Consider the following 240041-nt stretch of genomic DNA (forward strand, 5'->3'; position numbering starts at 1 on the left):
TGGTTTTGGTCTAATGACGGCATTGTCTTGGCACATTTGTCGTACTCAGAACCAAACGGCAGACAATAGTCTTGTGTTAACAAAAGCCGCCTTGGAGCTATGGATGAACTCCCAGATTGAAGCCTCATGGACTGTAGGATGGAAGCACGCAGAAGCACTCCGCAGCTCCAAGCACTCCCTGTGGGCCTGCCCGCCCCATGTGTACCTGTGCGGGGACAGCAGCTATGCAGGTTGGCCATTTCAGATCCCAGAATGTGCGTATGAAACGCAGATTCACACCCCTCGAGTTTATCTGGGTCATCATGATTTTGCGTGTCATACATATGTCTGGAGTTCTTCATATGCAACCCCACACCCCAGACACTCTTAAGCACAGCTTTGTAATTTTTAAAAGAAGGCAAAGTCTACAGGAAAGAGAAGCATGTGAATATGTACCAGTCCCTAGGAAGTTGTTACTGTCTGTATGTAGAAAGGATGTGCACTGGAAAGGGAAAGTGGCTCAGTGCATGTTTGAAATAATGCTTCACGTACCAAACTGCATTTGGGGCATTCAGGAAAGCACACACTCAGTAGCAACGCCAATTCTTCTCTTCAGATATTGTTCTTATTCATGTATCATAGGCACCTTCTTTTCATCTGATTACAAAATCCAGCATTTCAGGATTGGGCTTTTGCAAAACAAAAAAGAAGAAGAAGGGCTTCCCTGGTGGCGCAGTGGTTGAGAGTCCGCCTGCCGATGCAGGGGACACGGGTTCGTGCCCCGATCCGGGAAGATCCCACGTGCCGCGGAGCGGCTGGGCCCGTGAGCCATGGCCGCTGAGCCTGCGCGTCCGGAGCCTGTGCTCCGCAACGGGAGAGGCCACAGCACTGAGAGGCCCGCGTACCAAAAAAAAAAAAAAAAAAAAGAAGAAGAAGAAGAAGAGAGAGAAAGGGGCAAACGTGAGCCTTTGTCACTGATTCCTGCTGGTCCAATGAGCATCTGAAGAATTCAAGTATTTCATGATAACATGCGCTTTCTAAATTCTAGAGTGTACCTTGCTGGAAAGCCAGTGGGCTGGACTGAACTCCCTGCGAGTATCGGGAATCTCTTACCGCTAGCTCTTCAAACAGGGGACGCGTGTGTGTGAGTGTGCCACTCCCTAATGCAGCAAGGGGGAGGACCCTGAAAGGCTGAAGCACAGAAGTGTTTACTGTGCAAACGGGACGTGGACACGTATACAGCGTAACAGTTATCGCCATAATCACTGTGTGCACGGTACCCAGAAAAACACAAATGTTTTCACTTGTCTAAACTACAAATCCATGTAAATTTCAGCTTTCCTTGTTGACACGGATGTGTGTACCTCGCTTCCATGGTCTAGAGCTCCAGTCGCTGAAGGACCGTGGCTCTTCCTTAAAGGGCTCTGCCCTCGAGGAACCTGTAGCCTTCAGGATGCCCCGAGTGCCTTACAGGGCTGTGAACACCAACTCTGGCAGTCAGGAAGGAGGGCGTGCCAGGAGTGGGTTTGGAGGCGCTGTGACATTAATCTACACTGACCATTACTGCATCATGGACCTTTAGATGGATTGTGTGTTTTAACAGAGTAATGGATTAGGCTCAGTACGTTTAGGCTCAGGAAAATCAAGGTGTAAATTATGTATCAAGTCATATATTTGTTTACTGTATATTTTTAAAAAGCTTTATTGTAAATTTATGCAGAAACGAATGAGGACTTGTTTTCTCACAGCAATGCGCCAGGCAGTATTTGTGTCCCCTGAAGCAATTGCTCAGTAAGCACACTCTGAACACCTGATAACTCTGTTCAACGCTAAACAGCATTCAGAGGCCTAAAATAGGTCTGTGTGGTGATCAACTACAAAATTTTACACATATTTTTGTATTGTGATTCCTATGATATATACCAGAGAATTTTTACTCATTTGTAAATTATTGTACAGTTTTTAATAAAAGGTTGTTTTAAGTCTCAGAATATCAAAGTTCTCCTCCTCGCAAAGTATTAAAGTTTGGACGTATCGGCTGTGTTAGCCACTTCTGTGTTCCGTGTCCACGCTCTGAAAGACAGTGCCTCTTTCCACACTAAAAAGGGAACTTGGGCCTTCTGCTCACTAGGGAGGGGGTGCCGGGCATCTCACATCCTAAGTCATGGGGAGTCTTCTGGAGCACAGGCTCTGAAATCAGAGGTCCTGGCAGCATCTGGCTGAAGTCAGCCACCAGGGAGGACTGCTCCTGTAGCTGTTTGTCAAAATGAGAACCAGAAAAGAAAAGTCAAACCACTGAGAATGGGGAAAGAATTTCTGTGAATGAATAACAAACTTTAGTCACAGTGATCCCACACAGGTGATCAAAGCCTGTTTGATCTCTTTGGGGGAGTGGAAAGCCAAGGTGGGACTGGGACAAGGGGATGGGAAAGTGATGATTTAGCTCTGCAGGTGTTCTTATGCCAGCCAGTACTGGAGTGTCCTCGCACTGACTCTCACTGTCCCAACTTACGCTTTGAAATTCCGGCTGCACTAACAGAACGGAAGGGTTGGGATGTCTTTTCCTTAAAAAACAGTCCCTGCAGGGCTCGACTGAGTGACAGCATCGCCCTATGACTCTGGGTGGGCTGAGAGTCCTCCTACTGTGTCTCACCCCAAACCTTGAACATTTTTTAAATTAATTAATTAATTTTAATTTTGGCTGCATTGGGTCTTCGTTGCTGCACGCGGGTTTTCTCGAGTTATGGCGAGCGGGGGCTACTCTTCGTTGCGGTGACGCGGGCTTCTCATTACGGTGGCTTCTCTTGTTGCAGAGCACGGGTTCTAGGCACGCGGGCTTCAGTAGTTGTGGCTCGCGGGCTCTAGAGCACAGGCTCAGCGCATGGGCTTAGCTGCTCGGCGGCATGTGGGATCTTCCCAGACCACATGTCCCCGGTTCCCCTGCTCGAACCCGTGTCCCCTGCATTGGCAGGCGGATTCTTAACCACTGTGCCACCAGGGAAGCCCTGAACTTGTTTTTAAGGGCAGTCAGGAGCAGCTCCCGTGGGCGCATTCCCTCCCCCCCTCCCCCGCCCTGGCCCTCCCGACTTGCCAAATATTTCAGAGTAAGAGCCTCCTTCCCTGACGTGAGATCGCCCACAGGGCCTGGAAATGTGGCTGGAGTTCCGAAAAACTGTGGTTTCTTCCGTGCGTGGTCCCCGCCTGCCCTTCTGCGGGTTGAGCGGGAGGTCGGAACCCCGGTTTGCCCCGGGGGCGGGGCGAGCTGCGGAGCTTCGCTGGGACAGAACGCGCGCCCTCGGCCCAGATCCGGAGCGTTCAGCACTCCCTGCGTGGACAGCGCCAGCTCCGAGCGGATGCCAGGCCGGGCTGAGGGGTGGGGGGAGGGCTGGGGGGTTGGTGGGGGGGCGCCAGGCCCGGCTCCGCCCAGTCCACGAGAACTCGCAGACCCCGCCACGGGAGGCTCCAGGAACCGCCGCCCCTCGCCGGCTCCCGCCGTGGCAGCACGGCGGCCGCAGGAGCCAGCAGAGGCTCTGCCCGCGTGCCCGGGGATGCGGGGCACAGGAAGGCCCGGGCCGGCCCAAGCTTGGCGGAGTCTTCCGCTGCCTGGAGGACGCCTTTGAGAACAAGACGCTGCAGCTGGACGCGCGGGGAGGCGTGCACCAGGGTCCGCGAGCAGGAGAGCCCCACAGCGGGCCAAGCTGCCACCAGGAGGGACGCAGCGAGCCAGGCGGAGACGGCCCAGAGGCTGCCGCAAGTCTCCCAGAGAGGCCCAGCGTGGCCCAGGCCCGCGGCCCACAGCAGGTAGTGGCCGCAGTGCAGAGGCGCGGGCATCGGGGCCAGTGAGAGGGGGACGCGGGCCCTGGACTCCCTGAGACGCCACACGTCCACGCCGGAGGCCGCTGGGGCGCAGTCCAGGGGCTCGCCCTCTTCCACCAGCCCCCAGCTCCTCCAAGGGGACGCGAGGGCTCGCGGCGGGAACTTCTTCTCCCTGACTGGCTGTGTCTGAGCCTGGACTTCTATCCTGCGCGCCCCCCTCCTCAGAACCCGCCCGGAGGCCTGGCCTCTCCTGCCCTGGTCTGCCTCTCCGGTCCGTCCTGGGTCCTGGGTAGCTCTTTCTCTGTGTGTCTCTCTCGGTCTCTTTCTATCCCCTCTCGTGTCTCTCCAACCTCCCACCTGACATCAAGCTTCGCGGGGCTGGCCCTGGGGCAGCCTCACAATGAGGTGTTTCACAATGAGGTGTCTCCACTGTCCGGTCCCAGGGCCAGCACATGACCTGGCGTTCCGATCCCTGCCCGGGCAATACTCCAAGGAGTCCGGCTTTGGCCTGAAACGTCTTTTCCGGACGGAGTCCAGCCTGAGCCTGGACTTGAGATTGCATTCAATCTCCGCGGCCCTGGGTGCCTCGGGTCATCAGGGAGCTGGTGGCGGGCCCTCGGCTGGCCAGGGTGGAAGGGGGTCCCGGCAGGACATTGTCGGAACGCTCACTCTCCATCCCGGGTGCAGACTCTGCACACACACTGGCCGGGACCGGTCGCAACCCTCTCCTCCTGCCCACCCTAAACAAGTTCGCCCCTCGGTCCTCGCAGGGGCCGGTCCGCGGCCTCAGCTCGCGCCTATGGCCGGGGTTGCGGGTACAGTCACCGAGCCCGGCCGGGGCGGGGCTTGAAAGCAGAGCGGCAGCGGTGGGCCGGGGGGCGTGGCCGGGCCGGGGCGGGGCGGGGCCGGCAACGGAGCCGCGCGGCCCAGCGCGCTCCCACTTGGACGCCCGGCGCCCCCACGCGCACGCCTGGGCTCTGTGCGCCCCCACGTCGAGGCCTAGCTCGTGCGTCCGCCGCCGGGGACCCCCAGGACCTCAACGCCCGAACCGGGCCGCGCCGGCCAAAGGAGACGGCGGCGCAGCCGGAGGAGCAGGATGTCTTTCCAGGGCAAGAAAAGCATCCCCCGGATCACGGTGAGCTCCGCTCCCGGGGCCCGCTCCGCGCCTCCGGCCCACTGCCCCGGGCGGGACCTGGCCTCCGGGCCCCGGGGAAGACCCTCCCGGCCCTGCGCCGGGCTCCCCTCCCTCCGTGTCCAGCTCCCGCGCTTGCCCCTGTGCCGGCGCGCTCCTTCCCGCGCAGCCCGGGGTCCCCGCGAGCGCCGCGCCGGAACCCCTTTATGGAGCCGGCGCATAGGCCCAGACCCTCCTCTGCTCCCGGCGAGGGCTGGGGGGAGGGCTGGGGCCGGGGTGGGAGGCCTGCTCCCCACGCGCAGATGCACCTGCCTCCTCCCCCACCACCCCGCCCCCGTGCGTCCGGGCCTCTCTGGGAGCTCCGATTCGGAGTGGGCCGTCGGCGCGGCCCTTTGTTGACACCCCCGGTCCGGCCTCCGGCCTCGGGGCACAGAGATGCCATCCCCGCCCTGCGCCCCTCCGCCCTGCGCCCACGCCGCCGCCGCACCACCAGGAGCTCTTTGTCCGAGACAAAGCAACTCAACCCGGCCCGGAGCCCTTGGCGACCCGAACCCCTCCATGGAGCCGGGGTTCGGAGCCCCCGGGGTGGCGGGCGGGGGGGAAAGAAGGTGGCTCGCTAGTCACTGTGCGGGCATCAGGCAGCTCAGGAGCCAGGGAGGCGACCCTCTAACAGCACACGCACTGCTGCGGGAGGTCCCACTGTCCACCCCGCGCTGCCAGGAAACAAAGCCGCCCCCTCCGTGCGGCCAGGAGGCCAGCGGGAGGGAGGGAGGGAGGCGGGCGCCTGGGCGCCAGCTGGACGGTGCCTGGGAACCCACGGATTCAGATCCAGCGGGAGGCGGTGGGATGGCCCAGGGAGCGGCCAGTTCACTTCCTGAGATACTCAGGGAGGAAGAAGCCCGCCCCACCCCTCGCAAACAGGAGAGGGTCAGACCTGAGGCAGGCAGGGAGCCAGCCAGGGCCGGGAGGGGGCTGATCCCGTCTCTGGGCAGCTCAGACTCAAGTGGCTGGTTTAGGGGAACTTCCACCCGCATCCTGGGGAGCATGGCCCCTCATCCTGCTGCATTTCCCCCTTGGTTCCAAACCCAGGAAGGCTCCCAGAATCGGAGTCCAGACGTCTGAGCACTGGAGGGTGGGGGATTGAGCAGGGCACCCAGGCCACAGTCTCTTCCTGTCCAAAGCCTTCCGCGTCCTCTTCTTGGGCATCTCTGAGAACGCGCTGGTCCACCGGGGCTGGAGTTGGGGCTGTTGGAGTGGGGGCACTGCAGGGGGAGGCAGGAGGGTCTGAACACTGGCTCAGAAGGTGGGCAAGGTGGGTCCTTGTGATGTGACCTGTCAGGGCTGGGTCTAGGGCCCAGGGGACCGGGCAGTGAGCCTCTGCAGAACCCAGAAGGGAGAGGCCCAGGCAGCTGGGGCCGGGCCATGTGGTAGACCAGGAGTTGGCAGTAGGTCACACAGTAGGTATTTTCAGCTTCGAGGGCCACACTGTTTCTGGTGCAGCTACTCAGCCCTGCAAGAGAGCGGTCCTGGGTGTGACTGCTCCAGTAAAAGCTGAGCTTGGACATTGAAACGTGAACCTCATGTAACTTTTATGAGTCTTGAAAGTCTTCTTATGATGTCTTTCAACCAGCATAAGATGCAAACCACGCTCAGCTCCGGGCTGCACAAGGACAGGTCGAGGGCCGTGTTTGGCTTGTGGCACAGTTGGCCACCCTTCTGTAGACTGTGCGGTGGTGGTTTTACCTTTAGTCAATAGAAATCTGAGAATTCAGCCCAAACTGTTAGATGTTAATAAGAATAGAGAATGATGTGACAAGGCTCATAGGCGATGAATTATTTATCCTCTCAGCAGATTCGTAAGAGAATCTGGCATCCGTCAGTTCTCTTGGCGTCAGGCTGATGGTGTGCAAAGAGCCGGAACCCCCGGCCTGGAGCCCTGCCTGGCCTCTGGGTGGGCACCCCTGAGCCCCGGGCCAGGTCCCAGAGCCCCTGTGAAACAGCCGTCACTCCGGCCTGGTCAAGTCGCAGAGAGTGGGAGGCTCCAGCAGGAGGGAAAGTGCTGCAGGGCTGGGCTCTCGCCCGCTTCGTTCTGCACTCAGCTCTTTGCTCCTGCTTTGTGGACCATCGTGGCCATCACCCCTGACATCATGCATGGCTCCATTACTGGCTCCCCCTCTGCCTCACTCCCTCCTTCCTGACCATCAGAAGTGGGCTTATGGCTGCCCAGCCCCGGGCTGCGGGGTGCCCCGAAGAGCTGGCCGAACTTGCTGCCACCCGCAGGCGGCACCAGAACCGGCAGGCCCCCCGTTGTCCTCCGGGCCCTGCACCTCCACGGGCTCTGCATCAGCAGCCCCTGCTCCCCAACTCCCGGCCTCCCTGGAGTCCGTCTCTCACCCGCCCCATAATGCCGGCCCGGGGCCCCACATCTCACCCAGACCACATCAGACCCCACTCCAGCGATGGCCCTGTCTCCAGCCTTGAACACCACGGGCTGCTCTCTACAACAGGCTAATATGAACTCTGTACGATCATTTCAACCCCAGCTTAAGGCCTCCCAGGTGGCGGCCCACTGATTCCCCAAGTCCAGCATGCCCCACTCCTACCCACCTCCCATTCCCCCCACCCCCTCCACCCCACCTCGTTTCCTCTCCTGAATCAACCAGACTCTTTCCTGCCTCAGGGCCTTTGCATGGGCTGTGCCCTGGCCTGAGCTTGAGTCACCTCCAGTTTTAGCTCCTCTGACAGGCCCTTCTCGGTCCCTGAGGCAGCCAGGCCTGTCTCCCATCACGCTGTCCCGTCACCTGCTTTGTGCTCTTGCGTCTGCCACCATCTGTGACGGCCATGTGTGTGATGTCTGTCTCCCTCCCCAGGGGTAGGGCCCCTGCCTGCCGGCACTGCCTCAGGGCACAGAGATTCTGGAAGGAGCCCGCCCCAGCTGTCAGCCGGAGCCGCCTCTGTGGGTGGACGAGTAGGGCAGACCTTCCAGGCCAGCAGGGGCGTGTGAGATGTGGTCCACCTCCGCCCTCGGCCTGGGCTTTACAAATTAGGCAACGGGTGTGAAGATGTACGCGTGGTTCACCGCACTGCTGTTCGCACCGCCTCGGCTTTGCCGTGGTGAAGCAGGGAGCTAGCTGGTCGTACACCCTGTGCCTTTGGCGAGGCCAGACTGCCTGACCTGTGTTTGCAGGTCACGTGCAGGGCCCGTAGGCAGCTGCCCCCAAGGGCCACCGTCTCGGGGCACCCTCTGCCCGCCCTTGGTGTGTGCTGGATTTCGTGCACACAAATGTGCCTGAATGTTTCCATCCTAATTCCAGGGTAAAGCTTGTGCTCAAGGTACTGTTGAGTCACTTAGTTGGGAGGAAACTCACCCATTTCTTCGTTTCTGATAGAGTGACCGTCTTCTGATCAGAGGCGGGAGGATCGTGAATGACGACCAGTCCTTTTACGCTGACCTGTACGTGGAGGACGGCTTGATAAAGTGAGTTTCTACCTCAGATATCTTCATGGTCACACGTTGATCACACACTACCCAGAAGTTTACTTTTGGGCGAGATCCATGTGAATGGTTCTTTCTTTCCCAAAAGCTCGTTCCCTGGAAATAGCTTTTGCCCAACCCGAGCCTTCAGTGGAGCCTCAGAGAGCGGAACGATGGCTTCCTCGTCTCTTTGTTAACACAGCCTCAGTACGGTGTGGGGCTCAAAGTAGGTGTTTAATAAATGCTTATCGACCACACCTATCAGCTTGTCTGCTCGTGCCTGTCAGGCTCCAGGGACTTCCCTGGCCGTCCAGTGGTTCAGACTCCACGCTCCCAGTGCAGGGGGTGCGCGTTCGATCCCTGGTCGGGAACTGAGTTCCCACATGCCACGTGGCAGGAACAAAACAAAACAAAGGAGCAGCTCCAGCCTCTGGTCAATAAGCAGCGAGTGGACACCCAAGTGACCGGCACAGGGTTGGCTCCTCCGTGTTGACGGTCCTGAGCCCCAGAGTGTGGGCTGGTCAAGTCTTGGCCGTATCGCCCTTTTCCTCAGGGACAAGAGCCCAAGGGCAAGAGTCCCGGCTCTGCTTCATTGCCAGGAGCCCGTTCACGTTTGCTCAGGTCTCTTCCTAACCAGCGAAATCTCTGTTGCTTTCAGACAAATTGGAGAAAACCTCATTATCCCTGGGGGCATGAAAACGATTGACGCTCACGGCCTGATGGTCCTCCCGGGCGGAGTGGACGTCCACACAAGGCTGCAGATGCCCGTCCTGGGCATGACCCCGGCCGATGACTTCTGCCAGGGGACCAAGGCCGCCCTGGCAGGAGGGACCACCATGATATGTGAGTGTCTCCTGTGGGGAGTGTCCATCCCAGCCCGTGGTCCTCTGGCAGGTTTGCATGTCGCAGGAAGAGCTTTCCCTGATGGTGTTTTTCTCAGGCCTCTTTCCCTTTATTACATCTCATTCTAAGAAATCCTTGAGTGCCTGTCTAACCCTGTCCCTCATCCTGAGTCGTGCTGCCTGGGCCAGCTCTGGAGCGCGCCTGGGATTTCCACGGGAGCACAGGGGTGTACGCCCAGTGATTTGTTATTTCCCGGGAAGCTAGCAGCTGGCTAAGGACCAGGTTTGGAAAACCCAAGTGCAGGGGTCGTGTTGCCTGAAATGTCAGACACGTTTGCCCCTGAACCTCACACCCTGTGAGGCTTGGTTTGCAGAAACTCCCTGCCCGTGTCAAAAGAGCTAAAGGCGGAGCCTGTGTTTTAGGAAAAGGATGATGAAAAATACCATCACCCTATCAACAAGCCCCAGAGGTACCGTTTCTTTAGTGCCGACCCTGTGCCCGGGCACGAGCGCCATCCTGATGAGTCTCAGCTCCGTGCTCTCCTCGTACAACCCCCTGAGCTGGGCAGAGAAGCCCCAGCCAACAGCTCGTGAGGTGAATTCGCTTGCCCACCGCGAACTTGCTCGTGGCCAGCGCAGGGGCCAGGAGGAGGCACCAGCGTGCAGCCCTCCTCCCGTGGCCTTGAGCGCCATCAACTCCGCAGTCCCGAGCGCAGACACATCCAGTGGGTTGGACCTGGCCTAACGCGCCCAGTCCAGCCCCAGCTGCACCGCATCCTGGCTGTGACTTCAGGCAACACAGCTCCCTTTTAGACGCGTCTCGCCTCCCTGATCCGTCGGGCAAGAGGAAGTGGGCGGAGGATGGAGCAAGTGGGTGCATGTCGTAGCTTGGCTGTGTCTGTGTGCCACCGGGAAAGGCTGCTCTGGGGACCCTGGGCTACTTCAAGAGTGACATTTAGATGTTGCGACATCCCGGCCTGGTGTGGTTTACTGAGCTACGACGTGGAAGGAAAAACCCAACAATGGTCCACCTCTTGGTCTGATTAAATCGCGCGTTGCGATTTCAGGCCCTTGGTCCTGCTTGTCGTTGGTGGCCCCCCGGGCTGAGCGGGCGCCGTCGTGGTTACGTCACCTGCGGCTGCCGGTTCTGAGGCGTCAGACCGGCCGTGAGGACAGAGATGCCGCAGGGCCGGGCTGGCCTAGGCGGAGCCGCCCGCAGCTCCAGGCTGGAGCTGTGAGCGGCCTGCAGGGCGGGGCCCTGGGCTCGTGACCTGAGCCGTGGGAAGCAGAGGGCCCACGTGCGGGCGCGCTGCAGGAAGGCACGGCATTTGCCTGTCACCCCGGGCGGTGTGCCTTCCCCCCCGCACCCCCCCGGGCCACCGCACTCCCAGCTCTTTCCCTGCACCTGGCAGAGGCTGCGAGCGGGGTTTGGACCTTGGACGCGGGGTTGCCGCCAGGGTGGGGTGACGGTGCAGTGTCCACGTGCGTTCCCAGTTTCCCCGGGGGGTGGGGTGGGAGCACCGCTCGAGGGCTGTGCGGCCGGTGAGGCAGGAGGGAAGCCAGCCCCGTGCGCTGCCGTGGGCAGGCTCGCGGGTCCAGCGCCACGGACAGTGGTGCCGCCCCTCCCCCTCCAGGGGCACCTCACTCAGGCCAGGCCTGTGCAGGAGGTGGAGGCCTAAACTACCGCTGGGCTCTTTGCGGGGTGTCCACTGGAGAGTGAGGGCCTCCCCTCTGCTCAGAGAGACGCTGGGGACGAGGGGCGGGAGACGCCTCTTTGGACAGAACCGACGGGCAGGTTCCCAGCAGCCTCAGCCCGGCGTTGGGTATGAGGCCTCTTCTCTGCTTTTCTCAGACGTGTTTCCTGGGAACACGAAGCCGCTCTCCCTTGGAGGCCCAGGTGGTTCCAGTGGCACGGGTGGGGGGCCCAGCTGACCACGCTGTCCCCACAGTGGACCACGTGTTCCCCGACACGGGTGTGAGCCTGCTGGCAGCCTACGAGCAGTGGCGGGAGAGGGCGGACCGTGGAGCCTGCTGCGACTACTCCCTGCACGTGGACATCCCCCGCTGGCACGAGAGCACCAGGGAGGAGCTGGAGGCCCTGGTGAAGGACAAGGGTGAGCAGGACGCCCGGCCGGGCGGAAGGGCAGCTGCAGGGCCTGGCTTCCCCGGCCTCGGGTGGACGCTGTGTGCACCTGAGCCCGGGGCAGGTGGTCACGAGCTGGGAGAGAGCTGGACAAGAGCCATTCGAAGATCTGCTAGGCTGAGAGGTCCCCTGCGTCCGAGTCTGGGGACGCATCCCGTAGCTGTTGTCCTCACAAGAGGACACAGCAGGGACCTCCCTGGAGGCCCAGTGGTTAAGCCTTCACCTTCCAGTGCAGGGGGTGCGGGTTGGATCCCTAGTTGGGGAGCTAAGATCCCACATGCCTCGCGGTCAAAAAACCAAAACATAAAACAGAAGCAATATTGTAAGAAAATTCAATAAAGACTTAAAGGAAAAGAGGACGCAGCAGTCACAGCTGTCACCTCGGTCCCCTTGTGTCTTGGCCCTGGATGAAGGGTAAGCGCTCTAAGCCTTCTTAGCATCTTAAGAGCCTTTAGAAGGAGATGCCTTAAAACCTACTGCCAAAAAAAATCAAAATAAAATAAAACCTACTGCTCCCTCAGCTGAAACAGGACGGTTTACAGATGAGGCTTAATTTTTTTTTTAATCCAAAGTCCTGAAGCTGAAACCACATCAGAGTTTATAGAGGATTTGACAAGTTAGCTGGACGTCGTAACTGAGCTCCGGCGACTGGCTTTGAGGGTGGGCCTAGCGCACAGCCGGGAGAGGAGCTGGAGAGGCTGAGATGGGGGGTGCTGGCTGCAGACCCCTGGCCCGGGCCCTGGAGGCCACAGGGCCCTCCCCACAGGAGACGCTGCCACCCGCCCCACTGTACCTCCGAGGGAGGCAGGGAGGTTCCTGGAGGCCATTTCCCAAAGAGCGACGGTCCTCACACCAGTAGCCTTTGGCATTTAGGACCCCCAACCTGGGGACGGGCAGGGGGCTCTCAGCCTCTGCACCTCATTCCAGGCAGTGGCTCCGCCACCCGGGTTGTTCCTTAACAGGATCGGGAGGCCTGCGGCCTTGCAGCTCCGAGCAGAGGTAGAAACCAGGCACCTGCCGCCACCACCCTCCTGCCGGGGCAGAGCGCTGGTCCTGGCCTGCTGCGTGGCGTCCAGGGACGGGCCTGCATGCTGACCACTGGCCTCCACCAGCCGCCCTGGGGCGGGTTGTCACCTGGGGGGTCGGCTCGTGTGGCACTGGGTGACAGTTTCCCCCGCGTGCCTTTGCTCAAGTTCGCACTTTCGACCCAGCGAGATGGCAGGGAGGAGGGAGGGGCCGCGTGCCGCTGGTTTGGATGGTGGGGGGGTCAGGTGAGTCCCCAGCTTGTCCCGAGTCCACACAGCACAGGAGAGCTCGACCCTGGCCTGATGGGCCCCTGACGCCGCGGGCAGCCGGTCCTGTTCCTTCTGCTTTTCCTGAGGGCCTGAGCGGGCACCGTGAGCGGGACCTGGCAGGTGCCACCAAGGCCCGCAGGCCAGATGGCCAACATGAGGGCCACCCCGGCGCCCAGTGCGGGAGGGGCTCCTGTGCAGCCCGGGCGGAGCTCAGGCAGCGAGCCTGCAGCTCACGGCTCCCTTCCGTCCAGGGGACACGGGGCTCCCGGGGCTCCCAGGGGCCGTGGGGGGTTAGCGGGTGGGGGGCGGGGTCTCACCTGGCTCTGCCACTGGGGAACAATTGGTTCCTGACCCCCGAGCTCGAGGAGCGGGAGGCGCCGGGGTGACTCTGTCCCCATCCCGGCCCGGGAGAGTGTGGGGCTGGTTCCCCAGGGCCACCAGGCCAGCTGGTGGGGCCCCTGGAGCTCGGGGAGCAGTGGAGGCTCCTGGCATCCACCTCTCCTGCCTCCCGCTAGGTGTGAACTCCTTCCTGGTCTTCATGGCATACAAGGACAGGTACCAGTGCACGGACGGCCAGGTAAGGCCAGGTGCCGAGCGGGGGAGCAAGCAGGTGTCTCAGGCTGCTGTGGATGGGAGACACACAGCCTCACGCCGCCCATGTGCCTCTCCCCAGATGTACGAGATCTTCAGTGTCATCCGGGACCTGGGAGCCGTGGCCCAAGTGCACGCGGAGAACGGCGACATCGTGGACGAGGTGTGGGCGGGGCTGGCGGGGTGACCCCTGCCCACTTGGGTGTGAGCACTGATCCCACAAACCCTGACGGAGGGAACCTGGAACTTGACCCAGTAAATGGCTTGCCCAGGTCAAAGGGCAAACGGGCAGGGCGGCAGGGAGTCTGGGGGGCTCTTGGCCGTAACAGATTTTTCCATGATCACCACACTTCTGATGAAAAAGCCTCCAAATCCAGGGACTTCCCTGGCGATCCAGTGGATGCGATTCTGCGCTTCCACCGCAGGTGGCGCAGGTTCCATCCCTGGTTGGTGGCGGAGCTCCTGTGCTTCGCGGTGTGGTCAAAAAAAAAAAAAAAATTCTCCGAAATCAAAGTGTTGCTTCTTGGTGAGGGGTGCCGAGACTGGGGTCTCCGAGCCCTCCGCCCCCTGGACTGAGGCCCCTCCCATGAGCACACCTGCTGGGTTAGTGGCGCTGTCCTCAGTCGCGCCCCAAGCTGCCTGGGGGGTGCCTGGCCCTGCTGCGCACGCCCCCACCTTCCCTGTGGGCCCAGGGCTGTGAGGGGGGTGCCCCCAGCCTCTGCCCCTCACCCCGTTTTCCCGTCCGCCCACAGGTGCAGGTTGGGTGGGGCGCCCAGGAGCTTCCAGGCCTCCTGGGGACCTGGCGGGAGGGCGCACACACACGGCCACCTCCCTAACATTCCAAACCCACAGAGAAGCTTCCTGGGACCCGTAAGGCTCTGCCCCTCCCAAGTTCAACGGGAGGGTGGTGACACTCAGGAGGGGCATGTGGGTTTCCGGGCATCGGGTACTGTATGTGCTTCCAGGGTTCGAGGCCAGGCCCGGCAGGAGACATCGTGGGTCATGCTTAGTGTTCAGGACGCTGGGCCGCGAGTGCCGGGGAGGCTTATTAGGGGGTCGGTGGGATTCTGCTCCCCGATTCTCCACGCCGAAGCTCGTTTACACCGTAGGGTGCTGTGGCTCAGACCTGTAGTATGAGTGAGCTTGCCCAAGAAGAAGCCCCGTTCCCGACCGTGCACAGCCGCCGCGCACGCCCCTGCCACGCATGCCCGCGACCGCACTCCCCGCCGCGCACGCCCCCGACGCACACGCCCCCGACCACACTCTCCCACCGCGCATGCCCCCGCCACGCACACCCCGCCGCGCACGCCCCCGACCGCACTTGCCGCCGCGCACGGCCCCGACCGCACTACCCCGCCGCGCATGCCCCCTCCACGCACGCCCCCGCTGCACACTCCCCGACCACACTACCGCCCCCCCCACCGCGCACGACCCCGACCCTCACCCACTGGGGAAACAACACGGCAGGCAAAGCTGTGGGGTCTTGTCCCCTCACTTAGGGGGCCTGCGACCTTGGGCAAGTCCTTGCCCTTTGCAAGCCCCGTTCCCTCATCTGTAATTGGGGGCGCTGGAGTCACTCCGCTTCGGGACCCCTCTGCTCCATTCTGAGTTCTCTGGGATTGGTGATCCTCAGGGGCCTGGAGGTCTGGGCTCATCTCAGGGAGCACGGGGCGCCTCAGGGTCAGGGCGTTCTGGGCTGTGTCCAGGCTGGAACGTGGTGTGTATTTAGGAGCAGAAGCGTCTGCTGGAACTCGGCATCACCGGCCCCGAGGGTCACGTGCTCAGCCGCCCAGAGGAGGTAGGTGTGAGCTTGCTGGGAACACTCCCCCGACTGGGCGTCCATCAGGGGTTGGGTCTGGCCCCGTGGTCAGCCCTGGGGTCTGCGTGGGTCGGCCCAGATTCTGGGCACCGAGCCCCAGGCTGGGGTCCTCACCCGCCCAGGGGTGCTCCCTCTGGGCCCGGGGTCCATGGGTGGTCCGGGGGCATCTCATGCCCATACTGGTCAGGAGGCCCTAGTGTTCTCGTGTGGCCTGAGTGCCCCCATCCCCAGGTGGAGGCTGAGGCCGTGTACCGCGCTGTCACCGTAGCCAAGCAGGCCAACTGTCCCCTGTACGTCACCAAGGTGATGAGCAAGGCTGCGGCCGACGTGATCGCCCAAGCCAAGCGCAGAGGTGAGTGGTGGCCCGGACCGGGGCGCGGGGCCAGGGTCTCTCTGGGGGTCTGTCACGTCCTCAGCTTCCCGGGGCTGGGCCAGCTGGACAGAGGCTCAGCGCAGGCAGACCCCACGGGGACGCAGCGGCTGCCCTGCCAGCCTCTTCATGGTGGGATGGCCTCTGGTGCGGGTCACCAGGGCTGTGGCCGGCCGGAGATGTGGGCACCTGGTCCTTGTGTGGGGTGGGTGGCCTGAGTCTCCCCTCTTGTCCAAACAGCAGTGGAGCACCGGGGGGCCTTGAAGCAAAAGTGAGGCCTAGTGGCCCTGTTTGCACAGAAGTGAGTGTCAGAGCTGTGCGCAATGTGTGTGGCATGTGTCTGTCTGTGTGTGTGTGTGTGTGTGTGTGTGTGTGTGGTGTGAATGGTGCATGAGAGTAGATCCTCATGTCGTGTAAGGGAGCCTGGCCCAGCTGACCCTGGGGGCCCATGTTACTGTCCGCTGGACACGTCCTGCGTCCAGGAGCTGGGGTGCGGGTCCCGGGGGCTGGATGTCCTCTGGCCCTGGAAGCCCAGGCCATGGAGGAGGCAAGGGGTCACTGACGGAGCCAGGTCCTTGCACAGAGGCTGTGGCCAGGCGGGCCGGGCAGTCAGTTGACGGTGTCTCACTGCAGCCTGTGGGCCCAGCAGGGGTGTGAGGCAGCAGGGACAGAGGACCCACTTCGGGAGCCCCAGGTGGCCTGGGCCGGGTGCCCCCAGAGCAGGGGAAAAGCTGTCCCAAAAGGCTTGGGGGATCGAGGGGCAGTTTGCGTCAGCCCTGGGACCACAGGGCCAGACCCACCCCACGATGCAGGCCGGGTCAGGGGGGCGTTCCCAGGCCCTGTCTGGGTCTGGGGACATGGGGGTCGGCAGTGCCCCTCACGGCCTCACCGCAGGGGTGGTCGTGGTCGGGGAGCCCATCACCGCCGGCCTGGGCACCGACGGCTCCCACTACTGGGGCAAGAACTGGGCCAAGGCTGCAGCCTTCGTCACGTCACCCCCCCTCAACCCGGACCCCAGCACTGCAGACCACCTCGCCTCCCTGCTGTCCAGGTAGGGAGCTGCCTACGTGCCCCTCGCCCTGGCCTGGCCTGTGCCCGCCGGCAGCTCCAGGCCTCTTGCGTCCGGAGACTCCACACCGGGGTCCTTGCCCTCCCACCTGCGCCCCGAGGCCCCAGCTCTGCCCTCTCCGACAACCTCTCCCCCACCCGCCATGGGCCGAGCAGCCGGGTCGGGGTGGAGCCAGCTGGGCCTTTGGCGGCTCAGGAAGGACAGGCCCCTCTGGGCTCTGATTCCGGCTCTCCTCAGCGGGGACCTCCAGGTGACCGGCAGTGCCCACTGCGCCTTCACCACTGCCCAGAAGGCCGTCGGCAGGGACAACTTCACGCTCATCCCCGAGGGCACCAACGGCGTGGAGGAGCGCATGTCTGTGGTCTGGGAGAAATGCGTGGTGGGTGCAGAAGTGGGGACGCAGGGTCCTCCCCACGGAATGCTGCCTTTTCATCAGAGAGGGAAGCCCCTTGAGCGGCGGATTCACCAGAGCAGAGGTCGGGGCTCGTGGGCCCCGGGTGTTGTCCCCCCAGCCTTGCCATCCAGGGCTCCCTAGACATTTGCTTCTGGTCCTAATGCACACGACCCAGGGAGAGCGGGGTCCCCGCCCTGGTGGAGTTACACTCAACGTGTCCCTAGGAGGCCTGAGATTTCCTCAGACATCCATCTCGCTCGGAGGGTCCTGCCCACGGCCTCTGCCCCCATGACCCTAGCCCCAGTCCTGAGCCCTTCCCTGAGCTGAGGCCCTGACCCCAGGCTCCTGGCCACCCCAGGGGGATGGTCGCGTCCTTTGGGGACACAGACATCATCGTGGAAGCATCAGCTTTCATTTGCCCACAAAGTGAGCATGGAGACCAGCTTGGTGCCCAGGAAGAACCAGACCTGCAGGCACGACTGAGGCACACGCCACGCGGCCTAGGGGACAGGGGCCGCCTCCACACAAGAGCCCCGAGACCAGACCCCGCCTGCGGTCAGGAAGGGCGCCCCGCCGACTCACCCCCGCCTCTTACTTCTCAGGCCTCAGGGAAGATGGACGAGAATGAGTTTGTTGCTGTGACCAGTACAAATGCAGCCAAAATCTTCAATTTTTACCCAAGGAAGGGGCGGGTGGCCGTAGGCGCCGACGCCGACCTGGTCATATGGAACCCCAAGGCCACGAAAGTCATCTCTGCCCAGAGCCACCACCTGGTGAGAGAAGCCTGGGCCCATGTCGGGGTCGGGGGCCTGGGGAGCCCCGCAGCCTTCCTGGGGGGTGGGCAGAGCAGCGGAGGCGGGAGGGTGAGCCCTCTGCCGGCTCCTCCAGGAACGCTCTGTACTCCTGAGAACCATGCCTCAGGGGCAGGGCTCTAGGGCGCAGCGGCCACTGCCCTCTGAATCCCGGCCCGGCCGAGTGGGCGCCCTGCTCAGGGGGCCTGGATCAGGAGAACGCTGAGCAGCCCCTGGCTGTTCTCCCCAGAACGTGGAGTACAACATTTTCGAAGGCGTCGAGTGCCGAGGAGCCCCCGTGGTGGTCATAAGTCAGGGCAGGGTCGTGCTGGAGGACGGGGCCCTGTTCGTCACCCCCGGGGCTGGCCGCTTTATTCCGCGGAAGACCTTCCCCGACTTCGTCTACAAGAGGATAAAGGCTCGCAACAGGGTAAGGCCTGAGCCCGCCAGGCGGGTGGGCATGAGCTCTCAGGCCTCCTCCGGGTCAGCCCTGCCCACGGCCACTGTCGGGAAAGCACAGCGGCCCCACTGCTCCGGGCGCTTCTTAGCGGTGCTTCGCCCGCGTTCGTTACCAGGCAGCCCGTGTCACTGTAGAAAGCGTGGGTGTGAAGCAAAAAAAAAGCCTCATAGCCACCCCCCAGGTACACTGCCACTAAGGCTAGCAGAACCCGCCCAGGGTTTCCCCGGGAGCAGACGTAGATGTTAATAGATTAAGGAAGGAGAACACATGGTTTACGCGGCATCCATGAACTTGGAAGTCGTGAGCCCTCGTCTTCCCACGCGGGCTTGGCCAGCTGCCCGCTGAGTCTGGTGGACGCACCGCGTGTCCACCCAGGCCCTGCGTTGCACGCACAGGGGGCTCACGCACGCGCACAGGCACACACAGCTGCACACGTGCTTACGGTACACTCTGGTTTGCTTTATCCCAGCCCTGTTTCCAGTTTTCTAGACTAAAGACGTTGTCTGAGCTCGTATGAGGAGGGATGGCTTTCGGGCTGGGCTGAGGGCCAGGTGCTGGTCTCCTTCCCAGGAAAGGAGAGCGGAGGCTGCCCTAACTCGCAGACGCTGCTGTCTCAGGCTGCGGGGCCCACACCACGGCTGCTGCCCACATCTGACCTGGGCACACCACCCCCTCCTCTCTCAGGGTTCGAGCAGGGCTGAGAGGCAGGGTCCAGGGCAGAGGGCTGGGCATCACACCCCTTGGGGTGAGGTCCGGGGCACCCCTGGGCATTGGCCACTGGGAAGCTCCGTGAGGTGGCAGGCCAGCCCCACGTAGAGCCGCAGCATGGAGCAGGGAGAGGGGACGGCTCCCCGTCGCACACCCGGGGTGATGGGGGCAGACCCGAATCTGCAGAACTCCACACCCCACAATCGCTCTTGCCCTGCGCCCCTGCCCCACTGTGACCCCTGCAGGGCAGGATCTGGTCAGAGGCCCTTGGGGCTGGGTTCAGCCACACAGTCACGAGTGTAAGCCACAAATCCCCAGGCGGTGCCAGCTGCAGACACAAGCACAGCTGAAGGCTTTGCCTCACCCCTCGGACTGTTGGTCCGTCATGGCGGCCACTGGGAAGGGCCTCTGCCTCTGGGGGCCATTTTCAGGGAGGGCAGGACCCAGGGCCACCACCTCAGGGCTTCCTCAGGAACACAGCGGGGGCTGCGTGGGGGGCCACAGTACGGTGGGTACTGAGGAGGCAGGGACTATGTCGGGACCAGTTTCTGATTCCAAAAGGAGCCTCCTCCGCAGGCCACCCCTGTCCGAGCATCTCCTACGGCTCGGGGCACCGCTGCCCAGCCTCGGGGGAGGGAGGTACGTGTCCACACTCGCGGGTTGCCACCCCTGTTGGCGGGGAGCCCCTGCCCTCGAGCCCAGGGCCCGCGCAGCACCCCCTCATGCCAGCCTCTCGGCCCACAGCTGGCAGAGATCCACGGCGTGCCCCGAGGCCTCTACGACGGGCTGGTCCACGAGGTGATGGTGCCTACCAAGCCAGGGGCCGGTGTGCAGGCCCGCGTGTCCTGCCCGGGGAAGATCTCAGTCCCACCCGTTCGCAACCTGCACCAGTCGGGGTTCAGTCTGTCTGGTGAGTTGAGCCCAGCGTCTGTGGGACCCGAGGACCACGTGGGAGTCCAGCCTCCAGCCCCTCACTGCCCCATAGCGCAGAGGCACACATGTGAGGTGCATAAGGATGGGGCCTGGGGGCTTCAAGGGCTCTGGGGGCCCAGCGTGCAGCCACCAGGCTGAGGCCTCTGATCAGGGTCTCAGCTGCGCTCCCAGCATGCTAGGATTCTAAGAGAAGCCCTGAGCCCCAGGCTCTCCCTGCACACGGAGCCAGACCCTCCCTCTCTCTTCCCAGCCCTCGGTTGGGGGCCCACCAGCCCCTGACATCCTGTCTCAGCCTCCCTACTGGGGAGGTGATGGACGTCCCTGCCTGCCCCCTGGGGATGTAGGGCCAGGGGCGGGTCCCCTTTGGAATCCAGCATCGTCCTAAAGGCTGAGGACAGGCTTCTCCCATCATGGGGTTCGGTGCGGGGCAAGACCCACGGGGGGGGCAAGCAGGACTGGCCCAGCCCCTGCTCCTCCGGACCGGATTCCCAGAGGGTTAACCTGGACCTCCAGTCTCTGGCCGCACGCACACCTGGCCTCACTTGCCTGCTCGTCTGAGGCCTCAGTGGTGGGGGTGCCTGACCGGTGGCCTGGCTGAGCTGCCAGGGCCGTCGGGGAGCGTGGGGGGCCTGCAGTGTGGGGCTGTGGCTCCGCATCCCTGGCCTCGCGGGTGTGGCCTGTTTGCGTCACCTCCCCAGCGCCACTTCCACTCCTGGCTTCCCCACAGGCTCTCAGGCCGATGACCATATCGCCAGGCGCACGGCTCAGAAGATCATGGCGCCACCTGGCGGCCGCTCCAACATCACATCCCTGTCCTAGGTGCTGCACGTGCCAGCGGCGGGCGTGCCTGTGGGCGACAGCCACTCCCCTCTGTTCCCTTCCCTTCGTTGAACCTATTTTGAAAGGTGCCTGGCCTTACCTTCCCCTCCCCAGAAACTCTCTTCTTGGGGTCCCAGGTCCTGTTATCAGGAGCCCCCGCAGGAGAGGCTGAATTTGGGGAGGTTTCACTGCCAGGGCAAGGAGGCTGGACATGGTGGCGGGGACAGCTCAGGTGGCCCCGAGCCCGGGTGCCAGGTGCCTCAGGAAGACAGGGGCCTCCTAGGATGCCCAGGGCAGCCGGGCCAGGACGAAAGGCTGGGGGTGTTTTGCCCTCGTCCCTATCAGGAATCATTGCCCTGAGGACCCCCAGCTCTGCCACCCGCTCCCACGGGCAGAGGTGCAGCCCGTCCCTGTGTGCCTTAGCGCAGGCAGGAGCGCCCCGGCCCTGCCCAGAGCTGCTGTGACTCCAGGGACCCACCAGGAACACAGTGTAGGGCAGCTGCCGGCAGGACTTCTGCAGATTCGCCTGTACACTTTTCCAGGGGCCAGCCCTCTGCTTCCGTAGAGCCCGTGTCCAGGGCACTCCCGGGCCCTTTAGCTGAGATGCTTTCCTTTTACTGAGCGTGCGTCGCAGTAGTTCACTAGAGCAGCAGATTTGTGTGGTGAGGACGCCTGTAGCCAGGAGCCTGCCTGCCACCCACAGCCCAGCAGCACCGTGTCCCAGTCCACGTGACTCAAGTCGATTAAAGGCATCTGGGCTGGAAGCCGCCGGCGTGTGGAGAGCCCCGACTTCTCTACCCCTGCGCCATCCCCTGGGGGTTCACGCTTGGGATGCTGGGGAGTACCCTGTAGCCCCCTGGCCTGGCTTCGAGCTGACTGTGAGGCCGGACCTCGAGACCACCTGCAGGGCCAGCTGTGCTTGGCCTCCGGGCACGGGCAGGGCTGGGTCCGAGCCATAGGGAGGCTCTCTGCCTCTCAGGGAAGGGGCCCCAGGCCTGCAGGTCAGAGACGGCCAGACATTCAGAGGGGGAGGGGTGGTTGGGAGAATGCCCGCCTACATTCTACTTGATGGGCCCAAGCCAGCCCAGCAGGTTGGGGGCAGCGTGACCCCTGGGGACCCGCCAGGAACAGCACGATGAGCTCACACCTCCAGCGGGCAGCGGCGGGGGGAGGTGTAGCCTACATCCTGCTCCCGAAAGGCAGAGCAGCCCAGGGTTCCGATCCAGACCCATGGACTGAGCTGCTCCAGAACCCCTCTTCTCATAAAAACGGCGCCAGTCCCCCAGATGTGGAACGCTCCCAGGAGGGGTCTTCACCCCAAGAGCACCAGGAAGGGTCGGGGCAGCCCCGCCCCCCTCACACGGCCAGGCACTCTGGGCCCTGCCCAGGCATCCACTTACGGTCATGCTCCCTGGGGGGACATGGACAGCCCCATCTTTGAATCCGGGCCTTCCATGTGCTGTGCTGGACCAGGGCAGCCCCCGGGGATGGTCCGTCCTGGTGGTCCCGCAGCACTCCCGGGGGCTCCCTCTGGTTCAGGTTTGTTTGGTCAGCGTGGCCTCAGAGCTGGATTCCTGGGGCTCCACTGAGGCCAGTGTTCACGGCACCAGTGTCCCCCTTCCCCCAGAGGGAGACAGGGTGATCGGGGAGCCAGACCACACCCCCATCCCTGCCACCGACTCAGGAGATAGGCAATGCTGTCCCCTCGGGCCTCAAAAACGCACTTAGATGTACACAAAAACCCATGTAAAATATGGGTTTATACAAAACCCCGAACCTACCCCCTGCCCAGTTCCTGCCTCTGACATCACCAAGTCTCCACCCAGAACTTTCTCTGGGGATCGGCACCGCCACAGGGCATCCTGCAGTACCGCCCACCTCTGGACCCTGGCTCCCCGGTGCTACCTGGGCCCACGTGCCCCGTGTGGGCTAGCTGTGCTGTGCTGCTGACTCTAACTCCCTGCACCCGGGTGAGCGAGGGCCGTGAGCTGTTCCACTCTGTGGGTGCGCCGGTCCTTGTCGATTCGCGGTTCTGCCCCAGGTGCCCCTGCCCCTCAACCCTGCAGCGGCCTTAAGGCGCCGGGGGCAGGAGATGGGCATCCACCCCAAGGCTGAGGACCGGGGCTCTGGGGAGGCCCTGCCCCAGCAGGCACCGCCCCGACTCCCAGACAAACGTTCTCTGTAACGCAGCAGGCACGGAACGTGCAAAACAGCCAACACCAAGTGGTTCTCATGTTGTTTTTCTCAGAGGTGGAAACTATACAGGAACACAGCAGAAATTACCAGAATGGTCTGTATCTCTATAAAACACTCTTCACGCCCACACCCCTCCCCCCTTGATGGACAGGAGCCGAGCAGCCCCTGGGCTGCCCCCCCACCCCCACCCCGGCTCCAGGCGGCACGGCCGGGCGAGGCGGGCTATGTACAGCAGGTGGCAGGAGACCAGGGTGCCCGTCCAGCCACGCGGCCCATTGGCGGGCCACGCGCTTCCCTCCGCCATCGCCCGGGGGGCCCCGCCCTCCGCGCCCACTGCTCTTGGCCACGCCCACAGCCGCTTGTCACCACGCGCTGCCGAGAGCCAGAGGGCAGCCTCAGTGGTCAGACCGGCCAGGGAAAGTCCAGCCGGGGTGCAGCGGGAGCCGCTGGCCTGGGCCTGGGCCTGGACCCGCCGGGCCGCTCCGTGGGAAAGTCGATGCTGGGCCTCCGCCCGCCGCCGGGTCCCTCTGGAGGCCCCGAGTCTCCGGCGTGACCTGAGCTGACGCCGTGGGCAGGGGCCGCCTAGCCGCTCCCGGCCGAGGGGCAAATGGTACCGCACACACGCAGGGCCGAGCGCGCCCCCTCGCCGTCCGCCAAGGCCTCTGCGCCCTCCCCAGGCTCAGGTGCGGGCAGGGGTTCGCTCGTGGGGTCCTGGCTCCTCTTCAGCCTGGGGGGAGACACAGGGAGGGCCTTGACGCAGCCTCGCCGGCAGCCCCGGACGCTGCTCGCTGGCCCAGGGCCTGTCCAGGGACTCCTGGAGTGGGTCCCGCAGGAACACGGACACATGCTGGGCATCTCTGCCTGGGCAGAAGCTCCTCCAGCCACACTGGCTCAACAGGGCGTGCGGGCACACGGGGCGTTCCAGCCCAGCACCCTCTGTTTGGCCGTTCGTGGCCCTCGGTCTCGGAGTGGCAGGGCTGGCAAGTCTCAGCCCATTTCCAGCCAGAAGCTAAAGGGGGCCTAGTTTAAGCGCAGGTTCTGCGGGTCAGCAATTCTGGAACAAAGCGCCTGGCCAGGTCCCATCACTACGCAGGCTTGACCTCCAGGACGATGGCTACTGTCCTAAACCAGTGTCCACACGTCGTCCTGGTCACTGAGGCAGGACAGAGCACCAGCTAATCCTGCTCACTTGCCAGGCCAGAGCTCAGAGCCGCCTCCTCCAGGAAGTCCTCTGGCCTCGCCCCACTCCTCCTCCTCTCGGGCCCCACAGCACTGGGCCGCCTCCCTCCACTGTGGCAGGTGTCTTGGGTGTCTATTTGTGGCCTGTCATATCTCCCTGCCAGCCAGCTCTGCCCTTTCTGCCCCACAGGCCTGAATAACCGAGTGAGGGGTGGGAGTTGTGACTGCAGGGGCCGCCCAGGAAGTCGTCTGCCCTCAGCTGGGCAGGTCCACCCAGCGTCTGCCCAGGAGACTCTGGCCATTGGCTGAAAGTGCCCAACGAGCCCTTCCCCCAGAAGCCTGAACAGGGACCTCCCACCCTCTCCCCCAGGGTCACTGCTCAGAGACCCCGAGGAGGGCAGGGGTCAGGCTTCCCAGCCCCGCTGATGCCACGTGGCTGCAGTGGCCAAGAAAACCGAGGCCCAATTCCCCAAAGTCCTTTCTGCCCCCATTACTGGCCCCCAGCACGCACACTCACTTTTCTCTATTAAAAATCACAAAGTCTTGCTGGATGGCATCAAGGCAGTCCTGAAGGTAGTCATTCTCCTATTAGTCAGAAAGACACAAAAATGAGCGCAGCAGACCCCGCCAGGTTCCCTCGCATCCCTCAGGTGAGCTCCTGGGCACCCCTGGCCCGCTTCTGCTCTGTGGCCTCTCCCTCTCTGAGGAGCCTGCCTTTGGGCTATTTCGGCAGCCGGAGTGCATGGGAGTTTGCATCTCCAGGTGACCCTTAGCCAGAGACAGAAGGACGCCCGGCCCCTATCTCCGGGAGGTTGCGGTGTGTGCAGAGCCAGACTCGTGTGGAAGCCACACCGGGCTTGGTTCCCTCCCCTCCCCCGCACACACCAGGTCCTCCTGGTCACTTGAGCCTGGTACACAAATCCCATCTGAGGGTCTGACTCCGGGGAACCTGACTAAGAAAGTCCCCGGCAGGAGCTGTCCCAAGAAGCAGACACTCAGCATGGGGTTCTGGAGTTGGGTCCCGCCCTGGCCAGATGCAAGGAGTGCTGAAGGGCCCTGGCGGGCGTGAGACCCCGACCGCTAAGACCCTCGCCTCAGGTGTGTCGGGAGAGGGTGCAAGTGGAGGGGACGCACTGGGACTGCGGGTCAGGGTGGTTGCGCGTGGCCCCATGGGTGTGTGAGCCACGGGCTCGGGGCGGCCAAGCAGCAGCCCCAGCCAGCCGCAATGTGGAGACGCTCCATCCTGCAGCCCCGACAGGGAGCTGGAGACAGGCTGAGACGTCCGAGCAGCGGAACTTCAGAGAACGCTGGACTCACAGCCTTGAAGTTTCCTGCATCAAATGTAAGGCCCTGATAGGGAAGGAGTGGGCCTCTGCGACGTGGGCGGGGCCACCCGAGGGGATGTTCGTGGGCGCGTTAACCCTACGCCCCTGCACTCCCGAGCCCGCGGGAGGGCCTCTCGCCCGCTGGAGGAGAGTGACGCCTCCACCCCAACTCCTGCGGACGACGCAGAGCTGCAACCACAGCAGGCGAGACACAGCACTCGCCCGCTCAAGCCCTGCCCCCCCCCCGCCCCCCTCGTCACGTGCACCCCTCGCAACTGCGCAGGCGCGCAGCCTGCTGGTAAGGAAGGTGTTACTCAACTAACCGGCAGGACGGGCCTGGGAGGGGCCTGGGGGTGGGGCTATGTGGCTGGACAAGGGAGAGTCTGCCCTTCCAAGACTTGGGTCTAATTCCCTGGCAAGAGCCCCTGACGTGTGTGGGTCCTAATACACTGCAACGTGGAAACATGGAAAAAATGACGGCCCAGGTGAAGAGTCCGGAAGGTTCAGAACGGCCTTGGGAGAATGCCGGGGGGTGGCAGGCACGTCAAAGTCTCAGAGGACTGGGCAGCTGGAGTGCGTCAACAGACTCAAGTATAAAGACCCACGGACCCATCGGATGACCGTGTTCCTCTGGAGGGCCCGAAGGACACTCCTCCCAGCCAGATGACAAGGAATGAGCTGGGGGGCGCGGGCACGGTGCCCTGGGGAAGCTCAGTGGCGTCTGTCTTGTTCAGGAGGTTCTGCTCCAGGACCGAGCCCCGAGAGGAGGTGATGACGGGACCCAGAACAGTGGAAGCCGTAACCTTGCCTACTCAGCCGCACTAAGGGGGGTGGGACTGCCGCAACAGGCCTCCAGGTTAGAGTGGCACGCAGGGCACCCCGACCCCCAGGGATGTGGACGATGTTCGACAGATCACGGCGCTCCCAGGGGTCAGAGACGGACAGCCAGTGCTTGCGGGCGCGCGCGCGCGCGCGCACACACACACACACACACACACACACACACACACACTAAGATCAAGGGTGCGGGAGCAGAAGGCTGGCGTCGGCCACCTTGATGGAAGGTCACAATTCTTTTTCTCATTTCCACATTGAATTCGGTTCTCAGACCTAGACCCATGGGCTGAAGGAGGGGCAGGCTCCCTGTAGGGAAGGCCCAGGCTAATTCACAGCAAGTGTACACGGCAGCCATACCCTCAGCCCTTCCCAAAGGTATCTATGACCACTTCCCTCATGTCTGCACACAGGAGGGGGGAAACGCCCAGCCGTTTAGAGGTCTGTTGGAGACAGGGTCTGTGCTAACACTTGGCCCACGTCCATCTTAGCCTACCCAGTGGCTACCACCCCCTAGCCGCTGCCTGCATAACCAAGACCGATGTATTTGGCATCTAGCAGAATTCTCAGCTTAGTACCTTGACCTGTGGAGTAACAGCTATTATCATGGAAAAGCCCAGTGATAGCTCCTGAAACTCTACCCCCCTCAACAAACCAGCCGAGACAAGAAATAGAAAACAAACCCACACCCAGAGTGGAACAGCAGTGACAGGGGCCACTGCGAGGGACGTCTGAGGCTTTGCCTTTACCTGTGGGGACCCAAGGATGCTGCTTCCATTGTTTTCCCGTTGAATTCATGAGCCTGGCCCTGCGAAGATCAGACGGCTCGTGGCAGGAGAGGGGAACTGGGACAGATTTAACCTGGTGGTGGCCCGAGCGCCACCGCTGAGCCTGAACAGATGACACAGCTGCTGGTGTGTGGCGTGCAGCCACTGACTGGACACACACATTCTTTCCGATCCCATCAGCAAAGAGGGTTGGTATTTTGCATTCACCTAGGACTCACACAGTATAAAGCCAGTCCCCAGTTATGATGGTTCAGCAAACGACTTTTTGACTTTACAGTGGTGTGAAAGTGACATGCAGATAGTAGAAACCGTACTTCAAATTCTGAACTTTGATCTTTTCCCGGGCTAGCGATATGCGGTCCAATCCTCTCCTGTGATGCTGGGCAGGGGCTGCAGCTCCAGCTCAGCCCCACGACCACAAGGGACCCAGACAGCCATTCTGGCTTTCATTTTCAGTACAGCATTTGATCATTTACATGAGACAGTCAACACTTTATTATAAAATAGACTCTGTGTTAGATGATTCTGCCCGGAGCGTTCTAAGCACGTATAAGGCAGGCCGGACTAAGCTACGATGTTTGGTAGGTGAGGGATCGTAAATGCATATTGACTTATGATATTTTCAACTTACAACGGGTCCATCAACCCTGGCTCAGTGCTGACGATAAACGGACAGGTGCACAAACTCCGGCCGGAGCCAGTTCTGGACCAGAAGCTCAGGCCACTCGGGGACGAGGGCCGAGGTCACGCCAGGAGGTGAGCCCCTGATGCATGCAGACCAGGAGAGGTGCCATCTGAGGGTGAGGAGGTGCTAGAGTGGGGATGGGGGATGGAGAGACGCTGTCTGCGGCCTGGGGGTTGGCGGGGGGAGGGGCTGCGGTTCATCTCACCCTTCCGCACCTAGGTTCTCCAAGGACAAGAGACACTCCTGCCCAAGGAGCCGCTCGGAGGGTCTGGGCAGCGCTAGAGGTAGACGGTGTGCACAGTGACGTGCCCCAGGGACCCCTCCTTCCCGAGCCACGGGCTGTGCTGTCAGCAGGGAGCTGGGGCTGCGCTGTGCACCCCGTCCGGCTCCGGCGCCTTTCCTTGCAATGGCACGTGCGTGCGGTCCAGTGACCTGCTGTGGGCTTTTGGACCCTTTGCCGCACAGAGTCAGGAAGCCGCGGAAATGTCTATCCCTCTGGGGCCTTTCGCTGACTGGGTGCTGGGTGCAGGGGCAGGAAAGGCCGCTTCCCCGGAGCGTAACCCATGCTCAGGTCCCTGGAGGGAAGGCTGCTCTCCGAGGACGCTGCCTGAAACCCAGGCTTGCTGCCCCTCACCCCGACTGCATGAGTGGCTGTTCCGGGAGCCCTGCCTGAGTCAATCCGTGCACACGATCCTCGGGGTAGACATCCACGGGCCCTATCGATGCTGATACACACGGCGTCTGACCCCAGCTGTCACCCGAGGTGGGGAGTGGCAAAGGGCCTGGGCATGGGGAACTTTGTCACAAATGACCTGCTGAGCAACTTAGATGTAATTCCCAAACCCCTCAAAATGCCCTGGAAATGCAAGGGACCCAGAGTAGCCGAACCGTCTCGAAAAAGAACAGGTTGGAGGACTCACACTTACTTCCTGACCTCAAAACTCACCAGACAGCTCTAACCGTCAAGTCAGTGTGGCACCAGCAGGACAGACACACAGCTCAGCGAACTAGAGCTGCAAGTCCATAAGTAACCCCTACATTCACTCCATAAATAAACCGCTACGTTCACGGTCAATTAATTTTTGAAAATGATGCCAGGCAATTCAACGGAAGAAAGAAGAGCTCTTTCAACAAACAGCGCTTGGACGACTACATGTCCACAGGCAAAAGAATCAGGTTGGACCCTACCTGACACTATCCATAAAACTAACTCGAAGCGGATCCTACACCCAAAATGTAAGAGAGAAAACATAAAACACTTAGAAGAAAACACAGGAGTACCTCTTTGTGACCTTAGGTGAGGCAGTGGTTTCTTAGAAATGACACCAGAAGCATGAATGAACGAAGAGGAAACAGATACGTGGGACTTAATCAAAACCAGACTTCCGCTGCAGATGGTGTCAACCAGAAGAAAGAAAACCCACAGGACTTCCCTGGTGGCGCGGTGGTTAAGAATCCGCCTGCCAGTGCAGGGGACACGGGTTCGAGCCCTGGTCTGGGAAGCTCCCACACGCCGTGGAGCAACTAAGCCCGTGCGCCACAACTACTGAGCCTGCGCTCTAGAGCCCGCGAGCCACAACTACTGAAGCCCACACGCCTAGAGCCCGTGCTCCGCAACAAGAGAAGCCACCGCAATGAGAAGCCCGCGCACCGCAACGAAGAGTAGCCCCCGCTCGCCGCAACTAGAGAAAGCCCGCGCGCAGCAACGAAGACCCAGGGCAGCCAAAAGTCAATAAATTAATTAATGAGTTTATTTTTTAAAAAAGAAAGAAAACCCACAGACTAGAAGAAAATCTTTACAAATCGTCTAAGGCACTTGTGTGCAGAATATGTAAATAAATAACTCATCGATCAATAATAAAAAACAGAAATAAGAAATGTAACTTCAGCTCTTTCATATAAAGAACTCAAAGCCATCACTCCCACCCTGATGGCAAGAACAAAGTCAGACCAACAGGAAATCAAGGACAGCTCCACACCTGCAGTGCCCCTGCCGGCACCAGGGGCTGCCATCAGGGGAGGGGATGGGAGCCCACCCACCTTCTCACTGAGAAATTGAGGCTTCCAGGGAAGACCCCATCCTGGCCTTTCACCGCAGTGAGAAGAGGCTGACGCCTATCTCTCTGCCCAGGACCCAGGCCGGGGGCAGCGCAGGCCCCCCAGGTGTGAGAGGCTGCATCCCAGGACATCCCCACAGGCTCGGCCGGGTCCGGGGGCTGGGGGACTGCCGAGCGCATACAGTGTCCCCGCTGTGACCACCACCATCCACACCCGCAGCCCTAGTTGTGTTGTGAACACTGGCCATACCCCAGAGACGGGTCCAGGCTGGATCCCCTGCTCCCCGGGAACGCCCCCCACTTCCAAGAGCAGCTGACCTGGGGCAGGATGGGGGCTTTGACAGGTTAAACCATGTCCCCCAGGGTGGGGTCCTGGCCCCATTTCCTCAGAATGTGAAACGACGTCCCTGCAGATGCCACCAGTCAAGTAAAGGGCAGGTCACCTGCACTACGCATCCTACTCAGTGTCACCGGTGTGCTCGTGCGAAGAGGAAGCAGACACCCACACGCACACGCACACACGCACCCACACGTGTGCACGCACACGCATGCACAAAAGCGGGCGTGCACGTACGCACACAGGCGGCCCCGTGACCACGGGGGCAGAGCCTGGCCCTACGCAGCCACGGCAGAGCCGCGTGAGGCAGGAGGCACCCTCACACCCCGACGGCCAGTGCCCCCGCTGCAGAGGAGGGAGCGAAGGGCTGGGCGCGGGGCCCCGAGCTCACCGACTGGGAGCTGTCCCTGCTGCTGTCCCGCGACCTGTTCTTGGCCAGGCGCTTCTTCTTCTTGTGCAGCGGCCGCGACTCCAGGATCATCTCCTCCAGCTCGAAGGTGGGGTCGCAGTGCAGGCGGCCTTTCTGTGGAGGACGGTGCTGAGCCCGGCACCCGGCCACCCTCGCCCGCCCCGTCCACCCTGGGCCTGCGGGCTTACGTTGGGCACGAAGCCGGGCTCCACCTTCTTCTCACTCAGCTCGGTCCACAGCACACCGGCCAGTGCGGGGGCCGCCTGCATGTCCTGCAGGCTGGACACGCGGTGCTTGGGGTTCACGGTGAGCAGCTGGAACAAAGCCCCGGTCAGCCTGCCCCGGGCCCAGGTCTGCCCGGCGCTCACCGGCCGCGGTGCAGGTCTCCCTGGAGCCATCAGTAGGCAGTAGCTGCAGCCTGGCCGACTGCCCTCCCGCTTGGAGCCCGACGGGATGGTGGCTGTCAAGGCCCCAGGAGGCCCCAGGGCAGCCGTGTGCGCGTGGCCAGCATCACAGCCATCACCTTTTCCGGGAGAAATGGCAGAGACCCAGTCCGAGCTCCCCAGCCTGGTGTGCGGACCCTCCTCACCCCCGGCCTGGGCCCGCAGCGGCCGAGGTCCCGCCGTGGGAGCCACCTGGCTGCTGTGGGCACAGCTGCGCGGGGCGAAGGCTGTGTTAAGAGCCCCTCTCGGGGACTGGGGGAGGGCCTCTAGCTGCTTGGCTACACTTCCAGGGCCAGAGGTCTCCGGGCAGGGGCCAGGACCTGCCCAGCAGGACCCAGGGGCCAGGAGACGGGAGCTGGGGGTGAGCCGGGCCACAAATGTCCAGCACGCCCTCCCTCACCCATCCTGACCCAGCTTCGACGCCCCAGTGTGCTTGAGGGATGGCTCTCCGAGTGGGGAGCTGGCTGGCCAGCCGAGGAGCGGCCCCCCGGCCCGGACCTGGACCCCAGGGGAGGCACTCTGGTGGTGACACCACAGCCCCAGGTCCCCACAAGGCTGAGGTCCCCACCAGGCTGAGGTCCCCACCAGGCTGAGGTTCCCGGGCCGCTGCGGACTCGCGCTCAGGACCTGGGATGCGCGGGGGTTCTGGGGTTTTCTCTGCTTGCTCCCCGCAGGGGGCTGGCCAGGCCAGTGACCGCCCACCTCCAGCAGGAGGCATGGGGCAGAGGGGACCAGAGCAGGGCGGCCCCGGCACCCAGCCCCACACACCCTCCCTCCAACACACACGATGGGGTGACCTGCCCTGAGTCTGGGCATCTGTGACGTGCAACCAGGTCGTAAGGATTAAATTCAGCTGCACCAGTGCTCACGTGGGCCGAGCTGTTACAGCAGGACAAGGAGCGGGTGACCGCTGGAAGCCAGGCCGGAGAGGGACACAAGACGCAGAAGGCGCGAACCAGATGCCTTCTCCGGACCAGGGCCTCCAGGCTGCCCACCCTCGGGACAGGATGCCCGTCGAGCCCCACGTGTCCGGCCGGGCCTGCACTCCAGGCAGGGCCAGGAGGGGCGGCTCACCTTCCGCAGCAGGGCCACCATCTCCTTGGACCAGGTGGGCACGTACTGGACGCTCACGGTGCTGAAGAGCTGCACCAGGGACTCCGCGGTGTTGCCCGAGTGGATGTCGTAGGGCCTCTGGGCAGCAGAGGCAGAGCTGCAGCAGGCCCCTCCCCGAGCCCAGGGCCACCCGAGGTGCGCCCTACCTGCCCCCAGCCCCCGGTGCAGGCCAAGCCTGCAGTGCAGCCGGGGAGGCGACCCGAGAGGCTGCCAGCGGGCTGGGGAGGACGCACAGCACCCCCAGGGCGCCTGGGCCTGGTGGACCAGCTGCAGAGGGCAGACGGGGCTGCCTTGCCTAGGGCCTTCTCCAGGGCACAGTCGTTGGAGGCCCCGACGAGGAGGTGGGAAGGGCAGGTGGTGACCTGACGAGGCCCCCAGCCTCCGGGGCTCCAGCGCCGGCTGGGCCGTGGCAGCTGCGGGGATAGCACAGGGGCCCACCCGCACACGAGCCTCATGGGAAGTCCCGAGGGGGCAGCCCTGCTGGACGGTTCTCTGCCTGCCCCCCGCCCCCTCCAGCGTGCAGCCTCGCTGACGGAAAGCACGGACCGCCCTGAGCACCTGGGGGTGGGGGCAGCCTCACCCCTTTGGGAGCTGGGGCCACCCCCGGGGGGACGCAGCTAGCTCGGGGTCTGGGGACTGAGCCCGCGGGCCGCAGGAGCTCCGTACCCATCCACGCAGCAGTTCGTAGGCCATCACCCCCACCGACCACCAGTCCACCTCGAAGGAGTAGCCGGTCCCACCGTTGACAAAAGACTGGAAGATCTCCGGAGCTTTCCAGGGAGGGAAGGAGGAGCTGAGCATCCCTGACCGCAGGGCCCGTGACCCCAGCCCCGGTGACCACAGGGCCCGTGACCCCAGCCTCGGTGACTACAGGGCCCGTGACCCTAGGCCCGGTGACCGCAGGGCCCGTGACCCCAGCTCCGGTGTCCGCAGGGCCCGTGACCCCAGCCCCGGTGTCCGCAGGGCCCGTGACCCCAGCCCCGGTGACTGCAGGGCCCGTGACCCCAGCCCCGGTGTCCGCAGGACCCGTGACCCCAGCCTCGGCGACTACAGGGCCCGTGACCCCAGCCCCGGTGTCCGCAGGACCCGTGACCCCAGCCTCGGCGACTACAGGGCCCGTGACCCCAGCCCCGGTGTCCGCAGGGCCCGTGACCCCAGCCCCGGTGTCCACAGGGCCCGTGACCCCAGCCCCGGTGACCGCAGGGCCCGTGACCGCAGGCCTAGAGACCAGGATGCCGCCAGAGCTGGACTAGGAAGCTGCCCTCAGCGGTCAGTCCGTCCTTCCCCACTGACCGCCTGTTCAAATCCCGGTCCCACAGCCTGACGAGGGTGGTGGGCTATCTCATTATCAGAACCACAATACACGCCCGTCACTCAGATTCTTCTGCACGGATCAGACCTGGCTGCTCTTAGCCTGGCCGTCCCCTGCTGCTGTGCCTTTAGGCCAGTGACCCGACCGCACCAGCCACAGGCCAGGGCAGGAGACCGGCCGGCAGGCTGGCGGGGGCCGCGGGCTGGGAGGGCGAGGCTCACCCATGTACGGCTTGGTCCCGGCCAGCGCAGTCGCCCTCTCGCCGTCCTTTATGATGGTGGCGATGTTGAAGTCAGTCAGGTGTGCATGTCCTGTGAGGGGAGAGGACAGCATGACTGTCGCAAGGGGATGTGTCCTGCGGGCAGGGGTGCACACCCTCCGCGGCTCTGGGCTCACACGCCTAGGCTCACCTCGCTCATCCAGGAGGATGTTATCGGGCTTCACATCTCTGTAGAAAGAGCAGGAAGCAGGGAGGTGAGTCCCAAGATTCCGGCAGGGCTGGGGTTCCCACGAGCTGGGTCCTAAGACCCCCTCCCCACCTGGCAGCACCCTGGCAGAGCTGGGTGAGCCCAGCCCTTCACCTCCGGAGGCCAGACGGCGGGGAGAAGGCCCAGCGCTGGACGCCGAGGGGCACCGAAGCCCCCGGAGGGTGAAAGCAGAACCCCTCGCCTGGACCCCCGAGGGGGGCCCTCCCCCAGAGCCAGCTGCGCAGAATCGTCAACTGGGGGTCTGTGGCTCCACCAGCTGGCCTCAGGCCTTGCCTTCCCAACCTCTCGGCACTCAGTAAATGTTCGGTGCCTGCACCGTGACCAGGTAACAGAATCCCCACAGGCAGAAACGCAGAATCGTGTCTACTTCACTTTATACCACATGGGATTGTGTGTTTTATCTTGTGGATGCAGCTTTATCTTTCTCATTTCATCTGCCTTCAGATGCTAAAATTAGTTTGAATGTTAAAATGTTAAAATTAGCTTGCATTTGCCAAAGACACGGCAGATGGGCACAAGGGCACCTGCTGGGCGGGGGCAGGGATACTGCAGTTGAACAGACCAGGTGAAGCCCCCCTCCCCACCCCATGAAGGCCACCAGCCCTCTGTGCCCAGCCAGCTGGGGATGCTCAGATAGGACCCACCCCAGGTGGCCATCATATGTGCAGCCATGGAGCTGGCCTCGGAGCCAGGCACTGACGGGCCCGGTGCCACACGTGGGGGCAGGGCTGCGGGTAAGGGCAGGGCAGAGCACACAGGAGCCCATCTGGGTCCTGCTGGAGGGCGGCACCCGCCCCGTCAGGTGTGCACACACCTGTGGATGATGTGCTGACTGCGCAGGTAGCCAAGGGCCAGTGCCATTTCACAGATGTATAGCCTCACGGTGTCCTCAGAGAACTGGACGTTCTGCTGCAAGTGGTAGCGCAGGTCTCCCCCCGGCAGCAGGTCCACCACCATGAACATGTCCTCCTCGTCCTGGAAGGAGTACCTGTGGGCACCGTGGGAGGACCTGGCATGCGCACGGCTGGGGGGCCAGAGTCACAGCTCCTGCCACACCTGACGAGTCCCCCTATAAGAGCCCTGGCCCCAAGGCCACCCCCCACCAGGCACCCCCAGGAGAGGGGCCCTGCCCAAGGAGCCACCTGGAGCCAGAGCCCTCAGGAAAGACAGAGGGGCCTGTCCCCATGGGAGGTGCCCAGCTGGGACAAAGATGCCCCTGGCTGACTGATGGAGAGTGGAACACAGCACTGTCTCTGGGCCATTCTCCTGCCGCCCTGGTTTCCTCTTCGCCAAAAAGGGGATAAAGAGGGTTGTTAAAGAAGAAATTGAGACAGCGAGGAGAAATGCTCAGGTAGGGCTGGGCAAGGGACCAGCTTCTAACAGCCGGCAGCTGTAGTGACTGTGGTGGTGATGGTGGTTGTGGTGGTGATGGTGATGATGGTGGTGGTGACGGTGGTGATGGTGATGATGGCGGTGATGGTGGTGATGGTGGTGATGGTGGTGACGGTGGTGACGGTGGTGATGGTGGTGACGGTGGTGATGTTGAGGATGGTTTTGGGGATGAACGTGATAAAGAAGAAGACAGTGGTGAGATGATGAAGATGGTGGCAGTAGGAAAACAATGGTTTAAGGACCTCCGTCCACTTTGTAATCTCTTCTGTGAGCTCTCAGATAATCACCTTGCTCTTGTCTCAAGAGTAAAGTTACAAAGAATTAAGTTTTCATGTCATGTTCCTCTCTCTTCCCCCCAGAAGCCACACTGTGTTCATTCTAGGGGCTCGCAGGACTCCAGGGAGAGCGGAAGGGGTTGACCTCACTGAAGGCTCCCCCACCCCCCAGCTAGTCTTGGTGCCCAGTTTGTGGAGGAAACTCAGATTTAGGCGCTAGAAGTCTCCCTCCCGGACTTCAGTGCCAGAAACTTCATGTGTCATAGGCATCCTCTGTGGGGAAGTCTGGGCTTCCTGCAGGCCAGGAAGCCCTGCGTCAGTGCCATGTGTGTGTGTGCGTGCGTGTGTGTGTGTGTGGACACCTAGTCCGGGCTTCCTGCAGGCCAGGAAGCCCTGCATCAGTGCCATGTGTGTGTATGTGTGGACACCTCCCAGGGCACTGGGAGGCGAGGGGGGAGAGAGGGGAGGGGAGGGGGAGGGTGCCCGGGGCAGGAGAAGGGCTCCACCCCGCCCGCTCACCACAGGTTCACCAGGAAGACGTGCTCGATCTCCTGCAGGATCTCCAGCTCCCGGAACACGTTGCGGACCTCGCCGCGCTCGATGCACTGATGCTTGTTCATGTACTTCATCGCGTACATCTTCTCCGTGTCCCGCTTCTGCACGATGCACACCTGGGGGCAGAGAGCACGTCAGCACCGCTGCCGGGACGCGTACCGCGGCCGTAACAGCACTGAAATGACCGGATTTCACGTCCTTGGCGGGAATAAGTCTCCTGTGCAGACTGAAGCTGGGGGGACCCGGCCTGAGAGCACAGATGCCAGCGGTGGCTAGGCCTGCGTGGTGCCCGCGCCCCTCACGGGCCGAGACCTGGGCTCCCCCTTCTCAGGGCTTGGGGCGGTGACTGGTTCGGAGGGTTGATGGGGCATGAACGAGAGGACCCCCCGCTTGGTGCCCTGCACCCAGGGAGCCCAGAAGCAAGAGCTGCCGCTCCCACCAAGCACAGGCCACCGTCCCCATCGCAACAGGGACGCTCCCAGAGAGTGGGGCCCTTGCACAGCTCAAATCCCAACCCTCTGAGCAGCGAGCTGCCATGTCAGTAAGCAGTGTCGACACTGCCAACACGGGGCTAACTGCTTGCAGAGAGACCAGGATGCAGAGGGGAGTGAGAAGCACAGAATAAGGAGAAACTCGGCCTGGGGTCCCTCGTGGCCAAGGAGCATCAGTCAGAACCCGGACAAAGGAAACCAGGGTCAAAGAACAAAACACTGGGCTGCAGAACCAGTGCCACACCCCCCATTCAAGTGGAGACACCATCCCCCCAAGACAGATAACCCCAAGCCATTTCCCACAGACCTCAGTCTCCAGATCTTCAAGGAGTGACAGCCAGAGACCTGGAGGAAGTGGAAAATTCTGGAGCTCCAGATGGGTGGGGGACTGTCCCAGATGCCTCACCCAAAGGCAGGTGACCTGGCACTGATCACACATCTCAACGGGCACCAGATCTTGGGCCAAACCTGCTGGATCCGACCCTTTGGTGAAACCCACGTCCCTCACGCAGGAACGCATCTTAGAAACGCAGTGATTTTTCCAAAGATGTTCTTCACAGGTGAACAAACCGTATAACACACTTTCAAACCACCTTAACATCCAACATCCTTATGGACACGGGCAAGTAAGAGCAATGAAATATCACACAGCCACTGGAATAATATTTGCAAATACTTTTAATGACGTGTGACAAAAAACGCCAAGGGAAAAGGTCAAGCTACATTATTTAATGCAAACAGTGTAGAGATGACACACCCATATAGGCAGAAGCCAGACCTGCTCGGGCAAACAGAGCAGCCCCGCTGGGGCTGGGGGCAGGGCACGCCGAGCCCCTCCCTGGCTTTCGTTCCTGCAGCGTCATCGTGGCGCCATCTGGTGGCAGACGCCCGAGGCCCAGGCGCACCCACGTGGGGAGACAGCCAGAGTCCTGCACACCCACGTCTACCCGCTACAGTGACCCTCACGGGCACAGCTGCGGTTCCGAGGTGACTCCACGCTCACCCCCGCGCTGCCCACAGGCCGTGTCAGGAGCCCCAAGAGGCAGAGCTCACAGGTGACGCCCACGGGCACAGAGGGGGCGTCTTCATGGCTGAGCTCTGCACACCCCGAGCCCACACTGCCCCACCTCGAGCCCAGGGACACAAACCCCACCAGGGGCTGCGACGGCCACCCAGACGCCCACGAAGCCCTGCCTGAAGCTGCGTCACCTGGGCCGACGCCCCAGGAAGACCCCACCCTGGCGACTGGAGGGGCGGGGCTGGGGCGTTGGCCTGAGGCCCACGTCGCTTCAGGCCTCCAACGACGCCCACCTGGTCTCCAAGCTGTGAGACCACGCGGCCCTGCCGGCGACAGGGCGCTTGCAGAAGGGAGCCCCGGACTGTGGGCGGGCAAGGGCAGCTCTGATGTCCCCCAGCTTCTCTCCCCGGCCAGAGGGCCCTGCCTCCCGGGCCTGTCCCTCCCCTCGGGCCTGCCCACTCCGACTGGCTGGCCGGTGGCCTCTGAACTTGGCTGACCCTCCGTTTCTCCATCTGGCTCGCGAGCTTGTGAGGGGTCAGTGAGGACGGTGGGTAAGAGGCTTCTGCCAACTGGTCGTGGTCAAGGGCAAGTCCGGGCCTGTGTGCACAAGTCCACCCAGGGCCGCGTTCACTGCTGTGACCAGCTAAACGATGGCCCCCACGGTGCCCACATCCTCGTCCCCAGACTTCGCGGGCATGTGACATCACCTGCAAAAAGGACGCTGCAGGCGTGGTTAAGCTGGTGATGTCGAGGCGGGAGGCGGTCCTGGCAGGTGCAGGCAGCCCTAATCGTAATCACAGCGTCCTCGCGGGGGCAGAGCAGAGACAGAAGAGGGTCTTGCCCGGCTCTGGCCCCACAACGGAACGCCACAGGCTGCACAGGTCAAACAACAGGTGTTTCTCTCATGCATTCCGTGGAGGCTGGACGTCCAAGGTCAGGGTGCTTCCTGGCTCGCAGGTCACCGTGTCCTCGCGTGGCCTCGCACGGTGACATCGCGTAGAGAGTGAGCCAGCTCTGGCCTCTTGTTCTTACAAGGACTCCATTCCCATCCTGGGGGCCCCTCCCTCACGACCTCATCCAACCATCACAAACACCATCACTCTGGGGGCTGGGCTGCAACGTGGGTCTGGGGATCCAGGCCACGCAGAAGGAAACGTGACACCTGGAGGGGCTGCAGCTCTGGGAGGAGGGCTGAGGCAAAGGACGGACTCTCCGCTCCAGCCTCCAAGGGAGCACGGCCCTGCGGGCCCCTTGATCCTAGCCCAGTTAGACTGAGGCCAGGGCTCTGGCCTTCAGAACCATGAGAATAAATGCGTGCTGTCTTAAGCCGCCCAGTGCGGCCACTCATTACAGCAACCCCAGGAAACAGATGTAGCCGCTCAGCCCTCCAGGTGCCCTGAGGGGCCTGGACGAGGGTCGGTGTCACTGCCATGGAACACTGCTTTCCAAGCTGCCAGGGCTGCTCTGGGCCGTAACAGGCAACTGTCACTGAGCACGCCAGGCCCTGTTGGACAGAGAGTGGCCAGGAGAGAAGCCGGGGCAGGTGGCCACACTGCAAGGCCCCTAAAGGCCACGCATTTTAGGACAGTGAGCCTTTCTGAATCTTTCCTCTCATTTCAGCAAAACGGCCCCCAGGTTGCCCTGGGATGGCCAGAGCACTCTCCCCAGCTGGCTGCCCTGGGCGTTGGGGACGCACTCCCAGAACCTTCCAAGCTGCCCGGGCACAGCACGGGCTTGACTTAATGTACTTTCGTGCGTCTCCATGTGCCCGGTCCTGGCCGGAGAATGTCACCCGGAAGTGCAGACTGACGAAGGGGAGCCGGAGACCCCGTCGCGGGCGGCTACGTAACTATGGTAAAGTGCAATTACACCAGTTAAAAGCTGTCACATCCGCTCTCCAAACGCCTTCTCAGGACTTCTGAGCCTGTGGCAGGGTTGGGGTGAGGCACTAGACTTCCCCACCGCCCCCCAGCCAAAGATCCAAGGGGCCGAGAAGGAAGCGGCCAGCAGGGCCCCAGAGGGGCAGGTGGGCTGCCCCACAGGGGCTCCTGGCCGAGGTCACGGGAGAAGAACCCCAGAGCTTCTGCACATGCCGTGGGGCACATTCCGTGGCTGTCAGCCTGGCTGAGTCCCCTGGGAGCTCTGCAGGCCAGTGCCTGCCCCTGGGGCTGCCCCCAAGCTCCTCACGGTTCCATCACTCAGCAGGAAGAACAGCCCTACCTACCTCAGCTGCAGGGAAAGGCCCTCGAGCCCTTTTAAGTGTGAAACTTCAGCCTCCTTCCCACCCCTGGCCTGGAGCTGGGAGACCGGGCTGATGGGTGCTACCTTTGTAGGCTGCCAATCCGGGCAAGAAAATGGGCTGTCATGCAGACATGGGCCAGAAACACAAGTAAAATTCTGCCACTGCTGAGATGCAAGGCCAATGGCTCCCTCCCAGAGAGCCCTAACGTAGAAACACCACGTCCCGGAATAACATTAGCTCCAGCTCCAGCTGCCAGCCGGCTTCTGATCACAGACCAGCCAGCGCAACGCCACTCGCTCTAGTGGACGCTGCCCCAGGGAGGAGAGCGTCAGCTTCCCGCGGGCTGTGGTGCAGCCAGGCAGCACCTTCATCACCAAGAGGAACTCAAGGCACCACCACCGAGCCACCTGGCCCGATTTTCCAGATGCAGTGAAATTCCGGAAATGGAAATCCCCAACGTGCCCACCAGGTGGCCTGACAGCAGAAGGGTGGGCCATCCGCGGTCTGAGGTTTCTGGATCCAGAGGAAGCTGTTAGAGCTGGTCTTGGCCTCAGCATCACCCGGCCCTGCCTGGTGGGGGGAAACCTGGGCCCGACAGGACAGGAAGGGCCTGTGTGCTGAGGACCACACCGGCCCAAAAAGGGCGGGAGCCCGCTGCAGCTGCGTGGGGCTGCCATGCAGGAAGGACAGAAAGAAGCCCAGAAAGGGTGCTGCCGACGTCAGTGAAGATGGCCTCAGGACAGTGATTTTTTTCTGAACTTTCTGCATTTTCTAGATCACTTCTTTTTTTTTTAAGATTTATTTATTTACTTAACTTTATTTACTTTTTGGCTGCGTTGGGTCTTCGTTGCTGCGCACAGGCTTTCTCTAGTTATGGTGAGCGGGGGCTACTCTTCGTTGCAGTGCGCAGGCTTCTCATTGTGGTGGCTTCTCTTGTTGCAGAGCACGGGCTCTAGGCACACGGGCTTCATTAGTTGTGCCGCGTGGGCTTAGTTGCTCCGCGGCATGTGGGATCTTCCCAGACCAGGGCTCAAACCCGTGTCCCCTGCATTAGCAGGCAGATTCTTAACCACTGCGCCACCAGGGAAGTCCCTTCTAGATCACTTTTTTTTTTTTTTTTCCTGCGGTAAGCGGGCCTCTCACTCTTGTGGCCTCTCCCGTTGCAGAGCACGGGCTCCGGACACACAGGCTCAGTGGCCATGGCTCACGGGCCCAGCCGCTCCGCAGCATGTGGGATCCTCCCGGACCGGGGCACGAACCCGTGTCCCCTGCATCGGCAGGCGGACTCCCAACCACTGTGCCACCAGGGAAGCCCTAGATCACTTTTAACATTATTGTTTTGAAAGCCAGTCAAAATTTTCAAAATGAAAATAAGCGAGGGGGTCCTGGGAGAGCTGACAAGAGCTGCGGGATCGCTGGCCAGAGCCCCTTGCGGGCGGTAGAGATTCCTCCTGGCTCTTCCCTTCCGAATGCAGGCTGGCGGGAGGGAGACACTTGTGAGAGCTGGTCTGCGAACGTGACTCTGGGGGGCGTGGTGTTGGGAGTCCGTGGGTCATCCATGGACATACAGTGCCCAGGAGTGGTCACTGCCGTCCTGTGTCTTGCGTGTCACTTGTCATTCAGAGCCATACGGACCTTTGCCAGCTCCCCCCAGACTGCCTTGTCTGTGCTGTGACATCTCCGCGCAGCCTGTCCAGCAGCACAGCTCAGAGGGTGCTCAGTTCAGGAGAGGCCGAGTTGTTTTTGACCACCTGTGACACGGCGGGCTTTGCTCTTCTGGGCTGGCCTTGGGAGAAGCTCTGGATCTTGGTGAGGGCTGCACCTTCTGTGCCCTCTTCCGGGACGCCTCTGTGTCCGTGGTTAAGTCACAAAAGGCTGATTGATTTTAAGCCATGAAAAGGCTCACTGGTTTATAGTCACATTAAAATAGGTAGCCATTTAAAGACTTAACTTTTATTTACCAAAGATTATCCCAGATCACATGAACTTGAACAACATTTGGATTCGTTTCTGTATTTCTGAGAGTTTTAGAGATACTTAATTTATATAAAGGCTTATTTGTCTAGTCCTAGGACTAGACATGACATTCTGTGTCTTCTTTTTCATTTAATCTTCCCATAGGATGAATAAAGAGTGTATTCATAAAAAAGAGGTCATAAAAGGTTTTTCTTTACCTTTTGAGTAATCTGCCTAGAAAACAAAGATTCTGGGTCTTAACCAAACAATTTCCTGGGCTTCGTGTTGCCTTTATCATGTCTTCGATTACTTAGAAAAACGGACTCTTCTCAATATCAAAAGAACTAAATTTTCTTTTTCCTCAAGTATATGACTTCCTATATTTGCCTTTAAAATCTTTGTCACTTCAGAAACTAACACAACATGGTAAAGCAATCATACTTCAATAAGGATGAAAAAAAAAATCTTTGTCACTTAGGTTCAATGGCTGAATATTGTTTCACAGTGACCTGCAATCTTACTCAATCGTGTTTTCAACTTTTTGACATTTTTTACAAACTTCCCAAAATAAAGTCTTTTCGACCTTGAACTAAGTTTGGGATTTTCAAGAGGGCCCCTGGAGAATCTCAAAAGATTTATTATCTTACCTTATAAAAATAGAGATATTAAACTAATTAGGCATATTTGATATGTTAAATTACACGGGAAATATTGTCAAATTAAAACTGGTGATAAATCTTCTCTATATTTGTATGGGTATATGTTACTTACGTATAAGTGTTTCCAAAGTTATACAAAATGGTTAGAAACTTTTCAGTGTCCTCACTCTCTATATAATCAGCCATAATTCCAATTATTATCTTAAAATACTATATGACACAGAAATAACCAAATTTCCATGTCAGTTGCATCATTTTTGCAATAAACTCATCAGATCTTTGACCATGGCTATTTTTCAACTTTAGTCATTTACACATAGTTACTGTTTTACTCTGATGCTTTCCTGAAAGCTTTTACAATGAACTTCAGACAAAAGTGCTTCGTCTTTAAAAAGTTCACGGAAAGAACTCCGACAAGGACCCTGGAATACAGGTTTCTGGTAACTAAAACCACACCACTGAACCAGATGAGCCTTTCTAAAATCTAGTGGAAAAACTGATGGGTTCATAAAACTACTAATCCAAGATCAAGGAAAACAAGAATTAATTACATGGGACTAAAGGAACTCATGAAGATGATCATTATTTTTATGACTTTTTGTTTGAAGCACTGTTGGTTGTTTAATGTTCTGTTTTCCAGGCTTAAGAGATTATTTTTCTCTTTCTCTTTAAGCAATCTGGAAAAGTATACCTTTGTAAAGAGAACCGAGACATTTAGCTTTTCCCTGATCCCTCCAAAATTCAGAAACTCTTATAAAATGTCCTGTTTTCATGACAATATACTTATTTACATATAGGGTCAATAGAACATGTTCTCCTTGTAACAGGATTTAATTTAAAACATTGGTTATGTTACCAGACGTCCACTAGAATGTCATATTTTAAAACGATGTACATGGGATCAAGTGGTTCTAGGTATTTTCACCATAAGAATCTTTGCTGCAAGCAGAGAAAACTGATTGGCCATAACACGATTTTGCCATAAAAGATAAAATAATAAAGATAAAACGAAGAGAGACATTTAAAAAGACTTAATGGAACATGAAAATTAATAGCAAAAAATTTTAAGGATTTTATTGTAAAAAATAAAAACACAAGAAAGATTTGAATACACTTAACGTGTGTGTAGGTTCACGATTATAGTTGTATTGGGGTATAGCTTAGAAAAAGCAATGAAACTTCCTTTCTTAAAAGTCGACCGACCATTAAGGATTCACGATTTAATGTTGGATGTAAATTCTTGACGATATAAAAAAATCTGCTTTCTCTCTGGATTTCCCTGGAAGTAAAATGAACAGACAAGGGATGCTGCTGTTTTGTATCAATATATGGAATGTACATAACTAGTAGGACATATCTGGGCTACACGGAAACGTTCCATCACATGCTCAGCCCTTGTCTTTCTCCAAATCATCTCCGCCAGATTCCGTGCCAAATACCAAAATTCGGTCTACATCACGTTCTCCACCATCAAACGGCAAAAAGGTTTCACCACTTTCAAGAAATGTATTCTCATCAGGAATCACGTAATCATTTCTTTCTAGGGAACAGGAGGAGGCTGCGTCTCCTTTCTCTGCCAACTTCCAACACTGCATATGATACATTTGGGAAAGATGGCGTGAGACACTGTATCTAAATTAGCTACAGGATTGATAATTAATGCTCTCCAAGACTGTTGTGAATTACTAGCCACCTCTCTGACATTTGCTGTAGTTTGGGAAACTTTTGGTTTTGACGGGTGGGAGGGATGGCTGTGCCCACGAAGAATTTGCCGACTGACATGTTATTTTCAAGTGTGGTTTGCAATCTGGCTTTTACGGCATTGAAACCCAACTGTCAAACCAAACCGTCAACCAGTTATTTTATCTTTTACAGCCAATTAGATGTGCAGGGAGACTGCTTGGGACAAAGATGTTTACAGCGAAAATACCTGACACTCGAATCAGGTTTGACCATAGACTAAGGTCGACCCTATGAAGCAAAGCTTGTAAAGCCCGGGAGGTTGTGGCCTAGTGCCTGGTTTACGGGGCTCATGTCCTCACAAGTGAGTAAAGGTCACTTCTTAGCAGGTCCAGGGATCTCAGGACGTTCTGGGGACATCAAGAAGAGAGGAGTGCACCCCAAGTCATGGGTACTGAAGGTACAGTCTGGTGACAAGTTGCTGGCTTGGCTTCTTAGCCTCGAGAGGCTTTTAAAAGTCTAATCTGGAATTCCTTATAAAAGTTCCAGCAAAGCAGACTTAAAAGACCTACATGCTCAATCTACTCTTGCTGCACTGATATCAATAATCAGGCCAAGTTTAATGAAACCAGACTGATTTTGCAAACAAACTAATCTTCCATTATCTCTATTAAGAATGGGGGGGCTTCCCTGGTGGCCCAGTGGTTGAGAGTCCGCCTGCCGATGCGGGGGACACGGGTTCGTGCCCCGGTCCGGGAAGATCCCACATGCCGCGGAGCAGCTGGGCCCGTGAGCCATGGCCGCTGAGCCTGCGCGTCCGGAGCCAGTGCTCCGCAACGGGAGAGGCCACAGCAGTGAGAGGCCCGCGTACCGCAAAAAAATTAGTAATAATAAAATAATAAATAAATAAATGAATGGGGGTGATTGTAGGGACAGAACTCTGTTTCAGTAACAGTACAGCACACCCTGTGGGGTGTCCAACGGCCACGTCTCTTTGTCAGCAATTAACATTTCCTATTTCTCTCCTACCCTTCTGACCTGGAATCACGAGAAATGAAAACTTCCCCTACAAGCTGAAGCTTGACGACTTAGTACAAACTTCAGAGAAATCACACAGGTTACACGTGGACCATCCCCCTGGTGCTGGCTGGGGGCTGCTCAGAGCTCACCCGACGCCATGGCCACGTCCCAACTGCAGCCCAGGAAAAGCAGCGGAACTGCCACCAGCTGCCCTTGCCCCCCCCCCCATTCCAGGGAGGCACAGAGACCTCCCTCCTGGAAGTGCCCCCGGCTGACCACCCTCTGGACTCAGGCCCGGCTGGACAGTTGGCTTTTCCTTTGTTTCCACAGAAGTACCTCCCATTAAATGCTGATTGCTCAGACCATGCAAAGGCCTCACTTCGGCGCGAAGGCCCTCCAACGCCGCCTCCTAAAATGAGACACGACTGCTTAACTAAACTGACCTGTTCTCAGGACTGAGAAACTGGTTCACTGAGACGTGGCGCAGTTCACAGCTGTGACTCTTCCCGACGGGGGGTGTTGGGGGGAATCAGGGCGGTGGGACACGCCCTGAAAGGTGCACTCTGGCCACGATTGCCTCCAGCCAACGACCCTCACAGGGCAGCAGGGCAATGGGCCCCTGCACCCCCCTTTCCCTCTGCAACCAGGGAACCACCCCACGTGGACGATCTTATCCTCAGGATGCGAAGTCCAGGCCGAGAGAATTCTGTGCAAGCAGGCCTTGCTGAAGCATTTTTTCTCCTCCTTCGGCCTCCCACGGACTCTAGTTACCTTTCCACGTCGCCGCTTTGTCCGACCCACAGCACAGAAACATTCAGGTTTCGCCTCCTCTGGGTCTTCATTTCCTTATGAGGGCTCCAGCATCATCCAAAACTTGTTAAACAACGTGTATGCTTTTGAATGTGAACTTACATTAACTGTGTACGCTTTTCTCCCGTTCCTCTGCCTTACGTCGCTTTAATTCTCAGGTCCGGCTGCAAACCCTAGGGGAGGAGAGGGGAAACCCGGCCTCCCCTCCAGCCCCAGGAGGGGCCAGCCCGCGGCCACCTCCATTCCAGACCATGGGAGAACACATCTCTGTCGTCTGAGGCCGCCCAGTTGTGGTGCTTTGTCACGGCCGTGAGAACATCTGCTTCCTGCCAATGTCTGTGACCAGGCCTGCGGGCACTGGCCCGCCCGGCTCCCACTGGCCTCCCCCAGGCACCCTCCCACCTCCCTGTCCAGGCGGCCCCAGTCCAGCCCACACCCTGAGCTCCTTCACCACCCTGTCCCACCCAGGCCAGGGGGCGCCAGCGCGGCCCCCAGCGGCCCAGACCGGCCCCCGGAGGCCCACGGCCGCCGGGCACATTCACATTTGTTAGAGCCGGTGCTGGGCTTCCCCTTAGAGTCAGTGGCATCCGAACGCTCTCTGGAGGGGCAGCCGAAAAGGTCTTTAGGCCCCCAGCGGCCCAGCTGGAAGAGGCCGAGTGGGCCCGGCCCCTGCGGGCTCCGCAGAGCCCCCGACGGGAGAGGCTCCAATCAGAGGCCGTTTAAAGCGCTGGGGTTTGGTGCAGAGGGACCCCGGCCGCAGCTCACACAGAGCAGCGAAGGGCCAGAAAGCCTCTGGCATTTTATGAGCAGCTCCAAGGCTGAGAGCATCGGTCCCATGAAACCATTTCCTCAAATGGGACTGGTCTCGGCTTCTGAGCTGCGTCCTCCCATAATCGACTTAAGACAGACAAAGAAGAAATGGAATTAGATCTAAGCATGAAAAGGAATAAAGTCTGTAGATCCCAGGGCACCAGAGCAGCCCCGGGCTTTCCGTGTGACATGCCACTGGCCGCAGCGGTGCCTCCAAGGCCTGGAATAGTTGGTGACAAATGGCGGGGTAATTTTCATTTTAATTGAACGCTGTTTACACGTTTGGCAGATTTTTTTTTCCTGGAGCTGACAAGTTGGTCACATAATTCATAGGGAAAGACAATCAAGTAAAAATAGCCAAGAAGAAAACTTTAAAAGAACAGCAAGACAGGGACGTGAGCCCTAATCAGGTGTCAGAGCGCAGGCAGGCCAAGGGGCAGGAGGGAAAATCCAGAAATACACCCAACGGCATAAGGATACTTAGTACATAACAAAGGATACTTAGTACGTAACAAAGGCGGCGTCTCAGAGTTATGGACAAAATAGACTTCTTATGAAAAAATGGCGTTGGGATAACCGAACAGCTACATAAAGAAAAGATGTAATGTGATCCGTTCGTGACACTTTACAAGCCAGAATAAATCCCAAATGCATAACAGGTTTAACATGATTAGGGAAACACAGACATGCTGAAGGAAACAGGATGGGGTCCTCTATAGCTAGAAGGGGGGACGCATCCCTGTGGCCCCAAACCTGAAAGGAAGAAGACCGACAAACACGGCTACACACAAGGAAAAACCCACAGAAACAAAGTTGAAAGACAAATAATAAACTGGGAAAATATTTGCAACTCATTTCGAAATAAAAGGTTAATATCACTAATACAATGAGGCTTTAAAAATAAAAAAGACCAAAAGAAAAAGTGGCAAAGGATGTGAAAATGGTCTTTGAGCATTTTAAAAAGATGCTCAACCTTGCCTGTCATAAGAAATGTGAGATGCCATTTCTCGCCTGTCGGGCTGGTGGAGGCCCAGCCCTGGCAGCAGCCCTGGGCAGGGGCCCAGGGGTGCGCGAGCCCCACGGACGGCTGTTGTGTCTGGCAGCATCACGCGTGCATCCATCCTGCATCCCACGCAGCCCACTTCTAGGAACCAACTGGAAGACGCGCTGGGTCACGCGTGAGGCATGATACCCACGGCCCCGCCTGTGGTCGCAAAGCTAGGAAGCAGCCTGACACTCACCGGGAACACATGTGGCCGCAGGACAACGGCCCCTACATGCCCACGTCCCAACCCCTGGACGCTGCGAACGCGCCACCTCACGTGGCTGAGGGGACCCTGCCGATGGGGGTATGTGAAGGAGGGGGAGATGTAGGGATTGCTCTGTGTGATCCAGGTGGGCCCAGAGTAACCACCGGGCCCTTCGAAGGGACAGAGGAGGTGGCGGGGGGGAGGCCAGAGAAGAGGTGACAAAGGAGCGGAGCTCTCAGGAAGGCAGGGCCACAAGCCCAGGAACGTGGCGCCTCTGGAAGCTGGTAAAGGCGGGACACGGGTGCTCCCCCGAACCTGCAGGAGGGCCCCGCCCTGCCCCGCTGCGACTCCAGCCCAGGGCTGACCAGTCTCAGACTTCTGACTCCACGACTGTCGGGTGGCACGTTCCTGTTGCTGCAGCCATGGGAGCTCGTCAGCATGCCCACCCCGTGGGGGGCTGTGCGGCTGCAAAGGGCAGGGATTGGGGCGGTTCTGAACGAAGAGCATGCCTTCCAGAAACACCGTCAAGTCAAAAGCGAAGTGTAGAGAGCGTGTGAACAGCAGGCGACCGGGCACTTAAGAAGCAGGCCATGCGGATATAGTGAAAAGAAACCAATGGAAACAGAAACCAAGCTTTTCCAAAAGGGATATTCAGGGAGGGAGGGAGACGCAGAAGGAGGAGATATGGGGATATATGTATGTGTATAGCTGATTCACTTTGTTATAAAGCAGAAACTAACACACCATTGTAAAGCAATTATACTCCAATAAACATGTTAAAAAAAAAAGGGATATTTGTAGGAGGAAGGTGGAAACAGGACAGAAGGAACAGCAGTGGAGGCTACACTTTGTCTTACAGATTTTAACCTGACATCATGCAAGTATCTTACATAATCATTAAATTTAACATAAAAGGTAATCTCCAAAAAATGAGAGCAAAGTAAAAACATAACGGTAATTGCACACTCCGGCCTCCGCCCCCCTGGGGTCTCAGGCAGGCTGACCTGGGCCTTTGGTCCCATGGGGACAGGTTGTCAGCTCAGTCCAGGAAACGTTCTCCAGACCCGGTGCCTGCATCTGAGCCTCGGCGGAGAAGACCCTATCCCAACTGAGGGCATCACCCCCACCCTCGTCTCACAATCACAGCTAGAGAAAACAACAGAAACCCTAACAAAACGAGCAACGTAGAAAATTATCCAAATTGAGCATAAAAGAAGTCGACATCCTGAATAGGCCAATAAACAGAGATCTAAACAGAAACTAAAGGTCTACTATTAAAATACCACAAGGCACCATATGATCAAGCGATTCCACCGCTGGGTAGGCGCCCAGGAGAATTAAAAGCAGGGACCCAAACAGGTGTTTGTACACCCGGGTTCACAGCAGCCTGATTCACACTCACCTAAGATGGAAGGAATCCAATCCGTCAGTGGATAAGCAGAGAAGCAAAATGTGCCCATCCACGTAACAGAATGCTGTTCGGCCTCTAAAGGAAGGAGATTCTGACACAGGCTACAACATGGATGTGCCTGGAGGACATCAAGCTAAATGAGTTCAGCCAGTGACAATGTGGCATTCCACTTATATACGATACCTAGATTAGCCGGATTCATAGAGATAGAAAAGTAGATTTGAGGTGACCAGGGGCTCAGGGAGGGGGTAGGGAGTTACTGTTTAATGGGGACAGAGTTTCTGTTTGGGACGATGAGAAAGTTCCCGAGGTGATGATGGCTGTACACCAGTGTGAATGTACCTAATGCCACGGAATTGTATGCTTAAAAGTGGTAAATTTTATGTTATGTGTATTTTACTGTAACTTTTTAAAAAAAGTTAATATCAAGCCAACGTATGTCCCAACTAATGGAGTCAAGAAACACCATTGCTCGAAGGTCTGGGGGCGAGGCTCTCTGACAATGGGGACAAATCCATGACATCTGCTTGGGCTGCAGCCATGGACTGGCCCTGCCCTGAGTGGGCAGTGGGTAGGGGTGGGCAGAGGGGGCGGGCGGCAGGCCGGCTTGCCTTCAACGATGCTGCCCACGGCCCCCCGAGACCACCTGTGTGGTCGCAGTCGAGGGTGTGATGGGAACACGGAGGCTGGGTCGAACGTCCGGGGCACAGCACGCAGGCACAGGCTTCTGAGATCCAGAGCCCAGATCGGTGCCTGGACATCTCAGGAGAAGGGGCTTCGAGCCTGGTCAGGGAGCTGGACGGTGATGGCAAGGGCCAGAGCACAGCCCTCGCCGCCAGTATAAACACCAGGATCACAGGGCCGAGGACGGGCTGCAGGCAAAGCTGTCTCCAGCAGCCCCGGTGGTGGCTGTGGACAGCCAGGTTCGAGTCCCAGAACCCGACACCTCCACACTCTCGGCCACAGCTGCCCTCTCCTCACGGTGTTTCCACCATAAGGGATGCACGGAACCCCAGGCAGCTCCTCCTGGGTTAACTCAGCAAGATGTCACAGCAGCGCTCGGGGGGGCTGATCATTTGCCACCCGCCGAGGTGTTGCCATAGCAATCGCAAGCAAAGGCTTCTCACTCAGATGGCAGCGGGGGGAGGCTGGGCAAGGTGGCGTCACTGGGGTGCCCTGAGAACAGGGTCCGGGAAAAGAAGCAAGGCCGAGGGCCCCCAGGACGGTACCTGTCCTCCCTGCAACCACTCTCTTGCTCTCCCACCCACCCCATCCTCCGGGTCCACCCGAGAGTCCGGGAGGCAGGAGACCCCTCGGATGGCTGGGATCATCTTACTTCTTTCCCCACAAACTAGAGAAACACAAAGCCATGGGCCTGGGCTCTGGCCACTTCATCCCCTGAGGTTGGTGCCTTCCTTCCCACCCCAAATAATCACCCAACCAGCCCTCCTTCTGCAGGAGCAAGGGGCCAGGGATGAGCATCTCACCCCCAGGTTGGGCCCAGGTGACCAGAAAAGGGTCCCTGGGCCTCACAGCTGGAGAATAGCCCCCATCCCTGCCCTATTTCACAGCGAGTGTCCTGACTCGGAACCCACGGCCTCCTGACAGGCCTGGGCTGGGGGAGGGCAGAGGGTGGCCAGGGCCTCCTACCCCAACATTAACTGTGGCAGGCACCCCAGAAGCTGTCCCTGTGTCAGTTCCAGCCCAGCCTTTGTGCAGATGCAGAGAGAGGAAAAAGGGGCACCGTGGGGTGTGGGGTATGCAGAGCAGTGAGAGGGTGAGAGGAGGCCTGGCCAGTGAGGGCAGGACCCCACCCAGAGTCGAGAAAAGGCCCCGGGAGCCAGAGGCGCTGGAATGCAAGACGGAGCCCTGGATGCCCCCGCTCATACGCCAAGTCCCGCCCACTGTGCAGAGCTCCGCATCCAGGGCCAGGGCCTCTGGGACTCGCCAAGGGATGCCCCGTCCCCACTCCCAGGAGCCAGCCTTTCCTCCTGCAGGGATGTGCCCATCAGATGCCACGACACTCACTTCCTGATGCTGCCCGGTCTGGCTGGCTGCCCACTGTTAGGGGGCTCTGCAGACCCCAGTCGAGAGTGGAGACCCACCTCTGCCCCACAGACAGCATCATGGGAGCACATTTAGCCCCAAACGCCCCTGGTTAAGGCAGGAGGGTGCCTCACTATTCCTGGCAGGGATGAGCCACAAGCCGGCAAAGCCAGGCCACCACCCTCCGCCCACACCCGGGACCACCCACCTCCTCAGCAGCTGAGGGCAGGCAGAGGGCAATGGGGGTGGAGGGGGGTGCAGCGGGCCGGGGCACAGAAGCCACCGTTCCCAGTAAACTGGAAATAAAGCTGGAAAATAAAACATATTCACAGTAACATAGAAGATAATACATAACAGCTGAACATAAAACAACTATAAGGACTAAAAGAACCATAAGAACAATATATACTAAACACGACAAAATGTGAAGGATCCCCAGGGGGGAAGATAACAACTTTCCTCCCATTTAATCTTAAAATGCAATTCCTACTCAAATTTCAATGAGTTTATTTTTGATCTTGACGAAATTTATTTGAAAGCTCAATTGGAAAAATAAATACACGAGAGCAGCTGACATTTTGGAGGATCATGGGCCGGGCGGCTGTTACGCTCTGAGGCTTTTGGGGGTTAGAACGAAACGGAGTCCCTGAGTCAGGGCAGAGGCCGCAGAGAGCCAAGGACAGGCAGCAGTTCCCCCTGAGGACAGACAGACGGACGGATGGACAGAGCAGCTGAGCTCGCCAACTGAAAAATGTTAAATTCCAGAAGGAGTGAAGTTCTTTCCCAAAACAGAATATTTTCTTTGTTCTGAGTGTAAAAGTAGTAACGATCGTTGTAAACAAAGGCCAGTGTGAGACAATGCTCCAGGTGGACGTGGGCAGACGCGATGGCCTCCCGAGAACTCAGGGAGGATGCACGGGGCCTGGGGGCCAGAGGAGGAGGGAGGCCAGGCTGGCAGGAAAGGAAGGAGGGAGGGGGAAGAGATGGGGAGGGTGGGCGGGCAGCGATGAAGCACAGATGTCATCAGAGCAGCTCCTGGGCAAGTTCCAGCTGGAGAGACGGGACATTTGATTCCTACCTCCAGCCCACCGCCCCACCGCCGGGAAAAAGGTGGGGAAGCCACAGGCGTTCCCTCTAAAAGTAGAAACACACCTTCCGTGTCCTCAGGTAACCAGAGCCCTAGGGAGAGTCCAGGCTTTCGGGAGGAGCGGTGTGGCCAGAGAAGGGCCAAGCGACACTGCCCACTTACACAGCAGACCGGGGCCCAGCCCCAGGGGTCAGCGTGGTCCCGGAAGTTGCCGCCACCCTGTGCACACGTGCGAGCCCCCTCAACAGAGCCTGTCCCAGAGGGGCCCCGGGGGCTGCGCCCCTGCACTGGGCTGCAAACACCACTGATCAGGAGGGTCAGGGGCTCGGAGCAAACGCCCGTCGACAGGTCCTGCAGCAATCCTGGGACAGTGCAGCGTGGAGCTGGAATTCAGTTTCCTGTGCAAGTCAGACCTGGCCGGCAGTGCTGGCAGGGAGGCCCCACTGCGCGCACGCGCGCACACACACATGCGCACGTGCACACGCACACGCATGCACACACGCGTGCACGCACACACGGGGGGGGTGGATGGTGGCGTCTGAGGGCTAGGCCATCACCAACACCCACAAAACATAGGCCGATTTTCTCCAAGTCTTAATTATTCCACCAAAACGATCTGCATTGGAATAAACTGCAGCCACGTCGTCCACGGATGGAACTTCGGGAGACCCCAGCTGAGGCGGGGGCTCATGCCCATCACACCTGAAAAGCACCCTCATTCCCAGGAGCCGCTGAGTACAGGCCCCGGGCTGGGCGACTGGAGGCCGGGGGAGCCTGAAGGACTGCCTGGGACCTTCCAGTTGCTTTGACGGCCCCAGACAAGGAGGCAGAGCCTTGCTCCCCAGGCCCCCTCCCCAGCAGGGGCCCCATAAGTCCCGGACGCCAGGGACCCGTGGCCATGGAGGGCAGGGCAGCCCCGAGCCGAGGGGCCCAGAGGGCAGCCACACGCCAGGCTCATCTGGGCCGCAGCTGGGGAGACGGGTGCCCAGGAGGGGGACGCACACCCCAGGGTGGCCCCAGGAAAGGTCAAAGCAAGGGTGCCACAGCTCACAGGTTGGGCCCCAGGGCAGGCGGTGAGGCCACAGCTGGAGGAGTCAAGGGCGGGGAGGTGGCCCTGCCCTCCGCCCAGGGGTGCCCGTTGCCCGTGCACAGTCCCCACGTGGCCCCGGGGAAGCCCAGGACTCTGCTCCAGGCCCTGCTGGGCACTCACTGTGCGCCAAGGGGCCGCTGAGCTCCATGAGAGCTGTGTCCGTGTCAGCTCAGGGCCCAGGGCTGGGGGCTTCTCCGAGCCAAGGATTGAAGGGAAGCAGGGGCTGTGAACGGGGCGGGGTAGGGCCTCAACCCCGGCGGACCCGCAGCTGGCAGGAGGGGGCAGGGGCGTGTGTGGGAGAAAGAAACTTGAGGGCAGCCTGTGTGGATGTAACGATGCAGGGCAGCCCTGCCTCACCCTGAGGGTGGGCTCCTCTCAAGGAAGTTTCTAGGGTGCCAAGGAGGGCCTGCCTCGGGGTGGGGCTGGAGACGCCCCAGCACAAGATGCTTGTGAGGGCCCCCCGACCACGGGACCCTTCAGTCCTGCGGCTGGAGCCGCCCTGGTGTTCATGAACTGAGCAGAGACTAAGCCGTGAGCAATTCCAGAGGAACAGGCCCCTGGGAGTTTGGTTCTTAATGAGCCAGACCCGGAACCTGGGGCAGAGGCAGGCAGGACCCCACAGGCCAGCCCCAGCGGGTAGGCGGGCTGTGCGCTGGAGGCGGCAGAGGTGGCGGTCTGGGACCTATAGCTTGGTCCACAGGGCTGGTGCCCCCAACACTGAACCAGGAGCTGGTCTGAGGTTCCCCAGGGCAGCCTCGGGCCTGGGGCAGGGAGGGAAGTAGAGAAGGGGGCAGGGAGCGGGGTCGGAGCTGCGGAGGAAGGGAAAGGGGAGGAGGAGAGGCTGGCTGGGAAGGGCCCCCAAAGGCAAAGGTCTGAGCCCGGAGCCCCACCCGCCGGGCTCCCCACTCCACGCACCCCTGTGAATGAACCCTGTCTTCGACCCCCGCCAGCCGCTGCTTCTGCTGGGAAAAGACTCAGCTATGCCAGCAAATGCTCTGTGCAGGCAGGGGCAGCGAGGTCAAAGTAGGGACTGCCCAGCTCACAGGGACTGCAGCGCCCCGGGGCCCCTGCCCACCTTCTGCTTGTAACGGATCGCTGTGGATCCCTATAGCCCGCGCCCCGACTACAGTGAGTGGGGCAGGGCAGAAGCACGTGGTCACACCAGCCAATCAGAGGGCTGCCCCGAGCCATCTCAGGCCAGGGCGGGAGGACAGCAGCCCTCGTCTCTCTGGCCGTGGAGCTCGGAGGTCATCCAGAGCTGAGCCAGAGAGAGAGGGCCCGGGTGGGCAGAGACCATGAGCCCTGGCAGGAGCCCAGCCCAGCTCAGCTGCCTCAGGGGCCTTCCCCACCCCTGCCCTTCCCCACCCTGGTGACATTAGCTCTTATCTGTCACCCTTTTCCGCTCTCTTGAATTAAGCGTGTGTCACCTGCAGTCTGAGATTCCGGGTACGACACGCAATGCCTGGCCGAGGGCTGCCACGAGCATCACGGTGGAGGTCCACAGTCCCACTACACCTGCCCCTCCCCCAAGGAGGCCTGCCGCTGGGGGCTCACATCTGCACAGACACGGCCGTGGGAAGCCTCGCAGCTGCCAGCGCCGCGTGGGCACGGGCACGGGGGCGGCGGGAAGTGTCCTGTCAGCAGTATCACTCCGGCCTGGCCTCTGCTCTGAGGATGGTCCCAGCCTCCTCGCGGGGTCAGCTGGCCATGACGTCCCCAAAGGCTGGCGGACAGAGCCCAGTCCACCCTCAGGCTAGTGGGGGCTGTGTTCTCCCCACTCATGGCTGCTGGGCCGGACCACCACCAGCTTTCACTCTGCCTTGGAGAACAAAGCTCTCTTCGCTGGGATACGATTTCTCCAAGAACTGGGAACTTGGGAGGGGCTGGGGGGTGTTGGCTGGGTGCGGGATTTCATTTCACAGGTTGGAGACGGCGGGGTGACGGCTGCACCACAGTGGGGACGTTCTTAGCGCCACTGAGCCGTGCAGTTAAACGTGGTTCAGATGGTACCTTCCACGTGCGGTGTAATTTACCACCATGAAAAACTGGAAACAAAACCAAACAACATCCAGTCTTGTGTCCAAGGCCCACATGCAGCAAACCTGGATAATCCATCTCCAGGAGCTACCGCCCTGAAGGCTGGAGCCACCTTGCTGGGGGCAGACGGGTCACGTCACACACACCGACCACTGTGCCTCCGTGCGTGGGGGCGGGGCGGGGGGCCGCTGAACATTCACACCCGCTTGGCCGAGATGGGTTCCCCAGCAGTTTGTAAAGCCGGTCTTCACTGGGCGTCCGGGCATGGCTGAGCCAGCGCACACCCTCTGAAATAAGGCCACGTGTAAACGGGTGCGCACGCGGGTGTACACGTGGCCCCGCCGTGCATGCTGGAGCTGGCTCAGCTCCTCACTCTCTCTCCTCATGGGGTCACCGCCAAGCCACCGAGAGCAGCGGAAGAACCAGAGCCCACATTCCAGACACATAACCGCACCTGGCACCGGCAGCCGCGGCCCAGAGACCCCTGGAGGCCTAATTAGGGAGCAGGAAGCAGCCCTCCAATTACACCGTAACCTGCGTCTGAAGATAAAACCCTGGCAGTACCCCACACTTCCTCCTGTCACCCCACTCTGAAAAGCCCCATTCCTGGGACCCTGTGGCCAGCTGGATTTTCACAGCCGAGAACGGTCAGAGGAGCCAGAATCCCGGGGTCCTGCAGACACTGCGGGGCAGGCAGGCTGCCCAGCTGTGCACCTGAAGGGAGGACAAGCCCCTCGCAGGGGTGCAGGGGGCCTAGCCTGGGGGGCGATGGGGGTAGGGACAGGGCAATGAGCCGCCCACCCCAGTCAGTCTTCGCCCCAAGAGCTTCCCTCCCCGGCCCATGTTCCAGTCATCTGTACGACACCCGTGTCTCCCTGTATAAGCCATCCCTCCCAAACCCAGTCTCGGCTGGTGTCCTCCCCCCCCGGGGGGGGCACCTTCCCCTAAGCCCCACCCTGCCTGCCCCCCTCGCCTCCCACACACCGGTGCTGCCGTGGGAGAAGCCAGGTGGCGGAGACCGTCTCAGGCGCCACCAACGTCTGACAAGCTCACCAACCAAGGACCTCATCTGCATCGACCATCCTTGCACAGTGAACAAAAGGCCCAGGTCCATCAGTCACCTCCTGACTCCGAGAGACGTTCAAAATGCTCTCTCCCTAATGCATACAGCATTTCAATGGATTTGTGCAAAGGGGCTAATTTGCTCTGGCTATAATTACCCCAGGCCTGGTAACCTAAGGCAGCACTCGCCGTGATACAATGAGATGGAGACAATTAACAGCATTCAAATACCCTGGTAGTCTGCTCTGGAAGCACAGCGATCCCTTCAAGAGGCTTACAGGGCTTACAGAGACGGCGTCCACACAGCTGTGTGGGGCGTAGGGGCGCAAAGGCCTCATCTGCCAAGCCCTCTGAGCTGAAAAGAAACTGTCCATTCAGAAGTGATTCACTACAACAGGCCTGGCAAGGCAGAGTCCCGGGAGCTAATTTTAACCTTTGCAGAGCGTTCCTTAAGCCTCTTTGAGTTATAATTACCCCCCATCTCTAGGCAGGACAAGGCAACAACCAGGAAGTCAGATCTGGCCAAGAGAAACCGAAGCAAAGTGGAGAATGGGCTCCGGGGGTCTCTCTGGAGAAGTGCAGCGTGGCCGCCCACCCTGGGTCCTGCCCCTGCCTGACCTGGAGGAACGGGCACAGGTGAAGCCTGGCCTCTGGGCTCCAGCTGCAGCAATGGTGTCCGAGCGTCACTGTGGCTCCAGACACCGGGCATCAGCTAAACCAGGAGCAGCTTCTATGTAAAACGCTTCCCTCTCAGACCTCGAGCCGGCTCTGTCCTTAAGGAAAGCCATTCTGCTGCAACATGGGCCTTGGTATGGAGAGTGGGGGTGTCAGGGTCTCGGCCCTGGAAGAGCCCGGGGCCACGCCACCTGCACCCTCAGCTCCTGGCCGAGCTACTAGACCCCCAAAGACCTGGGCTAAGAACCCCTAGCAGCGGTGAGCCCGGCCGGCAGTCCACCCCGCGGCCCCAGCATCACGGGCCTGCTCGGCAGGAAGCACACCCACACCCTCCACCCACAGACCCAGCTGGGGCCGGCCTCGCTCACACCCTTGTCCAGCCTCGGCGCCCTGCCGGCTGGCCTTACCTTGCCGAAGCTGCCCTTCCCAATGGCACGGAGAATCTGGAAGTGGTCCAAGTTCACTGCAGAGAGAACAGAGGGATGCCAGGTGAGGTGGCAGAAAGGCCCTGTGCCTGCCACGAGCCCCCCCGCCGGAGCAGTCCCAGAGCGCCCCTACGCTGCGGGCAGCCTCCCACACTGCAGGGCGCCCCTGCAGCCCTTCGGCAGCCCACCTCCCCCAGGGCCTGGCGCTGCAGGGCGGGCCTGAGCCGAGGCAGAGGGGGCTCCTGGGGGCCATGCAGCCCCTCCTGCCGGACTCACGGTGGGGTGAGGCCAGGCCGCACTGCCCACAGACGGAACACGATCAGACAGGGCAGCTCAGCTCAGCCCCAGGCACCCCGCAGCCCCCCAGTGAAAGCGGCCCCCACCCCGCAAAGACCCATAAGTAAGTGGGCCGCCCTCTGAGTCTCGGGGGGGCTGTGCCCTGTGGGCATCTCTGGACCAGCTTGAGGGGAGCCTGCAAGGGCCCCGGGCTGGATAATGGGGCTGTCCACAGCCTGAGCGAAACCACTCGACGCTTTATTTCTACCGACTTTCTTCACAGCATCAGACAGCGAGCCCCACCCCGGGGAAACTGCAGCTCTTCTAACTGTCACAGCCCTGCTGAAGGACGCTCCCGCCGCCATGCACCAGCCTGTCAGCGTGAAGCCCCGCGGAGGGGAGGGGGTGTGGACAGTTTTCCGGGGCTCCCACTTCTGTTTCCAACCTGACGCGCTCTCTGCACACACGCCACGGGAGTTCACGACGTCCACGCAGGTTTCCCCTCATACTGCTCAGGGGATCGGGTCTCTACCCAGGGCCGGGCCAGCCTGGCCTGTGTGCCCGCAGGTCTGTGCGCCCCCAGGTCTGTGCCCCCTGGTCTGTGGCCCCCAGGTCTCTACCCCCCAGGTCTCTGCCCCCCGGGTCTGTGCCCCCCAGGTCTGTGCCCCCAGGTCCATGTGCCCCCCAGGTCCATGTGCCCCCCAGGTCTGTGACCCCCAGGTCTCTACCCCCATGTTTGTGCCCCCCAAGGTCAGTGCACCCCCAGGTCTATGCCCCCAGTCTGTGCCCCCCAGGTCAATGCTCCCCAGGTCTCTACCCACCAGGTCTCGCCCAGGTCTGTGCCCCCAGGTCCATGCGCCCCCAGGTCTGTGACCCACCAGCTGTCTGGGGTGGTGACCAGGTGTGGGAGGCTGGAGACACACGGGTCCATGGGGCACAGACCTGGGGGGCACGGTCCGTGAAGAGGCCGCCCCAGGCTGCCCCCACCTCCCTGTCCCCAGCACCCACCCAGCTCAGAGGTTGCCTCCCGAAGCCGCTCTGAAACTCAGGCACCGTGGCCTCTGTCCACGCAGTTCTGTGCTCCCCCCTGCACCCGACACAGTCAGAGAGCCTCGTCCGTTCCGCCATCTTGTGGCAGTGTAGCCTCATTCCCCAGGGAAAACCTAAATACGCTCCACGACTGCCGCGCACGCTGGGGCTGCTCAGGCCGTCAGAGGAACCCCAGAGGCCCTGCTGCCCGCAGCACCCACTGCCGACGTCCCCGCCAGACGGTACAGGAAAGCCGGTCTCTGGCGGTGCCTGTGTGCGTGCGTGTGTGCGCACGTGTGTGTGTGCGTGTGCGTGTGGGGTGGGGCGAAAGTGAGCAAGGAGGGGGCCCAGCACGAGACCCAGCACAGCACCTCCTCTGGAGCCGCGCGTCTTCGCCTGCCAGTGGGGCTCACCCCTCCCGTCTGGGGATGGAGCCTGGCACCCAGAGGCGACAAAGGCGCCGGGACCGGCACGGCAGGAGGACACCGCCCCGTGTGAGCAGTGGCAGGGCCGCGTGCTGGCGGACACCGCAGGGGTGCCTCTAAGCCGCGGACTTGTCAACCTGCGACAGCGCAGCCGGGCTGACCAGGCAACCCCAGCACCAGCTCCCACAGCCAGAGAGGTGGACGGCGGGGCAACCCCAGCCCTTGTAGGGACAGCGTCCCTGCGCCAACCTGGGACTAGCCCCTGCCACTGGCACCCGTGTGACCTCGGGGTCAGAGGAGGCCCTCGTGGGCAGCAGGGAGAGGGTGGGGCATCGGGGGCACGGGGCGGTGGCTGCTGTGCAGCGGGGAGACGGGCTCTGCTGGGTGGCTCGGGGCCCAGGGGCCGCCCCCCGCCCCAGTCTCCTCCAAGGCCTGGCCTGTTGCCCCTCCCCCCCCCCCCCCCCCAGTCTCCTCCAAGGCCTGGCCTGTTGCCGCCTGGGGCCCCTGGGTTCCTTCTCCCTTGTCGGAAGCACAGGAGGCCCGCACGCCCACGTGCCCGAGGTCAGCACAGCCCCGGCTGCTCTCACACAGAGCTGAGGACGAGGGCCGTGTCCCAGGCCCAGCCCAGGGACCACCGGAAGGCCTGCGGGGGCCGTCCTGCTGTGCACTGCGGCCCCGGCGCCCTGGGGGCAGGAGGTCCAGCCCAGCGGCCTGGGCGCAGAAGTTACGCCTTCCTTGCGGGACAGCTTGCTGTGCTCCCTGCCCCCCCACCACACACACGGCCCAAGCAGAGCCCCGAGCGTGGGCGCCCCAGGCCCATGAAATCACCATTTTTAGAGAAAAGCACAAACGCCAGACTTTCACTGTTTCAGGACAGGAAAGATGGGAACGAAGCTGCATTGAGAGGTCAGAAGCACAGGGAAGCCCACGTCCCTCCCTGTAGAGGAGCTGAAACGGGCTGAATGGATGGCTCCTCTCCTCCCAAGAGACATCGGGAGGCTAAGGGCGCCGAGCCAGGCCGCGGGGGGAGCCCGGCCTGCGGTCTGCGCTGGGCGGCCCACGGTGCCGGCCCTGTGTTTTTGACACAAGTATCCCCACTTCCTAAGACACCGGCAGGGCGGCCTCAAGACGGCAAACAGCGCAGCGGGCGGTCAGGGAAGCCGCTTGGGGAAGACGCGGGTGGGACAGGACCCCAGGCGTGGCTGCCAGGCATCTCGAGAGCAGTGAGGCCGGGTGTCCGGGCAGGCTCCGGGCTGGGCAGGGTGCACATGGCAGCAGACCAGAAGCCACGAACAAGGAACATGCCAGAGGGTGGTGGCCCCAGCGCCAGTGACCCTGCCCGGAGGCGTGGCCAGCCTGGACCCCTCCAGGTGAGCCTCAAGCCCACCTGGCTAACCAGGGTCACTCTGCCCTCCAGTGACTGGGGGCTGCCCAGGGGACCCAGGGACCACTGCTCCACCCTGATGCCCACGCCCAGTCTACCCCCGCCCACCTGCTGGGGCAGGGAGCACCTGGCGGTGCCCACTGCACACAGCGGCTCACACCCCCTCCGAGACCCCGCCCCACAGCCCTCCGGGCAGAACCCGAGACCCCCTGCAGCTCTGGGCCCCTTCCTCCACCCCACGCCTGCTTCTGGCCACACACAGCGCTCTGGATGCACTCCGGGGAGGACCAGCACCTCCCACGAATGCCCTCCACCCACCCCCCCACGCACCCACCCACCCCCCCACTCACACCCACCACCCCACCCACACCCCCACCCATACCCACACACCCACACCCACCCCCCACACCACCCCCCACCCCCCCACCAACCCCACCCCCACACCCACACCCACCCCCACACCCACACCCACACCCACACCCACACCCCCGCCCACACACCCCTGGCCCAGTGCCGATGAGGCGGGAACAAAGGAAACCCACTGACCAAGATCTGTCAAAACAGTGGTGGACAGGTTTGCCGACAGAGATACTGTAATTAGGAGGATGTAGTGAGAGTGGCACTGCAAACACCACCGTCACACAGACGTCTGCGGGGGTCACTGATAAAGTGTGTCAAGTTCCCCCAACACTGAATCCGGGAGCATCTCACCAATGAGAGGAGGGGGCTGGGCTGCCAGAGCCCCGAGGAACACAGGGAGACATGTGCGTGTGCACGGGGCAGGGGTCCCAGGGCAGACAGGGGTCGGGGGACACTGTGCTCGTCCACTTTCCTCCCAGCTTCCCGGCCACTGCACAGGGGTCAGAGCCACTGCCAGGCAAAGCCCAACCCCCGCTGTCAGCAACTCAGGGAGGGGCTGGGGCCCCGGGGACCGAGTAACGGTCCACCAACACTCCAACATGATTGACGCCGCTGTGGGACGCTGCAGCACACCCTCCCCTGTGTCCGACACCCCGTGGGCCATAACGCAGGGAAAAGGAAAAGGAAAAGGAAATTGTGACCCCGACACGCCTCTGCCAGGAGCCTAAGTCCCACACAAAGGAGACCTGTCTGCATGGGGTCCGCAAGGAGACCTGTCTGCATGGGGTCCGCAAGGAGACCTGTCTGCATGGGGTCCGCAAGGAGACCTGTCTGCATGGGGTCCGCAAGGAGACCTGTCTGCGTGGGGTCCGCAAAGGAAACCTGTCTGCATGGGGTCCGCAAGGAGACCAAGGGGCCCCGCCCCACGGGCACCAGCACAGACTCCTCTCGGGGCGGATAAATATTTTAAAACAAGGGTTTTGAGAATATTTATTCTTCAAGGAAGGCTTTTATTTGCAGAGCTGGCCATCGGAAGCACAGCCGTTGCTATGAAAATAGGTCATCTTGACCCAGCCGACAGCATGAGTGGAGGGAGGCTTTCATTCTGTTTCACAAGGGATGAGGCGCCAACACCAGCCCCCTGCCCTGCCCACGGCCTTGGGGGAGCCGCCCCAGGTCCTCTCGGCGGGCCCTGGCTCGGGTCAGGGTCACGGGCCTGAGCCCAGTGGTCACGAGCTGCTTTCCTCGACACCTGTCTCAGTGCTAAACCCAGGAGCCCAGACAGAGCTCTGTCCCCCCAAGGAGTCTTCAGCCGTGTTCCCAGATTGGATGTTTCTCATCCAACCTCAGGGCTTCCCCAGGATACCACCACCCCAGGGAAAAGTCAAGGAGCTCTCTTCCAGAAGCACGGTCAACAGTCTGATGGCTCTGTTTCCAGGGGGACTAACAAGTCGTCCCTGGCTCACGTCTCGCTGACCCTTTGCTGTCCAGACACAGGAGCCCTGGCACTGTCACGGGTGGCTGCACCATCGGTCCTGCCAATGGCTGGGAGGGGACAGGCCACAGGCTCACGGGCAAAGGGGGTGGAGGGAGAAGAGGGGGCCGCTGCTCCCTGAGCACCTGCGCGAAGCAGCAGAGAAGGCCAAATGCTGGCTCTCGTGCAGTGACCACAGGATCCCGAGAGAAAAGGCAAGGCAATGTCTGAACACTTTCCCTGAAGATAAAACTAGCTGCCCTTCGTGTGCGCCTGGCCCAGCCTTCTTTCCCATCCAAGGAGATGGACGCCCTGGCACTGAGCACCGTCAGGGTCCAGCACTCGGGTTGGTGCCCAGCCCCATGAGCAGAGGGCCCCTCCCAACGAGCCACCGTGGGGAGCAGGGTCCTGCTCAGACTCCAGGTGCGGAAGGCAGTCCTTTCATAAGCCGGGGCTTTTCTTAAAACAGACAGAAAGCTGCCCCCAACGAGGAAAGCAAGACAGAAGATGGGCCCTGGAGAGTGAGAACAGATGGGCTGCGGAGTCGTGAGTCATGGCTATGGTTACCGGTGAGGATGCAGGAGCCCAGGGGTGGACGCTCCCCACGGGCCTGGAGGGGCAGCCCTACTCCCGACCCCTCACCCCCACGTCCTAACATCTCGGTGCCTGAGACGGCGTGCGGAGAAGCCGCGGCCAGAGGGCAGCGCTGGGCCCGAGCTGGACCCAGAACCCAGACCAGGCCTGCCCCTTCCCAGCCTGCCCTCAGAGCTTCCTTACCCTCGAGAGATCCCCACAGCAAAAGTGGGGATTATGTGCAAAGCTGTAACAAACACATCGTGGAAATTCATGCCGAAGTTGATCGGATTTTGTCAGACATCCTATGACCCGAAAAGCCCTCCAAGAAAATCATCCTTCTTCCTGCAGAGCTGTACGGCCACAGTGCAGCTCTCGCCCGGCCCGCACAGCCGGGCACAGGCCCACCCTGCCTCCTGGGGCGCCCGGCCAGCCCTCCTGTGTACACGGACACCTGCGCACACAGGGGAGCCGGTCAGCGGACGGTCACTTCAGAGACACGCCGAGGCCTTGATCTGCTCACCACCACTTGTCCTCCAAGGCCGCAGGTCTGCAGGGACCGAGACGCAACAGGCCGAGAGCAGCGGGCCAGGAGGGGGCCCTCTGCGGAGGCCCCAGGGTCATCATCGTGTTTACTGCTCAGAGCAACCAGGCGATGAGGGTGGGTGTTCCCCGAGCGTCCAGCAGACCCCAGTGAGGGACCACAGAAGAGAGGGACGGAGCTCTCCACCTGCCGGCTCGACCCTGCGTGGGACCCTGTGACCAGGGGTTTCCTTGGCCCCCGGGGACGTCTCGAGAACGCCGGGCGGGAGGGTGAAACTCGGGGAGAGGGGAATAGGGTGTTTGCTCTGGCCTGGCCTCTAGACTCCCGAGAAGTGGGGTGGGCAACCTCGAGGTCATTCCTGGGCGCCTGGCAACGGCCGAGCATCACGTGTGCTGCCCACTAGCGTGGGGGGGACCCGTCAGGCACCCCCAGCCACTCTCCACTGTCCTGTATCAGTCAGGACAAGCAGCAGACCCCATGGACAGGGGACAGGTCTCTGTGCCTGAGCCCGCCTCCCGTGGCCCTGGCATCCGTCCTGGCTCCGCCCCTCGGTGGGGGAGGGGAGGGTGGGGCAGCTTCTCAGCACCCCTCCCCTGCAGGGGCCGGCCCGCCTGCACCCACTCCAGCCTGGCCACCCTGCTCCCTTCAGGCCCTTCTCCAGGAAGCCTCTGCAGGCCCCTCGAAGGGCTCACGATCCGCCCCGTGCCTCCTGCCCGTCTGTGTGGCCCCAGCCTGTCGGGGGCGCCCAGCGCAGCCCTGTACCTTCCACCACCGCGGCCCCTTCCCAGCACAACGCCCGGCCTGAGGGCGGGAGCAACGCCCTCGCCCTGTCCTTTCTGAGAAGCAGACTCGGCCAGGATGTAGCAGCGGCCAAGAGACAGCAGAGGCCTCTGGGGGCCCTGGGTTCTGGAACAATGTGGCTTCTGGCGCCCAGGGACAGCTGGGATCCCAGGGGGCCCTGCGTGGCTGGGCCGGAGACCAGCAGGCTGCAGGTGCTGTGCCGGCCCTGCCGGGGGGGACTTGGGGGCGGGCGGGTTCTGTGGGAGACCTCCCTCACGGCTGCGTCCAGAAAAAGCTTCGGTCCATAAAACACCCTTAGTGCTCCCTCTGTCTGTCCTGGATTCCGTCCGTCTCAGGTCGTCTGGAATCGTGTTCCAGCGTTTGATACCAACATCCCCAGACAGCACCGGAAACTCATAAGTTAGTGACGACGGCAAGAGCCAGATGAATAAAGCGTCTCCTGCCGGCTGGGCCCAGCTCCACCGGGACCTGCAGGGAGGCTGCCCGGGACAGACAGCGCCTCCACCTGCTGGGGCGGGGGCAGCCGCGCCTCCCCCCAGGCTGCTGCCTGAGGCCAGCTGCTGGCCGTCTCCCGCCATCCCCGGGTGTTCACCCCCAGCCCCCCAGTACCACCAGCAGGACAGACCTCCAGGACCCCAAGGCCACGGAGCCCCCTCACCAGCCAGGGAACCTGCCCGGGGGCTCCCAGTCCAGACATGCAGACAGACAGGACCGCACCGGGACCGGGCGCTGGGAGGAGGCGTCCCGGCGCGGGTGTCGGGTGGGGGCAGGGATGGGGGAGAAACAGCCCCGGGGAGCCGCCGAGCCCCGAACCCGAGGGGGGTTTGCCCGTGCCAGGCATGCTGATCCCCTATCCGGACACGAGCCCACCCCACTCTCTGGGCGCCCCTCCCTCCTCAGCACTGCTGGGAGGCTCCAGCACACGTGAGCCCCGAATTCGGGGTGTGTGCCTCCTGGGCGCTGGGGGCCAGTACTGGGAGCACAGCAACGGATCCACAAGGGAGAGAATCATGCCCTGGGCGCAGACCACCAGGAGAGGGACGGAGCAGGGCACCCCCTCTGGAAACAAGCAGCTCCCTGGGGGCCCGTGTCAACAGCAGCCCAGCCCCCAGCCCCCGAGAGCGGGGCCCGGCCGGGAGCACGTGGTCAGAGCAGGCCCTGTGTCCCGGGGCAGCACGAGCTGTGCACAGAGGGGCCCTGGGCCACACACAGGGAGCCTAGCTCCTGGAGGGGATAAGGAGAGGGTCTGGATCTGCAGGGATACGGGCAAGGGCCCCGGTTAGAAGTCAAGGCCAACACTTGATGGGAGACGCTCGGCTCAGCACAGGGGCTGGCAAAAGTCCCATCTTTCCATCCACCCTTCCGTCTGCCTGTCTGCAGCCTCTGGGCTCCCGACCACAGACCTGCCAAGCCACTGCCGCCTTCCCCAGAGAGGAAGGACAGAGGGGCCTCTGAAGAAGGGGTGGAACCTGACGGCCAGAGACTGAAGCAAGGGGGCACCGAGGTCCCCGGGTGCCACCAAGCAGCAGAGCCAGGAAGAGGGGGCACAGGCGCAGAGCCTGGCACCCACCGTCTACTTGCTGGCTCTGTGGATGTGACAGCTGTAGGGACCTCATGTGAGTGGAATCCCACGATACCTGTCCTTTTGTGTCTGGCTTATTTCACTGAGCACAGGGTCCTGCAGGCTCATCCACGTCACAGCACGCGTCAGGATTTGCGTCCTTTTCAAGGTGAACGATATTCCATGGCATGGAGAGTCCGTGCCTTGCTTATCCCCCCATCCGTGCTGGGCGCCAAGTCGCTTCCGTGTGTTAGCTGCTGTGAGCGTGAGGGCGCAGATGTCTCTTGAAGACCTGCTTTCAGCTCCTCTGGATAAAGACCCAGAAGCGGAGTGGCCGCGTCGTATACGGTTATTCAGGTCCTTGAGGAACCACTACGCTTGCCCCACACCCTCACCAGCACTTGTTGTTTTCTGTTTTTGGGGGGGCGAGGGGGGCTCCAGGGATCCATGAGCAACCGGGTGCCGCCTGACTGGGAAGGTGTGTGCGTGTGTGCGTGCGTGCGTGCACTTGTGTTTGCACATTTACACACACGTGCATGCATGGCTGTGTGTGCAGAAGCTGACCTGTGCCCAGGCCTGGCGGGGCCCCTCATCCACCCGAGTTCCAGGCCCCCAAAGGCTCCCACACCCTGGGGCTTCGGGCTGTGCCACCTGCAGCACTGCTTGGACTAAATGCTGCTTTTAACCCCTTCTTATCCAAGTGGGGTCCCCAGACCGCAGGCTGGGAGATCGTCCTTACCCCACCTGAGCGCCTTCCCCTGAAGCCTCCCGGGACACCTGGCCAGGTGGGACCACCAGCCCGGCACATCCTCCCCTCTGTCGGGGCTGGGATGTAAGCGACCGTCTGGGGGCCGCACACAGGAAGTCAGAGCCTCCCCTGCAAAACGCTCACCTCAGACCGACGGGGACGGGGCCCCTGCTGGGCAGCTAACTTAAGTGGAGGAGCCAGGTTTACACCCGCCTTAACGATCCATCAGCCTTCAAGTGGCGGCTGGTTAACTATTAATCCTGCCCCACCGTGCAGCCTCCACCGTTGCCATAGTTTCCTGTTTCTGGACAAGGGCGGGGCCCAGAGCCACACACATCACAACACAAATGGCATTAAGTTTAATTCAGGAAAGAAAAAGTACAGGCAAAGCCCCGGTGCTGGGAAAGAGGGGGCCACAAGGCAGGAGCTCCTGCTACAGGGCCATCCCCGCCCCCACCCCCAGAAGTGGTCCCGCGCCCCGTGCCACCAGACTTGGAGACTGGCCGTCAGCAGCCTCGGCGGGACCCCGCCTGCTGAGCTGGAGAGAGACACACCGAAGGCCCACCTGAGAAAGAAAGGCCAGCTGGGTTTGGGACAGCGCAGCTGCGGGGCAGTCGGCGGGCTCAGAAGACCGGCCGTGGCGTCAGCAAGGCTGACCCCCTGGGGAGGGCAGGCAGCGCATCTCTGCCCCTTGGCCCATCCCGTCCCGTGGGCAAGAGAACCACACCACCCCAGCCCCAGCCCCGCCACACGCAGGCTCCTGCACCACGACCCGAGGGGGCCGAGCCCTTCCAGAGCAAGAAGTCCCGCGCGCTGCGTGGGGGACGGGGCGCAGCACCAGGGCCGGCCCGGAGCCCTTTCAGGAAGCCGGAGCCCCTGCTGGCAGTCGGTCCCCGGGTGCCTGCTTCCCGGCCCTCGCCTGGGGGACCATGTCACTCAAGGCGCAGGTCCGCTGAGGCTCATGCCGACGCAGCGCCATCAGGCGCCGGCACGGCACACGCTCTGCTCCGCACACGGGGCACCCAGCTCGGGCGGGCTGCGCGCTCCGGAGGCGAGGCCCTGCCCTCTGCCCTGCTCACCCGGCCACGGCGGCCACGTGGCACCCTTTTAATCGCGGGATGACACACGTCATTATACAGGGAGGGAGGCGGGGGAGACGAGGCCCCGTCCAAGTTTGCTCCACACACCACAGCAGCGCCTGTGGGCTCCCTACATGGCCAAGGCCCAGAGCCAGGACGTCCAGAGGACTGGCTGGGCCCCTTGTTCTTCCAGACCCTCTGCCACTGGACCGTCCCTCTGGATCCCACCAGGAGGCTCAGGTTGGGCCCTCATCCCCTCCGTCGTCCCTGTGGGGGTGGGACGGCAGTCAGACTGGCTGCCACCCCTTCCATGGACCTCAGGGGGCTCGAACACACCCTGAGCGACGGTCACCGCTTCCCCGGAGCCAGCAGGCCAGCCCGGCGCCCGTGCGTCACACCAAAGGCCCCGATGTGCACTGGGCAGTCCTAGACAATCCCCCTGGGAAGTAACCTGCCTCCGTCCCTCCCGCCCCCTGTGGCCAACACTCACCCTGCACCCCAGGTCGGAGCCGGGCCACCACGGAACCAGACAAAGTAGACACGGGCGTTTCCTGCACGTCCAGGCTCCGTGGGGAGGACACAGAAACAGAAGGGGCCCAGGGCTTCTGGAGGGGCAATCGCACACAAGCTCCCTGCCCGGCTCCTCCAGCCCGTCCAATCCACTCGGAGGTGCAGGACCGTCCACACCGCACCTGTAGCGCCCTGGAAGCCCCTGACGTGGGAAGGAGGCAGGCCCGGGGTCCTGGTGCTTGTTCTGTTCCAGCGAATCAACCCCACACAGGTGCACGCGACACCCAGTGAGGGGAGCACCGGGATGGGGGCCTGCTGGGAAGTTCCAGCGGGGTCCATGGCGGGATAAGACAGTAAACAGGAGAGGATTCGAGCAAGCGCATGGGGGCCCCGAGGCGGTGCTGGACCCACAGACACAGACGCGGCCGAGGACTGTGGACATGGAGCCCACGGAAGCAGGCAGAGAGAGGGCGGGAACAGCGCAAGCAGGGCCACCCTCGCCCCGATGACCCCAGTGCCCGTCAGCTCGTAATGGATAAAGGCGACGTGGGAGGTCCACACAACAGGGTGTTATTCAGCCATAAAGGGGGTGCAGCTCTGACGCCCGCCAGGGTCCAGACAAACCTTGAGGACATACGCGGAGTGAGAGCAGCCAGCCCTGAACACCACGGTGCAGGACTCGTGCACACAGAGCGTCCAGAACGGGCAAACCAGAGACGGAAGTGGATGGCGGCCTCCAGGGAGGGGGCATGACGCCGACCACGCGGGTGTCCTCCCGGGGCCATGACAACGTCCTGGACCTAGACAGAGTGGTGGCTGCACGACCCCGGAAACGCACTGAAAGCTGCCGAGTTGTTCGCTTTAAAATGGCAAATTTTACGTGGATCTCCCCTCAGTAAAAAAATCAGTGTTATTTAACAGGTGACTCACGACCCAGTCAGATCTGCGCGGGATGCACCTGCATTTCCTACTCAAGGTGACCGCCCCGGGTGGGACTCGGGAGCAGGACCGCCCTGAACCCCGTTCCTTCTCGGTGGAAGAGGTAATGAAGTCACGTGCGTAGCTAAGGCAGCTTTGTTCTGACATTAAACGATGCTAAGTTCATAAAAATCCCAGCCTCATCCATCAAACAAATCTGTATTTTATTTATATTCAGCCTAGTTTCAAAAAAGCGCTGGAGGCAGTGACCCGTTTCCTTGGCCCGTCCCTGCAGCAGAGTAGCGCGTTCTGTCTGGAAAGATGTGGGAGCTGACACGACAGCCCCGGAAGGAGCGAGCTCTGCGCAGTCGCCCTCCAGCCAGCACAGGCCGCCTCCCCGCTCGGCCCAGCTCTCCGGGGACCCGGCGCCTTCCCTGCCACATGCTGCCCGGGCCTGGCCTGTCAGACTGGAGCGGCACGTCTGGATGCAGGGTGGCGGGTGGAGCAGAAGGCGGGAGGAGCAGGTGGGGCCGTCACCACACCCTGGGGAGCCCATCGGAGCCACGGCTGGAGCGAGGACAGCGGAGCTGAGCTGGGCGGCAAGACCTTCAAGGCCAGTTACCCCCCACCCCCGGACTTCCCATTCCTCGGGCCGCGTCCCCTTCTCACTGAAGGCCCTTGAGTTGGGATCCCCGAGGCCAGGCTGCATCTGACTTAGCCGGGCCACCTGTGCCCGGTGTGGCTGGCTCTGCACCCCCGCTCTGGCCTGCTCTCCATCCTGAGCTGACGCCCTGCGGGCACGCTCCTGGCATCCACTGGGCAATGACTGCTGACACCCACCGCCCAGAGGTCCGCTCTTCTCCAGGGGCCCTGGTTCTCGCTCACATGTTCTCAATCAATCCGTCAAGCTCTTTGGAATTCACCTGGGCTGTACATCAATTTGCAGAGAACTGACATCTTTCCGGTACTTATATCCTTCACTTATTTAGGGCCCCGTTTCTCTACACAGACGTTGCACGTCTTTTGCTGGTTGTTGCTATCATACAAGGTATTTTAAGGGCTTTCCTGAGGCATAACTGACACACAGTCCACTAAACCCCTGAGGTGCAGGACTGGTCAGTCTGACATGTGCACATGCCACAGAACTGTCACCACAGTCAGGAGCAGCTCGTCACAGGTCACCATGAGGAGAGCAGGGTCTACATCTGAGGGGGAGAAGGTACTTGCCATACATATGTCCACAATATCCAGAATATATAAAGAGCTCCCACAAATCAATAAGAAAAAGACTAAAACAATAGAAAACCACTATAGGTCTTGAATAGGCAGCTCGTGAAAGAGGATATCCTAATGCCCAGCCTAGCCCAGGAAAGGGAGCTCCATGCTTTAGCCACTAGGGATGTGGAACTAAACCACAGTGGGACTCCAGCCCACCCACCAGAGAGCCTGAAACTGCAGAGGCCGACAAAGCAGAGGCTGGCAAGGGTGTGGCCAACATTGCTAACGGGAGTGAAACTGTGCCATTACTTCAAAAACTGTGGGCCAATAGCTGGTAAAGTGAACTGGATAAGATCCTATGGCCCAGGGACTTCCCTGGTGGCGCAGTGGTTAAGCATCCGCCTGCCAATGCAGGGGACACGGGTTCAAGCCCTGGTCCGGGAAGACCCCACATGCCGCGGAGCAACTAAGCCCGTGCGCCACAACTGCTGAGCCTGCGCTCTAGAGCCCGTGAGCCACAATTACAGAGCCCATGTGCCACAACTACTGAAGCTCACGCGCCCTAGAGCCCGTGCTCCGCAACGAAGAGTAGCCCCCACTCTCCGCAACTAGAGGAAAGAAAGCCCATGCGCAGCCATAAAGATCCAACACAGCCAAAAATAAATAAATTTTTTTAAAAAGATCCTATGGCCCAGCCAACCCTCGCCCAGAGACACACACGTATGTTCACCAAAAGACACGCACGAGGGGTCAGGAATATGGTCAAAACTGGAGAGCACCCAAGATGCCCAACATCAGCACAACGCACCAGCAACGTGTGATCTATTCACACAAAGAATTCCAGACACAAAGGGAGTGAACGGACTCCAATGGCAGCCAGCAGCTCTGGTGGATCTCACACCCTACCCCCAACGCGACACACTGAGAGAAAGAAGCCAGGCACGTAAGACTAAGAGTTCATTCATACAGGGCTTCCCTGGTGGCGCAGTGGTTGGGAGTCCGCCTGCCGATGCAGGGGACGCGGGTTCGTGCCCCGGTCCGGGAAGATCCCACGTGCCGCGGAGCGGCTGGGCCCGTGAGCCATGGCCGCTGAGTCTGCGCGTCTGGAGCCTGTGCTCCGCCACGGGAGAGGCCACAGCGGTGAGAGGCCCACGTACCCCCCCAAAAAAAAAAAAAAAGAGTTCATTCATACAAAGTTACATTTTATAGACATACTTTATAGACATTCCTTGTTTGTTGTTAGAAAAATACATATTTTCAAGTTATCAGATACAGAATCTACGAATGTCTATTGTTGTATTTACAGTTAATTGTGATCTTTTATTACTGCGTTTCCTCAACCTAAAAATAATAGAGATATACTGAAATCTCCCACTTGGATTTATCCATTCTTCTCTGCAGGCACTTCATATATTTTGAGGCTATTTTGTTATGTGCACACGTTTGTAAACAAAACATATCAAAACGTGTAGGATGTAGCCAAAGTGGTGCAGAGAGGGAAATTCACAGCTCTAAGTACTTAGATTAGAAAAAGCCAGAAGACAGCAAAAGAAGAGCAAAGTATATAAAGAAGGAAGAAACTAATAAAGAATGGAGACCAGTTAAACCGAGAAAAACAACACAAGAACATCAACAAAGCCAAAGGCTGCTTTTATAAGATTCATAAAATCCATGAAACCGTTGGAAGGATTTTAGAAAGAGGATGTCATTACAGATTCTACAGGCATTTCAGGGGATAATAAAGAAATATCATGAACAACTTTATGTCATCAAATTATACTATGTAGATGAAATGGGAAAATTCCTTGAAATGCATAATTTACCAAACTAACACAAAAATAAATACACAATCTGAACAGCCTTAAAACTGTTTTTTAAAATAATGCATTCATAGTTGAAAACCATTGTATGAAAAAGAACTCCAGCCCAGTGGCTTCAGCAGTGGGGTCCATCAGGTTTTTAGGGAAGAAACAATATATCAAAATCTTACACAAAGTAACTCAGAAAACAGAGAAAATGAGTACTTCCTCACTCATTTTGTGAGACCAGCATTTTCCTGATATCAAAACCTGATAAGGACATGACAAGAAAAGAAAATTACACACCAATATTCCTCATGAGCACAAATGCAAAATTCCTTAACAAAATATCATCAAATTAGCAGCAATACATGCAAAACAGAATCTGTCGTGACTGAGTGAGGTTTATGCCAGGAATGCAAGGTTGGTTTGACTTTGAAAATCCAACCCTTTGAGTCACTACACTAAGAGAACAGAGACGGAAGCTCATACGATCACCTCTATAGATGCAGAAACTGCCATTTACTATGAGTCATTGTGCTTCAGTAGAGCTGTTAAAATGTCCTGTACAACAGCATCTGACAAAACGCACAGCCGTTCACTATGAAGACGCTCAGCAAACTGGAACAGAACAGCACCTCTCCACTGAAAGAAAGGGTGTCTGCAAAAAGTCAGCAGCTAAAACCGTAATTAATGGTGACATAATGAACACCTTCGCCCAAAGATGGGGAGCGGGGCAAAGCTGGCCACTCTCACTACTTCTGTAAACACAGTTCTGGCCCAGCCAGTGATCAAAAGAAAAGAAGTTAAAAAAAAAAACTGGAAAGGAAGAAGTCAAAATGTTTGGATTCACAGATGACAGAGCTGTCTACAGAGAAAATCTTAAAGAATCTACAAACCCCTCCTAGAACTAATAAGTGAATTAAGCAAAGTCACAGGATACAAGGTTTACACAAAAATGTATTGGATTTCTAATAAATAGCAACAACCCCCTGAGATTTAAAAAATTCCACTTACAGGGCTTCCCTGGTGGCGCAGTGGTTGGGAGTCCGCCTGCCGATGCAGGGGACGCGGGTTCGCGCCCCGGTCCGGGAGGATCCCACGTGCCGCGGAGCGGCTGGGCCCGTGAGCCACGGCCGCTGGGCCTGCGCGTCCGGAGCCTGTGCTCCGCGGCGGGAGGGGCCACAGCAGTGAGAGGCCCGCGTACCGCAAAAAAAAAAAAAAAAAAAATTCCACTTACAATAGCACGAAAAGCATCAAATACATATAGGAATAATATATCTGAAGAAAAGCGTGCAAGACTCATACATATAACGTTACAAAACACTGTTAAGGGAAATCAAAGAAGGCCTAAATCAGTGGAGAAATGCCCCTTAGCCCTGGGTTGGAACCGTGAACACTGAAGAGGTCACTTCTCCCCAGATTTATCTGTAGGATCCATGCAATTTCAGTCAAACCCCTAGCGGGCTCTTTTTTGTAGAAACTAGTAGGCAAAGACTAAAATTTATGTGGAAACGTAAAGGACCTAGAATAGCCAAAATAATCCTTTAAAAAAAAGGAGAGCAAAGTTAGAGGACTCACACTATCTGATTTCAAGACTTAAGACTGGTGCCGGTGTGAGGACAGACACATGGAGCAAAGGACAGAGGGTTGTTCAGAAACTGGCCGGCACCATCCGTGGCCAACTGGTTTTGGACAAAAGCACTAGGGCAGGCTCACGGGCAATGTCCGCCTTCAGCAAACGGAACCAGAACCACCAGGCTGCCGTCAGGAACAACATTAACCTTGACCGCACCTCACACCATGCCCCCAGATAATTCTAGATGGACTACAGACGTAAACCCAGAAGTTGAAAGTATCAACTTCTTCCTAGAAGAAAAACTAGGATAATATTTTTGCAACCTAAAGACAGGCAAAGATTTCTTAGACATAATGCCCAAAACACCAACCGTAAAAGAAAAAAGTTGGTAAGTTTTCCTGCATCAAGATTTAAAATGTGTGTTCTTTAAAAGTCACCATGGAGGAAATGAAAAGTCAAACCCAGGAGAAGTATTTGCAACACATTTGCAACAAAGGACTTGTAACCAAACTATATAAAGAACACTTGCAAATCAATAATAAAATGACAAACACGCAACTTAAAAATGGGCAAATATGTGGATAGACAATTCACCAAGGAGGAGGTACAAAAGGCCAACAAGCACAGGAAAGGACACGTAACGTCATCGGACACCAGGCAACAGAAATTACCACCCCCCGAAAAGGGTACCACCGCTTCCCGTCGGAACAGCCCGTGATGGACCGACACACCAGGGGTCCACCCAGATGCGGAATAGTCAGCCCCGTAAGCTCTGGTGGGGATGGAGCACAGCACGTCACTTTGGAGAACTCGTTGGCAGGTTCTTACAAAGTTAAATGTGCACGGACTGTGCGACCAAGCAATTCCATTCCTAGATATTTACCCAAGAGAAACCAAACAGATGTCTACACGGGAATGTTCTCTGCAACCTTATTCCTAACAGCCACATCCTGGAAACAACCCAAACACCCATCAGCAGGAGAGCGGAGCAGGAAATTGAGTTGTATTCGTACAATATAGAACAGTACTCGCAATTTTCTTTTAAAAAAAGAACAAACTACTGACACGTAACAAGATGGATGAATCCTCAAGACACTGGACTGAATGAAAGAAGCCAGATTTAAAAGAGCACGCTGTGTATGACTCTGACTACGAAAGTTCAAGGGCGGACAAAACTAACCCGCAGTGACGGACACAGCACCAGCGTGTGCCTGTGGGAGAAGGTGTGCTACCTCGAGCAGAGCAGGACGGAAGGCTCCAGGACTGTGGAAATGCTTGGATCTGGACTGGGGTCTTGGTTACACAGGCGGACACGTGTAAAATCCCATCAGCTGGACGCTTCAGCTCTGTGCACTTTGCCGTAATTACACCTCAGTGGAGATACACAAACACATGTTATGAATATTTTGTGGAGGGGGAGTTTGGGTACCCAATTTACTGTATTACAGGAAAGAGTCCTCCACTATCTGAGCGCAGGAAACTAAGGACCAACCAGAGAGGCTGGGCCATCTGCCCACAGTCACAGGGCCACCGAGCAGAGCGGGCAGGATCAGAACCCACGACCCCGCGTGTCAGGATGGGGGCGGAGGTGGCGGTGCGGAGGCGGGGGAGGGGGGCGAGTTTATGGTGAGGGCCGGGAGTCGGCCAGAGCGCTTTCGGGGCAGGGGTATTCAGAGTGGGCTCAGACGGTTAGAAGCAGCTCCCAGGAGCACGGACGTCACACGAGCATCACATCGGGTGAGCAGCCAGCCCGGGGCCTGGGATTGAGGGGGAGGGGAGCTGTGAGCACAGGCCAAGAGGGGCTGCAGCGGCTGCCTCTGCCACTTGCCGACGCACTCTGGGAGTGGGCAGCCCGGCCAGGGTGGCGGCTAGGGCTGGGCTGCGGGGGTCTGCTGGGCCAGATGCCCTCCCCCACGCCTGCTGCCACGGCGTAAGCTAAGCTGGCCGTCTAGCCCACACAGAAGTGGGCGAAGGCTGAGACCGCTCCAGCAAGGCAAGCTGGGTGACCCTGCACAGCCCATCAGCACCAGCCGGGGCCCACACAGGCCCACTGCCCTCTCTCCTCTCCCTGCCCCAGAGCCTATGCCCACAGCAGGGCGCACAGCTGGGACTCTCCAGGCCAGCCCAGGCCTACCGGGCGCGCTTCCCCGCTCCGTGGCTTCTCTGGCCGGTGACGCGTATGCCCTGGGCAGAGCCAACAGCTGAACCAGGGACCCAACCCCCCTTTAGAAGCAGGGTGCTGGGTGCAGGGCGCTGGTCTCCTTTTGGGGTCCCTTGAAAACTGGCCAAAATGGGAGAAGTTGGCCCAGCACAGAACTCCCTTTTACTCTGGAGCCCAGTGGTGCACTCGGATCACACCTGTGTGCGCGTGTGTGCCTGTGGGTGCAGCTCCCTGTGCGTGTGTCCCTGTGTGCACGTGTGCACTCACGTGTGTGCCTGTGCCGGTGAGCATGTGTCGGTGGGTGCACGTGTGCGTGTGCCTGTGGGTGCAGCTCCCTGTGCGTGTGTCCCTGTGTGCACGTGTGCACTCACGTGTGTGCCTGTGCCAGTGAGCATGTGTCGGTGGGTGCACGTGCGTGTGTGCCTGTGGGTGCAGCTCCCTGTGCGTGTGTCCCTGTGCCGGTGAGCATGTGTCGGTGGGTGCACGTGCGCGTGTGCCTGTGGGTGCAGCTCCCTGTGCGCGTGTGTCCCTGTGTGCACTCACGTGTGTGCCTGTGCCGGCGAGCATGTGTCGGTGGGTGCACGTGCGTGTGTGCCTGTGGGTGCAGCTCCCTGTGCGTGTGTCCCTGTGTGCCCGTGTGCACTCACGTGTGAGCATGTGTCGGTGGGTGCACGCGCACGTGTTCCTGTGTGCACCTGTGTGTGTGGTGTGTGTGCGTGCACAGTCGTGGCGCACAGACACCTGCACAAGCCCTCTTCGAGTGGCTGTACTGAGGCCAGCCCCAGGTCTGACAGCCACGTCCTGCTGGAAGCTGCCCGCTTTGCTGGCATCCCGGCAGTTCCTGAGCTGCGGGAAGAGATGCAGCGGGCAGATTTGTGCCCGCTGAGCCAGATCTTCCCGGCCGCTGCGGGGAGGCGGGGGTGCTTGGGAGAAAGCTGTCGAGGCGAGTATGGGGCCTCGCAGCCATTTATCACCCCCATCGCCCCGCTAAGAACGCCACCTCGCCCAGCCTCCTCCCTGCACCTGCTGGGCCTCAGGCTGGCAGATGGATGGGTTCATCCCCAGAGGCACAAAGGCCCTCGCTGAGCTGACGAGAGGGGACGGTCTCACTCCCGGGTGCCAGCGTACACATCGAGAGCTGCCAGGCCCCAGGCTGCCCATCTACCTGGGAGCATCTCGCCTCGGCATGCAGAGGTGGGGCAGCCCCGGGTCCCTCTTAGCTCACACGCCCTGGGCATGTATTATTGGTTAATATCCTACACATTCACCAGGGCCTCAACAACAACCAGTTCCTATCCACTTGGCCTCCTAACAGCTCTCAAACACATCAGTGGGGTTTTTGACGGTGCTTTTCTATGTTCACTAAAGGGCCTCACCCAGAGGGCAGCCTCCAATCAGAAGAGGAAGTTGTTTGTCCCAAAAGGTGCTCTGAGGTTCCGGTGCTGAGTCCCTGGCAGGTGCACGCTGGGGTGACCGCGGTGCCACCTGAGGGACTCAGCAAAGCACCTCTGCAGCACCAAGCCCGGTCCTCTGCACCCACAGAGGCTTGTTGAACGAATGAATGAGTGAACAAGTGCGTGAGTGAAAGACGAACCACAAGGACGCCCCCTGCGCTGACCCCGGCCCCCGGCCAATGGGGCTTTTCCCTCCGAGGTGGACTCCTGCCTGACCAGATGCTGGGCTTTGGTTACTTGCTTTTTAAGATCCGTGGGATTCTGGAAACACACAGGGAATCCAACCATCTGCAAGATGAAGTGTTCAGGCCGGAGTCAAGGAGAGAGTTGCCACGGGTCTGTGACCCTGAGGGGCTTTCGCACGGGACAGGGCAGGATGGGACGGAGCAGGAAAGGGCGGACCAGAGCTCTCCAGACCAGAGGGCGGCCGGAGGAGAGCAGATGCGGAGGCAGGCTTCTGCCTGGTGGGCTAAGGCCCCACAGTCCCAGAGCTGGATGCCTCCCCCGTAACGGCTGGTCCACCCCTGCGTGTGGCCACCCAGGGGCTGTGACACCGACCCAGCTGGGACTCAGCGGCGGGAGACTCCCGTGAGCAGGGGGGCTGGTGCGCATGGTGGGGGCCCTCCCGGCCTGGGGGGCAACTGACAGCCCCGATGCAGGCTCATCTCACTCACACCAAGGCAGCTGGAGTCTTAGTCAAACGCCGGTTCCACACCCAGCATTGTGAACGAAAAGTTGCTATTTTAAATTCCACCTCACAGGTAAGTGCACGGTTTTATTTCAGACCTTTTCTTGGAAAAGGAATTTGCATTTGCTTTTGATGGAAAGTGGACACTTAAGATTCATGAACTGCACGGCTGCTTGTTTTGCAGGAGATGAGTGATGACAAAGCCTTTTACCAACCTGTGGAGGCCACGCCACCTTACGGACACTTACCCAAGGCTGGGGGCCTCGTGCAGCCTGGCCACGGAGCGTCCCCTGCCCCTTGCCCAGATGAGCCCACCCAGCCCTCGGGCCATCTCAATCCTGCAAGCACTGGCCCGTCTGCAGAATAAACCCGGGCAAAGGTAGACCGAGTGCGTGGCCACGCAGGAAGGGCCCGTAGATGCCCCAGTGCAGAGCCTGATCAGTAGATGGGGCCTCCCAACCTCAGGGCTACTGCCGACCAGGACCAGCACGGCAGGGCTGAGTCACCTGCCCGTCCACTGCCCCGAGGGCATCGCTGCTGTGGGAGCGCAGATAGCCGCACCTCGGAGGAAGGCAAACCAGGGGGACAGCCACCGCAGGGACCCTAAGAAATTGGCCCTGGGCCCCCAGCCCCAAGGGCACACCACAGGGTCCTGCTGCACGTGTCATGTCTCCTAGGACCAAGGACGGCCATGACTGCACAAACCGCACGGCTTCCTAGAGGTGCCGCGGGAGCCCAGGCCCAGTGGGCCCTGTCCCAGATGCTGCCCAGCCGCCTCGGGGCGCGTTCCACCCCCACGTGCACGCCCTTTGGGGGTCACAGCCTGGCCTGGCCTTGACGAGTCTAAACTGGGCGCCAGGAACGGGTGATGAGAAGCGGTCACTTTGTCAGGATCCCAGCATGGGGGTAGTCGGAGGCCCGCGGCTTCTCCAGAAGCATCAGAGTCTCGAGTCTGTCTTCTACTTCCGAATCGTTTCCCCACGTCTTCCCCACAACATCATGTCACGGCTCCAGCAAACCACCACGTGGCCGGCGTCCAGCGTGACCCTGAGCTCCTCACCACGCCCTGACTCCAAGTCGGATGGACCTCCTGTGCCTCCTCTGGGGTCAGGAGACCCTCGGACGACCCCTCCCGTTAGAGACGCATCAACCTGCAATCAAAATCTCCCCAGGGGCCCCGTTTTGTCCCTCCCCGGCTCCTTCCTCCCCCGGCATCTCTGTGAGGAAGCACAGATGCTCTAACCTTGGTGGGGAGAGGAGAGTTTACAGGGAGATCCCATCTCTCCAGGAAATACAGGCTCCCCTTTGGGGCTGTGGCCTCTCTGCGGACGGGCGGCAGTGAAGACAGAGTTCCGTACGGTGGGGCAGGGGCTTGTGTGCAGCCGAGAAGAGCCGGACACCCGCACGACAGCGCGCCCCTGCCCCGCGGCCTCGCCCAGTCTCACCCAGACCTTCACCCCGAGGCTGGACACTAGTTTCTGATGACCGACTTTTTGGTCGCCAATTTCTCCAACCCACAGAAAATTAGAAGGTGGATGTGCAGCTAGAAAACAGCACAAAAAGAGCAGCAAAAAACATGTTCGACGAAAGATACAAGAAGGTGATTTTTAAAGAGAGTCACAAGATGCCAAAAAGCTGAGTAGCTTGGGATCGGCTTGCTGGTGCCCACGATCCTGCGGACGTGGGCCTCCCGCGCCCTCCCAGCACAGGATGGGGTCAGGGCCTCCGCCCTGAGCTGGTTCCCAGGTGTTTAAATGGGTTTCCGTGTGCTGTCTAAGAATGCCAGGAGGGCACCCACCACATACTAAGGCACACGTGGCTCTGCTCCGGGGCTGGTTTCCTGAGTGACCCAGGCAAGGCTCACAAGCCCCCATGGCCAAGCCCCAAACGGCCGCGATGCTGGCCCCCTCCTCCCCCTTCCAGTTCAACAGGCTGGATTATTATTCTGGAAAAGGGATGGGTCTATTTTTGGCCAAACTGAATAGAATTAAGGAATGACATTATTTTGAGACGGAGCATAAGACTTCTGTTCTCTTTTATGCTTCCAAAAATAAGAGTCAAAGAACTGAGCAGAGCCGGGAGCCTGCCTCCTCGTGGGCGCTCAAGTCTGTGGTTTCCAGGATGAGCGTCTTGGCCAGGATACAAAAACCACATGACGCGGCGATGAGGGTGGCCAGGACAACAAGAAGCTCCCCAAAAGCTTCTGGGGGGAGAGCCAGAGCCGACCCCGCTTCCAGAGGAAGGCACAGCGACCGCCACGAGACTGGGGTCCAGCCCCCCGCCGGCCGCGGGCAGGGAGGTGGCAGGCTGGGGGTTTGCTGGGACAGCCCTGGGCCTCTGGACCTGCAGGACCATCAGCATTCTGCCTCTCCTGCGACCCTCGCAGGTTTCTTCTTGTGAGGAGGCCTCAGACCTGGAGAGCCAGCCTGGCCCCCAGCGGCCTCCGCTGGATGGAGAACTGAGGGCCTGAATTACCTGCTGGCCTGTGAGCCCTCAGGATTCACACACACACACACACACACACACACACACACAGTGAATCCATAAGCGTTCTAGGGAAAAATGAGTGAATTTATTCATAATTCTGGAGCACGAGACCCACATGTGTGTGTATGACACAGGTCTTCACTCTCCATTTTCTATCCTCAGGCAGTTTTAATGTCTGAAACTTGCATACAAATTGTGTTTTCATGCCAATAGGGATTATCTGGGTATGAGAGTATATGGGCTATTTTCTGTTTTCTTCTTTATACTGCTGTTTATTTTTTTAATGCGCCTTTTAAATGAGATGTCAAAGAGGACCAAGCTATTCCTACTTACTTCACTAGACCTCCCCTACCGTCTGCCAACTCACGTCTTAAGGGGCCTGGACCCATGTTTCTCACGCTCAGTATGAACAGCCTTTTTTTCATTTAAAAAAATTTTTATTTATTTATTTTTGGCCACGTTGGGTCCTCATTGCTGTGCGTGGGCTTTCTCTAGTTGAGGTGTGCGGGCTTCTCACCGTGGTGGCTTCTCTTGTTGCGGAGCACGGGCTCTAGGCACATGGGCTTCAGTAGCTGTGGCTCGCAGGCTCAGTAGTTGTGGCGCACGGGCTTAGTTGCTCTGCGGCACGTGGGATCTTCTCGGACCAGGGGTCGAACCCGTGTCCCCTGCACTGGCAGGCGGATTCTTAACCACTGCGCCACCAGGGAAGTTCCCTGAACGACTTTTTTTTTTTTTTTTTTTTTTTTTGCGGTACACGGGCCTCTCACTGTTGTGGCCTCTCCCGTTGCGGAGCACAGGCCCCGGACGCGCAGGCTCAGCGGCCATGGCTCACGGGCCCAGCCGCTCCGTGGCATGTGGGATCTTCCCGGACCGGGGCACGAACCCGTGTCCCCTGCATCGGCAGGCGGACGCTCAACCACTGCGCCACCAGGGAAGCCCTGAACGACCTTTTTTTAAAAAACAATATATTTTCACGCAGCCCAAGAATGTGCTCCTGGAACCCAGTCTGGAAACACTGCCTTAGGAAATTAAAATCTTCCTCTGAGAAAATGGCTACACAGATGGAGGTGTGTCCACTCTGCTGCTGGTCAAGAGGCTTTCACAGGCCACCGTACGAGGAAAGCAACTTCTCACAGGGCTGGGGCCCTACAGGGTAGGCTCGGGGACCACGGGACCCTCAGGCCTCAGCAGGAGAAGCTGAGCATCGGATGCGGCTCTCCTAGCCCATGCGGTTGTCCCGGCCCAGCCCCCGAAGGCACCGTCTGAGCAGGGAAGGGAGGGTGTGAGACCACAGTCCCACGTGCAGGGGAGGGGGTCGTGCTCTGCGGCCCACGCCATCCTCGCGCCCCATCAGGCACACACAGCACCACTCAGCGGGAGGGCAGACGGGGGAGAGGCGCTGAACTGCACCCCAACGCCGTGCTCACACAGAGCCTGGCCGGGCTGCAAACACCCGGAGCCCAACCTCAGAGGCGCCTGTGACTGCTGCCCCCGCGAGGGCTCCACAGAACCACCCACCGCCACTGCTGAGAGCAAGCGGACTAGTGCCACCCCCTCCCCAGGCCACGTGTCCCCCGGCGGAGCCAGTGCCAGCTGCAACCAAAAAGGCTCCTGTGTCGCCTTCTGCAGGTGTCAGGAGCCGCCGCCCCCAGACGGAGCGCGCGGTCTCTCAGAGACAGCTCCGTGGTGACGGGAGCAGTGGCCCGGTGGGTACCTGAGCCTGGGGACCTGATGGCCTCAGGCTCGTGGTGGGGGGAGGGTAATGTACTAAGGAGCACACTGATGACCCCGCTTGAGAGAAACACAGTAAAGGCAAAAGGACCGACGGCAAGATGCGGCAAAGGGCGATCTGATCACTCGGCTAGCCTGTGATGAGCCCAGGGGCCACCAGTTAAAGGTCCCGACCGCCAGCTGCCACTGCTTGATGGAACTCGGCCGGCGGAGGGGAGTCTGCTTCTCCTCCCTGTCGCCAGAGGGGAGGTGCAGCGACCCGGGAGCAGGCACGGGGCGAGTGAATGACAGCTTGGCTGGTCTACTTCCAGGCCCTGAGCCCACCCCTTGGAGGCTGAGGCTGAGGCGGCCGGCCCTGCTCCGAGTTCTCTGGGTCCAGGGGGCTCACACCCTCTGCCCCCCGCCACAAAGGGCCACCACCAACACAGACACCCCACCACGCAGGAAACCCGGTGCGGGCACGCAGGGGAGAGAAGGGTGAGGCCCGGGCAGCGCAGGTGGGGGCCACGTGGGGTGGGAAGGGCGGGGGCCGGAGCGGGCACAAGCAGCAGTCAGCCGAGGCCTCAGACCCAGGGCGGGGCCTCCTCGTCTCAGCATCTGCGAACCGCGTGAAACAGACCTGGCAAGGCCTCCCTTTCACTCCACGCGGGGCCGCTTCGGGCCCCGGACACGGAGCAGAGCAGGGCGGGCCTGGCGGGTGAAGGGGTTACTGGAACGGGAACTGTCACTGAGGCTCAAAGCTTCCAAGGATCCGAGGCCGAGCCGGTGCCCCGGCAGCCCGGACGCCCTTCCCCCGGGGCCCGAAACGGGCAGAGACGCCCGAAGGGAAGGGAGCATCTGTGCTGGGTAGGCCCGGGGCCACGTGGGAGGAAGGCGGGTGCTCCTGGCACGTGTTCTGAGCGTCCGGCCTCCTCTGGAAGCGGCCGCCCATACTCCCCGGGCGCTGAGGAGGCAGGCGAGGGGGCGGCCTGCTACCTGGAGCAGGTGGAGGGCACCGTTCTCCCCACCAGCCTGAGAAGCCCGGAGGGCCCGCCGGCTTTCCGAGCCCCAGCGTCTGCTGCGAGCCCAGGCCTCTGCAGGGAGAGGACGGTGCAGACGGAGGCTGTCATGGAGACGACCCAGCGCCCCAGAGGCAGGGAGCTGAGGGCTCGGTGACAGCACGCAGTCTGGCTCCGCCGCGGCGGTGACAGTGTGGACACGGCCAGCTGTCGCCGCCCACCTCTCCTCCCCACGGTCCCAGATGGCGCCCGCTTCTCCCCGACCGGCGTCCAGCAGGCCCTGCCCAGCCACCCCACCCCACGCCACCACGGCCACAGGCGCCGAGGGGGAAGAGGGTGCGGCCCCTCCCGACGGGGAGCCAGCAGCTCAGGACCAGCAGCTGTCTGGCTGCAGACACGCCCTCCTTTGTCGCAGTTTCTCCAAATTCTGGAACTCGCTGCTGCGGACTTTCTGGGCGTTTGCAGCCCCGGGTCCCCACTGGCCGAGGGAAGGGAGGCATCTCACGGATGCCAGGATATGGCATTAAAGAGGCCTGAGACCACCCAGACCGCACACCTAGGGCCAGGGGCTCGCTGGGCTACAAGGAGAGGCACGGACATCAGCCGCGTGGGTGAGGAGGCGTGGCTGGAGGTGGGACCACAGGACAGTGCGGGTACCCCGCACAGACACTGCTGACCCCACGGCCTCTTCCATGCCCATAAACAGCCCGAGGGCTGCAGCACCGGGACCACCCATCCCAGAGACAGGGGGGATCCAGTACATGTATTCAAGGAACAATCGCCTCCCCTCAAGGGGTCTATGCTGTAACATGGGAGACTGAAGATGAACAATCGATGGGGATAACAAATGAAAAAGTAGAAAAAATAGCAAGATTGTAGCCTTAAATGTATGGACAGTTACGTTCAAGTAAATGGATTAACATTCCAATTAAAAAGCAGGCATTTTCAGGCTGCATTTTAAAAAGCCAGAGTCAACCATGTGCTATTTATAAAGATACCACTTCCCACTTAAATGTACAGAGGTGAGAGGTTAAGGGTGGAAAATGGTTGCTCACACAAGCACCAACTAAAGAACCAGGAAGCCACATTAACATCAAAGGAGACTTTAAGCCAAGGAACGTTATCAGACATTTCTTAGGGATAAAAGGTTCAAGTCACCCAAAGGACACGGCAGTAGCAAATGCGTATGCAGCCAAAATCAGACCCAATGTCTGAAGCAAAACCAACAGAACAAAAGGAGGAAACAAACTCACCAACAGAGCTGGAGATTTCATCATCCCTCTTTGTCACTGACAGACAGAAAAGGAGAGAAAACATGAAACACTGACATCAGGAGTAAAACGGAGGCATCACTACAGACACTGAAAGAAAAATAACCCCTTTATGCCAACAAACACAGCAACTTGGATGAATGGGGTAAGTTCCATTTCTTGAAAGACACAAATTACCAAAACCAACACAAGAAGACAGGGAAACTCTGATTACCCCATATCTATCAAAGAAATCGAATTCGTCATTAAAACCTTCCCACAAAGAAAATTCCAGGCTCAAATGGCTTCACTGGTGACATTTAGCAAACATTTAACAGAGAAATAACACCAACCTCACACAAACTTTTTCAGGAAACAGAGGAGGAGGGAACACCTCCAACCCCTTTTATGAGGCTGGCATAAACCTGATACTAAAACCAGACAAGGACATCACAAGAAAAGAAAATCTAGACCAATATCCCTAGTGAGTATAAATGTAAAAATCATGAAATATTAGCAAATGGAATTCAGCAATATCTAAGCATGACCTAACAATGTGAGATTGGAATACTGTTCCAAAGTCAACCAGTGCAGTTTAACACATTGGCAGAATAAAGGAGGTTATCTCCAGAGATACAGAAAAAGCATTTGGCAAAATTCAACAACCATTAATGACTTAAAAACAAAAAACTCAGCACACTACGAAGAGAAGGACACTTCCTCAATCTGATAAGGGAATCTCTGAAAAAGCTCAGCTGACATCATACTTTATTTATTTTATTTTGGGGTCTGCGTTGCTGCGTGTGGGCTTTCTCTAGTTGCAGCGAGCGGGGGCCACTCTTCGTTGCGGTGCGCGGGCTTCTCATTGCGGTGGCGTCTCTTGTTGTGGAGCACGGGCTCTAGGTGCGCAGGTTTCAGTAGCTGCGGCACACAGGCTCTACAGCGCAGGCTCAGTAGTTGTGGCGCACGGGCCCAGTTGCTCCGCGGCACGTGGGATCTTCCCGGACCAGGGCTCGAACCCGTGTCCCCTGCATCGGCAGGCGGATTCTTAACCACTGCGCCAACAGGGAAGTCCCTGACATCATACTTAATTGTGAAATATTGAACACTTTCTCCCTAAGATCAGGAAAAAGGCAAGGATATCTGCTCCCACCACCTCTCTTCAACCTTGTGTTGGATGTCTGGACAGGATGAAAAGGCATAAAGTTGTAAAAAGGAAGAAATACATCTGTCTTTTATTCACAAGTGACATAGAAAACCCCGGAAATCTAAAAATAAGACACTAGCATAGGCGTGTTCAGCAGGGCTTTAGGATAGTCAACGTGCAAAAATTTATTTTTTAAACATAAAATATGTGGGGATAAGTTAAACCAAATACGTGCAGTCCCTGCACACTGAAAACTACGAAGCCACGCTGACAGAAATCAAAGACCAGGATAAATGCATGGCGTGCCATGTTCATGGCCTGGAAAACTCAAAATGTTAAAAGGTCCATTCCTCTGTAACTGACCAACAGTTTCATGCAATCCCAATCAATATCTCAGCCAGCTTATTTTAGGAACTGACAAAATGATTCTAAAATATACGTAGAAGGGCAAAGAATCTAGAGTAGTCGAAACAATTTGGAAAAAGAACTAAGTTGGAGGGCAAACATATCAGCTTTCAAGACCTATTTTAAAGCTACAATAATCAATACAGTGTGGTATTGGTGTAAAGACAGAGAAAGAGATCAATGGAACAGAATAGAGTCCAGAAATAGGCCCACGATTATAAGTTCAACTGACTCTCAAGAAAGATGCCAAGGAACTTCAATGGGGGAAAGGATGGTCACTTCAACAAGCGGTTCTAGACCAAACAGACGTCACATTGCAAAGCAGGAGGGAGAGGAAGAGGGGAAAGAGGGAAATGAGAGGAAATAGGGAGGAAGAGGGAGGGAGGGAGGGAGGAATGGGAGGAGGAAAGAAGAGACAGAACCTTGGCCCTTACTTCTTATCAATACAAAAATCAACTTGAAATGGAGCATAAACAAAATTAACAGCTAAAACAAACCCATAAAAGTTCTAGAACAAAGGGAAAAAAATCTTTATGACCATGAGTTAGGTAAATATTTCCTAGAAAGGGCACAAAAGGAACAAACCATAAAGGAAGAAACTGATGAAAAACTGGACTTCACCAAAATTAAAAACGTCTCCTTTTCCGGAATCACCATGAAGAACTGAAAGGGAGTGATACGAAATGCAGCACTGGTTCCCACCTCCCAGCACATGACCAGACTGGCTGTCAAGGGATACAGGGAAACTTCCTGGGGTGGCAGAGAGACTCCACACTTGACTGCAGTGGTGGTTATACGACTATATACATCTGTCAAAACTCACTGAATCACATCCTTACAATTGATTCATTTTGTTTTATGTTAATTACACTTCAATAAAACTGATTTTAAAAATTAACTCTATTTCTATGTACCAGCAATGAAAAAATCTAAGAACAAAACTATAAAAATAATGCCACTTATAACAACATCAAATAAACATAAAATACTGGGCGATACATTTAATAAAAGATGTACAAGACCTGTTTACTGAAAATTGCAGCCCATTGCTGAGAGAAACTAAAGCAGACCTACATAAATGGAGAGACATACCATGTTCATGGATTGAAGACTCAGTATCGCTAAAATGTCCATCCTCCCTAAAATTGATTTGTAGATTTAATACAATCCCAATCAAAATATCTGCAGACATTTTTGTAGAAATTGGCAAGCTGACTCAAAATTTGTAAGAAAATACAAAGGATCTAGAATTGCCAAAATAAATGTGGGAAACGAACAAGGTTGGATGATGTACGCTACCTCATTTCAAGATTTACTATAAAGCTACAATAATAAAGATGGCATGTCATCAGTATAAGGAAAGATAAAAAGAGACTCCAGAAATAAACTTACATATGTAGATCAACTGACTTTTGACAAAGTTGCCAAAGTAATCCAGTAGAGAAAGAAAATCTCTTCAAAGAATGCTGCTGAAATAACTGGGTATCCACACAGGGAAAAATGGAACTCCCCTGCCTCACACTCCACACAAAAATTAATTTGAAAGTTATCCTAGATCCAAACTTGACGTTAGGGTAAACAAGGATTTCCTAGACAGGACACAGAAATGACTAATCAAAACAGAGCACTAATCAAAACACATCCATCCAAGGATTTGAATCCAGAACGTTTAAAGAACTCTTACAACTCGATATTAATGACACACACACAACACAAAATGGGTGAGAGACTTGAACAGTCACTTCACGCAACAACTGCACAAAGGGCCAATCAGCAAGTGAAAGAGTCATCTACAGCCTTAGTCATCAGGGAAATGCAGATATTCCTAAGACCAAACTTTCTCTTTGTTTATTTTGTTCATCACGTTTGGAAATGCCCCTCATCTGCCAACATAAGAGGCATAATTTGGGGGTAACTGTATAGTCCTCCACAGCAACCAACGTGGCCACGCCTGCTGGACAGATCCTGCAGAGCCTGTGCAGTACCAGCTGGCCACCCTCTGGCCAGCATATGCCTTTACCCCAGACCCCATGAGCACTCCCAGGACCCAGCCAGAAAGGAGAGCAGGGCTGGGCTGCGTCTGCCCCCGGCACGCTCCATAACAGTCCCTGGAGGAGATGGCGACACCCGTCGGTCACAAAGCCCCCAGCTGGGGCTGGTCTAAGCACACCCACATTGACTCCTCCGTTGTCTCTTTCTGTCCAGTTAAGTCCAACAAGCATTTACTGAGAGCTTCTTAGGTGCCAGGCCCTGTGGAGTCCAGAGTGAACACAAGGCAGCCCCGCCACCGTGGCTCTTCCAGAAGTGGAGAAAAACCCCTAGAGAAGGTGTCTCTGCACTGGCCTGGGTCCCATACCAGGGCCACCCACCCAGGGCCACCCCACCCAGGACCAGCACACCAGGACCACCCCATCCAGGACATCCATCCAGGGTCACCCACCCAGGGCCACCCACCCCAGGCCCCCAACACCAGGAGGCCCAGGGGCAGAGGCACAACCCATCTCAGAACCGCCCCCACCTCACTCCTTTTGATGCCTGTCCTGCGGGAGCACCTCATTTGTTCGTTGACAAGATGGAAAGTGACTGCACTTGGGAGAGAAGGAACCGCTGATGGAAGTGTAATTAACAAACCTCTGAACCTTTCAATTAACACGTCTGCACATGAGTGAACCTGCATTCTCTGGAGCATTGCTTTTTTTTTTTTTTTTTTTTTTTTTTAATTAAAAGCAACTTGAGTTCGTTTTGTAAAGGCTTCTAGAGATTCCACCGGACACAGCTCCGTAGGTCCAAGGCCAGGCCCACCCCACCTGGCTCCGGGCGACCACTGTCCCCTTGGCCCCCTCAGCCCACAGTACTCTCACTCCAAGGCTGCACACACGGGGCCAGAAGACGTGTGTCATCCCCGGGGGAGGGAGGGCAGGACAAGTCCCTGCCCTTGGAAGTGATAAGCCCCAAATTAAGCTGCGCTGAACAAACCTTGCCTCCCAGCCCGATGTACAGCTCTGCGAGCTGCCACCTGCGGCCCTGACCTTCCCTGCAGCTCGGCACGGAGCCTCCGGCCTCAGAGCTGGTAGACACAGCCTGTGCAGGCTCCAGGCCTGCCTGTGTGCGTGAGACGGCCATTCCTAACCTGCAGCCCCTGCAGACTGGACGCTCCAGTGGGAGGTACGTGGGTCTCCACGCCCCCGCCATCCCAGCAGAGAAGGGGGCAGGAGGCAGAGCCCCACACGGGGTCAGTCGCCGGTTTTGCCTCCCCACCCAAACCCTGGGCCTCGCCCCACGTCCAGGGCGTCCCCTGCAGGAGACCACGGGGTCCTTCCGAGACGGAACCTCGCGGGGCCTCGACGACTCCAGACACTCCTTCAAGACGCAAGGAAACAGAACACCGGCGGCAGCAGCCCACGAGGGTTGCCCACCCCCACCCCGGGAAGGCCAGAGCCACCACGGCACCTGCACCTTCACGGGGACAAGGGGTCCACAAAGGCGGGACAGCCAGGGCAGCGCCATGTGAACCCGGCCTCGGTGTGCACCCCCCAGGCACACACATGCCGGTGCACACACGCACACCCAGGTTAACGCCAGAACCCCAGGCAGAGCCCAGGTGCCCTTAGAGCTCTCAACCCTGGAGCCCCCAAAGCAGGCGCTGGAGTTGGCAAAATGAGCCAAGCAAGGCCAGGCTGTGGCGCCTGGTGCAGGGGACACGGGGGGACCTGGGGCCTGGCCTACTGCTGACACCCACGGAGGCCAACGCTTCTCGGAGCCTCTTCCGCCCCGTCTGCACCTTTCTGGGCCCAGAAGCCTGGCCAGGGGCAGGGACTCCCAAAGGCACCCGGAAGCGACACCGCCCGCCCCAGCCCGGCAGCTACGGCCTCGATGCGCTCCCCAGCTGCAGCCACAGAAAAGCCAAGCTCCATGTTCTCGCTGCTGGGGACGGTGTCACCCCCAGGGGACACGTGGCAATGCCTGGAGGCATGATGAGTTGTCAGGAACACGGAGCGGGGTGTGCTCCTGCATCAGAGTCAGCTACTGACAGCCCCCTCCCCCACCATGCACGGGGATGGCCCTGCCCCCCCGGGGCGACTGGGCCCAATGCCAGCAATGCTGCCTCTGCCCAGGTTGGAAGCAGCTCCGCTCCATGCAGCACAGGGCAGCCTCCACTCTCAGGCCTGTGGACGTCCGCGGGTCCTACGGGCACAGCCTGGCACTGCCAGCCCCAGGACCCTCTGTGGAGGGAGGCCGCCCTGGCCCTACATGCGGGCATCCCATCGACCAGACTCTCGGCTCCAGTCAGACGTGTGTTTCATAACCAGCCCACGCGCAAGAGCTTCCAGCCTAACTCAGGGAAAGGACTTTTGGGGCAGTGGCGCCCGCAGCTGCCGAAACCCCTCCATCACACCTGTGCCTCCTTCAAACGGGCTGGGCAGCCGCCCTGGCCCTGCAGCTGCTGCTCCCTGGCTTGTCCTAAAGCCAAGCTTTCTGGGTCTCTTTCTCCTGTGACCAGCGGGCCTGACCTAAATGTCCTGACAGCCCAGAACAGAAAGCACATCCGTCAGAGAAGGGGGAACAGAGTCAGCAAGGACGGAAGCCCAGGTCTGACTGTCCAAAGGGACATAGGCCCCTGCTGCCCAGGGAGGTGGGGTCGCCCTATGCCTGGCCCCCCAAGGCCGGGGCCCTTGCCGCCTGACACAGAAAGCACTGTTGAAGGAACAGTGCCCTGGGCCTTGATTCAGCAGAGTGGTCGTACTGTCCGGGGTGAGTTAGGGCCCTGGAAGGCCTCTCTCTGAGGTGTCTTACTGCTTGCCCCGAAGTGGGCCCTTCAGGAGCGTCATGGGCATATAGCCCCCCTCACCCCATGTTCACTCGGTTCCCGCCCTACCCAGGTGATGTCGAGTCACGTGAGATACAGGAAGGAACCTAGAAGGTAAAACCCCGCCTCGTGGGATGTTCACTCTGGGGCCAGGGGCTGAGATGAACGCAGATGTCACGGGCTATGCAGTACACAGTTGCCAGGGTTAAGTGCCCAGAAAGCAAAGCAGGACAGGGGCCTGGCAGGGGCCCGGTGGGTCCCCAGGCACAACTGTAAAGTGGGCCTCCCGGGAGAAGGACGTGCAAAGGTTTGAAGGAGACATGGTGATCCGTGCTCTGGCCAAATCACTGCCCCACCCTGCTGCCAAAACACTGGGCCAGCTGCTCTCCTGGCCTCTGGGGGGAGCGGGCCATGCGATGCTCTGGGCAGGAGCTGTGGGCAGATGCCACACGGAGAGCCACCCCTGGGTGCTAGGTGGGCCATTGGCGTGGAGGACGCCCAGTAGAGAGCATCACGCTGGACTCCTAGCAGAGAATGAGGGGATGCCCTTGGGATACACTGCCCTGCAGAGATCAGAGGCACACGTGGAGGGGCGGGGACCAGGGTGCTGCGTGCTGGGTGCAGGAGGAGGGGCAGGGACCAGGGTGCAGGGTGCAGGAGGAGGGGCGGGGACCAGCGTGCTGGGTGCAGGTGGAGGGGCGGGGACCAGCGTGCTGGGTGCAGGAGGAGGGGCGGGGACCAGGGTGCTCGGTGCAGAGGAGGGGCGGGTACCAGGGTGCTGGGTGCAGGAGGAGGGGCGGGGACCAGGGTGCTCGGTGCAGAGGAGGGGCGGGTACCAGGGTGCTGGGTGCAGGAGGAGGGGCGGGGACCAGGGTGCTGGGTGCAGGTGGGGGGGGGCATGGGGTGCCCGTTGCCTATGGGACGGAGGGACACAGGCAGCCCATGCTTTGGAAGGTAGAGCCAAGGTGACATGAAGGGCGGGGAGGGGCTGCCACGTGGAAGAGGGCTCCCGGATGGGTCTACGGGCATTTGGAAGGATGAGGTCAGCGAGCCAGGAGACTTCAGGGGTGCAGGTGTGAATGCGTTCAGGAGATATCTGTGATATACGAGCCAGAGACTGGACAGAACAGTCTGGAACGTGTGAAGCAGGTCCGGGCTGGAGATAAAACCTGGAGTCGCCGGCATATGGATGATATTTGAAAGTGTGAGACTGTCCACACGAGCGCAGCAGAAAAGGCGGGAGCGGCAGGAGCCCCAGGTGCTCCAGTGTCACCATGGCGGGGAGGGGAGAAGGGTCCTAAGAGGGGCCGAGAAGGAACAGCAGGGCAGCGGGCGTCCTGGAAGCTGCGGGAAGAGAGGGAAGCTGGGAGGGGCCCAGAGGGTCAAGCTCTGCCATGGGTCCAGGACAAGGGAGGTGAGAACTGGGCGTCAGACTTCGCCCCATGCAGGGAGCCCTCACTAGGGCTGTGAGGCCGTGGGGACAAATCCTGGCTCCTGTAGGCTCAGGGGAGCATCGGAGGGCAGGTCTGGCACCTGAGAGAACAAAGTGCTGTCAAAGAGTCTTGCTGAAAATGGGGAGCAAAGGAATGAGGCCACGGCATCAAGCGAAGCTTCTCAACACGGGAAGCATGAAGCAGGCGTTTGTTCTCTCCCCAGCCCCACATCGAATGCCTTCTGCACACCTGGCGTTCATCTCTACCCTGGGGACACCAAAACACATGGTTCACTCCTGTCCACGCTCGGGGGCCTGTGATGTGACGAGTCAACAGTTGTGAAACGTGCACTCGGCACAGTGCACAGCTCAAGCTCAGCCCTGGAGTCCCAGGAGCCTGACCTGCAGGCTTCTCTCCTCCGCGCAGAGCCGGTACCTTGGACAGCTCTTCCCCAGCCCTAGAATTGCCGGGTGGGAGGCTGGACACCAGTGGGGTTTTTTAAATATTCTTGTAAACTTTTGATTAGATTATAACAAACATACAGAAAACGTGCACATCTGACAAGCGTTCAGCTCAAACAACGGGGCACCCTGGTGCCCCCCCAGGGGGACATGGGCTTGACATCTTGTGGCACAGGCCAGCACCCCGGCTTCTGTGCTTGTCAGCATGGAGTCAGCAGCGGGGACCCCCGCTCCCTCGGCAGCAGGTTAGGAGGTGCACCGTGTGGGGTGCGGCCATGAGGCCTTCATTCTCACGGTACAGAGGATGCACAGAACGAAGACCCGAGGACTCGCTCATCCGAGTAACGTTGGTGGACGCTTGGTCCGGTTCCAGCTTCTGGCTACCACACGTCGTGCTGTGCGGACTCCCGTGCGTGCGTCTTTGGGTGCACGGATGTACACGTTCGGATGGGTCCCACCTAGGAATGCAATCCTGGGCTGCAGGTGTCCATGTCCCCAGCCAAAGACCACCAGAGACCGCATAAGGCTGCACACACCCATGTACCGTCCTTGCAACAGGGAGAACAGGGGCATCTCCGTGAGAGTCAGGGTTGGCGCTCACGTCAGTAACCTTCAGGAGGGTTCAAGCAGCACGGCCCCACACTGTCTGGAGGCTGCGTGACTTCACGATTGGGCATCTTAAGCCCACTACAGAGGCTGAGAAGGAGTGAAGCAAGAACTGCAACTGGCAAAGCAGCAGCCAGGACCCAGGAAGTCTGGTCACGTGGGCCTGGACAATGGTCACGTTTTTGTCTGTGCTCCGAAAGGTTTGTGGAGCGGTCTCGTGCTTGTCTTGACCCACCACGGTCAGAGGGTCTGTCGCGGGCGCTCTGTGAAATCGTTCCCATGCAGCAGAATGCCAGGGCCAGCGGCGAGGTCCAGGCGAGCTCCCGGACGTCAGGGCTGTGCTCTCCCTCAGAAATGGTGCGCCACGCAGTTTCCCAAGTGGTTGTATCAATTCACACTCCCTCCCGCCTGCAGTGTACAGAGCAGGTACACAGTAGGTACATCCAGTTAAACAAATGCAGTGACGGGACCCCAGAGCCTTACGCCAGGGAGCAGTGTGGTCAGCTCTGTGCTTGATTTTTTTTTTAACATCTTTATTGGAGTATAATTGCTTTACAATGGTGTGTCAGTTTCTGCTGTATAACAAAGTGAATGAGCTATACATATACATATGTTCCCATATCTCTTCCCTCTTGCGTCTCCCTCCCTCCCACCCTATCCCACCCCTCTAGGTGGTCACAAAGCACCGAGCTGATCTCCCTGTGCTATGCGGCTGCTTCCCGCTAGCTGTCTATTTTACATAGATAGCTCTGTGCTTTAAAAGATCATTATCTCCCAGTAATGGTGAGCACACCTGGCACCCAGATCCTGGTTTCTAACACCTTCCCCAATAGAAGGACCAGGGCTCCCTGGAGAACTGGCTGATTCTAGGGTTGGGTCAGGGAATAAACATGATAAGCCTAGAGCATCTTCTAGTCCCAGAAAGTAAGGAAGTGTGGGACTTCTTGGCTCCATAGCTGCCTGAGCCAATTCCTCTTAATAAACCTCCTTAAATACCTGTATGTAAGCATATGTGTGTACACACACACACATGCACACACGCACGCGCGCGCACACACACACACACACACACACACGCTATTATTCTATTGGTCTGTTTGTCTAGAGAACCCTGACTAGTACAACCATGTCTCACCACGGGTTCCCTAGTTATGACAAAGGTACGATATTATGTACAATACATGTATGTACAATACATACAATAGTTATGACAAGCATACGATATTATGTACAATACGTGTATGTACAATACATACAATAGTTATGACAAAGGTACGATATTAGCGTTAGGGGAAACCAGCGTGGGATATACAAGAACCCTCTGTTACCACCTTCACAACTTTTCTGTAAAGCTAAATGTTCTAAACAAAGTTTACTTTTAAAAAGTTTGTTAAAAGTAATATATATTTTGTATGTATTCAAGTATAGATTGGAAGGCGATACGAAAAAGTGCAAATGGTTGTTACAATAGTGGTGAGATTACATAAGACACTGAAAGTCTTAATATTTTTCTTGTCACTTTCCGTTATATAATAAAAAGTTATAAAGGAAAAAAGGATCATCTGGCAACAGTGTCTGGCAGCTAGATGGGCAGCCATATAATCTATCATCCAAACTGGGACACGTCTAAGAGCAAAAGGAGGCACTATTAATAATGATGCCTGGTCACCGGACAGGAGGGCACCCACGGGTGCACGGCCACTGTGAGGAGGCAGGAGCCGCAGGCTCCCGCCCGCTGATTCCCGTAAGGTCAGTGACCCTGGAGAGGAGCCCAGGGCAGCGGGGGGTGAAGGGGGGGGCTGAGGTCGTTGGGGGGCAGCCTGGGACAGCAGGAGTTGACCCCAAATTCTCAGTCCCTCCCACCACTTCCTGCTCTAATGGTTCACACCCCCGGCACCAGCACAGGGTCTGCTCCAGGCCCAGCTCCGGGGACTCTTTGTCGGCTAAGCCCCTTGCTTTCGGCACATTCCAAGTGCTGTGGGCTCTGGAAGTGAGCCTCGGGATCCACACTGCTGAGGATCCACCGTCCGACTCTAGTTCCATGGGGCACAGAGCCCGGGCCTCCCTCTCCGCTTCGTCCCCAGATGTCCGGGCGGCAGCCACCCACCCCACCGCTGCCCACCCGCTGCTCCATCTCAGCTGCCACTGCCCGCAGCACCAGGCAGATCTGCCACCGGGCAGGGCCACGCCAGCCCATGCACAAGCACACGGACGCTGGGGCCCGACCCTTTCTTCAGCGCGTGATTTTTTTACCCCCCCTTTTCTCTGCATCTTCCCTCCTTTCTGTCTTACCTTCCTCCTTTTCTCCTCTCTCAGTCCTGTGCTAACTTTGCAAATTATCCTTTCTGCCTGAGGAGCTAAAATATGATTTCAGAAACACAAGAGGACCCTGACACGGAGAAAAAGAAAAAAGGAAAGAATTGGGGACAATGCAAACAAACATGACCCCAGGACAGCCACAGGGGCTCCTATAGTGCAGCACGGGGCCGGGATCTGAGCCGCCCCCGAGAATTACCAACTCCCAAAACAAGGACGTGATGTGTGTCGCTTTAAGCCGCTACGTTCTGGGGCAATGTGCTAAGCGGTCATAGATAACTGATACGCAGCCACCAGCGGGAACTGAGACCCCAGGGACACCCCGCTAAGGACACCCCTCCCCCCACCAGGGACACGACTCCCGCAGAGGCTTCCACCAGCCTGAGGCCTCTGAGCCATCGCGAGGCACCGTGAACGGGAAGCCACCAAGCACGCTCTGGCTCCGCAGGTGGCGTGCGGAGCAGGGGACCCATCCCCACTGGGCCCTGTCTAGAGTCCCAGGTCACAGAATCTTGAGAAATGATAAAAATGGTCATTGCTAAGTCACTAAGTTTGGGGGGTTTTTATTACCAGCAATAAATAATAAAACAGTGCCCGGTTTGAGCTACCGGGACCAAGACCCCGCTCCTGGCTCCCAGGGGCCGGGTGTTCCGGAAACGGGCCCGAGTCCGACGCAGGGCCCGGGAAGACAGCACTGAGCACCTCGGACCCTGCTCGGGGCGGGGTGGGGGGTGTGCCTGGTGCCCGAGAAGGCTGAGCGTCCTGCCAGGCCTAACAGACTCACAGACACACAAGCGCAAAGCTGCTCGTCTCTGGCTTCGGTGACAAGCCCCGCCTGGCGCGTGTGAAGGAAAAGCCGTGATGTGAGAGCAGAGACCTCCCTGGTCAGCGTGTAAACACCAGGAATCTGAATGTGCTCAGCTCCTATTTTTAATAAATTGGGGGCGACACTGACTCTCACCCACATCATCTCCTTGGCTTCGCGACTTAAAGAAAACCAAGCCGGGTCTGCACAGCGCAGACTGCGGCCACGCCTGCTCGGGCCGCATGCTGGAGGCCACCGCAGGCTCCTGTGTCACACCTGCGGATGCGGAGGGTGGGGACAAATGACCCAGCTGGGGCTGGACGGAGCCACACTGATCTCGGTCAGCTGCCTTGGTTTTTAGATAATAGATTTCAGGTCAACGGGCAAAACAGTTTTTGATGAAGCAGGCTTCCCAGTTTTTAAAAATAACAACAATTTTATTAATTGTAGCTTCTCCAATTATGAGCATTAAAATCATTACAGCACCCTGGGCCCGCCCAGTGTTTGGGGAAGAGACGCGGGCCCAGCGTGTTCTGCAGGCCGCTGATCAGCGTGTCTCCACCCCCCAGGCGGGAAGGCGGCCCCAGAGGAGCCATCGTGGACGACGTGTCGCCCCGACCCGGGGGACAGGAGCAGGGCTGCAGGGGGCGTGCACACAGCTTGCGGGACAGCAAGGCTCAGCACTCACCGGACCCTCACCAGCCCGCAGAAACACTGCTTACCAAAGCCTTATTTCTACCTAGAGTTACACAGCGATAGCAGAGTGAGGCAGGTAGGAAGAAACATAAAGTTCTACATCTACATGCTACTGATACAGAAGGGGGGCGTTACACAGCCCGGGGCCACCTGCCTCTGGTAGCGCGTCCTCTGCCACACCTGGGTGAGAATCTAGTCATTGCAAAGGAGGAAGTTCAGGCTGTAGCGTCACCTGAAAATGCAGGATACAAAATGCTACTGATGTTTTGGGTACGTGTGTAGCGGGCTACCCAGAGAAGAAGAACAACACAGAAGTAAGAGCAGAGCTAAATGAGATCCCTCTGCAGGAAGAGCCAGCCCATCTCCAGACGAAGGAGCAGTAGCTTTGGAAACTCCCACCCACTGCCAACACCACTGCCATGGCCCAGCGGAGCACCAGAGCAGGCGGCCCCTGCTGCTCCCTATGCGTTGGGCCAGTGCCTTGGGGACCACGCCCACTCCACCGCCCACCTGCTGGGTCCTCGCTAAGCCCTCCCACCCAGAGTGTGTCCTCTCCGCGTCCAGCACGCTGGCACCGTCTGGGGCCGGATGGGAACACAGACCCTGAGGCCCCACCTGAGACCCGCTGAATCAGAATCCGCATTGTCACAAGGTCCCCAGGGGACCCTGACAGTTTAGGAGCTACTGTGAGCTGCCCTGACCCTGTTCCGAATAAATGCTTGTCCGTGGCTTTGCCTCCCTCAGACCATCTTGGGGCCTTGGGAGGCTCCATCCTCAAAGAGAAGCCCTGAACAAAACTTACCTCCAATGCATCCTCGCATTACTTCTCAACTGGAAGGATGGGTGGTTAAATTTTTAAAAGAAAATCAACTTATTTTTAGCATTTTAAAACACACAGCCAGATGGATAGACGTGCAGAGCTGACATTTGTTACATAAAAAAGTACGGCAGTGGGTCCCAAGTCCATCCCAGACCAGCCTCGTCAGCCACAGGAACACAGCAAACTCAGCGCCACCCAACGGCCCCGCCGGGACACCTGGCACTGCATGTGGGAACCCAGGGAATCCAGGAGCAGGGGTGCAAGGCCAGCCGGGACCACACACCTCCTCCCCACCTTGAACCCAAATGCCCACCCCTGCACCGGGGGCCTCTGCACCGTTGCTGCCAGCTGGTAAAGGAACCCAGGGTCTGCAGCCACGAGGCCGCTGGCCACCAAGGCCCCCGCGTTGCAGGGGACGGGGTGTGAACTGCCATCAGCCCGAGCCTGGGCCACACAGAGAGCTGCCACCCCCATCGCCAGCCACCCCCTCTTCCCAGGGTCAGGAGGGAAGGGAAGAGACACCTATTAAAACTCAGGTCCACGTACCACCGGTCAAAGACTCAGTAAACAGGGCTAGACTATCACTTTGGAACCATGGCCCCATCAGCACGATCGGGTCAGCCCCCTGTGCGCTCAGCACCGCTCTCCGCTGCCCGTGAGCCCTGGGCACACGGCGGGGAAGAGTGGGCATAAGCTCCGTAAGGTCACCGAGTCACTGCTGGCAGGTGACACGACCGACCACCCAGGAAGCCTGGGAAAATCAACTCAAAAGCCATGAGGACTAACGGGAACCTTAGCAGAGCAGCCACACACGGGCCGGATACTTTTCAAAGTTAAGCTTTCCTTCCTACCAGCACTAACCAGGGTGGAACGTGATGGTTGCAAAGATCTCGTTCACAATTCGACAGAAACAGGCAGTGAATGTGCCCAGCCTAAGCAAGAGCAGGACCCATGGGAGGAAACCGTTCTCACTGTGGCCAGCGTGAGTCCAAACCGACCAAAATTTGCAACATGAAAAGTGAAAGCACAGAAGTCCTAGAAGTGCAGGCGCAGGATTAGAAACTGGGTGAGCATCACTTGTGCTTGGTGTTAACAGGGCACCAAGGCCGGAAACTGGCAGAAAGGAAGACCTTGATGAATCTGATCACACAAAATCTAAGCGCATCCACACGGAAAACTAGCAACGTAGAAAGACAAATGACTGCTCCGGGGCACGCCGCTGTATACCGGGAACCGTGAAGAGAAACCGGGCAGCAAACATCCGAACGGGAAGCACAGGTCAGGGGCAGGAGTTGGCAGTTCAGGAAGGAAGAGCACAAACGCCCCAAACATGCAAAGAAAAACGTTACCAACCTCACTGGTAATCAGAGACTCGGAGCACTAACACAATCCTTTGACCTTTCAGACGGTCAAAAAACGGACATCACTAACACCCAGAGGCGGTGAGGGTCGGAGAAAGAGGACTTGCGTGCGCTCCGAGAGCAGGCAAACGGGATCTCCCTCCCGGCCAGCCGCACCGGACACAGGCCCCCCTCTTCCTCTCTCCTCTGGCCCCTCCTGCCCTTCACTACATTGATTCATGTTTCCTCGTCTGCTACTGGCCTCCCCACCTCCTCCTTTGTCTGGGTACCCCACACCTGCAGCAGCCCCATCCTTTTGGCCACCGCCACGTAACAACCGTCCAGGACAGCCATGTCTTGTGCCGGGACTGCCCATCTCCAAGGGAGCCGGCCAGCGGCACCAAGCCACACTGCGTGCACAGTCCTCTGACTCGTCGATGTCATTCCTAGGAAGTTATCCTAAGGAAACAATGTCAAGTGTCCAAGGATGAACGTACAAGGATGCTCACTGGTAAACTGTCTATGTCCTGGTGCCTGAGCCCCAGCGCCCCCCGACTCCACCCCAACAAATTCAATCTGAATTTCCGGAGGAGGCATCCACAGTTTTTAAGAGCATCCTTTGAGTCTAGTTCACAGGGTTGAGAACCACTATTGTAAATGTAGCCAACAAAGGATGCTGTGGATCTATAAGACGGTCACGACACATTGCTAAGTAAAAAACACAGGTTGAGACAAAACCGTACTTGGAGCATGGTCCCATTTCTGTATCAAAGACATAAAGAGTGTTTCTATGGGGCTGATGTGTGAGTACATTCCTAGAAAAAGGCTGGGGCAGAGGTACGCTAATAGGTCTCAGTGCTGAAATTACTGATGTCTTGGTTTTCCTATATAGAATAATTTTAGCAAAGTCTTAAACTCTTTTACAAATTTATACACTTTAATGCTTCTCAATTAAAAAAACTAAGGTTTTATAAATTTTGGAAAAGGTTATAAGACTCTGGTAGCCCCGTGTCCCGCCTTACTGCCCACCCTACCCAACACACCCAGGCCAGGCGTTTCAGCCCTCGAGGGCCCCCTTATTTCCAGTTCTCTGGGCAAAGGCAAACCTTCTCGGTGATTAGTTGCCCCCCACTAGCAAGCTAATACCGTGTTAGGTTTGAGACTAGCCAGACTGCTGAGAACGGCGGGTGCCCCCCCAGTTACCAGTTACTGAGCTGCTCAGCAGAAAGTGATGGAACCCCACTCAGCACCCTCGTGGGGACACCCAGACGAGAGGAATGAAGGAGGCTGCCCAGCACCCCACAGCACTGGGGCAGGTCCCGAGCAAGGTCAACCCCTAAATCAACTGCTCCTGAAGCCCAAGAGGGGTCGCACGGGAGGAGGCATGAGGTTTTGGGAAGAAGAAAGGGGACCCTTGGTTCCGGTGTGAGGAGGAAGCCCAGAGAATTCTGAACAAGCACCCAACACCTGCCAAATGAGGACAGTGGCTCAGACACGTCAGGGTTAACAGGGAAGGGGGACATTTAAGATCCCACGTGTCATAACTCTGCTTTGTAGTTGGAATCTACCTGGCACTCTGTTAAACTGCGCTCTTATTTTCTCTTTTCCTTTTCTCTGCATACCAAATCTGATATATTAATTGGGTATTTTAATCTAAAAAATTCATCAGAAGGTCTCACGTTGCCATGGCAACCATGCAGTTCCCAGTAAATGCACGTCCTCAGCACAGCTCTGTCACCTCTTTCGGCTCACCCTGCACGGGGCCGAAGAAGTGTGGGACCCTCCCTGTCTGGGGGGACGTCTTCACACCCTGAAAGAAAGGTGGGGTGCAGCCTTTCTCCTCTTGAAAGACTGGCCTTCCGCCTTTCCAAACCCCACTCCTTCTGCCTAAATAAACCCACAGGCTTCAGGCCAAGAGCTGTACGACACTCTCTCTGCAAACACCTACTGTGATTCCCAAGTCGTACGCGCCCCGACGACAACGTGAAAACACGGAACAAAGGTGGAGCAAAGCGGCCGCCCACCTGGATCACATCCACGGCCACTGGACCAGGGCCAGGCTTGGCATCTTAATCTTACCAAACAAAGCCCAGGCAAGTCTCGTGCTGTGCTCAGTTTGGAGATGTGGCCACCATGCCCAGGGATGAGCAGGTGATTGATGGGCACATGTGCTAAAGAGCGAGCACCTGTAGCCGAAGCCAACAACCCACCTTCGCAAGACCAGAAGAGCTGGCACCTCTGCCGTCCTGCTTCAGGCAGACGGGGACAGGGGTGGGGAGAAGGGGTCGTGTTAAATAATTCTCAAATCCGATCGCACGCAGCACAGCTGGATTCCGTGCTCTTGGTTCCTCCTTAACGATCCCTGGATCCTGAGACATAACACATGGTGAACAGGTAGAAAAATTCTACCTTTCAAAGCTGAAGGCAGCCACTGTGCTACCTCAATTTCTCTCTTTCTACACCACCTGCCTTGGGGAGCATAATGCTAAGACATGAAAGAGTGGCCAGCTCTCAGCTGACACCAGCAAGTACTGAAATCAGACATCTGATGTATTTCTCAGACGTTTTCTCATCGTGCAGCCAGAAGCTAGATGCAAATCTCCTTCCTGATTAGTTCCTAATTCACTCTGGGCTTTCTTCACTTTGAATATTTACTCTAAAAACAAAAACATATAACATAGGAAGCACTCCCAGCAGTGAGCTGTGCTCCAAAGTTCAGAACACAAAGACAGGTCTCCCCAGAACACACTGAGTGGGCGTGGCTGGTCCTGGATGCCCCTCCAGCAAGTCCAGGCACCATGCCCCTCCCCGATGACCGGGGCCAGGCTCATCAGAGCCCAGGCCCCCCTGAGCAACAGGCTCTGCATCGCTGTCTGTGAGGACTGCCCACATGGCCTGCACATTCTCCAACACTGGCCTGAGGTCGTATTATTGTAATTTCCTATAATGCTTAAATTATGTATCAGAAATAAATAGCTTGGGCTCTTTCGCTGAGCTGTGCTCTAAAATTATAAAAGATCCATCCTACTTCTGCAGGCTGCCTACAAACGAAAAATGCATATTTCGACTATTTTAAGAAAATGTCAAAAAAACATCAAATGTGTCATCTTGTAGCATTTAACTTATCTGCATGACATCTGCAGAGAAGAGCTGTATGTTTGCCTGTGAAAGTATCACAGTGCCCCAGGGGCGGACACTGCACAGCCACCTTTCCCGAGGGTGCTAAGTGAAAGGGCCGTTGTCAGGCAGGGCTCCAGGAGGCGTGCCTCCAGGTCTTTCCTGCTTTCCACCAGCGCCCACCTCCGGGTCACTAGCTTTACCTGCAGGGGGACCTGAGGGCAAACTAGTTCCCAAAAGGGCAGGTCTTTGCACAAAGGCAAGCCTCCACCGCACATCTGAGTGCAAAGGTGGGCACGCCGGCAGCCACGCGGCGCCGTCACCTACACTGAGAGCTCCGAGGGCCGGGCCCCCGCGCCACCTGTGGGGCAGGCATCTCCCTTCGCAAACTCGGCACACCTCACGTGCAGAGTAACAACGGAGCGCTCACACCTCGCAGAAAAGGAAAATGCAAACACAGCGCCCTCGCTACTGCGGGGGCCTTCGCGCCTACCGACCGCAGACCCTCACCCCGCAGGGACGGCCGGCCTACTCCGCCCGTCGCGCCGCCACTGGACACGGAAGACGCGCGTGGGCATCGCAAGCACCGTTCGCGAGTTTCCTCGGAAACCGAGACGCCCCTGACGCCTTCCCACCGGGAGGCCTTGGTGCCCCGACCCGCAGAAATCCTCCCGCCGCGGCCCCGCTGCGAGAGCGTGCGGAGTCCCCAGACGGCGCGAGTCCCAACGCTGTCCCCGCGAGCGGCCCGGAGTCTCCGCCGCGGCCGTTCTCACCGTCCTCCTTGTCGTCAAACACCGGCCTCCGCGCGGTGGCCGCCGACATGGACGAGCCCATCCTCTTCTTCCACTTGCTCCACGGAAACAGGGGGCGCGGCTGCGCGCGGGCATCGCCCGTGTCCCTGGCCCGGGGCTGGCCGGCGGCGGGCGGCGGCGGGGCGGGGGGCGCGTCGGGGCCGGCGGGGCGCGCGCGGCCGGTGGGCGGCGAGCCGGGGGGCGCCGCGGCGCTGCTGCCCCTGCGCTCGGCGCCGCTCCTCATGGCCGGACCGGAGTGCGCGCCGCGGCCAGAGTCCGGGACATGGCCCGCCCGCCGGGCGAGGAGCAGGAGCTGGAGCGACTGGCAGTGCTCGCCTTGCGCCCCAGGCTCGGCGTTCGCGGGTCCCGGCCGCCCGGGCGGCTCCGCCGAATGCTAGCGCGCGGGGGCGGGGCCGGGGCGGGGCCGGCGGGAAGGAGTCGGGGCGGAGAGAGCGCAGGGGGCGGTGACGGGGCGGGGCCGGAGCGGGGTGCGGCGAGCGGCTACGGGTACCCGCCGCCCGCCTCAGTAGGGGCAGATGCAAAGCACGACGACGCGGCGGCAGAGACAGGAGAGAAGGAGGGGGCCCCTCTGGCCTTTGTGAACAAAGGTGGCTTGCGGACTGCTGCCGCCCGACCCGGGGAAGCCTTAAACCTCATCCTGCGGCTCTGCCCTTGGCGAGACCACGCACGGGACCCGGGATGGGGTGGCGGGAAACGGCTGTGCGGGGGCCGAGGCCGGGTCGGTGTCAGGACGCGCAGCCCCGCGGTCCCGGGTCCGGCGCCGATACCCCCATGCGGCTGCATCGCCGAGGGAGGGACGGCGGTGGCGGGGCGGGGTCGGGCCCGGTGCGCGAGCCCCTCTCCGGTCGGCCGGCCCAGAGCCTGACAGCGAGCGCGCGCGCACACGCACGCACGGGCGCGCCCGGGGTCACGGCGACGCTGGGCACACGCGCCTGCGCTCTCGGGGTACCCTTGGTTGGGTCTCCAGTCCGGCCCTCAGTGTAGTCCGCCCGGCACGGTTCCCGAGCGGAAGCCCTTGGCGATGGTCCGCGCCTCAGGCCGCCCGGGTACCTTGTACAGCGTATGGGGGTGGGGGGTGTGGTCCGAGGCGCGATTTGACCTCGATGCGCCTCCCGACATTCGATTGGCCAGGAGGGACCTCGCGGATAAAGCGCTCTGCACAGCCAACGACCCAGGAGAAGACTCTCAGTACCGCCCAGCTCCCTGCGCCTAATACTTTTTCACTGAAGAGTTGTTTTGTTATGAGTTGTCTTAGACTTTTGGAAGCCTTTGCCTCCTCAGGTTCTGCCCGTAGAGCTGGCGGTTCCTTCCTCCCCCAGGAAGTTCTGAAAGGGCCTTCCACTGCCCCACCATGACAGAGGACCACCCACCCCTGCCCCGCCTTGACAGAGGACCACCCACCCGGCTTGCAGGCCAAGGCACCAGGCCCTGCGGGTCTCTCCCGCCACCGCCCGTCCCTCCGTGGACATCTTTCAGCCACCCTGGGCTCTGTCCTGCCCTCGCAGCCCCTCACCTGGCTCGGCCCCCGCCACCTCAAGTAGTAGCACTCAGTCTTGGCTGTTCCCGCTTCCCGTCTACTGCCCGAGGTAGAACTACGCTTGTCCCCGACCCCACCTTTGAAATTCGGTGGAGCCCCTTGACCACCGTGGCCTGCTTGACCAATGAAATGTGAGCAGAGGTGAACTGTGTCATTTCTGAGCCACACTTGAGGAGCCGGTGTCCGGACTGGCCACACATGCCCCCTTGGCTAAGAGGGAGTCCCCATCACTTGGGGACCACCTTCCAACCAGCAGTGGATGCACAGAACAAGGGAGAAATCAGCCACTGTGGGAAGCCCTCGAGATTTGGGAGGTGTATTTACCGCAGCATAACCGGGCCGACTACCACCTGCCGTGCATCCAGTCTTGAGTTAAACTCCAGCGAGGCAAGTTCCCTGGGCTCTGGGCTCCCAGGCTGGGCCCAGCCTCCTTATGCTGAGCTGCAGCCGCTCTCGGAACACGGCTCCCTCCTACCATTGCCCTCTCCCAGTCAGCATGTTGAAGGCACCCAGCTCAGCGCCGGCACAGAGGAGGGGCTCTGTAGCCATCCTTCCGGGGCAGCAGCAAGTGAAGGAATGTTTCTGAAGACCGGGGGGGGGGGGGGGGGGGGGGGGGGGGGGGGGGGAGGGGCGCGGGGGGGGCACCGAGGCAGAGTGTCACCCCAGGCAGGCTGAGAGCAAGGGGTGCAGAGTGGGCAGGAGACAGAGCAAAGGCCAGGAGCTGCCTCACCCGAGAGCAGACCAGGCTGCCGCACTCCACCGAGGGCCACTGTGAAGTTCTAGGGGCCTGGGAGGGACTTACCTGTGAACGGGGAGGGGTCAGTGAGGCCAGCAAAGTGTCCCTGTGCCCAGGGGTGCCCACAATGATCAGGAACTTCAGCAGGGTGAGGACAGGGGCTTCTCCATCCCGTGCCAGTGACAGGGGACTGTCAGTGACTCAGTAACCAGATAAACGTGTCCATGACACCCAGCACGTGGGAGCGCCCACACAGGATCGTGGGCAGCGTGCGATCACAGGACTGCTGGAGCTGGGGCGGTCGGCAGGGGTCCGAGCAAGTGCCCTTGTGAAACCCTGGGGCCCAGGAGCTGTGATGACATTGTCCCTGAGATTGAAAGGAGAGTGTGTGCGAGGGCAGAAAGTGGCCAGTGTCTCTGGCGGACGGCGAGTGCCCACTTAGGGCATGTGCAGAACAGCAGGGGTCTGATTTGTATTCAAGGCTCAAGCCCTGTAAACCCAAGCACAAACGTGCGTCAAGCCATAATTCATCCAAAAAGCCAAGCTTCCTGAGAGGGTGTGATCGTTGGCAGACCAGTTTTCATGTGTACTTTGTCCAATAGCATCATTCTGAAATTAACATGCTGCCTGCACCTTTGTAAATAGTCCTGTTTTTAAACTCCCTTCAGATTGCCCGATTTGAATGTGCTGTTTCCTGCTGGGAAACGTACCAGAACTGGCCCCAGGAAACAGGAAACAAGCTCAAATGGGATTCTGATCCTGAGCTGCTCACTTATGTGGGAAACCATGAGTCCCCTTCCCAGCAGGAAATGGAAAACCAGGTCATCCCTGGCTGTGGTGCCATCCGACTTAGCCCTGGTGGGACATGGGACAAAGTACATGTGGAAGCAAGGACGTGGGGAGCCAGGTGCTGGGTGGCTGGGTTGCTTGGTGATGTTATTGATTCTCGGGGTCATGGGGCTGCCTGGCTTCCGATGACTCCAGAGAGCATGAATGGGGAGAGGAAAATGCACAGTGGAGAAGAGGAGCCCCATGGCTGCTGGGAAGGAATCCTTCCTCTCTGTTGTCATGGTACCAGGACTGAAGCACAAACTCGCCGCTTAACTCCATGAGGCTCCTAGTGTGTCAGTTCCCAGGGCTGCTGTGACAAAGGACCACAGACTTGTGGGTGAAAACAACAGAAGTGTGTTTTCTCCCCATTCTGGAGGCCAGAAGTCGGAAATCAAGGTGTCAGCAGGGGTGGTCCCTTCTGGAGGTCCTGAGACGTCTCTCCCAGCTTCTGGCGGCTCCAGGAGGTCCTTGGCATCGCTCGGCCTGCAGAGGCATCACCGCAAGCTCTGCCTCCATCATCACATCGTCTTTTCATCTATGTGTTCTCCTTTATCAGGACATTTGTCATAGGATTTAGGACTCACCTTAATGCAGGATGATACCTTCTTGATTTCTTTAACTTAATTACCCTCTTTCCAAGTAAGGTCACATTCACAGGTTCTGGGTGGACATATCTTTTGGGGGGCCACCACTAAACCCACACTACAGTCCACCATCTGGTCCCCCCAAATCTAAGCCTATTCCATGTGCAGAATACATTCACCGCATCCCAGCATCCCCAAAAGTCTCACTGTTAGAGCTTCAACACTAAGTCCAAAATCTCGTCTAAATATTATCAGCTCAGAAGTCCCAAGTCCCACCATTAAATCAGGTCTGGGTGAGACTCCGGGTATAAGCTACCCTACAAAACACCTCTCGTGACCATCCCACTTCACAGATGAAGGAAAGAAGGCCTGGGAGGCAAGTAACTGCCCAAGCTCCCAGCTGGAGCGTGGGAACGGCGCTGTTGACATCCAAGAACGACCCCCAGGCTCAGGCTTGAGCAGGAATGGGTGTTAGGACTCCCCCCACCCACCCAGTAGACAGGCAGCAGACGCTTGGTGCTGCGCCCGCCCCCACTGCAGCCCTTCTTTTGCTGTGTAGCAGGATGCAGACAAAGGGACGCACGCAAAGTATAAACGTTCTGGGAACTCCCTGGCAGTCCAGTGGTTAGGACTATGAGCTTTCACTGCCGAGGGCCTGGGTTCGATCCCTGGTCAGGGAACTGAGGTCCCGTAAGCCATGCAGGGAGAAAAAAAAGAAAAACCTTGAAAAAACTACAAATGTTCTGAAGTGTAACAATGAAATAGCCCTTAGCGGCCACCCAACTCACCAGCAACCCCACCCTCTGCCCCGGCCTGGACTGAGGGACCACCCGTCCTTGGACCTCCACTGCACTGGTTCCTGGGGCTCTGCTAACAAAACCTGCAGAGCAGACAGTTAAATCACAGAAATTTATTTTCTCACCGTCTGAGGCTGGAAGTCTGACATCAAGGAGTCAATAGGACCGGTTTCTCCTGAGGCCTCTCTCCTTGGCTTGCAGTCGTCTTCTCCCTGTGTCCTCACGAGGTCATCCCTCTGTGTGTCTGTGTCCTAATTTCCTCTTCTTATAAAGACACCAGTCACACTGGATGAGGGCCATTCAATGACCCCATTTAACATTAGTCACCTCTTTAAAGACCCTATCTCCAAATAAGTCATATTCTGAGGTACTGGGGGTGAGGGATGGGATTTGAGGGACACAGTTCAGCCCATTACTCCCACCAGGTGCACCCCATCTCCTGCTTCCCCCGGCGCATATTATGGGCCAACTCGTCTCTTGATTTTTGGTTTTAGAAACTTGTCATTCACATTTGTAGCTTATCATTTAGTTTTGCTGGTATGAAAAGCATTTCATATTCTATGAAGTCTCCTGGAATTTGCTTTTTCTGTCAAAAGCTGTTTCTAAGATTCATTCTTGTTGTTGTGAGTAGCTATTGTTGGTTCATTTCATGGCTTTCTCTTTCTTGGCCTTTGGGGTCCTTCCCAGGTTTTGCTAAAATGAGCGAGGCTGCTGTGAATGTCTCTGCCCACGTGTCCTGATGCAACTCTGTGTCTGAGACTCCAGAGGGGAACGGTGGGGGTCACTGCACGTGGGGATCCAGCCCGACAGGAGAGCAGGCTGCTCTCCCAGACGCCCCAAGTTCCGGTGGACACCCTGACAGAAGAATGAGCTACGGGCATGAACACAGGTGTTCCCAGACTTCTTCATTTTTGCCAACTGAGGAAGGGTAAAACAGTATCTCATTTCAGATAAAACTGTATTTCCCTGCTAGCTGGTAAAGTGGGGCATCTTTTTATATCTTTATTGGCCATTTTTTTTCTCTCCTGGGAGTTGTTGGTTCATTTCTCTTGCCTACTAATCTAAATGTAACTATTGTCTTAATCTTTCTAAAATTGAATTATAGGAGTTCTTTATGTATTCTGCATATTAATCCTCATTGGATTATATATTGTGGATACTAATCTTTATTGGATATGAGAATTGCCAATATCTTCTCTCATTTGGGGCTCAACTTTTAATTTTCCTTATGGTACCTTTTAGATAAACAAGAGTACTTTTAATGTAGTGAATTTATCAACATCTGTTTTTATGGTTAGTGCTTTTATATCCTGTTTAAGAAATCCTTTCTTAGCTTAAGAATAAAATAAAATTCACCCATATTTTGTTCTAAGAACGTATATAGAATAAAGTCTAGTATCGACATACAGCATACATGCAGAAAATATTCCTCACTTTCTTGTTCGTGGAAGGGTTGTTCTGAATGGCATCACCTGCCACGACCATAGCAGAAATCCAAAGTGATCATTTTACAACAAGGCGGGCCTTATGTTCAAATCAGTGTGAAAGTCTTCAGTGGCTCTTGTAGCTGACACTTCGGGTTGCCTGCTCAGCGACCAGTCACCCCTTTCCTCACTCCTATCAGTACCTCCATTTGTTTTCCAGTATCGTGGTGGCTGTGTCAGTGTGTATAGGCTGAACTACTTCTCCAGAATCCTCTTTCCTGCAGGTTTCCTAACTCGGCCCCAAGAGGCACTGTGCATGAGATTTGGGGGGTAAGGGGGTGCAGTGAGGTAGCAGCTGTAATGATTTTATACTTGGACGGCCAGGGCAGGGGCCCAGGTGTGGCTGCAGCTCGCACACAATGTCCTTTCTCTGCCAGCTCACCTCACTGGTGGGGGGCAGGCATGCAGCTAGTCTGTCTCCCCGAGTCTTTTAGCTTCTCCAACTCCTGGGCTGGGTGTGTGTGTAGTTCTGTGACCATCGGTGCCACGTGATCCATCCATCCTCGTGGGTTCCAGCTGGGGCTCGCTGGTCCCCCCTTTACCTCCACCTTCCCTTCCTGAATACCTGCCCTGCACACTTCAAGCTGCAGCATCAGGCGGAGGGCAGCAGCCTTCAGAGATTGTCCAACCAGCCTCTGCAATGGCAAAGGTCAAATCCCTTAATGACGTCATCCTCTAGTGGCTCGCCGCCTGACTGATAAGAGATATGCAGACCCTCTACCTGAGTGCTCGAGAAGGGGGGTGGGGTTCCAGACCCACAGAGAAATCCTGATTGGTCCGAGCCCTGTGGTGGTCTCATTTCCTTTCTGCTGATTGGTCTAGGTAGCCGAAGCGATTCCGGCCAGATCTCAGAGGCAGTTACTGGGGGCTTCCTTCTCCTCCCGGGTGATGGCCGTCCGAGTGACGACTGCAACCGGGACAGCCATCCTGTGACCCCCCCCAAGAAGACGTAGGTCTGCCTGCTGCAGACGGGAAGGTATAAAACGGGAAGGACTTTCAAGTTCTTGACGCCAGATGGTCAACTTGAAATGCGAACCTTCCCGTGTGTAACCTGCGGTCCCCCGAAGAGCCCACCGGCAGGTGCCCCGCCGCCCGCTCCGCAGAGGCGCGCGCTCGCGCATCACGACACTCCGGGCCTCGGCACACATGTCCCCTTCGTCCGGAACGCACCACCTCTGTGTGTGTCACCGACTGCCCGGCAGAGGAGGTCTTGGGCGGCGCGCCAGCGCTGCGGCGCTGCGGCTCCGGGCGGACCGCTGGAGTCTGGATGAGTGCCGCGTGCGCAGGCGCACCAGACGCCCCGCGCGCCCCGCGACTGCGCGCCTTCCGCGCGGCTTGGCGCCTGCGGGCCTCCGTAAGGCTGGGCGTCTCCATAGCGACCGCGTGGGGCCGGCAGCTTCCACTGCTGGACTGCCGCACTCGGCGCCCGGGTCGTGCGGGCGTCGGGTGGGCTGGCGGGCGCCGAGGGTGAGGCAGGGCTGCGGGCCCGGGGTCGGGGTCGGGGGCCCCTCGAGAGACGCTGGGGCGCCGGGTGATGGGGGGCGAGGGGCGGGCCGGGAGCGGGGGCGCATCCCGAGAGGCTGGGGGCACCGCGGGCTTGCGGGGTGCGGAGCTGCGGGGCCTCGAGGGCGGCCCGGCGCGGTGGAGAAACCGGGGAGGGCGCCGGGACCCGGAGCCGCCTCCCCGACCCCACGGAGCCCGCTCCGCCCGCTTTTAGGCCCTGTGGCTTTGCTCTCGGTCCTGAGGCCTTCTTTCTGTTCAGAGGTTTGCGGGAGATTGAAGCCTCTCTCCCCCTAAAACACAGAAAAGGACCCCAGGGGAGGCCCAGGGTCTCCAGGGAGCGCAGGCAGCCTGCGGTGGGTTCGCCCCCCCACTCGTTAATTGCTTGACCTTTGGGCGGTTCCTCGTGTTCCCCATCCCTAAAATGGAGGGAGGTAGACGCACACACGTTTCCCAGGTGTTGGCTGTCGAGAGTTTTTTTTTGTTTTTTTAACATCTTTATTGGGGTATAATTGCTTTACAATGGTGTGTTAGTTTCTGCTTTATAACAAAGTGAATCAGTTATACATATGTTCCCATATCTCTTTCCTCTTGCTGTCGAGAGTTCTGTATCAATGAGCGAAGGCTTCTGAGCCCTGAAACATTCCAGTGTTGGTTGTTATTGCCGGATAAATCGGGAATTAAACACGGACGTGTGCCTCACCGAATGAGGTTCTGGTGAAATACAGTTCTTAAACTTTGTGTCGAGCAAAACTATTGTTGAACAAGTAAAATTCAAGGTTCTAGTTAGACCGGTTCCCACCCCCAGCCTAATCTGGGTGCTAGCCAGACCCAGCGCTGATCGCTGAGTCAAAGCGGTAACCTGAGCTGTCAGGATTCTCCGTGGAGTGGAACACTAATGGAAATGCCACAGAACCGCGGGGCAAGTAAGAAAGTGCGAACTTAGGAACCCCACTGCATTTAGGGAAGGGATACATTAGTTTGTGTGCTTTGAAATCTTCTGACTTGTTTTCATCCCAAAAATAGCCATTGCATTTTCCAGGAATTAAAAGTTAAATCTTGGAACTCCATGGTGCAAAGGGAGGAGAAGAACATTTTAATCTGAACCTTCTTGCAGTCCAGTTTGTTTTACAGAAGTTTATGATACTGATTATTAGAAACAATGGTCTTTGTAAGCAAACACAAATCTGCCATGAGCTAGACAGTGAGAGTGTGCCCGTGTACCTAGTTGTTGCTGCATCTCCCCTCCCTGTCTGCAGGTGACTCCAGACCCGGGAGGATGAGCGGTGGTCCCCGGAGGATTGCTTCCTCCTGGCTGACGGATGGAGGGAAGGAGCTCCTGCAAGGCTGCCTGTGGGGCTGCTGATCCCGGAGAGCGGCGCTGGGCAGGCTAGGAGCAAGCCTGCATCCCCCTCCAGGGAGGCTCACGAGGGTGTCAAGGGGGTCATCCTCTCTTCATCAATTTTAGACTTGAGTCAAAGTGGTCTTCACCATTTAGGAGAGATCTTTAAAGTTCTCAACTTCATAGTGAGTGGGGCACCTCTGGGGCATGGTACATATGTGCGACGTAGACGTGATTGAAGGCTCTTCTTACGTGCAGTTTTCTTTTAGAGAGCAATTCGAGAATGAGATAGAGGAGGGTTAACTTGGGGTTTTGTGTGCTGCTCTGATGCCCTCTGATGTCACAGATGATGAAGACTGATGTCCTCTCCTGGGTTTGGGGGGCAACTTGCCGAAAACACCCTTGGCCTCTTAAAACACAACACCCCTAAAACAAGTGCAGTAAAAACTGTCACCCACAGCTTTGCAGATGTCACAGGCTTGACTCTACCTGGTGCCTCTGGTGCCTTCACCAGGTCTGGCCCTTGCCTGCTTAGGATCTAGTGGGTCTGTCTCCTCCTGCGATTTCTAGAACAAGGTTCCATCACACAGCCTTGAGGGGAGACGGGCAGGGGCCCTCACGAGCAGTTCTCTCACTGCCCAGCAGTCACGTAATTTCCTTAAACCTCATCTTGTCCTCACCTGGAAGATGGGAATGAGAATCTATTTATGGGTTATTAGGAGAATTAAATGATAAGCATATAAGGCACATTGTCCTCAACATGGTACACACACCCACGCATTGCACTGTTACCCTGTTGACTGACGGTTTTGTGTGCTTTTACAAAAGCCGTGTACTTAGATTTTAAGTAGCTACTTAGTTTATTAACCCCATTTGTGTTACGCACCCTGTTTTTCCCGTCAGGCAAGCACTGGTCTTGCGGTCTCTTTTCTTAGCACTGACCTCCATGAGTGATTACTGGGTCATCCTGTAATGCACCACTTTTAATGAAGCAAATGCTCTCAGCTCTGAACAAGGAACCCAACAGTGTCATGCATAAAGAAAGAAGGAGGACATTCCAGAGCCTTCTTCAGGCTTAATGAAGAAACTTTGTTTATGCTTCTCAGAAAACAGAGACGTCAATATACATTTTACTACCATGGCAACAAATCACTGAGTGAGGTGACCACTCAGAGTGGTGGACTTTTAGGGGTTACGGGTGCGTTTGACCCCCATCTTCTCACGGCCTCACAGAACCGAGGAGGGAGGACGGGCTCGTGTGATGCAGTCAAGCCGGCCCCTGTGGGGCGACGGCAAATGCTAGCTTGTCTCTCTGAGATTTCCTTTTCTGGTGTTTACCAGGATCTGCGGCTTCGGCGCTGGGGCTGAGAGAGCAAGAGCCTGAAGCTGACCTGGCAGCCAGGCCGAGTGGCCCGGCGCAAAGGCGTCCCCACGCTGTGTCCAGTCGCCACTCACTGCCCAGAGGCTGCGCCTGCCGCCAACAGCGAGCGACGGTGCCGCATCTTAGCTGCTCAGGGATTGTGTTCTCAGCATATTTGTGGAGTGTGGTTTCTAGCCGGTGTTTCTCAAGTTTCTGCCTTAAACTTGAAGGGACTTGGAAGGTGGTCTTGGCAGCAGAGTTGGGAGCTGAGAAACTGGTGGAAGAGGAGCGGCCTGCTGGTGCCGCGTGCTGTGCTCCGCGGGCTTTAATAGAGCAGCGCAGTCGTGACGGCTGGTGCTTACCTGCGCCCCTGTGTGCCAGGCGCTGCTCGCGTGCTGCACCTGGAAGAGGCCAGGCCTCTGGAGCACAGAGAGGTTCGGGAACTTGCTCTAGGTCACACAGCTCATAGGTTTTCGAAACCTAGATTTGAACCCAGGCAGCCTGGCTTCCAGACCAGTGCCCTTGACGCCTACATTCTGCTGCCCTGGTAAATAGAGACACGTGAATACATACGTGTGTGTGGTGTACACGACCACGTAAATACACACGTGTGTGTGGTGTACGTGATCATGTAAACCTACGCAGCGTGTATCAGCAGCAGTAGGGAAGGGATGTCTGTGTCACCCACAATCCTGCCACACCGTGACTGTAAAATTGTACTCGTACGTATCGCGGGGCGAGGGTCAGTGTGCGTGTGCTTTGTCCTCTCCCCTTCGTACTGTCCTATCTTATTTACGATCCGACCTAAGGGCCCACTGCGTGATGTATCAGACTTCCTGACGTGATGGTTACAGGCTGTTTTTGTGCCGCCGTTGCTACCACAGAGGACGCCAGAGCTAACTCAGCGTGTGTGTTCTTTAGTTTCCTTTTCGGTGTCTCCTTGCGTGAGATCCAAGGCCCGGGCGCGGCTCCTGCCCTCGTTCTCTGGGCAGCGTGGGCCCGGGGGTGGGGGGGGAGGATAGGATTCAGACGCACTCGGGGATGAAGCTGGATGTTAAAGGATAGTTGATGGGAGGGGTGCGATGTGCGCGGTGGTGGCGTCTGAACTGCCAGCCGGGCGAGACGCAGCGTCTCCAGGCCGGGAAGCCACTCTAGCAGCTGCGCGGTGAGGCCTGGCCTCATTTTTCTGACACTTGTGTCCCCCGTTTAATAGATTTAAGGATAAATGTTACGGGTTTTCTTTTAACTTGGCGTGTGTGATTACAGTCACTAGTGGAAATGCTTTGAGGATGTGGCATGTTTTAAATTTAGTTCGTTGACAAAAACATTTTTTTTTTCTCCCCAAAACGCCCTCTGCACGATTCCTAAAAGCTTCTTTCAGTGGCTGCCAAACCTCACCTGGCTGGACCTCCGCTCTAATAGGATCACAGCGCTTCCTTCTGGGATCGGCTGTCACAAGTGAGTTGCATGTTTCTTTTCCCAGGTTAGGAGGTCACCATCATCTCCTTCAAATGCCCGAGTGCCTGTTCTTTGGCTGCCTAACCACACCCCACCTCACTGAATGTCGACTTTAGAGCAGAAGCGTGTAATGGCGTTTTCAAAGCCAGCTCGGAGGTGCGGTGGCTGCAGGTACCAAATGCACCTGTATGGTTATAGTTTAGGACGCGTAGCACCGCGGAGCACGCTGGCACCACAGCGCCTCTGCTGGGTGGTCCACGCGGCTTTTGCAGCCGGTTCCATCTCTGACTCCCTCACGTGAAGCTGCCTGAAGGGTCAGAAATACTGTACTGAAGAACCTAGGGGTAAGACGGGAATAAAGACACAGACCTACTAGAGAATGGACTTGAGGATGTGGGGAGGGGGAAGGGTAAGCTGTGACAAAGTGAGAGAGTGGCATGGACATGTATACACTACCAAACGTAAAATAGATAGCTAGTGGGAAGCAGCCGCATAGCACAGGGAGATCAGCTCGGTGCTTTGTGACCACCTAGAGGGGTGGGATAGGGAGAGAGACGCAAGAGGGAAGAGATACGGGAACATATGTATGTGTATAACTGATTCACTTTGTTATAAAGCAGAAACTAACACACCATTGTAGAGCAATTATACTCCAATAAAGATGTTAAGAAACAAAAACAAAAAAACCAAAACAAACAAAAAGAAGAAATACTGTCCATGAATTAGGCCAGCGGCTTTGCTCCCAAGGGCCCGTGTGGAACTGCGCTGGTTCCTGGTAAATAATGAGTCACTCTTCCTTTTTGGGAAAATCAGAAACCCCAAAGCAAGCTCTGTGCCATCCAGCCACATTCCTGCCACTCCGATGCCGGGCGTCTCCTACTACTCCCACTTCTAGAACTGGGGCCAAGCTGCCTACCCCCTTCACCCGCCCCTCCCAGCAGCCACAGGTCAGCTGGCACCCCCCAGTCCTGGAGTCACATGCAGCGTGAGGCCACCCCACTCTCCTGGCCCCTGCGCCTCAGTGCCCAGCCCTTCTATGCCAGCTTCTTAACCTTTAGGAGACCTCATGACGTGAATTTCAGACACGCCTTTAACATTAGTGCACACTGGGCAGAGGGAAAAGCACGTGCAAGGGCCATGAGGTGGCCGTGTCCTTGGGAATGGGAGGGGCAGCAGGGAGGCCGTGTGGTGGAACAGAGGAGGGAAGGGGCTGGAGGTGCCTGCAGAGGCAGTCGACCAGAGCTGGTAGGCGCGATCGCTAGTTTGAATTTCATCACGAAAGAGGCAGGAAGTCACAGACGGTTTGAAGGGAGGGACAGGGCTTTAAGATCACTCTGAAAGGAGGGGTGAGCGTGCCGCAGCGTGGCCAGTTAGGCTGCTGCAGCCGTCCACGCAGGAGAGCCGGGGAATTCAGGTGGGATGGACGGTGTGGGAGGAGCAGAGGGGTCCAAGGGTGACCCCCTTCCTGCTAGAGTCATTACAGCCCCCATGAAATGGCAGAGTAGAGGCGCAGAGGCCCTTCACTTGCCTGAACTATTGCTCACTGGCTTTAAAAGTATGTTTAAAGAAGGGAGTGGGCTTCCCTGGTGGCGCAGTGGTTGGGAGTCTGCCTGCCGATGCAGGGGACATGGGTTCGTGCCCCAGTCCGGGAAGATCCCACATGCAGCGGAGAGGCTAGGCCTGTGAGCCATGGCCGCTCAGCCTGCACGTCCAGAGCCTGTGCTCCGCAACGGGAGAGGCCACAACAGTGAGAGGCCCGTGTACTGCAAAAAAAAAAAAAAAAAAAAAAAAAAGAAGGGAGTATTTGGTCCGTGTAACAGTAAGAGAAAATCCCCGTGCGCCGTCCGTGCCTTTTCAGGCTCTGCAGGGAAGCAGCTAGTTTCTGTTGACAAGTGGGTGTCTCCGGCAGGGTGGGGACACCCCCGGGAGCTGTCTTCCTGGAGCTCCTGGGCCTTCCTGGACCCACTGGGTCGGCGCCTGGTTGCCTAGAGCAGTGTCCTCAGCTCCGGCCAGCGCGTCTGCCAGCGGCAGTGTGACAGGCAGCCATGCCTTCTCTGCTTCCACCTGGTCCCCGCCGGCGCGACCCGGGTGGCCCCAGGCGTCTCTGAGTGTGTGTCAGGGAGGCTTGGGGGGGCTCCGCTCTTCACGGGGTACTGGGCTGGTGTGTCGAGGGCAGTCTCATGCCTGTGGTCCATGGCTGTCTTAGCAAAATGGCACTCGGTTCTGGAGAGTAATTGCTACTCGAAGGATAAAAATAAACTAGGACTTGTGCTCATAAGCACTATTCTTTATTCGAAAATAAATACGTGGTCTCAAATTGTGGAATTCTTTGACTTTGCCAGTCAAAGCCACCTGCTTAATGTTGTCTAAGATATAATTTTGCGTGTGATTTATAACCAGTTATATCATTAAAATTAGATCAGCTTGCTAAAGAACTGAAACATTCATTAGAAATTATGGGCTTATTGAAAGCCTTAAACTTTCCAAAAAGCCTAATTAAAACAATGCCAGAGGGCTTCCCTGGTGGCGCAGTGGTTGAGAGTCCTCCTGCCGATGCAGGGGACACGGGTTCGTGCCCCGGTCCGGGAAGATCCCACACGCCACGGAGCGGCTGGGCCCGTGAGCCATGGCCGCTGAGCCTGCGCGTCCGGAGCCTGTGCTCCGCAACGGGAGAGGCCACAACAGGGAGAGGCCTGCGTACTGCAAAAAACAAACAAACAAGCAAACAAAAAAACAATGCCAGTGTTCATATTCTCCCCCTCTCAATGTCTTAGATGTGTAAGCTTGCTAGCAGAGAGAGAAGGTTTAAAAAGGTCCATCAGTATATATGCTTCCTTAGGCAGGCAACTCCAGTCCAGTATATAAATGCGTGGCGTTCAGTTGAAAGTCAGTGAAATGAAATAATCAGTGGTTTACTGATAGTATTTGTGAATTTATCACTTAAAAGTGTACACAAGAATATTTTAATGTATTATTATATAAGGTGGAAAAATCCCCTGTACACTTTCAGGTTCATAGTTGGCTAATATGCCCCCCCCCCAAACAAACAAACAAATAGACAAACAAGTGGGCTGGAACATCCTTGGCTTTGAGAGAGGCGTGTTGGAAGGTCCAGGGTACGCGGCTGCCCGCACATCCGGTTGAAGAATCTTAGAAAAGCAAACGCCGTCCTCCTTTGCTATTTTTGTATTAGCGAAATTAAAAGGGGACTAAACCAAAACCAATACGTTGAAGTAACGATGTTTAATTAATTTGCCTTTGTGTTTACCAAGGAAAGTTTAATTCCCCAAGTTTACTTCTTAAAAACTTTAAATAATAGGAAAATCCAAGACAGTAAAGGGAAAGAGAATTGGCTGATCCTCAGGTAATCCGATTTTCCTTTAGGGCTGCCAGTCAAAAGTTAAACTTGGTTTAAATGAATACTTACTAGAGCTCTCAATTCTGTGTCTGTGAAACTATATTTTCTCCTTTCACATCTTGGGGACTCTGGTCAGTGTGATGTTGAATTTTAATTTTTTCACCTTCCAAGGAAAATGAGACGCGAGACCCTCTAGCTGGAGCGTCATTTGCTGATGGGGTCTGCAGGGGGCTGTCTGTCTGAGGAACGTTTTCGGGGAAGGAAAGCTGAGGATGTGGGTACAGGTTAGCCTGCATTCCAGGCCACTCTGCTCCCCATTGGTCTCCCAGGGCTGCTCAGGGCACGGAGTGTCAAGCCCAGTGACAGAGAAGGCAGGCGGAGCTTCGGTGAAGCCTGGGTGGAGCAGGGCGGGAGACGGGCGTCCTGCCTCTGCCTGGACGCCCGGGAGAAGGGGCCGTCACACCCCTTGGCTGAGACACTGAATGAGCCAGGGCATTTGAAGTCTTTTTACATCCCTGAAAGCAACTGAGAAAGAGAAAATGATCATTAATAACGACGGAGCCCTGATGAAATGTGGAAAAGCGAAAGCAGCTGAACAAAAGGGGCAAGATAGAGTTTAATGTGAACCATTTATCGTCCGTTGTCGTTCAGTTAGTAAAGTTTTATTGGACATCTTCTACCTATCTATGATACGTCTTTTGCCAAACCTTGTAAGGGATATTATTAGCTATTAAGTGACAGAAGAGGTCCCTGGTCAAATACTGGGAGAAACACACCCCTTCATCGTGTTTCCTGGCTTTGAGACTTCACAGAGGCCTCAGTGTGCCAATTCTTCATCTCTAAGCAGAGCGGGTACTCTGTCTCCTGGACATCCTTCCGTGACTGTTCTCAGCCAGGGCGATTGTGCCCCAGTGGACGTTGGCATCATCTGGAGATCTTGTGGTTGTCACAGCTTGGGGAGGGGGGGGCATCTAGTGGGGTGAGGCCAGGATGCCGCTAAACACCCACCGGGCACGGGACGGTCCCCCCAACAAAAAACTGCCTGGTCCCAAGTGTCTGCAGTGCTGAGGCCCAGAGCCTGACCAGATGCTGAGACGTGAAGTCTATTTGCTGGTGGGGGCAGAGCATGGGGTAAACGTCTGCGTTGAAGCTGCTCCCTTAAAGAGAAGACAGATGAAGAAATTTGATGGTCATTTGATTTTCTGCTTTTAAATTACATATTTTTTGTTTTGTTTTAAAGGCATTTGAAAACTTTGCTTTTAGAAAGAAATCCTATCAAAATGTTACCTGTGGAGCAGGGTAAGTGCTAAAACAATAAAATAAAAGATAGTTTTAAATGCGGCCTTCTGCAGTTACCAGATCTGTAATGTAAATTCAGGCCTGACCCAGCAGGGAAGAGGCCAGCCGATGCTTTAAATCCCTTCCATGCCATCCTTCCGGCCCCTGAGACAACACAGATCCGATCGCAAGAGCTGTTGCTGCTATGATGTGTGTCCTACATGTGAGCACAGCGTACAGACAATGCAAACGCGGAGCCCTGTACCTGCTGCTCAAGGAAGACCAGCATCAGGCCTTTGTGGACCCAGGTGTGCTCGTGAGTCCACCTGCCCCCCTCCCCCAGGCCAGCGTGACTTTTGTTCATCCTTCATTGCTTTCCTTGAAAGCGTTACCGCTTACTATCCCTACACAATACATGTTTAAAGGGCCTTCCTTGCAGACTTTTTCTAAGTTGCATCATCCCTTGTGTATTCTTGGTGACCTGGCGTTTAGGGGCTCAGCACAGTGTCTTTCAGGCTTGTCCATGTGGATGTGGACAGCTGCTGTGTGTTCATTTCTGTTCATTCTCCAATGAACGGTTAGCTCCGTTGCCTCCTTCCTGTCTTCTGTGCTGCTGTTTTCGTGAGTTTTGCTTTTATATGTGTAAGGGATCCAATAGACACTCTTTAAACCGTCTAATTTATGTTTTCTCACATGGTCGCCCTTCTGGTGCTCTTCATCTCTTCTTGAAGTTTCGTGCTTCCATCTGGGATGATGGTGTTGGCCTAAAGATCTGTCTTTTGTGTTATATTGAGTCTTATCGTAATGAATTATTTCAGAATTTTAAAAGGTCATCTTTATTTTCCCTTCTTTTTTTTTTTTTATTTTTTGCGGTACGCGGGCCTGTCACTGCTGTGGCCTGTCCTGTTGCGGAGCACAGACTCCGGACGGAAGCACAGGCCCAGCGGCCATGGCTCACGGGCCCAGCCGCTCCGCGGCATGTGGGATCTTCCCAGACCGGGGCACAAACCCGTGTCCCCTGCATCGGCAGGCGGACTCTCAACCACTGCGCCACTAGGGAAGCCCTTCCCTTCATTTTTGAAGGTTGTTTTAGCAGACTGTATAGGCTCCTAGACTTTAGGCATCGTGACTGCTTTAGAAATATCTGTATTGTCTTGTGGACTCCATCGTCTATCGAAAAGTCAGCAGTCTTACTGGTTTTCCCTTAGAAGTAATACATCTTTTTTCTCTTGCTTTTTGTTTAATTTTCAGCAGTTTGTTTGGTTTTGTTTTTATAAATTTATTTACTTATTATATTTGGCTGTGTTGGGTCTTCGTTGCTGCACGTGGGCTTTCTCTAGTTGTGGCGAGCGGGGGCTGCTCTTCATTGTGGTACAGTGGCTTCTCTTGTTGTGGCACGTGGGCTCTGGGCACGTGGGCTTCAGTAGTTGTGGCACCCGGGCTTAGTTGCTCTGTGACATGTGGGATCTTCCAGGACCAGGACTCAAACCCGTGTCCCCTGCATTGGCAGGCGGATTCCTAACCACTGCGTCACCAGGGAAGTCCCCGTTTACAGTTTTCGTGTTTTGCCATTTTGCTTGACTTTAAAAACTATCTTTGCTGGCATTCACCCTCCTTCTGTTTGGTGTCACTATGGGTCCAGTTCACCTCTGGCTCTAAGTCGATTGTCCACAAGCAAATTGGACAAATACATTCATTTCTAGTCACTCCTTAGGATTTTTTAAAGCGTATCTTTGCCCACTTTGTGAACTGTTTTTCTTTAAAAACACTGATCCCCAGCGTGTAGTGGTCAGGACTTCGCCGTCCTGGACTCGCGTGTGCCGTGCCTGGTGCAGACACAGCGTGTCCTGCTCGGCCGCCCTCGGGGGTCCCTTGGGAGGAGACCTGGGCCTGGGGTCCCATGAGGCGGTTGCAGTCATGCCAGCACGTGACATCCAGGTAGGTGCTCACCTGGTTCTCCTGTTTGGATTCCACACTCTCCGAAGAATGTGAAAGAAAAGTTTTTGCTTCAGGAAACAAAGTTGTAAACCACTGACACTGAACATATTTTGTAGACTTTAATATTTTATTGTGTAATTAAAACCCATTGTCTTTCAACCCCAATTGTAGTTTCTATATGTATTTATACAAAGAGGGCTATATTGGTTCAAGTATAATACATACATAATCGACTAGAAAAAAAAGGTAGAAAATAGCTAAATAAATTAGACTGAAAGGCTGAAAATGAATTCACTCCGTACAAGAAGGTAACTTGGACAGGACAAGGCTGTTTCAATGTGTTTAAGAACACAGGGGGCTGCTGGGTCTAGAGAGCCTGCCCCAGGCCTGAGGCCAGGCTTGGTGGGCAAGCCCTGCACCCTCACACCCTCACACCCTCAGCACAGCTCCAGGCCCAGGCCACCTGGCTGTCAGCACGTCCGGGTCCCTGCACGTCCAGGGAAAGGAGGCCTTGTGAGGCCAGGTGACACCTGTCTCTGGGAAGCTGTGGCCCTAACGCCCGATGAGGGATCTGGCACAAATTGTGGATGCATACGTAGTGCGCCAACTTTCTCTCACATAACTTTACTAGAGATCAAAGTGTTTAAAAGTCAGCAAAAGCATTGCAGTAAAAAATACAGGTGTGTGGGCTGAACATCAATTAGAAGCAGATACTAGAAGGTCTGGATGGGGCAAATATCTTCATTCATATGGATTTATGTGCAGTGTGAGGGCCTGGGGCACAGGGACCAGCCCCTACCCAGCCTTCTGCGCAGGGAGTGGGCTCCAGGTTGGTGCGCATCTCAGGTGTGGACATACAGTCTACTAAAATGGCCTTTTATCCACTGTCGATTTCCCCAGTTAAAAAGATGAGCGTAAGTGAGGTGCCACCTCCCCTGTTGGATTTATCCGAAGAGCGTGTGCCCAACAAAGAAGCCATTCATTCTCGGGAGGCAAAGGGAACCATGTTAACAGAAAAGGCAGGCTTTTTCCCACCTGTGGAAAAACTAGACCTGCGTGAGCGCAGAAGGTCCGCCGAGCCTCCAGAGGACTGGCCGAGCGAGGAGGAGATCCGGCGCTTTTGGAAGCTGAGGCAGGAGATCGTGGAGAGCCAGCAAGCGGAGGTTCTGGAGCGCCAGCGCCTGCCAGCGGAGCTGCCCCCAGCCCTCACGGCGGTGCTGAGCGACAAGGAGAAGCGGCGACCCCGCCCGAGACCCGTCTTCAGGTAAAAGTTGAAAGCAAAGGTGTACTTTCTTGATCTCTGCGCGGCTGTGATATCATTTTGTGATTCTCTGTGAAGACGTCGGGTGGACGTATGTCCACGTCGCCATTGTTCGTTACACGGCAGATGCCAGGCCTGGTTTAGGTTAAAGTTACCCAGAAAACAGGCTCAGAGGAAGAGGTTACACGAGAGAAAAACTCAAATCCTGTGTGTGGGGGGGTGTGATGTGCACACGTGTGTGGATGTGTGAATATACAGAGAGAACGTGACCCAGTAACATTGGGGAATACAGCTCATACGTCGGCAAGGGCGGTGATGGCACGTCCAGGGCACAGAACGTGGTCAGCAGCCACTCCGGTCTGTGGCCCTGCAGACGGCGTGAACACACGCCCCGCGTGTCTGGTAAAAGTCTGTGGCGGGACAGTGAGGAAGGGCCCGTCTGAGAAGGCTGCCATTGGGCACTATTGGAAAACAGATTAAAGAGCTTTGATCCACGTGCAAGGTGTGCACGTGTCTACTGCACTGTTGTTTCACCTGTTCTGTAGGTTTGAAAATTTTTCAAAGTAAAACCTTGTTCAAGTGTGATTACCTGGCCATAGCCCTGGGAGGGCTGGAGGTGTGCAGGGCAGGTCTCCCCAGCCCACAGACCCCCGAAACCAAGTTGGTACCTCGTCCAAGTCAGTGCGAGCCTTTTCCCCGCATGGCACAGTTTCACCAGTCCCAGGTGTAGGTCCAGCCGTGGCCTGGCCCGGGGAGTGGGGTGGAGGCCCTGACGACCGACCCCGCCTACGTTGTGGATTCTGGGGGTGGCAACTGTCCGTGACCGTCGGGGCATCTCCATGTAGCCAGCCCGTGGCCCTGCACTCACCCTCGGGGCCGTCACGGGGTTCAGTGCGGTGCTCGGCTGACGCCCTTGTATCATCGTAGGACGAGGACGCCCTCCTTCAAGAGTGTCCTGCCCGAGCTGGCCCCATGGCAGCAGGCCCAGGGCCGCACCAGCCTGCCGGAAGAGAGTATCAGCCCAGATGGAGCAGCGCAGGAGGTGAGGTCGGGGGCAGCGGGGCGGGCTTGGCCTCGCCTGGAAGCTGCTCCTCGCGGGCCGTGTGCCCTGGGCGGCTGCAGGCCCTCAAGTTCGCCGCCCTGCCTCTGCCCTGTTTCCTCCTCTGGTCCCTTGCTCTTCCTCTACCCGTCCTCTCCTGTCAATCACCCAGCTTACAGGTCTTGTTTAAGAAAAGTGGCTTAAAAATAACGTGCCTGTCTGGGAGGTGCACTCCTGCCTCTGCCCCGCGGGGCTGGTGCTGGCTTGGTCGGCCTCGGTGCGGGGCCAGCTCGGGCCCTGTCCTCACTGTCCCCTCTGTCCCCTCTGTCCTCCAGCCCCACCAACTGCCTGTCTCCACCACGCTCTGGGCCCGCGAGGCCGGCTGGCGTGGACGGCGCCCTCCACCTTCTGGTTGTGTCCGGCCAGGTGGGGCTCCGGCGGGAGGTCAGAGAGAAGCGGGGAGGGAGGCAGGGTCCCTCTGCCCCGCCCACCGCTCCTGCTGCTGGGTGCCGGCAGCCCCTCCGTCCCTCACCCCAGGGTCCCGGGGTGGCTGCCGCCCGTCCTCCTAGCAGGGCCCCTGCTCCGCCTTGCGAATAGACCCTCCTGAAATCACCCGCCTGAGTGTTTTCTCTTGGGGCCCTGCGGATGCAGACGGTCCTCAGGGCACGTGTTCTAATGGGCCAGCGCGGTGGTCCCGACACCAGACGTGCTTTTCAAGTCGGGTTTCATGTCCTTCAGGGAGAGGCTGAGTGACATTAGGCCCTCAGACCTGGTCAGGGTGCACGGTGGCCCTGCCCTCAGGCTGGCATCCTGACGGCAAGGACGCAGCCATCCGACAGCGAGGCTCAGATGTGACTGCGTGGCCTGGGCCCCCGAGGCCATGGTGGTCGCGGGCCACGCCCCAGAGTATCCCTCTGCAGGAGTCCAGGCTGCAGGGCGGGAGTGGGCCCTCACTGTGCGTCCCGACGGCCCTCTGCCCCACATCCAGGCAGGTCCCGCTGCTGCCCGGCTGTGGAAGCTCAGCACCGCCCCCCCCCCCCCGCCACTTGCTAAGCACCTCTGTCTCCGAGGCTCAGCTGCCCCCGCGGCCACCGTTCACACCCTCTGGCTCGGGTGGGCACCTGGCTGGGGACCTCGGGAGGCCGGGCGGGACGTGCCCCTCCCCCCAGGTTGGGCTCCCCGGTGCCCAGGGTGCCGCCCGCCTTCGCTGAGGGCGGCTCTTGAGTCAAAGGGCGAGCAGCAGCTCTCTCCGTGGTTTCTGTGCCGCGGGCCCCGAGACCACGTTCGGTGGCCTCCTTGGCAACAGCGTGGGGACCCCGTCCAGTGGCTTAGTCTCCACACAGCCCCGCGGAGCACGTCACACTTCCTGGTTACCTGTGCCCCTGAGAACGCTGCCCTGTGCCTCTTGAGGAACCTTCCAGCCCACTTCCCAAGAGGCGGCAGAGACAAAGACAGGCCCCTGCGCCCAGGAGCACCGCCCCTGACGTCACAGAACCACAGTTCCACGCGGGAGCACCGGCTTGGGTTGCGGGCTCGGGAAGCAGCCTCTCAGGCGAGGCGGGCTCTGCAGGGGTGCAGAGGGGGTGCCTGGCCCTCCCTCGGGCCTGGAGCTGGGGGAGCACGTAGCCAGATTCTGCCGACACCGATCTCCTGCCTCATCGTGGAGATACGACAGAGGCTCTCGCAGGGCAGCGGCCAGAGCCCAGGAGGGCCCAGCTGCTGTGACCCTGGGGACCAAAGGGCCCCCGACGCAGGCAGCAGGAGAGGCCAGGGTGAGTCTGGGGTGGTGGCCAGGGTCTGGGCCCACGATGGAGGGCTCTGCTGAGAGGGGAGACCGAGGGCCAGATGTGCAGGTGGGATGGGAGGGCACTGGCCATGGGAATCTGTGGAAGATCCAGGAATGGGGTCAGACAGGCTGGTGGAGACCCAGGCTGGAGACGTAGCATCCAGACCCAGAGTGCGTGGTGGGTGAAGCCCTGGCCCCGTCCCAGCCCCGTCGCCACAGCCACAGCCTGGGCAGGGGTGGCTTCTGTTCAGCTCAGAGGCTCCCCAGTGTTGCGGTGCCTCTGTGCCCGCGTGGGCAGCGAGTCCTCTGGGCGTTGCCGTGGGCGGTTCGCGGTGCAGCGGGCGAGACGCAGCCAACAGCACAGTGACACCGCGGGTGACGGGGCTGGAGAGACAGGGCTCACGGTCTTAGGTGAGGCTCGGGCATCTGAGAGGAAGTGGACTGGTCAGCATCCCCTGGGCCCCGTGCAGACCAGTGAATGCCTGAAGCCTTTGCTGCGGAGCTCATGGCCACGGCCCCGACCCGGCCTTCCCTGAAAAGTGTCCTGGTGCCTCACTGGGCAGGGGCTGGGTGGGGCCTGGCTTGTCCCCGCCCAGGGAGCTCTGCCCAGATGTGCGTTTCGGAGCCCCCAGGATGCCCGTGTGTCCGGCCACGGGACCAGGAGTGAAGGGCTTTTGTGTGAAGCTTTAAAAATGACAGTAGATGGGCTTCCCTGGTGGCGCAGTGGTTGAGAATCCGCCTGCCAATGCAGGGGACACGGGTTCGTGCCCCGGTCCGGGAGGATCCCACATGCCACGGAGCAGCTGGGCCCGTGAGCCATGGCTGCCGAGCCTGCGTGTCCGGAGCCTGTGCTCCGCAACGGGAGAGGCCACAACGGTGAGAGGCCCGCGTACCACAAAAAAAAAAAAAAAAAAAAAAAAAGTGACAGTAGAAATCCTTGTAGGGACCTCCCTGGAGGCCCAGTGGTAAAGACTTCCCCTTCCAGTTCAGGGGGTGTGGGTTCGATCCCTGGTCAGGGAGCTAAGATCCCACATGCCTCACGGCCAAAAAACCAAAACACGAAATGGAAGCAATATTGTGACAAATTCAGTGAAGACTGTAAAAGGGTCTTGTTTAGACACACCGAAGAAAGCCTTCAAAGAAAGCTGTAAGCTGTGCACGAAGCTGCTTGCAACGACAACATCCGTGTTCCGCTGTGTCCTCCAGGGACAGGCGAGCACTGCAGGAGTGGAGGGTGCTGGCCCAGGAGGATGCAGAGGAGGAGGGAGGGGGTCAGCCACCTCCCGACCCCACGGAGGAACCTGGTACGTCTGCGGGGGACAGCCCGTTCAGCCCCGAGGGGTGGCACGGCTGCCAGCGTCCAGGGTGAAGGAGGCTGCCTGCTCTGCAAAGCCTGACCGCTCACCGGCCTCTGCCACTCAGCCAGCAGCGACCTCCCCTTAGAAAGCAGGCCACCAGTGGGCCTCCCAGCACCCCACGCTGGCCCGGGCTCGTCCTCCCTGTTCCCCGGCCTCCACCAGCCACCCCTCTGCAGCCCCGGTGCCCACTCCCGGCCTCCCGGGAGCTTCCCTGTGGCACTCGGACCCCAGCCGCCCCCCCACAGCCGCCCCGCACTCCTCCTGCGTGGGCTTCAGGCCGGCTGGCCACGTGGAGGGAGCGTTACTGCCCCTTGCCCTCCTCTGGGGGAGCTGTGCTCGTGCCCTCCTGGGGACTCCCCTGACCTCCTTGTTCCCAGGTCCGGTGAGAGGCTGTCTGTCCTCACCCGGAGGGCCGTCCCGAGACCTGTCCGGTCCTCTCTGTGCTCGAGCTCCCCGAGGCGGCTCTGTCCTGGTGGCCAGGCCTCTCCTCGCTCTGCTCCCGCTCTGATCACGGCAGCCCCTCACCCCTGCTCATGAGCCCGGCATAACGAAGTCACCCCGACCCCACCCTCGCCAGGGCCCGGAGCCTCCCTGCTGTCCCTCCTCTCTGCCCGGTGCCTTTGCACGCCGCTTCCTCTGCCCTTACCTGCTGGGCCCCCGTCTGTTTGTCTTCAGAGCAGGGGTGGGACATGAACGTCTGCCTCGACCTGCACGGGCTCCTGGGCTCCAGACACCCGCTGGCCGGACTATGCAGGCGCCCCCGTCCCACCAGACCCCTAGGCAGCCCGGCCCTGGCTTCTGGGGCCAGCCACGCGCGATCATGCTGGCCTCCTGTCCTTCTGCCTGGTCCCCAGCCGCTCCTGCTTCCTGGGTGCTGATCAGGGGTGGACAGAAGGGGCTCACGATGGCGGGCTCAGGGCTCCCAGGCTGGACTCGGTCCCCAGTCCAGGCCACACGCCACATGACCCGCAGCGGAAGGGCGATTTCCCCTCTGCCCAGGCCCCCTCAGCCTCTTCATGGCAGCGAGGGCACCTCCTCTCCCCCCAGACCACAGAGAGGATTGTTAAGATGACCCCCAGAGACCACGGAGCCCCGGGGCAGCTGGAGCTCTGGGCAGACTGGTGCACCTTCTCCCCCCTCCCGCCTCCAGGGTGGTATTTAAGCATCATTATGACCATGGTGGCTGTCGGATGGGGAGCCGCTGCAGGTCACTCGGGCTTAAATACGCGTAACATATGATAAAACGTGCCGTCTTGACCGTCATTAAATGTACAGTTCAGAGGCATTTAGGACATTCCCACTGTGTAACCGTCACCACATCTGTCTCCAGAACTTTCTCATCTTCCCAAACGGAAACTCTGTCCCCGTTAAACACCAAGTCCTCGCCCCACTTCCCCCGGCCCCCAGCCACGCCCTCTACTTTCTGTCTCTGTATTTGGCTCCCGCGGGGACCTCCTGTGGGTGGAATCACACTGCATTGGTCCCTTTGTGTCTGGCTCATTTCACTGAGCGTAACGTCTTCAAGGTCCATCTGTGTCGTAGCCTGTGTCAAAATTTCCTTCCTTTTTAAGGCTGAATGATATTCCATCGTGTGGACGGGCACATTTTCTTCTCCGTCTGTCCATCCACAAATGCGAGAGTTGCTTCTGTCACGTGGCTGCAGTGCCCATGGGTGTGGCGTTGCCGGCGCGAACTGTCTTTTGTATGTGGGTCACTCCCGCTGGAAACGACTTCTGTGATACTGTGCAAGAAGCAGCTTATCCCGTTGTGTGTATTTTTGTATATTACAGAGAAAGGTGGTCACTACGTTTTACAGCGTGGAAATTGACAAATGTCTGTATAACCTGGAGTAGCACAACATCCCGTAAGTTAGATAGGAAATTTAGAAGCTCTGAAACTCACAGCAGGAAATTTTTACTTCATAAAACTTAAATATTTTATATGGCCTAAAATACTATAATTAAAGTCAAAAGATAGGGGGAAATATTTGTGACATATGTTTGTAACAAAAGATTAATATATAAAATATAAAGAAAAACCACAAGTAGATTTTTTAAATTAAAGAATGCAGTAGAGAAATGGGCAAAGTGTAGGACAGGCAGTTCACAGGTGAGGAGGCCCCAGTGGTGGTAAATTCAGAAAAGAAGCCCGGCTGCTCGGAGCTCCGGGTGTAAACACCCACCAGCACCGCTCGGGAAGCGACCGGCAGAACAGAGGCCTCGGGCAGCAGGCTTCCGGCCACTGCTGCTGCCAGGGCGTCAGCTGCTTGGAAATGTCTGGTAAAGTTAAAAATACTGATTTCTTGGAAGACTTCTGGTGTCCCGCCTCACAGAAATAAAACAGTCGGATCACAGGCCTGTCGTACAAAGACGTGGGTTTGTGGATTTCAGCATCGTCTGCATGCCCACCGCATCCTCTGTCCCCCGGCCGCGCCAGGCCCTCCCGCGTTCCGGCTGCACCCGTGTGCTCTGTGTGGTCGCCCACGTCCTGCCCCCCGGAGCCTGAAAGCAGGAAGGGAAGGGAAGACTCCTCCCGCATGGGCAGGGGGCCTGAGCCTCCTGACTCATCACCCCCTTTTTAAAAAGCCTTGCATTTTCATTTTTCACGATGCTCTAAACCTGGCAGCTGTGCCAGTGGCCTCTGGATCCATTTTATTGGCCTGAAGAATATTCCTCGTCTGCTCGACACTCAACATATGAAACTCGGGGTCAAGGGACTTCCCTGGCCATCCAGCGGTTTAGACTCTGCACTTCCAGTGTAGGGGGCCCGGGTTCTATCCCTGGTCAGGGAACTAAGGTCCCACATGACGCAGAGCACGGCCAAAAAGTAAAACAAAACAAAACAAAACAAAAAACTCGGGGTCGAACCACTCTCAGCCACTAACACGGCAACGTCCTCCTCGCCTGCTCCGCGGGGTGCAAGGCCGTCCCTCCTCTGTACTTTGTGACAACAGTAAAATATGGCTGGGGTTTCAGTCCAAATCCTATACTTTCAAAGGCTTTAAAGATAAATGTCTGACTTTAAGAAGTACACCTAGTGGCTTTAGCACTAGCTCTTTTCCCTGTGTTGGAACACAGTTGAGGAGAACCCTGGTTAATGGCAGCGTGTGCGCCGGCTCCCAGGCAGCCAGCAGACAGTTTCGGTTCTGCTGCGTCTGCAGCCTGGCAGCATCGGGGAGCAGAGCAGAGGAAAGGTCGGACGTGGTTTCTGCTCCCCTCCCCCGCCCATCCACCCCCCTCCCTCCTCCCTCCTCTCTCCCAGCCTTCCCTGGCGCTGGGTACTTCTAAGAGTCAGACAGGTGCTGGGGTGGAGCTGACAACGCAGGCGGACAGGCCCCGCCCTGGTAACCCGCTTAGAGGTGACCGGGCAGATAAGCCCTGCCCTGATCCCCCTCGCCTCCCCAGGACCCGCACGCGCCCTGTCCCTACAGCAGCTGTGCTGCCCTGAGCCACAGACAGACATACAAGCACAGGTCTAAAGCTGCCTGAGGAGCGCAGGCTCGGTCTGGTTCTCAGACTTGTCCGTTCCGGGGCGGGGGCAGCAGCGGGCAGCGCTCGTCGAGGGCCCTGGTGTGTTTCCACTCACGTCCTTGTTACGTGGGCGCGGGGCCCCCGGTTTCTGGCGCTGAAGGCGGGATCGTACCAGGGCCCCGGGGCAGGACGAGGCTGCCACAGGATGGCTGGGGTGGGACGTGGCAGAGGTCACAGGTCCTCAGGAAGCCCCGGACACCTCAGCAGAGCAGTGAGGACATACCCCCAGCAGCAGGGTGTCGGGCACCCTCGGTAGCACGGGGCCTGGTGTGGAAGCCGAGGAGGTCAGGGTGCAGGAGGGCTCCAACCAGACATCCAGTTGTGGCCCGAGGAGGGAGGAGGGAAAAGGAAGGTTCTGGAAAGGCAGACTTAGTAGATAGAGAACCAGGGAAAGGGGAATCGGGCTGGAGACGGGGGGCCACTTTGAAGATGTGGGTGAGCAAATCCAGATGAGACACACCAGGTCCAGCTGACCAGAAATCCAGGTGTGACGTCCGCGGGCCCTAGAAATGAGGAATTCGCTAGCATTTGTAGCGCTATGTCAACATATTTTGTGTAATGCTGCAACCTACAAGTTTTAAGGAATTTGTTGTTTTCAAAATAAATTGAGGTGGCCTGTGAATTCTTACGGAGAGCTTCCAGAACCACGACAGAACTACCCTGTCTTCCTCTGCCCCTGGACGTGGCCCCTCCACCCAGTAAAACCCATGGCGGCTGCTGGGGAGAGCAGAGAAAGCATCCTGCAGGAAGCACTGGACGGTAGCCATCTGGAGCTCGCAGGGTCCCTGAGAGCATCGGAGCTTGCCTGGCCTTGGGCGCCGGGCATGGGGGTTGGGGGCTAGTTAGCGGGACGCACCTAAGCTCCAGCCGTGCCCACACGTGTGCAGGAGGCCCTCCTTCGCACTCGGAGTCACAGCGGTCTTTCTGTAGCAGAAAAGCCAGCACTGGGTTACTTCTTGCACGTTTTCAGTTGCTTTGTGTCAGTTTGTTGCCATTGATCCAAGCTGGTGAATCTGTCATTCAGGTTTTCCAACGGCGAGGCTTCTTCTGCTTTCCCACTTTATTAGTCAGGTGTGAGCCCTTGTGTGTTAGCTTGACGTAGTGATTTAACACAGGGCCGTACGAGAGGCGCGGGGCCCCTGCAGAGTGTTTCCGTCTGTTGCGCTGGCGCCCCCCGGGCCGCTGAGGAGCCGTCCACCTGCCCCGTGGCCTGTGCTCTGCTCTCACCCTGCACCGCCGGCCAGCCGAGGCCAAGGGTTGGGGACCCCAGCGTGTGGGACACGAGTGTGCTGCACCCGAAGCCGCCTTGGTGTTAGCGGCTGTGTATTCCCGGATTCCTGAAACCCTCTCGCTGCGTTTCCAGGTGGCGTCCAAGATTCCCTTTGCCACTGACCTGATAGGTAATGAGAAAATACCGATGCATTCGCCTGGGAAACTGAAACAAAGCAAAGAGAAATCATTGCAAGCAAGTCAGGAAATGAGGTTGGTACCGGGTCTCGTTCCGTTCTGCTGGACGCGGCGCCCTCCGACCTCCCCCTGCAGATGCATCTCTTCCGCTCCCCCCACCTCAGCCCCGGCGTGCCCTGGGCCCCTCCTGCAGGTCCAGGTACACTCAGGGACAAAAAGCAGGAGAGCCGTGATGCCGCCACTTTTCAGCTCTCACTCCCGCAGTGTCCACTCGACCCCTAGATCACCGCCCTTCCCGCACCCCTGCCCCCGGGACAGCGGCTGCTTAGGGTCCTGGCGAGCCCTCGTCCTCCTGTGCTGACACTGCCCTGACGCCGGGCGCTGTGCCCTCGGCCCCCTGCTGACCCAGAGTCTGCACCAGGAATGACCAAGGGGGCTCCACGCTGCCCTCTCCGCCTTCCCGCCGCCCCCGTCTGCACCAGGCCCACTGCAGGGAGGCACCTCCATGGGCTCAGAGGCCAGAGCTGAAGTAAACCGGGGGGTTCGGGGTGGGGGGACCCGCCTGCCCCGGGCCCTGGCACTGCTCCCACCACGGGCACCAGCTCTGGTCTGAGGGCCTGGGGGAAGGTCATCATGCTGTGACCTGTGGACGGCAGAGGGCTCATTCCTCCTCCCTCACCCCTGGAAATCCGGGAAACGTCGCAGGTCTGCGCCTGGGGCTAACCCAGCCACGTGGGTTCGGATGTGCTCTCATGTCCTCCGGGGAACCTCCGTCGCCCCCGTGGTCCCTCAGCAAGCCACAGCAGACGACATCTACACGGACGCCCCTGCACCATGGACAGGATTTCCTGAGAGCTGGGCTGTGAGATGCTGGGCGGGCAGGCCCTTCACCCAGCGTCTGTCCTGCAGGGCTCAGGAGGCCGCTGTGCTGGTGGGGCGGGGTCTCGGGAGGCCCGGCCGGGGACCCACCAGGCTCTGCCGCCCTTCCCCACGGATCGCCCGACATCCCGCGGGAGGGCTCTGGGCCATACTGAGCAGACGCGTCTAAACTCCTACTTGATGCCGTGCTCTGTTCCTTTCTTTGAGAGTTTATTAAAGCTGTGTGTTTCCTGTGAAAACAAAGACACACCTTCTCCTTCGCGTGCAGAGCGCGCAGTGCCCTTGGTGTGCAACATCCTTCGTGCTGGTCTAGCGGCTGTGAGCGCAGGAGGGGGCGGTAAGGCAGCCTGTCCATCTGTGGGCTGGTGCCCAACCGGGGGCCGGCCGAGCAGCCCCAGGACTGCTGTTTTGGCCAGAAGGAGAAAGGGAAAATTCTCCCTCGCTGTTCAGGTGGAATCCTTTCCTCGTTGCCCTTTGTTTCCCCAGTGCCTTCCGAGAGGAGAACTTAGCGGAAAAGCGGAAACAGCACAGCCAGCAACTGCAGGGACGAAGAAGCAGGTTCTGAGGGTCGGCACCTCTCGAGGAGGCGGGGAGGGCCACGCAGGACTTGGAAATTTTAAGTATTTGTCAGCTCGACTTGAAAATAAGATTTGATTAAAACTCGAAGAGATTTAAGAGAACCACCCAGCATCACGGGTGGTCAGAGGATAAGGAAACATTCCCGCAAGTGTGCGCCCCCAGGTGCTGGCACCACCGGACGGACCGGACCCGCGGCTGTGGTCCTCCCGACACGCCCACGTCTGTGTGGCAGGAAGGTTGCCACCAGCGTCAGTCCGTCCATCCGTCCATCCCACAGACGTAGATAAGCACCTACTGCGTGTCTGGAGTGTCCGCCGTTATGAGAGTGATGCAGAGATGGAGGAGACACCTTCTTGCCCCGCCCAGCGCGTAGTCAGCCCACCCCCCCCACCCCGCCCTCCCCGCGAGCACCCAGGCCTCTGCGCATCCCCATCAGCTGCCCCGCTGCCCGCGGGCGCTCGCTCTCCCAGCCGCAGGAGCACCTGCCTGTCTTCCCAGCACCCAGGCCCCAGCTTGTGGGCCTGTTCCGAGCCGCGTGTCTCACCCCGGCGCGGTGGCCCGGAGCCCCTCTCCCGGGTCTGCTGCCCCAGGGCTAGCAGCATCGTCCCCACCGCCCGCCGAGGGCTCTGTCACCATTGTCCCCTCTCTTGGGGCCCACAGAGATGGGGGGGAAGGAACACAGGCAGGGGCTGGGGCACTTCGTAGAGACCCCACCCTGCTCAGACTCTGCCCCTCTTCTCAGACTCTTTTCCTTCCCGGCCCTGCCTTCAGAGGAACCTTTATTCTCTCCAAATCTATCATTGACAGGAGTAACCTCATTCTTGGACATCCCAAACCCTACCTCTTAGGGCTTCTGAACAGCTGTGTCTCATCGCACTGCTTCAGATTAGAGACTCAGAAGTCTGTTTGCTGTTGGGAACAACTCTGTGCTCACGGATTTCATAACCTATGAAATGAGCCGATTCCCTGAAAGACACCATCAGCCAAAACTCGACAGGAGGAGAAACAAACAATCTGAATAGACTGACACATATCAATGAAATTGAATCAATAATTAATAAGTTTTCCAGTGGGTTCACTGGTGCAGTCTACCAAGCATTTAAGGAAGAAATTGTGTCAACTCCCTTCCAGAGGCTAGAAGCAGAGGGAATACTTTGTAACTCACCCTATGAAGCCAGCATCGCCCCAGTACCAGAAGCAAGGGCATTACATGAAAGGAAAACTACAGACCAGTCTCTCTCATGAACAAAGATGCAAAAACCCTCACCAAAACACGAGCAAGTCAAATCCAACAACGCATAAAAAGAATAACGAACGACCAAGTGGAATGTACCCCAGACGTGCAAGGCTGGCTCAGCGTCTGAAAGCCAGTTCACATGGTGCGTCACACCCACGGGCTAAAGAAGAAAAATCATATGATTGTACCAGTAGCTGCAAAAAACAAAAGCATCTGACAAGATCTAACACCCATTCATGATAAAAACCCTCGGCAAACTGGGAATAGAGGGGAGCTTCCTCAACTTGTTAAAGGACATCCACAGAGACTCTACACTAACATCATATGTAACGGTGAGAAACTAGACGCTTTCCCCCAAGGTCAGTAACAAGGCAGGGGTGTCCCCTCTCACTGTTTCTCCTCAGCATCTTTGTTCTTAGGTGGCATGATTGTGTAGAAAATCCCAAAGAATTGACCCAAAAAATTCCTGGAACTAGTAAACAATTATAAGAAGGTTGCAGGATACAAGGTTAATATATAAAAGTCCATTGCTTACCATATACCAGCAATGAACAAGTGGAATTTGAAATTAAAAACACAATACCATTTATATTAGCACCCCAAAAATGGTGCTAGGTATAAATCTAACAAAATGTGTGCAAAATCTATATGAAGAAAACTACAAAACTCTGATGAAGGAAACTGAAGAAGAATAAATAAATGGAGAGATGGTCCATGTTCATGGATAGGAAGACTCAGTATTGTCAAGATGTCAGTTCTTCCCAACTTGATCCATAGATTCACCTTAATCCCAGTCAAAATCCCAGCAAGTTATTCGGTGGATATTGACCAACTGATTCTAAAGTTTATGTGGAGGCAAAAGACCCAGAAGAGCCAACACAATATTGAAGAAGAAGAACAAAGTCGGAGAACTGACACTACCCAACGTCGAGACTTTCTATAAAGTTATAGCAATCGAGACGGTGTGGCGTTGGTGAAATCGGAGGACTGACACTACCCAACGTCGAGACTTTCTATTAAGTTATAGCAATCGAGACGGTGTGGCGTTGGTGGAAGAAGAGACGAATAGATCGATGGCACAGAAGACAGAGCCCAGAAATGGACCCACACAAATACAGTCAACTGATCTTTTTTTTTTTTTTTTTTTTTTCGGTACGCGGGCCTCTCACTGTTGTGGCCTCTCCCGATGCGGAGTACAGGCTCCGGACGCGCAGGCTCAACGGCCATGGCTCACGGGCCCAACCGCTCCGCGGCATGTGGGATCTTCCCACACCGGGGCACGAACCCGTGTCCCCTGCATCGGCAGGCGGACTCTCAACCACTGCGCCACCAGGGAAGCCCACAGTCAACTGATCTTTGACACATGAGCAAAGGGAACAAAACAGAGCAAAGAGAGTGTTTTCAACAGCTGGTGCTGGGCCACCCGGACATCCACATGCAGAAAAATGAATCTAGACACAGACCTTGTACCCTTCACAAATATTAACTAAAAGTGGATCACTCTTACCAGACTGTGTACATTGAATATGTACAGTTTTTTATATAAATTATACCTCAATAAAGCTGTAAAAACATGGGTCACAGACCTAAATGTAAAATGCAAAAATATAAAACTCCTAGAAGACAACATAGAAAACCTAGATGACCTTGAGTTGGTGACGCCTTTTTACATAGAACATCAAGGCGTGAAAGAAAAAAATGGTAAGTTGGACTTCATCAAAATTTAAAAATTCTGTTCTGTGCAGGACACTGTCAGGAATAAGACAGCCACAGACTTGGAGGAAATAGTTGCGAGAGACATATCTGATAAACCACTGTTGTCCAAAACATGCAAAGAACTCTTAAAGACTCAACAATAAGAAAGCAAACAACCCTATTAAATGATGGGCCACAGACCTGAACCGACACCTTGCCGGAGAAGGTACATAGATGTTAAATATGCTTATGAAAAAGTGCTGAACAAAGCACTTCATTAGGAAATGCAATTTAAAGCAACAAGGAGCTAGCACTGCACACCTGTTAGAATGGCTGTGATGCAGACACGGACCACACCAGCTGCCCATGGACTGAGGAGCAGCAGGGACTCCCACTCGCCACCGTGGGAACACAGAGCAGTGCAGCCACCTTGGAGACAGCGTGACGGTTTCTTACAAAATTAAGTATACTCTTATCATACAGTCCAGCAGTTGTGCTCCTTAGTATTTACCCACAGGAGTTGAAAACTTATGTCCACACACAAACCTGCACACAAATGTTTGTAGCAGCTTTATTCGTAACTGCCAAAACTTGGAAACCACCAAGATGTCCTTCTGTAGGTGAACGGATTAATGAACTGTGGTCCATCCAGACACTGGAATATGATTCAGTGTACAAAATGAGCTAAGAGGCCATGAAAGACAGGGAAACACCTTAAATGCTTATTACAAAGTGAAAGAAGCCAATCTGAAAACGCGGCCTACGGTATGATTCCAACTCTATGACATTCTGGGAAAGGCAGAACTGTGGAGACAGTAAAGAGCCCGGTGGTTGCCAGGGGTTGGGGGAGGGAGGGATGAACGGGGGAGCACAGAGGATGCTTGGGGCAGTGAGACTGCTCTGTATGATACCGTGAGGATGGATACGTGTCACCGTACATTTGTGCAAAGCCACGGAATGTACAACACTAGGAGTGGAACCCTAAGGCCAACTGTGGGCTTGGGTGGTGACGTGTCAGCCTGGGCTCAGCAGTTGTAGCAAATGTCCCCTCTGGCGGGGGGTGAAAACTACAGAAATAAAGTCCCGGGTGAAGTGTGGGTGCCCGAGAGCCACGCACACGGTTCACAAGACAGTCTCGACAGCGTTTGTTGCACCACCGGTGGGAGAAGGTGGGCCCCTCGGCCAGGAGCTTGCATCAGGTTGGAAGGCCAGGATGTCTGCATCTGGTGAGAGGGCCAGCTGATGCCCGGCAGGCTCTCCCTCCAAGTGCACGTGCCCCCTTTTCTCGTGGGTTAGTCTCCAGTCTGCCCTGCGGCCCCACCAGACAACAGGAGAGGAGCAAAGTGATGCAGCTCCTCAGCACAAAGGAAAGGGAGAGGAGAGGCCAGCTCCTCCCATAATCATGAACAGAGCACGGGCCGCCCACCAGAGGCCACGTTTCCCAACACCCCTCGCAGCGTATGCGACGGCCTGTGATTACGGTCAGGCCAGCAGGACAGGAATAGACGTATACGTGTGTATGAACTTCCTGAGCTTGTCCTCCCCTCCCCCTGCTGGAATGCACAGGTGATGGTGGGAGCTGGGGCAGCCATCCCAGACCCTGAGGTTGAGAGTGTGGAGTGAGGGGCAGAGTAACGTCCCCACGCTGACAGCGGCCCTCAGATAAAGCGCCGCACCTGGTTCAGCCTACCCATCTGGGCCTTTGTTCCAGCCGCTGAGCCTGTAACCTAACCATTCACAGGCCAGCTTGGTTCTGGAGGAAGAAAGCCACCTGCTGGTGTGACACGAGGGCCTCTGAGAGGGAGGCTGGCAGGAAGCGAGATGGCTGGTTCCACGGGCCCACAGACTCAGTACTGGAGAGGCTGAGGGTGGAAGGTCCGCAGCGCCCTCAGCAGCCTACTCGGCTCCCCTGCCCACCCAGCAGGACGTGCGGGGGGTGGACTCTTAGAGGTTGAACAAGGAGGTCTGGGCCCGTGGGTCCTCCCGCGGAAGGAAGGCACCACGTGATGCCTCCCTGATTGTGAGTCCCACGGGGATCGGGCTGGGCGTCTGCTCCCCCCACTGAGAGCGGGAAGGGGCCCCTGAAGAAAACTGGCAGAGACACATGCCCTCAGAACCCTGGCTCGTGGGTCCCCCTGCCCCTATCCTGACTGACCAGCAGGGCCGCGACCCAGTGGGTACGGTGTTTCAGTGCCTACTCCTTGAGTGGGTGGGAGCCGGGACGCTGGGCGCTCGAGGGAGGGACCAAAACGGCCGACTGGAAACGTGCAGACGAATTGAAGTCCTCTGGGCAGTGATGGAAACCAGCTGTTACAAGAGTGGGCACTCAGGTATCTGAGAACTCGGAGTTAAGTGAAAAGTACAGCCAGAATCCCTAAAAATTAAAAAGCCTAAATCAACAGATGAGGTCGAGCAAATCCCCCAAGAAGTAGAACAAAGACCAAAGGAGGGATGGAGAGCAGAGACGAGTCAGACCCTAGGGTCGACCGGAGAGGCCTGACCTCCGAGATGCTCTGGAAACTCACGGGAAAACCCAGGGAGGTTCAGGGAGCAGGCTGGTTCCAGGCTGCCGGGCGGCCACGGGCCCAGACCATCCCAAACAGGCTCTGAGGTCCTGGAGGCCCCAGGGGGGGACAGGGCACGTGCAGAGGCTGGGCCAGGTGCCACGCGGGGACTCGGGGGACGTCCCTTCCCTTCCCTTCCCTCTGGAGCTGGAAGAGCGGGCGCGTCCTCCCAAGACGGGGAAGAGACCCCGGGGGAGGAGCCCGGCCCGAGGGTCTGCAGGGGCGCCAGGCTGCTTGGATGACCCCAGGACAGGACGGGCGTGGGAGCTACGTGGATGCTTTTAAAGGAGCAGTCAGCTCACAGAGAGTACACATCTCTGCCGGAAGGAAGCCGGAAGCAGTGGGCACTCAGTGGACGAGCAGCAGAGGTTCCCCTGGGCCGCACGACACAAGCTCCGGGTGTTAGTTTAATCCAAGATTGTGGTAGATCCATCTTAGGGGACGAGGCGGCGTAGGGGTCTCAGGGGGGCCTGGGCTGGAGGTGGGGGTCCAGGCTATGCCCCAGGGAGACAGAGCTGAGGGGGCGGCGAGGGGAGGGAGTGGAGCGCGGAGGACACGGCCCCCCGGGGGGTGGGGAGGCCCTGCGCAGACACACCTGCCCTCAGACTGGCGGGAGGGCCCGCTCCTTTTGCTCTGGCCACCTGGTCCCCTGCGTCCTCCATCTCACCGTCTTCTGGCCCAGCTGATGGATCGGGGTGAGCAGAGGGGGTGAGGCGTGCTGGGGGGGCTCCCCCTCGGGAGGGCGGCTCTGGGCCCAGGGGACAGGTCCCACCCGTCACCCGGTGCCATCCCCAGCCCCGTGGCCAGCCTAACCTGACCCCTTCCTTTCTCCCCCAGGCCAGGAGGCTGCAGGATGAAGTAATGAAACTAGAACTGAGGTCGACCTTGAACAGAAGCCATCAATGTACAGCTCTCATGGAAGCCTTTCGCTCGGCCCGACTTTGTTGCGGCCTCAGAATATATTTTTTAACACGAACTATTAAGAACCTGCAAACGTTTACAGATGCTAATGACAGAGTATCACTGGTACAGACTGAGCATCTTCTCACCTGGAAAACAGGCCGGCAGCTCGCTGCCTCCCCAGGGGTTGCCCCTGTGCGGGGTGTGAGGTTTACGGGTCCCCATCTGCGCTGCCTATTCTGAGCTGCAGGAGGTCTGAGCTGCATTAAGAGGAGAATACGGTGACGGCCGCGTGGCGTCCGTTTGCAGCCCGTCGGCTGGCAGAATGTGGTGTTGGCACCTGTGCCCCCCGACCCTGCTCACAGAGGGGATCAAGCTTTCACGACTGACCACAGTGGGGCCCGAGGTCCGTGGGGCCATCTTTGCTGGGGAGGCAGGAGTGCCCTCCTCCCGCCCGGCGGCGCTGCTCCCCTCCCTGGGCGCTGCCCCTCCCCTGGCCCTGCAGCACCGCCGGGCCCGTCCCAGGCCCCCGGGCTCTCACCCAGCGTCGGCCCGACTTAGTCTCTTGTGCCGAACGTCTGATTAGATGTGAAATAAGGGCTTGATCTTGAAAAGACCTTTGATTCGATTTCTTTAACAGATGTAGGATAATTCAGATTTTCTATTTCTTTTTGTGTCAACTTCTTCGGTAGACATGTTTTTCCGTGAGTTTTTCCATTTCATCCAAGTTGTCAGGTTCATCAGCTAAACTTCTTCATAACATCCTCATGTTTTCTCAGTCACTGAGGACCTGTAACAATGTCCCCTTTCTCGTTACTGATGTTGCCCCGTTTTCCTTAATCTTGCTCGGGATTCATCACTTCTGTTAATCTTTTCGAACAACCACGGTTGGCTTTGTCGAGTTTCTATCGTGTCTTCTGTATCATTGATTCCTGTTCTTCCCCTTCTTTTCTGTTTTCTTTGGGTTTAATCAGTGCTTAGAGGGAACTTCACCACTTTCAAATGCATATGCCACAAAGGAAGAGACAGGTAGAATCCATACCCTGGGCTCCCAACTCAAGAAGCTAGAAGGTGTGTTAGCTACCTGTCGCTGCGTTAACAAGTTACTCCAGAACAAAGCAGCTGGAGGAGTAGATAAATAGCAATAAAGAATTATAAAGAATTATATTATGTATTATTATATATTATATTATGTATTATTATATATGACTATGTTAACATGGCGTAATAATAATAAGTGTTTGTTGTCTCTCCCAGCTTGTGAGCGTCAGGGTAGAGGGAGCGGCTCGGCCAGCACTTCTGGCTCAGTCGGGCCACGGGTCGGGCCGCGCTGCCGGAAGGCTCACCGGCCTGGGCGTCTGGTTCCCTGTGAGTCCGGTCCTGGGAAATGTGTGAAGACCTGCTTCACGGCTGCCGTACGACTTCCTCTGGGAAGTGTTCCGTGCGACTGGACGAGAATCTACTTGGACGTAGCGCTGTGTGTCCATCAGGCGGATTGACGGTGTTGCTCAGATCTCCCGCATCCTCCAGGTTGGTTCATCTTGTCCTGTCAGCTGGATACCATTTCCAGCCACGGTTGTGGCCTCACGTATGTCTCCCTTTAGCCGTGTCAGCTGCTGCTGTATGTGGTTCCGAACTATGTTATTAGATGCCTACGCATTTAGGGTTGTTGTGTCTTCCTGTTGAATTAGCCTTTCCGTCAATAGGAAATATTTCTCTTTATCCCTTGTTCCATACTTCTTGCCTTTGAGGTCTATTTTGTCTGATGTTAATATAGGCATTTATACCACCACTGCTCCGGTGAGCGTTTACCAATACGTCTTCCATCCTTTTACTTCAATCTTTCTGGGTTTTTATGTGTAAAGTATGTCTTATGTAAATATCATATACTTGGGTCTTCCTTCCTTTCTCTAGCCTGACAATCTTTGTCTTTTAATTAGAGGGTTTAGTCCCCTTACATTCATATGGTTAATTTTAAGTCTCCCATCTTGCTATTTGTTTTATGAGTCTCATGTTCTTTTATTCTTCCTTTGCTGTTCTCTGATAAAGTAAGCAAATTTAAAAAAATTTTTTAATTATTTTTAAAATTTTACCCAGGGCAGCAGAGAGGGAAGGGAAGGAAACATGCAGGGTCAGGGGATGCAGGGAGGAAAATACACGTCTAATTTTCCAAAATTAACAGAGAAGGTAAAAGGATCGTAACTCCTAAAAGAATGCAGAGTACAGGGAACTTCAGAGGAACAGGGTGAAAAACGGAGTGAATAGCAAACCAGCAAAACAAACAAATATAAAGACGGAAGGGATAAAATCAAGTGTATCAGCCGTCATGTTGAACTTGCTAATACTAAATTGTTCTATTGGCTTTTTAAAAAAATACACACTGCAACGATCTTTGGCTTTTACCCATACACTGTTTCTAAGATTCATTCTTAGAGCAGAGCGATGTTTTTAAAAGGCTGGAATGAGGGGAGTTTGACTTCCAGATGGGACTAGGGGGTCTGCTCCTGCGGCAGCTGGGAGACCCCAAGGCAGAGATCACAGAGGCTGCCAGCCGCCAGCAGCGCGGGGCCGGCTCGTGGTCTGTTGAACAGCAAGCGTGTGGTCGCTCTTGGCTTGGGCTGCCGGGCTCTGTGGGCTGGTTCTCTCCCCGCTGTGGTCTGTGCCCTCCGCTGCCTGCGGCACCTCCGCGTGGCCTCTGTGGCAGGTGCTTTGCCCTCTCCCACGGCCGCCCGGGGCCCAGCAGGTGCAGAGCAGGGGTCCCCAGGCCTTGCCGAGGCTTGGGCCGTGAACCAGCACAGCACGCTTCCTCCGTGTGCCCTGCGTGGACGCAATCGCAGGGCCGCCCAAACTCACCGAGCAGCGGGCCGCACCCCCCGCCCCTCGGCTATGCCGAGACCCCGTGCTCCCTTCTGCTCCTGTGGGTGTCCCCCCAGGAGGGGCCAGTGCGAGAGGGCCTCTGCGTGGTGTGTCAGTGCTGCGTCCCCAGCTGGGCTGATGTCCACGTAGCCGCCCAGATGTCCAGATGGGCCCCGTGACTCTGCACCGTTTCTGCTTTGCCTCGAGGTCTCTGTTCGGGTTCCCGGCTGTTGGGTTCTCCCTGCCTCACACCTGCTCTGCTCATGTGGGGAAGGTGGTCACGTCCCCTCCGAGCCCGTCCTCCGCCCTGGGCGGGCAGTGGCCGTGGGGGCCGCCTCTGGAGTGGACACCGGTGCGCCGAGCGGACTTCCAGCCTCCACTCGCCAGAGGCAGAGCCCGTGTCCACGGGTCCCGCGTCTGTCCGTCTTCACGGGGGGCCCCATCACCAGCCCTGCCCGGAAGCCAGGGACCCCCGCCCGGCTGGCGGGCGCCAGTCTCCCCAGATCAAGACCGGCGTTTGCTTCTCTTCCCGGAAGGCTTGTGCGCCTTCTCCTGTCCCCTCCTGTCTCTGGAGCCCTTGCTGCTCACTGGGCAGCTCTCCCGACTCCGTGCCCAGCTGAGATTTCCTTCTTCATGCTCGCTGCTTAGAGACGTTTCTTCCCGAAATATCTGCGTTTATTCTCTGCATCTCAGCGTGTGTCCTCCCCGTGAGCTCCCTGACGGAAATTCCGCTGGGAGAGTGTTCACTTTTCAGCTCTGAAAGTCTGGTGGAGGGCACTGGGCTCGGGCCCCTCGTCCGGTGGTCTCGCTGGCACGGGCTCCCTGAGTCGGTCAGTCTCCTGGGATGCTGGCCCCCTGAGACCGGGTCAGGTCGGGGCCTGGTGCTCTGGGTCCAGGCCCTCCTGCACCAGCTACTGCCACCCCCGCCGCGCTTCCCGGCGCTTCCCGGCCTCAGGTGTGGGCTCCGGCAGCCTTCTCAGCTCCTCCGGGGCTCTTGGTTGGACCAGGCCCCCAGATCCCAGCCTGGTGTCCCCAACACCGATTTCTCACCCCAGGGGGTCCGGGGGAACCCAAAGCCTGCTGTCCCTGGAGGTCAGCCACCGTCTGAGGGTGGGAGCCCAGGGCGGAAGCCACCTCCCTCGGACCCCCTTCCCCTCCTCAAGCCGTTCATCTGTTATTTATTCACTGCTGCTCCCGCCAACAGGCTGTTGGGTGACGTCCTCATCCTACACAACCCGATTCCGGCACGATCACTCACCCCACTTGTTCTGAGCTTGGTCGGGAGACCCACCTGGACCCCCGCTCAGAAGGCGCTCGGGCTGCTGGCGGGGGGTGGCCCTGCTCCCCCAGTGGATTCAGAGTATGTGGGGTGGGGGCCTGCTCTGTCCTGGGTGGAACTGGGGTGTCCGGGTGGGGGACTGCCTCCGTCCCTGTCACGGGTCACCTGTCTCCACTCCATGGCCCCTCTCCTGCTTTGTCCTCTCCTTCCTTAACTGCTAAGTCATCCCTGCCATGCCTGACTGCCCACATGGGTGCTCCTGGGGCCTCTCTGCTGCCAGACAGCCTTGGGCGGGGTGGGGGGGGAGGAAGAGCCGCCCCCCCACCGCCCCCAGGTAAAGGCCGAAACCCTGGGTGGCAGGGCCTGCGCTGCGAGGGCGGGGGCCCGGAGATGCGTCGACCACAGGCGATAATGGTGGGCGCCCTGCCCAGGACCCGCTTCTGGGAGTCCGCAGCCCGGCGGCCTTGTGCTGTGAGCCATGTTCGCCTGCAGGTGGCGCCTTGGCCAGGACGCAGCCTGGGCACACAGCCCCGCAGGGCCCAGCAGCGGACCTGCTGCCGGCCAGGGTGCGGCCACAGCCCCACAGGGCGTCCTCCCACTCCCACCAGACCCCTGCGTCCTGACTGGTACCTGGTCCGTGAGCTTGGATTCCTGAGTCCTGGGCCCAAAACGAGTATCCGGACAGGAGGGTCCGGCCCCGTCAGTGGCTACGGCCCCGTCCCTTCCTGCAAGCTGCCTGTGGACGGTCAAGCCCACGGCGGCACCATCCGATCTCCACGCACCAGCCACCAGCCAGCCCAGGGGAGTGACCCCTATGGCCTGTCCACGTCTCAGAAGGATGTAGCGCAGAGGTGTGGCTGGGACATGGGCCCTGGGCCCTGTCGGTGGAGGTGGAGTCCCAGGTGACTGCAGGTGGTCCTGAGGTGGGCTGCAGACCCCACATGGACACACATCCTGGCCCGGGGATGCCTTGCCTGTTGGCGGGGGCGGGGGGCCCTCTTGCTGGGCTGAAGGGGGGTAGCGGTGTGTCCTCAGGTACCGGCAGTGCGTCACCCCCTCTGCCCCCTCGGTGTCTGTGCCATCCCCATGGGGCAGGGAGCCCAGTGCTCAGGAGGGAAGGAGCAGACCTCGCGGGGCTCAGGGCTGCGTGTTGCCACGTGTTTCCAGCCTGCATGTCCCAGTGCAGTGTTCTCTTTGGGCCAAGGACTGCTGATGGTGGGCTCCTGGCAGCCTGAGGCACAAGGAGAGCAGGGTTCAGAGGAGAAGCTCCCGCCCCAGCATATAACCATCAGCCTCCATTTCTTCCCGGGGTGGGGGTGGGGTGGCAGCAAGCAAGTAGCAAGCGACTCTGGGCCTTTCCAAACCCTGGGGGTAAAGAGCTGCCCCACCCCCAGCCCTGGGCTCCCTGTGCCCCCAGCCCTGGGCTGGGTTAGGGTCAGGGGGACCCGGGGCACTGAATCCTCCAGGCCTCAGGTGGCACTTGGGCAAGGGCACAGGAGGGCACAGGTTATGGGGTGGGTGGAGTTATGGGAAAGCCCTCTAGGAGGCACCAGACCCCCTACCAGGGCTGTTCAGCATCTCCACTGGCCCAGGCTCAATACCAGTGGGGGGCAGGTACTGCACGGAAGATGGCCCAGCTACAGGGGAGAACTGTGCTGGTGGTGGTGGTGACGGTCATGGTGGTGGTGGTGGTGATGATGATGGTGGTGGTGATGGTGGTGGTGACAGTGGCAGTGGGGAGGAGGATGAGAGCAGCAAATTCTTACAGACTCATTACCAGGTGCTTAGTGAAATCAACGCCCTCATCCGGGCCCTGCTCTCCTCCCTCCCAGCAACGGCCAGGCCCGAGATGCACCATGAGGTGGCCTGGGCCGAGCACCAAGGCCCACCCCGGCTCTCACATCCTTGCGCTCTGGGCACTGGCTCTGGAGAGACTGTGGTTTCTGACCCATGGCTCTGGCCTGCGGTTCCCCTGTGACCAGGCACTCTCGGTTCCATCTCAGAAGCACCTGGCTTTGGGAGAGCTGGCCTGAGCTGCAAGAGACGCCCCTGCCAGGCCGTCGAGGGGAGCTCCAGGCAAGGAAGTGGAGCAGCCCCGGGAGGGGGTGGGGGGAGGACACCAGCCACCCGGCCGGGCAAACCCAGAACAGGCTGGTGACGGTGACAGCGTTCCTTCCGGTCACAGGGAGGCCTCTGGGAGTCTCCCACCTCATGGGAGAGACAGAGGGTGACAAAGGCAAAATTACTTCCCGCGGTGCCGGGCAGGGCTCACGGGCTCTCCCGTGGGTGAAGGCAATAGGAGGGACGCTGAGCTGGGGTGTGGATGGATCACCCTGAGAGACTGGGGGGCCGGCAGGGAGTCAGGGAGTGAGGGCCAGGCTGCCGCGGGGTGAATCCCGGGGCTCCTCCAAGAACCAGCAAAGGACCTCTGGGGGTCACTGGGCAGCCACTGCCCGGAGCACCTCTGCTGCCCTCCTGCCAGCTCGTGGCCACCCGACTCCACCCTAGTGAGGTGCTGGACGGCCTCCTGTCCCCCTGCATGCCACCACCCTGCCCGTCTGGCCAGACTAGCCGCCACGGTCACCCTGCCAGCACCCCGGGCAGGCCAGGCCAAGGGCCGGGTACCGGGCAGGCCCCACAGCGGCTGTGTGCCTGCAGCCAGGGAACGGAGGCTTTAGGGCCAAAGTCCAGAGGCCTAGGGAGAGGCTCCTGGCCCAGTTTTCCCTCAGTCGGGGGGCAGCTCTCAGTGGGCAGCTGCCGGGGCCCTGCCTGTCTGGGGCTGTTCTCTCCAGGATCTGCCGGCCTCGCTGACCCGCCGGCACAGGGCTGGCCCCGGAGGGGGCCTGGAGGAGGGAACACCAGCTCAGGAAGGAGGAGGCGGCATGTGGGGGTCAGGACCCGGGACCCCTGGGCGGATTAGGCCCCTCTGACGGAATCTGCATTTTAGTCTGGGTGTCCGGGAGTTCCCCGGGCCTTCCAGAAATGAGGCGGGGACGCCCGCGGGGAGCAAGTGGGTGGGGCTGGGCTGGGAGTGGGCAGGTCTGCCCGGTGAGGTCCTGAACAGACACCCTTTGAGATGCAAACAACCTCCGGTCAGCTGACTCTTCTCTCAATACCCTCCCTCCTGGAGAAAGGGCTTTAAAAATGGCTTCCGTGCTCACTTAAGAAGTACCAGGCACGGGGCAGGTTGGGGCCCAGGCTGAGAGAAAGCAGGGCGGGCCGCCCTTCTCCCTAGCGCTCTCCCCTCTCAGCTCGGTGCCGCTGCCCCCACCGTGGGAGCTGCAGGGTGGTCCTCGGGGCCCCAACCCCGCCCACAACACACACCCACCGCTGCATCCCCGCCCCCGCAAGCCCAGCGTGTCCTCGGGTGTATCTGTCCGCCCACGGCAAACTGCTGCTGATACCTGGGAGCTCCCCGGAAGCCCCCTTCCTCACCTCAACCCCGGCACCTCTCGGAGGGCCCCCTTCTGTGCACTCCCACACCCACCTCTCCAGCCCCGCCAGCAAGCCGCCAGACTTGTGCTGCCCAAGCGGCCTCGTGGGGCCCCTTCTCCCTCTGGTGGACGCCTGCTGGCCCAAGCATCGCGGCACCGGGCCCTCTTTCTGCACACAGTGCCCCGTGCACACAATGACACGGCCCACGCGGAGTGCCCCCACCAGCTCCGAGCTGACCCGAATCCCTGCTCCCCGGTGCTGTGTGTCCCCAGTGCCCAGGAAGGGCGACGCCCAGCAGGCATCTCCGGCACGCTGGCGCCTGTGCTGAGCAGGTGGGCAGCCTCTGGCCAGTCCCCCTCCCAGTGCCTGCAGGGGTCCCTGTTGCCTGGCCTTTCTGCTCCGAAGTCAGCCCCGCCCATCTCTGGAGAGTGGAGGCTGCAGTCAGGCCCCCTGGGGTCCGGCAGTCACAGGGAGGGAGCGGCTGGGCTGACCCTGGAGAGGTGTCAGGTGCCCGAGGCCTCCTGGTGGGGTCCCTCTCTCCGCTGGGGAGGTCGGGTGTCTGCTGGAACCCAGGCCTTGCAGGCGACAGGCTCTCGCTCTGCTCTCAGGCCTCCCCGGCGGCTGCTTGGGGCCGGACTCTGGCTCATGGGGCCTTGATCCCCAGCCCCGTACAATGCTGGGCGGTGGAGCCCTGCGAGGTCTCCGCGGGCGCCTGGCTCCGCCTGGGCTCCTCTCAGCCGGCTCCCCGCGCCGCGCGGCCGCCGGAGGGCGAGGCCGAGCGGCGCCGCGGCGGCCCCACTGTCCGCGGCGGCGCCGGGGGTGGCGGCCCCGGCGCAGGTCCGAGCCGGGCGGGCCCTGGACGGCTTGGAGGGGCGGGGCCGGCCGGTGGCGGCGGACGGGTAGTCAGGACAACCGACCGCCTGCTGGTCTCCGGTGCCCCGCCGAGCGCAGCGAGCCCGGCTCAGGGGACCCGGCCGGGACGCGCTCGGGACAAGGTCACTGCAACAGTGACCTGGGGGCGGCCCGCGGGGTCCCGAGCCGCGAGCGGGACGCGCAAGTGCTCAGGAAAGTCGAGAGCTGGTACTGGGCTGAAGGCGTGTGGGAGCGGGGCCCGGGCGGGGGTCCGGCGTCCGCTTGTCCCCTCCACCTCCCACTCCCCCCATCAGCGGCCCGGCTGCGTGAGCCGGGGAGCCCCAGTCTCGCTCGGGGAAGGGAATCCTTTCCATTGTGAACTGGCTGCGTGGCTCCCTGGCCCTTCCGGCCGCACCAGGGGTCGCACGGAACCCAACGTTTCCCCGGCTCCCCGGGGTCACGCGACCTACACTTGTGGACTGATCACCCTCCCTAACCCCGCTGCGGGTAGCCCGGAGCCGAGTACGCGCCCTCTCGTCACCCAGCGAGGCGCCGAGCACACGGGGGGGTCGTCAAGTGCCCCACGGGGGTCGTCAAGTGCCCCCCCCAGGCGGCGACGTCGAGACTGGGCCGCTGCGGCGGGCCCGCTGGTGTCCCCTCGGCGCCCCGCGTCTCCGCGGCCCGACCCCGCTGGGCTTCCTGCTCGCGCCGCCGGGACTTCCTCCCCGCAGTGCCCGGGTGGCCACCCGGGCGCCAGACCCGGAGGCGGGGAACCCGGGGACACGGTCAGGGCGGGGGGGGGGGGCGGTGCTGGGGCGAGGAGAGGGGAAGACACCCTGGAGCCGGGAGGGGCAGGCGCCCCGGGTGGACCCCCGGCTGGAGAGGAGGGGGTCCTTGGACCCGGGGCCGGGGCAGTTCTCCAGGCTCCGGCTCTCAGGTCCTCTCCGCGGGCGCTCGCGGCCAGCGTCGCCGGGGGTGGAGCACGGCCCTGCCCCATCCTGCCCCATCCTGCCCGTTCGGTGGAGCTCCGCAGTGCGTCTCCACGCCGAGTGTGGAGGCCGCACGGCCCGGCGCGCGTCTGTGGGCGCGGGTGCCCCGCGCGCCCCTCCCGGCGCCCCCGGCCCGCTCGCGGAGGCCGCCCCGAGCGGAGCTTTGTGACGTCAGGCGGCCGGCGGGCCGCGTCACGCGCGGGGCTGACCCGGCGCGGGGCGGGGGCCGGGCCGGGACGCGGAGCATGGAGCCGCGGGCCGGCTGCCGGCTGCCCGTGCGGGTGGAGCAGGTCGTCAACGGCGCGCTGCTGGTCACCGTGAGCTGCGGCGAGCGCAGCTTCGCCGGGATCCTGCTGGACTGCACGAAAAAGTGAGCGGGGGCGGGGGCGCGGGCCCCGGGACGCCCCCGGAATCCCCTCGGGACAACCCCCACCCCGCGCGCGCGCTGGCCCAGGGCCGGGGCTGCTCCGGGGCGGGGCAGCGTGGCGCCGGCGCCCGCTTTCGGTTTCTCCAGCCCCGGGTTCGGGGTGCGCGAGCGCGGCCGCCACTCGGGGGGGAAAAGTGGTTCTCAAAGTCGTCGCGACTTTTCGGGCAGGGGACGGCGCAGCCGGGCGAGAACAGCGGTGGGCGCCGAGCCGGAGCCTGGGCGCGGCGCGTGGAGCCCGAGACCCCGCGCCCACTGCCGCGCCGCCCGGCTCCGAACTCCGCACGTCTGCCATAATTAACGCACTTTTCTTTGTTCAGACTCACTGTTGAATTCGGCTGTCTTCAGAATTGTCATCCGCCGGGGTGGGGGCAGTGGGTTCAGATGCGCTGCCGCGCTTGCCCTGTCAGTTACTCACGAGGGGGGGGCGGTGTGTAATGTAATGCCCCCCCCCCAGGAGCAGTCGGGGCTGAGGTGGTAAGGATTGCTAGCTAGCAGTTGTGTCCAGCGGCGGGATTTAAAAACACTGTTTCGGTTTGAGGAGCCCTAGGCAGAACAGGAATGAAAAGATACAAGTTTCAGAGCTGTGCTGAGCTCCCTTCGGGAGCCGGGATTCTCTGCTGGAGGGGTCCCTGGGCAGGCCTGGGGGCAAATCCATCCTCAGAGGCACCTGTGTGCCGGCTGCAGGGATCCCTGCAGCGGGAAAGAGTCTCCTGGATACAGTGTCACATGGTAGTGAGCTGTCGCGCAGATAAATGATTAGGCATTAATCAGGCACCAATGTCTTGAGGCCCAGGCTGGGCCTTATTTTGAACCGGGAGCAGTAAACGGCTCCCCTTTGCAAAGGCCCAACTTTCTCCCTCAGTGGAGCCCAGATTTTGTGCCGGCGGCGGGGGTGTGGCAGGAGGACCATCCCCTCTCAGCGGCCACTCTGCTGGCATCATCTCCTCATTAGATGTGCCAGAGCCATTTATGTGCAAGTCACGTGATTTAACATATGGCGTCCCAGGTGACTGTCGCCCTGCTCTGCGCTGGCTGCTGCAGAGTGCTTGGTGGGACCTAGTGACCCTCCGGGGCTGCAGCATAGCCGCTTGGAAGCCGCCAAGCCTGTCCCTCGGGGCAGCTGAGGGTCCTCTGCCACCAATGGCCACCACTTCCTCCGCCGGCCTGCTCCTGGGTCTGTGCAGCCCTGCCTGGCCTTTCCTCCCTGAGAGGGGCCCTGGCAGGAGAGGTCCCCCCACTCTTCGTTTTCTGGGCTCCCTGACTCAGGGCAAGGGAGGCTGGGGTTGTCGGCAGGGGCTGCCGGCCCCCCGCCCTTGGTCTCTGCCTCCAGGCAGGGCTCCCATCCCTACAGCCCATGGCTAACCTGATGTGGAGATCTGCACCGCCCCCACCCGCTTCCCCACCCCCTCGTGGAAGGAAGCAGGCTCTGCTGGGATCCCAGCATGGGAACTGGCAGCTGTAGGACGTGTGGGCGGCAACCCTGCCATGGCCACATAAGGCTGTAACCGGAGCCGCCCACAGAACCAGGAGCTGGGCCTCGGTGGGCACAGCTCTGCTCAGCGGCTCCTCTTTCTGACTTGAGTGGGCTCCCCCCGCCCGCCCCCGGTCCCTGAAGAGAACCTGAGGAGAGACCTGGCCTCTCCCAACCCCTCCGGTGTCTGGGCTTGGCCCCGAAGCTGCCCCTGTCCCTGCCCACCCCACCTCCCCTCTGCGGGTCGCCTCCAGTTTCATCCCGATCCCAGTTTTCTACCATGATATCGTGAGTTGCAACGCTCGTGTTTACAGCCGGCTTGTCGGACAGGGTCCAGAGGCAGCTTACGACCTGGCCTGGGTGTTTCTGGCAGAGGGGCCCGGCCTCGAGCCTCGGGGGTCCGCAGCACCGACCTGCCTCCCATGGGGCCGGTCTCTCCTCAGGGCCCACTCCCCTTACCCCATACGTCATGGTGGCAGGGCCGGTCAGTGAGGCCCCATCCCGGGTGTGGGCACTGACAGGCGGGCAGAGCAGCTGGAGGCTCAGATTGCAGGCGCCTGCCCACCTCCTGGGGCCTTTGGGTCCCAGGGCAGCAGGCCGGTGTGCCTGTGGTGCCCCAGCTGGGCGCAGACCAGTCACTGCCACGTGTCAGCACTTCTTGAGCTCGTGGGCAGCCCCCGGGGGCCTAGGAGAACAGAGGGGTCCCCCGGGAGGGGCAGTTCACGCAGCGGGGCCCAGCAAGCAGTGTTAATTTGGGGGCACTGGGGCGGCAGCACCCCTCCCTTGGTGCTCTGGGAGCTCTGGGCTGAACGTCTGTCTGTCCACGGAGGCCAGGCCGAGCCGTGAACCTGCTGGCAGGCTGCTGTGTGGCCTGAAGCAAGGTCCTTGGCTGCTCTGAGTGCCTGTGGCTCCTGCATCCACATTGATTCACTGAGCACCTACTGTGTGCTGGGGAGTGGCCTTAAGTCCCTGGCATAACTGCTGTGGTGCACGGTCCTCTAGTATCTCTGGCGGGCGGTGTTCGTTCTGACACATAACGATGGCCCCGGCCTACCCTGACCCTACAGCTCCACTCTCCAGGCTGGGGTGCGGGGGAGGCCTCTTGTGGGTGATTTGGGGGTGGACCTCTGGTTGAGAACCTCAGGTGGGGTGGCCCAAAGACAGCAAAGTCGCCGAGTGCTGAAGGGACGGTCTCCCGGTCGGTGGGCACAAGGGCCAGCTGCCTGTCCGGCCTGGCCAATCCGAAGCCTCCGGCCTTGACCTCTAAGTGCGCGTTTCGTAAACTTCCCCAGCGTGAGTCACCCAGGGTGCTGTTATCACACAGGACTCCGGGGCCCCTCTACTGCAAAGGTTGGGTACGGGCCTTTGGGACCCACACCCGCCCGGGGGGCTTGGGACCCAGGCTTCTGGACACTCAGCTGGCCAAGAATCCCAGCCATGGCCCGTCCTGGGCCGGAGAGCGCCCCTGCTCTATCCTGGACACACCCCCTGTCCAGGCCCCACTGGGCTCGTCCTCCCTGCCCTTGGGGAGCTGGAGGGACTGAGAGTACGCAGTGCATCACAGGGTGGTATGACCTGCAGCCAGTGGGCAGGTGCCTCACCAAGGGACCTGGCCGGCATGGCTGGTCTCTGGAGCTGCTCCACGGAGGGGGTGGGGGCGTGGGCTGGGGGCCTGGCCTTGTGCTCCTGGGAGGAGGGGCGCAGTCACCTGAGTCTTATTGGAATGATGTTGATGGTTCTTCAGCCTTTGGTCCAGGACTCTGGGGGCCAGCTGTGGCCGAGACCCTAGGTTGATACTCACGGGGCAGGGGCAGGGCCCCACGTGTGGCCCTGGACGAGGGGCCACTCTGGCGTCCAGGCTGCAAGTCCCCGTGTCATCCTGCTTTCCCCAGCTCCCTGAGCAGAGGTGGACCTCCGTGCACAGCAGCCTGACACCCACCTGCCCCTCCCCTCCCTCGGGGCTCCAGCCCTGCGGCTGTCTGTCGGCAGGGCTTTGGGAGAGAGAAACGGCATACAGCCTGGCCAGCCGCAGGGTGGGCCTTGTCTCGGGACCCGGGCCTGTCTTGGGACTGACTGCAGGCTCTGCCCACAAGGTACCTGCCGCACGAGGCTGCCCTAGGCACCTGGCCCTGGGCTTTGGCCCCCAGGATGTTTCTGTTCCGGAGCCACGTCTTCTCACCTCTTTACAGGACACCGGGGTGGCCTCTCCCCGTGGGAGGATGAAGAAGGAAGGTCCAGAGCAGATGGGGACCTGGCCGGGGCCAGAGGCTGCCAGTGGGCACCAGAGATGCTTGGGCCCCAGGCCTGCCGAGCTGGGAGGTTGGGGGTGGGGAGGCCACAAGCTCTGGCAGGCGGCAGGGCCCCTTCTAGCTGTGGGCCCGCCCAGGCCCACTGCTCTCGGAGGGGCGCTAGTCTGGAGGCACAAACGAGCCCCAGGGACGTGTGGGAGCAGAGGCTTGGCCACTGGTGTCCCACGGAGGACTGCAGACCAAGCCGCTTCTCTCTGGGTCCCTGTGTCCATGCCGGTGGCCGTGCCATCACCTGGGCAGAGCGGTGGGTGACCCTGGGGACTCTGTCTCCCGTCCCCTTGGGGGCAGAACCGCTCTGCTTTGGGGTCTGATCCCTGTAAGCCTCCTGGCTGAAGCTCCCTGTGCGAACTTCTCGCCCGGGCTCAGTCTCCCCAGCCTCTCCTCAAAGCGCAGGCCACCTGCCCTCCCCTAGCTCCCCAAGGACGCGGTGCTGAGGTTTGCTCAGGGCCCCTCGGGTTTCTGCGTGGGCACGTTGGCTGGCCTTGCGCTCCCGGTCGAGGCTGGGCCAGGCCCTGGCTCCGCCCGTGAGTCACCCCTGCGGGGCCCCGTGAGTCCAGACCTTCCGCACCGCAGAGGGCAGGACAGTGCAGGCGCCTGGGTCCCTCACCCTGAGCCTGGCAGGCCATCTCTCTGGCTCCAGGGCCACCCCAGCCCTCTGCCTGCCAGGGCCCTGCAGTATCACGTGTGGGGCTCTGCCAGGCCAGCCAGGGCCTCTGTCCCTGGGTGTAGGCCCACGTGGGCACAGCCCAGCTTCTCCGAGGGGCCCGGCCCCGTGGCCAACCCACAGGCCGCGGTCGGGCCACACCTGGTGCCTGGGGGTCCAGCATGCCCCCCTCGGCGGACAGGTTGCCGAGGTCCTTCCCAGAGAGAGTGGCCTTGGCTGGTGCCATCCCCGCGCCCAGAGGCAGCAGAGCTGGGGCACGAGCACGGACCCCGCCCGTCCCCCGACCCGCTGGTCTCCCTCAGCTTCACTGTCCCATCCGAGAAATGGGAATGATGATGACGGCGCCTCATGGGGCTGTAGACAGAGAACCTGCTCGTGGTCTGCAGCCCGGCAGCCAGGGTCCCGCTGGTCCTGTTTACCCACCGGCAGGCGTGGGTGTGGCCTGGGCAAGGCAGCAGCTCTGGGAAGGAAGTGTCCGAGTCACGGGGCCCGCCGTGGCAGCCGCGGTGCCATTCCACCGGGCCGTCTGCAAGGAACCTCCCCCTCTAGGCTGCAGCCCACAGCCCTGTGGGCAGAGGGGGCATGCATACCAGGGCACTGCTCACAGCAGAGGCTGCCTCCCAGTTTGATCTGCCTCGGCAGGGCGGCGTCGACTGCCAGACCCTGTCTGCGTCTGGCGGGTGCAGACCCGGCCCACCCAGGGGCCCACAGCTTAGCGCTGTGGCTCAGGTCAGGGCCTGGGTCTCTGGCCGTCCTGAACATGCAGAGACCCCCTGAGGGCTGTGTGTGATCAGTGGGGCAAAAAGCTCCCTGAATGGGCCACAGCTGCAGAGTCTTCAGGGCCACCTGTCCCCAGCCTGTGTGCGCAGAGAGGTGGCCAAGGAGACGGCAGAGCCCCCCGGGCCGGCTGGCCGAGGGCACAGTCCAAGCCTAGGAGGGTCCTGGAGGGCAGCTAGGTTGGGGGGTGGGGGATGACGGGAAAGGGGCTGCCCAGGGGTCCTGCTCCTGGGGTCCCTGGGCCCCAGCTGGCAGGAGGGGCTCTGCACCAGCACAGGCAGGCTGACTGGGGGCACAGGCCAGGCTACGGGGGGGGCAGTGAGGAACAGAGCCCTAGGAGGGAATACAGGCTGGGTCCTAGTGGGGTGACAGCCCAGGGGCCTGGGAAGGTGGGACGGGGTGCAGATGAGCGGGGGGTGTCAGAGTGAGCCCCCAGTTCATGGCCTGGCTGCCTGTGAATGGTGGGCAGGAAGTGGGTTTTGGGGAGGCCTTGGGAGAAACCCTCCAGCCCCAGATATGTGGATCCAGCCTGGTGTGTGGGCCCCCTGGTGCATGTGTGTGCACACGTGTGTGGATGCACGCTTGCATGCATGTGCCTGGGTTTAGTTTGCCAAATCCTCAGCCTGTTCTGAATGCCCACGAGGGGCTTGTTGAAGGGAATGAGCCAGGTGCGGGGTCCAGTGCCCGCTCTGATGCCTGGGACTCGGGTGAGGTTTGGTGACACACCAGCCTGTCACGCCCCTGGGTGGGGGCTTGTCGCCCACACCTGGGCACAGGCAGACTTTTTCCGTGAAGGGCTGGTGGCCACGCGGTGTCTGTCACAGGTGCTCAGCAGTGCCGCAGGGGCCCTGCACGGGCAGCGGGCGTGGCTGTTTGTCAGTCACACCTGACTTACGACTGACTCGGCCTGGGGGCCGTGGGGTGTGGAGCCTCTGTGCCCAGTGCCCGACCCGGGGCTGGTGAGAAGGCGGCTGACAGTCAGGGCATGATCCTGGGACCCCCTTTCCCACCCCTGTGCCCCTGAAAGTCTCCGCCCATCCTGGTTTGGAAGTCGTGCATGCCTGCTTCCCGTGGTGGCTGCAGGAGCCGTGAGACACGCCGCGTGCGGCCACGGCCGACAGACGTGGTCTGTGCTTCTTGTTGCCATTGGCCGGCTGGGACTTGGGGGCCTGTGGCTGTGGGGCCGCAGCAGGTGCCAGTCTGGTGGGAACGGCTTGGTCCTCCCAGGGAGGGGGCCCTTGAAGAGCCATGTGCCCACGGGCGATGGGGAGGGGGGAGGGGAGGGATCGCAAGGGCTGCCCCCCACCCAGCGCAGAATCCCACCTCACAGGGGGCCAAGTCCCCTACTGCTGGCTGGTGGCTGGACGCTCCCCCCTAGGCTACTGCCATCTCTCTTTCTCTCTCTCTTTCTGTACTCCTCCCCCTCCCCTCTTCTCCCTCAGTCATGGTCACAGGTCACAGGTCAGCCATCTGAATGAGCTGCATCCTCCATGGCCAAGCAGAGGGCAGGTGGCCGTGGCCCCGGTTTGCTGGACCCTGTAGACGCAGAAGTCATTTTTGAGAAATGACTTTGAGAAACAGCAAAGCTTACTTATCTTTTCTCCTCTGATTGAATTACAAAAGGGAGGGAAACACTGAGGTACAATAGTCTAATCCTCGTTTCTCTTAACTTGGCTAAAAGTCTGTTCTGTGCTTTAAAAAAAGTGAAAACTAACAGCTTTTAGCTAAAGCAGTTCTTACAAATTAAATCGCATGTGTTTAAAGTTATGTGCGTCACCGCCGAAGAAAGGTGTAGCCTGTTTGGCCTCGGTTTTCCTTACTTGGAGCAAATGTGTTTTCCTGTGGCTCCCAGAGCAGCTTGCCGGTCAGATGTGACCTCCCGACATTCCCAGCGCGGGGCCTGGGGGATGACGGTCATTGGCTCTAGAAGGGCGCTACTCCCAAGCCATTTGATGCCGGGACACCTGAGTGGAGGCTGCCGGCCCCGAGCTTCCCGGGGAGAGAGACCCGCCTGGGGGGCCCCGGAGGTGCCGGCCACACGCTCAGGCTCAGCTGTGGGTCCTCACGGGAGGGGGGCCTCCTGCTTTCTCTGGCCCCTTCCCACGGGTCGCGTGGCCTTATCGGTGCTGCCTGGCCCTCTGTGTCCTGGAGCTGGAGGTCCTGAGGGAAGGGGCCGAGTGCTGGCAGGAGGGGTGGTCCTTCCAGGTCGTGGTGGGCAGGGGCGGCCTGAGTGATGCCCTCACCTGAGAGCCGTGGAAACAGGTGGGCCCAACTCAGCATTCAGGAGGGAGCGGGCGCAGTTTGGTGGCTGACCCCTGTCCTTGCTGGGCCTGGCCACGAGTGGCCCCCACCCCCAGACACACGTCCGGCACCCAGGACCCCGGTCCTGTGGGCTGTCCTGGGACTGGGGGTCCTCCCAGGGACACACGTGGGGTCTTCCCTCTGGGAGTGCTTCCCTCGGGGAGGAGGGGCCTGAGTGGGTGAGGCCTGTGAGTAAGGGCCGCTGGCCACACAGCAGCCGGCCCCCCGCAGGCCAGGTCGGGCCCGTCCCAGGAGCCAGACCCCGTCCCCAGGCTTCCTGGGCCCCAGGCCTGCACCGGGTCCCGGGAGGCCTCCAGCTTCGAGCCCGCGTTCGCCTTGTTGCCACGAAGTGTGGTGTGGGTGCTCGGTGCTTGTCGGGCCATCGGTCTCCATGCGGGCGGGTCGCGTGACTGCAGAGCACAGCGGGCAGCTGGGATGCCCCCGGGGCATGTGCTGGGCATGCTTGCCTCTGTTAAAGCCCGGAGATCCTGCCGGGCCCTCCGGAGTGGGGTCTGCTCACGGCGGCGTCCTCTCTGTCCTGACCGCCCCTTTCTGTCTCCCCACCACCAGGTCCGGCCTCTTCGGCCTGCCCCCGTCAGCTCCGCCGCCCCAGGCCCAGGACCCGCCTGTCAACGGCTGCCACGGGCCGGCCCCCACGGAGGGCGACACAGAGGCGATGCAGCTGGGGACAGGCCCCCCGCCACCTCCCAGTGGGGACCAGGCCCCTGGGACCGCCAGCCCCGAGCCGCCCCCGCTGCCCGCCGGAAGCCTGCCCCCGTTCCCGCCCTATTTTGAAGGCGCCCCCTTCCCTCCCCCGCTCTGGCTGAGGAACACGTACCGGCAGTGGGTGCCGCAGCCGCCCCCCCGGGGCATCAAGAGGACACGGAGGCGCCTGTCCCGCAACCGCGACCCTGGCCACCTGGCCCTGAGTCCCATCCGCCTGCGGCCCCGCCAGGTGCTCTGCGAGAAGTGCAAGAGCACCCTGAGCCCCCCAGAGGCCAGCCCCGGCCCCCCGGCCCCCCCCCAGCCGCGCAGGGAGCCCCGAAAGCCCGAGGACCCCAACGGTGGGGGTGACACCACCGCCAAGAGGAGGAAGAGGGAGAGGCGGCAGGAGGCGCGGGCCCGGGTCCCCCGGAGCCCGGTCATCAAGATCTCCTACAGCACGCCCCAGGGCACCGGCGAGGTGGTGGAGATCCCCTCCCGCGTGCACGGCTCGCTGGAGCCCTTCTGCCCCCCGCAGGCCCCGCCCGGAGGCCCGGACCCCGAGGCGCCCGCCTCCATCCCCAAGCTGAAGCTGACGCGGCCCCTGCCCCCCAGCGCTGCCCCGCCACCCCCCAAGATCCGCCTGAAGCCCCACCGCCCCGGGGCTGGCGAGCAGGAGCCCGTCTACAAGGCAGAGCTGGTGGAGGAGCTCAAGGGCTGTGGCCGCGGCCCCCGGGCCGGCTCACCCGCGCCCCTGGCTGACGGCTCTGCCCGCTCTGGGCTGGCGGACTCGTCTTCTGGAAGTTCCGGCGAGGACGACGACTGCAAGGGGTGTCCCCGAGGTGAACACGGGCGTGACGACCTGGCTTTTCTCGCCGCCTGCCCCCGGAGAACTGGCTGTGCCAGCGTGTCGGTGTGGAGCAGTGACAGCCTGGACGAGTCCAAATCGTCCAGCTCGGAAGTGACGTCACCAGACATGTGTGACCTCTCGTCTGGCGACGGTGCGTCTGTGCCGGCCTCGTCCAAGGACGCGCGGCCGACGGTCCCACCCCTGACGGTCAGGCTGCACACGCAGAGCGTCTCCAAGTGCGTTACCGAGGATGGAAGGACCGTGGCTGTAGGGGACATCGTGTGGGGTAAGGTTCATGGTTTTCCCTGGTGGCCAGCACGTGTCCTGGACATCAGTCTTAGCCAGAAGGAGGACGGCGAGCCCTCCTGGCAAGAAGCGAAAGTCTCATGGTTTGGTTCTCCAACTACATCGTTCTTGTCTATTTCAAAACTCTCCCCTTTCTCTGAATTTTTCAAACTGAGATTTAACCGTAAGAAGAAGGGGATGTATCGGAAAGCTATAACAGAGGCTGCCAATGCTGCCCAACACATGGCCCCGGAAATAAGGGAGCTCTTAACCCAGTTTGAAACGTAACTCGGGTTCCGACCAGGTGAGTGTGTGCGTGGAGGGCGGCCTCTCGCCGGCCGTCCCGAGCCCGTGTCTGCATCTGGGCTGTCCCTCCGCCCTGGGCCTTGGTGAGCCAGGGGGACGCGGACGCCCCTGGCCATCTGGCTCGCTGCTCTAAAGGGGGCCGTCTGGACAGTCGCCCCGCTTGCTGGCAACATTGTCCAGCTTTTCGATTCACAGAAGAGGTGATTTAAAAGCAGGCGAGTCGTCAGCCACCTGTTCAGAGAACAGAGCTAGTTTGTGTTTTGCGGCCATTTTGCAAAGGACCGTAAAAGGTCTCCTTGCTCTTTTCGTTTACCTTTGGAGAAAGGAGAGGGTTTTAAAGGTGGTGGCTTTGACTGAGGGGGTGGTGGTGAGCGCAGGGAGGGGCTTCCTCTGTTACTCACTCTTCCCAGGCTGCAGCCAGGGCCTCCCTCCCTCCCCTCCCCAACCTCCTGCTCGCAGGTGCGTCCAGGGGTCTGACTTTGCCCGAAGGAGGAAAGTCACCGAGCTGCCTGCCCTCAGAGGTAGCGCGTACGGCCCAGTGCTCCTCTGCTGCTGCCAGTGGGGGCTCCCCTCCGTCAGCCGGCACGTGGGTCCTGGACATTGGTGCCCGGGGGCTCCAGGCTCCCGGTGGCGGGGCCGGTGCTCTGGGATCTGTCCCTGGGCCAGTGCCTCGCCCTCCGTCTCTGCCCCCAGGAGACCTTTGTAGGATCTCCAGCCACAGGCCTTATGGAGCCTCTGTGGGGTTGGGGGTGTCAACCCCTGGGGTTGGAAACATGACCTTGTGCAGTTGCCGTGTCACCAGGTGGGGTGGGGCGTCACCGTGTGGCATGTCTGGCGGGTGTCCGGAAACGGCCGAGGGGCTGAGGGCGTCTGCCGTGAGCTTCCCCGGGCCCCAAGGTGCAGGGAGACGTGGGTGTGCTCTCATCTGATGGCTGCCACCAGCTCTGGCCTGGGCAGCGGGGCGTGTCCCGTGGGTCACTGGCGCTGGTGGCCACTCTTCCCAGGTCTGACTGCCCCCTCTGTCCTCCCCTGGTTGGTCCCGGGCAGGCCATGGTCCCCCGAGGCTCCAGGCCGCCTGGGTGGACCAGAGAGGACATGACAGGGTCCCCTGTGAGGGGCAGCCTGTGGGGTCAGTGCTCTTCCTGGCCCAGTGGTCTTGTGCTCACGCCCACAGAAGCAGACGGCATGGCACGGGGCTGGCCCGGAGGACGAGCTGGGACTCTGCCTTCACCTCCGGACCCTGGGGTGACCTTGTGTGGCCTGGCTGCCCTGCTCACCCACCTGTCTGTGCCAGTTTCCCGGGTGACGTGAGTTTTCAGGGCTGGGCGAGTCCAGCTCACGTGGCTGGAGAGGGGCTTTGTGGAGTGCTGGTGCCTGCTCCCTGCTGTGCCGGGTCCAGCGGGGTCCTGGGACTGAAGAAGCAGTGATGAGGGGCACGTCTGGGCCGGGGTCCCTGCCGGGGCTCCTGAGGCCTTGTCCCCACCCCTCCCCCACCTGCTTCCCACGTCACCTCCTGCATGGCTCCCTGGATTCCGGGCACGAACTTCTCCTGTTGGGAACCAGGCACATCCCCCATCAGTTCTGGCCTTCGTGTTGGGGCGTGGGCGTGGCACCGACCTGGGGGCATCCAGGCAGCTAGGGTCTCAGGTGAGAGCGGCCAGCTCACCTGAGGGGCAGCAGTCCAGAGAAAGTCCAGATGCCCTGGCATCGGGCTTCCTAGGGCATCTCCCTGCTGTGGCCAGGCTTAGGGACAGCCCTGGCTGCGGCCACGTCCCGCTGGCCTGCGGACCACCGGGGATGGGGGGGGCCCTGCCTCTCTCTGTGCCCTTCCGCTCCTGGCCCCGCCCCTCTGCTCACAGGGCCCAGCCCGTCTTTGGCCTGGTGTCAGGCAGCTTGCCCACGTGCCCCTGCTGTGGGCAGAGACAGCCCCATGGGATCAGGGCTCTGTGTATCAGGAAGCAGAGGAGGAATCTCGCCGGACGGGTTTGCCTGCTGCGGGGGCCTGTGCCCCCCGCCCCCGCGGGGTGTGGAGCTTTGGGAGCATGGCAGGGCGGCCTGGATCCTCTCGGCGCCAAAGCACCAAGTGGTTTTGGCTCATGGGCTTTTGGGTTTTGTTTCTTGAGTCTTAAAGACTGAGCTGAGGTTTGTGCCAGCCAGGTGGCTGATCTGCTGGCATCAGCAAGCCTGGGCCTCGTGCTCAGGTGGGGTCCGCGGTCTCCTGGTGGACAAGTTTGCTTTCAGGTGTCAAGTGTCTGGGGAGCAGCCATCCAGGCTGCTCCTTGAAGGGGACGCAGGGGACTGCCCTCACCGGGGAAGGTGGGCTTCCCCAGACAAGCTGAGGGCTGCGGGGCTGGTGCAGGAGGAGGGTCCTAGCAGAGCTTGGGTGAGATGCTTGCTGGTGGCAGTGCCCCGTGATGGTGCTGACGTAGGGGCCAGGGTCACCAGCACCCTGGCGCGTCCTGGCAGGAGGAGGGACCTCCCGGCGGGCGTGGGCCCCCCGGGCCCCCCACGGGAGGACTGGGAGGCTGGCACAGGGCCCTGGAGCTCGGCCGGGAGGCCTGCTGGGGAAGGTGTTCTCCCGGCCCCACCCACCGGCCACCCCGGCCTGGCCCAGCTGACCCTGCAGCCACCTGAGGACGGCTGAGGCGGTGCCAGGGGCTCCTTGGGATTTGGGCTGTCCGTGCTGCCCGCAGGTGTGTCAGGAGAGTCTCAGCAGATGTGGGGCTGGGCCCCTTCCAGGGGCGTGTGCCCAGCACCTCTTCCCCGAGAGACTCTGCCCCCTTTGCAGGGCTGCTGGAGGCTCGGCTGAGAGGTGGGTGCCCATGCGGACGTTGTGAGAGTTGCGGAGCCGGCCTGGGGCCTGGCGGCCAGGGCGCTGGGGAGAGGCCAGTGGGGCCTGGCTGGGCACAGGGGCTCTGAGCAGGCACCGCCCCCAGGGTGCTTGTGTGCCCCATTGGGGCACATCTCCCGAGGGCTCTGGGCCCTGCCCTGGCCCCAGCAGGCTGGCGACTCTGAGCCCCCGTTTCCCCATCTGTCTCCCGGGTAGGGGGGAGTAAGGGGACTTGTCTGCAGCCGGCTTTCCAGCTCTGCTTTCCCGGGAGTCCTCCCATGTCCCCCTGGGGTGGGGCTGGGGTCGTGCTCCTGACTGGATGGGCGGCGAGTGTCCTGCAGGTGGGACAGGGATGCCCTGAGTGCGGGGCTGGCCCCCCAACCTGACAGGTGACAGCGACTCCTCCCGGGGGTGGTGTGACCCCAGGCCTCTTCCTCTCAGACCCGGTTAGGTGCCTCTTCTCTCCCCACCCACCCACCCACCCACCCACCCACCAAGGGGTCGGCCTACCAAGGACTGAATGCTCTGCTGGATGGGGGACAGAAGTGTGCAGTCACCGAGGCCTTTGTCTGGGGGGCTGGGGAGAGGGCTGTGACTCAGAGTCCCCAGATTCGTGCATAATCACCCACAGGAATGTGCTGAGAGGGGACAAGGACCTCCCAGCAGAGTGTCTGGTGAGGAAGCTGATTTGGACTGGGGATCTGGGAAGGCTTCCTGGAGGAGGTGACATATAGCTGAGATTAGAACAGTGGGCTAATCATGAGCTAATAGGGTGGGGATGAGCATCTGAGGACGCAAAAGGAGCAGCATGTGCTGGGGCCCGTGGCAGAAGGAAGGTGGGCATGTCCTTAGGGGTGGGGAGAGGCCCAATGTGGGCCTGGTGGCCTGAGGCCCCAGCTGTGGCCTTATCCTCAGAGTAGGGGTGCCATGGGAGAACTTCAAGCAGAGGGTGGATGGTCCTGTGCTCTGGAACAGCAGTGTGATGGGGGCCCGGAGGCTGGAAGGATGTGCCAGAGGACGGAGGCTCAAACAAGGACGGGGTGTCAGAGGGCCACGGGGAGCAGGGAGCAGAGGTCCGGGGGACGGGCTGGGCTGCTGGGCGCTCCCAGAACTCGGGGACCGCCATGCCCCTCGCCGGCCGTGGAGGGGGTACTCCGGTTGCCGGCATGTGAACGCCTGGGTCTCGGCTGGGAGGAGTCTCGGGGTCCAGCCTCAGAGGAGCCTTGGGGCCGAGTGATGGATTCGTGAGATGACATGGGTGAGGACGAGGCCGTGGGTGAGCACAGATGGGCTGGGGCCTCGCCCAGCCCGCAGGCACCACCCAGGTGAGGGCAGGCGGTGATGGAGCCGTCCGTTACCTGGTGCACGGTCACTGGGAGCGCACCCCAAGGGCCTGGGAGGTGCGGTGACGGGTGCCTCGATGTCCTGGGAGCCGTGACAGCTCAGAATGCCACCCAATGTCCCAGCCTCTCAGCCCAGTGGGAGATTCACAGGCCCTGTGTGAGCTGGGAGGGTCCAGGGCTGGGGCCCAACCTCCCGTGGAACCGCAGGGGCCCTGGCCCCTTCCCTTCCTGCCCGAGTGGCCGGGCTGCTGGCCAGCAGGGAACTTTCGGGGCTCACTCCGCAGGCAGCTCCGAGCGCTGGGTTTTTTGGTTTCTCTGAGTGGAGGGCACCCTTGGGGTGAGCCTCGTCCCCTATGAAACTTCCTGTGGCGCTGGTACAAAGGATCTCACGCTGGGCATTTGGAAACAACAGAAATCTCTTCCTATGGTTCTGGAGGCCAGAAGCCCGAAGTCAAGGTGCCGGCAGGGCGGTGCTCCCTCCGAGGCTCCAGGGGAGGGTCCTTCCTCCCTCTTCCAACTCCTGGGGGCTCGGGCGCTCCCGGGCCTGGGGCCGCATCGTGCAGCCTCTGCCTGCACGGTGACGGGGGCCTCTCTGCTGTGATGCGTCCTCCCTGCCGTCCTCCACGAGGACCCTGGGAGGCGTTTATGGGCCACCTGCTTAGTCCAGCCTGATCTGCTCATCCCAAAGCCCTCATTCCATCCCACGGGCCGCACCTGTCCCATGGAAGGTGACGGCCCGGGTTCCATGGTTGGGGCCCCACTCTCCTGCCGCGTCCTCTCCCCACTCAGCAGGCCCGTATGGGTCCGCGCACAGCGCGTGCGGGGAGGCCGTGCACGGAGGCCGTGCGCACGGGCCGACGGCGGCACCAGGGCCGCTTTCGGCTTCACAAGGTGACTCTCCCGGGAAACAGAGACATCCGCGGGAAGCCAGCCCGGACCCGTGCCGCCCGCCCCGCCCCCCCCGGGAGTGCTGACTCGGCGCCCAGTTCCCCAGCGGAGGCGTCCTGATCCCGTCTCCAGGGGCCACTTCCCTTCTGTGCCTCTTCTAGAACGGTATCCTCGAGGCGAATGCCCCAAACGGGCTTTTCTCTCTTCCAGTGCTAAATAAAGATGTACTTCTGCTTCTCAGCTGACTTCCGCGTTGCTTTCAGGGAACTCAGGTCCTCTGTGAGGGTTGTAATTATTTTGTTCCAGAGGAAACTAAGGCCTGTAATTCCGAGGCTGCTGCAGGGGCTCAGGCCCCGCCCCCTCCCCGCCGCGTCCCCAGGTGGGTGCGCCGGGACACAGGCCCGGTGTGTGCACTTGCTCTGCTGGGGTCCCTGGCGGGGGCGGGGCCTCCTCCCAGCCGAGGGGAGGGGCTGCGGGCCCCCTGGGCTGGGCCTTCCAAGCCCCGCGCTGCCCCTCCCACTGGTGAGATGCCTTAACCACTCTTGGCCAGGGGGCCCCACGGCCAGCTCCAAGTACTCGTCCCTGTTCCTGTCCTACTTATTCTACGCTGGACGGAGCACCCACCCCAGGGTAGGAGGTCCCAGAGCACACGGGGAGGGGCCCGAGCTCTGCACTCCTGCACCAGGGGACTGGGGTGCGACCCCTCCGTGGGACGGTGGCCCCTCAGCTGCCCGTCGGGAGGCCCTTCTGTCCTGGTGACCTGATCAGCTCCTTAGCCGTCCTGCAGTAACACTTTGCTCACCTTTAGATGAGGTCTTACAGAACAGACGGACGCACGTCTGAGTCGGTTCCCAGCACCCTCCGGAGTGACCAGCGTGTCTGCCATAAACATGGTGGACACCTCTCAGTCCAGGCGAATGTCCTCTTTGACGCCGGATCATCCCGTTGTTGGCCATGGGCTCATCGGCTCATGAGTCCGCCTGACGACCACAGGGGTCTCTGGCAGCGGCCTTGCTTTCTGCCAGGACTCGGGATTCTGGGTCACCGTGGGCATTTCTGGCCCAGACCCGGGGTCAGCCGTTTCCCGAGGAGTCCCGGGTCCTCTCAAGGGGACTGGTATCCAGCCGCCATCCTGCCTGGGTGCGAGGGGTGCTGGCTGCTGGGCTCACACCGTTTCCAGGTGGCTTCTTAGCCTTTGCAGTTAACAGACCTTGGAATTTCTTTCAGGAGAAAAGAAATCATGACTTCACACTGATTTTTCTAATTCAGATTTTACACTTCTTCAACTTTTATATTCACATCTCTCTCCCCTTATACTGAAGATCTTGGTTCTTAGTGATGTTAACACAATAATTTTACGTGCAAAAGCTACTATATGTAAAACATTTAATACATGTGGACTCCATCACGTATGTAATCGTCTTAGTCAGTGATGCCACCAGCTCGCCCGTGGGCCAGCACCAAGCTTTGCTTGCAGGCCTTTGGTCCCCGGGCTCTGGCTCTTGGGGGGGCACGTCAAACTCCTGTTCCAGAGTTATCACGACAGCGCCACCTCCGCGGTTGTCATGACCTCAGGCACCGGTAGGGTCACTGAGCTCCTTTATTCGTTCCATCTGTAGAGATTCCTTTACATTTTGATTCCGTGCACATTTCCAGGGGGTCCCAAGTCAGCCTGAGCGTATCGTCCCGGCCCCTCCGTGCTGACCTCCTCCTGCAGGCCTCCGTTCTGCTGTGTTCGCTTGTCCTTGTGTTTGCAACAGAAGCAGACACGCAGGGCGCCCCTCCCCAGCTCTCGGCTCCGTGTGGCAGAGCTGCAGTGCCCGCCCACTCTGTGCCCAGTGGCCACCTCCTCAGGGACTCTCTCCTGAGCATCCCACGTACGGCCGTGACCCCAAGGAACCCCCAGAGCTTGGGATTCTCCATCCCAGCATCTCTGTCTGTCACGGCTCCTTCACAACCCACTCCTTCGTTCTTTGCTGTTCTGTTTGGGGTCTCCCCCTTCGAGGAAGTAAGTTCCTGCACTCCCAGACCCACGCGCTGCCTGGCACACGGTGACGCACACGGGGGCCCAGCCTGCTGGGGGCCTGGGCGCGGCCCTCCCGCGCCCTGCCCTGCGCCAGGTTCACGGCACTCTGCACGCCGGGCTGCATCGCCGGGAGGGGGCCCGTGGCGCCCTGTCCCGCAGGTGGGGAGACTGGCCCCCAGGGAGGCACAGCCAGGGTTTGCTCCCAGGCCAGGCTCTCCCCTGTGCATCCGGCAGCCCCTGGCCCTGGAGAGGCAGAGCCGGATGCCTGACGCGTGCCCCCGCCCCCCGCCCTCAGCACCTCGGGCGAGGGGAGATGCTCCCCAGCTGTGGAGGAAGGGGCCTGGGAGGATGGCCTGGCTCCGGGCGGGTTGGCATCTGCCCCATCATGTCTCTGGGTTAAGAACCCTGAGCTGGAGGGGTCCACACCCGGTCTACACAGCAGATCTGGACGGAGGGGGCAGCGCTGGCTGGAAGGAGGGGCTGCCTGGGCCTCTGGACCAGGAGGTGGGCCACGTGTCAACCCTCTGTGTATCCTGGGGAAATGACGTCAACAACAGCTTTCCAGCGCTCCATCCCGGAGGAGCTGGTGTTCCTGGGAACTGTCCCCTTCCCCTCCCTGTGTCTGGGCCAGGGTCTCACCAGACCTGGTGCAGTCTGGGTGTGGCTGAAGGGGCCACGGGACCAAGCGGGTGACTGGGGAGGTGGGTGTTCGGGGGCATGGCCAGCGCCTTGCTGGTCTCCGCTGGGTTGAGGGAGCGGCTTTTCCTGAGCCACGCTGGGTGGCCCGGCGTGCGCGGCCTGTGGAAGGTCGTGCGCCTGCAGGGCTGCCGTGGGCCGCCTCCCCAGGTGGCGTCGGCGATGCCAGGCCACAGCTGCCTTCCTTTGCTTCCTTCTTCGTGAGGCTCCATGGTTCCCACTTCCAGCGGTGGCTGCTTTGTTTCTTTGCTCCTGAGACGCTGATGTCACCGCGTTTCGGAAGGCTGTGGTTTGGGGAACAGGCCTTGTCCGTTCTGGTCTTGTGCTGATCATCATCCCGCAACCCAGGCCCTGTCGTGGAGGGAGGGGAGCCCCCCCATCCCCCCATCTTCTCAACAGGCCCCCGGTCTGCAGGCAGCTTAGACCCATGAGGGAGCTGAGCCCGGGGTGTCTGACCGCCCTGTGTGGGGAATGGGCTGGGGGCTGCTTTCCAGGCTGGAGACCCCAGGTCGGGATGTACTGCTGGGAGCCCAGGGTGGTGTGGCCTCTGCCCCACGGCACCCTCACGGGGAGACCCGGCTCATGTGTTGTTCATGAGGTGCATTGGCGTGGCCCCGTGCCGGAGGCGCCCTCCCGCTGGGTGCCCTGGTGCCTGGAAGCTTCCTGGTTAACCTGCTCCCGGCAGGCAGGAAGCGGTGGGGGCCGCCGGGGGGAGCCACGTTCGGTGCAGGTGGCGTTCGCCTCCCAGTTCGAGGGGCCTCCGGCATCGTGGCTCCCCCCTCAGACGCCTGGGCCCCCGGGCAGCTGTGGGACCGCATGGCCTGCCCCTTCCGGTCAGGGCTGGGGCAGATCTGATCCCTGGGGTGCTGGCCACGGGAGGCGGGGGACACTGGGGCGTCGGGGGCCCCTTCCAGGACGCAGGCTAGAGGGAGTGCCACCTCCAGGGATGTGAGGGCTGGAGGGGCCTCCGGGCCGGGACTGCGCTGAGGGCACTGGGGCGATTCTTGGGGAGGGAGGAACTGGGGGGAAGGGGTGAGCAAGCCTTGCTGGGCAGTGGAGTTGGTTCCTAGCCAGTGGGTGTCTTCCTGCTGGGAAGAAAAATGAGCTTCTCTCTACAGGACCACCAGCGGCAGCCTCTTGCCGTGATCTGTGCCCTTCCCGTAGTTTCTAAGTGGGGTGGGGGACAGCAGGGCTGGGGCGCTCTGGGGTCAGCTCAGGCTGTCGCGCTGAAGGGACAGGGACCACCCCTCCCAGAGGGAACGTCCCATTATTAAAGAGGGGCCGGTGTGTCCCAGGCAGAGGGCCCGTCTTAGTCTCAGGGGCATTTCCCTGGCTGATCAGTCAAGAAGAAAGTACAGGGAGAGTCCGAGTTTGTCCCGACAGTTATGAGAACGCCTGCTGTCCTCACAGAGGCCCCGGGCCAGCCTGAGGGCTTCCGAGAGCCACCCGCTGGCTGCCCCAGGCAGGGAGGTGGGACAGACGCGGAGTCAAGACCCATCCCCCTGGGGCCTCTGCATCGGAGTTTCTCCTGCCTGACCACCAGGGCTTTGGTCATCGCTGCTGTCCTGCGTCCGCGTCCTCTCCATGCCCCTCACCGCCCCTCCTTGCCTCTCCTGGTGACTCGGGGGCTGGGAGGGCCCGGCAGCCACCACAGGCAGTGAGGACGCTGCCTGGTGTCCGCCCTGTCCTGGGGCACCTGCAGAGGGGAGACTACCAGCATCAGGGAGGGCCTGTCCCCAGGACTGGCATTTGGAGAGGGTATTTGGCAGCTCAGACAGTTTGGGCCGGAGGCGGTTGGGAATTCGAGAGCAAGGTCCAGGATTTTGTTTTATGGTTTCCGTCTTTTTCTTTGCCAAGGGCAGTGTCCCCGGAAACGTGCTGCTGGCAGACACTGCAGAGCCTTTCCTGGAGCCGACCGTCTGCCCAGCCCAGGGTGCTCCCGGAGGGGGGCGTCCTGTCTCAGGCACTGATGGGCAAGACAGACCCGGCTGTGGGTACTGGGCCTCGGGTCCGGGATCTGGTCCTGGGTTGCGGAGGGCTCTGGGCCCCGGGTCCGGGTGTGGCTTAGTGGACGTCATACCCAGAAGCTCCTGCTCTCAGGGGTGCCCTGAGACTGGGAGCCGCCACCTTGGGTGGACGAGTCTCCTTAGCGGGGCCTTAGGGCTACACTCAGGACTTAGAGGTCTTTCCCGTGTTTGCTGAGGATCCTGCCCGGGCCACATGCCTCGCATCCCTCTGGAGATGGGTCTGGAGCCCCCAGCCCTCTCCATCTGATGCTGAGCTACTCCTTCGGACCGGCCTGTGGGCGGTGACCGAGCTCCGAGGCGATGGGGAAGCATGGGGCGGGGGGATGGCCAGAGAGGGGTCCCTCCTGCACACCCCAAGTCGGGCTCCTGGCCGGGAGCTTTCCTTGGAGCCTTGGGGAAGGAGGATGACAGGTCAGAGCCCGACGACCAGCTGCGCCGGGGCGAGTGTGCGGTCCAGCTTGCTGTGGTCACCCCTGGTGTTTCTTTCCTGGTCATTGGAATCCTGGGCGCTTTGGATAAGGAGCAGGGCGGCGGCTCCCCTCCCCCACCTGCCGGCCGGGCCGCTGGGCCGCGGGGTCACCGCTTTCAGACCTGGGCAGCAACAGTGACAGAAGAGGACCCCTGCACTGAGGCTTCGCCAGCCCCTCCGCCGACGCAGGGCTCAGGGCCCACAGGCAGCCTCGGGGATGGTGGAAAGCGTTTGCATTTCTCCGTGCGGATGCATCTCCTGGATTCTATATTTTAAAAATAAGTGGAATGGGCTTCCCTGGTGGCGCAGTGGTTGACAGTCCGCCTGCCGATGCAGGGGACGCGGGTTCGTGCCCCGGTCCGGGAGGATCCCACATGCCGCGGAGCGGCTGGGCCCCTGAGCCACGACCGCTGAGCCTGCGCGTCCGGAGCCTGTGCTCCGCAACAGGAGAGGCCACAACAGTGAGAGGCCCGTTTACCGCAAAAAAAAAAAACAAAACAAAACATTGTAGCTTATCCGTGTAGATACTTATGAATATATTTTGTTTTTCTTCAGATCTGTTCTCTGCAGAGTTGAATTTGCCTCATTTGGGGTCGTTTATATATAATCAGTTATTAGTTCCCAGGTCTCTGAGAGAAATCGAAACCTCTCAGTGCCTTCAGACACGTAGGGTATTTGTTTCAGTTTATGATCACTCTGTGAACGAACTTCCCCAAAACACAGTGACTTCAGACAGCTCCGCTTGGTTATTTCTCACGACTGTGTGCGCTTCCGGCCAGTGGCGTCGGCCGGGCTGGAGTGTCCTCGCCTGCCCGAGGCCTCGGCCGGGGTGGCCGGCACCTCCCCTCGCATACGCACGCAGGCACGCACGCACACACACCCGGGCCCTTCACGTGGCTGGCGTGGCAGTCTCAGGGCATTCGGGGTCTTGTCATAGCAGCTCACGGCTTCCAAGACTGCAAAAGCAGACGCCCGCTCTCGGGGCTGGGCCAGGCTCCGGCTAGCATCTCTCCCTCCTCCTGTGCAGGAGCGCTGTCACCGGTGCGGGTACAACTCCCCTCCTGGGGGGCAGCAGCCGGCTTTGTGGCCGGCAGCCCCTGTGCGCTCCGCCTGTTCTCACTGGACTCTAGGCTCCTGGCCTCTCCCTCCCCCTCCTTCCAGGCTCTCTCCTTCCCAGAGCCTCCTGTGACCGGCAGAGCTGCAGTGTGGGGAACACTTTCCCCCTGTTTTGTGGGACTTGAGGGGGCTCCCCTCCCTGAGAGCCCACTGCTTTCTTTAGGGAGGGGTTGGCCCTGAGACGCAGGGCTGAGATGTCCGCTGTCCCTGGTCGAGGGTGACCACCTTGCGGTCAGATGGGAGGTGGGGACAAGTCAGATAGCAGGGCTGAAGCCTGGGCTCCCCACCAACCTGGGAGAGGATTTTCTTGTCCAGGGTCTGCCCTCTGCCCCACCCCCGCCCACCCCTGACCCCAAGGGGGGTCTCTTTAAGCCAGGAGGGTGCATCTGGCGGTGGGGCGGGGCTCCAGGGGTGTCAATCACTTCTCACGCTGGGGCCTTCTGAGCCTTGAGCCTGGGGCACGTGCACAGCCGTCAGCCCCCCCAAACCCCCAGCCACTCCCGGCTGGCAGGACCCGGAACAGTTGGCCCGTCTTCAGCCCCTGTGTACCGGGCCCAAGGCTGTGGGGCTGCAGGACAAGCCTGTGGTCTGGGTCCCTGGGCCACTGAGGATCCTGCACCTTCCCCGGGCAGTTCAGGGCCCCTGGTAGGTAGGGTGGGCACGGGGGGATGCAGGGGTCAGACACCTGCCCTAGGAGAGGGGCAGGGGCACCAAAGGGGGCGGGACTCCCGAGATGGTGAGGGCTGGGTGAAGCTGAGGGAGAGACTCAGGAGAGCTGGGTGGGCGCCCTAGCCCGGTGCTTGGACTCCGAGAGGCCTGCCCCCGGCACTGGACCCTGAGGTAACCTGTGTCCCCTTCTGCTTCCCCCCAGGTCGCAGACAATGAGGGCATGGCTGTTCCCTGCAGCTCCTGACTTCAGGGGTGTCCTCCGCACCCCCGCTCCGTCCCAGGACCCTGCAAGCCTTCCGGCCGGCTGCGCGTGGAGCCCCGGCCCGCGGGCTCAGCCTGGTTCGAGGCCTCCGGGGCAGCGGGTGCATCTGGCCGCGAGGACAGACCGCCGGAGCGCTGCGACTCCTCTGGGCCAAATGTGTTTATTCCCCTGACGCAGACTTTAGCTTTTCTGGTTTGTGAAGGGCCAGAGCCCAGCAGCAGGGGTGGCCTCCGGGCTCAGGGCGCCCAGGGGAGCAGGGCCGCATCACCTCCCCGCTGGCTTCGGGACAACCCAGCCCCGGGCGCACGGGGTCTCTGTGCGCTTGACAACCGGCCGCCCCCCTCCGTGTTCGTCCAGAGTGTGGGTGTCGCCGGGCTCCCCGCGCCAGCCCCAGGGCCGCCCCGTCCCCCTGTCCCGTGCGGAGGTGCTGGGGCTGCCACTCTGCAGTGAGACTTCAACGTAACAAGGATGAAAACCTCGCCTGTGCTTTGTAAGAGCGCGTTCCGTACCCCTTTTTGTCACTCTGAAGACCAAAAAGCAAAAAGAAAGAAAAAGAAAACGAGTTCTGCTCTTGGTTTAAATGTAAGAGAACAAAGGTCCGCGAGGAAGTCATCGGGGCTCGGGCGCATCTGTGGTGTGTGAGGACCCCGGGGAAGCGCTTACCGCGTGGGCAGTGGCGGCTTTGAGGACAGGTCCTTGCGGTGCCCCTTGCCCGGCCCCTCAGGGCTCTCTGGCTGGCACGACCTTCCCGGGCAGGATGACGTCTCAGGAGGTGGAGAGTTTTGTTCTCGTTTCTCCCTGTGAAACCTTGGCCCCCTGGTTTCCTGGTCGGCTCCTTGAGAGCCGAGGGACATCCCAGAGGGGACGGTGGTGCCTCTGCCTGTTCCTGGCTTTACTAGAACATTCGTGGTGTCCCTGCACCCAGCAGGACCTGCTCCTGGCCAGGCCGGAAGTCCTCTCCAGGATGGGAGAGGGGTGGGACTCCCCTCCCCGTGGGGCCTGGGGTTCTGGGCCTGACTCTTGGGTGCGGGCAGCGGGAAGACGGTGGTTTTCAAACATTTGGAGCATCAGAGCCCTTTTCTCAAACAGAATTTACCAGAATAAACTCCCTAGGAGGAGGTGTTCTGGTCCAGGCCCTCCCACCCTGAGACCCGCCCCCCAGAGGAGGGAGGGGAAACCTTGCATGAGTCCAGGAGGGCAGAGAGGGGGCGCTATCCTTCGCTGCCCTCCCCTACCCAGGGAGCCCCCTTCCTGCCCCTGCCCTGAGGGTCCAGCAGAGCCAAGGCCCCAACTTGGGGCAGGGCAGCCTGGCCTCCGTGTGCAGGCCAGAGGGGCCGTCCAGACCCTCTATGCCCGCGGTCGCCCAGAGCTCTTCCCTACCTCAAGCCCCGCTCGGCAGCCTTGGTCCTAGACGGCTCCCTTGGGGAGGAAGTGCTGACCACGCAGAGAGAGACAGGGAGCTCTCTGTAAGCCAGGCACTGCTCCGTGGAGAAACACATGTCTCAGAGTGATAGGGACCCCGGTCCCCCGAGATGGCAGCCTGGCCTGGGCACGCTCACTCCTGACTACCAGCGTGGTTCTCCCAGCCCGGCTCTCCCAGCCCCTCCCTGCAGGCCAGGGCAGCAGGACCAGCCCCAAGGTCAAGTGCGAGGATGGCCACCAGCACATGGGGCTTTGGAGCGCCACAGACAGACGGGGGACCGCCTCTGCAGGAGACACAGGCAGTCCCTTGCCCTGGAGTCGCCCCTGGGCCGTCCCAGGCCAGCGCCCTCTATGGTCCAGCTGGGCCTGGCCCTGATAGGACCCTCAGGCCTGCGGGCTCCCAGGTCCCTTGACCACTGTGCTCCCTGGGCTGGGGGCCTCTCCGTGCCACGGCCCCAAGGCTCCCCTCCAGCCACCCACTGCTCAGACACCCAGGGCACCCAGGATGGGGCTGCCCGCACCGAAGCCTTCAGGAGGGCGGCTAGGCCGGAGGGGCTAAAGGGGAGCCGAGCCCTGGCCATTCCTGTCCCAGGGCTTTATGCGCCCCCGCCAGCTGGGATGCGCTGCCGCCTGGGACAGACAGCAGTTCTAGCTGAAAGGGAGGGCAGCCTTTCTTTCTCTTCAGTCTTTGTGACTGTTTCTTTAAGCAGCAAATTGATCATGTTTTCTTGCCAGTTTGATTTCATTGCATCTCACCACGCCCTTCTGCGTGACCGGCATTCTTCTCCGGACCCAGGAGGTAGGACCCTCACCAAGAGCTGGCCCCCCAGACCTGGGCTGATGGCTGGCTCCTGGTGATATCTGGGATGCCACGGTGATGGCCGGCCCTCAGCTCCTTCTCCACACCGGCCGCGCCCCCAGAGGCTGGGCACAGTGCCTGTAGGAAGGGAGTGGGCCTCCAGGGGACTGGGCACCTTGGGGGGGGGGGGCGGGGTGGGAAAAGCTCAGTGGAGCAGGAAGGCCCCTGCCATTCTGGAAGGGGCCGGGGAGGGGCCCTCTCAACAGAGGGACCCCACAAGCACGCCCCAGGCAGGAGGGGTCGGTGTGCTCAGGAGGGGAAGGGCAGGGAGGCTGGGCTGTCAGCGGAGCCGAGGGAGCCGTCCAGGGCCCTCCTGACTCTGGGTCCCAGCTTCCCATGGGTCTCCCTATGGGAGCTCGTCTGCTCCGAGAACAGAGCCGGCCGGGCCCCCCTCGTGTCCCTGTGGGGAGGGTTCTGACCCCTTAGCCTTCCAGGGGACCGGGGTGGGCCCCGTGGGGAGCCCTCGCCCCGCCCCACGTGGCGCTCCAGCCTCCAGCCCCACAGGTCCCTGCAGGCACCCAGCAACCACTCGCCCACCCGTTCACACGACCCTGCTCCCCGTGGGGCTGGCCGCCCGCCCCCCGCCCCTTGGCCAGCTGTCCTCACCTTTGCTGTGGAGCAGGCTGGCTGGTGGAGGACAGCAGGGTGGAAGGCGACAAGTGTGCAGGGCACATGGCTGGCTTTCTGTCACCCTCCCCCCGCCCAGCCCAGCCCCGTTCCTCCAGGGGATGGGGTCTCGCATCCCCTCCCAGCTGCGGCGGGGGGAGAGCATCTTCCTCTCACTGCCCGTTCGAGGTCCTCCAGCCAGGTGGCCCATTTCGGCCAGTCCCCTCCGCCCCAGAGGCCCGAGCCCCCGACCCCCAATCCACGGTCTTCAGAAGCCAGAGCGGCCAAGGAGGCACGCGCTGTGGGGACAGGGCCCGCGTGGGGTCCTAGGTCTGGAGTCTGGGGTCTCCTTAGCGTGGCCACTTCCAAGCTGAACCCACAGCAAGGAGAAGGAAGGTGGAGGGACACAGGACACGGCCCACGGTGGCCTGGCTCCCCCCGAACCCTGGGGTGACGGCTTACTTTTGGGCTTGCGGTGTCCATCTAGAAGGAGCCATTGGGTAGAGGGGCACTGATTGGGTGGTGGCCCAAGGAGGCAGTGGAGGCGGGTCTGGGGGCTGGAGGGGCTTCCCCTGGGATAGAAGGGAAGCCCCCAGATGGAGGAGCTGCCGAGCAGCTGGCCAGAGGGCATGAAGCCTCGCAGGTCCCCCGAGTCTCCCACACCAGCACCACTCTTTTAGTTTCCATGGAAGCCTGGGGCTGGGAGGACCACCGCTGTCCCATTGTTCAGATGGGGGCACCAAGGCCCCGAGACCGCACTGCCAGGCCAGGGTGATGCTGAAGGGGTTTGGGACTTGTCCTCTGCAGGGGCAGCCCCTGCTCACCCTGCCGCCCACCAGGGAGGTCAACGTCTTCTTCAGCTCTTGGAACTCCATGGGGTGTGCGACCTGCCTGTACAAGGCAGTGTGATTCTAGACATGGGCCTGGACCCCAGGGAGGCCTGGGCTTCCAGGTGGGCCAGGTGCTGTGCAGCACGGGTCGTGGGTGGGGCTCTTGGCCCCAGGGTGACCAGCTTCTGCAGCCCCTCAGTCCCCGATCCCCCCTCCCCACGGCGCCTCTGGTCTCCACTCCCCATAAAGCACACAGTATGGTATCCCCACATGCCACCTGCTAGGCTGCTCTTGGGGGTGGGGGTGGGGGCGGTGAGGGGCAGAGCAAACATTTACGGGGCCCTCACCGTGGGCCTGCAAGTTGCCACGGTGCCCACATCTCACAGCTGGGGACACTGGGGCTGGGGCATCCCAGTTGGTCCCGAGCCCTGTCTGCAGGGTTTAAAGGCCCGGCCACCGGTGGTGTGGCCCCCCTGCTGTACCAGGAACCAGGGTGGTACCTTCCCTTTTCTCCAAGTTTTTTTTCTCTGATTATAAAATAATCCCTGTTGGGGGTAGAACATTAGTAAAATAAAGAAAAGCAGAAAAGCAAAGCAAAATCCCCTGCAGTCTCCCACCCCCGTGGGTCTTCTGCGTATTTCTCCCTGCGTGACTCCTCTGGGCATTACCAGATCCTTCCCTGCGTTCCTGGCCTCAAGCCACCCAGGAAGCTCTGCCTGACTCCCCTGCCCAGTCTCCCCCTGTCCTGGGGCTCCCACCCGCCCCCTTCCTGCCTTGGGCCCGAGGCGTGTCCAGCGGGCATCTCCACCCTCCTGGACGCTGCACAGGAGCTGTCAGTGGTCTGAGGCTGGGGCCGCCGGCACCCAGAGCCTCCTGCAGAGAAGGGAGCCGGCCTCTGCCCTGGCCATCGTCAGGCTGCGGTAAGGGTTGAAGGTGGAGGAGACGGAAACCAGGTGGGGCACGGCCATCCTGCTGGCCGATGGGGACCCCGTCCCCGGCCTGAGAGTGGCCGTCGTCTGCTGGGGAAAAGCTAAGTAGCTTGTGCTCTTCCCGCACCCCTAGAGCCCCAAGGAAGCTTCCGCACTGAAGCCGATCAGTACCCAGTGGAAGGCAGGGACCGGGGCTGGGGTGGGCTGCCCACAGCCCCTCGCCCACCTTTTCGGGCTGGAGGCACGTCAGCGGACGCTCCGGTGCGGCCTTGCTGGGCCTGCGTCCTGTCAGTTACATAGTTACCAGGGCCTCCCTTCCTGCCCCGCCCTCGGAGCATCCTGGCAGTGCTGGCTGATTTATTTTTAGCTCCGCCTGACGCCAGGGTTGCCTTTCACCTCGGAGATCAGAGGCCTCGGGCTGGGCGGCCAGCGCCCTTGACCCTGTACTTTTACAGACTGGCTGGGCATAGAGGGAGGCAGCGCAACGGGGTGTGCCTTGCTTCTCCAGGGGCCCCAAGCCTGGGGGTGCAACCCGGGGAGTCCGAAGCTGGGGTGGCGGTCAGAATCCTCATTCTTCAGGAAACTGAGGCTGAGGCCTGAGCAAATGGACCCACCCCTCCTGGGGGTGCAGGTGGGGATGGGGGATGGGGATGGGGGATGGGGGTGGGGTAGGGATGAGGTGGGGTGGGAAGTCCTGGTCAGCTCAGGCTGTGTTACGAAGTGCTACGGACACTTATTTCTCCCAGAGTGGGAGGCAGAAGTCCAGGGTCTGGGTGCCGGCTGATCCAGTGCCGGGTGAGGGGCCCCTCCTGGTGCATAGATGGTGCCTTCTGATGACTGAGAGAGCCTGGTCTCCCCTGGGGATAACACTGACCCTATTGTGGGTGTCTCACCCTCATGACCTCATTGAAACTGAATCACCCCTGAGGCGCCTCTCCAAATACCGTCGTGTTGGGGGTTATATGTCACCATGTGGATTTGGGGGTGTGGACACGAGGAGGCACCCTGGACCAGGGGGGTGTGAGCTGGGCCTCAGGGATCAGCCAGGAAGGCCGCAGGAGGAAAAGTGGGTGCCGGGGGTCTTGAGGGAGCCGGGAGGACTGTGAATGGACCTGGACCTGACCTGCGGGCACTGGGGACGGGTGAGTGGGGTGGGGGAGGCCCGAACCGAGGAGGGCTGAGGATGGGGTCCAGGAAGGAGTCCTGCGAAGGGGGTGGGGTCGCAGAGGACTGTGGCAGCACGGGGGTGGGGGAGGGCAGGCTGGGGTTCAGGGGGAGCCGAGCCGCGGCCGGGCTGCTGGGGCCCGGGTGCTGGTCGTGCATGGGGCCTGGATGGGTGGGGCCCGTGCGCCCACAGGAGGAGGGTTGGGGGGGCCGCCTGCTTTGGGGAGAAAGCCTCGCCCGGCCCCGCCGGCTGTGTCGGCCCCTCTTCCCCCTTGCTCCTGCCCCCCGGTTTTCCGGTGGGAGCAGGATGGGGGATCGCCCAGCACAGGCGTCCGCGGGCAGACGGGAGCTCCTCACGCAGGCGGGAAGGGGCTGTGTTAGGGCCAACCTCAATGACAGTCACCCAGCCTTTGGGTCCCTAGTCTGGAGGCAGGTTCAAGCACAGAGCTCCTAATGGCCATTTGTCATGGAGAGAATGGCCCTAAGGAATTCCCCTCATGTTTTTAGGGCGAGGACTCATGACAGGAACAGGGGTCAGGAATCCCTTCAGTCCATCTCATCTCCCCAGGCCAGAGGCACCTGGTCATTCCAGAGCCAGATTTACAGAGCCACCGCTCTCATCCCATCAGACCACCCATCACAGGGTGCGATTCAGCAGGTTTTAGGGCGTTCACAGATTGTACAGCCGTCACCACCGTCGGTTCCAGAGCCTTCCGTCACTGCCTTCAGCCACTGCCTGAGCCCGGCCCAGCCCCCGAGACCTCACGTCTGAGGGGTTGCCTAGCCTGGACGTTCACGCCAGCGGGTCTCGTGGTTCGTGGACTCGGCGCCCGGCTCGCCCCCCGGAGCTCAGTGTTTGCAGCGCGCACACTGCCTTCTGCGTCAGGGCTCCCCTCCATTGTGGGGAAGAGCGTTCCCTGGCTTGGAGGAGCCGTTTTGTTTGTCCCCTTTTCTGTCGGTGGACACTTGGGTTATCTGCCTTGTGGCTGCTGTGAATACTCCGTGCAGTCTCGGGGTGACATGTTTTCATCTCACCTGGGTACACGGGGTCCTTACCTCCTGGGATTCACCGTCTCAGGTGACTTGCTGAGACCCGGCTCCCAGGTTTCGTCTGAGACGCGCAGCCTCCTGGCCTGTGGCCCAGCTGCCTCCCCGGCCTCCCCCAACATCCAGGGTTCCGTGCCCCACCCCACCCGAGTGGCTGCAGAGAGGGCTGTCGTAGGGTGGGCTCCGGAGAGGAGGGGCACAGGCCTGACTGGTCCTCCAACACCCGTCTCCTGGCACGCTGTCCAGAGACGCCTTCCCATCATCCGCCTTCCTGCAGACGCGCCAGCCCTTCCGGACGGTCCCCAACCAGCAGTTGCCCGTGTGCTGAGAAGGGGCCTCCTGGCCATCAGAGATCGCCCCACTGGTGCTTAGGAGGAGAGAGGCAAGGCGGCGAGGTCCCCTCCTGCAGCCAGTCCCAGGCGCCCCTGGCCTGGCGTTTGGCGACAGGGCCCCGGAGGTGCCCAGGCCCAGCAGGGATGACCCTACGGGTGCAGGCTGGGTCCACCCCACAGGCATCGCCTCCCCTTGATTGGCTTTTTGCTGCACCTGCTGTGGAGCCCTACATCAAGGACACAGGACAAAAACTCTGGGATTAACCAAGCCCCCATAGCAACTGTTGCCATGGGCTCTCCTAACCTAAACAGGACACACACACACCCTCCATATTAGGTAAAATAATCACCATGCAGTAACCTTGTAGTCTCCTGACCAATCACCTAATGCCATCCTGCCAGCAGGAACTTTCTTTGTCTTGAGGCTATGAAAGTCGGATACTAGCCTGCAAAGGGGGTCGGCTCTCCCTGGTCTATCAGGAAGTCGCCCGCCGTATTCGCAGCGCCCCTCACTAACTCTGCTCTTCGTTCTCAATAAACTCACTCATCTAAAATACTCTGTGTCTGGAAATTCTTCTTCCAACCAGTGCGTGGACCACAACACTGCTTTCCTGGCGAGCCCCCTGCATGGATGGCCTGTCCCTTTCCGGGATGGGGGGCATAAAACTCTCAGGGACCTGGCGTGTGTGTTTGCTGGGACATGGGTGCACCCCTGGCCCAGGGTCTCATATGGTGGCTTGGTTTCTGCAGAAAGGAGAGTGCAGCCCGTAGCACGATGATTGTAAATGTGCTGTGCGGTCATTCCACGCAGTGAGGCTCCGCTAACCAGAGACCTTGCCTCCGAACAGCCATCGCTCTGGCCTCAGTCCCAGAGGAACTCTTTCTTTCTGGGTCACATATTGTGCGTTTTCCCCTGAAATATTTCAAGTGTTAGGTCCCAGCTTCAAACACATTAGCTCTAAAGTAGACTATGTTTAGCTTGATTGTTAAACTGAATTTGGCTCTGAGATTTTAAAACAGAAAAAATCCCTGCCAGAACTATGTATCTAAAGAGATAACATGGTTGATCTTGGCAAGAAGACGTCTCACTTTCTTCAGGCATTTGTGGCTGGGGTGGTACTTATTGGGAGCGGACGTTGCTTCACCCACCAGGGAAACGTCTAGAACACGAGGCAGGTGTTGCACGTCGATGCACGTGCTCAAATACTTTATCTCTTCAGAAATGAGCTTTTTGGTTTAATTGCTCTGAATGTACTGGCTGAGATTAAACCACGTGTGCCTTCAGAACGGAAAACCCTGCAGAAGTCCTCAGCTCCATCTGCAAAGCTGGGAACAGGCCCCACTGGGCAAGCCCTGGGGGGGGCTGTGTGCCTGGGCGTGTGTGCACGTGTGTGAGTTGCATCAACACAGAAGTGCACTTTCAATGTGATCGTTCCTTCCTTTCAGGCCACTGCTGAGGTGCCCGCTGTCTGTGGCCGTCACTAGCTGTGGAGCCCTGGTCTGCGGTGGTTCCTGGATGCCCTGCTCCATTCACCAATGGGGAGACTGGCTGTTGAGGGGCTGGCCTGAACCAGGGCCGCTGTTCCCAGGCCCTGCAGGGCTCTAAGGGGCCCCCTTTGGTAGCCTGGGGATAATTTGTTCATATTTAATAAACTTTTTAAAATTAATAGACTTCAGGGCATTCCCTGGCGGTCCAGTGTTTAGGACTGCACGTTCTCACTGCTGAGGGCACAGGTTCAATCCCTGGTCGGGGAACTAAGATCCTACAAGCCACGTGATGCAGCCCAAGAAAATAAAATAAAATAAGAGACTTTACATTTTAGAGCAGTTTTAAGTTCCCGGAATAATTGGGCAGATGGTACGGAGCCTTCCCATCCCCTCACTGCACATCCCTTGTTACTCACCCCGGGCGCCAGTGGGACACATTTGTTGCAGCTGAGGAGCCAACATTGATACGTTATTATTAATCCAGCCCAGCGTTCACGTGAGGGTTCACTCTGAGTCCTACACTCCAGGGTTTTTGACAAACGCGCGTGACAGTACCCACCGTTACAGCAGCACACGGAATCATTTCACTGCCCTAAAATCCCCTGTCTGCCACCATTTATTAATGTTTTCAATGAGTAAAGACACAGGATTTCAAAGGAAGCAGTTATTTTTTTTTTTTTTAATTTTTTTTTTTTTTTTTAGATGTTGGGGATAGGAGTTTATTAATTTATTTATCTTGGCTGTGTTGGGTCTTCATTTCTGTGCGAGGGCTTTCTCTAGTTGCGGCAAGCGGGGGCCACTCTTCATCGCGGTGCGCGGGCCTCTCACTGTCCCGGCCTCTCTTGTTGCGGAGCACAGGCTCCAGACGCGCAGGCTCAGTAGTTGTGGCTCACGGGCCTAGTTGATCCGCGGCATGTGGGATCCTCCCAGACCAGGGCTCGAACCCGTGTGCCCTGCATCGGCAGGCAGATTCTCAACCACTGCGCCACCAGGGAAGCCCGGAAGCAGTTATTTTTAAAATAATTATCAAAATATTAACAAAGCAGCCGCGTGGGCTCCGTGCTGGTCTGGGTGAAGAAGCCCGAGCTGCTGACACCGCCCAGGCTGGGGTCGTGGTGAGCGTGGAGCCCTGTGCTCCCTGGTGCAGGTGAGTGCCAGGCACCGCGAACGCTCCTGGGGAGGGAAACGCTGAGTTTCGGTTGAGCTCAGTGAGGCTAAGATGCCGTTTGTTCCTGTCCACGTTCACAGGCCCCTGAACCGAGGGTCCCCGCCCTAGAAAAAACTTCGGAAGCTGGTGAACTGGGACAGCACAGGTGAACGGGAATAGAAAATGTGCTTTCAAAACCAGATCTGTGTTGCCTTTGGAATCTCCCTCACAAGGAGCCAAGTGGCTCTCAGGTTTGCACAGAGGGCTCTGAGGGAATTCAATGATCTCTCGTTGACAGAAAAGGGTTAATTAGGAGAAGCTGATCAGGCTTTGCAGGAGGGAGTGTAATTAGCGCCCCGTCTGCACCGCAGGCACGAGGGTTGCACGCCAGTGTCTTCCCGGGCCGGAGAGCTACTGCCTGAGCCGGGAGAGGCTGCAGGGCGACCACTGTGCCGCTCCCAGGGGTCCAGCAAGCAGCCGGCACCCCGCCGTGCCCTCACCACCCGCTCCCCGGGCCCCGTGACTCCCCCTGGTGCACAGGGCACCATGAACAGGCATGGGCTGGGCCCCCGGCCACCGGTGCTGCAGGGATGGACGCGCAGGCTCAGAGGCCAGGACAGTGACGCCTTCACGGCTGCTGGGAAAAGGCCGCTGGGCTCGAAGGACCAGAGCCTCGGCAGCGCGGCCCTGTTGGCTCGGTGACCCCCTGGGCAGCGTCAGCCCTCGGTGAGCAGGTGCTCGGGTTCTCTCCCGCTCTGCACCCCCTGCCCGGCTCAGAGTAGCGCCGTGTGGCCTGCTCTCCCGCCCCCGCCCCGCCCCGCCCTTCCTCCCGTTTTCTGCCCCACTCGTTTTGACCTCGTTCCTTCAGGCCCTCAGATGCCTTTCCCATCCCAGGATCCCAGAGCTCAGGTGGCTGAGACCTGCACTCACGGCAGGCGCCCTGTCCCCCTGCCCCATTGGTCCCACCGCCAGCGCCTCCCTCCCCTGGAGGCCCAGGCAGGATTGACTGGGGTACCAAGGCAGGGGGCGTACCCGGGTCTCCCTCCTGCTGTGGGAGTGGGGAACCAGGGCAGCTTGTCCAGGTCCCCTGCCGGCCAGGCTACCACTTGTATGTTGATCTGTGCCCCAGGGCCTCAGCCAGACTCACAGTCCCCTCTGGGGTGGCTGCCACCCCCTCCACATGGCGTCTGGCTCTGAGCCTGTGGGCGGGGTGTGCTGGGGACTCTCCGGGGAAGGCCAGGGGTCTACAAGGCTTTCCGCGGCCAGCCATTCTGAGCACCCATCTGCCCCTCCTGTTGTCCCTGCCCTGCCCCTCCCTGCCCCAAAGGCAGGCCCTGGCATACTTGGTCCCACCTGCCAGCCAGCAGGGGTCCTGAGCTGGCAAGGCGCCCAGGGGAGGGGTCCCACCCCTTCACCCGGGCAACAGGAATCCAGGCCCGCTTCTCCCTGGCCCCCTCCTCTCAGCAGTGCTTTTGTCTCCAGGAAAGCAGGCATCTCAGGAAGGGCTTCTGCCCCTGGGTACGGGGCCGGCCTGGCTGGAGGATGCAGCGGGGTGGTGGGTGGAGGAGAGGGTCCTTTCCTCCCACTTCAGGACCTGGGTGGGCAGAGCCTTGGGCTCCCGGGCCTCTGGAGGGCTGGACTTGGCCTCCCCACGGTGATCTCAGGGCCTGTCCCCAGCCCCCGGGGCCCCTTCCGCCCACGGGGCATCTCATCGGCCTCTGGCAGGCGCCCACGTGTAGCCTGAGTTCCAGGTAGGCTCTAGGGGCTCGTCTGGCACATGCTGGAGGCCCTCGGGACTCTGTGATGCTGTGGCAGGCCCGCGTTTCCTGGGAAACCGCAGCCAGCTGCTGGGCGGCCTGCCTGCTGGGCTGTGGGCGCGGCTGCGGCTGGTGCGGGCAGGGGACGCGCGGGCGGGAGGGTGTGTCCCAGCGCGTGTGTGTCTGTGGGGGGGTCTGCTTGGGGGTGTCTTGTGCGAGCCTGTGCCGTGGCAGCTCTCTGTGGGGCATCTGTCTGAGCGTCCTGGCTCTCTGTCTGGGTCGCTTGGGGGTGTCTGGTGTGGGTGTGTGTGTGTCGTGGGCGCTTCTCCTCGGGCCTGGGCCCACCAGCCTCACCCACCAGCACCGAGCTTGCCACGTCAGCTGGCAGGGCTGCTCCCCTCCCTCGCCCGCCTGGCAGAGGCCTGGGGCCTTCCGGACGCTCCCGTTGGCAAACAAGCGGGGCCGCCCGGGCCTGGCCCAGAGGGAGGAGTGACCCGCCGAGGGGGGTGAGGCCTGGCCGCTCGCTCTCAGCAGGAAGTGGACGGTACCTCAGAACTGCAGCGTCGTCAAAGCCCCCCGCCTGCAGCTTCCTGCCAGCCCCTCCGTGTCCCTGCACAGACTCCCTGGGCCTGTTGGTCAACCTCCTCCCCCTGAGGACAGGACGAGCCCACCCTTTGCGTCCCGTGGACTTGGTCATGTCTGGAGGTCTCCCCGGCTCTTAGACCTTGAGACCAGGCGTGCTCTGGGTCACCATGAGGGCGCGGGCTGAGCCGTGGGTGGGGCGGGCTTGCAGGTCAGAGGCCCTCAGGACACAGTGGAGACCAGGGCGCCACCTCCCCTCCATCTGCGTGTGAATTTCTGGGCCACACACGGTGCACAAGATCAGGAAGCCCAGGACGCGGGGAGGAGGAGATGCAGGTGTGGCCATCCCGAGGGCCACAGGCCTGTTCACACTGTGGTACCACCCACCTTCGGTCTGTGGTGTGCGGGGCCGGTGGGGAGACCCGGGGCTTCGGTGGCCCCTCACCTGACCCTGCTGTTGGCGAGGCCACACGCTCTGCCGGGTGAACTGAGGTGCAGGGCCTGGGGGGGCCCGGCTCCGGGGAGGCCCCAAGGACAGTCATCTTCAGGGCCTGCCAGCTGGGGCACAACTACCGCCGCGGCCCTTTCCAGCACCGGGACTGTCCACAGAGGTTCAGTGACTCCCAGCCTGCCTACCGCTGTGGCCCCAGCAGAGGGGCCAGAATCTCCTCGTCGGGAGCCCATTGCCCCTCCCCGGGGGCTGTGGGGCCCATGGCAAGGCACACTGTCAGGCTGCCAGGGAAACGGGTGGCTCCAAGCACACTCAGGCCTCAGGGCCTGCACCTCATTCATTCATTTGTTCAGTTGTTCCGGCAACCCCTGTGGGGATCCAGGCTCCAGGAGACCAAAGTGGACGCAGAGCAGTCGCTGGCTCCTTGGCGCTCAGCCCCAGATGCGTTTTCTTTGAGGATGTGACCTGTGAGGGCGACTGTGACGCGAAGAAGAATCCAGCCCCCTGGGGAAATCGGGGGACTTCCTGGAGGAGGCAGTCTTCAGGCTGACGCTGAAGCAAGAATGGCAGTTAGCTTGCTGAGGCTGGCGCTGGAGGAGGGAGGAGTTTTCCGGACAGAGTTTGCACGGCCTGGTGCAGGGCTTCCTCTCGGTCCTGCCCAGACACGGGGCCCACCCGAGGACCTGTGTGTAGGGGGTGCTAGTGGAGGGCACAGCAGGGCCATGGAGGTGAGCGAGGTCGAGGCCCTGGAAACCGGGGAGCCTGCTGCAGGCCCTGGAGGAGCACCAGCCTGGGTCTGCGGGGCTGGGGGCTGGGAGCTCTCCCAGGCAGGTCTGCAGTGTGGGGCAGGTGAGGAGGGCTCACCCCCAGCCCAGGAGTGAAAGCAGGCGACCCTGGGTGCCCCATCATGCCCTATCTTGAGGTCTGCCTGGGTGCACGTGGTGGTGAGGAGTGGGGTGAGCCCAAACTCCGGTGTCACTAAAGCACATTAAGTGCATGGGGGCTTTGGGCCACCCTGTGCCCGGGGCCTCTGCTCCCCACTCCACATTCCAGGAGAAGCAGACCAGCAAGGCACCCCATCTTCCAGGCATGGGGGTGGGCGCAGAGCAGGGAGGCCGGATCGGGAAGGGCTCAGGACCTGCCAGGCCCAGCCCCTGCCAGCAGAGACCCCCAAAGGGCCCTGTCCCCAAGGACAGGAAGCAGCACCCTGAGGCCAGGGCTGGGGTGCTCTGAGGGGTCCCCTGTATTGAAAGTACAGAAATGGTGGCCCCAGGGAGGTCCTTTGTACAGCAGCAGCGTGGCCACCACCCCGTGGCCACCCCCTGGGAAGAAGGGGCTGCGGGGTGGAGAGTGACACGGAGGGCAGAGGGCCGGCAAAGGGGACGTGCCAGGGAGGGGTCCATCAGGCAGCCCCTCTTCCCACCCGGCCCTTCCCCGTGCCCGCTCTGCTCCCCCCCATGTGGCCCAGTCCCCGAGGGGCCCAATATATAGATTTTCCCCTTTGCTAATTGGAATGTCTGCCTTAGAGGTAACAAAGAATTAGACATGCAGGATTTACAGTTAACATTTTAAAAAAGCACGTTCCCCCCTTTGAGCTAATATTGGATAAGGAGAAGCAGGACGTCAGCCTGCAGCTGATGGGAATGAGTGATCACTGTGACCACCATCGCTTCGAGGAGCCTTCGTCCCTACCCCGGGCCCAGCGCCAGATCAGCCCGGGTGGGGGAGGGGCTGGCCGGGGTGCACGGTCTGCCGGCCTCTCCCACCCCGGCCTCACAGAGCAGGGAGATCAATCCTCGTGCTGCAAGTCTTTCTGCGACAGGGGAGACAGTCAGGCTGGATTCACCGTGCGCTCTGGCTGGGGGAAGAAAGCGAGGTGCGCTTCATTATGTAATTGTTCTCGAGTCTAATTTAGCATGGAGCCCTCTTGGGCTCCAGAAGCCACAGCACAACCCGTGCTTTGATGGGGTGGGGTGGCAGCATTGCTGGGCGTTGTTCAAATTAATGCGGCCACCTTGGATACCGGGTCGAGCACCGCAGAGCCACAAAGACAGGCGGCGGCTGGCCTGCAAGACTCTGGCCCCAGAGAGGCTGGGAGAGGGGAGGGGGCTTCTCCGGGGGTGGGGCGGGCGGGCGGGTGGAGGGCCCAGTCCGGGGGTGCTGTGAGCAAATTGGGAAGGGGCCCTGGTCCTTCCCGGCTCAAGTGCAGGTCCTCAGCTGTGCTCGAGGTCAGGGCTGGACGCCATGGCCCCGCTGGAGCCAGGGCAGGGCCTCGGTTGCTGTGATGGTGAATTTCACGTCTCTGCTGGGCCGGGCCACGGCGCCGGCTGTGAAGGTGTAACGTCTGCAATCCGGGGACTCTGAGGAAGAGCGTTACTCTCCAGGAAACACACCCCTGCTTCTCCTTCTCTCACCCACAGGATATTTCCGACGTCAGACCTGTGGGTCTTTCCCACACCAGCTGGGTCTTCTGCTTTTTGATTCAATTCAGATACCGACCAGTTAGCTCAGACCCCACAGGGTAAGGGCTCAGTCCCACAGCTGTCCCCCACTTCAGCCCCAGTCACAAGTAGTAGGTCCCCAGGTTACCCACGACTTCTGCCCTCTTGGCTACAAATCAGGGGTTCCCTTGACACCCTCCCACGATTTAATCATTTGCTAGACTAGCTGGAAGAACTCAGGGAAGTGCTTACTTACGTCCACCAGTTTATCAAGTCATAAAGGATGAACAACGGGATGAAGAGGCACTTAGGGGGAGGACTCGGAGTGTCCCAGGGGCAGGAGCTCTGTCGCCGTGGAACTGGGGTGTGTCATCCTCCCAGTACTTGGGTGTGTTCACCCACCTGGACTCTCTCAACCCCGCACTTCAGAGATTTTTACGCTGGCTTCATCATATGGCAGGGAAGAGCTAAATCAGAATCCAGGTTCGGTCTGTTTCTTTAACTTTAACCTTTGCTTTCCGTTGCCTTTGTTATTATAATCATACATAATGGCCCGCCTCGGGGAACCCCGCCCCTCTGCCTGAATGTTAAACCCAAGTGCCTTTGTGCCTCCCGACCCTGTCCACCTGCGGACGGCTACAAGAAAGAAGAAATTAACACAGCCCCTCCCGGAGGCTGGCCGTTCCAGGGCACATTTGCAAATCTTATGGCCTTTTTCCTTTACTTCCTCATCTCCTCCCCCTCTCTGTGCTATAAAAGAAACTGGCATCCAAATCTCATAAGATGGTTTTTCAGAGACACTAGTCTGCCGTCTTCCCCGTCTGCCGGCTTTCCGAATAAAGTCGTCCTCCTAGTCTCAGCGCCTCGCCTCCCGGTTCATTGGCCTGTCGTGCGGTGAGCAGAGCGAGCTTGGTCTCGGTAACAATCATATCAGAGTGATCGGTCCTTAAGTCAGTCTCCAGCCCTCCCCGTTTCCCGGAGGGTGGTGGGGTGCCATGAAAGTTCCAGCTCCTAACCGTGTCTTGGTCTTTCTGGTCACCAGCCCCCATCCAGGAGGCCACCCAGAGTCACCTCATTAGGGTGAAAGGCGCTCCTATCACCCAGGAAATTCCGAGGGATTAAGGAGGGCTGCGTCAGGGTCTGGAGACAGGCCAATGTTTATTTTTTCTGTTATTTCACACCCTCCAACCTGTGGTGGGCCTCATCCAATCAGTTGCAGAACGTAAGAGAAAAAGACTGAAATTCCCCTTAGGAAGAGGGAATTCTGCCTCCAGACGTGAACCCTTCCACGGGTCTGCCTACTGCCGGCCTGCCCTGCAGACTTCAGACTGGCCGCGCCTGCAACGTGTGAGCCAGTCCCTTAAAATAAATCTCCCCCTCCAGGCACCCCCCTACCCTCGCCCACACGCGCACAACCCCCCCACTGGTTCTGTCTCTCCGGAGAATCCTGACCAGCCCGGGAGCCCAGCAGTGATGCGGGGGGCGGGACATTCCAGGCTGTGAGACTGCGCAGAACCCACAGATGCCCCCAGCTCACCCCTCTGGGCTGCCACCGCCCTGGGTCCCCTGGTCCTTCTCCATCCTGGATCTGGTTCATCGGGGCTGCACCTTGGGGTCCAGAGACTGCAGGGCTCAGTGCTGGGTGGGAGCGGAGAGCGGGGAGGGGGGCGGGGGGAGGAATGCCAGATGAAATACAGGGTGCTCAGTTAAATTTGAATTTCAGATAAACAATGAATGAGACAGGTTTATACTGAAATGATTTATTGTTGATCAGAAATTCAAATATCACCTTGCTTTAACTTTGATTTTTTAATTTGCTAATCCTGTCCACCCTCGGTGGGAGCCTCAGGACAGGTGGGCACGGGGCACCCTGTGTGCCGTGTGAGGGTCCAGCCTGGCCTCGTCCACCCTACACTCCGCCCAGGCCTGCCTGCTCCAGCTCTGTCTCCTGGGAGGGGGCTCCTGGCACTCGGGGGAGGGGCTGGACCCAGTTCCCACTAAGGGTCTTCTCAGCGTGACGGCCCGTGCTGCAGGCAGGGTCTGGACCGATGGGTGCAGCTGGGACCTTTTTGAAGCCACTGTCATAGCCATAAACACAGGGACCGCCAAGCCTCTGCCAACAGGACAGAGCCCACTGCTGTGTCCAGGCCTGGGGACAGTCTCCACCGAGTCCAGCCACCAGGGCCGGTCAGGGACCCTTGTTTCCAAGGATCTCTGGGTGACGCTCGCAATCCCACCGCCCCACCCATTCCCCAGTGCTTTCCTAGTCGCCTCCAGGCCCTCCGGCATTCACTGGACACAGTGCCAGCCAAGAGACTCCCTGGCGCTAGCTCACAGGGAAGTGGGGATGTGGGAGGGCCTTTCACCCCCACAGAGCCCTGTGTTTAGCTGGCGCGTCGGACACGGAAGCTGCTCTCTCCTCCCAGGGGCTCTCTGGTGTTTTGGTCTCGCTGGACACCCCAGAGGAGCACAGATGCTGCCGGCGACCTCTGGTGCACCCCACCTCCCGCGCACCCCACCTCCCGCGCATCCAGGCCACGTGTCCAGGGCCCCACTGAGTGCAGAGAGCAGAAGGAACATGACCCCCAGTCAGCCCGCTGACCCCTTCAGCCCAGCCTGAGCTCCAGTTTGGAAACACTCGTGCAGCCTTGGCTCTCAGGGCCAGGATCCCGTCCACGTCCCATCCTCCCAGGGTCAGCCATGACCCCGGCCCTCACTGTGGCAGCGGGTTGGCCTTATGGAGGTGGGGGCGGGTCGGGGAGAGGGTCCCTTATCGGTCGCCTCTTCCTTGAAGCCGCAAATGCAGGCAAAATGCACCCTCTGTTCCTGGAGATGCAGGTCCCCCACCCGGCTCAGACCTGTCCTGCTGGCCAGCCTTTTGTGCCCCTTTCTTGCTCTGTTCTGATTATAAAATTACAGCTGCGCATTATACATTATTAAGAAAATGTGAAAACATTTTAAAGAACAAAATTAAAATTACCCATAATCACACCCAACAGAGTTGCCTGTTTGGTATATTTCTTTTGGAGGGATATACATGCACACACATAGATACACACATGTGCACACACAGACACGCACACTCATAGATACATACATACACGCAGATACATGCATACATGGTTACACACAGAGATACGCGCGTACACAGGTACATACATACATGCACACACAGACACATACACACATTAGATACATACAGATACACACACAGGTACATACACAGAGCAGCTGAAGTAATTCTATGCACAACATCATTTCATACACCTTTTCTCTTGCATTAAAATTTGTTCAAAATCAACAAGATTTTAATGGACTGTGTGGGGCTTCTGTAACAAATTCACTGTTCCTGACTTTCGGACATGCCACTTGATGCCGTGCTTTTGCATTTACAAACCACCCCTGCTGAGCAGGTCTGCCTTTGTCTGAAGAGGCCACGCTCGCTGGGAGAGTCTCCTGGGGGAATTCCGGGATCCAGCCCTGAGGACAATTTTAAGGTTCTTGGTAGGAAAAGCCAAGCAACCCTTTACAGAAATATAGGTGGTCTAAAATGACACATCTCAAGGCGAAATTTGACACAAAACTTAAATAAATGGTGGACAAGTGTTGGACCATGACTTCTCCTTTCCTTTTCGTAACATTTAGGTTGACCTGTGCCTGGTGTAGAAATAATAGATAGATATCAGGTCATTAGAAAGGATATTGTAATCCCTGGTCCCACCCCCCAGACCAAGCACCTGTCCTTCCGGCCCTGCCTGCTCCCCCATCCTCTGTCTCTGGAGTGGGAGTGCAGTGATGGGGCGGCCCCAGGCCTCAGACTTCTCCCATGGATGCCCATGGGGCCTTGGCCTGGGTCTGAGCCCTCTAAGCCCCATTCTCACTGGAGAGGAGTTACTACCCGGCTGCTGGGTCTTGAAGCTTGGGAGACGGTGTAGCCCAGAGGAGGGCTGCATGGGGTGACCACCACCACCCACCACCCACCACCCACCACCACCACCCACCACCACCACCCACCAACACCCACCACCCACCACCACCACCCACCACCACCACCCACCGCCACCACCCACCACCACCACCCACCAACACCCACCACCCACCACCACCACCACCCACCACCACCACCACCTACCACCACCACCCAACACCCACCACCACCACCCACCAACACTCACCACCCACCACCACCACCCACCATCACCACCCACCAACACCCACCACCCACCACCACCACCACCCACCACCACCACCACCCACCACCACCCACCACCCACCAACACCCACCACCCACCACCACCACCCAAGTCCCCCAGAAGATCTGGCAGTGAGACCCTGAGGAACAGATGGGACCAGGACTGGGGGGCCCGGCAGGGTGAAGCCTGCTGTGGGCACGAGCCTGGGGGCACTGGAGGCCCCAGTCAGGAGCAGAAACTCACCGGCAGCAGGTCGCTCTGGGGCACAGCAAGGTGACTTTTATGTACCTCCAAGTTCCTTTGTACTGTTTTCAGAAATTTGGGGCTGCCCTATTTTTATTCTCTTTAAAAATAGCTTTATTGAGAGGACTTCCCTGGTGGTCCAGTGGTTAAGACTCCACTTCCACTGCAGGGAACGTGGGTTCGAGCCCTGGTTGGGGAAAAAAGATCCCGCAAAACATGTGGCTCGGCCAAAAAAAAAAAAAAAACTTTTTGAGATATAACTCGCATACCATACAATTCTCCCGTTGAAAAGTACAGTCAGTGGTTTCAGTGCGTCCACAGGTGCTGCACACTGCAGCCATCACCACAGTCCACGTTGGAGGAGTTTCATCATGTCAAAGAGAAACTCTGTCCTGTAGCTGCCACCCCCTGCGACCCCACCGCTCCCAGCTGCTGGTAGCCGCTCACCTGCTCTCTGTCTCTATAGATGCACATTTTCCGGACTTTTCACATTAATGGAATCTTATAATATGTGGACTTTTGCATCTGGCTTCTTTCACTTGGCGTGATGCTTTCAAGGGTCATCCGTGTTGCAGTGTGTCACTAATTCAGTCCTTTGATAGCTGAATGATGCTCTACTGTGTGGATGGACCACATTTTGTTAACCTTCATCCACGGATGGACAAGTAGCTTCTTTCACCTTTTGGCTCGTATGACTAACACTGCCCTGAACATTTGTGTCCAAGTTTCAGTGTGGACATAACGTTTTCCCTTCTCTTGGGCATAACCCAGGAGCGGAATTGCTGGGTCCCATGCTAACTTTGTGTTTGACCTTTTGAGGAACAGCCAAGCTGTCTCCTAAAGTGGCTGCACCTTTTTGCCTTCCCAGCAGGAATGAATGAGGGTTCTGATGACGCCACCTCCTCCAGCACTGGTTGTTATGTCTTTTTAATTCTAGCTGGCCTAGTGTGTAGGAGGTGTGTAAGAACCCTGCGGTGCTTGGGGGTTCCCTCACTTCCCAGTGAAAAGCTGAAGCAGATAAATGTCCAACAGCGGGGGATCAGATAAATAAATCACAGTAGGCCACAAACAGCACATGCCAAAGGAATGAATTCTAGGAAATGTGAAGTGGTGATTGAAAACAAGCGTGTGGACAATTAAGAAGATCGTGAAACTGTCGCAAAACCTGAAGAGGCAGAAACACGGTTGAAAATGAAACTGGCGAAAGCTGCTAGTTCTCCTGATCCCATACTTTTAAAGCTTATTTAAATTTTTTTTCTTTGTTTCAGGTATTTAATTTTTAGAATAAAATGAGTTAATATATGGGAAGAGCTCACAACAGCTCCTCTGGGTTGTTATTGGTATTGCTCTGGTTATTATTTTCTTATTGTGTGATTATTTTCTCCTTCAAGAGAGGAAGTATGTCTTGATCAATTATATTTCTTGTACAATATTTTTAAATCCAGTAGAAACTTTCGTTTCTATTCTGTAAACAGTGCAAGTCTATATATTCATGCCCAACTGATCCTTAAAGAATATCTTTAGCAATAGTTGCTCCTGGGAAAGGAGCTGGAAATGCCCTTGGAGGGGCTGCGTGACTTCATCAAAGAGGAGGTTTTCTTCTGCCAGTGGCCTGCAATCTAAGAGGTGTCTTTTAATTTTATTTTTTAAATTAAGATTTTTCTTGTTTTAAGTCTTTGATCCCCTTCACCCATTTCTCCCATGCCCCCATCCTGCCCCACCTCTGGCAACCTCCAATCTGTTCTCTGTATCTATGAGCTTGTTCTTTGTTTCTTAATTCCCCATATAAGTGAGATCATGTAGTATGATTTTTTCTGTCTGACTTATTTCACTTAGCATAATGCCCTCAAAGTCCATCCATGTGGTCATAAATGGCAAGATTTTCTTCTTCTTTTTTAATCTCAATAATACTCCATTTTATGGATATACCACATCTTCTTTATCCATTTGTCTATTGGTGGACACTAAGTTTGTTTCCATATCTTGCTGTTGTAAATGATGCTGCTATGAACATGGGGGTGGTGCAGATACTTCTTTTAAAATTAATTAATAATTAGTTTTTGGCTGCGTTGGGTCTCTGTTGCTGCACGCAGGCTTTCTGAAGTTGCAGTGAGCGGGGACTACTCTTCGTTGCGGTGCACGGGCTTCTCATTGCAGCGGCTTCTTTTGTTGCGGAGCACGGCTCTAGGCATGCGGGCTTCAGTAGTTGTGGCATGCGGGCTCAGTAGTTGTGGCGCATGGGCTTAGTTGATCCACGGCATGTGGGATCTTCCTGGACCAGGGATTGAACCCATGTCCCCTGCATTGGCAGGAGGATACTTAACCATTGCACCACCCCAGGGAAGTCCCCAGAGATCTTTTTTGAGTTACGTGTTTTTGTTTTCTTTGGACAAATACCCAGAAGTGGAATTGTGGGATCACATGGTAGTTCCATTTTTAATTTTTTGAGGAACCTCCATACTGTTTTCCACAGTGGCTGCACTAATTTACATTCCCACCAACAGCGTAGGAGGGTTCCCTTTTCTCCACATCCTCACCGATACTTATTTCTTGTCTTTTTGATGGCAGCCTTTCTAACAGGTGTGAGGTGGGATCTCACTGTGGTTTTGATATGATTTCCCTGATGGCTAGTGATGTTGAGCATCTTTTCATGTGCCTGTTGGCCATCTGCATGTCTTCTTTGGAAAAAATGTCTTTTCGGTTCTTCTGCCCACTTTTTAGTCAATTGTTTTTTGTTTTTTTGCGGTACGCGGGCCTCTCACTGTTTTGGCCTGTCCTGTTGTGGAGCACAGGCTCCGGACGCGCAGGCTCAGCAGCCATGGCTCACGGGCCCAGCCGCTCCGTGGCATGTGGGATCTTCCTGGACCGGGCCACGAACCCGTGTCCCCTGCGTTGGCAGGCAGACTCAACCACTGTGCCACCAGGGAAGCCCTAGTCAATTGCTTTTTGTTTGTTTGTTTGTTTTGCTATTGAACTGTGTGAATTCTTTATGTTTTTTGGATATTAACCCCTCAGATATGATTTGCAAATATTTTCTTTCATTCAGTAGGTTGCCTTTTCATTCTGTTGATGGTTTCCTTTGCTGTGCAGAGGCTTTTTAGTTTGATGTAATCCCACTTGGTTATTTTTACTTTTGTTGCTTTTGCTTTTGGTCTCAAATTCAAAAAATTATCGCCAAGACCTATGTCAGGAAGCATACTGCCTAAGTTTTCTTCTAGGAGATTTATGGCTTCAGGGTTTACATTCAAGTCTTTAATCTATTTTGAGTTAATTTTTGTGTGTGGCCTAGGATAGTGATCTAGTCTCATGCGTTGACTTGTGGCTGTCCGGTTTTCCCAACACTGTTTATTGAAGAGAGTGTCCTTTCCCCATTGTATATTCTTGGCTCCTTTGTTGTAAATTAATAGACCAGATATGTGTGGGTTTATTTCTGGGCTCTCTATTCTCTTCCACTGGTCCATGTATCTGTTTTTGCGCCAGTACTATGCGGTTTTGGTTACTGTAGCTTTGTAGTACAGTCTGAAGTCAGGGAGCATGATTCTTTCAGCTTTTGTTCTTTTTTTTCCTCAAGATTTATTTGGCTATTTGGGGTTCTTTGTGGTTCCACACAAATTTTAGGATTTTTTGTTCTAATTTCTTTGAAAAATGCTATTGGAATTTTGATAGGGATGGCACTGAATCTGTAGATTGCTTTGGGTAGTATGGACATTTTAACAATAGTAATTCTTCCAATCCATGAACATAGCATATCTCTTCACTTATTTGTGTCTTCTTCAGTTTCTTTCATTAATGTCTTATAGTTTTCAATATAAAGGTCTTTCACCTCCTTGGTGAAATTTATTCCTAGATATTTTATTCTTTCTGATGCAGTTGTAAACAGGATTGTTATCTTTATTTCTCTTTCTGATAGTTAGTTACTAGTGTATAGAAATCAACAGATTTTTATGTATTGATTTTATATCCTGTAACTTTACTGAATTCACTTATTAGTTCTAACAATTATTTGATGGAGTCTTTAGGGTTGTCTATATATAATACCATGTCACCTGCAAACAGTTACAGTTTTACTTCTTCTTTTCTAATTTGGATGCCTTTTATTTCTTTTTCTTGCCTAATTTCTCTGGCTAGGACTTGTAGTATTATGTTGAATAGAAGTGGTGAGAGGGGGCATCCTTGTCTTGTTCCATATTTCGTAAGCTTATTTTCTTATTACAAAACCAATCCATGCTTCTTAAAGAACACTCACAAAACATTGACCATCACAAGTCATGTTCTAAACCCCCTCACGTTTCCCGCACACCCTGAGACAGCTCCTGTTAACCCTGGTCTCGTCTTCTCAGAATGTCTTTAGGTGCAGGCACAGGTCCGTGTATGTAGGTAAATGTGCATTTTTAGCCTATGTGAGTTTATGGGCCACCATGGTATTATAGCCAGACATTTAACCAGCCCCCAAAGGCTGAGCATTTAGGGTCTTTCGAAGTGTTCCTCTTACCAACAGCGTTGCAGGAGCAGCTGGTGACAGAGGAGAGGAAAGGAAAGTGAAAAGTGGGGAACTCGGGGCCTTTTAGAGAAACTGCAGGATGTATTTACAGAGCAAGTGAGCTGACACCAGAAAAGCAGGGGCTGGGCTTGGACCTGATGGCCCTTGTCTCCACTTGTGTGTGGTTGGACACATCCACAATAAAAATGTTTTAAAAGTATGGAAGGGGACCAGAAAAATCTGAAAAAGATGGAAGAAAATACATGTGGTTCTTACAAGGTTGCTCTGGAAGACCCAAAGGGGCCGGGCTGGAGTGTCCCTCTTCAACCTCGGACTTCCGGGCCAATTGTTCCCACTGTGCTCCTCCCTGAGGTCGCTGGCACTGACCTCGGGTCCGCATGAGCAGCGAGGTGAGGGGACCCCAGCCCGCACTCAGACCGGGAGGGATGACGGCGCTGTACTTTTGTATGAATACAAAAATAATTTGCAACTATCAGCAGTGAGTTAGCTCTTTAACGGGACTTCAATTTTCACATGAATATTTGTGAACTGCTGCCAACTGCGCCTGGAAGTTCCCGACTCTGAGCTGCATGACGGTGGCCTGGTTACCCTCCCAGACACTCCAGGAGGGGCCGGTGCTGTCTGGAGCTCCCGTCCTCGGGTCCCCCCGGCCTTGCGCATCTGCCTGGTGCCCCCACCCTCTGCTCCTCTACAGTAGCCCGCGGCCCCTACCCCTGTCTGAGCACTCGGCCCCGCCTCACCCCCTCAGCCCTCTCCTCTGGGCTCAGCTAGAATCAGACCTGGGGCCTAGGGCGTTCCGGGTGGGGGGAGCATGAACCCTCCATCCCCATCTCCTTTCCCAGGACACCAGGCCCCCTTCTAGGGGCACCTGAGACATAGTAAAGAAAAACCCTGACGTCACAGCTTCTGCCAGGTGTTTAAAGGGAGGCCCAGCAGGCGAGAGGGAGAGTTTGGCTTGAAAATGAAGGCTCGGAACCAGCCATAGGGAGAGCTCTGAGTGACACAGTAGCCGAGATTTGGGGTCTGTTCCCATGGAGATGTCCCCAAAGGCCCCCAGAGTCCTCGGAAACAGTGGGCGGGGCCGGGGGTTTAGGGGAGAGTCCAGGTGCCCCAGTGGTGAGGGAGGCGCCCTGTCATAGACTGCGTCCGGGTTTCTCTGCTGTGCATCCGTCCTGATGAGAGGCCAGCTGTGTCCCAGGTCGGGGGTCATGTCTGTGGGCAGGGGCTGTGCCCATAACGAAGGGCTGTTCTAGAAGTTTCCTTGGACAGGCCCAAAGTGGAAGCCACTAGCTGGTGAGCTGTTGTGACGGGCGGTCCGCCCTGGACAAGGCTGTCCTCGAGGGGACAGGCGGCCGAGGCAACCACAGCACCAGGCCAGCCGCGGCCCCTGTGCCCCACATGAGCTGGGTGCTGGGACTCGCACGCTGGTCATGGGCTTGAGGACCTGGCACTGCCCCTCCTGCTTCTGTCCCCTGGACTCCCACCTCCCCGCCCCCAGCTGGTGGGCTCAGGGGGAGTGGAGCGCCGGGAGGGGACTTTCCCGTGGGGGCTGGGGGCAAGGTGACAAGGTCCAGGCCCTGGTCAGCCTCGGGAGCCCAGGCAGCGGAGTGAGGGTGGGCAGGAGGGGTGGGACCCCGAGATCAGCTCGCTGGCTACTCCAACCCACCCCCACCCCAGGAAGGAACGTGGCTGGGTCAAGATGGGGTGGGCAGGCCCCCTCCTAGTCAGTTGCCGAGGAAGCCTCAGGTGCAGAGCTTTCCGGAAGCAGGGAGGCCTAGGGAGGGCTTGTAGACTGACCGGCTGAGAACCTCGCAGCTCCCTGCTGACTCACAACAGGAGAGACACAGAGGAAGTGCATTGGGAGGAGCTGGAGGAGGGAGGAGGGGGAAGGGGAGTAGAGGGAGGAGGGACCTGCGGGGCGGGAAGGTCAAGGGGAAGAAGGGGAGGAGGGGGGAGGAGGAGGAGGAGGGGAGGAGGGGGAGGGGAGGAGGGGAGGAGGGGGAGGGGGGAGGGGAGGAGGGGAGGAGGGCCAGGGGCAGGAGGGACCTGCGGGGCGGGAGGGGGGTGGTGGGAAGGCCAAGGCTGGGCGTCCAGGGCCTCCCCAGCAGGCCCTCCATGGCATGGCGGCTCCCAAGGGCCCTGGGTGCTGAAGGTCACAGCTAGGGGTCAGGGGGCAGGGTCCCGAGGGTCTGCCAGCTGGGCCACAGGGCCTAGGCCCTGAGGACCCAGGAGGTGGGCCTCTGCCTCTGCAGGCCCAGGAGGGCCAGAGGAGCAGTGCTCTGGGGCGGGGGCCCCTAGAGTGATCCATGTGGCCCGGGAGCCTGCCCCAACATGGGGTCGCGGGGAGGAGGCCCGCCTGGTGAGGCTGGAGGGCCTTGGGCTGTGGCGGGTGGGCCGGGCACGGCTGCGGGAGGGTGCTCAGAGAGGCCGTGGCGTGGGGGGTGCGTGTGTGCATAGGTAGCCGAGGTCTGGGCGCCTCCTGGGCCCCTCCTGGCCCGTCCCAGTCGCCCCCCCCCCCCCCCCCCCCCCCCCGCCGTCCCCTCACCGACCAGTAGGCTTCCGGTTCTCGCACAGACCGCAGCCACAGCCAACCCTGACCAGAAGACCTGCATTCCTCCTCCCAGCGCCCCAGGGCCTGGCTGAGGCCAGATGAGGTGGCCGGAAAAGCCGGTTCCGTGGGGCTGCCTGACCCCAGAGGCCTGTGCTGACAGGTGGATCCTGGGGGCCAGGAATGCGGAGGTGGGGAGGCCCAGGCCGCAGTGAGCTGGGAGGCTGGGCTGGGCTGAGCCCAGGGGGCTGAGGACGTCTCCCCCACTCTTGGTGCCTCCCCACCAATTCCCAGGGACCGAGGGTGACGACATCTACGCTGGGTTCTGAGAGACTCCCTGACCCTGGAGCGGGGGAGGGCGGTGCAGGGGTTGTGCGGCGGGGAGGCCGGGAGCCCGGGAGCCGAGGAGTGGTCTCCCCTGTGTCTGGGAGAGGCTAGTGGCTGCTCCGGCAGAGCAGGAAGCAAACGGCCTGTCAGATTTGTAGTCCCATCCGGCATATGCGCTGGCTCAGCGCTGGGAGAAGGGAAGCCCCGCCAAGGCCAGGGTTGCAGCTACCTCCGCACAGGAGGGCACTCAGCGCAGCGTCCAGAGTCCTGCTCAGCTGCCCCACTGCCCCCTCTGGGGCGCCCCACCCCAAGGCCCCCCAGGCCCGCCCCAGCCCTGTCCCAGCTGGGAAGGCCCTGAGCCGCCTGGGCTCAAACCTCCTGGGAACTTAGGGCTTTGCCTTACACTTTCTGTTTTTTAAATAAATTATAATTTTTAACGAAATAAGGTAGTGTAAAAGCTGCTCATTATAGAAAGAGTGAAAATACAAAAAGTCATCTCCATCCGGGAGAGTTGGAGAAAGGAGCGTGGGGATGGAGGGAGGGTGGGAGGCCGTGGGCTGGCTGTCGTCCAGGAGCCCAGCCTCCTTGAGCTCAGCACGGCATGGGAGAGCCTCTCGAGCAGTGCGCCCAGCGCCGTGGTGAAGACCCGGCTCCACGCAGGCTGGGTCAGCTGCTGAAAGGCCCAAGTCCTGGAAGCCCCAGACACGGGGCCCACCTGGGCCACGGTGAGGATAGGCGGGGACAGGTGGGGGCAGGAGGGGTCAGCTGGGACTGGGTGGCAGTGGCGTGGGTGTGGATGCTGGGCTGCAGCCCCAGGGGGGCACGGCCTGCACGGTGGGATGTCCCCCACGCCAGCCTGTGTGTGATGCGTGGACCAGGGTGACATGGACCGTCACCTCACAATATGGATCCCCTCTTTAAGTGTGGCTGTGATTCAGTCTATGAAATAATCACATCATCTTTCTAAATAAGAGCCTTCTTTATGGTGCCGCCATGAAATATTCAGTTCTGAGTTGTGCTGACCCAGCCGACACGCCGGATGCGGGTGAGCGAGCCACAGAATCCCCTTCCCAGGTGCCAGGAGGATGCTGCGGCTGGGACAGGAGTGCTCAGGGAGTTGGGTAGGCAAGTCCCACCCTGGCACCGGGACCCTCCCCACAGGCCGCGCCCTCCGCTCGGGAGCTCCTGGGTCCACATCCACCGGGCAGGCTGTGACCTTGAGCAGGAGATGGCCAGGAAGGGGGTGGGTCTTGGATTTCCAGGGGATGCCTTTGGTGAAGGGAAAGTGAGGGCCAGGATGGGTCGCCCCGGGAGCCACTGAAAGGGCCCCTGTGCCCACGTCACCCTGGACCTGGAGTCCCTCCCTGTCCCTCTCCCCTGCCCAAGCCCCCTTCCTCCGCATCTCCTCTGGCCCCTCCCCAGACAATGGCTGGGAGGCAGAGTGGGCCCTCATGCATGTGCTCTCGGCCGTCCCCCAACCAGAACCAGGTGTGGGACCCTCCCCGCCTCCGCCCTTAGCAGGCCAAAGGGCTCCCCCTGTCCCGGCCCCTCCTGGGCCTGTTCCTTCCCGTCTGTGCCCTCCAGTTCTGCGACCCGGATCTCTCCGAGGCCACAGCTGTGGAAGCCACCAGACGGCATGTTACCAGACGTGTGTGAGTGTGAGCACGTGTGTGCACGTGTATGTTCGAGTGTACGGCGTGTGTGTGGCATACGTGTGGGCATGCATGTGTGCACATGGGCATTAAGACTGCAGGTGAGTCTGTGGAGAGACCCCCAGGTCCTGGGAGGCCCTGGGTTTCGGAGACAAAGAACTGAGTCTGGGGGCCAGGAGGTCCAAGAGGCTCAGGCAGGGCTGGTCCTGAAGCAGACGAGGGGACCCCGGGCAAACACCATCCCCTGGGGGTGAGCTGCAGGCTCGGGTGATGGCCCCCCTCGCCTGCCTGCCAGCCCTGCCCAACAGGGCAGGCAGAGTGGCTCGTGGTGCCTCAGAAGGAACGTTCTCGCGGGAGAGTGTCCGGAGGGAAGCTACCCGTGCCCGGCCGAGGGCTGGACGCACATGCGGCTCCAGGCTATTTGTGGGGTGGCGGGAAGGAGGGAGCGAGGCAGCCCCTCCTGGCGCTTGTGTTGGGGGGACATTGTTGGGATGCTCAGCTGGACAGGAGGAGTTCTGGGAGAGGAGGGGAGGGAGGAGGGCCCACCTTGGGAGAATGGGGGGCCGACCTCGCCCCAGGTGTGCTTGGGGTGAAGGGACCCCATGGACTGCGGGGTCAAGGCCTGGGGGGCATGGTGAGCTGCAGCCATTGACGGAAAACCGTGAGCCCCATGTGGGGGGCAGCGGGGAGGAGGCTGCAGGCCCCCAGACCCTCCTGGCACAGACACGTGCTGTACCTGGCGGGAGGGGGGGAGGGGAGAGGTGCTCAGAGTGGCCACCAGAGCCTCCTAGTCACCCATCAGAGCACAGCCAAAAGTGCCAACTGGCCTCCAGTCCCGGAGGGAGGCTCCCAGGATGGGCCAGCCCAGCCTGGGGCCCTGTGCTGTCAGCTGGGCACCCAGCAGGCTGGCCCTGCAGTCTCCCTGGGGGGTCCGCACCGCCATGGAGGGGCATGGGGGCCCTCTTCTGGCCGCACTGCAGAAGACATGGCCGCCGCCAAGCACGCAGCCCCCTCAGGCACCCAGGTCGCCCCAGGCCGGCCCGCGTCCCTCACCTTCCCCAGCGGGCCCTTTACCAGCTCCCTGGCCTCATTGGGCCTGGCTTCCAGGACAGAGGGCTGACCCTCCATCCGTAGGGAGCTGGCTCCAGCCCTGTGGGGCCTCAGCGTTTCCAGCACCCCTAGGACTGGGCCCCCAGAGCTCACGGCCCACCTGGGGCTCAGGGCCAGAGGGATCCTGGGGAGGAGGGGAAGGCTGGAGTGCCGGGCTCCGCTTGGACACTTCAGGCAGCCGAACCTGGGCCAGGTAAGGACCAACGGCCTCCTGTCTCCGTTTCCCCCTTCAGAGCCCCTGGTGTGCGGAACTCCAGACGTGTGAAGCCCCTGCAAACCGCACAGCCATGTGAGTCCCTGCTGTCTCACTGGGCCCCTTTGGGACAATTCAGCCCCGCCGGGGACTTCCAGGGCATGGTCTCAGGCTGGGCGGCGGGGGCGGGGTGGGGGTGGGGGGGGTGCCCGGAACGCGACTCGTGCCCCCTGGCGGTGTGCCTTTAAGTGCGCAGTGAAGCATCATCACGGGACGGCGATGCCACCTGCCGACACTTCTCAGCATCCTGGCCGGAGTGGCCGCAGCTGCTGCGGTGGGTGCGGTCGGTCGGGGAGGGGCGAGGGGCCCAGGCAGGTCTTGCAAAGCCGGCAGATGCAGACACAGTTACTCCCGCCTAAAGGAAGGGTTTAAAAACTGAATAGTGTCCACTTACCTAACAAACATTTGCTAAATCAAGGCAAGGGAGGAAGCGCACAACAGGTTGATTTCAAAGGAAATGTCTTTTCTTCTGGGTCTGAGCGTGCAGAGTTGAAGTAGAAGCCCTTCAGGTGGAGGAGGCTCGGGCAAGGACCAGGGCGGGCCGGCAGAAGACTGGGGGCCAGGACAGCAGGCGGGGGGCTCAGCCCCGCTGCTCTTCAAACCTAGACTTCCACTCTTTTATAGATGGATTTTGGGGTTTTTTTTGGCCTTGCCGTGGCTGTCAGAATCTTAGTTCCCCGACCAGGGATCGAACCCAGGCCCTCGGTATTAAGAGCACGGGAGTCCTAACCACTGGACCACAGGGGAATTCCCAATAGGCTTTCCACTCTTTTGAAGTCCATACTCCACGTCTATTTATAAGTCTAAAAACTGTCACGGGGTCTTTGAATAACTGTTCCCACTTACAAACGTCCAACATTTTAAACTGCATTTATTAGTTTAATATATTTTGTTCCTTAAGTAGTTCGCTGTGTGGATTAACAAACACAACTTTGGTAACTGATGTATAACGTCTAGAAACCTAATACATTTGTTAAAAAAACAATTTTCAGTAAAAGGTAAGATTGTGACTCACAGATATAAAAATGAGCCCACGTGAAAGATGTTATTTACTTATTAGTCAAGGGAGAACCAGGCAGATGTTCTAAGCAGCTCCAGAGACAAGCTGCAGGACAGACGTACTGAAAGGTCCCTGATGTTGAAACCAACAGAGGAAAACCTGGTTTCTGCGCGGGGGTCGAGGAGGGGAGATGGAATTTCGCATCTGCCCCCTTGGTGGAGCTGAGCTGACTGAAAGTCGGGTCAGACACCCTCTGCACAATTCTCCACTGAAACATAATTTTTCGGTCTAAATTACAAGTGTGAACACTGAACTTTAGCCTCACTTAGTATTCTTGCAGCATCGTCAGCATCTATCTGGGAGGATTTGTCTGTTACGCACTTTGCAGACGCGAGGAAGCTGGCGTTCGGCCCACGTTCTCTGACACGTCACAGAAAAGACCAAATGTGCACAAGTACATTTGCAATACTCACGGTAACCTCGGATACACTGTGACTTCCTGCCCGTTTCTGCACCGAATCCCAGCTGATCCCGGGCAGGACGGGTGTCTCCCACTGGAATGGTCCTTGGGCCAGGTAGGCCGAGCCCTTGGTCCCCAAACACCCTGACCACGAGTGGTGGGATGTCGAGGGCCTGATGGGGAGGAGTGGGGCCCGCAGGGCTGGACAGAGGGGTGCAGGTCGGAATTGACCGAGACCTGGGGGTTTGGTTAGAGGTGGCTCTTTCAATGCAGGGGCGGGGGCTTGATCAGGGCTGGGGAAGGATCTGGGTGCCTCAGTGTGGCGGACAGGACAAGGTGAGGGCTCGGAGGTGAGAGATTTGCGGGAGCTGAGGCCCTGATGGTCAGTGTTTCCTGCTGAAGGGCCCATGGTCTCTGGAAGTCCCTGTCACCAGCAACCGAGCTTCCTGCCGGGCAGAGGCTCCGGGAGACATGCCGTCCTGCTGATGAAGACGGTGGCCCCAAAGGCGTGTCTGGGATGGTGAGGGCTGCCGGTGCCCAGGGTCCAGGCTGCACCTCCAGAGAGTCTGGGGCAGGTCCCGCAGGGCTTGGGTAGAACTGGGAGACAGGCCTGCCTGAGGGCCCCTCGTCTCTCCATCCCCGTGCAGAGCTTACTCTCTTGTGGAAGGGTGTCTTGGGCCTGCCCCAGCGCTGACACACGCAGACAGGCAGGCTTGGATGAGACCCGGCCCCTGAGTACGAGCTCACCGAGGGGCAGAACCCTGGCTGGGCTCCCACCCCAGCCTCCCTGCTCCCGGGTGTCCAGCAGGAGGCCTTGATGTGGACAGAATCAACCGCCAGGCCGAAGGTAGTCATTTTCAACCCTGGGCTGGAGCCCAGTGAGCCGCCGATGACAGGGTCTTTGGGGTGAGTCACATTCAGACGTCAAGCGTGACCTAAAAATATGACTCCTGCAATTACGGCACCACAGCAGGGGGAGGGAGGCCTTCCAGATGAGGACACGAGCCCAGTCCCGGGGGGGCCCTGGTGGCCCATCTATTATTAGAAGAGCTAAAACCTCCTCGAACCCACACAGTACAAATACCGGCTCCGTTCACCCCGAGTGCGGCGGCCACCTTGACCTCAGTCCAGGGGCTGCCCACTGCCCACGGGACAGAGTCAGCGTGGTGGGTCCAGTCCTGCCCATTTCCCGGGAACTGCGCCCCAATGTGGGCTGGCGCTGGGGCACGGGTGGGGAAAGAGCAGCGGCCAGGGCACGTTCCCGAGGGAGCAGCTGACGGTGTCCCTGCTGAGAGAACCCCTGGGGAAGGCCCAGCCGGCCTCAACCCTCCTGTGACAGTGACAGCGAGTCCCCAGCAGGGCTGGTGGCACCCTGCGACAGCTGGAGAAGGCGGCCTGGGTGGGGTAGCCAGACCCTGCCCCCAGGCTGCTGCAGGGGGTCAGGGGTGCAGCCCGAGAGGAGGGGCCCGGTCCTGCCCACCCGCTGCAGCGCCCGCCACCGCCGGCAGAGGGCGCCCCGCATACCTCACTCCAAGCCCCACTGCGACCCCGTGAGCTCCGTCGTGACCACCCCCTCCTCACAATGCTCACAGCTCGATCTTTGCTCCAAACACCCTGGCTACAATGCCACAGGGGCTGCTGCAGGACACGTGGCAGCTTAAAGAGGAAAATGAGTGTCCGACCCAGAGGGTCTCTCCTCCCAGACGCTCTCCTAAGAGGGCAGCTTTCCTGCCTGTCTCCCCACGTCACTCAAGCTGCACCCTGTTTCACTCGCCCCGTCGCTGAGCGCTTAGGCCCCTGCCAGCTCTCTCCACGAGGACGAGGACGCTGCCGTGACAGCGCGCCGGCGGTGTGGGAGCCGCCATTGTCTTCGTCTCTGCCATCGCCATGCTGCTCCCTGCCCGCCCCCCGCCGTCGAGTCTGGACCCAAAGCTGCGGGTCTGAGGGCTGCAGTCCGTGTCAGACAGCGCGGGGCTTGTCCTCCCTGACCTCACGTGACTGGGCGCCCAGCTCTGACCTCGGAGGGCTTGACCACAGGGTGGGCAGCACAGGAGGGGCCGTGGGGATGGTCACCTTGTTACCTCTGCCCCCCGCAGTGCTCCCCAAGCAACTGTGACCCCAGACAGGCCCCTCCTGTAAAGCCACGGGGGCTCCAAGTGTCTCCCAGGCTGACCGTCTGCTGTTCGTGACCAGCATGAAGGCCAGAAGGACGGGGATTACGGGCTGGGGCACCCAGGGCGAGCGGGGCGCTGCATCTCACCCCGCGGTCCTGCTCCCTGGAGCTGCAGCCACACACGGACTTACTGTCCACATGACGACCTGGGGCTGACCACAAACGTGTGGTGACCACGGGCGGTGCTGGGCCTGGTCTTGCCGTGTGTGTGTGTGTGTGTGTGTGTGTGTGTGTGTGTGTGCGCGCGCATGTGAGTGTGTATTTGCATATGTGCGTGCGTGTACACAAGCCACATTCTGTTCTTGGGCAGGACTCTCCGTTCCAAGAAGGAGGGTGTATGAGTTTCTGTGGCTGCTATAACAAAAGGCCAGAGTTCAGTGGCTTAGAAGATGCAAACTTATGGTCTTACAGTCTTGGGATCAGAGTCTGACATGGGTATCCCTGGGCTAAATCCAGGTGAGGGCCGGGCTGCTCCCCTCCAGAGGCTCCGGGGAGAATCCATTTCCCCTCCTTTTCCAGCTTCTAGAGGTGCCTGCAGCCCTCAGCTCGTGGCCCCTCCTCTACCTCAGGCCACCAGTTGCCTTCTCTGATCCTCTGGCCCTCCTGCCTCCCTCCTCCCCTGTGAGGACCCTTGAGATTGCGCTGGGCCCACCTGGACGGTGCAGGACGATCTCCCCATCTTGAAATCAGCCAACCGTCAACCTTCATTCCAGCTACAGCCTTGACGCCCTTCTGCCATGTGAGCAACAGAGACCCAGGCCCCGGGTCCCTTATTTTCCCACCACGCGTGGTCTCTTCTCCGGGCCCCAGGCCCTGTGCCTGGAGTCGAGGCTTGGAGTGGACAACCTGTGCTGTACTCAGGCCGCCATTGGGATGACCAGCACCACCGGGGTGCCTGGCCATGGGGGGACCAGTCGCTGGGAGCACAGGCTTGGGGCTAAACCTGCTCGTCAGGTGAGCTGGGTCTTCCAGGGGCTGCAGCCTAACCCTAACTCCATCAGCTGCCTCTCCTTCCAAGGCATCAGCGTGGGCTGCCCACCCTGGAGTTCCGGCCCCCTCGGGGCCCCCTCCCCTTGCAGGCCCCCTCCCCTCCCAGGGCCCCTCCACCCACTCCACCACACAGGGGCAGGGCGTTTCCTGGGGAGGGAGGGCTGCACAGCACGGAGAGGGCAGGGCGCCACATCACAGAGGCCTGAGCTCAGTGGTTTGGGCCCCAGTGTATGTCTGGCACCAGTTCAAAGGCTTCAGCAGATGCCTCTTGAGCGACAATGAGGGACTCCTCTTTGCTCTGCGGGTCAGGGAAGCCATCAGGATGCAGGGTCGCCCAAAAGTGGAGCTGCCCCAGGACACTGCCGCAGCCACCCATTGGCCTAGGAGGAGGAGGGGCGGGCCATGGGGCAGGGTGACAGCAGCCAGGGTGGGCCTGCAGCAGGGCCCAAGTTGGGGGCGGGGTCTCTCCGGGCCTGTCCCAGCCGTGCTGGCGAGCAGAGAAGTGGACAGGGCGAGCACAGCGATTCCCGGGGCGCCCTGAGCCCCCGGCCTGGGGCAGCTGCCGGCAGGTGGACATCAGGCGACTGACTGTCACACAGGTAACCTGTCTGGGCACCCGTCCAGCCTGCATGCAGGTCTGTTCGGTCCTAGAGGGCTGGGCCTGCCCACGCCCTTGGAACCTGGGGGCCACCGAGGACTGGACTCTGGGCCTCACTCACCGGCACCAGCCAAGCCCCTGCCCTTCCCCTCCCGCTCCAAGAACACATGTGTCTCCTATGCCCCCCACCCCAGCTCAGTCCTCACCTCCTCCCTGGAGCCCTCTCCCATCCTTTCTCCTGCAAGGCCCCCCAGGCCTGTCTCTCCCCACGGCCCCAATGCCCCGCCCCTCCCGGGGTGTGAACTGCTCTGCTCCGGGTCCCCTGCACCAGCCTGGATGCTCACGTGCGTGTGCTCGAGACACTAGGCTGATGAATGAAAGTGGGGGGCCTGGGCATTGCCCACCTGAGTGGGACCTGGCTGGCTGGTTCCCGGGCCCTGCCCTGGCGTTGCGTATGGGTCCCCGGGACTCGGGCAGGACGGAGCTCTGGGGGCACTGGGTCGGGGAGTGGGGTGCCGGCTGCCGGCTGCCGGTCTCCAGGCTGGGGTGGGCCTTTCACTTCAGACCTCTTAGAGTTGCTGTCTCCTGCTGTGGAAGGGAACCTCGTGGGGGGTCCCGGGAGCGGAGGCTTGGGGTCCACCCAGGAGCGTCGGCCGCGGTGACCTGAGTCGGCACCTTCCAGATCTGGAATGCAAGCTGTCCTCCTCACGGCGTTGCTGGGTTCCCCTGGGACGGGGTCTGCAGCTGGGGGCGGCGCCGGTGAGCACCCCGCTGGAGCAGCCTGCCCTGCCACCCACTCCGGCCTGCCCTACCGAGCTCGCTGCCTTTGCGGGCGGCTCCTTCTTCCGAGGGTAAATCAGGTTACCCACAGCTTTTCCTCGAGGAATAAGGAGGCAGCCTTTGAAACCAGGACAGATGGCAGCCCTTCTCCAGGGGGAGCTGGCTCATTAATCGTTTCTAAATTAGTCAGAGGGATGGTGGGACTTCACGGGCTCTGGGAACCCACGGAACCACCTTCCCAGCCCCAGCGGCGGGGCTGCAGCTTCTGCTCTGGCCCAGCCGCCTGGTCTCATGCTTCCTTCCTTCTCTCCCTCCCCTGCCCCTCCCCATTCTCTCCCCAGACCTGAGCAGCTTCTAGAAATGTCTGGGAGAGAAGAGCCTGCCTGCAGGGGGCTGTGGGAAAGGACAGTGGGCCAGGGGGCATCAGGCTGGTCCAGGGCTGGGCCCTGAGTGCCCCAGCTGGGACGCAGTGGGGACAGTGGCTCGGGGCTGCTCCAGGCCCCCTCTCGAAGGGGAGGGGTGGGAGGGGCAGGCACAGCTGCAGTGGACACAGGCCAGGCGGGGCAGAGGGGCCAGCCAGGACCAGGGCAGGGCCGGGAGGCTGGTGGGCCGATGGCCAGGCAGGGCCAGGGCTGGCAGGGCACCTCAGAGCTGACGTAGGCGCTCAGGTGCCCAGTGCACGTGGTGGAGGCTTGAGTCTGGGGGCGGCCGGGACTAGGCCCGAGACGTGGGCTGGGGGTCTGTTTGGGCTCCAGCTGCAGGGGCAGAGCTCCCGGCACTGTGATGGTGGGTCTGAGGCCTCTGATCCTGTCCCCTCAGACGTTGTTGCTGATGGTGGCCACTCCCTCAGCTCCTCCCGGCTGTGCCAGCATCGGGGAACTTCCACCGGCCTGCCAGACACAGAGCCCGGGATGCCTGCACCCTGGGGCCTGGGGTCCAGGCCCAGCTCGCCATTCAGGGACTTGGGGAGGACTTGCCTCTCTGGCTGCTGTTTCCTGTAAACCAGGCCGTGGACCCCTTCAGCCTGTGCACCAAGGGGCTGGTGAGAGCCAGTGCAAAGACCCAGGCCGACTCTGCTCAGGGGCTCCCTTCCCTGTGCCCCCGACAGAGACCCCTCCCCACTCCCCCGACTTGTGTCCTTGGGCTCTCTCTCCTCTGCTGGACTCTACGATCCCTGAGGGCATGGTCCTCCTCGGCCCCCAGTACAGCCGGGACAGAAAATGAGCTCTCACCCTGTCTGCAAACCTGACTGACACAGAGGAGAGGAAGCTGTCCTGACAGAGGGTCACCAGCCCACCTCTGTCCCCAGGAGGGAGGCAGGGCCCCCTCTGCTGAGCTTCCCACCCCACTGACCCCCTCACCGTTCAGTCTCCCTGCATCTCTGGGGCCCATATCACAGATAGGTAAGTGGGGCTGAGGGCGGAGTCACTCACGGAGGCCACCCAGCCTCAGACAGCGTCTCGGGGGTCAAACCAGGCAGTCTGGGGCCTTGACCCCGAGGCTGCCTGAACCCACACCCCACCCCCGTCTGGGGCCAGCAGCCAGAGTGCCCCTACGCTCCCATCACATGCCCCGCAGGCTTGTGGGATGGAGGCCAGCCCAGCAGACACCCTCGCTGGGTGCCCACCTGGCCCCCAGGGCCAGCACCCGGACAGGACAGGCCTGGCAGCCCCCGGCTGGACGAGGGGAGCCTGCGGTGGAGGCCGCCCGGCCCCGCCCACACTCCCTGGAAGGGCCGCCCGGCCGCGCCCACACTCCCTGGAAGGGCTGCTGGGCCGCGCCCACACTCACTGGGCCAGAGCCGCATGTTTTCCGGCTTCGATGAAAACCAGCTTGTTCTGTCCAAGCCTGGACCCGGCCCAGGCTTCCAGAAGGGGCCGAGCCAGCCCGAGTCTCACACTTGGCTCGGGGAAGGCCCGTTCTCTCCAGCATTCCTGAGCCTCCGCGCCGCCCGCCTGCCTGCCCACAGGTGTGCGGGCCCGGCTGGCCCAGCAGATGAGGCTCTTGGTGAAAGCTGACCCCAGGGCAGGTGTGGGTCTGGGCTGGGATGAAGGGAAACTGAGGCCCCAGGGGTGGTCACCTCCCCTGGTGGTCAGGCTGGCCCCTGAGTCTCAGATCTGTGCGCCTCACTGCTTCAGAGAAGCCTGTGGCGGGTCCTGGGGCCTGGGGTTCATGGGGCTGCCTCCCCCAGAGAGCAGGGGGGCTGGGATGGGACAGGGAGTGGTTTGTGGTGGGCGAGGGTGCCCCTCCTCCAGGGCACCAGACCTCGCGGAGGCCGCTTGTTCTTCTCTGGGAGCAGTGCTCAGTGCTGGCCCGAGGCTGGGAAAGGCAGTGCCAGGCCTGGCTCCCAGCAAGCGCAGCTGGTTTTCTTCTCTGGCTGGAGTCCATGGCGTCGCCTGCCATGACTGGGAAGCCTCCAGGACGCCCTGCAGGCCGAGCCACCACACCCAAGCCAGGCGGGAGGAGGAAGCCGAGACGCAGGCCGGGGACTCAGCTGCTCACGGGCTGGAGCTCGGGCTCCGTACTGACCTTTCAGAGCCTCAGCCCTTCACCTGCGAGGTGGCGCCCACAGCCTGGTGCCTCCAGATCAATCACGGGATGGTGGGAGCAGCGGCCTGGCCTGGGGCCCACCGGCCAGGTCAGCGGTGGTAGGGCCCTCGTGGCTCCCTGGCTGCCGGCTCCCGCCGGGCCCGGAGCGGCCACTTTCTGTTTCGTGAGCCGGGAGCCGGACTAGAACCCTCGCTGGCCCTGCCTGGGCCTCGTCTCCAAGTCCCTCTTGGAGTCACACAAAGATCTAGCCAAGAGCTCCAGGACCCAGCACTAAAGGGCTAGGGGACCCCGCGTGTAGCCCCACACAGCGTGAAACGTGTGAAGGAGGTCAAAGGCCCGCTCTTTCCCGGACAGACTACGTGGATGCATTTTGGAAATTACAAATATCAAATCCTTCCAGAAACGGTCGCCGGAGGTCCGCCCCGCCGGTGCCCAAGGCGTGCCGATGTGCAACCCCGAGCGCCCGCCTGAACCGCGGGGGGAAGCCGTGGCTGTGAGCTGAAGGACAGGCCGCACCAGGCTCCTCTCTGGGAAGCCCCTGCCGCTCCAGGCCCATAGGCTCCGGGGGCTCAGCCCGCCTCCAGGGTGGGATCTGCCCCAGGGCGGTGAGACAGCCTGTCCTAGCTTCCCCCAGTGCCAAGCTCACCCCACCCCGAGCCAGGCCTGGCTACCTGCCCACTCCATAACGGGGAAAGCTGAGGGGATCCGGGCCGCTTGGAGTGGGTTCCCCAGGAAAGAGGGTCCCTCTCGCGGGAGGGAGGGAAGGCGGCTGGGCACGCAGGAGCAACGCGCGACTCTTGACGGACCCGCCACTCTCGAGTCAAGGCCACGTGTCACCCCACACCAGGTGGTCCTGGAGATGGACCGCAGGCTCTGCTGTGTGCCCCATGTGTCTGGCTAGTCCCCGGTCCTCTGAGCACACCTGGACAGGTGGGGGCAGGGCCCGGGGCAGCGCCTGGTCTCATCTGATCAGACTCTCTTGCACTTGGGGACACAGTGGCCAGGAGGGGTCAGTCCTGCCTGAGGACGCAGGACTGCTGTGACAGCCCAGGGTGTGGGTGGAAAGAAAGACCGTCCCCATCTGGCCATCGCTGGCTGAGGTCGCGTGGAATCAGCCGCTGAGCTGGCTGCTCCTTGCAGGCAGGGACAGGGTAGGGCACATGGCAGGTGACACCCTGGGTGACAACTCGATGGGGAGGCCTGGAGATCTAGGCCCTGGGGCCATGTAGAGCACACGGTCACCAAGGCGCCCCAGCTCGTGGCCATTTGACTAAAGAAGGAACAATCTGGAAGAAAAAAGGCTGGCCCAGAGGGGAGAGTGTCTGCGGCTCAGGCCTCCTGTCTTTGGGCCCAGGGGATGCTCTGTGAAAGGGGGGCTTTTGATGATGCGGGGTCACCCGGCCAGGCCGCACACCCACACCACCATCGCACCCCGAGAGCACCTGGCCCGAGCTGACCTGTGCTCTGGCCGTTCCTGCCGGTCTGGCGGGCCGGGATTGGAGAGGCATGTTGGCACCTGTGGGGAGAGACTCTGGCCCTGCCCCCTCCCCACATCCCAGCCCTCCCCTCGGCCGCCCTCATCCCAGTGCCCCAGATCCTGCTTCTGGAAATACACTTGCAATTAAATCAAAAGGCCCAAGCGCTGCCTGGAGAGCCAAGCGGTGGTTACACAACCCTCATCCCCGTGGCTCCCAGCGGCCCAGAAGACACACGTGCCGCCCAGGCCGTGCTCTGGTCCTGGTCGCAGCCTCCCAGATGGGGCGAGCTTGGGCTCCAGGAAGCGTGGGTCCAACCCGGGCGCCCTCCCGGCTGGAAGGCAGGAGGAGGGCAGGGAGCTGGTGTGGCTCCAGGGCCTGGTTGCCCTCTGCCCTCTGCCCTCTGCCCTCTGCTTGCAGGTCCCTCAGGGCTTCATGTGGGAGGACACAGCCCCTTCCCCGGTCTGGCTAACAGACACAATGTGTGCGGCACAAGGTGGCCCGACAAGCGGCCGCCCGTTTCCAGGCCAAGTCTTGAGGGAGACAGCCGTGCTGAGCAGAGCAGCATTGCCTGAGGGTGGGCTCCAGGCCGGGAGGGGCAGCCAGACTGTGGGCTGGATTCTCAGGGCTGGGAGAGGGGTGACAGCCCCCTGGGATGTGCCCGGAGAGGCTGGTGGCGGCTCAGGTACGGGGGCAGCCCCAGGGATCAGGACCCCCGCTGGAACAAGGCTGAGAGCTGGCCAGCCCGCAGGGTCCCCAAGTCCGGACTCGCTGGCCTCCGGCCACCAGAAGGGGCTGCAGCAGGAGTGGCGGCACCAGCCTGGGGCAGGGCTCTCTGGGCCGGTGGACCCGCTGCTGCCCCTGCCCCGGGCCCGCTCCTACCTCCTGGGCAATGGCTGGGAGTGGCCGGGCCACGTCACAGCTGAGAGGCTCTGGCAGAGCTGGTGCTGGCCGCCCGCCCTGGGCAACAGGACACTTCCGGGGCAGGAGGTGTTTACGGCCCTTTGACCAAGAGGAGCCCAGCCAGGCCCTGTTGTGTGGCCCAGGCCCAGCACCGGGCCCTCCTCCCTGTCCCGCCCCCTCCGGCTCCTTTCTTTGCTAAGTGTCCACAAGATGAAAACTCAGTGGGTTCTCCTGGCATTGGCTTTCCCTTAAAAACGTGTGCTGCCTTTTCCAGTGATGGAGCTGACTTGTCAGTACAGCGGAACATCTGCAAAACCAGACGTCACTCATACATCCATAGACGAAGGGACCGTGGTGAGCACACTAGCCACGCCCTTCTAGCCTGTCCCCAGGACTCCTCTTGCCCATTCTGTGCCTGCCTTAGCGGTAGACAGGGTCCCTGTCACAGTGATGCTCATGTCCTGGCAGGGAAACCAACATGCAGACCTGCAAGAGACCAGGCACCAACAGGGATGAACCGGGTGTGCAGGGGCCGCCGTCCAGCCGGGCTGGCTACAGGGCGGGGGGCCCAGCTGAGGACGGTACATTTAAAAAGATCTGTTTGTACAAAGGAGGCAACAGTGGGAATATCTGGGGAGAGTGTTCTGGGCAGAGGGCAAAGCAAGTGCAAAGGCCCTGGGGCAGGAGATGGTTCGTGGCAGGAGCAGAAAGGGCCAGTGAGTGAAGCCCTTGAGTTGGGCAAGCCTGGGGAGGCTGGGATCCCTGCGGGCCTCAGAGGCCCAGACAGGGGGCGGGTGTTTGGGGCAGGCAGGTTGGGGAGGTGGGGGGGGGCAGGGATGTGCAGGGGCCTGGCATGGAGAGGGTGTCTGCAGCAGGGTGCAAACCTGACATTCTGTGGTTTAACTTTCAGCAGCCCTTCCTGCACTGGTGGGGGGGGCGGGGGGGGGGGCGGGCAAGTTTGTCTCCAGGGGAAACTGCTTATTTGTTTAGGTAGATATGTTAACGGACCTTTCGTTTCTAAAAGGAAAATTCCAGGGCTTAGTCTGGACCGGAATCAAAACAGAGTCAAAGTGTCCCCCCCAAGAAGGAGGCACTCTAGAAGTAAAGCTATTAGGTGATGCCCCCCCCACACCCCCGCCCCGCAAACCTTGGGCCTACAGCAGGGGAGGGAGAGGGAGAAGGCTGGACCACGAGGTAAGGGGTAAATCGGACCTAGTTTTCACTTAATTTCTCTGATGGCTGGAGAGGTTAAGTACTTTCATTTTAGACATTTGAATTATTTTATGTAAATTGTTTTATCCTAGTCTTTCCCCATTTTCCATTGGGATATTTGTCTTTTCTATTAGTTTTGGAAATCTTCGTCTGTTACAACTATTTTTTCCTATTTGTCACTTGGCATTTAATTTTTCAAAGATATTTGTATATATAAAAATGTTCAAATTGTATGCCCTCAAATTTATCCATATTTTCCTTTCATGACTCTTCTTTGGGTTAATACTTAGAAAGCTCTTACCAAATTTAAAATTGGTGCAGTACCTCCGTACGCCTTTTTAATTTATACCATGATTTTATTCTGTATTTGCTTCTCTAATCCATCTGGAATTTATGTGGATACTTGGCTAGGGATATAAGTTTATTTTTCTCCCCAGATAATTAACCAATTATCCTGTCAGTGTTTGTTGAATATTCACTATGTAACAGAGTTTTCCTGCTTGGTCTGGTACTTTGACTAAGGCTTAATAAAGGGGGTGACTCAGAGACGTGGGCAGGGTTTAAGGCAACAGAGAGGGACTGAGCCTTGCCCAGGGGCGTGGAACTGGGGGGTCCTGGGCCTGAAGCTGCACAGAGAGTGTCACAGGGCCCCACAGGGCAGCTGTTTGCAGAGAGACCCTGCAGGGTCCTGCCCCTGGGGAAGAGACATAGCCAGTCCAGAGCAAACTGGCTGAGCCCGTCAGGAAAGAATTCCCTGGCCTCTCTCTCCTCCCCTCTGGTAGGTGGAGGAGTTCTCAAAGGCAGAGGGAAACCTCTGCAGTCCCACCCCTCAGGGGGGGTCTCCTCAGCCCCTCCCCCGGGGCGGTCACCAGATTGCCACCTCTCCTCTCGAAGCCCTGGGGCCAAGGGGGCCCGACCTGCTGGGCAGGCAGGTAAGGAGCAGACCGGGTCTAACTCAAACTGCTGTCAGCCCCGCCCAGCTCCATCCTCCCCTGGACGGACCAGTCCAGCCCTCACTCCTCTGTCTAGAAGGTAATGTCTAGTGGAAGGGACGTCACCTGGATCTCACCGGTTCTTTCATGCACAGTGTTAAGCTTGTAACCAACCATTACCAAACATGGAAGAGGCAAGAAAACAGGACCCACAATTAGGAGGAAAAAGTAGACAATAAAAGTGGACCTGAAGATGGATGCTGGAGCTAGCAGACAAGGACTTTAAACGGAGGAAAAGATGAATAAATAAGCAGATGAAAAACGGAAAATTTCACCAGAGAATTGAAGTCTTAAAATATGATTTAAATTATAAAAAAAAAATCAATGGACGTTTAATAACTACAATAGTCAATCAAGGGCTTTAACAGCAGAACACAGGATTGGTGAACTGGAGGGCAGGTCAATGGAAAATACCCAAACTGAAGCACAGAGAATGAAAACAGAGAAACATGGAACATGCTCAAAAGTTCTAATGTATTTAGAGTTCCCGAAAGAGGAGAGAGAATGAGGCAGAAGCAAAGTGCAAAGAGATAATGACCTAGAATTTTCCAGAACCGATGAAAGACATCAACCCATGAATTCAAGAGGCCCTGCAAACCCCAGGCAGAAAAATAAGGCAATGATTAACTCCAGGAAAATATTAGGTTGTATAACAAAGGGAATACAATCAAATGACATTTCATGCCTCGAGTCTGAATGGCATTGACCTAATCTAATAACACAGCCATCCATTTTGATTTAATAAAAAATTGTGATAAATTCCATAAAAGTGGGGGGAAGAGAAGTTCATGGGTCTGTGTGGGGCAGAGGCAAAGGGAGAATTTACCTTCATCTTCCAAACCAGGGAGCTGATAGAGAACACCTAAAACTGAAAAATCAAGCCATGGTAGGTAAGTATGTTGTTTAGAAGTGGATCAGTAAATAGCTGGGGGACTCTCTAAAAACAGCTGAAGGCAGTGACCCCTGGGGAGCAGGGAGAGGAGAGGGCTATGCATTATATAACCCCAGACAGGCTTGACGTTTAAGGTTGATAATGAATGTCCATCAATAGAGGAATGGATAAAGATGATGTGCTACATACACACAGTGGAATACTACTCACCCATAAAAAGGAAGGAAATAATGCCGTGTGCAGCAACATGGATGGACTAGAGATGATCATACCAAGTAAGTCAGACAGAGAAAGACATATCATACGATAGCACTTATATGTGGAATCTAAAATATGACACGAATTAACTTATCTACGAAACAGAAACAGACCCACAGACGTAGAGGACAGACTTGTGGTTGCCAAGGGGGAGAAAGGGTGGGGGAGGGGTGGAATGGGAGGTTGGGATTAGCAGATGCAAACCGGTATATAGAGAATGGATAAACAACAAGCTCTTACTGTGTAGCACAGGGAGCTATATTCAATATCCTGTACTGAACTATATTCAATATTCAATTATGATAAACCATAATGGAAAAGAACATGAAAAATAATGTATATATATGTACAACTGAATCACTTTGCTGTACAGCAGAAATTAACACAACGTTGTAAATCAACTATACTCCGATAAAATAAATTTTAAAAATTAAGGTTAATGAATATTAAGTATTATCAAATGCCTTTTGTGGTGTCTATTGAAAATCAGATTATCATATTTCTAATTTAATCTATTGATATGATTGAATTATTAATACAATTTAGATTGTATAATTTTAACTCATCCTTGCCTACAATGGATAAAATTAATGCACTCAATGTATTGTTAATTTACGATAGTGACTGAACTTAATTTGCCAAGAATTTATTCGGAATTCTTATATTTGTGTTCATAATTGACATTGTATCGTAAGGGTTTTCTTGTAATGCTACCTTTGCTAAGTCTTAGTATCAAGGTTAAATTAGAGGTATAAAATTAATATTTCATTAATTATCAGTTGATAACATATATATGCACGTGTATATATGTATATGGCATTGAAACTATCTGTTCCTTAAAATTATAAAATGATTCACCCATAAAATTGCACTGGTCTGTGGCACCACTTATGTGAATATCTCTTTGGCAACCCCTTCAGTTTAGTCCGTGGTTATTCGTCTATTAAGGTTTTCAAGTTTCCTAGTGAGACAATTTTGGAAAAGCACATTTTCCTAGAAAATGGTCCCTTTCTTCGAGGTGTACAAACATGGTAATAGTGTACGTGATTTCACTTATTGTTTTTACGCTACTGTGTTTTTTTAAGAATTGTTTTGACATTTAATTCTGTTTTGCAATCAACTACAATTATTTAGGCTAATTCCAGGTGTAATTGATTTCAAAACTCACTACAGATCGTTCCAATTTCAGGACGTCCCCTGTGCCCTTCGTCTCCCTGGGCAGAGGGAAGGCACCTCCTCTGACAGTTCCATCGCACCGTCCCGCTCCTCCGGTTTGCTTTCATTCCTCTGAGATCTCGCTTCTGCTTTCTTTCGGTCCGGCAACGCTTTTCGTTCTACCTGATGTTTGGGCAGCTGCTCTCTTTTTACAAAGCGTATCTTATTCCACTGAGACGTCTCATTTGTCCTCTTGTTTCCTCAGTACGTCTATTCTTGATTCTTAATGAAAGTACAAAGCAGACACTTTCAAATATACACTCTTCTCTATTAGAAAATATTTTGTAAAATGTGTTTTCCGTTTTCATCTTGGCTGCTATGTTCTCTGTCTCTCAGGATGGAGGATTTTTTTTACAGGGCCCGAGTGGGTGTATGCACATGGGTGCATGTGTATATATGTGTGCACACACGTGTGGGTTACACGTGGGCATGCATGTGTGCACAAGCATGAACACACGTGTGTGTGTGTGAACATGAATGCACTTGTGCACGTGTATGTGTGGGTGTGGGTATGCATGTCCGTTTGCCCATGTATTTGTGTATGTTTGCATATGTGAGTGTGAGTGTGTGTGTGTGTGTGTGTGTACAGCCTGAGTGTGTTTCTTGTCTGTCACCCTGGAGAGGCCAGAGGCCCCGTGCCCGGGTGAAGGTAGACATCCGTGTGTGGAAGCTGGGGTGCGTGGTGCCCCTGGCTGCCCTGCCATCTGCTGGCCCTTCACCCCACGTGGAGGCCACCAGCCATCGTCCCCCTTGAGAACCCGATCCAGGTGACCCCTGGCAGCGGGCCTGAGCGCCATGGCCCCAGGGTCGGCTGCACCCATCACAGACCAGGGGCGGAGGGGAAGCGCCCCCAAGCCGGCCTCCAGTGGGCTCTGCCCTGGGAACTCCAGTCCCAGAGAGGACGCAGGCAGGTGGGTGCCTGGGCTGGGACCTCGGAGCCCAGCTGCTGCCTGTGTCCGGAGGGAGTGCGTGTCCCACAGTTGCTCTGTGCCGTCCAGGTTGTGTGAGAGCCCACTGCTATCGATAAGCCATTTACAGCCGTGGGAAGGGGAGAGGTGCCGGACCCGTGGCGTTTGGGTGGAAGAGCATCCATCGGCAGCGACCTTTGCGTTTGTCAGCCGCCGGCCGGCCGCCCACGTGCTCCAGCAGCCTGGTCTGCCTGACGCGGTCACGGCTGTGGGGGTCCTCCCTGACTGGGAGGAACTGGGGGCTGCAGTTGGTTCCTCCCGTGACCCAGGCGCCTGGGAACTGGGGACCCTCCTGGACGCCCACCCTCATGCTGGCAGCCAAGCCCCCCGTCTCTAACAGGCGCCCCACCCCACTCTCAGCCCGCCACCTCCCTCCCGATAACACCTGGTGCCGGGCCCTCTGCGGCCTTCGGGAGAATCCAAGCAGCGGGCTGCTCTGCCCCGCCAGCCGGGGGTCCACCCCCTGCCCCTCCCGCCCCCACCTGGGGCCCTCTCCTCCTGGCCCAGGGGGTCTCAGGCCTCACCGCCTCAGCCTGGCGCACAGCAGGGGCCGTCGGTGGAGCTGTGGTGAGGGGGTCCTGTGTCCTGTCACCATCCTGCTAATGTGGGCTGACCTGCTCCCTCCTAGATGACCTGGGAGACCCCTGCCCCTTCCAGAGCCCGAGGCCTCTGAGGGGTCAAGAGAAGCCCCTGAGCTCCGAAAGGAGTTGGAACACCTGCTTCCTGGAAGCCTCTGGGTGGATCCACCCAGAGGATGTGGGAATCCCATGGACACCCAGGATGCTGGAGGGCCGGGCAGGCCTGTCCAGGATGGCTGTGTGGCCAGGGGTCACGTCCATGTCCAGGGCGTGCTGGTTCACTAATGTGTGGGCCCTGGTCGCCCCAATCCACCTGCCTCTTGCTCAGAGGCAGCCTGGGACGGAGGTCCCTGACGACCAGCCGGTAATCCCTGCAAAGCCACCAGATGCCCCCATCACCGGGCACAGCGAGCTGTCCAGATGGCCTCGGCTATTTTTAGGTCTGGAGTGTGTGCCGGGGCGGAGGACGCCTCCCACTGGAGTGGCCGCCGGGGCCTGGGGACATCCCTCCTTCCTTAGCAGGTGGAGACGCACCTGCTCAGGGTTCCCTTGGCCTCTGGGGTCCCAAGGGAGGGTCCGGGAGCCACAGATCCACAGCCGCAGAGCTGGGGACAAGCTGAAGCCAGGCAGGGAAGGGGCCCAGCCAAGGAGCCTGGACGCACAGCAGGGCCCCTTGCTGAATCCCCACATCAGCCCGAGGCCAAGCAGGAGAGGCTCCACCGGGCCGGCCCCAGGGGCGCTGAGTGACGGGGGTGCTGGGGGCCCCGGGCTTCTGCCCGCCAGGAGGACCCGGGAAACTGAGTCCCACGTCACTGTGTCCATGTGGGAACGGCCTCCGGGGGCCACTCCGCGCATCCACCGCCTCCTGGGCCTGGGCAGGTGAGGCCGGAGGAAGGAGCAAGTGTGGGCCCAGCTCCAGGCCTCCCCCTGCCGCTGCCAAGCGTCCTGCCCCACGGAGCAAGGCCGGCTGCATGGCTCTGAGCCTGGCAGGGCCACCTGGTCCCGGGCCTCTGAGCGATTTCTCGGGCTCCTCAGAGGCACGGAAGGAGAGTGTGTGTCACGTCACGGGTCTGGGAAACGTCCTCCTGGAGGCCCGCAGCGGGCAGGTGTGGCGCCAGAGACAGGCCCAGCCTCGGGTGTTGGAACGGCACCCGGCCACACCCGCAGACCCCTTGACCTGCTACCCGATGAAACAGAGCCAGGAGGGTCCCACCCACCGAGACTCCACCAGTCGCAGCCACAGGCCACAGCCGGTCCAGGCAGGCCTCCGGGAGCCCCAGCCCAAGGCCCCAGCCTGTTGGCTGTGGGATCCCCCCACCCTGGGGCCTGGGCTGGGTCAGAGCCTGAGCCCAGCACTGCCTGACCCCAGTGTCTGTCCCTTGACCCCCCCAGCCCTCCCCCAGGGGCCCGGGGCCTGGTGCCAGAGAGCGGAGTCAGAAACCAGAGCCGCCAAGCTGGTGAGTGCAGAGCCCTGGCCTCACAGCACGCCCGCATGCAGGCTAGGTGGGCCCCACCCCGGGGGCCGCAAGGAGAGAGGAGCACAGGGTGAGACGGAGGGCAGGGGGCCCCTCGGCCTCAACCAGCAGTTACTCCTCCAGCTAAAATCCAAGCAGGATGAGCTGCCGGGGAGAGTGGCCCCAGGGTCTCCTGAGCACAGAGCCTCACCCCGCAGACAGTCCCCATCCGTGCGACCCTGAGAAGCGAGAGCCCTGCCCCGGCACCTGCAGGGAGCTGGGTCCTGCCAGTGGGTCAGAGGCCTCCCCGGGCTGGGGAGGGGCAGTGGCGGAGCCTTGGGGTGGGCTGCGGCTGCAGTCACAGGCAGTTGCCCAGATCAGGATGAGGGCCCCGCCCTGAGCAAGCAGGGCCAGAGAACAGGAGAAACTCCCCACGGAAACGCCTGCCCTGGGAGCGCTCGCGGGGAGCCCGAGGGCTGGGCCAGGCTGGAAGGAGTCCAGACCAGACCAGAGCCAAGACGAGCCCCCAGGGCCCCGGACAGCGATGGGAGGTGGTGCCCCTCCAAAGCTCTGAGCCCTGCCCGCCAAGCCACATTTTATCTACAATTCTTGTAGCTACATTAACCAATGAGAGTGGACACCCTTCCCGCTGTCTGGCAGCCGTGGAGCCCAGAGTGACCTTCCTGTCTCAGGTGTACATGGAACACTCAGGAAAATACCAGCTTACAAGACGGAATATACCAGCCAGTTTCCATGAAATGATACCACATAAACCATGTTTCCTGACCATAGCACCATTAGTTAGAATGGAAAACAATATTTAAAAAATAATCTTAATGATTTAAGACAGTAAAAATAATCTTTTACAATCTCCATTTATTTGGAAAATAAAATACACACTTCCAAACGATGCCTAGGTGAAAGCATAAAGCATAATGGAAACTAGAGACACTTGGAACTGGAGAACGGTGAGGATACTCCGTGTCGTGCATGTCGTGTGTGGGACCACCTGTATGCGGCATATTGCAAAGCAGGGCCAGGGAAAGCTGTGTAGCCTTAAAAGAAGAAAAGAAAAAAAATAAAAGAGGCAAGTATGCAACTTAAATCAGAGAAAGAATAAGAGGCTAAAACTGATAAAAGGAGGAGGAAAAGGCACAGATATGAGCAGAAATCAATAAAATAGAAAATGAAAGGCACAGTGGGGAGAATCAGAGATGAAAGCTGGCTGGTGACTGGACAGAGAAAAGCAAGAGAGAAAGAGAGAGGCAGACAGACAGACAGCCAAATTGACATTAGGAATGGAAAGGGGAAAGCATCTAACATACACAGAAGTTTTAAAAGATAAAAATATTGTGAACCACTCAATTTGAAATCTTATTCAAAATGAACAAATTCCCAGAAAATTATGACTTCAAAAAATTGATTCAAGAGGAAAGAGAAGACAAGATATTTCTATGACGTTTAAGGACGTTTAACCATTAGTGGAAAATATCGCTACAAGGAAACTCACTGATGGGATTATACAGATGTGTTCTACCAAACTTCCAAGGAATGACTTTTCCAGTCTTACACAAACTTACACAAAAGGGTAGACAAAGGGGGAAATCTCCCGAAATTATTCTGAGGCCAGCATAACTTTTAAAACAAAACCGTGCGAGAATAGTACAAGAAGCATATTTTAGTCCAGTCTCACTGTTAAGTAAGGATGTAAAAATCCTAAACAAATTATCAGCATTAGCACCCTGTAAACTGTATATTTTTAAAAAGTGATGATATATATATACACACACACACACTTAGGTACGTATAAGAAAAACCAAGCGGCCCAACATAAAAATGGGCGAAGGGCATGAACAGCTGAGAAGAAGCAGAGAGGGGAATACAGTGACCCCGGACCACGCCGAGGAAGGGCCTTTCTCAGCTCCCTACGGGAAACGCAAACTAGCAAAAGTCAGGAAGTCTGACCAGATCCAGTGCTGGAATGCTATGTTCCAAAAGGAACTCTTCCAGAGCATCTCTGGGAGCGTACCTTGGCACAGCCTGCTTGGGAAGCATCTCGGCATCTCCTGTAAAGTTAAATATTCATAAAGCTTTGAGCCGGCAAACTGACTTCTCAACACAAGCTGCTCCCTGGACGCCGGGGCTGCCTCCCTCACCTCCCTTGGGCCTTTCTCCGCGCGGCCCCTTCTCAGCAAGGTTCCCTGGCACCTCCCGTCCACCACCGCCCCCCTAACCTGTGTCTTCGTTTTCTCCAAAGCCGCGTCACCGTCCAGAACACCAGGGCCTCCTGTGTGTTTCCTTTGTCTGCCGTCTCCTCCAGGATGGTGGCTCTGTGGGGTTGGGTGTGTCTGCCACGCTCTCTGCCACACTCTGAGCCCAGGGCAGTGCCCGGCACGTGCTGGACACACAGTACGTATTTGGTGAATAAAGGAACGAGTGAGGGGACGGGGCAGTGAAGCACGTAACGCAGGGCCCTGGCCTGGCCTATTGGCCACCTACGGCAGGCACACCCAGAATATTTCGGGGCCCGGTGGAGGCCACACCTCACACACCACATGTCCAAGCCTTAGGAGTTGCTCATCACGCTGCGGTGTGGGGACTTGCCAGCTCCCGTGTCCACATCTGCAAACAGCCAGGGGCCTGGGGTGCCACTCAGGCATAGGGCACCCCCTGGAGACAGACCCAGGGGAGGGACTCACACAGGCCCTGGAGGTGAGCTTGGGACTGTGGTGCAGGTGTGTGTTCTAGAGGTGGGACACGGCTCTGCGTGGACTCCTCATCCGTGGGCAGGGGTGAAGCGGGCACCTCTGGCACTGCGACGGGCACAGGGGTCCCACGGGACCTTGTTGAAATGCGGTCCTTATTTGGGGCGCTGGAGGGGCCTGAGGTGCTGCGTTTCTAACGAGCTCCCAGGTGATGACGTGGGGCCGGGAGCAGGGCTCCTGTCCTGATGCCTGGGGACAGTTCTCAGTACTGGACTCGACTGGCACAGACCCGGCCCAGCCGGGATGGGAGGAGGTGCGTGGGGGCCCTCGTGCTCATGGGCGCCTAGCCGTGCCTCTCGGGAAGGACTCAGAGGGAAGCCAGCCGTCCAGGAGGCCAGGAAATGAAGTGCTCAGGAGAGAAGGAAGCTAAGGGGGAATGCGGGAGGTGGCCCTATGGTGTCAGGGAAACCTGCTGAGAGTGGGGCTCGGGGAGAGCAGGCCATGGGACAGAGAGGGGGGCTACCCCGCCTCACGCAGCGCCCAGTCCCCCCCACCTGTCCTGGTGTCCCCGGGTCCCGGTGTCCCCATGTCCCGGCGTGCCGAGGTCCCGGGCCACACGGCTTTCCTCTCCTCCGGACTGGGCACCTCCATCCACCTGCTCCCCCTCCCTGCTCAGGCCCCAACTCTGGGACCACCTAATTCAGTCGCTAAGGCCCTGCTGCCCAGGGCCCCAGACAGCGAAGGCACCTCTGGGGAGACGCCGTCGCGGCAGCCTCACCCCAGTGAGGGCGGCTCCCTGCCTTGGAGGCCCTCGAGGGGCCTCACCCCGAGCTCTTGGGTTCCTGTCCCTCTGGCAGGACCCGGGTGACGCTCGGCCGTGTTCCTCTCTCTAAGGAGAAGCGAGAGCTCCTGACAATGGAGCTGCCAGCCACAGAAAGGCTGGACTTGGTCAAGAAATGGCTAAATATGTTACCAGGGCCTGGGAGGGGCCCCCTGGCCTGGGAGGCCAGCAGACGACTCCAGAATCAAAGCAAGAAGCCCATTAGCTCGGCAAACCTCGGATTTGCAGCGGAGAGAATTGTATCAGCGGCCTGGAGCCCAGAGCCAACGAGGTTTATGCTGAGAGTGTCGCGGGAGGTGTGCCCTGTGCATCCCCCCAGCCCGTCCAGGGGGCACGACCCACTCCTGGTCAGAACGTGCTTTTCCCTAAGGGGAGACGCTGAGCCCAGGACAGCGACGTCCAGTTCTTCTCACACCGCCCTCTTCGGGCTCCCTGGGAGCCCCCTGGCTGGTCGGCCCTGAGGTGGGAGCACACCCCAAGAGGGTCTCCTTGCGTCCTCAAGTGAGGGTCGCTCCGTGGGCCTTCCTGGAAGAGGAGGCTGGAGAGCTGGGAGCTGCAGGAGCCCAGACCCACTCGGCCTCACCGACAAATCGGCACTTCACCCGCCTCCACAAGGATCAAATCCTGAGCGGCTCGCTGCAGCTGCTGACCTTCAGCACCCCCTGAAAGGAGCTCAGGGTGGAGATTGGGAAGGAGGCGCTCTGTGCACAGCGGGGAAACTGGCAGAACAGGCCTTCAGATGGTTAGAGATTTTCAGGAGAAGATTTTATGAGCCCAATTCTAGCATCTTCTTGGATCTAGAAAAGCACTAAAATCCATGGTGACGTCTGCTCCTCGAGACTGGCAGTAACCTTCTGCAAAAGAAAAGCGCTTCACTGCACGCACTCCCCCTTCACCAAAATCACATCTGTACCGACCTCCCCCGTACCTTTTGGGGGAAGTTTCTCGGAGCTCTCTGAGATGCCGTCTCCTGGGCCGTAGGCCTCATTTCGCCCCAAGCAGCTCTCACGTTGTGCAATCCTTTTCTCAGCCAGCAGCCTCCACCCCCTCAGTGTGGAGCGGACCCTTCTCTGCCCCCCGAACCCCTGTGCGGGCTCTGCGAGCGGGAGGGGCTGGGTGGGCTGGGCTGGGGTCTCTCTGTCCGAGGCTCCAGGCCCTGCCCTCCATCCCCAGAGCTCCCAGGGTGGACAGAAGCCACAGTCCTGGATTTCCCCCAACATCCGGGCCTTGTGTGTGTGTCGCCCCCCGCCCCTGTTCAGTGCCCCCCACCTCCACTGGTTGCCCCTCCACCCCCAGGGCGGCAACAGCAGGGCCCGGCAAAGGCGGGCCCAACGGGGGCAGAACAGCTGCCCCTGCGGGTCCCAGGGGGCCTGCCGAAGCTTATCTGGGCCCACCCCGCACGTCAGGGCTGGGTCCTGGCGGCCTTACACCTATGGGGCGTCCCTTCCAGGTGCAGGCGTGTGACCAGCAGGTCCCACTGGATGAGTCTTACTTGGTACAGAGGACGGAAGCCCGCTCTCCTGCCCTGTTAGAACCTGGCAGCTTGTAACTCTCCAGGTCCCCAGGCTCCAGTGGCGCCAGAGGACCGAGGGGACGAGGGGACGTGCAAATGGGGGGATGGAGGAGGTGGGGCTCTGTCCCCGGGAAGCACCTCCACCCAGCTCCCAGCCCTCGAGCACCGCCTCCAGGTGCTGGGCAGGGGAGGGGGCTGGGGGGAGGAAAGAGCGAGCTCAGCGTCGTGTGGTGAGAGGCTTGGGGCCTCCCCGCCCCCGCCTCCTGGGAGGAAGGTCACCTCCTGAGCAGAGGGCAGTACAGTGCGGGGAGGAGACAGGCGAGGCCGGGCACCTGGGCTCCACCGGGAGCTTCTTCCCAGGGACGCTCGCTTTGCTGGCCAGAGACCTGGTGCATCGCAGCTCCGGCCAGGCCCAGGCTGGGCAATGTGTGTTGTGTAGGGTTATGCCTTCCTCAGCAGTCCTGGCTGGGGGGACCCTGAGACACGCTTGCTTCCGTCCAGGAGACGTCTTAGGTCCACCTTCTCTGCTGCTGCCCTGTTAAGAGTCTCCCGCAGTGACCTTGTACCCACGTCCCCCCCATGTCTCCCCTGATCCTCGGCCCCACCAGGTACCCCGCCAGGCACCCCACCAGCGTGCTGTCTGGGGCTCCCTGGTGCTAGCGGGGGGCTTTGGTGTCACTGTGCTGCACTGGGTCCCAGGAGGATGTGAGGACAGGGTCCTCGCCCTTAACCTGCTGCCCTGGGCTCCCGGAAGTCCACCCTCACGTGTCCTCTGGCGCCTCTGCTGAGGGCACAGCCCTGGGTGGGATGCGGGGCACACGAGGTGTGTAGGGCCCCTCAGCGCTCAGGAGGGGCAGTGGTACTGCTTCCTGTCCCGGGGACACCAGCGGGCATCCACTGCAGCCCCGGAGAGGATGGCTGCACCTTGGGCTCACCCCTGTAAAGGGAGTAAAGCCCTCCCCTCAGGGCTCACCCCTCAGCACCTTGGGGCCTGCAGAGATGAGGACCCGGGCATCCCGGACTGCCCCTCGAGGGGCGTGGTCACCTTGGGCCAGCCGTCCTCCGTGGAAAGGGCACCAAGCTCTCCTCGTCCAGCCAGAGACTCTGGGTCCCAGTCGTGAGACCCCAACAGCGGCTGCCACCTGCCCGATGCCTGGGGGTGAGAGGGCTCAGCCCCCAAGGTCTGTGGGAGCTGCAGGCGCTGTCCAGTGGGGCTTCCCACCTGGGGACGGCGGCCACAGGCCCACCCTTCTGAGGACACACAGGCCGCTCCAGCGCTGCTCCTGGCCCCATCTCGTCCTGGCCCCTGAACCTCGATGACAAGGCCTGCGTGGTGCTACCTGGCCCCTCCCCACGCACCCACACCAGCGCACGGCCCGTCCCAGCGGGCCTGGCGTCCTCTGGCCCGCAGCCTTGCTTGGGCCTGGGGCCCCTCCCCATCAGCCTCCTTCTTGTTGGGCTGAGCCTGCTGTGAAGGGGCGGACTGGAGGCCCCCTCAAGACTGCCTTACTCTCCTGCCCGTGTCCACCCCTGAGCCTGCGGGGAGGACAGCGACCCCGCAGTCCCCCCCCACTCACCCCGCCGGTGTCCCTGAGACCTGTCCCTGCCTGTGCTGGCCGCCCAGCCACTGACCCTGGCCACAGGCGCCACGCCTGGCCTGGCCTCAGGTGCCCCAGCCGGGGGCCAGCTGTCCTTGCTCTGCTGTAGGGCTTGAGCCTCATCCCCTGTTGCAGAGGCTCCCCCTCCATTCAACTGGCCAGGCTGATGCCCCCAGCGCAGGGCTGGACTGTCTTCCGTCTGAGAAGGGCCGAAGCCATTTCCCCTGACGGTTATCCAGCCACTGCTTCCTTCAACGGGGCCGTCTCTCTTGCCTCTACTTGTTTTAAATTTTTTAATTGAAATGATTTGCTTTAAAAGTAATACCAGTTTATTATACAAGTCTGGTACATGCATGAAACAGAAGGAAGAAAACACGCTCCCATGGCCCCATGGCCCAGCCCACACTCCCAAGCGCCCTGGCAGTATTTCATGCCCACGTGTGTTGTCACCCAAGAGTGGACACAGTACACAGACGGCACAATTCACTGTTTACCGGGTTCTTCTCTGGTCGTAAAGGTGATACACGCACATTACGGAAGACCGGATGCCTCAGAAAGGTGCCGTGCCCTGGAGCCCCCGCTCCGTGCCTGCAGCCACACGCGCTTCTCTGGGGTCTTCTTAGGGGCTCTGCTTTGAGATGATTCCACAAGCCAGATCAGCGTAAAAGTATCCATCGTCCCTGGCGGAGGAAGAATGAGGAGGAGATCGCTGTCAGGTAACCTACACTTGTGGCCTTTTGTTCTCTATGAATAAAAATAAATACATGCTTCAAGGAGAGGTTTCGTGACGCAGGAAGGTGTCCTTCACAGCCTTTGGCAAGAGCAGGACCCCACCCTTGACGCACGCGTGCTTTTGAGGAGGGGGCGGTCTGCTCGTTTGGGCTTCTGCCACCAGGGTCTCAACCACATGAAAAGTTCCACTGCTGCTGGGATGGGAGGCTGGCACTGAGCCACGTGGTTTGTCCAACAGGCAGGGAGAGGTCTGAACTCCGGGGGTGGGGACGGGGGGAAGATATGCAGAAACGCACCTCCCAGAGCTGGGCCCAGGCTAGGGGCCGGCAGCCGGGCACCGGGCGACCTTGCCCTGGCTGCAAAGTCGGCACCAGACACACGGCTACAGACCCACATCGGGGGGCATGGGGTTCACGCTGCTTCATTTCTCATTTGGCCAAAGCGCATCTTTAAGGACGCTTGACAGTGTTACGTACCCTATCACAATCATTACCACCGTCTTTTGTATACGGATGTGTAATAAAGGCCTTTGGTTTTATCGGTAATAAACGTTATTATTACTTTCTCCCTTGGGGGTAATGTAAGAGCTGTGTTTGAATATCTGACGGGCAGTGGCTCGGTTTTTGCAGCATTTTGAGGCAAACTGGGTCTGGGGTCCTGTTCCGGCAGCGCTGCCCAGCGTCTCCTCGAGAGGACTTGACAGGTGGCCGTCCTGCCGGCAGAGGCCCTGGGCCGCCGGCCCCCGCTGTGCTGCGGAGGCCGTGCAGTTTGTCCTGGTCCTGCCCCTGAACTGACTGCCGCCCCTTGAAAGGCCTGCTGGGCGTCCTGTTATTCACTTGCAGCATCTTCCCGGATGAGTCTGCTGGTCCCCAGACCCTCCGGCCACCGCCCCGCTGGCCCTCTGTGCCTCTCTCTGCCTGTGCGCCAAGGGTTTTTCCCATGAAGCCTCCTGCCCCGATTCTGCCGCCTGCGGGTCTTCAGCCCCTGACGCGAGCCCCGGCCCCTCTTGTCATGTCTGGAATAAACTCCCACTTTGCGTGGGGCAGGGTCTCCCCCATCCTAGAGTAAATGTCAAAGAGTTTTCTTCTTCCTCCAAAAGATCGTCTTCAGATGTGGTGGTTCTTCTACGTCTTCAGATGTGGTGGTTCTTCTACATCTTCAGAATGATGCTTCTTTTCCTGTTTTATACTCTTCTCCCGTAGTCCCGTTAGTCCCTCATTCAGCCAGGGCTGACCATCCACCCAGACCGCCCTCGTGAGGTGAGGGGGGCCGCAGAGCCTGCTCCTCCGGTCACGGGTCCCCCTCCCCATGTCCATCCCACTGGCGTGGCGCTGGTGGTCCCGTCGCTCCAGGCTGTGACGGTCGCTTCCCCGTGGTCACCCCCGCAGCCTCCCAGCACCTGCTGAGCCTGTGGCTCCATCTGGTCCAGGCCCATCAGCTGAACCTTCTCCCGGGCCTGGGCTGGCTGTGGGCAGGCTTGGCGCTGCTTCTCTGCAGGGCGACTTGATGTTCTTGACAACGATCGAGCCTCTGATCTCCCCCTGCAGTCGCCAAGAGTCTCCCACACAAGCGTGTCAATCTGTGAGCAGGTGGGTGCTTGGTGTCTCTGCGGAGACTGAGGCTTTCACACCCCAGGAAACCTGCCCTGGTCTAGGGGCTGGGCCTGCACCAGGGAGAAGCCTGGGCGTGGGGAGGGGGATGCCTACCCACTCGGCATCTACTCTGTCCACCTTTTTGTGGTAGAATAAAGCTCAGATACAGAAAACCACACCACGAAGACACGAGGTTGAGTGAGAATAAACTGAGCATCCTTATAACCATAGCCGTAGCCAAAGCAAAACTCGGCCAGCTGCCCGCAAAGGCCCTGTAAGTGCCCTGCCCCCAACACAGAGCCCCAGCCCCCAGAGTAACCTATAACCATAGCCGTAGCCAAGGCAGAACTCGGCCAGCTGCCCCCAAAGGCCCTGTAAGTGCCCTGCCCCCAACACAGAGCCCCAGCCCCCAGAGTAACCTATAACCATAGCCGTAGCCAAGGCAGAACTCGGCCAGCTGCCCGCAAAGCCCCTGTAAGTGCCCTGCCCCCAACACAGAGCCCCAGCCCCCAGAGTGACCACTGGTTTCCCCGACACTGACAGTCAACTGCCCGTGTCTCTCTGGAGCTTTGGCCCCAAGCGTGCATATGCTGTAGTTCAGTCCTGCCCATCCAGGAGATCCATCAGACGCAGGTCCGGTCCCTCTGGCACGTCTCGAGGGGAGTGACCGTCCCTCCAGAGGCGTGTAGGTCTGCTGTCGCTCTTTCCCTGACGTGAACAGCCGTGGGGCCTGACGCCCAGATCCACTCACCCACGGGGATTGCAAAATGGTGACATTTGGATTCTGTCTTTGCCCTTCAGTCCTGAGTCGACACACTTTTATAAAAAGTCACTTCCCCTCATCTACCATTTGGCTGCCTCGTGGTCCAGTGCACAGAGAAAAGGCAGGAAAAATGCTGGATACTTTCCCTTTACCTACCAGCTCTCAGGATAATGAATTTGTTCATGTCATCTTCCCAAGATGACCAACCAGATTATAGATGGTTCGGTTTTATGTAACCATTATCAGCTAATGTATTTGATGGGGTGTGTCAGGTGCAACGATTACATCTTTTGAATGTCAGGTCGATCCATCTTTGGTCGGCGGGAGCCCCGTCAGGCGACCCTGAGTCCTTCTGACCTGATGCTCGTGGGTTCAGCAGCGTCATCACTCCGCTGTGACTCGACGTCCCAGGCCCTTCTCTGCATCTCCTCTCCCGCCTCGGGAATCGGCCGTTTCTCCGAGAACCCCTGGCTTCCTTGTTACTGCGCTGATCACTGTTTCCAAACCTCTTCAGATGCCAATCTCAGGACCACAAGGTCGGGGTTTTTGTTTATTTTTTGTTGTTTCAGTTCTGTATTAGGTCTGTACTTCCTTCTTTCCACACTGAAGATCTTTGTTCTCAAGGAAACAGGAGATGATACATTCAACAGCACTGAAACATCCCACAATTACTAACTGACTTTATTCCAAGTTGTACGTACGATGGTATCCCAATAGCAAAATACCACAGTCACCTTATAATTACTGAGAAGAGTTTTTATAACTGTTTGCTATGCTGTTCCCTGTTTTCTAATTGCGTGACCTCACCATTAATACCGAGCCCTCTCCTACTTCACCCCCTCTTAATCTTAGTTCCGCGTAATATCTGTAATGTCCACCACTGGTCCTTACATCACCAGTGCTGTTCTAGTTATTTTGATCGTCTGGAGCTTGGTAAGGGCTCAAGCGGAAGTAGTTCCTGAGTTCCCGTATGTTGATAACAGTTTCCTTGTAGAGTTTAACACTTGAAAGTCAGTTTTGCTGGGTATGAAAACCCTTGTCTCACATTTTCTTCCGTTGAGTATCTTAAGTACGTTACCTAATTTTCTCCTGGCAAGAAATATTGTTTTTTACAGAAAGTCTGATGATAACCTGATTGTCTTTCCCTTATAAGTCACTGGCTCTTTTGGACTAGATGGCTGAGGCATCTTTCTTTTCCTTTAAGCTCCAGTTGCTTTACTGGACCGTGTCTTGGCTCTGGCATTTGGGGCGATACTCTCGGGTGCATGGCGTGCTGTTTTGAACGTAAGTGCTTATTCTGCTCTTTGTTTCCGTTTTCTTCTTCAGGAACTCCTATTGATCCTCTTTGCCCATCTTCAATCTTCGTCTGATTCTTCCCAATAGTTGTTTTTTTTTTTTTAAGATGTTGGGGGTAGGAGTTTTTATTAATTAATAAATTTATTATTTTTGCTGTGTTGGGTCTTCGTTTCTGTGCGAGGGCTTTCTCTAGTTGTGGCAAGCGGGGGACACTCTTCATCGCAGTGCGCGGGCATCTCTTGTTGTGGAGCACAGGCTCCAGACGCGCAGGCTCAGTAGTTGTGGCGCACTGGCCCAGCCGCTCCGCGGCATGTGGGATCCTCCCAGACCAGGGCTCGAACCCGTGTCCCCTGCATTAGCAGGAAGATTCTCAACCACTGCGCCACCGGGGAAGCCCCCTTCCCAATAGCTTTAACCCCTTTCTTTTGTTCTTTCTCATTTTATTTTGCCCTCTCTTCACCTTCTACTCCTCCTAAGGTATTATCTGTGCTAATTCACTCTCATGTTCCTTTTCATTTAGTCTTCATTCCTGACGTGAATTCTTCACTTTTATTTCTAATTCTGTCCTGAGTTCTGACACCTCACTTCTGAGTTCTTCTAATTCTGATTTATGTTATTCTTTCATGTCGTGTGTGTATAATTTTCTTAACATCTTTTAACTTGTTTGAAGTAGAAGTTTTCAATGTTATCTGTACTGTGGGCATACCTTTCTAGTATCCTTTCATTTTCTGTAGGAATGTCATTGTGCTCCTTATTTAATTTCTTCTCAAAATAGCATTATATTGGATATTGCCTTGATAATTTTTAGTGTTCGCTTGTATGTTAAGTTGATGTGCATGGACTCAGAAAACAGTGGTTTTTAAACTTTTAAAACTTCACGGAGCTCTCTGCTCTTGATTCTGTGTAGCACGCAGACCGGGATTCTCTTTCCCCGCTCGCACCTGGACGTTCTCGTCCTTCATCTCCGTGGTCCCTATGTGGCTCAATGTTGTTTTCACCCCCAGAGGTCCCCTCGGTGTGCGACCCTGTCCTGGAAGGGAGCCCTGGCAGTTCTGAGGGTGACAGCGGCCGGGCCATGGCAGCTCCTGACTGTCGTGTCCCAACAGCCTGCCCACACCTGCTGCTGGAACTGGCAAACCTCCTCTCACCTCCAGCTACCCCTCCCCAGGGGCTCTGTGTCCCCAGGGTGGACCTGTGGGCTGTTTGGGGTTCCCCTGCTCACAGGTTTGTCAGGTGCCCCATTGCTTCCCTCTCTGTGTGCCTACATGCCTGCATTCTCGTGGCTGGTATTTTGTGGAAGGGATGAGGGAAGGACCAAGGATGGGGGCTCCCAGGTGCCAGAAATTGGGATGATGTTCCCACCCCTGGGCCTGGAGGGGACAGGGGCAAGTGGTGTCCTCTGAGCTCAGTGAGGGGCCGTCATAGGATTGGGGATAACTCCCAGCATGCTCTGTCCTACCCTTCCTCCTGGGCTGGTATTTTCAGGCTCACAGGAATCGTTTTCCCCTAATTTTGTTGCATATGTGTCCGTGGGTTGTGCTTTCTAATGGCTCTGCCTGTCTCTGGTGGGAATTTGGAGAGAGTCCAACGCTGGGCCACCACCATCTCCGTGCTTCCCCCGTCCCTTCAGCCCCTGGGGTCCTTTCAGGTTCCTTCCTCCTGCTTGGGCCCTCAGGTGGGAGACAGTTGTTTCATCTGCTTCATCATTTACCCTCTGTGTTAGCTCTGCTCCTTGTAGAAGCAGATGCCAAGATGGAATTAGACACGAAGGAGGTTTCATTGAGGGAAATACCGTGAAGGATGAAGGAAAGAAAGCTAGATAAAAGCGGGAGAGAGGGCTTCCCTGGTGGCGCAGTGGTTGAGAGTCCGCCTGCCGATGCAGGGGACGTGGGTTCGTGCCCCAGTCCGGGAAGATCCCACATGCCGCGGAGTGGCTGGGCCTGTGAGCCATGGCCGCTGAGCCTGCGCATCCGGAGCCTGTGCTCCGCAACGGGAGAGGCCACAGCGGTGGGAGAGGGAAATGAAGCAGACTGGGAAGGGTATTAGTCAGGGTTCTGCAGAGAAACAGAACCAAGAGGTTTGTGTATATGTGCGTGTGTGTGTGTACATATATGTAGATAGATGTACATATAGATAAAGACAGAGAGAGAGATTTGTTATAAGGAGCTGTTTCACACAATTAGAGAGGTGAGCAAGTCCCAAGATTTATGGGAGACTCGCCGGGCCGGAGACCCAGGGTCACCGATATTTTGTTCCAGGCCATGTCTGAAGGCCTGAGGACCAGGAGAGCCGATGGTGTGGTTCTCATCTGAAGGTCAACAGGCTCGAGACCCAGGAAGGTCAGATGCCCCAGTTCAAAGCCCGTTGAGCAGAAAGAATCCTCCCTTCCTTGTGGGAGGGTCATCCTTTTTGTTCCATTTGGGACTTCAGGTGATTGGAAGAGGCCCACCTACACGAGGGAGTGCAATCTGCTTTTCTCAAAAAATGTTAACCTCATCCAAAAACACCCTCACAGCGACACCCAGCATAAATTAGACCAATACCTGGGAACCCCTGAGGCTGCTCAAGTTGACACATACAATTAACCATCAGAGGAAGCACAATTCCAAGACAGGCACAGCCAGGCCAGTGGGGAGCCCTCAGCCGAAGTCCCCACTGGAGGGGTTCCCCACCTCCTGTGTCCTGCTTGTTACTCATTGGGAACTGTCCATGGGAAGAGCGGCCTTGGGTGAACGAGGAGGTGGACCCAGAGTCACAGCACCTGGGCCATCTCGAAGTGTAGGTCTGAGCCATGTGTTTTCATGGCCACCACCCCTCCTGACGAGATCTCAGTGTTGAGTCATGGACTAGCCTCGGAGCTGCAGGGACTTTCTTGGATCCAAGTGAAAGAGACGCAAACCCAAACTTTAAGCCACAAGGGAAAGGGCTGTCCTCTATCCACGAGAAGCTCGTTCCAGGAAGGATGGCTGTGGACACACTGGGTCACCTGGCTCAGGTGCTGTCCTCGGGACACCCCACCCTCGGCTTTCCCTCACTCTGCCCATGGCCTCGTGTCTCCCTCGTAGGAAGCCTTCTCCGTGAATCCAGGGAAAGTGAACACGAGCAGCTCCAGCCAACACTGTCCCAGGTCCCCTGAGCCCCCAGGGAAGGAGGGAGACCCTGGTCTCCCGGCCCCGCTGAGCACACCTCCAGGAGGGCTGACAGACCCAGTCTGTATCAGGTGCCTCTCCCTGGGCCAATCCCGGTGGGCTAGGGGGAGGGCAGAAGGGTCAGCGAGGCGTGGGGGTCCAGGCCCCCACTGCCAGGAGGGAGGCAAGACACGCCCTCCAAGCAAGTCCCTCCCCCGCCCTCCAGTCCACCTTGCGTCCTCCCCAACGTGGACCAGACGTCCCTCCTCCATCTCTAATTTGGCCACCACTACCATTCACCCCTGACCTGAGGCAGCATTTGGGGTTGCTGAGAAAGCATGAACTTTGAAGATGGGTCAACTTGGGTGAGGATCCAGCTCTCATACTCACCAGCTGTTTGACTTCAGGCAGATTCTTGACCTCTCTGAGCCCCAGGTCCCAAGAGCACCAGACCCTCCCTTCTCCAACAGTGCTGGTGGTGCCATCGGGCATGGGTCACACCAGGTCTCAGGATGCGACTTGCTGTGGGCCACCTTGTGTACCGGGTGGGGCCTCCCCTGGCCTCTGGGGCACCCAGGGCTGCCTGCCTTCTCCCCTGGGAGCCTCATGAGTACCACAGCTCCTCCTTGGGGGAGCTCGCCTCCCTAGGGACAGAGGATGTCTCACGGTCCACTAAGGAGGCCCACCCCAAATGGAGATGTGGCAGGTGGGAGTCTGGAGCCCTCGTTTGGGGCTGACAGAGGGGTCACTCAGCCTGGGACTGGTCAGGGCCACCTGGAAGCTAGTCTGCTAGAAGGTTCCAGGACCCTGGTCATTAGACGCTCACACAGAATCACATGTGGATGTTCAAATTTGCCATCCAGCTGGGACCAAAGTTTGCACTTCGTCCAAGTGACATGGGCCTGCTTAACTCGGGGTGCAGGCACACACGGTTACACAGACACGCATACGCACGCCCTCTGAGCCCCACGCCTGGCACCTTGTATGTGCCTAGTGAACACCCGTGCAGGTGACAGCCTGCTGAGGAGTTTCCAGGGCAACGTGAATAAGGTGCCGATTTGATCTCAAAGGGAGGTGCTAAGGGACCCCACTCCTGGGGATTCGTGGGCCTGGAGACCCAGGGAGGCGGACTGGCCCAGGCCGCGTAGACGTGTCACCTTTCAGGTCACCCCTCAAGTGCTGCTTCTTCAGAAAGGCCACGCAGACCCCCATCCAGGTCACCTCCCCTCCCGAGCATCCAGCACTCTCACCGTCTCACCTTTGTCACCGCTGCGATTCCTCACCCCGTTCCTGTCTCTGCGCTCTGGAAGGCGAGCCCCTGGCGGTTGGTAGGGGTGGGACAGCAGGGGCTGCGCCACTTGCCTCCGCCCAGGGCCTCCTGTCCAGGGGCCTGTGGAGGGCCAGCAGCTCGGACACTTGCGTGGAGGTGACCAGGAGCCCGGCGCCTTTGCCACTCAGTCTCTCCTACACACCCCGGCGTGTGAGTTCACGCCACATGGCCGTTCCAGGAGCAAAGCCCTGAAAACGTCCCTGGAACCAAAGTAGTCCGGCTGGAAGCCGCACAAGAACCGCGCCAGGACCACGTTTCCCAGGTGCCTGCAGTGAGAGCTGCGTGGTGACCACAAGGTTCAGAAACACCGGAGCGGACAGGGCGCCGGGCGAGGGGTGCTTGCTCCCCTCTCGGACAGGAACTGGGTCACCGTTTTAAACCTTCTTCATAGAAATTCTGGGGAAAGTTCACAGAAAAGAACAGGGACGCTGAGATGAGCTTTAGACATAAAATGAACACCTCCAGCCGGGCCAAAGGTGGTTCAACCCAGAAACATCCTCTGCTTTGAACCAAATAGAAAAAGCAGCAAAGCCCAAATTCAGCCACAGCCGCGCGAGAGTGCCACGTGGGCCCAGAGAAGCCGCTGTGCCAAAGCCCCAGCACAGGGACCCCGCTACCGCCAGAGGCTTGAGCAGAACCCACGAGCCCTGCGAGCTCGTCACCAGCAGCCAGGCCCCCCCGCCTGTCTCTCCTGGAGTTGCACCATGACGGGCCCGCAGCGGGGACACGCCCTGCACTGGGGACAGTCTGCAGCGGGCACACGCCCTGCAGAGAGGGTGGGAGGGCATATCTGGAGCTGGTTCTGTCAGGCTGGTCTGGCTTCTCAGGGCATCTGGGAGGACGTAAGCCCCAGAGCCCAGGGAAGCTGAGTGGATCTGAGGCTGGGATGAGGGCGCTATGTCCTCCAGCCTTGCTCGAGGCCACACCCCGTCTGGGGCCTGTCTCCCCTAGGACAGATGACTGCAGGCTGGCGACTCGGGGTAAGGACACTGAGCTGCCCCGCTGGGCTGGAATGGGGGTGGGGCAGCCCAGTGCACAGAGTGAGCTGGGTGATGGGTCCAGGCCCTGGGTCAGCTCTGCTTTCCACACGGTCACCCTCAGCACTCTGGTCGCTAGACGGCTGAAGCCGCCCCAGACCCTCACACGAGGGAGGCTCGGTCCCTCCGCGGGAGTGGAGAAGCTGCCCAGATGACCCCGGCAGGCCTGACCACGTACCCCCTGGCCCTCTGCCTCCTCGGGACCGAGACTCCACCCCGGGCCACGTCTGACCCCACATACACTGGGGCCAGAGTGGGACCCACGCCTGAACCCCGGGGCTCACGGGGTTTGAGTTCTTGGAACTCCAACAAGGACTCACCCAGTGTCTGTCCTCTGGGTGCAGGGGGCTGGCCGTGGTCAGAGATGACATCACAGAATGTCTCCCGCCGTCCCAGGAGACGTCCAGAGCAGGGGACGTGGAGGGACAGAAGGCAGATCAGTGGTTGCTTAGGGCGGGGTGATTACTAAGGATATGGGTTTCTTTTTTGGGTTAACGAAAATGTTCTAAAAAGGTCTGTGGAGATGACTACCTGTGAACACACCAAAATCATCGAATCGTTTGCTTCAAAGAGGTGAAGTGTGTGGGATTATATCCCAAGAAAGCTGGTTTTCTTTCTTTTCTTTCTTTTTTTTAAAGGTAGTGTCCCAACAGAAAGAATTTTCTCAGCAGACGTTTCTAAGGGCAGGCACGGGCGAGGGCGGGACCCCAGGCCAGGACCCAGTCTGGGTGCCGGTGCGTGGGGAGGTTGTCCGCACACCCCGGGGTCCTCACCAGCCTGACCTTCCCCCGAGGGACCTGCCACAGACGCCAGGCCGCACCGCCCTGGACTCGCCTGGGGAAGGTGGCCGTCTCTGCTACACGGTGGGGTGTGAGTCTTTGGATACTTGGTATGTCGGACATAAGGAGTCATGGAAATTTCCCACGATATTTAGGCCAAGATGAGTCAAAGGCAAAGGAAATCTTTTTTTAGATTTATCCCTTGTGATGATGATTTGAAAGGGCCATTGTTAAGGATCTGCCAGTTAACGTTTTTATGAGTCAGTCCGAGCGAGCAGGCTTGTTCGCAGCACCCACATGCAGCCTGCAGAGGGGGGGTGGGCCAGGGGTGGCGGGGGGGGTCATCCTTCATTGTTTAAAAAAAAGGCATCGATAATAATTCTGAGGCTTCCGATTTTTCTGCCAGGAGTGTCACTTTTTCTGGAAGTTTCCAGGAAGCAACCTCTCCCACAGCAGCACTTTGGATACAGGGGGGCTGTCTGGATCTCCTGTATCCAGACTGTTGGGATACAGTCTGTCTGGACCCCCGGGGAGGGGGGCTACAGGACCCCGGCCCTCCATGTGGGCTCCTGCAAGAGCTCACCAGCCCCCGGCCGTCCTTGCTGTGGCCTTGGAGACCATCCCTTCGTTCCTTGGCCTCCCTTCCCTGGCCCAGGGCCACCCGAGGGTCCTGAGCATTTAGCCGGCCCCACACACCCTCCCCGGGGGAAGGGCCCAGCCCAGCCCAGGTCTGGGGACAGAAGGTGCGTCCCATGTGCCAGCCGAGCCAAGCCCAAAGGGTGCCGTGGGCTGGGTGCTAGAGCCCGCAGCAGCTGACCCCCAGACCCAAGAACCGCCACCCGCCCAGTGGACGTTTCCGGGGAGGCGTGCTGCCTGTATCCAGGGACCGGTCAGTGCAGGACGCAGGGCCCGGGGCCTGGCTAAGACTCGGCGACCCCAATGGGCCCTGGTGGCCCAGAGCTCCCCGTGGGGTCTGCCGAGGCTCATTGCCCACGGGACCCTCTGCCCGGGCTGCTTCCCTCCCTCAGAGCAGGGGTCCCGGGATCTGCCCTGCGGGCCGGATGCAGAGATGCACAGCCCACCGCCCGGGCAGCCTGTCCCTCCTGATGGATGGTGAGGGGGGCTCAGGGGCTCTGCCCCTTCCGGGAGTATCCTTGGCTTTTGGAGACTGTGGGAGCTAGTTCTTGATGGACAGTCTCTGAATCACAAATGCAAGGTGAGCTGTTGTGTTCAGGCTGGTGAACGTGGCAGGTGGAGCTGGGGGCCTATAGAGAGGCCCCCATTCACGCCCGTCCGCCCTCCAGCACTCCCTGTTGTTTCCTTCTGAAACCGGCTGGGCCCATGTGGCCCTGTAGCACCCTGGGAAGTGCCCGGAGACGACCGCCACTGCCTCCCGGGGGGCTCAGCCCCGCAATGGTCATCCCCGGAGCTGAGCTAGGAGGGGCCCGTCCTTACCTGTGAGCTCATACCTGGCGGGGTTGGCCCCCGCCAGACCTCAGAGGGGCTTGTGTCCATAAAAGGAGCAGGAGAGACAGGGGCTCAAGGCGGGATGGAGCCCCCTCGCACCCTAGCTGAGCGCTGGGGTCTCTTTCCAAAGGCCGCCTGGCCCTCAGGCTCTCCCAGGGCCTTCCCTGTCAGCAGGACGGGACAGAACAGGGCGGGACGGAGGGACCCTGCACCAGCCTTCATGTCAGCCCAAGGCTCGGTGTCCTGGGTCCCCCCACGGGTCATACCCAAAGAGGATCTGTCACAGCAGACACTCGGCCAGCCTCTGGGCGTGAACTGGGATCCAGAGGCCGCAGAGCCAGGCCTGTGGGCCAGGGGCCGTCCTTACACAGAACAGGCAGCGCGTCCCGGGCCGGAGTGTCCTGAGCTTAAGTAGGTGGCTCACATTTCAATTTGGCAGGAAGATTATAAACCGTCCCGGAGGAGGCCGCCGGACGCTAGGCAGAGGAGCGAGGGCTCTGAGGAAACCCTCAGAAAGGGAGCCCTGGGGTCTGGACTGCCTCTGGCTTCTGCCTCCCCTGGTCAGGCAGGTGGCTCTGCGGGGCGCGGGGGCCCTGCTCTGTGCACCCAGGGAGGCGCTCAAGGCCACCACGGCCACTGCAGGCTGTGATATGGCATCAAGAGGGGTGTGAAGCCCGTGACTCGGGCCTCCCTCTCCGCCGAGGGTGGACATGAGGGCATGCACCCGCCGCCCCCAAATCCCTGCCCGTCACACCTCTGCCGAGCGTCCCTGCTGGGGCCACACTCCTCTCCCTACACCCATGCACCTCCCCAAAGCAGCCTGAGGCCCACACATCATTGACGGTGCAGCCCCTGTGTCTCCTGGAGAACTTGGACCTGGACCTGTGGACCTTCCAGCCTCTGCCTCACTCCAGGTCAGCTGCCCCCCTGCCAGGACACCTTGAAACGGAGGCACTGGACCTGCCCCAGTGCAGTGGCTGGCTGGACCTTCAGTCTCAGTGAGTTTCA

General features: G+C 59.2%; 6 protein-coding genes across 8 annotated transcripts; 5 read left to right on the top strand and 1 right to left on the bottom strand.

Annotated features, from left to right (window-relative positions):
- The first annotated feature begins 4767 nt into the window (after positions 1–4767).
- On the top strand, positions 4768–21297 carry DPYSL4 (dihydropyrimidinase like 4). Its single transcript, XM_032608400.1, has 14 exons — positions 4768–4930; positions 8317–8405; positions 9061–9245; positions 11194–11358; positions 13198–13259; positions 13356–13436; positions 15003–15071; positions 15324–15444; positions 16357–16513; positions 16769–16910; positions 17528–17698; positions 17967–18146; positions 19629–19794; positions 20545–21297. The coding sequence occupies exons 1-14, from the start codon at positions 4892–4894 to the stop codon at positions 20634–20636; spliced, it is 1719 nt and encodes a 572-aa protein (XP_032464291.1). The 5' UTR covers positions 4768–4891; the 3' UTR covers positions 20637–21297.
- Positions 21298–23041: 1744 nt separating this feature from the next.
- Positions 23042–103900, bottom strand: STK32C (serine/threonine kinase 32C). Of its 2 annotated transcripts, none has more exons than XM_032609102.1 (12): positions 103567–103900; positions 57776–57831; positions 35989–36140; positions 34617–34790; positions 33725–33762; positions 33536–33625; positions 32669–32772; positions 31964–32080; positions 30635–30760; positions 30429–30560; positions 24529–24596; positions 23042–23559 (listed from the first exon to the last, which is right to left on the bottom strand). In XM_032609102.1, exons 1-12 carry the CDS (start codon positions 103826–103828, stop codon positions 23415–23417), a joined length of 1464 nt encoding a protein of 487 aa, XP_032464993.1. In that variant the 5' UTR covers positions 103829–103900; the 3' UTR covers positions 23042–23414. The 2 variants fall into 2 exon arrangements, with proteins under 2 accessions (XP_032464993.1, XP_032464994.1); XM_032609103.1 differs by lacking the exon at positions 103567–103900 and adding an exon at positions 67113–67190.
- A 726-nt stretch (positions 103901–104626) lies between these two features.
- Positions 104627–125028, top strand: LRRC27 (leucine rich repeat containing 27). The gene is made up of 9 exons (XM_032607608.1): positions 104627–104793; positions 105018–105142; positions 110397–110523; positions 110678–110852; positions 110951–111041; positions 115148–115234; positions 122709–123072; positions 123997–124111; positions 124444–125028. Exons 1-9 carry the CDS (start codon positions 104627–104629, stop codon positions 124675–124677), a joined length of 1485 nt encoding a protein of 494 aa, XP_032463499.1. The 3' UTR covers positions 124678–125028.
- LOC116741349 lies at positions 124989–129600 on the top strand. The gene is made up of 3 exons (XM_032607609.1): positions 124989–125880; positions 127101–127198; positions 128824–129600. Exons 1-3 carry the CDS (start codon positions 124989–124991, stop codon positions 128830–128832), a joined length of 999 nt encoding a protein of 332 aa, XP_032463500.1. The 3' UTR covers positions 128833–129600.
- Positions 129601–142526: 12926 nt separating this feature from the next.
- LOC116741350 (collagen alpha-1(I) chain-like) lies at positions 142527–149623 on the top strand. The gene is made up of 9 exons (XM_032607611.1): positions 142527–142621; positions 143654–143991; positions 144513–144744; positions 144787–145029; positions 146745–146799; positions 146971–147068; positions 147430–148120; positions 148222–148693; positions 148977–149623. The coding sequence occupies exons 1-9, from the start codon at positions 142527–142529 to the stop codon at positions 149621–149623; spliced, it is 2871 nt and encodes a 956-aa protein (XP_032463502.1).
- PWWP2B (PWWP domain containing 2B) lies at positions 149333–172447 on the top strand. Of its 2 annotated transcripts, none has more exons than XM_032609186.1 (3): positions 149333–149824; positions 157974–159544; positions 171813–172447. In XM_032609186.1, the coding sequence occupies exons 1-2, from the start codon at positions 149700–149702 to the stop codon at positions 159526–159528; spliced, it is 1680 nt and encodes a 559-aa protein (XP_032465077.1). In that variant the 5' UTR covers positions 149333–149699; the 3' UTR covers positions 159529–159544; positions 171813–172447. The 2 variants fall into 2 exon arrangements, with proteins under 2 accessions (XP_032465077.1, XP_032465078.1); XM_032609187.1 differs by having other exon boundaries at positions 157974–159241.
- The last annotated feature ends 67594 nt before the right edge of the window (positions 172448–240041 follow it).

Source organism: Phocoena sinus, chromosome 16, assembly GCF_008692025.1.
Source record: "Phocoena sinus isolate mPhoSin1 chromosome 16, mPhoSin1.pri, whole genome shotgun sequence".
Lineage (NCBI taxonomy): Eukaryota > Metazoa > Chordata > Mammalia > Artiodactyla > Phocoenidae > Phocoena > Phocoena sinus.

Bases quoted from the DNA above. Each gene is read 5' to 3' on its own strand.
- PWWP2B (XM_032609186.1), top strand. From the start codon at position 149,700: ATGGAGCCGCGGGCCGGCTGCCGGCTGCCCGTGCGGGTGGAGCAGGTC. The intron at 149,825-157,973 runs GTGAGCGGGGGC...CCCCACCACCAG, and splicing joins CTGCTGGACTGCACGAAAAA to GTCCGGCCTCTTCGGCCTGC.
- DPYSL4 (XM_032608400.1), top strand. From the start codon at position 4,892: ATGTCTTTCCAGGGCAAGAAAAGCATCCCCCGGATCACG. The intron at 8,406-9,060 runs GTGAGTTTCTAC...TGTTGCTTTCAG, and splicing joins GTGGAGGACGGCTTGATAAA to ACAAATTGGAGAAAACCTCA. The intron at 15,072-15,323 runs GTAGGTGTGAGC...CCCCATCCCCAG, and splicing joins TGCTCAGCCGCCCAGAGGAG to GTGGAGGCTGAGGCCGTGTA.
- STK32C (XM_032609102.1), bottom strand. From the start codon at position 103,828: ATGAGGAGCGGCGCCGAGCGCAGGGGCAGCAGCGCCGCGGCGCCCCCC. The intron at 34,791-35,988 runs GTGAGCGGGCGG...CGGTGCCCACAG, and splicing joins GTCTTCCTGGTGAACCTGTG to GTACTCCTTCCAGGACGAGG. The intron at 33,626-33,724 runs GTGAGCCTAGGC...CTCCCCTCACAG, and splicing joins CATCCTCCTGGATGAGCGAG to GACATGCACACCTGACTGAC.
- LOC116741349 (XM_032607609.1), top strand. From the start codon at position 124,989: ATGGTGGTCGCGGGCCACGCCCCAGAGTATCCCTCTGCAGGAGTCCAG. The intron at 125,881-127,100 runs GTGAGTCTGGGG...TGTGTCCTCCAG, and splicing joins AGGCAGCAGGAGAGGCCAGG to GGACAGGCGAGCACTGCAGG.
- LOC116741350 (XM_032607611.1), top strand. From the start codon at position 142,527: ATGGGACTAGGGGGTCTGCTCCTGCGGCAGCTGGGAGACCCCAAGGCA. The intron at 143,992-144,512 runs GTCAGCCACCGT...CACCGCCCCCAG, and splicing joins AAAGCCTGCTGTCCCTGGAG to GTAAAGGCCGAAACCCTGGG. The intron at 144,745-144,786 runs GTGCGGCCACAG...CACTCCCACCAG, and splicing joins CGGACCTGCTGCCGGCCAGG to ACCCCTGCGTCCTGACTGGT.
- LRRC27 (XM_032607608.1), top strand. From the start codon at position 104,627: ATGGTCCGCGCCTCAGGCCGCCCGGGTACCTTGTACAGCGTATGGGGG. The intron at 105,143-110,396 runs GTAGTAGCACTC...TGATTGGTCTAG, and splicing joins CTCGGCCCCCGCCACCTCAA to GTAGCCGAAGCGATTCCGGC. The intron at 110,853-110,950 runs GTGCGCAGGCGC...GCGTCTCCATAG, and splicing joins GGAGTCTGGATGAGTGCCGC to CGACCGCGTGGGGCCGGCAG.